We start from the raw sequence: 265000 nt of genomic DNA, 5'->3' as shown, positions 1-265000 counted from the left end.
GTGTGTGAGTGAGTGTGTGAGTGAATGTGTGAGTGAGTGTGTGAGTGAGTGAGTGAGTGTGTGAGTGTGTGAGTGAGTGTGTGTGTGAGTGAGTGTGTGAGTGAGTGTGTGAGTGAGTGAGTGAGTGAGTGAGTGAGTGAGTGAGTGAGTGAGTGTGTGAGTGAGTGAGTGAGTGTGTGAGTGAGTGAGTGAGTGAGTGAGTGAGTGAGTGTGTGAGTGAGTGAGTGTGTGAGTGAGTGAGTGAGTGAGTGCTCAAATACAAGGTTAGATTAGTTCAGTTTAATGTTCATATTTTTTTTAATTTGACATCACTTTTCAGTTCAGAGGTCATTGTGTGAGCAAGACTTTTTATTGTGCATCAAAAAAAAAAAAATTCCATGTGCCTTTAAACTCGATTTACTACAGTGACCAATTCTTTTTATGAGAGATTTCCAGGTTGATCCGGTCATATCGTGTGTTATCTTTAGGCTCAGAAGCTGGAAGAGAAGGAGAAAGATCTGGAAGATCAGGAGTCTCTGTTCCAGAAGCAGATCGCCAAGATGCAAGAAAAGGCAAAATGATTCATCCCATCTTTCATATACTCTCCATAACTTGTGATTTCACCTCTGCATATAAATGATATCACATGTGTTGACCGTGTCTCGTTGTTGTCGTACAGGCGGCTCAATTCACCAAAGTCACAGCTGAAAATCACAGGAAAGGCTTAGAAGATGCAAACAGCCGCTTCAGGTGAGCGTGCAAGAATAGTTTCACTAATATTAGCTTTTATTTTTATATTTTTAGTGTATTTGTTGTGTTCATGTTGTATTGCAGTTACAGAAATTAATTATAGATGTAATTGCGTGCAGGTAATTATTATAATAATAATAATAATAATAATAATAGTACAATGTTAAAACATGTATGTACATAAGTGCATTGTATCAAATGATTAATTTAAATGTTAGTATATTGTAGTTAAAGACACCTAATATAAAGCGGGACCAGTTTAATTTTTAGTATGTGCTTTTGTCATTTTATTAGTTTGTGTTTTTTTTTTTTCAATATTACTATTTAGGTTTAATTTATTTTTATTTAAGTTTTATTTATTTACAGTTAATAATTGTAGCGCTTCAAATTAAACTTATTTCAGTTCATTGCCTAAGCAAGATTTATGATTTTTGTTTAGTTTAACTAATATTTATATTTCATTTAATTTCAGCTTTGTTTCAATGAACATAAATGCTAACGATAATAACCATGGTGCAAGATCAGTAAATCAGTGTTTAGTTTTTCAAATGAATCTCTTTCTCTCTCTCTCTCTCTAGGCGATACCAAATCAAGCCAGTGTGTTTGGATCTACAGAGTCAGATAATGAAGTGTTACTCTGAGAATAAAGGTCAAACTATGAGCTGTTCCAACATCGCATCGCTGTACATTCAGTGTGTGGACCGCGCCAAACAGGTGAACCGGACACTCGGATAAACAGGACATGACTTGTATTCAAAATAGCAAACAAAATACTAATTAAGAAAAGCTTAGAGGACATTTTGAACTAAGACTGTGGTTTCAAAAGGATTACAGAAATGTTTGCATTTCTTTCTTTTTTTTTCCAGGATAAAAAGTTGAGCACTGGAGGTTAACTCACCGGCCTGACCATCAGATCTACAGTGTCATGGTGAAAGAAAAAGGACCATTACAGCAAATACACATCTAAACTTTTATTGCGTACAGTACAGCAAAATGTGCCATTTAAACATTTTCCACTGGAAGCGTGTGGGAATTTCACCCCTACAGAAAAAGAAAAGGAAACTTAACACTTTTCAGCAGGTTTAAATGTGCTTTTCAGGAATATGAGCCATGATTGGACCACAATACCTCAACTAGTTTCAAACTCTTTTAACTGTGAACTGCGAGCTAAATGATTTCAGGTGCTATCGAGTGATGTTTCTTGTTCAGTATCCCTTTATGTTTCAGAAAAATAATGCACACTTTTTTTGCATGACCAATAAGTACAAAGCGATGCACAATCTGGAAGCTGCTGTCTGAGGATACATTTTTGTGTAGTAAAAAGTTTGTGCCTTTGCCTTGAAATGCTTTTGTTATGGTCATTTTGGGTAAATGTGATTGGCTTTTAGCAGCACAGGTTGGATTTCATTCAAATTAGTCAATGGCAACTCTATAATAATGGGTACTTTCCACATTATCTTTTCCAGCCTCGGTCGGTTCTTCGTTGTGCAACTTGTTTCCACTAGATGGCGCTGACGTTATTGTAATATTCTTGATGTATTGTGGAACCACGCTGGTTTAGAAGGTTAAAAGGACGACTAAAAAATTCTGCAATCCCATTTTCCCAAGCCTCTGATCAACAGAATGTCAATAAGTTAAGTATGAAATGAACATGAGCCGTTGTAAAATGAGGCAGTAGATGTATTTGCATCTAGAGCTTGTTTTCTAGTTTATTATTTAATTGATTCTATGAATAGTAGGAAGGGGGCTGTAGATCTGTCAGTGCAGTATTGTATCGTACGAGAATGTGAAATGAATAAGAAATGATGTCCACCTGCCACTGGAGTCCTCTGATAAACGTGTCCTACATGAACACAGTCTAGATTCAGCACAGCAATTCATGCAAATTTCACATCCTTAACCTTCTATTGCATGCATTATGAAAGCATGTTTGATGCAAAATATTTTTGCATAAAATGGAACTTATTGAAATCAATAGTTCCGAATATGTATATGACTTCTTTTATTGTGTTGAACATTGCCTATATGTTGCTCTTTTTGCATGCATTTAAAACTTTCATGCATCAAAAAGGATACAAAAGCATTATAAAAAATATCACAGTGGTCCATATTTCAAGTCGTCTAAAGTCGTACTATAGCTTTATGTGAGAAACCAGTTGAAAATGATACTAATTTGCTAGAAAATCTTTCCTTTAAGCAAGCTGATTGTTAAATCAGTGAGTTGAGCTCAAAAACTGGATCAGTGTAATTCACATATGAATAATTTGTGAACTGAATCAACCGATTCATTGAAAAGATCTGACTCAAGAATCAATCAGACTCAGACATTGTTAGTCCTCTAATGTAGTCTTAACACAATACATATGGCTTTATGAGAAATGGAAAAATGAATCCTATGGGCTACGTTCCTCTTATTTTCATTATATAGAAATATTTGACTCAGATAATTGTCAAAAAAAATCTACTTTTGTGTTCCACAGAAGAAAGAAAGTCAGGTTTGATCATGGTTTTAGTCATAGTTTTTGGGGTAAACTATCCCTTTAACCATAGATCTAAATGAAAAACAAACAACAGCAAAAGTATTCATAGTAGCCGTATTAATTTCATCCCACAGTTGCTTCTGAACAATAAGTGTTTAAGCAATCATAACGTACTAATAATTTATGTAACTGTAAATGCTTTAATTGAAGTTTATTGTGCTTATCAGTTGGGGATATGCTATAATTGATTAATATTGTCTGCTTCTCTCCACCGTATGTCCTCAAGATGATTTTGAAGAATGCTAGGATGTAGTGTGACCAAGAAAAGAGTTTAAATTCGTACTCATCTCTTCACTATAAACCGTTTTATATGCATCAGGTGCTTGTAAAGTGTACAGAATAGGCTTGTTACCCAGAATGCAATAGACGGACACTCAACGATGGCTGTTTGCAAACCGGAAACCACGACGCACTCCTGGTTCCCTTTATCCTTAAATCTAGCTTGACATGAGCAACCCAATATGATGAAAGATCTAACGGGTGACATTTGCAAAACCCTTGTGGTACATTGACTGTTTACAGAGGGCTTGATGATTCTCAATTACAGTTTTATAGGACGATCTGAGAGGTGCGAATCTTATGAGAGTGAAGTGTGACGAAAGGTCACCGTGGCATATTGAACGGCTGGTTTGGTTGTTTGAAGTGCCGTCAAACGAGGCAGAACCGTGAATTGCGGGTCCCAATGTGACCTGGATTTTACAGTGCCGTGAAACCGGCTTCTGATGTCTGCCAAGGGCATTTCAAATCAAACGTATGATTTTATCCTAGCAAATAACAGGACTTCGTAAGCGTGACCCGTTGATGTCGTAGGATGCCAGCTTGATATTGCTTTTCTCGACGGTTAACAAGTCCCTGTTTGGATGCAAAACTCGCTCTGTCACTTTATAAGACCTTTTAAGTGGTTCTAAAATTGTATAATTAATGGTGTAGCGCCACCATCTCTTTGTCTCAAATTTGGCCCTTTTAAATAGTGTGCACTTTACCTGTCATCCAGTCTGATGTGTGAACATATCAAGAACCTTGGTTTCCCTCATCTGTGGTTCAGATACACTGCTTTCTCTCCTCTAGCACTGCATTGAGATTCCTTGAATGGTAAATTGTACTGAACAAATTATTTCATGTTTTTCTTTTTTACATTTATTGTAAAACATAGCTCGGTTCCAAATCTTTAATGACACGTTGTTTTATGAATGAGCAGACAGTGATCTCACATGGCTCAAGTACGCCGTTCATTTTGAGTCAAAAGTTGTATAAATCAAGAGTAGCTCTGAAAGATTCAGTGAGAGACTGGATTAGAACGATTCTAACTCCTTTTGACTGAATCATTTAAAAGAACAAGCTTGTAAGAGTCATTTTGTTCATGAATTAGGGTTTCGTTTTGACACTTTTATTTCTTTCTAGAGCTTCATCCCAGTGTTGTTATTGTTAACCAAAACTAAATCGTTTTCATTAACTGAAAATATAAACCTTAGATCAAATGAAAATTAGAAATGTTTACTTGGCAATTAACTGAAATAAAATACGTTTAAGTCGAAGTAATAAAATTAATAATACTAAAAGTGAAATAAATAGAAAAGCTATTAAGTGAAGGAAATGTGTATAATTTTTCTTCTTACAAAACTGAACTGGTTCTTGAGTTTCATGTGAATCGATAAATCGGCATATGTCCATTTCGTTCTTGACAACACAGAATAATTCTCACTGAACGCACAAGGACGGATGCTCTCGTAATGGTGCACAATAGACCTCTAAGAGCTGAGAACATTTTCATTAATATGCAGATTTGGTGAATGGGAGCTTAACTTCAGTTTTTTTGTGAATGCAAAATGAGGGACGTTTTGTCCTTGACAGCAGTGCCGAAATTAACCAGACGTTTCCTCAGATTTGACAGCATATGCCTTTGATGTCTTCCCTTCTTTTCTTTGCATATCATGAGGTTTTTACAACTTGTTTGTTACCAGCTTTTAATTTGCGGTCTGTCACTCAAAGCTATCACATGACACCAGAAGACTTGGTGTACAGCGCAAGAGGCGACTTGTGTAAGTGCTTTTGATGTTTTGTTAATGTTCGGAGCTTTACATATGAATCGCTGTGTGACGATTCGTCAATAATTCTCCTTTTTTGTTCCACAGAAATCATAATATTCTCATATTCCTGCACAAGATGACTTCAGATGGATCTAGCTCTGAAGGAAAAGCAGCCATCGTGGCGGGTTAATGTTCACGGCATCTGCGTTCATGTCAAAGAGCTGATGGATTTCGTCTTTTCCCCCACCTAGTTTATTACAAATACATGTATACACAGGCTACAAGTCATAATAGAGGTACATAACCGATCAAGAGTATGTACAAATCCCATGTATTTACATTACATACAGTGATTTATAAAGGACATGCATCTTGTAACTGCAGTAGTATCATTCTATGAAACCTATAATATTATATTCCAAGTTAGTTATATAAATAATACGATTATTTGATACCTGCTCATGTACGACTAATATTCACATCACATGGTTCCCTTTATGGATAACAGTGCTTTTATGAAAACTAGTCTCTTTTTTTAGAGGTTGCAAAGTGGCTTTAATCGGCATCTTCTGATGATAGGCATTTCTGCCTGGCTTCGTGATCATCAAACGTCACTTTCTTATTCCGTTTAGGGTCGATCCAGGAGTTTCGAATCACTGCGTTGTTCGGCAGCGGATCCGCCTCGATGATGGACACCACCCGTTTCTTCATTTTACTTTTCAGGACTTTCTGAAACTTTTGCCTTGTGAAGGCATACAAGAGTGGATGGAAGACCGTGGTGCCGTAGGCCATGACCAGAAAACCCATTCTGAGCTTGACGGTGAGGTCGCTGGGGCCTGCGCTGAGAATCACAGTGTTTAAAACGGTAATGGGCGTCCAACAGAGGAGGAACGTGGAGATGATTAGCAACGACATGCGGAAAACGCGCTTTTGCCTCTCACGGCGTTCCCGGTGGCGTTTGACGGCCCGTCGCAGGGCGATGATCACCGAGACTGACGTGCGCATGCCAAGTGGAGCATTTACGCGGTTTCCGGCGCTGCTTTGCGAGGCGTCTGTGATCTCGGGGAGCTGTTGTTCAGATGTCGACATAAGAGAGAAGTTCTTTTTCCTCCTCATCTTCTTCTTCTTCTTCTTCTGCGTGGCATGGAAGCGCGTACCAATGCGGATGTTGAGAGCCTGCAGGATCTTCGCGTATGTCATTAGCATTATGACGGCAGTCAAACAGAAAATGGGGATTTGGGCCACTAGGTGGTAGTACAGACCGAGTTCGGTGTAATACTCGTTTACGTGCACAACGGCGGTCTGATTTGCTTTGGTGGGCTCCGGTCCCAAGAATCCCACTTCGATAAATGGCACCAGGAAGCTAGCAAAAGACAGCACCCAAATGCAACCCAACAGAGCCACCGCTCGTCCCATAGTCAGCACGCGATTGGCGGGTTTAACGGAGATGTCGTATCGGTCCAAAGTGATGGCTAGCACGTTAGCCGCCGTAGCCACGCTAGCGAAAGACACGCAGGCCTCGTGGAAGCAGCACACGAGCACCGTGTCGCTTTGCAATGACAGCATTAGCACAACGATGGTTAGCGGGATGCAGCAAACGCACACCAACACGTCCAGCACGTGCAGGTTCATGGTGACGATGTTGCTAACGGAATTGACCAGGTTGGACTTCATGCAGTAGAGCGCCAGCACGGTCAGGTTGCTGCTCAATCCCAGGACAATCTCCAGCATGAGGAATCCAGTCAGGGACACCTGGAAGCTGAGCGGGTACGGGATCGGGCCGGCCGCCGCCATGGCGGGACTCACGGCCTCGGTGATGTCAAGGACAGTAACGTTACTCATGGTGCTTTCTTCCTCCGTTGAGGGAGGGACGTGCATTATCCTGAAAGGTAAAAACAGCAGGATGCACAATCAGAGAAATGTAGAAAGACCAGGTGCATTTGAACAGCATTGTTTCATTCAGAATTTAATGTCTTGAAGATGAATCGATAGCTTGAATGACAGATGGATGGATGGATGGATGGATGGATGGATGGATAGATAGATGAATGATAGATAAATAGATGGATGGATAAATAGATTGGTGGATGGATAGACAGAGATAGATGATGGATGGATGGATAGATAGATAGATAGATAGATAGATAGATAGATAGATAGATAGATAGATAGATAGATAGATAGATAGATAGATAGATAGATAGTTTATTTATTGTTTATTTGAATAGGGACAGATACAAAAGAACATAGATTATTACATAAAGAACAATCTGATGCCTGTATCACAGTGTTTATAGCCAAGGCTAATTCGCAACACCTGTCCCTAGAAGGGCTTTTAACAGTTAAGAAAATAAAGGAGTAAAAATAAATTTTAAAAAATGACAGTGAATATAATAAAATGTCCAGAAACCAGTTAGCACCAATAAAAATGAGTAAATAAACAGTAGATAGATAGATAGATAGTTGATGGATGGATGGATGGATGGATGGATGGATGGATGGATGGATGGATAGATAGATAGATAGATAGATAGATCAAAATGGATACAATTCACTAAATACTTCTTCCTTTCATTCCAATTCGACTTCCTGTCGGCTGTATCCAATTTATTTCAAATTCACACTCGTTCACTCACTTCAATTCTGAATTTTGTACAACCCTCTTTGTTAGACCCACTACTAATCTAAGAGAAGAACAAATTAAGTTGTCTGTAATGGCCACAATAAGATTTATTGGGGATCTCACTTATTGAGACCAACAAAACCATTAGATTAAGGAATCTGTGGTAGATTTCTGCTGGATTCGAATCACCGCCGTATACAAAGTTCTGCATGTCTTACTTGTTCAGATTCCCTATGCGCCTGCTAATGGCTTTACATCTGAGGTTCCTGTGCACGTTGACTAATAATGCATTGGTTATGCACTGGCCAGTCTGTATTCGGTGCTGCTATGAATAGACTCACTTTAGGCATTATTTTTTGTCCACAATGCATTTTCATTTGTTGCACAGTGATGGATTGCTCCATTTGCAAATGTGACTGTCTTTAGTGCTGCGTTTCATTCATCACCGTGAGAGAGAGAATTAAGAGAGAGAGAGGATTGTCGAGATAAGTATTAACCTGGCTTTTGTAATTTACTCCATGTAGATGGATGCATCAAGGTGCCAACTGGGTCCTAATAACTCTTTTTTTGTTTTGATGTAGGCTGACTGACACCTTGGAGTGAAACCATATGGAAACTCGAATGACTTCATGAGCTAAAACACAACACCTCACAGATCATCAAGCTTGTTTTCTGGACGTCGAACAACCTTGACGACTAATGACAACTGTCCAATAGTTTATTCTGCACATTAGTTGACTTACCCTTCCCCTTCCAGGTTTTCTTCTCAGCCTCGGGAGTCAGCAGTCGAGACGGGAGAGTCTGGAAGGGGTACAAGTTGTACATCAGCCCCAGGCATGGCCTTTCAAGGAAGTATTCTGCACTTCTTAATCCAAGCGAATCTCTCTTAATGATCAGGGATGATGTTTTTGTACTAAACCAATTGATATGTTTGGTCCCCTGCCATGTCCAGACCTAACAAAGAGTTGGCATTCCCATTTTCTTTAACGGACTGATTGAGTCAGAGAACATGACAAGTGATTTAGAGATAAACTGTCCATTTTCATTTTCAAACCTAGCTTGACCACTGAAAGCAATTGTTTTCGATTAATTATTATATCCACGTTAGGGTTAGGAAGTTGCTGTAATCTCGCTCGATACCATCAGCGCGGTCTCATACCGTTCCTTCACTGCTGACATATTCCCGTTATTGCAGTTTTATGGGCCCTAGAAGGTGATAAATCCATATTGATTTGCTGATTTGCATGTGCCATCTGGTGAAGAATCCAAGGTCGCTGAATTGTTTAGGTCAGCATGAGGGCGTTGGGGAATTGGCGATGTAATTTCCAGTCCCCTCACAGAAGGTCACCTTCAGGTTGCATTATCAATGCTTTCTGAAGCCCGTGATAAAAACTTTAAACATCCGTGGTGAGCATGGGAATGTCTTCCCCTGGGAAATCCACTCGTTCTGGCACGTCTTCCTGAGAGATGACACTTTGGAAGCAGTTCTCTTCCACTCTTTGATTCCACAATCCTAACAAGAAAAAAGCAGAGAAGTGTTGATAAGTGAACAATCAATTATTCATTAAGCCTGCATCCAATCCATCATCAAGTAAGGACTTCCATGTGTTATCCATTCATCTTTTCCAAGCGGTCTGCGGAAATGCACAAGCTCTGGTCTTGCTTAACGTCCATGTGAAGGTACAAGTAACATCTGCGAACCTGGAGGGGTTGATGGATCGGCCCGTGCATCTTGGGAACGATCTACAAACACTCATTTCCAAAGCAATACCTTTTAGGGAAGGTAATCACCTGTGTTGTTTTATGTCTGTACTTTCTCACATCATGTTTCAGTCAACGGCCATGCAAGAATATGCCTGGATCACGTGTAACGAGGTGGTCGTGTTCCAGCCGTGAATGAAATTTTACACTGTAAATTTTTCCCAGATGTTACAGTCCAGCAGACTTTGACAGATCGAGGGGAAAACCGTAAACAGAATCGATTGGGTGGGTATTGGGGGTGAAATTTGTCAGCGGAGACGTGGATCAATAGACTGACTAAAGTCAGAATGCTGTTTACAGGCAGCGGCAAGTTAATCACAAAACGTAGACGTCCCCTCAAATATTCTGAGAACGGATCGATATGGGCTTTTCAATGACAAATTCTTAAACTTTAACATTTGGTTCCTTCAATCATAAAGGTTGCATTCTTGCAATAAGCGTTTTTCCCCCCTTTATTTTGCTGATTTATTTGAATTTTATTTACTAGGGCAACTCCAATTTTGACCGATTGTCCTAGGGAGATCTATATATCTGCTATTTTAAGTTTCGACATTAAATGGTTTTACATCCAAAAACTCAGCAGCATGCATTTTTTTTCCACCAAAGTTATTCAATATCACCAGCTTACCTTTGCGCTCCCAGAGTTCTCATCTGTCATGCAACATAGAGCATCTACATCTTCACCGAAGCGATCCACAAGTGCACAGACTTTTGTAGGCATTGCATGTCTGCGAGTCGTAAACCTGCTTCTCCTTGAGGAGCATGAATCAAATCCCGTCCGTGCGAACTGTCTTCAGTGCCAGCGGAGTGAAACAGACTGACTTTGATCTACTGTCCTGCCAACTGTTTCTTTCACTGTCTTGCTTCTTGATGGCACACTCGCTCGCACACTCTCTCTTCGAACTGTGATGCATTGAAGTGTTACCGATGCACCCCTCTGTTGCTCCTCTAAAACCTCGCTTGTCCCCCCTCTCTCTCGTTCGCTCCTTCTCTATCTTCGTCTCCCTCTCTCACTCACTGCGGCGGTTTTGCAGTGTTGCTCTCTGCTCTGATTGGTCTGCCGTAATGGGGTTAACCCTTTCCTCCCCAGAGAGTGGGAATGCACTCTTTTGTTTTCTTGTCGTTCTCTCCATCCAGCTTTTCCCTCTATCCTGCGATGGAAGCGCAGTCTCGGCTCGGCTGCATCTGTCAGTCCCTGCGGAGATGCTTTGGTTTCTATTTAAACACTGTGTCAGAGTTGCATGTTTTCATTCATATTTGATGTCGTGCTCTGTGATGAAAATGGATATGTGTCTACTGGGAAAAGGACACAAAAAGAATGTGGCTGTGTTATAAACCTAGTGAGTTGTCTATGTAGGCAGCATATTATGGTGCGCAGGCAGTTTTTAAAGACTATTACTTCTATGATTCTTCATTTTGGCTGAGACAGCATGGCATACATTCATAACGGAGAAGGCAGTGTCAGAATGTATTGCGATGAGCTCAGTGGGAAAAAATAAATAATTTGTCCAGTACAAGTACCTATAAAAATTATACATGCACCAATATAAGACCGATAAGCCGATAATTATTTTGATATGTTACGACAGGTGAATTTAAGCATCACAACATTACAATGTACAGAATGAAAAGAAATTATTGATTGATAGATAGATAGATAGATATTTAATAATAAATCTTTAATTTAAAAAAAATAGTTATATAATGATATTATATTATGTATTCCTATTAATTTTAAGATTAGCTAAAGATTACATTCTATCAATGTTAGAAAAATATTAGTATTTTTAAAGATGAACATTTAGCAAGTAGATGTAATATTACATTTCTAATATCGGCCGATAACCAATATGAACATCCATAATAAAAAAAAGATCAGATTAATTAAAAATACATGATCTTTCCCAACATATTTTTGTATAATAGTGTATTTTAGATGCAATTGTCATGTGGTTAATGTTAATGGGAAATTATTCAAATCAAAGTCGAGACTAACATTACTTTTACAAAGTTGAGCGCTATTTGTATGACGTAAGAATAGCTGCCTATATCGATAAAATTGTTCAATTAAAACCAACTGTAGGTAGTAGGCAGCTTAGGATTTGAAACAGAGCATGTGTGTTAGATTTAGATGATGGGAACACTTAGCGTGTGTGTGTGATAAGTAGAGGAATTGTGATTGATAGTTTCAATTAAACCGGCCTGTCAGCTGGCAGAAGGAGCAGTCTTTCTCTATTCATTTTGTTTGGCTCATTTGCCAGGTAAGGGTGGGCGTCGAAAGTGACAGTCGTAACAAGAAAATGTGCGTGTTCATATTTGAAGCACTTGTTGGCGTGCAGCTCTTCTGAGATGCACATGCTGTATTATTAAGCAGTAAACCGCCTTCTATAGACACGGCGGCAGCACTGCTGAAAACTTTTCACTAAAAACAGGCTCGATATTTCAGCTGCCATTAATATTTCAGCATGCTTTCCCAGCAGCCTTCCAACACTGCAGACTAATATTCGGAGAACCGAGGTGCTTCAAAAATAGCATGGTTTTACCATGGTACATATCCAAAAAGCCAGAACAATGAGATTTACCATTGAAGTGTCTTGAAACGCGGAGCATTATTCAATGTTGATGTAATTTCCACAGAAACACAGGAAGAAAGGGCGGGACATATCGAATAGCTCCTCCCCTTTAAAAAAAATAGCCAATAGCGTTTAGTTTAGCCATTGAGCTCGGTAAAGCCGCAGTATCCTCCTAATCTCTAGTCTCGTGCTGCGTCCCAATTCGCCTACTTATACTACGCCTTAAAAGTATGTACTCTTTTTGTGAAGAAAAAGTACATACTTTTGAGTGTGTAGAGAAAGAGTAGGCAAGCTTTGGGACATACTACTGCGTCATCTTTAACGGACAGATCTGTCGCGTGCATCTTATCACCGTAAACTGCCCTGTCAATCATCTCGTCACAGTTCAAATCCTCCATTCAATCTAATATAACTTCTTACCATTTCGGAGAGAAATGTTGTTGCACGTTCATCTGCCAGTCGTGGGTCTTTCATGCGGAGACTCTCCTCGTGTGTTTGCAATTAGAATATAATGATGCATTTAAAAGTTAATGGCTAAACGTATCTTTACTAAAGTTCACAATGCTGCAGATGCAATATAATGTGGACAACATTGAATAAATACATTTTCGTCAGGTTAGATACTGATAATTAATCACTCAAACCCCTTTGTCTAAACCTCTCTACACAACCGTCAGACTCGCGCGTCCTCCATGTCTGTAGTTTTTGAACACTTTTCACTCGTGTTTGTAGTTCTAACCGAATCCTCGTCCAACGCGCGATGGGTTTTGGGCAATATCAGCTGTTAGAGTGTGCAACGATCTGCACTTCGGATTCTGACCGGATATAGTAGACCATCCGGGTCTCTTTGGGACACTCATTTCAACATACTACGATTTGGGACGTACTAATTCTATTTTCGAATACTATATTTAGGATGGATAGTATGCGAATTGGGACGTAGCATCGGCCTCAAATGTCACGCACACGGACCCTTGGCTGAATGTCTGATGCATATGGCACACTTTTCTGGAAACACTTTAGGAGTTTCAAAGTTGTGATCTGATTGGTTGAATTCTACAGGATGTAGAAAAGGCGCCAAAACCCCTTTGTGGAAGAAGAATGCCGTTGTGTTTACAACTTGACAATGAGCGCTTATGATCAACTAAACGATGGATTTTTAAAATTATGTGAAGTTCGGTGCTCCATTGTTGCAGTAAACTTGCACTTTCATGAATGAATCATTTAATTAGATGCACGCCGGTCTGTTATTGTTGAGACATCGACATTATATTTTCATGCCCCTAAACATGATGTGGAACAAAACGAACTGTGATTGGTTGCGTTACATATCAGTTAAACGTCCTCCTTGACAAAGAGAAGCTGCGAGAGAGTCCAGACCATAGATATCCATCATAAAGTATAGATGTCTTACAGCGGAGTCTCTATCGTCATCACCGGCGGCCATCTTGTCACAGGCTAGCTTTCTGGCGGGCTCTGTGGTACTGATGTATGGTGAGAACACAAGTACTCTTATCTTGCTGAAATCTTGACGGATTTTTAAACGGTTTGGTTTCTTACAAACGTTATTAACGTGGCTAGATAATTTTGGTTGATTATTTATTTATACACTTATTTTTGTGTCATAACTACATCTCTGACGTTTATAACAAACCAAACCGTTTGAAAATCGGTAGAAAATTGACCAAGTTATGGTTATTTAAAAAGTACATGCACCATTAACACAATGTTACGAGTGAGTGAGCTGCCTGTGACAAGATGGCCGCCAGGTGCTGACGTCGACCTCCATTGGCCAGCAGCGCGGACGAGACATCTAGCCTTTATTATGGATAATATCTATGGTCCAGACCTTCTGCCGTCAGTCTGAAGGTCTGTCTACGTGAGACTACCTAATCTCTAACATTTCATCTCCTAATCTCCTTCATATCACTTTAAAATACGGCATACTGTGCAGAATTCAAATGGGTCCAATATGTTTTCTGGTCTGCGCCGACTCTACCGTGCCATCGTGTCTCTGGACCGGAGCTGCGGCGGCTCGCGTGACACTAACGTGAAACGTGACACTTTATTCGCCTCAATGGAAAGCATATTTCAAATCATATCGTTCCTTATCCCCTATATAGTGCACTATGTGCCATTCACCATGTAGAAAACAGTAAATGTGTGAACAAGTGTCCGATTTCAACCGCAGCTTCTACATTTATAATGTAGGGGGTGGAGCTTCATATTCTAGAGAGCATTTGATTGGACAGAAAATCTGATGAGAAGCTGAAGTGCAGTGATGTCATCAGAATCATTGATCCATATAGAGAGCCTAAGTCCCTCCCTTTCCGGTCGACCACCATGGGACCTTATTTCGGAAAAATATTATAGTCAATGGCGTGAGACAACAAATATTTTGATCTCATTTGAATTGTGCCCTGAATTACACATATGATGTTTGTCAATTTAAAAGATACATTTTAAAGTCAAGAAAGTCGCAGTTTGCTGAAGCTAACTTTACTGAAGCTAACTTTACTGAAGCTAACTTTACTGAAGCTAACTTTACTGGAGCTAACTTTACTGATGCTAACTTTACTGAAGCTAACTTTACTGAAGCTAACTTTACTGAATTTAACCTTACTGAATTTAACCTTACTGAAGCTAACTTTACTGATGCTAACTTTACTGAAGCTAACTTTACTGAAGCTAACTTTACTGAAGCTAACTTTACTGAAGCTAACTTTACTGATGCTAACTTTACTGAAGCTAACTTTACTGATGCTAACTTTACTGAAGCTAACTTTACTGAAGCTAACTTTACTGAAGCTAACTTTACTGAAGCTAACTTTACTGAAGCTAACTTTACTGAAGCTAACGTCTGCCATTGTTTCTATAGTCTTGCGTTATAATCGTAACGTTACGCCGTCATGCCGGAGTGTTTTGTACCAGACTGCACACACACTAGCAGCGGATCTCGCTCGTTGTTTCGCTTCCCGGGAGATGTAGTTCAATGAGCGATTTTCACATAAAACTAAATGTTACTCTTCTGTTTTATGACAAACTGCGACTTTCTTGACTTTCATAATTATCTTTTAAATTGACAAACATCATATGTGTAATTCAGGGCACAGTTCAGAAGGAATAAAAAGATAAGTTGTCTCTCGCCATTGACTACCATGCATATTTTTTTCCGAAATAAGGTCCCATGAGCCGGAAGCGGAGGCTCTCTATTGGTGGAAGTGAGAGACTTCAAGTTTTGAATGCTTATATCTTCTAAATGTGAATTTTGTCATTGTTTTGGAGCACACTAACTTTTAGATAGCAATAAGGCTTACATATTCATACTAAAAGCCAAAAAAAAAAAAAACTTTATTCACTTTAAGTCACTTTTCTGGAGTGGCAGACAGCAAGTCGACTGGGAATACCAGCACTCAAGCGCTGTTTCGATCCGTCTGCTACCGCTATGTGAGCAGAACAGCAAAAGCCCTATTGGACGTCTGATTTCTCTAGGCCTGGCCGTGCGAGAGGGTCATTTCGCAGGGCTAGAAATCAGCTTAAGAAAGGCAGAGATCTCGGCAGCGGCTCTTTTATCTCTCTCCTGCAGTGCCACTCATGGTCTTTGCAGCCGGAGTGTGTGCGGCAGCGTCCCAGTAGATTAACACAACGCTAATAGAGCCGCCCGCCTTTGTGTTGCTGAAGTGGCGGCAGTGTTTTAATCACTCGCCTCTTAATACGCACAGTAAATCTGAACACTTTCTCGGCTGGATCAGCGAAAACGAGAGAGAACAGGAGAAGAAAATGTTTTACATTTGTATGTGGAAGATATAGACTTCCAAAAGGAATGAATTAAGTACATTTGTACATTTAAGTGTCCTGAGGGAATCCTTTTAGCGATTTCAGATGGCCTTCAAGTAAATCAACCAGTGCAGATTAACATATTCATTGTGAGTTTATTGCTGTGTCGTTTATTTTGATGCTGCTGTTCATCGACACTGTTGTGTTTAGTCTGAATTTATCGGTTTAATTTAAAGCTGTCACCCTATTCAAAGTTAGTTTTTGTTCGAGATAAACTCATATAATCTGATAATTTCATATAAAATGATTCTGCTCCCGTCAATAGATTCAGTGTCATTTTTTAACAACTGGTGGTCTAAACGTTATCATGTATAGCTCGCTATATCTCAGAATACAGTTATAAGAAAGTTAAAAAATATTCCCCCTTAGCTTCAGACACGTATATGTTTATTGGTGCGTTTTTTGGTCTTTCAACCCTTTAATAGCTTATTTTAGCCAAAGTTGCATTAATTCTGAGATTACATTAATTGTACAAGATACTTTGTCCCTTCATTGCATGTTCTTATGAATTTTTTTGCAGGCCGGCTGATTGATTTGACAGTTTGATGTAGTTTTGCACCCATTGTTATACACACATTATTAATTTATTTGTACACACGTGTTGTTTTTCAGCCGTAACCTGTTTTCAATCCTCTTACTTTAGTGCTAAATGTTCATCTCTGCGCAATCAATAAATGATAATTGGTCGTGGGCCTCCGCTAATGTACTTATACTCAAGCCGACGACTGCATTTATAAGCCCTCTGATGTTTAAGCAAACACATCACTCATCTTTGTGTGCGTTTATGACACTCTGAATCTGATTTGTGAGCGATACCCTGTAGCCTGAAGTGATTAATCTTTATTGTTGAAGCTTGTAAATTTGATAATGTGGCCAGTGAGGCAAGACTGTTTTGTCTGTGTAATTGTGGCCTCTCTCTATCTTTCCCCCCTGTTTTCTTATTGCATCATCTGTTGTTATTAACATGTGCTCTGATTTGTTTGCTGCATGTGTTTTGTGTCATCTCTAGTCCTCTGGGGTGTCAGACTAACTGGTTACATGAATTAAAGCTGGTGAGGTCACATAATGACTAAGGGCCATCGCTTGTCAATTAAAGAATCATAGTGGAAGGTAGGGGTGGAACGGTAGGCCTACATGTATTATTGAACCGAAACGGTACGGGCGTCACGGTTCGGTGCACGAATTTACACGGAGAATACACGGTATAAAAATAAATAAAACTTGCGTGCAAATTAATTAATGTAATGCGGAACTACTGTTAGATACGCGGGTTCTTTAGGGACACATAATCTGTACCATCGGCTTAGCTCTGAACGCGCGTTCACTTCAAACGTTGGCTTTATACGCGCGTCCTATTCGCTTTGGACTAGCGTCGAACTAGACGCGATAGACGCGAATTTGACGCTCTATTCGCGTTTGGTGTGACCGCATAATGAACAGGCTGCGATGTCAAGATTGCGATGCTGGAGTGTGTGTGTGTGTGTGTGTGCGCGAGAGAGAGAGAGAGAGAGAGAGAGATGCGCGGGTGCGATCGAACTGTGTATGTGTGTGTGTGTGTGAGAGAGAGAGAGAGAGAGAGAGAGAGATGATCATCCAGATCATTAAACCTGCAAAGTGTTTACTTATATTTGTGTACACTCGCAATAAAACACAACATTGTGCTTTTGTCACACTGTAAACTCTTGTCAAACTGTAGCCTAACCTACAACTGTCACCCAACCAAAATCACACACACACAAACTGTTTAAAAGCAAAACATATTAATCCAACTCCATTTCAAAACAGTCTGTGGGTCCCATCATCTTTTGGACATTCATCATATTGCATTGGTTTTCATTTCTTGTCCTTGGAGCACTAATCTTACTCATTCTACATTGATTAAAAAAGAAAATCGAATGTGATTTTAATGGTAGTATTATTTTATACAGAAATCAATTATTTATAATTCAGATGAGAATAATGTTACATTGTTAATTAATAATGTTAATTAAAATTAAGGAAAACAAATATATTGATCTGAAATATAGCAAATTAATTTTAAATTAATTCATGTACAATTACCAAACATATCGCAAGGTCTTTTTATTAATTTAATTAATAACATAATTATATAAAACTATTGTCAGTGCACTACAAATAAACTCTATGCCTTTATTAATAAAACTTATTTAAAAATGTTAACCGAACATTTAATTTGCATTTTATGTATTGATGTCATTTAACCAATTTATAAGGTGATGGGTTTGTACAACAAAAATTTCCTTCATATTTCCTTCATAGATAGCTAGCATGCAGCTTCCACAGCTAATATGCATCATTTCCTTTTCATTTTTTGGATCAGTGCTAAAAAAGCTCAATGCATTTGTAACTAATTTTGTCAGAAAGAAATATGAAATTGGCCAATCATTGCGAATTCATAAATGTGAGGGCTTGAATGCAGCAATAATCTAGTAAAACGAGAACAAATCATACCTGAAATCTTACGGTTATTATGTTGCAAATGATTGCATTTTAAACAAATTGCGGTGGATGCAATTTCAGTTTAGTAGATGAAGTAAATCTGCTTCTTCTGAGGCCTTTTGTTGGTTTTAGCTGGTCTCACAGCCTGGTTTAACTGGATGAACTACCAGCCGGACCAACTGACAAATGTCCAAAACCTCTTGAAATCCTTCAAACCAGACCAGTTTGACCAGTGGAAACCATCTTGGTGCAAACCACCTAAAGCTAAGATCAGATATCTTCAACCTTGGGGTCACCAGTTATGCAGGTGAGGTCAATTATGTTTATTTTCATTTTTTGTGGGCCAGTTTCAATGCATAAATATATAATATCTGGCTTATTTCGTGCTTAAACTGTTCAGTGAAATAGCATTACTTGGATGCAAACATTCATTCGATTTATGCAATTCAACATATCCACTACAGTGCATCCCTGGAGAAATTTTGGAGCCATAAAAGCTGCTGATACTGTCTGCTAACAATAGTGCAAGGCCAGATTCAGCACGCTTGACATCAGTGCCAAATGTTGGATATAATAGCGGCGGTGACACGCAACAGTGAACACCAGTCTAACCATTAGAAAAGGTAAGTTCTAGTCCAAGTGATTTGTTTCAGTATTTGTGAAAGAGTCTGTATCAATATTGACTAATCGATTAATAGTAAAATGAGTTATTATTAAGAATGCATTTTAACAGTTATGTGTAATGCTGGGGAGAATGCTAATAATAACTCTTTTTTTCCCCCAGCAAAATAACGTTGCAATTTTGACAAATGCATTGATATTTAAATGCATTTATATAGTAGAGTAGATGACAAGTCTATTATATTCCAGCATACAGTATACACCAAAAGAGACAGAGAGTCACTGCAAACCCCTTGACTTCCTGTTTGAGTTGCATGTTTACATTAGCTTGTTAGCGTGAGAAAGGACAGGTCCGCTGTTTCAGAACGCAGCAGACATGCTCCAGAGGACACATTGTTCACCCCTCGGTCAGAGATTCACAAGAGAAACTGCTATGTCATGCATAAAAAAAAAACTGGGGTTCGCCACGCTCGGTTTAGTATTACAAGGGCTCCGTTACGAAACCTAGTGATCCGTGCTAATACACCCTATACACTGACAGTGAGGACGCATGCTAACCCAAATACAACCTCTGATTTGGAAACACTATACTGAAAAAAACAATGGATAACACAGATTGTCCGATTAACTCAATTATTTGTGGTCTACACAACAAAATTTATTTTTTCTCTTAAACTTGATGTCTTTGCTTTCAAGTAATGTAATTCTCTAAAATGTGCAATATAGATTAAATTAAGTGAACCAATCAAGTAGTCCGATGATTTTTTTTATGTTGACTTAACTGAAACTCCAGTTCCCAGCATGCATTGCATGAGACTTGATGGGGAGGGTAAAAAATTAAGTATTTTTTTGTGGTTTTGAACAAGATGAGAAAGAGGGAGACTTTGTTTAATGTTCAATTATATAGCCTAAGCCGGTTTGCTGGTCTTAGCTGGTTTAAGCTGGTCTTCCAGCCTGGCCAAGCTGGTTTTAGATGGTCTTTCAGCTTGTCTCCCAGCTTGACCAGCTAAGACCAGTCTGGTCATCAAAAAAAGTGTCCAAAACCCCTCTAAAACCAGCCTGGGAGACCAGCTAAAACCAGCCAACTAGTTTAGGCAGATTTTTTAGATGGGGTGTTTTCAGCAGTTCTGCATCTGAAATCACATTATTCCTAATCCCTACTATATAAAACAGTGTGTGAAAAAAGTAGTATGTCCAAATTCACAGTATTAATAAAACAGACGCAATATATATATATTTATATAAAATTGAATGAATTTAAACCTATCAGGGAACAATATAAAATCACTTCAGAACGACTTCATTCGATGATGTTGAAGTTACTGAACAAATTATGCTTGTGTTACTGAATTGATTCACGTTGAACCGATGTTAATGGTTAAATCATGTAAATCCACACTTTTCGTCATACAAATTGCACTACTGGCGAGATGAGCACGGGAGAGACTAGATTTTCCCATTGTCATGTTGCTGATGTAGTTGTGTGGTAGACTTAATAAGCATAAAATACACAAATATTGGGTCAAATACTTTATGTAAATAAATCAGTGAATTATTTGTATGTATTTTTTCTCCAGCATCTTAAATAAAAAAAAAATCGACTCTCAGCCATGCATTTTGGTATTGCCTTTTCCGCACAATCCACATAATTATAATCTTTTTCGAATTGCATACATGTTTATAATGCCTTAAAGTAGGCAGCTCAGTATGGTTTCATAATGAAGCCAAAAACTTGATGATATTATAAAGTCAAGTTTTGCTAAATTTAACCACTTTGATTGACACCCCCAAGGTTTATTTTTTGATTTAACAGATCCGTAAGCACATCGCCAGCACATTGAACGCTGAGTGAATGTTTGTATGTGAGTTACAGTTGTTTGTCCTGGCCAGATAAAATATGTCGCATATTTATTTTTTCTCCCAGGGACCCTAAACAACACACTGTGCGCTGCGGGATCATCCGATGGTTATCACGTGACGGTCACTTGAACGTTTGGGACGTGTACTCATCAATCACGGGCCCACGTGCGGCTCGAAACCCGCCGCCTCCCGCTGTGAGGTTCTGAAGATGCGACGTGCTGTTTGTTTTTCCACATCAAGAGAGCTCTTCTCTCGGAGAACCAGAGGAACTTCCATGTAAACATTGGACGTGTGAACATCGGATGCAGAGAAGAAGGTCTCCCAGTTTCTCACGCTGAAACGCATCAGTAATTGTCAGGGCTTTCGAAAGCGGGATGGCCGCCTCTATAATCCTCCTCTTGAAGTGGCAGGCATTAGCATTTAGTACTGACAGACTGACTGATCTCTTCCCCGGTCCGGTAGTAATGACTGATGTTAGCGATGCCGCTGCGGTCTCAGAATGAACGAGCTGAGATGTTGTTCTTGGCACGCTCTAGTTTTTTAAATATGTGGTTTATTTTTGGGAAATATAATAATAATAATTGAAAGCCGTTTTACTCTATTATTTGGTGCTCAAGAATCTAGTCCAGTGTACATACCAAAATGTGTGTTATCTGTGGCGAAAATCAAGCTTTTAATGTTGTTTGTATGTCTATGTGGTGTTTTTAATCTGCTTTAAGACAAAACGTGTAGATTCAGAAGTCGACAGCATTGCTGAGTATTTTCTCTTTAAAACTGCAGTGAACCAAAGACAGTCTCAAAAACACGGTTTGAAATCGCTGTGTTTCTGACGTCACAAACGACCTTGTAACCAATCAGATCAACGTGTGATCGCCAACCAGTGGATCTCTGAGCTGAGTGAGTGAGTGAGTGGAGGCGGGGCTCATTTGCATATTCATAGAACAGCGTATACTAAATGAGGCAAGGGTGTCGAGTTACATTCAAGATATTTTAAGACATGAAGAAATTTGTTTTCAAATAAAAATCGTTTAACGTGATTAAAGACGAGTTTTAAGGGATACAATTATTGACTACTTTAAAATGCATCGTTAGATGGAGTTCATGCAAGAATAGTTTGGCTAGATAGTACACTGTAAAATAAAAAGTGGAATTATGGGCATTTTTGCAAGCAGCATATAAATTGTAAATATTTCAGTGTATTATAGATGTTTTGCCAAATCCATCCAATCAAATTTCTATTTTGCATAGTCCATGAATCTTTACAGTCTGGCTTCTTCCAAACCTGCCTGGATGCCCATCAAAGGCGTGTAGTTAATATTCAACAAACTGCTTCCCACTTCCCACCTGCTGCCGAGAATCATGCATTAACATACACTCATCGTCCCAGTTGGGAACATTACAGGCTCTTTAAATGCATAGAAGAGCAGAGGTGGGATTAGCTTTGGGAAGCACCTGGAAGATAATGCCTGCTTTCTCTTTCCCAGACATTACGCTGAAGTATCAGGCACTTGATCACAGAGCGAGAGGTTAACGGAGGTCAACGGCCTTTTCCCAAACCAGGAAATTAAAGTAGGTGATTAGGAAGCAGGAAGGAGAATGGAGAAACCAGAGCAATTGAATGATGGATGTGAAAAGAAAAAGAGCAAGAGAGAGAGGCGGTGTTTGGAGCTCTAGTTATATATTATTTGAAAACATTTATCATTACATATTGTTCCACTTTTTTAATTACAGTAAAATATTAATTTATACACGCATATATTATAGTATATATAATATATATTTTGTTCATTCTTAAAGTACTATAAAGATAGATAGATACAATAATGATATATCACAGTATTAAAATTGTTGTATTTTTATATTTATATATTTTTGATGTATTTAATTTGAATTATTATTATATGCAGTAATTCCAGTGAGGATTTTTTATTTTTTGCACAAAATTCTTTTAAGAATGAAAGTTTCCAATTTGATGATTTGAAACCACTCACATCATGTAACTTTAATGAACATTGTGCCATACTATGTTTATTGTTCACATGCTTTTTAAAAAGTAGTATGCATGATTCAGTGTATTGAGTTTTCAGTATAGCTATTTTATCCAGAGATCAGGTAGAAACACTTATGTTCACCTTGACACATGCTTGTTTTAAAAAAGCGGGTCGGGATAAAAAAGAAAAAGCAGGTTTGCGATTCCTCCCGGACATCAGAGGTGTGCAGACGCTTCAGTGTGTCCCGGCACAAACACACACGGCCTGAATATCTGATCAGACGCAGTGGCATCAGGCTTTTAGTATTCAGTGCAGAGAGAAACCTGTCTGTCCAAACCTTGCCTTGTAAAGAGCAGTTAAATTAGAGCATCCACACGCTGCGCTGCTGAAAGCAGAGAGATGCGGGATCTGCGGCTTTGTAGAACTGAAAACAAGCTTGATGAAAAAGGGAAGAGTCTGTTTTCTGTTTTCCTGCTGGGTAAACCTCACTCCCAGACTATTGGCAAGGGTGAATCTAAGCAACAACATTCAGCATTTTGCATTAAAGGGATAGTTCACTTTGAAATTAATTTTTGGTATGTCTTAGCTTACTTCAAGGGCATCCAAGATGTAGGTGTCTTTGTTTCCGTAGTAGTTTCAATTTTGATATTTTTAGGTCAAACCGTTCTTGTCTGTCAGTCATATAATGCAGGTCTATGGTCACCACCTCAAAGAGCATGCACAGAGAAGTCCAAATTAAACATGATTTAATGACTCGTAAATGTAAGTACACATTGATGGCCTAAGACACGAAACGAGCGTTTGTGTGAGAAAACGAACAGTATTTATATCAGTTTTACCTCTTGTAAACACAGCCACGTCCAAGTGATCTGAGGGCGCGGGCGCTTCGGTCTGGAAGTGATCTCTCGCGCGTGTACGTCACTCAATGTTTACACAGAGATTTCGGAAGTGTTACCTTTCACTGTGAAGATCTAAATGTATTTAGATATACAGGAAATCGCAATGGAAGACGATTTCGATATATCAACAGACAACGTTGAGGTTTTTTTCGCAACCGCGCGAGAGATCACTTGCGTAAAAACGTCGTAAAAACGATATAAATACTGTTCGTTTTCTCACACAAACCGCTCGTTTCGTGTCTTAGGCCATCAATGTGTACTTACATTTACGAGTCATTAAATCATGTTTAATTTGGACTTCTCTGTGCATGCTCTTTGAGGTGGTGACCATAGACCTGCATTATATGACTGACAGACAAGAACGCTTTGACCTAAAAATATCAAAATTGAAACTACTGCGGAAACAAAGACCCCTACATCTTGGATGCCCTTGAGGTAAGCTAAAACATACCAAAAATTTATTTCAAAGTGAACTATCCCTTTAAGGAATGGAATTTTTTTTAAATCACCTTTTTAATTTTTGACATTGACAATTGTTGACACACACACACACACACACACACACACACACACACACACACACACACACACACACACAGTAACTATCTGCTTATTTATACTGTAAAGTAGAATTGCAAAATATACATTGTTTTATTTGATGTAGTGAACTACATTTACACTTAATGTTAAAGAATTATGTCCAAACTTTGTTATATTTTTCTTGAATTGATTTATCAATGCAATCCAATTTAATGAGTATTTATTTTATCCATTCATCTATCCATAAATCCATCCATCCTGAGAATTTTTTATAATTATTTATTTTAATTATTTAATTTATTTTATCCATCAATCCATCCATCCAACCATAAATCCACACTGTAAAACTAATATTCTTGATTTGTTATCACAACTTTTTATCTTCTGTCAAATCAACTTAGTTAATGAATGTGGTTCAGATAGCATAATATTTTGAGTTTCTATTTTTTAAACCAATCTCTTTTGTTGTATTACCTCAAATGTTTTATTTCAATGAACTCAAAATTTTAAGGCAACTAGGTAACTTACTTGTTTAAGTTAAACCAACAATATTTTCCATCCATCCATACACACACACACACACACACACACACACACACACACACACACACACACACACACACATACATACACACATACACACACATACACACACACACACATACATACACACATACATACATACATACATACATACATACATACATACATACATACATACATACGAAAGAAAGAAGAAAATGTGCCCAATGCCTAATTAAAATATAAATAGGACATTTCTTAGTGAGACCCATAAAGTCTTTCCTACTTGTTCTGGCTTCATCTATAAAAATGTTACATGTAAGCCAGAACAGGCGGACAAGACTAGAATATATATAAAAAAACAAAAATCTATAAAAAATTTGATGCAAATCCAGCGTCCAGTTCTTCCTCAGAAACACTCATAGTAACCGTCCAGGAACTTGTAAACATGCCTTTGGTTTCCTGACAGACTGATAAAAACCTGTGCATCTTCATTCACGGAAACTGCATAAAACCAGCCAGATTCTGCAAGCCCTTTTCTAGTGTGTGTATGCGTCAGTCCGTCCGCGGTTGATCCACGAGTGTGTGTGATACTGACACTAGCACTGACTAAAGCCACACACATCATTAAAGGTCATCCGCTCGGACGCCTTGTCCTGCCTTTATCTTCACTTCAAACCTGCCACCATTCATTTCAGTCCTTTTCTTTTCTCTGTCTTTTTCCTTCAGAGCCATCATAATTGAATAACCTTTACATCAATAGAGCTAAACACTCTTTGCTCCTTCTCAAAGGGTCATTGAGGCGAAACACGGCCCATGTGTGTCTCGATGCTGGCTTTATCAACAGCTTTTAATGGCGGTAAATCCAGCGATGCTACTACTAGATGAACTATGTTTTATATAGTTTAATCTGCTTCTGAGATCAAACTAAGTCCACAAGTTTAATACTTAAGGTTAGGGGTTCGTTCATATCACTAACCCGGGCTATTTTGAGCCACACACTATGAAGTTAAGTGGCCAAAGAATGATCCACACAAGCTAAATAAAGTAATATATGATTTTTTTTTTATTTGTGCTTTTCATAAATGCCTTAAGTGATGTTGGTGTTTGTTTGGGCTTCACTTAATCAGCTCTTTTCATGTCTCAGGTTCATCTCTCCAGAGCGCTCAAGCACGACAGCCGTAATGAACTTAACAACCGTGAAATGAAGTTTTGTGATGTACTGAGAGGAGGGACGTTTCTGTGAGTAAATCCTTGTCTCATTCTGCACTTTTTTTGTTGAAGGAAATGACACGAGACAGTAAGTTTTAATAGCAGAGACAGGATTCTGCACCGCGTAAATGTTCAATTATCATTGTTTTCATGATAGTCCATTCAGTGCATGAACAAAACTAATTGACTGTGGATTTGGTTTCAACTATGACGTTATCTGTAATGGACTTTTTGTTAGACTCAATGATATAATTGGCTCCTTTGGCTTCCGCTGCGTGTGCAAGACTCGTGGTGATGAGCTGATAGCGCTCCAGAAGAAGCTCGAGTACCGAATGCCTGGCGTTTCTAATCCACGTGCAGCTCAAGACAAGCCTCGCTTTGACTGCATTCAGAAAGCTGCGTTGCTCTTTCAATGGTTTAATAACTCATTCAAAAGCATTTATTTTAGGTGCAAGACACACTTCAGTAAGCGTTGAGACTTACACTGCAAAACATAATGCAGAGGTTTATTCATTTATGCAGCAAATAAATGCATTTTCTGTTTTTCATACACTAAACCCCAACATTTTTTTTTATTTTTTTATTTTATTAATCTGCCCTGATTGAATTGAATTTGTTGTATTTTCATTGCAATACAACAAACCAATTCATATTTAAATGACATTTAGGTACAGCTTAATCTTAAATTAGACAGGCCTATAACAACACACCAAAATGTATCTGCCCATTTTAACTTAAATTTATTTCATTTTATTGAATTTATATTCTGTGCAATACAATGTAACCAACCAAAATATATGTTTTTAAATTAATCAGATTAATAACAGGTTCATTTGGCCACATTTTTATTTTTTAATTTAATTTAATTTAATTTTAAATAAAATAAAATAAAATTATTTAATTTAATTTATTAATTTTTTATTTGTGTAGTGCAATGCAATGCAATGCAACTAAATACATATTTTATGTGACATTTACGAACAGGTAAATCAGAAATTTGATCATTTTTGGCTTCCCATACGGGTCATAATTACATAAAACAACCAATCTGATTGGTGTGTACTTTGACATGTGGGTGCATCCTGTGGTGTGACAATGGCCCAAATCAGATGATGTCAGATATGATGCGTGTTTCTGTTTCCTCACAGACCCAGTGTGTGCCAACAGTGTGAATGCAGCCTCTTGTGTTTCAGGCTGTAAGGACACTTCATGCGAGATGTGAACTGTGATGTGTGGTCCGGGCTCGTGGCGTTTGGCAGGGCTTCAGTTCGCCCTCTTGTCTGCCATCTGATTCTTCACCAGCCAAACTCTACAGCTCCCATCTGCCCTTTACAACATGACCTCATCGGCACGGCACTCGCGTGTTCGAGAGGAGAGCGGTGAGTCTGCCAGTGTGTAATCATCATTACAGGCGCAGTCTTACGACACGCTCCAAATATGCTTCTTAAAAACCTGATATCACTTAGAAATCTGTTGCTTTGATTAGTTTCTCTGGAGGGACGGCCAACATGTCCTGGATTCCTCAGACCCGGGACTCTGACAGGGAGTGACTCCAACGAATGTGACAAAACTTAATCTATTAAACACTTTAAAGGTCAATTCTGCAACACTAGCATCACAGAATGATAATATAATGACTTTTTCCAAACTCGTATCAGGAAGCGTTGTGTGTTGATATTAGTGCTTGTGTGAGAGAATAAGATTTAGTATTATTAAAAATAAAAGCTAATTCTAAATATATAACCATAATATCATATATTTATATTTTTTCAGTTTTTATTTTCATTTGTTTACATTTTTTGTCATTTTTACTATGTGCTTTTGTCATATTTTAATTTTTTATATTTCTATAAAGCTATAATTTATTTCATTTTAGATTTTTTTTAGTACCTCAACTTAGTTGCCACTGCATCTTTTTAAATTTTCGTTTAAGTTTTTCAATATTTTTTTATTTAGTTTGATTTCAGCTGTATTTCAATTACTGAGTTACCGAAAAATAATTTTTAATAGTTTCAGTTTTATTAACAATAATAACAACTTTGGATGCCAAAGATTAAAAAAAAAATCATATTTTTGACAGGTATTTATTTGCTTTTGTAACACACAGAAACGTTAAATGCAAATTCGACATGCATGAATGCTAATTTCTGTACAACCGTTCATGCATGTTTTATTTTGAATGTGTTTTTTCACACTGGTTTATTATCATGGTAACATGCCGTCTTTAAATGCATGGGGCAAAGCAAAAAAAGCTCAAAACGCAACGTTAATGATCCCAGTCAAAGGCTGGTGAGTGACTCGATGTGAGTAAAGTGAATTTCTAGAGTAAAGTCTTAATTCTGTTGTGTTGTGGCTAAATTTCAGCCTGTTTTTAACTTTTGTTTGCCTTGTAAATGTCATTGTGTAAATATAACAGTATTAACGGCAGAATAACCTGCAAATTGTCAGAAATCTGGCTAGGCAACACTAGCGGCCAATAAAAGTTTCCCTCCAGTCCTGCTGAATGAATATGATGGCGTCAGTCAGACACACAAGTAAATGAGTCCATGCAGCTCAGATGAGTCATTACCGCATTCAGTAAACTCAGTAATTTGCTTGTAATGTGTGTTGGATGGCAGTCGACCGGATGCTGATGTCATCACGACGGCACATCCCGTTTCATTCCTGAAAGGTTGCCGTTTTTTCCTTCACTCATTAGCATGCACTTATCGTCACTTCTGCCATTTGTCTCGTTGCACTGATGACAAATACCAACCATAGTGTGAATTATAGACAGGCACTCAGACTGTGTAAAACATTAAATCACCTCGTTACATAAACAAGAGGATGAGGAGAGAGAACAGGGCAGTGTGAAGGTGAAGACAACAGCTTCAAATAGATAGAAATACACTCACAAATCAATACACCGGGTAGTTGGGTGAATCTTATGAAAACTGCAGAGAAATATCCTTTAAAAAACACACTTCAGCTTTTTATTGATTAAACATGACCTGGACATTTCTTTGAGGGATTCACCCAGTATCAAACTCCATTCTGTTTGGATGAGACTATATTTGAAGTTGAATTCTGTATTTACGCGGCATGTTTGAACACAGTGTGTATTAGAAATGACGATTATTATGATTATTTAATAAAACTATAGTTATAATAATAATAATAACAAACTATTATTATTAAATTAAGTAAAACTATTGTTATTAATATTAAAAATAACAATGTTTCAAGTTTTTCTATTTTATTGCAACTTTTATGCCACTTTGTGAGTGCCATTAGTATAGTTTATGTTTGTTAATAAAATCATATTATGTCAATAAAACATGCAAAAAGTATGTTTACAGTGTCATTTTAATATACTTTTTATACGTTAATAGTCACAAGCAAGCTGAAGAAATTGTGCAATTGTTGTGAATTAGCCTTTCAAGAATTAATCGGGCACTGGTAAAATATTTACTATAAATATTTGCAATTTCAATGTTTCTTGTTGATTTCATGCTCTCTAAGTCGTCCTCAGACGAGCCTTCCATCGTTGCCTCCAGGCATCCCGATTCTCCATGCATCCGGCCAGTTCGTTGGTGCTCTGGGCTCCTGCATCCCTCTTGAGTATGTCCACGTATGTTAGCGTGGGACGTCCTCTTGACCGATGGCCATGTGTTGGTTCCCATAGCACCAGCTTGCTGGCTGGCAGCTCGCGATGCCTTCGGCAATGTCCTGCAAGTCTCATTCTCCTCACAGCAATCTTGTGCTCACTCTTGATACTCCCTCATACAGGATTTTGTTGGTTACATGCACACTCTTACTGATATTAAGCACTGCACGCAGCATCCTGGTGTAGCACCCGTCCAGGGACTTCTCTAGGGTTGGATTCAGGGTCCAGCATTCACTGCCATAGAGGAGAACAGACTCTACTGTCGCGTAGAAGAAGCTGAGTTTGATTTGGCGGGAGAGGTTGGAGTTCCATACACTGTTCATGCCGTTCAGGGCCCTCCATGCAAGTGCCTTCCTCACTTTTAGATCTTGCTCAGTTGAGTTGACCCATGCGCCCAGGTACTTAAAGTCCTCAACTTCTTTCAGCACAGTGTCTCCTACTGTTATCAGAGGTTGATGTTCTGGTGGTACGTTGTAGGTCATGACCTCAGTTTTCTTTGCATTTACCCTAAGGCCAACCTTAGTGCACTCTAGCTCCACCCTGTGTAGTAGTTCCTGAGCTTGTTCCATGTTATTGGAGAGCAAACTAATGTCACCCGCATAGTCAAGGTCTGTCAAGACTACTGCCGGGTGCCGACTTGACTTCATGCGGTAAAACTTTATTTTAAGGTAACGTATAGAATAACAGTAAATTATGCATAATTGCATAACCTTAAACCAAACCCAAACCGTAACTCTATAGTAAGTACATGTTAATTAATATTACTCAGTACTTATTTGAGTAAGTACAATGTAATCGTCACCTTAAAATAAACATCTAACCAGTCAAAACCCTTATTGTTTACCCACTTTCCAAACATAAGCAGGAGTGGTAAATCTGTGCAGGCACTGTGTGTTAAATCACCACACTTTAACTTTGGTTTTAGCATTCACTTTGCATTCAACTGATGATCACTTTGTTTAATCAGGGTCCATTTTTGTTTATGTGTGTTTGTCCAGCAATTAAACAGCCGGTCTCAGTTTCCTCTCGGTGTGTGTCTCTAATGTTTCTGGATGTAGCACTAAACATCTCTTTGAAGATATTTTTAGGCATGGCACACATAGGGGAGCTGGGGAGAAGGCCGAAAACCGGTGGAGAAAGATGGGAAGCCAAATGAAAAGTAATCCATATTTGCTCTGGAGGATGTAGATTTCCAAGATTTAAATATGACCTAGTTTTTTAGCTGCGCTCTGCCGAGGCGTCAGTGAGTGCTGACGTCAGAGACTGACTTCACGGCGGATGGCATTTCAGCTGCTGCTGACTTCTTTTATGTTCGAAATCTCACGGTTAAAGTCCCATTCACACCAAGATTGATATCTATAACGATACCTACAGAGTGCAACAGTGCCCATTCATGTCTCCCATGGGGATTTCAAAAAAGTGTCCGTTAAAGCGTTATAAGCCATGAACCAAGCCAAGCAGCTACGAGGAGAATCATAACATTACAAACTTTGATTTGAAGCAAAAAAAGTATTTGAAAATTGGGCAAAAATACAAAGGTACAACCAGGGCTTGACATTAACTTTTTGCTCAACAGCCGCTGTGGCTCGTGGTTTTCCAAAGCCACACAGATAACCATAGGGAAAAACTGCTATATAAATATTTTTAATATTATCTCATAATTTGGCAGCCGGTATATTAGGCTGCTGTCACTTTAAAGGAGCTGTATGTAAGAAATATATTTGAATTAATCATAAAATGGCCCTGATATGTCACTAGACATTGAGAAATCATGTTCATTTCAAATACTTATATCACTGACAACAGTAGTCCGGCCAGGATATTGTCATTTAAAAAGTGAAGTTGCAGCCCTCAACTGATGTTGATGTTGTCATGTTGTGTTTTGGTCTGATGCTCCTCCCTCCACCTATCGACCATTCACGAAGTCAGTAGTGTTTCGGCATCCGGGTTGCCAGCTCTGCTCTAGTTACCACAGCTGCAGCTACACACGTGTCGGATAAAAAAATGCAGCCGATCTGGCAACCTCGAGTCAGGGGGGAGGGGGAGGGGATACACCGCTCTACAGTAATTTGAAAGTGATTGCAGTACCGGTTTTGGCCACAATCTTACATACAGCTCCTTTAAGTCGTGTGTCCACCAAAGCGTTTTTAGCCAGCTTAAAATGCTAGATGCTCTGCTGAAGACGCCAAGCTGTGGCGCTTGAGAGCGTTCATCGATATAAACACTAGATGTCGCCTTGGCTACGGCAGTTCATTGGAACGAATGCGTCAATAGAGCCGCCATCTTGAAACAGGGGAACCCCTCATCAGCGTCAATGTAGGAAAAGGTCTAACGGAAATAAAATCACCATAAATCGTCATGAATGCGATTTTCTAGTTGTTTTGGTTCGTTCCAACGGTCAGACATGTATTAATTATAGAGTCCAGAGAAATTTAAAACAAAATTACAAAATTTCACAATCTTGTGAAATGTAATCCCTTGCTGTCTGGTTTTTAGATTTCGTTCGTGTGAACATCCATACGCAGCACAAAAGTCCGGCATCATCCATGAATTCAGCGTTACTTAGCTACTTCCTATGACAAGACCCCTGTTCCAAGATGGCGGCGGTTTTGACGCATGTTTAGAACCCCAAGGCCACATCTAGTGTTTATATCTATGGAGAGCGTTTTGGCAGCACAGCGTTTTTTCCGTTGAGACGCTTCGTTGCTATGATACAGAATATCCGCAGCACAGTTTCCTTGTAACTGATTTCGCAGATAATTTGTTTCATACTAAAAATTAATTTTTCATCCATTTTGTTCGGTTAGCTCTGCTGGTTGATGTCGTTGTACAGGAAGAATGTTGTGACAGTTGGTCGGTGTGGTATTAGCCCCGCCCCTCCTCCACTGTGATTGGACGGCTGGGTAAAAAGTGACAGAGATGAGCGCTGCGTTTTACCCAAAGTTGAACATTTTTCAACTCTCGGCGACCAGTAAAAAACGCCGGGCGCTCCAGCGTGAAAAAAACGCTCAGCGCCTCGTCACGCTCATGGCGTTTAAAAAACGCGGCGCTCCTATTGAAAACAAACGCCAGGCGCGTGGAAAATGTTTTGGTGGACACACGGCCTAAGACCTGACGCACGGATCCATTACACGGTTAGGCGTTTTCTTTCTCAACTGTTTACGTTATAGAATCAATTCTTAATGCGCATGTGAACGCCATCAGCGTTTATCACAGGTTCGCGTTTAAAGTCTGTTTAGAGAGAACGGTGTCGTCTTAGCGGCCCCTAATTTAATAACAAATGATCATTTCGACGGAAGTGAATCAATCAAAACTAACTTTAGCTGGAAAATAACATTATTCAAGAACCGCTATAAAACCAAACCAATCTGTGTTACCTTAAATTATGTTTATCTCTGTAAAGCTGCTTTGAAACAATCTACATTGTTAAAAGCGCTATATAAATGAGGATGACTTGGCGTTCGCTTAAAACATAACTGACGTGGGTTTACGTGAATACTCGCAGAGACCAGCATTTTGACATTATTTTGTGTGTATTTGACTGTTTAAGCGCAATAAGCTGCATAAACAGACTCATTTAAGTCCTGAGAGGAGGCTTTATGTGCACTTTAGGTATTCATTCAGCAAATAAACGAGTGAGTGAGGAGAGGCGGGTTTGTGTGTCACTCGCTGTCGGAGAGAAAAAAGAGCAGCTGGTGTCGTGTATCTATTCTGCGTCTAATGAGTATTGGAAGCGTTTCAAATATTTCAGTATCGATGTTTATCGAACAATTTATATATGTATATATTATATATAAATTAGAATAGATTCTGATTGGCTGTCATTGTTTTTATCGTTCATCAGCTGGGAAAGATCGTGAAAGTGATTCCAACGATATCGTTCCTCTGTGTCGGTATCTTTATAGCTGTGGTGTGAACTTCCCTGTTCTCTTAAATAGTTATCATTATAGTTATCATTCTTAGTGTGACTAAAATTATTGTATGTTCAGTCCCAAAATGGACTGTAAAACACGTCAAAATGATGCTTTTTACGTAAGCAAAGAGTCCAGCATTCATTCAACTGCAGAACAGGTCGTGTTTTACAATCAGTCCATGTGTAAGAAGAATTAGACACAATGTTTTTTTGAGTTTTGGCTCCTGAATTAAGACATGTCCTCTCGCATGACGGGGCTGCTGGGTATAATTTGCCAGCAGCACTTGGCAGGTAGCTTTGGAGTAAATTGCTTTATAATTGAATCTCCACAGGTTCCTTTTGCAGAAAACAATGCTAATGGAAGGTCAGGAAAGAAACCCCCCTGAAGTGTCTTGGCTGCTTGAACGTGTTGAAAGTTGTGATTCAGCAGCGTTTCTTGCCACTAAGGGCTGGTTATATAGACATTAATGGTCTTTGCCTGCAGTGGAGAGTCCTTCACAATGTGCATGCTGTTACATAAACGATCTGCGAGTTTTGTTTCCTACAATGGACTGTAGGTAAATACGGTCACTGTGATTTTGCCAAGTAAGATATCTTCCTGGATCAACATATTTTGTTTATCTTGGAACAACATTACTGTCCGAAAATTTAGTAGGCTACTAACCTTTAATCTAACCCAAACCATAACTTATCTCTAAAATCAGGGAAATGACCGGTGAATGACACTGATGTAGAAGCCCCTAGTTTTAAGCCTAAACTTGACATAAAATGTCCCTCAAATCTGATTGGTTGATTATAATGTTGTTCCAGGATCAACAAAGAACAAAATAAGGTGTGTAGTGAATTTGATCTTCTAATAGCCTCGAATTAGTTCACGTAGTGTAACAGCGCAACGCTTCTGTGTTGTACGTCACACACGCATCACACACATGACCAGCGTCGGCCAATAGTGAGCCTGCGTGTAACGTACAACACAGAAGCGCTGCGCTGTTACACTACGTGAAATATCACGGCCCACAGAGAAGGAAATGAATAGTTGAATAAACTCGTTATTTTTGTTTGTTTCTTTGCGCACAAAAAGTATTCTCGTCGCTTGATAAACTTAAGGTTGAGCCACTGTAGTCACTCGGACTATTTTAACGATGTCTTTTATAACTTTTCTGGGCCGGCAAGTTTCAATCCCTTAGAAAGCCTATGGAGGAGTGATCCAGCTCTCAGATTTAATCCAAAATATCTTAATTTGTGTTCCGAAGATGAACGAAAGTCTTACGGGGTTGGAACAACATGAGGGCGAGTAATTACTGACAAAATTTTTATTTTGGGTGAACTAACCCTTTAAGTACATTAAGGAAGTGTTTTTCACGTTTAGCACTTTAGAATGTCCCACTTTTAGTGGTTGAAATACTGCAGCTGGTGCTGTACTATATGCTGCGTCCGAAATATAATACTTCCCTACTATATAGTATGCGAAAAACACAGTAGGTGAAAAGTCCCCGGATGACCTACTTCTGCCGAGATTTTGAAGTGTGCATATGATGGACTCTTACTCTTCAATGAGGCCACAGGAGAGGATTTGTTAATGGCGGTGGAGCGACACAACTGGTCACATGACAATGACAACATGGCGGATGTAGTACGTCCGGATATCATTCATACTACAAACATTCATACTATAAATACAACATGCTTTTTTAATGGTTGCAATGTAAGTTTCAAACAAAATGTAGTACACTATAGAGTATGCAAGGTTTTTGACCAACGAATTTCTGAGGATTTTGGACATACGTGTTTTTTCTGTCAATAGCTTGTTTTCATATGACGTCACGCCACTGCGTTGCCATGGCGCGAAATGCAAATGGAGGGCAGGAAGTGATTTGCTGTATTTAGAAAGCTCTATAACAAACTCAAAATGCCTATGTTCTGCGTCGTTTATGGTTACTTAAATCGATCAAACCACGAGGAGTTTTTATCGTGTACCAAAAGTTGTTGTTCATAAGGGGGGGAAATGCAAGAAATGGACCGAAAAACTCCGGAAAAACGGCTTGCAAACCTACGTCTGCGGTCGGGAGGAGCCGAATGGGAAAATGCCCGTGTGTGCAGTGATCACTTCGTCAAAGGTGAGTTAATACAACTTAGGTGGCTATGTTTGTGTAACGTGTAACGTTTCCGAACTTTGTAAAGTCAAAGTATGTCTGTAAGACGAGGTAGCACTAGCAGCTAGTTGCTATCTAGCGCCTCGATGGCAGGAAAATCTTTCAATTCAGTTGAAAAATCGCTTCTCTTCATAACGTAAGGATCACGTCCAACATATGTTTGATTTTTTTGTTTATATCTTTCTCTTGTAATAGCGTGTAAAGTAGTACAGTTCGGACTTTCCTCCATCTCGTCCATTGCGCTCTTCACTCCCTACCCGCCATCTGAATTTCGCGCGTCATCATAATCACGTTACTGAAACCCAGCTATAGGCCAATAGGCTATGTGCACAAGCGTAATTTCGAACTTCCGCTATTGTCAGAAGTCGGCATGTCAGTTTCCGGTTTACGGCTGTTCATCCGCATCCGCTATAAACAAACAAGATGAGTGCTGCTGTTGTACGGAAAAAAGAGTTGTTAAACACATCTAAGTTTCTAAGAACTGTAGGTGGATCTATCATCTAACGCCCGTTTCACACATACCCCGTTTGCAGTGCGTGTTGCGGTGCAGGAGCAACGCGCGCTATAGTGCTTTCACATATGATGCGTTTGCAGTGAATAACTGATCCGCGGCTGTACCACAAACACATACTTACTTTTTTTATTTAAAATCCAGAAGTTGTGCTGCAACTTTTATTTCAAAAAAAATTGTCAGCATTGCGATTCTCTTTGTACACACTCTTTAATGGATTGTATGCACGTTTAAACACAATTTAAACAACGCAAGTTAGGGCTATTATTCCATGCATTACTTATATTAAGTTGCTCAAGCAAGTGGTCAAATTTACTATATTAAAATGGCAAATATTTTAAATTAAAACTTAAAATTGGCAAAAACAGCCGACTCACATACCTTTTCTTTTGCATTTAAATTGTAATAGCCTACAATAGATCTTGCATGTCACAAAGAACTTGTTTTTTCCACCTCCACGAATGAGACGAGTGTTGTTCATTATGTCGCCTTAATTGTAGTTTTCCTTGATTTACCCCGGTCTTCAGATGACTGTGAAAAATAGTAGTACCGGTATATTAAATGCATTTATGGTGAAATTACTACATTTTCAGGTCAATCTTTGTGCATTTTGACCACGAAACATGTGTCACTTTAATGCAGCACAGCAGAAATAGATTCGGTGCAGAAACGATCGCTGCACTGCTGTTATAGGCTACGTGCCCCATCTGGAACGGTGTGAAAAGTGAAAGCCCTAACCTGTTAACATGGTGCTTTATTAGGAGCACTGCTGTGTGCCACTTTGCTCTGCTTCAAGTCGCTAACAGCCATTTGAGCTTCCAACGCTTCCCGAAAAACACCAACCTTCGTGCGCAGTGGCTGCACAAAATAGACATTTTGGGCGACGCGCAAAAAAAAAAAAGTAAGTATGTGTTTGTGGTACAGCCGCGGATCAGTTATTCACTGCAAACGCATCATATGTGAAAGCACTATAGCGCGCGTTGCTCCTGCACCGCAACACGCACTGCAAACGGGGTATGTGTGAAACGGGCGTTAGATGATAGATCCACCTACAGTTCTTAGAAACTTAGATGTGTTTAACAACTCTTTTTTTCGTACAACAGCAGCACTCATCTTGTTCGTTTATAGCGGATGCGGATGAACAGCCGTAAACCGGAAACTGACATGCCGACTTCTGACAATAGCGGAAGTTCGAAATTACGCTTGTGCACATAGCCTATTGACCGTTCGCAAAAGCCACGCCCCCTAGTTATTGTTGCTACGCCCGTCAAACAAATGGTCAAACACGACCAGCGCCACAGATTGCCATGACGGGAAGAGGTGCGTCAGTGACCTCTTTTGGAGCAATACCTCAGCGATATCCTCCAGATCGAGGCAAAAGGGGTTACAGTATGCAGTGGAGGGATATGTTCAAAATATAAAAATACGCAATGAAGGAGACACGACTACTATCTAGGCTAATAATGCTCTCAAGCTCTCAAACCGGTCTCAAGCGAAATCTGAGAAACCCCATGACCTGTAACGTTACCTCAAATGCAACCAGCACAGCCTTGAAGAAGATTCTATAAGCTGTTTCAGTGGCTAATTGTTTGGAGTTAGAAATATATAACTCGCGCTGCATATTTAGTAATTTTGCCTCAGATACAGGATTATTCATTCGCTTTAACAAGCTGGTTGTTCATTACCACGGCAACCGCTTGCGTGTCATGCTGAATGCGATTTTCGTGTTTAAAAAGTAACTATACATAATAGACGGAAAGATGCAGATAACCATACATTATTTCTATTCGTTACGATATTGATATGAACTGATGTGGTCAAGTAAGTTAAGCTTCATGCGTTCCCCGTTGCGAACGTGCACTCCTCTAACGTTAGTCTAAAGTTAAACTGTAGTCTACAGGTGCTGCTGCTCATTTCCCCCCGAAAATATCATGTTAACAACAACACTTTAGAAAACGTACCAGGGCTGCCAACTTTTGAGTTCAGCTTAGAGTGAGATTTTGGGGGGCGGGGCTTGGGTTATGGGGGAGGGGCTTATTGAGGGGCGTGGCTTGGTGTGGGGAAAAATACAAACACAAAATCCTTGCATTAGCAGAAGTGTATTAAGTATACACTCACCGACCACTTTATTAGGTACACCTGTCCAACTGCTCGTTAACACTTAATTTCTAAGCAGCCAGTCACATGGCGGCAACTCAGTGCATTTAGGCATGTAGACATGGTCAAGACAATCTCCTGCAGTTCAAACCGAGCATCAGTATGGGGAAGAAAGTTGATTTGAGTGACTTTGAACGTGGCATGATTGTTGGTGCCAGAAGGGCTGGTCTGAGTATTTCAGAAACTGCTAATCTACTGGGATTTTCACGCACAACCATCTCTAGGGTTTACAGAGAATGGTCCGAAAAAGAAAAAACATCCAGTGAGCGGCAGTTCTGTGGGCAGAAATGCCTTGTTGATGCCAGAGGTCAGAGGAGAATGGCCAGACTGGTTCGAGCTGATAGAAGGGCAACAGTGACTGAAATAACCACTCGTTACAACCGAGGTATGCAGCAAAGCATTTGTGAAGCCACAACACACACAACCTTGAGGCGGATGGGCTACAACAGCAGAAGACTCCACCGGGTACCACTCATCTCCACTACAAATAGGAAAAAGAGGCTACAATTTGCAAGAGCTCACCAAAATTGAACAGTTGAAGACTGGAAAAATGTTGCCTGGTCTGATGAGTCTCGATTTCTGTTGAGACATTCAGATGTTAGAGTCAGAATTTGGCGTAAACAGAATGAGAACATGGAACCATCATGCCTTGTTACCACTGTGCAGGCTGGTGGTGGTGGTGTAATGGTGTGACGGATGTTTTCCTGGCACACTTTAGGCCCCTTAGTGCCAATTGGGCATCGTTTAAATGCCACGGCCTACCTGAGCATTGTTTCTGACCATGTCCATCCCTTTATGGCCACCATGTACCCATCCTCTGATGGCTACTTCCACCATGTCACAAAGCTCTAATCATTTCAAATTGGTTTCTTGAACATGACAATGAGTTCACTGTACTAAAATGGCCTCCACAGTCACCAGATCTCAACCCAATAGAGCATCTTTGGGATGTGGTGGAACGGGAGATTCGCATCATGGATGTGCAGCCGACAAATCTGCGGCAACTGTGTGATGCCATCATGTCAATATGGACCAAACTCCCTGAGGAATGCTTCCAGCACCTTGTTGAATCTATGCCACGAAGAATTGAGGCAGTTCTGAAGGCAAAAGGGGGTCCAACCCGTTACTAGCATGGGGTACCTAATAAAGTGGCCGGTGAGTGTATATTGATGGTCAAAGTATTTGGTATCTGACTGTACATAATTTCTTGGGAGATTTACATTACATTTAACATTTTAATTTACATTCTGTTCTTAGAAAACAATAATTAACATTAACTACTAGGCATGTCCATATTTGTCATCTCGAAATGCTTTTGTACTGTTTTTATGATAAAGTTATGTAAAATAACTGCTCAGTGCTGCAAAACAAACAACTCTGCTATTGCTAACTTAATTCTATATAAACTATATAACAGGCCTATTACCAGCCTAAACTGGATGGAGACAAGGAGCGCCCTGTAACTCACTGACCTGCCTGCGTTCACAATTCACACGGTGCAGATGGGAGGGAGAACGGCTGACTATACACAGTTTATGGGAATAAATTGTGTATTTCCCTCACAATTGTCACAAAAAACTGTCCACTGGGTTGTGTTGCGAAAGACACGCAAGCTCGCTTAATCACCTCTGTGTCGTCGTGCGCGTGCGCGGTTAGGAGCACGCCGTTAAGAGCTCAACACATCTGTCTCGCATGCACGCTCGCTCGCTATAGATTACAGGATATTTTAACTAATTTGCGGTAAAACTAGTAGATCACGAATGGCTCAACTGGTAGATCTATAAACTTATCTTTCAGGCATTTGACCGACCGGGTTGACACTTCAGCGTGAGAAATCGGGGGTGTGGCGTGAGAGCGTGAGAATTGGCTCAATTGCGTGAGTCTCACGGTGAATGCGTGAGAGTTGGCAGCCCTGCGTACTTCCTTTGTGGATCCTCTTCATCTGCTTTATCCATGTGTCTTTGACTAATCTCATTGTCTCAGTCTCACGCACGCTGCACGCGAGTTAACCATGTTCGACACATTTAACTGGGAGTGGGTCAGTCCACACTGTTTTTATCCATTGTAGGGACAGCGCACGTTGTGTTTTCGGCTTTTGAAACGGAAAGAACACAACTCCTCCAGACAATCTCTCGGGGTATCTAGTGTCCGATTTACAAACGCCGTGTGCGCACCGCTTCACCATCTTGCTTGGAGTCAATGTTTGACGGACCTGCTCACATAGTAACGGTTGCTATGATGTGTGATTGGACAATAGCCGTTTTGGGGGAGGGGCCTGCGAACGGTCAATTATATGTTTGTAAACATTCGGGATGCGCGCGCAACATGGTTGCAGAAGAGAGAGAGCGCGGGAGAGGAGTTAGCTAGCAAAATAATACGTTACCTTATACATAGTAGTTAGATATCAACATTACATTTTATATTGATTATGGTACATATTTAAAATGTTCTCCGCGTACTACGGCCAGCTTCTGCATCCGACATGCGCAGTTGCACCTGGGTGACGTCAGTGTGACGTAGTGTGATAATTCCCCTAGTGAGAGCATTGCATTGTATTTTCATCAACTTACAGGTTAAAAAGTTTACTGTAGCTATGCGGTCAAACAGTTTTTTTTTTTTTGGCCAAAGACCAAAGCTTCTACACACAAGACAGTAGCTATGACAAATGCTAGACTCTCTTCTCCGCTCCTCAAATACATAAAACATTAGTCTTTATATAGAGTTACTTGAGTAAAGAAAACGCTGTATTTATTCATACAGTTTTTTATTTACCCTTGCATTGCAAACAAGCAGAAACATCTCAAATGTGTGCGGCACTTAATTCACGATAGAGGTGGGTGGAGTTATGAGGTTTGACAGAGAGTTTGAGGATCCAATGGAGATACGAGGTTTAGTCACAAGCTCTTTAATACTTTTATAGATGTATATTTATAATTAGATAACTATAAAAACATCAAATCGATTATGAAAGCTTACCAGTCAAACAGTTGGACATCCTTAAATTCCCCCTGTGGTGAAAATCAAGCTTTTAAAGTTTTTTTTATGTCTATGTGGTGTTTTTAATGTGCTTTAAGACAAGCCATGTGTAAATTCATAAGTCAACAGCATTGCTGAGTATTTTCTCCTTAAAACTGCAGTGAACCAAAGACAGTCTCAAAAACACGGTTTGAAATCGCTGGTGTTTCTGACGTCACAAACGACCTTGTAACCAATCAGGTCAACGTGTGATCTTTAACCAGTGGATCTCTGAGCTGAGTGAGTGGAGGCGGAGCTCATTTGCATATTCATAGAACAGCGTATACTAAATGAGGCACGGGTGTCGAGTTACAGTCAAGCTATTTTAAGGCAAAAAGAATACATTTTTGGTGATCAAAGATGAGTTTTAAGGGATACAATTATTGACTACAGGGGGACTTTAAAACATGCCATGTTTACCTGAGAAAGCAGCATCAAGATGTGTGAATATCTATTTTAGTCTATTCTTATGTTTCATTGGCAGATTCATGTTTAATACAACAACAAAAAAACACTAATGTATCTAAGGAATCTAAGTGTTATTAGTTCTCATGTCTATAGTTAGCTGTAGCAATGCTATACCAATTGAAGATCGATCTGATTTATTTGTTTTTCTTCATTCTGTGAAATCTTTTTGGCTGGCAGGGCAGGTGTGTGTCATCTGGTTTGAGCTCTCAGCAGGTGGAGACGACTGCAGCAGGTGTGTGTGTGTGTGTGTGTGTGTGTGTGTGTGGAGGGTGGAGAGAGACCGTGATTAATGCCGAGGTGCCCTTTACTGTTTCAGAGCGGCATTAGCATTCGAAACATGAAGAGCAGCCAGTGTGTGTGTCTGGTGTGGCAAGAAAACAGCAGAACACACATTTACTCAATCTGTTCACACACACACACACACACACACATGCGCGCACTGCAGTTCTGCTGTGCTTGTTTGCCTGCATGCTACATTTGCATAATTTTTTTCCCTCTCTAAGAGCATCTACAGTCTGTCATTCATGTTACAGACACTTAAACCGCTAGCCGTCCTAATAACTTTACACAGATAAGCAGCTCATGGCTAAATTTAATCTGCCGTTTCTTAAAAAGGCAATAACACACCTGTTCTCCTCCTGGGAGTAGATGCTGAAAGCAATCCTTTAAGTAGTTGATCAATGCGGTTTCTGTGGCATCATTGCGAATTAATGTCCTGAGTGTCCTTGCTGTGTCCAATGGCATCTCTTCATTGATGGAAACATCCAATTCTCCTCGTGAATGAATGAGTCAGATTTCTCAGTTAGTCATCGCTCTATGCAATAACAGCAATGGAATCTTTCACTTGTTTTTAGCTTACAATTAAAACAAGTGAAAAATCTGCTTTTTTGCATCTGTGTTGCATCTGTAAATGTATCTTGTTTTAAGGATTTTTACATATGTCATGAAACCCCGGGTGCAGATTGTTCGGTCCTTTACATGCAATCTGCAAGCAATCACATCATTAGCTTATGGCACAAGCTGATTGGCCTCTGCCGATCCAGCAGCCAATGAGATTCCTTACTCAACATTTAAATAATCTGGTTCAGTATTTGCTGTAAACTGGGAGTAACTGGGAGTTGTCATGATTGAAATATTTTGAATTCAATTTTTTTTTGCAGTGAATAAGTGTTATTATACAGTAGTCGACATTTGAAGTGGATCAAAATCTTTCATCAAAGTTATACATGAATTTTGAACAATACCCATTCTTTGATGAACTTTTTTGATCCACTTCAAATGTTGACTACTGTATATATATATATACACACACACACATTTTTAATATTCCTATCTTAAATTTAAATTACTATAACTATAAAGACGTTATATGCATTATGAATATTTTAATACTATTATTTATGCCATTATATTTACACCACCGTTCAAAAGTATGGAATAATTTGAAAGACATTTTATTTCGTTTTTTAAGAAATTGATGCTTCTGCTTGCCAATATAACATTTAAGTGATCAAAAATACAGTAAAAAACTGTAATTCTGTCAGGACCACTATCTTCAAATACGATTGACAATTAGCATACAGTTTAGATTGGCATATGGTTCTGTTCTGAACCAATAACAATAACAGCAATACCCCCCCTTAGGGTAAACAGAACAGAACCAACATGAATGTATTGCAGAAATCATTAATTCAAGATTTTAAAGTACAACATAATTCGAGAATTTATTCTGATTCAAGGGGAATCAGAACGCCAAATCCTGACTGGAGACAGGTGGAGCTGGGGAGGGAGGAGGGTAATGCGCTCCTGAGAAACGCGATCGCTGCTGATAATACTGAAGAAGCTTATATATGTATACAGTGATAGGCGTTGTATTCCTAAAGGTAGACGTGTATCAGCTGAGAGTCAGCTGATGCGAGCGTGACATGCCAGAACTGACGCTACAGCTACGCTTGATTATTGTAAATTTTTGTTACTGTTTGAAATAACTGTTATATGACGGAAAATGTAATGTTTACAACAAGATCCATTACATCACAATACAATGTCTGTTTCAGTTGCTGAAGCACTGAATGTACTTGCATTTCATACCGCACAAGCTAAATGTTGTTTTCAGAACAAACACGTTTCAACCAGCATGTCTTTCTGTGAAGCATGCAGTCCAAGGAAGTCTTGTTGGTTAGGCTAGTTAAAGGTGCTCTAAGCGATGTCACGCGTTTTTTAGGCCAAAACATTTTTTGTCACATACAGCAAACATGTCCTCACTAACCGCTGGCTGCCTGTCCCCTGTACACACTGTAAAGAAACGCGATCTCTGTAGACAGCCCAGGCTCCACACACAGCAACAAAAACAAACTGGGCTAATCCGCTCCACGAAACATGACAAACTGTTCCAGCCAATCACCGACAAGAAGGACTTGGGGGCGGGGTTTGGGGGGTTAGTGCGCGGATGAGGTGGAGAGAGGGTCTAGCTAGCCTCCGTTTTGTTTGACAATACTTTAAACGTCAACAAGAAGTGACGTCACCCGACATCGCTTAGAGAACCTTTAATTAACCCAGCAGAGTCTAACATATCTTTGCTCTTTTGATTTCAGCAGGTCTGAGGAGTGAGATGTCCTTTAACTGCTGGTCTTCCTCCACGTGGAGGCAGTGAGTCAGTGTAAAAGTGTTGTTCACGGCCCCTGGTTCATTCTCCCGGCAGGCTTGGACAGAGCCCATAAACGCTGCTGAGAACGCAATCAATCTGAGTGTAACTGTAAAACTGTAATATTTTGATATTATTACAAATTAAAAGAAATGTTTTCTATTTGAAAATGTTATTATATATTTATTATTTGAATATATTTTATTGAATATACTTTATATTTTGAATAAATCAGCATATAATGATTTCTGAAGGATCATGTGACTCTGAAGACTGGAGTAATGATGCTGAAAATTCAGCTTTGATCACATTCACAGGAATAAATTACAGTTTACAATATTAAAATAGAAAACAGCTTTTTTAAATTGTAATAATAATTCACAATATTACTGTTTTTACTGTATTTCTGATTAATTAAATACAGCCTTGATGAGCAAAAGACTTATTTTTAAAACATTAAAAAGTTGTAATGTATGATAAGTTGTAAAAGTATAATGAATAAACGTGAATTAACAAAATTATATTTATAAATAAACATTAACCTAGATTAATTCATATCCATATTCCATTCATCTCATCCAGATCGATTTCATTCCATTCCAGCTGCATCACGATTTCTTTCCATCCAATTCCCTTCCAGCATGATCCATTCTTTCATTTCTTGCCTTTTCTTCTGTTCTTCCCCCCTTCAGCGTTCGCCTCAGTCGTGTTGTGAAGTTTTCATTAACTCACAGATGTCTGTCACAGCTGCCTATGTGTTCACGAAGCCACATTAATAACCTCCCCACACAAACCATTTGATCATCGCTGGCCCACAGCTAATGACCCTCGCCTGGCTTCACACCATTTCATGACTGTATATGGCTGTAAAACACACAAGCGCCCTTTACTGAAGGCCTGACTGAACCTTGAAAGCAACAAACAGCAGAGCGAGCGGCAAGTAAATACTTTAGCAAAAACTTCTCACATCAGAAGTGAAAGGAATGGTTGTGGGTGTGCAAACTGACAAACAGATCAAGAAGCAATGAATCTATATATCAGTTAAAGGAATAGTTCACACAAAAATTCTGATTCTGTCATCATTTACTCAACTCTCATTTGTTCGCAAACCATTTATATATTTCTGAGTGAAACAGAATATTCAAGAAAAGCAAATGTAGGGCGGGACTTTTATCCATCAAGAATTAATTGGATGGTCAAAAGTCTCTCTTATGACAGAAGAGGTAGAGTCGAAAAGTATAGAGGCTTTGTTGATGTCAACTGTAAAGGATTGTAAACTGTAAATGTTTTTCTTAGGGATAACATCTGCAATTGTTCATATAGGACCAGGAATGTATATTTAGACTATTTAAAAATAAGATTTTTAAGATATATTCAAAATAAAAGGGCTTGGTTATGTTAACTGTAAATGAAGGTCTTTTCCGAGGAGGATCAAGTTGTTACATAAAAGATTCATGTTTTGTGCACAATTGTTCATAAGAACAGGAATTTAAAAAATAAATAGTCATATTTTGGTTTCATGTCGACTTGGAATAATAGTCCACAAGTCATAAAGACTTAATTTATAGTGCTTCATGGTGCATTTACAGACTTTTTAGAGCTTAATATGGGTTGTGCGACAAACTAAACTAGCTGTTTTCTGTCAAATAGATTGCATCGCTTCTGGTTCAGGTCTTTTTTATGTGCTTTGTTAAATATAGAGCTGTTTTATTTGAGATGCCTTCAAAGGAGTAAGCAGCATAACCGTTGTCCATCACATAGGCCTATGCAGATTTTATCTAAAAATAATAATACTCCCTTCTTCAAAAATAACAATAACTAGGTTAGTTGATTACCTTAAAACTAAAAGTTCATAGATATCGCCGTCAGTCATTCTACCGTTATCACTTTTCGACATTTGACCTTTTTTCACATTTCCGGGTTTCTAAGAAGCGGAAGTCGACATAGTGGCTAATGAGAGTATAATATATATATATATATATATATATATATATATATATATATATATATAACTTAGGCTATATATATATATATATATATATATATATTTCTATTCTCAAATGTCAAAAGAAAAACTCCCCATAGTGTTTTCCCCCCCACAACTTTCAAAAAGAGAAAAATAAAATAGAGAGAGATTGATAACGGCAGTCTGAAAGAGGATCGATGTCACCGTCACTGGGTCACAGTTACAAAAACTATTTTTTTTGAGTTTTATGCAAAGGAAATATAATACTAAAATAGTGTTATAAATGTACATACATAAAAAAAAATGAAAATATTAAACCTTAGCTGGATTTATGATGCTGATGACCGTTAACGCGTCAACAAAGTCTGTGAAAAGGATCGGAATAGCCGTAAATATCGTGTTTCATGCAAAAGAGCAGCTTTCTGCAAAACATCACATTTACTGTTCCAGGGTTTAAAAAACGACAGGAGGGTGAGTAAATGAGGACAATTTCATTTTTAAGCGAACTATTCCTTTAAAAGACATTGTTGATATTGTGATTGTGTAAGATTATTTGCACATAAACGCTACGTGACTGCTAGCAGAAACAGTTTGACTCCAGATGATTTAAGTGAATGAGTGCGCACTACGAAAACACGTCATGGTCTCTGTGCTTCATCACTCGCATCCTGTCCAGCGTCAACGTTTACATATAACTGCAATTTATGACTTTAAAATAAGACCCAACTAAGTATAACACGTTTTATTAGCGTTGGCTGATTTTTTCGGAGAGGCACAATGACAGACATCGTGCTGAATCTGTCTCTTCTCTGCTGGTTATTTTCGCATCCATCACTTCTCCGGTGGTCCTTGTTTACGATCGTATCTCTGCTCGCTGTTTGCGTCGAATCGATGTGAGTAATCACGCGAGGGAAGATTAACTGTGATGCCACTGCTTCAGGCCGATATCTCAACATCCTCATTAAGATTTGACTATGGCAAGCCGGTTTAGCATTTAAAGGATTAGTTCACCTCAAAATGAACATTTCCTGATAATTTACTCACCCCAATGCCATCCAAGATGTTCAGGTCTTTTTTTCTTCAGGGGAAAAGAAATTAAGTTTTTTGAGGAAAACATTTCAGGATTTTTCTCCACACAAAGGACTTCAACAGTAACCAAAAGCGAAACGAATGGTCATTTTCTAAAAAAAAAAATAATAATAATAATATACTTTTTAACCACAATTGTTCGTCTTGTGCCAGGCATTCATAGATATAAACACCTTGGCTACGGCAGTTCATTGGAACGAATGCGTCAATAGAGCCGCCATCTTGAAACAGGGGAACCCCTCATCAGCGTCAATGTAGGAAAAGGTCTAACGGAAATAAAATCACCATAAATCGTCATGAATGTGATTTTCTAGTTGTTTTGGTTCGTTCCAACGGTCAGACATGTATTTATTATAGAGTCCAGAGAAATTTTTTAAAAAATTAAAAAATTTCACAATCTTGTGAAATGTAATCCCTTGCTGTCTGGTTTTTAGATTTCGTTAGTGTGAACATCCATACGCAGCACAAAAGTCCGGCATCATCCATGAATTCAGCGTTACTTAGCTACTTCCTATGACAAGACCCCTGTTCCAAGATGGCGGTGGTTTTGACGCATGTTTAGAACCCCAAGGCGACATCTAGTGTTTATATCTATGGCAGGCATTACGTAATCACGTTGGAAAGGTCACGCTGGACGTAGGCGGAAGTGCCGCCCCATTGTTTACAAGCGTGGAGAAGGAGGATCCTTCAAATTTTATTGTATGTTGAATGACATATTTATCTCTTTGTGTCAGTTTATTGTTTAAAATGGTCCTTTCGTGTGCGTATCCTGGATGGATTATACATGGAATATACTTTTTTTTTTTTTTTTAGAAAATGATCGATCGCTTCGCTAGATAAGACCCTGTTCCTCAGCTGGGGTCGTGCAGAGCCGTTTGAAGCTCTTCAAAGCCCTTTGAAACTGCATTGATTTGGACTTCAACAATTTGGTTACCGTTGAAGTCCATTGTGTGGAGAAAAATCCTGAAATGTTTTCCTCAAAAAAACGTAATTTCTTTTCCACTGAAGAAAGAAAGACATGATCATCTTGGATGGCATTGGGTTGAGTAAATGATCAGGAAATGTTCATTTTGAGGTGAACTAATCCTTTAATGCCCCTGGCTCTGCTAGTTGTAATTGCGGGTAATTCATGAACAATCCATTCATTGCGTCTGTCACGTGACAAATGAACGAAAGACTCGGAGGGTAAAGTAATTATTTATGTTCTCTGTAAATTAGTTTTTTTGACTGCATTATAATGATATCTTAATTCAGAATATGACCAAGATTGCGTTGGTGGATGTGTTTGGGAATTTGGCTGTTAAAAGTATAACATTTAAAGCCACTTAAATAAAAGAAAAAAGATTCGTTCATTTTAACGAACGAGATTGAACAAGAGAGTTAGTAAAATGATCCGAACTTCCCATCACTAGTTGTAATTTAGTTTTAATTAGGCAAAATTTAAGAGATATTGTGAATTGGAATTCTTCCAAGTCAAATATCATTTAAAGATGCAGTTTAATAATGGAGATTTCAGTCTGAATTTTGACCAAGACCCAGACAACAACATACTGTCGGCCCAGATCCGGCCCACATCTGGTACGCGTTGAATCCACATGTACCAGATGTGGCCCGGATCTGGGCCGACACTATGTTTTCTGGGGAAGGTCTTTCTTTGGAGATATCTGCATTTAGCTGTGACCAGGAAGAATTTCAACGTAGATATTAGGAATTATCATTCTTACTGGTCAAAATTACCATATATACGTATATCTGAAACATGCATGCAAATACACCTTTGCTAAGCCCCACCTTAAACATTTTATTAACTAATCCTACCTTGAAAACTGTTGTCATCCGCCATTTTGACTCAGAATTGCATAATAAAGGTCCTGTATGGGTCATTTTAAACTGCTTTATATAGGAGTCATTCAAAAGTCTGAAAATAAAAATATAGTTGTGACATATAAAAGTGACTATCTATGACATCATTACAGCTATATCTTAAAGGGATACTCCACTTTTTTTGGAAATAGGCTCATTTTACAACTCCCCCAGAGTTAAACTGTTGAGTTTTACCGTTTTTGAATCCATTCAGCCGATCTCCGGTTCTGACGGTACCACTTTTAGCATAGCTTAGCATACATCATTGAAGTGGACAAGACCATTAGCATTTCTCATTAAAAAATGACCAAAGTGTTTCGATATTTTTCCTATTTAAAACTTGACTCTTCTGTAGTTACATCGTGCACTAAGACCGACGGAAAATGTAAAGTTCCGATTTTCTAGGCTGATTTGGCTAGGAACTATACTCTCATTCCTGCGTAATAATCAAGAAACTTTACTGCCGTACCATGAGAGCAGCAGGCGTATGATGATATGACGCAGCGCCTGAAAATAGTTCCGTTGTGTTGACGGAAGGTGGCCTATTTTCAGGCGCTGCGTCATATCATTACGCCTGCTGCTCTCATGGTACGGCAGTAAAGTTTCTTGATTATTACGTCAAGTCAAGTTTTAAATAGGAAAAATATCGAAACACTTTGGTCATTTTTTAATGAGAAATGCTAATGGTCTTGTCCACTTCAATGATGTATGCTAAGCTATGCTAAAAGTGGTACCTCCAGAACCGGAGATCTGCTGAATGGATTAAAAAACGGTAAAACTCAACAGTTTAACTCTGGTGGAGTTGTAAATTGAGCCTATTTCCAAAAAAAGTGGAGTATCCCTTTAAATAGCATTTAGACTTGTAAAAACATCTTGAAATTAATTTCTTATTAGTGCAATTGTAATTGCAGATATCTCTAATTATGTAATTATCATATTTATGGATAGTCCAAACCAAACCATAGTTTTATATGGCAATTCTGCTTGCCATATTCGCCAGCAGTTCATTTACGGGTAATTACTAATGAATGCGACTTCTGCGTTTGTTCGTAATCGTTTCAATAAATTCGCTATGGCACTAGATGTGTCATGCAAATAAACTTCATAAAAGGTACAAAAGTCCATGTTCACTCACGCATTTCCTCTTTCTCGTGCGCTTGTCTTGGCATTAGTGTCATTGATAATGTGATCACATCGCTGTGATATCAGAGCATCATCTTGGCCATTTCCACCAGGAAATGAGTGTTTGTGGCTGATCTTGTTTGCCAATGTAGGTCGCGTCTCAATTAGCATGCTCGTTTATGAATTTTCTGCAGGTGAAAAACACTGTTACATCATCCGCTGGATTTATGGACCCTAGGAAATTACATTTAAATGAGTAATTATTTCATTTATATTTAACTGAATATAATGTGAGATCTTGGCCAGAGGGGTTTTGAATGTTTGATCCTCAAGAAAGGACAGGGTTTCCTATCCCGAGACTTTTATTGAGTTATGTTGGGTATATGTGATAGATCATTTGTGATTCATTTGAATAATTAATTAGCATATATCATGTAATTCACTTGATTAAAACATTGAATGGATTTAGAGTTATAACTATAGTTCAGATGTCTCCAGGGTGTCTTTTTCACGTGTTTTAGCTGCTCGACACGTCACCCTATTAGACCGGGATGGAGAGAAAGAGAGAGAGAGAGAGCTTCTGAAGAGAAGGAAAGAAGAATAAAAACCGTGAAATTCTTTATCTCCTCTTGTCAGCCCGTCAGAAGGAGTCAATCTTTATCCGTTCTGTTCTCCCTAACCTTCTCTCTCTCTCTCTCTCTCTCTCTCTCTCTCTCTCTCTCTCTCTCTCTCTCTCTCTCTCTCTCTCTCTCTCTCTCTCTCTCTGTTATCTCTGACAGCGGCTTCTTTCCCTGTTCAAGCATTTCATCATCACCGGGTCTTGTGGTTTGATTCTGAGATGAGGCTGACATGAGATGTGCGAACGTCCCATCAGAGGATTCGATCTGCTCCACAGGTCAAATGTTAAAATATGAAATAATATATTTAATTTCTGAAGGAAATTTCATGCAATATTAATATAATGAACAAAAATCAATACGGTGTGTGTATATATCTATCTACAGTATATATATATATATATATATATATATATATATAGAGAGAGAGAGAGAGATACATATACATATTATTTAATCAAAAATGCAGTAAAAACAGTAATATTTTGATATATTATTACAAATTAAAATAAATGTTTTCTATTTTATTATATATTTATTATATTTTATTTGAATATATTTTATATTTTTAATAAATCATCTTAGAATGATTTCTGAAGGATCATGTGGCACTGAAGACTGGAGTAAAGATGCTGAAATTCACAGGAATAAATTAGATTTTTAAATATATTCACATAGAAAACAGTTATTTTAAATTGTAATAATATTTCACAATATTAAAGGGATACTTCAGGATTTAGCATTAAGCTTTGTATTAGTAGAAAACCTGTATTATTTTCAAATTACAGTGCTTTCCACCCTCATATCCCCCTGAGACGAGAGATTTATGTATTTTTTGTCTGGAAAAAATCCTCCGATGACGCAAAAATCGTCATTTTGCGTCATCGGAGGATTTTCTGGCCAGAGGCTAAAGACTACAGTCAGTAGTAGTACCCCCCTTGCATTGGTAGGTTTAGGATTAGTTGTGGGGGAGGGGGTGGGATTAGGCAATCAGGTACTGACTTCAACGAGGGGGGTAATAATTTGGCAGGGGGTCGAAATTAGGCACAACACCGGCCGTCGAGATCGTCCAAAATGTCCGGGATTCAGCTTTTGCTTTCTGCAGTCGCCATTCATTGTTTACATGCACACCTTTTGTTTCAATCTAACGCCGCCTTCACACTGGCAGTTGAAATCATCTCCGATACGGCTCCGAAACGACCGGAAGTCATTCATTTCCTATGGAGATTCGCAGACCGCATGCGAATGGGTCCGAAACGGGTCCGACCGAGTGCGGTGCGAAGAAAATCGTGTCCGTTGGTCGTCCGGATGCGTTCAAAAAATTTTGCGAAAAGCTACGGACGGTTCCTATCCGACAATTCCAGCGGAAGTTAGCGTTGCTATGATACTGATAAACAAACCTGAATTCTTATCGTTATAAAATCATTATTTATTTTATTAAAAGTTAAGCTGTCATGTAATTTTTTATTTTCACGATTTGCTAACGTTATTAGGGCAGTTAATACAATTAAATTGTAGGCAGACATCGAACTAAATATGATATAGTGGTATAAATTATACCACTATATCACATTTTTTAGCCGACCTGACATGTCAACGTCCTGAGCAACTTTCCTCACGCAGCAGCCTTCCTATTAATATCTCTATAACCCTCATCAGAGAGATCATACAGAACTGACAGAATCAAACTTTCTAATCTCTCCGCCATTTTTGTTCCCGCTTCCGACGCTTTTCACTGTGTAGTACGACGTCCGTTGGGGGCGTATTGCATATTACGGAGTTGATTTCAACTGCCAGTGTGAAGGCGGCGTAACTGAATTCATTCCGATTGGTGAATCTGAATGTACTGTTTACATGAACGCTAAACAAGTGATCGGTTGATGTGCGTTTTAACATTGCTAAGAATATTCCCGCTCCTCCGTGAGAGATACGAGACTGGTGCGTCTCACAGCTGTCGCTCATCAGTAATCACGCGGATACCTCGCGCCGTTCTCCCGCGGCCCTCACTCGTCCTGCTCAACACAGTAAACATGATGAACGGCGACTGTAGAACGCAAAAGCGAATCTCGGAACATTTTGGGCAATCTCGAAATCCCGGGCAGACTCATCACGGAGACTCACTAGTAGCCAAGACTTGTTGTTTAAAGAGCAACGTGCAGGTTGAATTTATAACTGAATTAACACTTGATATTGTCTGAAGAGGTCTTTTAAAAACACATATGTAGAAATTACTAATGAAATCTCATTTGATGTAGAAATTCTGATGAAAATGTGCTAGGCTCTGGAATACGCCTTTCCCGCTAGCAATGCATCATGTGACGTAGGCCGAGGCAAACAAGAGCTCGCGGTCAGCTATAGTTAGAGCGGTAGTGAGAGACAGAGAAAGTTTTAGATCGAGTTTTAATGGTAAATTGTTGTGTTTGTGCTGGTTGCACGAATTCCAGCCTGTCAGGACATCGTGTCCATCATTTTCCTTCTAGGAAAAACAAGGCTTTTCGTTCTTGGGTGCGTTTTGTGCAGGTGAAGAGAGCAGACTTCACTGCCGCGTCTGTCACCACACACATTTCACTCCGGAGAATTATAGACCTGGAGATTTTTTGCATCACAGACAGATGGTTTAATTAATACGGCTTTGCAAACATTGCATTTTGCTGTCTTGCTCTGTGGTGTTTCCAGTGTGAAGTATTTACACACAGCTCAATGCTGTCCTGCTTGCTGGCTGCAAACTGTGTAATGGATTTCCTGAGGGGGGTCTCTGTGTCTCATTGAGCCGCGCCTCCGTTCAGGAAATCCATTCCACAGCTTGCAGCCAGCTAGCAGACTGGCCGGCGGGAATCACTTTTGGAGTCATTTCAGCAGGATATCGGATATCTCCGCAGGTTGGATCGGGAAAATCCGATACATTAATTACACTGGTATCGGTCCCGGTCCCGATACTGGATCGGATCGGCCCCATCCCTACCTGTGGGCTGTGGGCTATCATAAGCATGCTCGTCTACATCGGAGAACTCGGTTTCTTCATTCACATCCATTGTAACCTGAGCTTGAACTTGACCAGACTCCCTCGCCCATCGTCACTTCCGGTTAGTGCTTTATAGACGCGGAAGTTATTTTATCACAATTTATCTCAAAATATCGTTAATGGCTAAATATATATTACTCCAGTTCAGAAAATCTAGTTCTTTTATCATCAACATACACTATGCTATATAGGGGTGTCCAACCTGCACTTTGCTCTTTAACTACTGCGCTCTGTTACCGGTAGGCGTGGCCTCCTAGGGCAGCGAACCAAGTGCATTCTGGGAGTTGTTGTCTTTCATCCACATAAGCCAAAAATACATTTTCTGGCTTTTCTCAGTCTAGAAAGCTCCAAATTCAAAACTAATTTCACATTTCTTCTACATAAATGACCCATTTTAAATACACATTCATCTTCCCAGAGGTGAAGTATCCTTTTATGATTTTACTGTATTTTTCATCCAATAATCGCAGTCTTGGTGAGCAGAAGAGATGGTTTTCTGTGCAAGTGTTTTTCTATTTTTATTGCTGCATTATCTAATTCCGATAAACCACCCATAAATGGTATGTAAAACCAAAACAAAGTTTGATTGGTTTACATGTTTGTCAAACTATCCCTTCCTGTTGGTTCTTGGACAGAATAATCTGCAATCGGGGCGAGACTTTATGCCGCTAGTAAACGTTCATCTACACGAGACTCAGTCACACAATAACTGTCCATGTTTGACTGAACAGCAGCGGATTCACACAGTAAACACGAACACTAACTCCAGTAGTGTTTGTCACGGTTAAGCAGAGCACATCGATTCCGTTTGATCTTTCTCTCGCTCTCACACTCGCTCGCTTCCCATTATAGTGGTGTAATTACTTCTAATGAAGAAGTCTGTGTGCAGATGCAGGCTCTGATTAGCCAGCCGCACCCACGGACATCTCTCTCTCACACACACACACTCACACATACACACTTCATCTTTAAACGTTCATTTTGTTAGTCATTTGTTCCGCAAATTGCTCCTTTCAGAAGAGCGGATTCATAATGGGCTGCCAGCGAAACGGGGACTGCCTGAAGCCAGTGTGAACTGAAGTGCACTGAAAGGCCCTTCATGTCTTTAGTTAGACATGCAAACTAAAGTCATCATGTTTCTTATGGAATATTGCAGTATTTATTATAAAAGATTTCTCTTATAACTAATAACTTAACAAATAACGAGGGTGGGGCAACCTGTCACTCACATGAGATCCACCAATAGCAAACCACAACCATCCAATCAATTCTCCACATATATAATCAAGCCCCGCCCACATTTGTTCTTGTCCCGGAAGCCGTTTCACTCACAATCGGGAAGAAAAGACCATCACAACTTCTGTTTCATGCCGACTTTAATGAATATCATTTCTGTTAGTGATCTAAAGAAAGTCCTAATACGTAAGCGCGTCGAAATTGAGATGCTTAGTCATTATGAATTAAAAACTTGAATTTATAACGTATTAAGTAATGAATAATCTCATTAAATTATGAGATAAATGTCGAAAATGGGATTCTAAGTCTTAATTATGAGTAGGCGTGTCACGATTGTTAATCGTCTGATCGTGGGTATTATTAATTATTAATCATAATTTGAGATAACCACAATAATTGTGCAGTTTAAATTTTTAATCACATTTTTTATTTTATATTATATCATCAGAAATCATATGGGCCTAGTTATTAAAAAATGATGGGCCCATTATAAAAAAAAAAGTATTATATACAATTCAAAGTAAAAAGTAGGCTTACACTGTAAGTGATGTTTTTTGTGATAATTAATCGTCTGAGCAAAATTGAGATAAAGTGAGATAAAGGCAAAATGATTAGATATGAAGCCATAATTTATGTAAAAATTGACATACTAAGTCATAAGGGAGAAAAAAGTCCACATTATGACATAAAAGTCTAAATTATGACATAATATACTCAAAATTATTAGATACAAATTTCCAAAAATTGTCCTCATTTATACCTTCTGTTGCATTAATGTTTATATCACAATTTATTTTTATCTTATAATTAAAATGATGACTTAGTATCATAATTTCAACTTTTTATCTCAATATTATGACTTTTTTTTTTTTAAAAGAGACATTTTTCAGATTTATTTTCAGTGAATCCTCCAGAAAATGTAAATGACCTGTATAGGTTATAGTGGCGCACACAATCGGTATTGTGTTATATTGATATTTTGATCAGTTCTGGCTGTTTCGGTTACGCTAACCACATCAGCTCTCAAACGAGTTTGTTACTGGTTGCAGGGTGACATTGCGCTGACAGCTGCTGATTCGAACTGTCTTCTTTAATGTGGCTCTTCATTCTCAGCTTTATTCGCGTCTGCTCGCAGTCCTTGACGAGAGGACACACACGTCACGGGCTCGCATGACTTCATCAGGGGTGCTGAGGAGCTCCACATCATGCATAAACATGAGCTGTCACGATCACAGCGAGGTCCCTTAGAGCCAGAGCTGCCAGCCGAAAGTGGGACCGCGGACACAGTGTGTGTGTGTGTGTGTGTGTGATTTGGAGGGGTTTCAGGAATGTGCAGCACAAGGCCGTGTCGTGGTGTTTCAGCTCGCTGTCGCAGTAGGTCAACACACACAGCTCAGAGAGCAAACACAGGCACACTGCAAATAGATGAAGATACTCCAGTGCATCTCCCACGCCGTCCCAACGTCCACACCTAAATATATGATCTGATTTATTAGCCTGGTAGATCATAAAGTGGCTGAGAAAATCCTAGACCTACTTTGAAGGTCTTTATGGTGACTTAGAAACACCATAACATTAGTTTTGCATGGACAAGCAGCACTGAAAATAGTAAAATCTAGGTATATATGTAAATATATATCCTTTAATTATGTTAGAATGTATTTTTGTCCCGTTTAAATGCTTTTAAATCTAAAAAGGTGCACTACGGCATACAGTTCAGGCACATTCATTTAAATTTCATGAGGACATGATTTAAGTGTTTTTCTGACTTTGAAAGACATGAATTGTTCACGAGGAGAGCTGTCTTCGAAAGAATCACGTGGAAAGCTGGGCTAATGTTGGAAATCTAGTTTCTTTTACGTATTATTTCTCCCAAATGGTTGCTGTATCTTCTTAATTATAAAAGTGTCATCGTGTGCTACTGTTATTTGGCCCTGGTCTTTTTGTTTTATTAATTGATTTATCTTAAGGCAGTTAAAATCCATATTTCAGTTCTACTTCAAAACTGTTGTACAGTACAGTAAGCCTATATTTATTAATGTTTAGCTTTAATAATTATATTATTTTCGAATCACAAAGCTGATGAACACGTGCTTGTGTAGCTTGTATTGTGTTTGAGCGCCCCCTGGTGGGTGTACACGAATAACTCATAATATACGGTCTGAAATTTAGTTAATGAGATGTATTGTACAATATCAGACCTGTAACGTCAGAAAAAAATAAGATAAGAAGCCACATATGAAGATTCAAGAGGTGAATGGTATTACATATTTCAACAAAAGGTTACATTTGATGGTGACGCTCCTGATTTCTGGCCGTGCAACTCAATTACTTGAGTTTTGATGTTTGGTGAGAACGGGAAAGATTCAATTGAAACTTCAAAGCAAATACGCTGAATGGAAGATTGATCCACAGATCTTCTGATACACTGGTGTGTATTAACACAGACTTCATTAAGGCTGTTTTAATGTTGATTTGTTTTGATGTGTGGAGAGTCTCCAGGGACACCGTCACCACGGAGATGAGCACTGCTATACTATGCTAATCACTAGTTGGACGGTTAAAAGTAAAACCAGGTTAAAACAGGCTTTACAAACTTTATCAATTAATTACTGACAAGGAGACAGTGCTGTTTGAAACCAAGCCTACATTCTGTCATTTACCACAGATTATAATTGATTTCAAAATCGTAATGCGTTTATAATCGAAGTCTATGGGGCAAGACATTGGCGAGGGTTTAACTTAAAAAAACTGAAATACAGCTTGTATTTTTTGATAGAATTACGCTATGTATCTTTTTATTATTATAATTATAAAACAGTTATTAATGAGAGTATAAAAAACTGTCTGTACCTAAATACGATTTGATAAACCTATAATAATGATTTATATTTTAGCGCTGTCGGGACGGATTTGGCGGGAAGTTGCGTACCAACAAACGTAAGTATAAAATCACATTAGATGTTTATGTTGATTTTTTTTTTCCATGTCAGGAGACGTAAAATAAATGGTGCACATGTGTAGGGTAGCGAGTTTAAAATTTTATTTATAATATGATACAAGAATAGTTTGTGCAAGAAATGGATGGGAACGTTGACCTGTACAATATTAACATAAATGTATTTGTAATGCAATCCAATGGCAAACACAAAACACAACACTCAGTTGCTCAGTTTGGCCATGATTGTGTCAAAGGATACATCTTATCAAGATATATATATTTTTTACACATCATTTCAGCTTGTATACATTTATTGGTTGTATAAGGATATATTTGAATATAAAGTGCAAAAACAAGAACACTTACAGTGAAGGCATGGCCCTGAAGTGCTGTATGTGACAACATGTGTGTCGTTGTACTTGCTTGCTTGCGTGTGGGACTCTATCCATGTACAATATGGCCATTATGGATAGACTCTCATACACACACACACCTGCACACAGTTACGCAGACACACACACTGATTATGGCCTAGGCTGGACTGGTGTCATATATCAAATTCAACCATTTTCCAGCACGTCGACGAATACGAAGTTCAACAGCATTCGTCTGTTTGCAATACATTTGAGTCTGTGCAATAAGTTGAGTTATACAAATATAATTAATATGAACAGCTGAAAAAAACAAGCTAAGATCTAAATTTCCCCTTTTTACATTGAAAAATAGACATTATTTGTATATATATATATCGCTCCTTCGGCCTCAGTAAAATAGCACCACAGGGTTGCACCTTTCAAGCCTAGAAATACGAAATTACCTGATAGAAGAACTGAGCGTTGTCTTGCTTTGGAAAAGTAAGGCATTTTCGTCATTTTTGAAAGGATAAGAAAAATACACAAGCACTGTTAGTTGACTAGATTACATTTTTTTTATATCGCATATAATTATATCATGATTTGCCTTTCGTTCATATATTTTTAAAATGTATTTCTTGCGAAGATGTTTAGTTGTAATTAGCAAATTTGATTTGTTTGTTTTTTTCCCTAAAGCAAGTGCGTGAAGCATCACAGTTGCGGTTTATCATTCTTTAGAGAGAATGTGTATCGGTGTCCGTCTCCTGCTGTCCAGTTCGTGTTTTCGTGACGATCCTCAGGCTAGTTCTGCTGAGAGCCCTAGCGAAAAGGAGAGGAATATGATTTAACGATCAATTATCGACCTAAGAGCGAATGAAAATAACAACAGTTCTTTTGACAAAATCAAGGTAAGTCAAATTTTATCTTTCAAAAACAGATTCACAATATTAACGCTAATCATGCTAATTCAAAAATGCTAACCGAGTTTGTTCTCTTGCGTTTCCAGCAGTCAGGGTTGAGACGTTTCTGCTCCTCGGCCAGAGCTTTGGCTTCCATGGTGTACAGCCTCCTTTCCTCGTTTTTCATCTTCTTCCATTTATCGCCCAGAATCACGCTGATGGCTCTGAGTAAATTAGAAACATCTGTAATGCCTCATTTATCCATGTAACCGGACACTTCAGAACATGTAACACTACTGTGTAGCATTAGAAACTGTTCCAGCTTGTTTACGTCACATAATATCTTCGTTTTAGCCAAATGTTTTTTTTTTCTTATTCTACAAAAATGTACTATTTTGTCCTATTTTAGTATGGATGCTGCCTATGTAGGGAACAGACATCAAGACAGCTCACAAGGTTTAAAAAAATAAATAAATTAATGTCTGCCTTACTATTATTTTTATTTTTTTTACTTTCATAAAAGCTTACAATGACATTTAACATTAAACATAAGTTAAACAGATATTGGGGAAAACATAACAGATCTTACATTGTACAGAGTAAACATTAAATTCTACAAATATTTTTTTTCAATATAAGAGATGTTTTTATTAGAGCCCGACCGATATATCGGCGGGCCGATATTATCGGCCGATTTTAGGCATTTTCCTAACTATCGGTATCGGCATTTATAATGGCCGATAAATGAATATTTTAAAAAATGCGGGTGCGGTGATTCATGTAAGGGTGGCGCTACCAATAAAGCACCTAAAAGCTGTCACAAGAACTGGCAAAAGTAATGATTATGAATACAACAAATAGCAAGGAGACATTTTAATTGTTTATTAATAAACAAGTGTTTTCAGTCAGTGTCAGCCAAAGATGAAGTTGACGATGCTGACTCGCGATCTTCAGTTAACGCGCGCCAGAGAGAAATGCACATTTCATACGATTACATGAGTCTGTCTGTCTTTCGTTTTGAATTGTTCTGTTTAAAAGCAGACATTTCAATATAGATATATTTCAATTCTCAGGTCTATACGCTGAGTTTCGGTTCATGAGACGAGCTCCAGTTCACCCGCAGGCGCCTCCGTGTCGAGATTATCTATCGTCTGCTATATTTACTTCTTATAAATTAAATCCAGACAAATGGTTGATGAAACATTGATTAAAATTAAGAGACAATTAATACAAAACGAAATTCACTTTGAAACGAAAGGTTTTGTGCTTTCTGTTTGATGTCTATGTGAAAGTTTCAAAGCATATTTTAGTCCCGCTTTCAGAGCGCTCACGTCCGTAGTGCTGAACTGTCGCGTCTGTAACATTGTTTTTCCTTAATGCGAACACGAAAAATAAATAAAATGAATATTTTATGTAGCCTGTGGAGACTGAGAGCCAACCCTTCTTCATCCGGTGGGTAGTTGTGATTTGCGCGGTGTAATTCACAGAATTGATTTCTCTGCTACAAGCCTCTGTCACGTATTGTGTGAGCTTGTGACTATTGCAAGCGCGCAGCTGAGAAGTCCTGATTATATTGTCTGCTATATTTAGGCCTACTTCTTATTTATTAAGGCAATTGGTTGATGAAACATTGATTAAAATGCGTGGCGCGAGCGATCTCCGACAGTAAACTGATTCTGCGTTGTCTCGGGTAAACAGCTGTTGTGACGCGAGCAATAACGGCCGCGTCCGGTGTAGACACAGTGTTAAAGCTCATTCTGCCTGATAACGCTACGTTACAACATCAAGCAATATTCCAATAATTTATATAATTATAACACTTTATATAGGGCCATTTTGCATTAAGAGTAGCCTAGTTTCACGTTTAGTACATTTTGCTTACTAACTATTTAAAATAGTATAAAAGTACTGTACATATGTAATTAAAAACGTTTTCATTATGATATTATTAATTTTACTTTAATCTCTACCAGTGGAGGAAGAACTCAGATCTTTTTACTAGAGGAATTAAGAGTAAAAATAGAAGATAATAAGGTTTTGTCAGTGACACTTTTTATATATTTATTGATACAAGTTATGACTAAATTAAAAGACAAAGTCGTTAGTGAAGATTATGCAACAGTATTAGAATATAATATAATATAATATAACATGCAATGCAAACTAGTTTGGTTACAGCTCAGCTGTATAATTCTCATTCTATCATTCCCCCTGCATCCATTACATATCTGTGTCACAAAAGTGTTTGATTACCACATTTGAGTGATCATTGCAAAACGTGTTTATAAAATATATTTATTCTGTTTATACTGTGTAAAGTACCCATCAAAAGTTTGTACACACCAATAGGAAAGTGTCCAAACTTTTGACTGGTATACTGTACTATAATACACATAAATAATATTGCTACTGTATTATAATATACACATAAATAATATCGGCCGATATATCGGTATCGGGCTTTTTTTACTCCCTAATATCGGTATCGGCATCGGCCCCCAAAAATCCATATCGGTCGGGCTCTAGTTTTTATACACTTCTTATTTCTAGTGATTGAATTCAAACGCACAATTGAGTCATAGAATATTTTAAGATCTTTACAGAAAAAATTCAAAGACGGTGTTATAGACATTTCTTTAGATTTATGTATATGAAACTTCCCAAGAATAATTATTAACTTTAATGTGTTATCAATTATATCGGAGCCAGTGTTAGCTCACTAGGTTCTGGAACAGAGCTAACGTAAACGTGTTCGTTTGCATATCAACGCACCTGTTGTCTTTGCCGGGATACATCTGTGTGTATTCCACCCTGTACTTCTTGGCAAAAAGCATGAAGGCATTCATTGGCCGCTTGCACTTTGTGGGTGTGGCTCCAGAGCTCCCTGAGGCGGGGCTGCGCTGTGATTTGCTGCTGGTGGAGTGGTGGGAGGAGCCGAGGGCCTCGCAGTCGGGACTCACAGCGCCCCCACTGGACTGGGAAGCCCGACGCTGGCGTGCCATACTGCTCAGAACATACACGGCAGAAGAGTCGAGAGGAGTGAAGTCATAACTGTGGGGTGGGAAAACAGTCAAGATGTTTAACGCCCATGGAAAAAATGACCCTGTCCCTTCGGTTACAGAAGGACAAAGGGGAAAAGTGCTGGAGGGAATGGGATTGTTACATACAAAAAAAAACAAATAATTAAGAACTGTACCACAATTTCTACTTGTATCACATAGTTGCTGACTCCTTGCAAGACCTCATGCACCAGTTATCGTTAATGGTTGTGTTATTGTTGTTTGATTTTTACTTCTTTTTCACTAGTCGTTTTTTTCTTTACTAAGCAAAGTTCTTATGTCAGAAATGATGTATCTATGTTATTATTATTATTTAAAAATAATAAAAAGATACATCTAGGAAATCGAAACTAAAACTAACTAAAATAAATTTTACTAGTTGCAAACAAGTATCAAATTAGGTCATATATCACATTAAATAAGACAATTATATTTTCTTAAATCATATTTTGAAAATGACCAATATGGTCCCATCAAAATTATATATAGAAAATATAAGTATAGTAATTTTTACTATATTATAATATATATATTAATTTTATATATATATTAATAAATTTTATATATATTTATATAATTATTTATTTTATATATATATTTTTTTTAAATAATATATATATATATAAATGTATATATTATATAAATATATATATATATATATATTAATTTATATATTATATAAATATATATAATTATTTTTACTATATTATAAAATACTCATTTTTTAAAAAGAGTATTTTTCATTCATTCATATTTTTCAATGTCAATATAACAGTATTTTTCATTTTATTCATATTTTCAATTAGCTTTTAATATTATATTTTCAGTTTTTATTTTAAATATAATTTTTGTGTGTACTTTTGTCATTTTTATTAGTTTTTCTTAGTATTTTCTTTTTTTATTTGTACAAAGTAGACATCAATAAAAAAAACTGTGTTGCACACAAGCCATAAACAAAACACAATCAGACCAAATAATAGTAATAATAATAATAATAATAAATTTTAAAAAGAGATACATATGCAGTATGTTCATTATAACACAATGCAGGAAAACAATAAGGAACAAACACATAGGCAATCAACATATATGTATATGTATTTTTATTTCTATTTAGCTTTAATTTATTTTTATTTCAGTTTTTAGTTTAGTGCTTAGTAATTTTATTTCAGTTAGTTGCCAAGGCAACATTTCTATATTTTTTTCTTCATCAAATATTTGTAATATTTTGATTTAATATTGTATTGCAGCTTTATTTCAATTGAGGAAGATTAGTTCACAATAACAACGCTGGTACCTCCTAAAAGTGTCAAAAACGACGGAGTCGTCGCAGTTGATGGCATCACGGTGTCCTGGCGGCAGACACAAGTCTCCGACCTGCATGTCATAGCAGGGGATGCCGTGCTGTACAACGGTAAGGCTCGGATAGAAAGAAGACCACCCTAACATACACACAGTTAGAATAAACTTCTGAAATCACTTTATGATACTGCGTAGAAAAAGGCTTCTGCATTTACCTTTATTTTTCACAAAAAACGGATGGTCCAATCTGCACTCGGCAGTCAGAGGCCCTGCTTCAGGGGAACCAGGGTCAAAGGTTAATTTCAGGACAGACTGGCCGAAAGACACACTCTCCTCAAAGATCACCAGCTTTAGACCATCACAGCCATAACTCTGCGAGACAAACAAACGTATATTATTTTGGCAATAGGATTTTTCAAAGCATAAAGTAGAAGTAACTTGATGAATAATTACAGGGCTCATGTGTACATGATTACCTTCATTGGGTTGGACTGTGTTTCTCCCTCGTCTTCAGAATCTTCATCCGACTCCATCACATCCTCTGCCTCCTGCCACTCCACATTCGGACCTTTGTGGAAGCGCAAACGTGTTCCTAGAGGAAAAAGATGGGTAGCACAGTGACAAAAGTTTGGTGAGATACCCCACATATCAATAAATACACTTTTGTTCAAATAAAATGACATTCAAGTACAAGCAAACATGTTCTAGGAAGAGGGTGTGTTGACTTGAATTTGTTCTGAGGACTTCTTGTCCCTCCCGTGACCCAGAGACACGCCTGTTTCCCTCTTTTACTCCTGCTGCTCTGCATTTGTACCAGCAGAAGGTGCTGTTCACCACATTTCTCCAAGTCACTCATTGATAAAACGATATTGGCTGTTATTTTGTTCCCAAAGCTGTTAGGAGCACCTTATCTGTGTGTGTCTTTACCTTTCAGGAAACAATGCCAGGCAGTGGAGGGCCAGGAATGGGACCATCCCAGGTCGTCATCATCGGACAGAGACGACATGCAGAAAATGCCAGACTCCGACTCACTGCTGGCCTGTAAAACGCACAGAAAACAGCCTCAAAAGTCTATACTATATCCTGTTTACTCTTTAACTGCCAGCCGCCGTTTGGCAAAAAAGTCACTGTCTGGATTTAAACAGGCAAATGCATAAGGGTGTATGATTGGATCATTATTGCAGTGATTATTATGTTTCTAACATGTTATATGTTTGGCAACAGTTCTTCTAACCCTAATTGATGGAGTGTGTAGCTTTTCATTTCTTGTCAGTACAAGATCTGGGCCAAAAATTGATGTTTCTTTTGATGTACCTAACATCACAACATTTATTTTGTGATATATATATTAGGGCTGTCAATAGATTAAAATTGAACAAATTTACATAAATGGTGTACGCTTAATGTCACGATAAGTTTGCAATTAATAGCACAAAAGTGTGCAATTTATCGCAAACATGTTGTGAAAATAAACTTACACCATTTATCTTGTTTACCACGTTCATTTTGTCATCATTTGCTATATCCAGCAAAGGAAACCATCAGACTAAATGGTCATTCTCACAAACGACACTTGGAGACTAAGAAAAAAGGACACCAAATAACCAAATGATATAAGGAGTCCTTATAATTCATACATTTATGCACACCAAAGCACCAATGAAAAAAAAAAAACATTACAGAAAAATACTTGTCAGAATTCACAGTATATAGTATGTGTACAGTGCAACATCAAAGAGCTTGTTTACATTTTAGACAAGTCAAGTTGTGATACCGAACAGGACTGCATGGAGATTAAAAAACCCTAAACCAACCGCCTTGACCAGACTGCATATACCTACTATCACAGATCCATTCAGAATTACTAAACACAGCAACATACACATGGCAAATCAAAACATTATCCTGAATGTGTGTGAAAACAACATGAATGTAGTGAAATGTGTGCTCACTGCGTCGAGAGTGAACATACAATGCTTGTTTGCGCATCAATATAACGGACTCCTGTACGTCACCGCAATCCTCTTTACCTTGATCGTAATACTCTTCCATCGAAACTTTACTAGTGAGATTTATCGAGCCAAGAAATGTAGTTTGCATATCATCTGGCCATACAGCGGTGGGATGTTTTAACATTCCCTTCAGTCTGTATTAAACACAGCGCGATGTGTAAGGGCTTGTGCTCTTCAGAAACAATCACAGACCTCGTGTTTTAAAGCGAAACACACACTGGAATGAATAATTCACTGAAAACGCAACGTGAGGCTCTATTCTCTCTGCCATCACTGATGTAATAAGCCTGGTTTTCTTTACATTAGCGCTGTTTTGGACTGATTGTTTGAATGCATTCGCTTACTGGATCAATGGAGCTCAAATTTTCCCAGAGTTTAGCGGCTTGAAATGATCTGATCACAAACAGAGAAGCGAAATCCGGTTAAAGGGTTAGAATAGAAATTTCCGTCTACCAGGGTTTCAGGTGCTTCTGCCATTGTGTGACAAACTCCCGACTTCTAAGATCATATAACTGCGTGACGTCAATTACGTTAATGACACAATTTCACATGCTTCAGTTATTTATTTGCGTTAATTAATCACATGCATTGACCAGTTAACATTGACATATATATATATATATATATAGTTAACATGGACATATATATATATATATATATATATATATATATATATATACAGGGTTTAACATTGACTTTTTTGCTCACCAAACACTGGAAAGTGGTTTTCCAAAGTTACTAGCCACTCAGCATTTTCACTGGCCACAATTTTGACATCAATTCCAAAAGGAAAAACTGCCATTTATATATTTTTATTCTTATCTCATAATTTGGCAGCCGGTATATTAGGCTGCCGTCACTTTAAGACCTGACATACGGACCCATTATACTGTTTTATTTACCCAATATACTTGTCTTTATGTGCGCACACTTTGGGAACTCGGGGAATGAGTAAAATTATGCTGAATACGCACAATCCCACGCCGAAATTCAAGCCCTGTAACACCAACAATATTCATCCGGAGCAAATGAAACAAGTGAGTGAGGAGAGGCGGGTTTGTGTGTCACTCGCTGTCGGAGAGATGAGAGAGAGAGAGAACGCGTGCGCAGCTGGTATCGTGTCTCCTGCAGAATAGTTTCCGATATTTCAGTATCGATACAGCTTTTGCCGGGTGTTAATGTCAATATATATATATATATATAATTTAAATAATATAAATAAGTTTCATGGCCAGTAAATTTGCTGGGTTCACTAACCATTGGCAAGAGCGGCAAAAACGTCCTTGATATCTGCACGTAAGTTTCGCATTAAACCTGATGATGAGTGTTTGTGTTTGGAAAGGCCCGCGGCCGTACCCTGGTGCGCCGGCGCTCTCTCATGTGGCTGCGGGCGGGACTGGGGGCGCTGCTGGAAGACAGAGGGGGTCGAGCGTAGGAATGTAAACTGCTACTGCTGGAGAAGATGTGGACAGGAGAAGACCTGCAATGATAATGTGTCATCATCAGAATAGCCTGAGCTGCACAATTATCATGAATGTGCAATTGTATAAACTCCAGGATTTCCTGACCGGTTGTGTGGGGCGTTCTGGAGCAGGGGGCTTTGAGGGCTCGTGGCGATGTTGGCCAGCTCGGTTAGCCAGTTTGTGTGTGAAACGCTGGAGCTCCATGCCTCGCCGGGTTCCTCCTCATGATGCGACACACCCGGGGCCACCTGGAACACGCCAGGGGTCGACTGGTCATCCTGCACCTCCTGCAGCTCCGGCAGGTCATCTGCAGAGACACAAAACTGGCATTTACAAGTAATCGGAATATTTTTTGCACTTGATTTTGACATTTTTTAGACTAAAATATGAGCGGTAAAGCTAATTACCGAACTCCATGTGGCTCTCGTTAGAAGGGCAGCCAGGTGAGGAGGGCAGACGCTCATTACACTTGAGCAGGTCGAAGGCCTCGTCCATTCCTGAGCTCTGTGACTGGACTTGCTGGACTCTCTGGTGGACTGACTGAGTTTTCACTTCCCACACCATATTATAACATGTCAGCTGAGAAGGCTGCAAATACAAGAGAAGTGATTAACCCTCTATGGTATGGTGTTTCAGAAAGAAATACAATATTTTGCACTATGGCAATTAAAAGGGCAGGCTTCAGGTAGCCAATGATGTGCTGTTTTTAAGTCACATGACATTTGAATGTCCCTTCAAAACTCTTGTTCCCATTGTCACCCTCACACGGTAGACCCCTGTTGAAGTGCTCCAGAACTTGCTCTATTAACCTAATTTCTAAACATCTCTTCTCAAGGGGGATTTTTTGTAGCATCTTTGATAAGTATATTAGTAGTAAATTGAGAAAATATCAATGTTGCCATATGGCAACGCTGTACCACTAGGGAATTGCAGTAATGTATTTCCCCATTGGGATTTTTTATATATAGTAGCATCAACAATATGATTGCAGTTATTTATTTATTTGAAGTTTTTATTTTAGTATAGTTGTATTTATGTATAAATAACAAATTGATTTCTTCATTTCAGAAAATGAATACAACAATATTTTACGGAAAGGGCAATAGGAAGAGTGCAGAGTTAGCTCTTCCATGTGATGATAGTGAGTTAGCCAAATGATTGGGAATGAAAGGGATCTACTTATTTTTGGTTTGCACGAGTTCCAAGTAAATAAGTCTATCAATTTCTAAAAGATATGTGCAATTAAATAGAAAAGAAAATTGTAATTTTATAGAAAAAAATAATTATAGAATTTTTTTGACCATTTTTTGTTTCCCTAAGTACCCCACCCACCCATTTCATGTGATAAAAACTTATTTGAAAAACATAATGCGTACCATAAAGCGTTAAAGTGAAAGAAAAATGGGTAGGTTATTTCCAGACCAGCATTCTTGCATTTGCTTTTACTTTGGGTTTATTTTTGTTTTTGTATTATGTAACTTCTGTAGAATTCATTCTTTTGAATGAATGAATGAATGAAAGAAACGAAATGGGTGGGTGGATGAATGAATGAAACAGAAACAAACATCCTTTTCTGTGGGGTATTGTGCAATATGTTCTTGGCCACTGCTTGATCACGTTGAGCACACGTATATTAAATGAGAGAATTTAAAAGGCTTGAGTCATTAATTTTGGCGTGTTTAATTACGCGTTTTGCTTTTGCGAACACACTGCGTCCGTTTCTGTAAAGCGCAGTCACGTGACCCGCATTGCACGCAAGGCTTGTTTATAAACTTTCAGGGACTTCGCGCATGCGCAGCGGAGCTCATTCATTCATAACTGCGTAACAACGGGGGATCAATAACAGCGATAGACTGCGCTAGAAAATTCACCATGACTTTTCAGATTCATAGATTGAAGTCTCCCTGTTCGATTCAATCGAAGATGAGTCCGTGTTTATGAGCGGAAAGCTTCATTTGAGGCTATTTTGCTCGGTTTCAGTTTTTCACACAGGAAGAAAATAAGATTTTTCTGCTTTCGCGAACAAAACGGACGGAAACGCATAGATCTTTTGGTTTATAATTGATATTTTGGCACGAATAATGTATTTTTTTAGAACTGAATACGGGAACAATAACTTCAATACGGCTGTAGCAACGATATGAAGGTCTTTTGTTTGGAAAAATCGCCAAAAATGAATCAACAACTGCGGTATTTAATAAAAACACATCTTATACAGACCATCCAGCGGTGAGACTTTTGATCCACGTAGAATTACTGAAAATAAATGCTTAAAACTGAATTCAAATGTCAATGGTGGGAGCTGTAAACAAAAGAATGTCAACAAGTTGAGACATGGTACATTAAGTCCTTCCTTTCCCCCCAGTGTAATGAATGGAGACCCTGTTTTCTTCTTGGCTTTAATAAAAAAAACACGACTGGTTGTGTTTAGTTATTGTCGCTAAGATGAGGTTGAGAATTACTTAACCACAAGCAAAACAACAAACGTCACGGAGGAAAAAAAAACAATCAAGTATAAAGTTGTCATTTGCGATCGAAAAAATGAATGACAGTCTTTTTGCTCCCCATGGCCACAACCGTCGCCGTTTATAATAGTCACGCAAAATAAAGTTCATTGACATTACTGTTTCATTTCATGGTAATATTTCAACAACTTTTTTACTTACCAAACCTGTCGCCATTACAGAGTATCTCTGGCATTCTCCGCGAAGGCAGGACCGATTACTTTTAGATCTGGCCTCCCATTGGCGGAGACGTACGTCAGTTTGGTGAGCTCGAAGCGCGATTGGCTAATCGCTTGGACACTGGGATAGACATGGATGGGTTTGTTATTGTGTTTTTGATTGGTCAGTTCTCCATGCCCGTTACATCAGCTGCGAATTTCATTGGTTTAGGCAGCACATTTTTTATGAAAGACCCTCCTTGTTTGTTAAATAGGGGTCTTGAGATATGTATTGTCTTAAGACGTTGTAAACAAACATAAAACAACATTGGTCCTCTCATTTGGATTTATTACAGCTCATTTAAAGTGAAATGGCTGTTGGTTCGAGGCATAAATGCAGGTTATGGACCCAATTAATGATATAAAACATAAAAATATCACATTCATATGAGGAAGTTGAATGTTTTGATGGCATTTCTATGCAAATGTTACTTAGCGAGGTCATAATATGCATAAGTGAAAAATTATTTCAACATAGGAATAAAATGCTCACAGTCTAACAATTAAGCTGTAATAATCACAACATGATTTAAATACAAAATTGTTCTTTATTTGAATGGAAAGTCAAATATAACTGACGTTATAATACTGGGGTCTCTTGCACCAAGAGACTGTAGACCTTTGATCCATTTTTCAGGACATAAAAAGCATTAGCGACTTCTCAATTATAGGCGGCAGAAATTCACAGAAATGGTACAGAAATGAGCACTGATCAGCAATTAAAAGTCTTATTTCCCCAATGAACAGGGTAGAAATTGTGTAAAGTTACACTGACACACAGATATGGTTTAGGGATTCATTACAGGTTAGTTTACCAAGAGACAAACCTGTGGGGATCTACATGGGAAGAGGTGATGATGGTGGCTAAGCTGTTTATATTAGAGGTAGACAGTAATGAATCTTCAGTAATGCTTTAGGAAGAAATGGATACTAGTAATGCTTATGACTTGCTGTGAAGTAAAAAGATCCAATCAACAAGGATGAACTTCTCATACATCAAGAGATAGAGAAAAACAGTGTCCAAATACTGCAGAAATGAACAATAAAGCAAGTGCTCTGAAGAACATTATCAAAATGCCAAAAGCTTCCAAAAACAAAATAAACACAGAAAGAAAGAAACACAAATATACACAGGAAAAACGAGGAATCATTCAGATAAAGCAAATGTCATTGGTACGTTTTTGAGCTTCTAGAAAACAAATGTGAACATACTATTTGTGCATGTCGATCTTAATTCAACGTGAAGTATTAAAAAAACAAAATAAAAGCACTGAAGATGTGAACAAATCATAAAAATCTGCTACACCATTTTAAGTAAAGGTACACAATGTCTATATCTACTATTTATACGTGACAATGAGGAGCTTCCCTAAAAGACTGCAAAAATAAGGAATTGAAAACATGTAGATCTGTCATGACACCGGCATCAAAGTGCAATAATATTCAAAATGCATTTTCATTTCTTCATGTAATTGAGTCTGTGCATCTCTATGTCCTTTTCTCATATTGTATTCAGTCTGATCGGATACTAACTCTAGGAAGTGTAATGAAAATCGAGCATTAAAGTCAGAGTGAAACACAGTTCGCAGACCATTTTACAGTTAAATAGGATATTCAACAAGACAAAATGGGTGGGGCCTGATTTTATCCATCAGAATTGATTGGATGGTGAAAAAACATCCATACCAGAATACATTTGTGACATCAGCTGAAAACAAATGTTTCATAGGCATTTTTTATGTACAAACTTTTTTTGTGCACCAAGTATATATGTTTATTTGAGTTTTTATGTTGACTTTAAAGTGCCCTATTATGCTATTTTAAAGGTTTCACATTTTTTTCTGTAGGTCTTCTACAAAAGTTTCACCTGCATCCATTCAAAAAACACTTTTTCTCATAATATATACTAATTTCTCAAAGAGTGTGAAATGGTTAGTTCGAATATTCAGTCTCTCTAAACCCCGCCTTTCTGCGAGTCTACTCTGCTCTGATTGGTCAGACGGCCCAGTCTGTTGTGATTGGTTGGTGCATGTTGGAAACTAAACACCTATTACCTCCGGAGGCTTCCTTGATACACAGTGATACAAACAGTAACAACGGCGTCGGTTTTCCGTATCAATTCCAGAGCGAGTCTCAACCTTTTAAAGTGTATTAAAGTGGAAAACAGCGTCTTCTCGACATGTCAACAAACGAACCAAACTCTTTCAGTCTCAGCCACAACTACAGTGTTTGAGGGCGGGGCAAAGTTGGCGTTGTTCGCGGGCAGCCAATGAAGAGCATAGACTGGCATTATGCAAATTAGTTACATTGTTACTTAGGAATGTAACAGAAAATGAGATACTGATAACTCATTTCAGCAGGTCAGAATCGATTATTTCGATAAACAAACAAAGTTTGTTGTGCACTTTGATCTTTAAAACTGTGGAGAACTTTTAAATTCACAAACAGCTATATTACACACTGCATGAAAGGTAATATTCAAAAACGCATTATAGGGGCACTTTAAACTCTTGGCGTGAACAGTCCATATTTTCTGTAACGGGTGTCATCAAAATGCAGTTCATGAAGCAAGTGGACAGAGCTCAGTTGCTGAAGTCATGAATTAATTTAGTCAAAAATGGCTTACAGTAAAAATGACTTACATAACACTGAAAACATTGACAACCTGTAGATTTCAAAATGCCGAACTTTAGCTTTAAAAGAATAAATTAACATATCACTGTGCTGTATATGGCAACAATTCGGTCTTTATGTGGACGTCACTGTAAAAGATGCAGCATCGGTAACATGAAAGAAACACAAACCATGTTAAAAAATTAGAAAGATTCGAATAAACACACCAGTACCAAATCCCCAAACCGAAAAACGCGTGAGGAAACCCCTGTAACCCTCATGTACACTGGAGGAAAATGCTCACATTTGGCTTTTCACATCTAAAAAATCATGATCATTGACACACACCGGAGTTTCACATCTGTGAATGCAAAACAATAACTTCAAGCTTATGACCTACAGTATGTTAACACGATTTCTTGACCATGATGACGGGCCTCTACTTACCATTTTCTCATCATTTCATGTTGCATTTAAAGTTTGCGATGTTTATTGATTAACTGATTTCATGCATTCGGCTCCTCTATTGCCATGTGACTCCCGAAAAGCGTGATCAGCTGCTCTTCGTAATTCGCAATGTTCCGTTTCATGATGTCCATGCAGGGGCCTAATAACCTCTCAAACGCCTGCACGTCCATTACTGTAAAACACAAGGTGAATGACCTCATGTGCAGATGCGATACACATGTCATGTCATATGATTTATACTTACAGGCCACTTTATTAGGTACACCTTGCTATTACCGGGTTGGACCCCCTTTTTTTTGTGGCATAGATGCTGGAAACATTCCTCAGGGATTCTGGTCCATGTTGACATGATCGCATCACGCAGTCGCTGCAGATTTGATGCTGCACATCCATGATGTGAATCTCCCGTTCCAGAACATCCCAAAGCTGCTCTATTAGATTGAGATCTGGTGACTGTGGAGGCCGTTTGAGTTTAGAGAACTCATCATGTTCAAGAAACCAGTGTGAGGTGATTTGAGCTTTGTGACATGTCTGGTATCCTGCTGGAAGTAGCCATCAGAAGATGAAAACACTGTGGTCTTAAAGGGATGGACATGGTCTTCAACAATACTCAGGTCGGCTGTGGTGTTTAAACGATGTTCAATTGATACTAAAGCCCCAAAGTGTGCAAAGAAAACACCATTACAGCACCAGCAGCCTGAGCCGCTGATACAAGGCAGGATGGATCCATGCTCTCATGTTGCGTATGCCAAATTCTGACCCGACCATCTGAATGTCCCAGCAGAAATGGAGACTCATCAGACCAGGCAACGTTTCTCCAATCTTCTATTGTCCAGTTTTGATGAGTCCGTGTGAATTGTTGCCTTAGTTTGCTGTTCTCATCTGACAGGAGTGACACTGGTGTGCGTCTTCTGCTTCAATGTTCGAGGTGTTGTGTGTTCAGAGATGCTCTTCCGTGTTCAGAGATGCTCTTCCGTGTTCAGAGATGCTCTTCTGTGTTCAGAGATGCTCTTCTGTGTTCAGAGATGCTCTTCCGTGTTCAGAGATGCTCTTCCGTGTTCAGAGATGCTCTTCTGTGTTCAGAGATGCTCTTATGTGTTCAGAGATGCTCTTCTGTGTTCAGAGATGCTCTTCTGTGTTCAGAGATGCTCTTCTGTGTATGCTCTTCTGTGTTCAGAGATGCTCTTCCGTGTTCAGAGATGCTCTTCTGTGTTCAGAGATGCTCTTCTGTGTTCAGAGATGCTCTTCCGTGTTCAGAGATGCTCTTCTGTGTTCAGAGATGCTCTTCTGTGTTCAGAGATGCTCTTCTGTGTTCAGAGATGCTCTTCTGTGTTCAGAGATGCTCTTCTGTGTTCAGAGATGCTCTTCCGTGTTCAGAGATGCTCTTCAGTGTTCAGAGATGCTCTTCTGTGTTCAGAGATGCTCTTCAGTGTTCAGAGATGCTCTTCCGTGTTCAGAGATGCTCTTCTGTGTTCAGAGATGCTCTTCCGTGTTCAGAGATGCTCTTCTGTGTTCAGAGATGCTCTTCTGTGTTCAGAGATGCTCTTCCGTGTTCAGAGATGCTCTTCCGTGTTCAGAGATGCTCTTCTGTGTTCAGAGACGCTCTTCAGTGTTCAGAGATGCTCTTCCGTGTTCAGAGATGCTCTTCTGTGTTCAGAGATGCTCTTCAGTGTTCAGAGATGCTCTTCCGTGTTCAGAGATGCTCTTCTGTGTTCAGAGATGCTCTTCCGTGTTCAGAGATGCTCTTCTGTGTTCAGAGATGCTCTTCTGTGTTCAGAGATGCTCTTCCGTGTTCAGAGATGCTCTTCTGTGTTCAGAGATGCTCTTCTGTGTTCAGAGATGCTCTTCTGTGTTCAGAGATGCTCTTCTGTGTTCAGAGATGCTCTTCTGTGTTCAGAGATGCTCTTCCGTGTTCAGAGATGCTCTTCTGTGTTCAGAGATGCTCTTCTGTGTTCAGAGATGCTCTTCCGTGTTCAGAGATGCTCTTCTGTGTTCAGAGATGCTCTTCCGTGTTCAGAGATGCTCTTCTGTGTTCAGAGATGCTCTTCTGTGTTCAGAGATGCTCTTCCGTGTTCAGAGATGCTCTTCTGTGTTCAGAGATGCTCTTCTGTGTTCAGAGATGCTCTTCTGTGTTCAGAGATGCTCTTCTGTGTTCAGAGATGCTCTTCTGTGTTCAGAGATGCTCTTCCGTGTTCAGAGATGCTCTTCAGTGTTCAGAGATGCTCTTCTGTGTTCAGAGATGCTCTTCCGTGTTCAGAGATGCTCTTCCGTGTTCAGAGATGCTCTTCTGTGTTCAGAGATGCTCTTCCGTGTTCAGAGATGCTCTTCTGTGTTCAGAGATGCTCTTCTGTGTTCAGAGATGCTCTTCCGTGTTCAGAGATGCTCTTCCGTGTTCAGAGATGCTCTTCTGTGTTCAGAGATGCTCTTCTGTGTTCAGAGATGCTCTTCCGTGTTCAGAGATGCTCTTCTGTGTTCAGAGATGCTCTTCTGTGTTCAGAGATGCTCTTCCGTGTTCAGAGATGCTCTTCCGTGTTCAGAGATGCTCTTCTGTGTTCAGAGATGCTCTTCCGTGTTCAGAGATGCTCTTCCGTGTTCAGAGATGCTCTTCTGTGTTCAGAGATGCTCTTCCGTGTTCAGAGATGCTCTTCTGTGTTCAGAGATGCTCTTCCGTGTTCAGAGATGCTCTTCTGTGTTCAGAGATGCTCTTCCGTGTTCAGAGATGCTCTTCTGTGTTCAGAGATGCTCTTCTGTGTTCAGAGATGCTCTTCCGTGTTCAGAGATGCTCTTCTGTGTTCAGAGATGCTCTTCCGTGTTCAGAGATGCTCTTCTGTGTTCAGAGATGCTCTTCCGTGTTCAGAGATGCTCTTCCGTGTTCAGAGATGCTCTTCCGTGTTCAGAGATGCTCTTCCGTGTTCAGAGATGCTCTTTCGTGTTCAGAGATGCTCTTCCGTGTTCAGAGATGCTCTTCCGTGTTCAGAGACGCTCTTCCGTGTTCAGAGACGCTCTTCCGTGTTCAGAGATGCTCTTCCGTGTTCAGAGATGCTCTTCCGTGTTCAGAGATGCTCTTCCGTGTTCAGAGATGCTCTTCTGTGTTCAGAGATGCTCTTCCGTGTTCAGAGATGCTCTTCTGTGTTCAGAGATGCTCTTCTGTGTTCAGAGATGCTCTTCCGTGTTCAGAGATGCTCTTCTGTGTTCAGAGATGCTCTTCCGTGTTCAGAGATGCTCTTCTGTGTTCAGAGATGCTCTTCCGTGTTCAGAGATGCTCTTCCGTGTTCAGAGATGCTCTTCCGTGTTCAGAGATGCTCTTCTGTGTTCAGAGATGCTCTTCCGTGTTCAGAGATGCTCTTCTGTGTTCAGAGATGCTCTTCCGTGTTCAGAGATGCTCTTCTGTGTTCAGAGATGCTCTTCCGTGTTCAGAGACGCTCTTCTGTGTTCAGAGATGCTCTTCCGTGTTCAGAGATGCTCTTCCGTGTTCAGAGATGCTCTTCCGTGTTCAGAGATGCTCTTCTGTGTTCAGAGATGCTCTTCCGTGTTCAGAGATGCTCTTCTGTGTTCAGAGATGCTCTTCTGTGTTCAGAGATGCTCTTCCGTGTTCAGAGATGCTCTTCTGTGTTCAGAGATGCTCTTCCGTGTTCAGAGATGCTCTTCTGTGTTCAGAGATGCTCTTCCGTGTTCAGAGATGCTCTTCCGTGTTCAGAGATGCTCTTCTGTGTTCAGAGATGCTCTTCTGTGTTCAGAGATGCTCTTCAGTGTTCAGAGATGCTCTTCCGTGTTCAGAGATGCTCTTCCGTGTTCAGAGATGCTCTTCCGTGTTCAGAGATGCTCTTCTGTGTTCAGAGATGCTCTTCTGTGTTCAGAGATGCTCTTCTGTGTTCAGAGATGCTCTTCTGTGTTCAGAGATGCTCTTCTGTGTTCAGAGATGCTCTTCCGTGTTCAGAGATGCTCTTCTGTGTTCAGAGATGCTCTTCCGTGTTCAGAGACGCTCTTCTGTGTTCAGAGATGCTCTTCTGTGTTCAGAGATGCTCTTCTGTGTTCAGAGATGCTCTTCTGTGTTCAGAGATGCTCTTCTGTGTTCAGAGATGCTCTTCCGTGTTCAGAGATGCTCTTCTGTGTTCAGAGATGCTCTTCCGTGTTCAGAGATGCTCTTCTGTGTTCAGAGATGCTCTTCTGTGTTCAGAGATGCTCTTCCGTGTTCAGAGATGCTCTTCTGTGTTCAGAGATGCTCTTCTGCAGAGCTCGCTTGTATCGAGTGCTTATTTGAGTTACTGTTGCCTTTCTATCAGCTTGAATCTGGTCATTCTCAGACCTCTGACATCAACAAGGCATTTTCTCCCACAACTGACGCTCACTGGATATTTCCTCTTTTTTGGACCATTCTCTGTAAACCCTAGAGATTGATGTGTGTGAAAATCCCAGTAGAAAGGCAGTTTCTGAAATACTCAGACCAGCCCGTCTGGCACCAACAACCATGACATGTTCAAAATCACTTAAATCCATTTTCTTCTTCATTCTGATGCTCAGTTTGAACTTCAGCAGGTAGTCTTGATCGTGTCTGCATGCCTAAATCCATTGAGTTGCTGCCATGTGATTGGCTGATCTTTGCATTAACGAGCAGTTGAACAGGTGTACCTTATAAAGTGACCAGTGAATGTATAATTATAATTCATTACCTAAGCATTTGACGTTGTCCATGGCATATGCAGAAGCCGCCCGTGGCTTGTTGGTGACGAGCGCCAACTCCCCAAAATACTGCCCTCTAGAGCATGTGGCGATTTCCACCTCCTCGTCTTCAGTATCGTTTTTTGACTAAAAGAGAGGTAATGACACCGGAATGTCATGCATGTGAACCTTTTAAAGCTGAAAGGCATGTTGGTTTATTAAGATGCATAATGAACCGAAATGTGTTGTAAACAGTGATTCTTGTGGTAAAACACATTTTTGACTCACCTTGCTCCTTTTCATAGTGATCCTAACGTGTCCTGACTCTACGATGTAGAAACTGTTTGCCAAATCACCCTGTGAAAACAAGGATAACCACTAAGCACTGCAGATGCACGTTTAAATGTTTCGGGTCTGTAAGATTTTTAACTCTTTTGCACACCAAGGCTGCATTTATTTGATCAAAAATACAGTAAAAAACAGAAATATTGTAAAATATTATTACAACTGTTTTTGTATGTTGGTATATTTGTAAGATTGAATTTATTCCTGTGATCAAAGCTGAATTTTCAGCATCATTACTCCAGTCTTCAGTGTCACATGATCCTTCAGAAATCACTCTAATATGATGATTTGTTGCTCGAGAAACGTTGTGCTGCATAATATATTTGTGAAAACTGCAATACATATTTTCAGGATCCTTTGATGAATAGAAAGATGCATTAAACATTATAAATAACATTATAAATCTTTTTACTGTCACTTTTGATCAATTTAATGCATCCTTGCTGAATAAAAGTTTTAATTTTGCATACAAAAATCGTACTGAGCTCAAACATATGAACGGAAGTGTATAACATATAGCACCATCACTAAAATCTGATTGGATGAGCCATTATTTCACGATTTTTCCAATTGTTAAAAATCATTTTATACACGTTGAACTCATAATTTGTACTCAAATCTCATTAAATATTTTAGTGGCAAGCATAAATGCAGAAATTAAACAGAAAAAAAAAATGTGCATGGTTTCCAGGTGTTCCATGACTGTGGGAACCCGTAATAATTGGTCGAAATATTTTCTTTATTAGTTCTGTCAGACTAACCTGAGCAATGATCTGTTCCCCACTATTGTACACTTTGGTCGACAAGACATCAACAACCTTCATTCTCTCTGAAACCTAAAACAAGAGACACATTTATTCATGAAATCAACGAGAGGACTGCACATGCAGAAGTAAAGTGTGTGTGTTCAGACCTCCAGTGACGTGAGCAGAGGAAGGGTTCCGATAAAAGCCTCGTACGTTTTTCTTTTCTTCGCGTTGTTCTTTAAGATGATCCTTCTGAATGTCAATCGATCCTAGGGGCATTTAAACAAAGAAAAATACAAAACAATATTTTACACTCCAGGAAAGCAATGAAAGGCAGAGAAAGAGGGATTTATCCCTTTTTCCTACGCTCCATGACGCTTTGCACAAATTATGGGAGTAACTTCCCTTTCGGTAAATTGTAAACAATAAGTGAAAGTTTCGCTCAATGAATGCAATAATAGGGATTTTCAAAAACCGTGGGACAATAAGATGACATTATTCTACTCACCCTTCATCCGTTGAACATTAAAAGGACATTCAAAAGTGTAAAAGCATTAACAAAATTACTACCACAGACCATGATTAACCCCGTAATATATGTAATACTGTATATGTCTGTATTTTGCAACATAGGTTGGGATATATCATAAATATGTCATGTCTTTTTTTTTCATACTGTTACAGCGGAATACAAAGGAAAAAAGAAAATAATCAGGAGGAAAAGAACGCAGTGACTGAAAAGAGCTCTTTCCAAAGATATTCTTGTTATAGCATGTCACATTAAAATACCAAGCGTTACGATATTATCCTGACAAAACAAGGATTATTTGTAGTGCATCCTTTTGATTTGAAATGATTTGTTTTAGTCTTTTGGAGTGGAACTTCCTCAAACTGGAAATGCCTCCCATAATCAAAAATGCAGTTAGCTTGTTAGGAAAAAGGTGGATAGTCCTGTAATTTCAATAGTTTCTATGAAAAGCAGAGGGCGCTCTAACACAAAGCACACATGAAATGCTCTTGGCGAAGAGAACAAGGCATTTAGCATGTGATTTTACGGTAAAATTGCTTAAAGTCGACATGAAACGGAAGTTGCGATAGCCTTTTCTTCCCTATTGTGACGGCTTCTGGAACAAGAACAAATGTAGGGCGGGGCTTGTGGAGAATTGATTGGATGGTTGTGGATTGCTATTGGTGTGATCTCATGTGAGTGACAGGTTGCCCCGCCCTCATCATCAGAGAAGAGAAGTCGCTGCAAGAGCGAGGGGAAGTTATTTTGTTAAATGAATAAATAAAAATGTGCACGGATAAAAATTATAATGAATACTGCAATATTCCATAAAAAATAAGGGTCACACTTTAGTTTAGGGTCCAATTCTCACAATGAACTATTAACTACGACTTTTGTCTCAATAAACTCCTAATTACTCCTTATTAATAGTAAGGAAGTTGATAAGTTTAGGCATTGGTAGGACTAGTGCAATGCCCGTGGAAAATCAGTTTTTGTGTGTTTGTAGTAATTGTTGATTTGGTATGTTTGAGTTGCTTAATAGCCTAGGCTACTGTTACACAGGAGCCTAAACTCTGAGAAAACGATAACGTTAAGCGCACCAGAATAAAATATAATATTCAGAATTAAATAGTGTAGCTGACTTACAGATTCAGTAAAATCACTACTTTTTCAAAAATGAATCACTACTTTTTCAAAAATGAATTGCTACTTTTTCTAAAAGAATTGATACTTTTTTCAAAAAAGAATTGCTACTTTTTCAAAAAGAATCGCAACTTTTTTCAAAAAGAATTGCTACTTTTTCCAAAAAGAATCGCAACTTTTTTCAAAAAGAATCGCTACTTTTTCAAAAAGAATCGCTACTTTTTCAAAAAGAATTGCTACTTATTAAAAAAAGAATCGCTACTTTTTCAAAAAGAATCGCTACTTATTCAAAAAAGAATCGCTACTTTTTCAAAAAGAATCGCTACTTTTTCAAAAAGAATCGCTACTTTTTCAAAAAGAATTGCTACTTATTCAAAAAAGAATCGCAACTTTTTTCAAAAAGAATCGCTACTTTTTCCAAAAAGAATCGCAACTTTTTTCAAAAAGAATCGCTACTTTTTCAAAAAGAATCGCTACTTTTTCAAAAAGAATTGCTACTTATTCAAAAAAGAATCGCTACTTTTACAAAAAGAATCGCTACTTTTTCAAAAAGAATTGCTACTTTTTCAAAAAGAATCGCTACTTTTACAAAAAGAATCGCTACTTTTTCAAAAATAATCGCTACTTTTTCAAAAAGAATCGCTACTTTTTTCAAAAAGAATCGCTACTTTTACAAAAAGAATTGCTACTTATTCAAAAAAGAATCGCTACTTTTTCAAAAAGAATCGCTACTTTTACAAAAAGAATCGCTACTTTTACAAAAATAATCGCTACTTTTTCAAAAATAATGTAACAAAATAATAATGTAACAAATGTATAATAATAATAATAATGTAACAAATGTATAATAACACTGTAATAAATGTATAATTACATTGTAGTAAATGTATAATAACGATATGTATAATTACATTGTAATAAACGTATAATTACATTGTAATGTATAATAACACCGTAATGTATAATTACATTATAATAACCGTATAATTACATTGTAATAAATGTATAATAACACTGTAATAAATGTATAAATACATTGTAAAAAACGTGTAATTATAATGTAATAAACTATAATTACATTGTAATAAACGTATAATTACATTGTAATAAACGTATAATTACATTGTAATGTATAATAACACTGTAATAAATGTATGATTACATTGTTATAAATGTGTAATAAGACTGTAACAAATGTATAATACATTTTTAACACTTTTTTCAAAAAAGAATCGCTACTTTTACAAAAAGAATCGCTACTTTTTTCAAAAAGAATCGCTACTTTTTTAAAAAGTGAATCGGTACTTTTTCAAAAAAGCTACTTTTTTGCTACTTTAAAAAAAGAATGTAACAAAATAATAATGTAACAAATGTATAATAATAATAATGTAACAAATGTATAATAACACTGTAATGTATAATAACACTGTAATAAATGTATAATTACATTGTAATAAACGTATAATTACATTGTAATAAATGTATAATAAGACTGTTACAAATGTCTAATTACATTTTTTACACTACTTTTTTCAAAAAGAATCGCTACTTTTTCAAAAAGAATAATAAGGTAACAAACATAATTACATTGCAATAAATGTATAACACTGTAATATAATTACATTGTAATAAACATATATCTACATTGTAATAAATGTATAATAACACTGTAATAAATGTATAATTACATTGAAATAAACATGTAATTACATTGAAATAAACATATAATTACATTTTAATGTATAATAAGACTGTAACAAATGTATAATTACATTTTTTTACACTACTTTTTTCAAAAAGAATCGCTACTTTTCCAAAAAGAATAATGTAACAAAATAATAATGTAACAAATGTATAATAATAATAAGGTAACAAATGTATAATAGCACTCTAATGTATAATTACATTGTAATAAATGTATAATTACATTGTAATAAATGTATAATAACACTGTAATAAATGTATAATTACATTGTAATAAACGTATAATTACATTGTAATAAACGTATAATTACATTGTAATGTATAATAACACTGTAATAAATGTATAATTACATTGTAATAAACGTATAATTACATTGTAATGTATAATAACACTGTAATAAATGTATAATTACATTGTAATAAACGTGTAATTACATTGTAATAAATGTATAAGACTGTAACAAATGTATAATTACTTTTTACATTACTTTTTTCAAAAAGAATCGCTACTTTTTCAGAAAAGAATAATATAACAAAATAATAATGGGTAACACTTTATTTTAAGGTGCTTGTAATAAGCAGTAATTAACAGTTAATAAGACACTTATAAGACCTTATAAGATGCATATAAGATGCATATAAGCATTAACTAATTATAATAAATAAATTAAATTAAATAATACATTTCTCAAGTATCAATACATTGCACTTTTAGAACAGCCGAACAAACATAAATGGTAACACAAACTCCCAGTCACTTAAAAAATGTACCTTCCCAAGAGGGAGTAGTTTCCCTGATCTCTTCAGGGCCTGAACCTTTAATTAACCCTTATATGAAGTAGTTAATGCTTATATGCATCTTATATGCATCTTATAAGGTCTTATAAGTGTCTTATTAACTGTTAATTACTGCTTATTACAAGCACCTTAAAATAAAGTGTTACCAGATTGGAAACTAATCTGAGCACTTAGAAAGTGATGTACTGTAACTGCACTTGATTCACGCCACTGAATATTTATTAAACTATCTTCATTTGCGTTCCACTGAATAAAGCGTGTCATGCGGCTTTAAAGAGTAAATGATGACAGGAATCACTCACGAGGCACCACAGGGCTCCAGGTGAGGTAGCGATGATGGTGGCGGCCCTTGGCGTGTTGTACATGAGGGCCAGCTCTCCAAAACTCCCACGGTTGTCATAAGATCCCACGATCCGCGTGGTGCCGTCTGCTTTCAGCTCGATGTCAAACATGCCCCTGTATGACGAGCACATGATATCGATGTCTGACTGGTTAAAACTCCAGCATTACGATGCAGAGATGAATCCAGTTTACCTTTCAATGACGTAAAAGTTGTCGCCATCGTCATCTTGATCAATGATGTGCTCTCCTGTCACCACTACCTTCTCAAACATGGCATCCAAGACTTGGGATATCTGCTCCTGTTCATTCAAAGAGCAAACATATATGAGCCTTTCTTGTGTTAAAGGGAGCCTAACTGACTCCTCTGGCATCGTTATTTCTTCCATCATATATAAAAGGAGATATTTAACAGATTTCAGGTGAATAACTACATACATTTGGGTTTGTTCCTAAAACCATAAAAACATTTTGTTGCTTGAAATAAAATAAACATGAACTGAAATATATATACATATATATATATATTATTGTGTGTGTGTGTGACTGTGTGTGTGTATATATATATATATACAAACGTTTATGTTAAATGCGATTAATCAATTTTAATTTAACTTGAAACATAACTAAAACTGAAATAAATATTAACAAAAACTATATATAGACATGTTAAAAAATTACAAAAACACTTCTTAAAACTTCTCTTTTTTTATATATATAAATAAATATAATATAAAATATATATAAATAATAAATATATATAAATAATATATAAATATAAATATAAAAAAATATAAAAAATAAATTAAATGATGTCATATTTGGAACAGGGTTATTATGGTTCTCTAACACTAAAACTATTCAAAATGTTTTTTTTGTTAATTGAAATAAAACTGAAATCAAATATAAATGTTAGATGAAAAAAATATAAATGTTGCCTTGGAAAAAAAATTCTAGAAGTAACTAAGCAACAACCCATCCATGTTAATCTTAGTGTCTGTCTGACAACAAATTCACCAAAACATGTTGTTATATTGAAGAAAATGGTGTCTTATCATCTTCTGAAGTGTTCATCATCTTACCTGGTCCAGATTTTTGAACAATAGGATGTCTTTGCAGGCTTCCTGTAGTCTCTGTCTCTGCTCATCTGTTTTGGGGTAAGTGACCTGAAGTGCACAGCAAAGCATTGTGGGATACTGGGCAGCAGCAGATGCCACAGAAATGCATAAAAGAGGAAAATCTATCCTGTTTTGAGAGGCCACTCACCCTGGGTTCTCTCTCCTCTTCATCCTCATCAGGGTTGTACGCCTCCGCACAAACTGTCCAGAGAGGAATAAATGCAGTAAATCGGAAGCAGGATTAAAACGACCTGTCTAGACAAAGCATTACTGCTCAAATTAAAATACTGTGCTTTGTGCAACCTGTTAAAATATAATTTTTATTCTTTTATTCTTTTTTAATTTTTTATTCTTTTATTCAACCAATTTTATGAAGATCTGAATCTTAATGTCTACTTTCATTTGGTTTATTGGATTGTTTAAATGGTTAAAACACCTAAAAATGAAAATAAAGGCATAATTTTCTCATCCTTATGTCGTTCTGAAGCTTAATGACTTTCTTTCTTTAGTCAAACACAAAAGGAGATGTTTAGCAGATTGTCCAAGCTGCTCTTTTATAAACTCAGAGGCATTTAAGATAAGGTTTTTAGTGGATAATGACTTAATTTCGGGTACGTTTCCCACTGTTGCATGTTCCCCGGTTTTGTGTTTCTTGTTTTTTCTATTAGGACTTTTATTTTGAAGTGTATTTTCTGTTCCCAGTGTTGTATATATAGTTTGTTGCCATAGTGATTGATTACCCTCACCTGTTCCTAGTTAGCATCTGGTTATCCTGTGGCTTTATATGCCAGTGCTCCCCCTCCCCTTCTTTTTTTTAAATACAATCTTTACTCAGAATTTGCTAGTAAATTTGAGTTAATCACAAAGAAATGGCAAGTAACACATTTAACCCTCATGTGGTCTTCGGGTCATTTTGACCCGGAGAAGATTATCTTTTTCCCAAAAATACTAGTTAATGTTATCGCATTGGACTGAAACTTAGTGACTTTGTTCCCAAAGGGTATAACTACTTCTCAAATGTTTTTTGAAAAGTTTCGTACTTTTTTAGGGGGGGTTTGTTACCTTGTTACACTTGTGGTCTTCCCGGGTCAAAATGACCGGCCTATAAAAAAATACTTATAAATCACTCATTATAGCATATTTTCACCCAATCTTGGATTCAATATTTTTGTCAACTTGTTCTCGTTCAATTAGGACTGGTTTTGTATTTCCATTTGCATCTAATTAATCGTGGGCCTCATTTATCTGAGAGTAGGCATCTCATTTTTTGAGTAAAAAAAACTTTATTTTTGAATCATTTTGGATTTTTTATTTTTTTTAGAAAATTGGTACTCTTGATCACACTAGTCTACTTTAAGTGTGTGTGTGTGTGTGTGTGTGTGTGTGGGTGTGTGTGTGTGTGTGTGTGTGTGTGTGTGTGTGTGTGTGTGTGTGTGATAATGTCAGATAGATGAATGGATATTAGATGCAGTTCAGGGTAGGATCAATTTCATCACTGTGAAAAAGAACGTGTCATTCAGAAAATAGTTTGTGTGTGTGTGTGTGTGTGTGTGTGTGTGTGTGCGCATGTATCCACGCATGCACATGTACAAGGGCTTTATGTCTTTAAGCACACATGTACTGTGAACATGAACATGAACATGCTCCTGACAACTAAATTTTTCTCTAATTTTTAGTCTCCCCCATTCACTTTCAATGACCGGGAACACCACAAGTGTGACTCTGTGTCATTTTGTGCAAAAACCCCCACAAATTTCAAAACAAACGGTGTCATTAAATATTAAAGTAGACAAGTGTGATCAACAGTGCAATTTTTTTTCATATTTTACTCAATATTGCCAAAACTATTAACAAATAATGCTTTTTTCACTCAAAAACTGAAGTGCATAAGCTCGGATAAATGACTCCTACAATTAAACCGTTTGAAAATTAAATACAAAACCAGTCCTAATTTAAAGAGAACAAGTTGACAAAAAGATCAAATCCAAGATTGGGTGAAAATATGGTATAATGAGTGATTTATAAGCTATTTTTTATAGGCCGGTCATTTTGACCCGGGAAGACCACAGGTGTTATAGGGTTTTGAGGGTTAATTAAATGTGAGAGGTTTTTTTTTTTTTGTCAGTGTTTTTATGAGCTACAGAACCTAGCTATAATAGTCCGGCAATTACTTGGCAACATAATATTCAAAGTCAGAATGTAACATGCATGATAACAGCTGGATTTTAAAACCATTTATCAGATGTTAAATAGGGTCTGAAAAATCCACAGAAAAGTCTGGAAATTTTACTCTGGAAAAGTATGAAATTTTGCTTTGGGAAATGTGAAAGAACCCTGGGAATAAGAAAAGTAAACCTAAACAGTAAGATTTAAAAAGAAATAAGAATAATATTAAGAAAAATGACAAAAACACATTACAAAATTAGTAAAAATGAAAACTAAAATTGAAATAAAAATAAATTAAACCTAAATAGTAATATTTAAAAACAAAAAGCACTTAAAAATACTAAAAATTAAACTAAAGAAATAAATAAAAAAAGCTAATTCAATATAGCGCACGAGTTGTATTAAATACTTTCATTGTACTTAAAATGCTTTTTTATTTCACTGTATTGAAAGCAGAAGGAGTGAACTTTCATTTTGAGATGAACTAAAAATAAAGGTTTCACAGTCATTCTAAATCTAAACTAATAATTTAAGAATTATTTTCCACAATAAAGAACCGTTTATGCAGTGCAAAGGTTCTTCCTGGGACCATCGATGCCAATAAAGAAGCTTTATATTTAAGAAAAGTTTGATAGAAATCTGCTTGCAGTGCTGTTACACACGAGCGAGAGATGAGAGGATCGTCTGCTCTCCTCTCCCAGTATTCCTACAATAAATACCAACACAGAGAAGACAAGACCAGGAACTCCAGCGTCTAGATCCATACTAAAGTTTCAGGGCCAGGAACCCTACAAGAACCATCTCGACTGATCAGCTCTAGATCTCTCAGGCTATTGTGCACATCAATCCAGGGCCTATTTCCCAATGTTTGGTCTTTCATTTCAAGTAAGTTTTAGATGACTCAGCTCACCAGATGCAGAAAATCACAGAAATACTGGTCACGTGTTCAGTGTTTTGCCTTGATATTGGTACTTTACAGTCTTGGTTTGTTCTCGTTGTTCTCTATAGATCATACACCACTCAAAAGTTTGCGGTCGGTACGACTCTCTTCTCTTCTGCTCACCAAGGCTGCATTTATTTGATCAAAAATACAGTAAAATTTCATTTAAATTACAATATTGTAATTTAAAATGTAATTTATTCCAGTGATCAAAGCTGAATTTTCAGCATCATTACTCCAGTCTTCAGTGTCACATGATTCTTCAGAAATCACTCTAATATGATGATTTGCTGCTCAAGAAACATTTCTGATTATTATCAATGTTGAAAACAGTTGTGCTGTTTCATATTTTAGAGGAAACTATGCTGCATTTTTTTCAGGATTCTTTGGTGAATAGAAAGTTCAAAAGAACAGCGTTTATTTGAAATAGAAATATTTTGTAACATTATAAATGTATTTACTGTCACTTTTGATCAATTAAACGTATCCTTGCTCAATAAAAGTGTTACTTTTTCATTCAAAAAATATCTTAATGACCCCAAACTTCTGAACAGTACTGTATTCTTCATTTCACGTGATTGTTGGTCACATCTGGTCAGATCTGAGCAGTTTTCAGTCACAGAAAGAGAGCAGAGCTCACGCTATTCTATTAAAAACCTGATATGAAATAAACCAGACGGGAACTAAGTTCAACACTTTGAGACTCTCATGATTAATTGTTACAAATAACAGAACTAGATTTAGCTTTGTAGAAACCATTTTCCATTACAGTAAAGTGCTATCTATCTATCTATCTATCTATCTATCTATCTATCTATCTATCTATCTATCTATCTATCTATCTATCTATCTATCTATCTATCTATCTATCTATCTATCCATCCATCCATCCATCCATCATCTATCCATCCATCCATCCATCCATTCATCCATCCATTCATCCATCCATCCATCCATCTATCTATCTATCTATCTATCTATCTATCTATCTATCTATCTATCTATCTATCTATCTATCTATCTATCTATCATTCCATCCATCCATCATCTATCTATCTATCTATCTATTATTCCATCTATCTATCTATCATTCCATCCATCTATCCATCATCTATCTATCTATCTATCTATCTATCTATCTATCTATCTATCTATCTATCTATCTATCTATCTATCTATCTATCTATCCATCCATCCATCCATCCATCCATCGGTCCATCCATCCATCATCCATCCATCCATCCATACATACATCCATCCATACATCTATTTATCACTTCATTATAAGGAATGAATGTCATTTTCCGCCCATTATAAACACATTTCTTATTATTCGATCACCAAAATCCCATTTTCCCCATCACAAACCGGCTTTACTTCCTATTTCAGTCCTTCCTTAAACCACAGTACATCAAAATCTCTCCATCCGTCCTCACTTGTGGCTCTGAGCGATCCACGAGAGACAGAACTTCACAGCATCTGAAACACTTTCGTTCTGCAAACAATGCTAATCTTCCATTAGTCAATTAAACCATTAGCCTCTCATTTGCTCTGAGAGCAGTAAAGAAGTAAATAATATGTTAACAATAACAAGACAAAAGGCACTCAAATCACAAACACAGGCTCATTAACCAGAGTTAGATGTTCCATAAGCAGGATATCGTCAACAAATTGCTAATAAGTAGATTCTCTCTTGGCCACCAAATCTGTTTCAACAATAGATCGCTACTATATTAGCAACAATATGAATCTTCATAGAAAGCTCTTCAGCAAAGGTGATTTCTCTGATGCATGCACTAGTGTCCAATTGTGTTGTGTTCCAGATATATAGTGTTGTTAGTGTCCAAGAACCCAATAATGATTTCAGAACCTTCAGCACCTAAAATAGGAGTTAATAATCATATTCCTGAAATTGCACAGGCCTATATTAGGCTCATACACAGTTGAATTGCATCGCAAGGAACTTACCAGAAGCTCTCCGTACAAATCTGTTGATAACCGGAGCTGAAAGGAAAGATAGAAAAAGGATTGATAAATAAAATGACTTGTGGTGCATTACAATAAAATCAAATGTTAATATAAAATATTACATTCAAGATGCCACAGTAATGGCCTATAGATGGATCCGTCCACACCCAGGAAGCATCTTTCAGCTTGACCAAAGTCTAAATGTTTGTGCCTCATAATTGATAGTGATACTTCCCAATATGACACACATCATAATTTGCATGCATGCAAAAATAAAAATAGGCCTGTGTGCACTGTACACATCATGCCAAGTATTTAATGCACACAGGGCCTAGTATCACTTTTATGAATAATAACCAGAGCTTCCATCCGAAAAGCATGGAAATGAGCACATTCATATGATAAAACCAAGCCAATTAAGCCTGGTCTTTGTTCCAACCCCCTCTGCAGTGAGCTGACCCCTCATTTTTATCATCATCATCATCATCATCAAGGAGATGTGTGATCATGCATTAGCACTGAACAAAAGATCACTGATTCTGCCAGTTTGGACAATGTTGTGATGCATTAAATATGCAAAGGAAGGATGCCTGTATAAATGAGGATACAGCTGATGGTCCCAGTTGTCAGAATGTATTACCTACGAATTCTTCATCGTCATCATCATCATCATCCTCCTCTCCGTTTTCAGAGTCGATCTGCATGGCCTCCTCGATGAAGTTGACGGCTTTGCCCGCTCGCGAGGCTGAATTGTGTTCATTGCCGAACGCGCCGCCGCGGGTCTCGTTCTCCTTGAGACGCGTGAAGTATTGCAGCGCGAACTCCAGCAGATCCCCCGGCTGGTTCCTCAGGACCTCCACGGTAAAGCTCTGCAGAAGCTCCGTCAAGCCCTCGGGGATTTCTATACTCATTTCCTGACGGTGAAATGTGCGCAAAATTCGGCCCGGTCTTGCGCGTATACGTACAACAACAGTCGGTCGGTCCCGTTTCGCCGCGTCAGCTGAGAAGAATGACCCGCAAAACGCGTCAGAGGGAACGCGACGGATTTCTCGCTATTCCACCATCTGCGTGTGTTTCCCACCGTGTCCCGACCGTGTCCTCTAATTTGCGGGCGTAAAAATGGCTGGGATTTCAAGAGCTGGCATTTTTTCTCTCTCTCCTGCTGCTGGCTACAGGAAAGCCGCGCATGTGATGCGGGAAACCATGGCAACCAGCATCCCGGGATTTGCGCAGGAGGAACGCGGACGCGACGCGACGAACTAGAACGCAACGCGAGCTCTTAAAGGGATAGTTCGCTCCAAAAGAAATCACCCTCATGTTGCTCCAAACAACCTGTATGAGTTTCTTTCTCCTGTTGAACACAAAAGAAGATATTTTTGAAGAATGTTGGTAATCAAACAGTTGACTGTATCATAGTATTTGTTTTTCCTATTATGGAAGTCAATGGCTGCCCTGCCGTCACCTGTCGGATTAACATTCTTTAATCTTGTTTTGTGTTCAACGGAAGAAATAAATTCATACAGGTTTGGAACAACATTAGGGTGAGTAAATGATGACAGATTTTTTTGGGTGAACTATCCCTTTAAATTAGATTAGTAAATAAATAAGTTTTCACGCAAAAGTACCATGGTATTATGATGATTTTATTGGACAAGTACCATGGTATTACTATAGGATACTTGAAATCGCCTTGGAGTCTATATGTCAATAGTACAGGCCTATATGAATATGGAAATCATTCAGGACCATGGTAGGTAGGGGGGAGAGTAGTTATCACACCTTTTCTCATTAAAATAGCCTATTTATCATGATTTTTAAAGTTTTGACTAAAAAATGAAAACATTTAACATTTCCATTGAACACGTTGACTTATATAGGCTATATACATAAATCAGGAAATTGCCAAATGGAAAAGGTAATAAAATATCAAAGCCTCATTTTCGCCATTAGGAATAAAAAATAAAAATTACAATATACAGTATATATACTCTCCTGTGTGACAACTAGCCCCGGTGTCCTCTAATAGTCTATAGTATCAAAGTACCATCACTGTATTTTTATTTATTTATCTTAAACCATCTTCTGCATTGTCTTGAATCTGTAGCCTATAATATATAGTTTTGCACCTTTTTAGAGTGACGCTTTCTAATATAATTAAGTTAATGGATAAACAGACACCTCAGACAGAATTAGACTAAGTGGGTTGCTGGTTAATCCTGTTTTGACGAAAAATATGAGCTGATTATGTTGAGATTATTATTAGAGTTTGACCTTCTGGGAACAATTACATTGTTGTTATATAAAGGTACAAGGTCTATCTCTCTCTCTCTAAATCTATGTTTTGTTCCACATCTGTCATAATGTATCCAGCATTAGAGAGAACAGAGAAGAGGATATTAAAATAACTCGGAATGGAATAAACTGGACACTTTAATATCAATGATAGTCAGGGCACGAAAAAACGTACCAGTCCAGTCCTCTACATCAAACGTGTTCCTCTTTATACCGAATGTGAGGAGAAAATGTTAAGATAGATAAGTTGTTCTGGCTGGTTGCTACATTGAGCTAGAGTAAAAATGTATAAAATATTATCATATTGAAGTTTGTTAAACTCACACGACTCTGATGTTGCTGCATTTAAGTGCATTACCAAAGTGTGCAGCTTATATTTCCTTTCCGAGACAATGTTTTTATAGCTCAGATGATTTAATAGAGATCTAATTTTTCTCTTATTGAAGTATCAAATGTCTCCTGAATGTCTTGGGAGTCAATAGTTGACATACAGTAAGAGTATAGAGCTATAAAATGGATACGGATAGCAGCACGGATCATTTGATTTTCTCAAGAGGAGATACATGTGAGATTACTGGAGCTTTTTTTTAAGGAGATACAGAAAACTGAGCAATACTCTCACATCTACAGTAGTTGTGGAGGCGATTTGTATGTTTTTTTTTTTTGTAATTTTTTATAATTATTTTAATATTATTATAAAATGATTTTTTTAATACGTTAAGTATAAATACTACCATGATGTATACATTCTGTTAAATATGTAATTATTTTTATAAGGCTACATTAATAATGTCACAATGCAAAAAAATCTCAGATTTTACAACATTTTTAAAATTTATATATATATATGGGCTGTATAAGGAAGGATAGCCATATCATAACTAAAACTAAAACCATAACTTAAACATATTTTATTTCTGCTAGTTGCCTGGACAACATTTTAGTTTAAGTAAAAAAAATAAAAAAAAATCTTATAAATAAAAATGACAAAAATACTCAACAAAATTACTAAAACTTTAACTAAAATTGAAGTGAAAAACAGAAAATATAAAAATGATATCTAGCCTAATTCAAAATATTAAAAAAAATATTAAAAAAAATATTATATCACAAACATTATATAAAAGTCGACGAAACGCTATTGGCTATTTAAAAGGCACTTCAGTGTCTTTGATGTGTTTCCCTTTTGAAGTATTGAAGTATGAAGTATTGTCCTTGTCCATCACCTTTGAATCTCTTTTTCTTTCTTTCTTTCTTTTTTCTTTTTTTACACATTATCATGTATTAACTGTTGTTATTCTGAAGACAACGATAAATAAACAATGAAAAGTGCAAAGCAACCAAAGCGTGTTTTCTACCTTGTCTGACGCTGTCGCTGACGCCACGTTGCTAGGAAACAAGGCTTCCGTTACCAGCGTGCTTGGTTACAGCTGCTCAACCAATCGTATTTCAAGGTTAGTATGACTGACATGTCAAAGGGGCGGGTCAATGTGAAGGAGGCGGGGCTAGATAGAGGAAGACGCTCGAGCACATCAACCAAAACAAAAGCGATCCAACGAAATATTTCGCGATTAAACTGACCAGATGGTGAGTTAGTTAAAGTGGTTATAAACTTATTTATCTAATTTAAGAGCAGTTTAAACGTATCGTCGAAACGTGCAGCTGTGATTTAACCAGAGTTAACAGAAAGTTAGTTTTAATCAGTTTAGTGCCCTTGAAACGTGCTCTTGCAAAATGTCTTCAGTTCGAAACAAAAACTACATGATATTGCTACGTTGTTTTTGAACATGGTATTGAGGTAATAGTATGTTTTTGGTATTATGTTTTTTAAAAATACGTTACAACGAGGTTTTCAATCTTTTAGCGATTCAAATCATCTTGCCAAATTCTCTAAGGCACCTATATTGTCATGCACGAAGACCCCAATTTATATTAATTTAAATTATACACTATACCAGTTGAAGTATTATTTGGAAAATATTTACAATTTGCTAAGTTCCATTGTTTTTTTTCTGTACTCACGATAGTACTGTACTGAAATGTATTCTCTATTTATTTATTTAAATAAAATGTTGTATTGTTTACTTATCTAATCTAATATCATTTGAACCTAATTTTTATTTATTTATTGTAATACAATTGTTTAATTATTCTTTTTTATTTTTCAGATTAAGTTTGAAAACCCTTGCATTAGACTACAATAGTAGTACATAAATCGCAATGTACTACGGTGTTACCATCATTGGTTACATACCCTATTTCTCTGTATCCTCAGGTTTGCTGATGATGTCGGCCTTCCCATCCTCCTCCTCCAAGAGTCTGACCTCCACCCCGCTGAAATCCAGCGTCCCGCAGCGCAGCCGAAGCGTGGAGTCCACCGGAGACTCGACGTCCTCTCTGCTGTCACCCATCTATCACGACAGCTTTGAGCTTTCAGACGAGGAACCAGAGCCAGATCAGCCTCAGCGCGTTCACAACATCACCGTCACGTTAGCCGAAGATGTCTCTCCCTCCAGGTGAGCGCTTGCTGAGTTACACATCAAGGGAAAGATGTCCAAACCAGCACAGCAGTGGTCATGTATCATGTATAATCATCTATCATGTAAAATCAGACATGCTTTCAGGGATGAGGTGGACTCAACAGGCCTGGAAGACAGATCTTCCAGTGGGAACTTCAGACTGAGTGCCTGGGAGCAGTGGATTGTGGAGAAAGCCAAAGAGGAGCGTGTCAGAAAACAGCAGAAAGCTATGGAGGTACATGACAAAAAAACATTCTTTGTACTATTATGGGGATATTTTTATGTTAGTGCTACTGTTTTCAGCAGTGTTTTTTTTTTTTAGTAACATGGACATTTTTATTTTATATACACCACTGTTCAAAACTTTGTGTTTTGGAAGAAATGAATGCGCAAGGATGCATTAAATTGATCAAAAGTGAGAGTAAAGACATTTAAAATGTTACAAAACATTTCTATCTCAAATAAACACGGTTCTTTTGCACTTTCTATTTATCAAAGAATCCTAAAAAAAATGTTTCAATGATTTCTGAAGGATCATGTGACACTGAAGACACTGAAGTAATAATGCTGAAAATTCAGCTTTGATCTCAGGAATAAATTACATTTGACAATGTATTCACATCGAAATTTATGTATTCATAAAATGTATTCACTTTTTTAAAGCAATTCAACTTTTTTCATTTTCCTTTGAATTATTCGGTTTATGAATAGTCATAGTAGTGTATGATAATAACCCTGGTCCGACAAGCATTCATTAAGCTCTATATTTCAGGAGCTCACGCTGAAGGAAAAAGAGGAAGAGCAGAAGAAAAACCAGCAGATGAAGAAAGTCGTCTGCGATTGCAAAATTCAAGAGTGGCTGCGAATGAAACGAGAGCAGGTAACGTCTCTGTGAAACTCCAATCATTGAGACTTTATTGCTAGGATTCATTTGAGTTTGTGTCATTGCGTTTCATTGGGGACAGCTCTCCTCCTCATGCTTTCACTGTTTATGTCCTCAGGAAAAGAAAGAGAGAGAGTCCAAAGAGTTTCAGAAAAGCAAAGAACAGCTTCAAGAGGAGAAAAGACGTGCTGAGATTGAAGAGAAAGCCCAGGAGAAATATAAGGAGTGGATGCGGAAGAAGAGGCAAGAAGAAACAGAGAGAAAGCTAAAAGAGAAGGTGTGATTTATAGAAAACATTATTCCCATTGAACTTCATGAGGGTGTGTCAATGATGACAGAATGAACAATCTCTTTAAAAGGAAGAGGCAGCCAGAAGAGAAGCGGAAGAGAGGGAGCGCAAAGAAAAGGCGGAGGAAAGCTTTAAAGAATGGCTTGACGGTGTAAAAACGAAAGGAAAACTGAGCCGGCGATCATCAGCATCCTCAGCCGGTGAGTGAACTGCACTTCCACTTGTGGCATTTCAAAAGTTCGGACATGAAATATAGTCATCCAAAAATATGTAAAACTCTACATATCCAACATAAATATCCATACAAAGACCAGATTATTGATAACAAGTATTAAAGGATTAGTTCACTTTAAAAAAAACTTTTGCTGATAATTTACTCACCCCCATGTCATCCAAGATGTCCATGTCTTTCTTTCTTCAGTCGAAAAGAAATTAAGGTTTTTGATGAAAACATTCCAGGATTTTTCTCCATATAATGCACTTTGCTGGGCACCAAATGGTTCAAGGTCCAAAAGACAGTTTCAGTGCAAACTGCAAACTGTTCAAAGGGCTTTAAACGATTCCAGACGATGAATAAGGGTCTTATCAAGCGAAACGATCGCTCATTTAAAAAATAAATAACAAAGTTTAAGTTTTATAAGCTCAAATGCTCGCCTTGCTCTGTTCTGTGTGACTCTCCTGTTCGAACTCGTTCATCAAAATGAACGAATCTTTTTCCGAGTCAATTCGTTCATTTCGTTCGTTAAATGAACCAAATGACTCGAAAAAAGAGATTGTTCATTTTGATGAACGAGTTCGAACAGGAGAGTCACGAACGTGCATCACAGAACAGAGCAAGGCGAGCATTTGACATTATTAAACTTTGTTATTTATTTTTTAAATGACCGATCGTTTCGCTTGATAAGACCCTTATTCATCGTCTGGAATCGTTTAAAGCCCTTTGAACAGTTTGCAGTTTGCACTGAAACTGTCTTTTGGACCTTGAACCGTTTGGTGCCCAGCAAAGTGCATTATATGGAGAAAAATCCTGGAATGTTTTCATCAAAAACCTTAATTTCTTTTCGACTGAAGAAAGAAAGACATGGACATCTTGGATGACATGGGGGTGAGTAAATTATCAGCAAAAGTTTTTTTTAAAGTGAACTAATCCTTTAATGTTATCACTTTCAGGCAACTATAACAATGTGAACTATCCCGCTCCGAGCTTCGTCAACCCCATTCCCTGGAAACCCATCCACGTTCCTCAGGAAGACAGAACGCCCAGGAAAAGTTCAGCGCGTAAGAGAACGGCTAAAAGCCAGTCGAGCCGCCGTCTCACACACACACCTAAAGACACCATGGGTTTGGCTCGCAGGAGACGCTGACATCTGCTGGTCTCAGTCCAGTATTAACTCTTCTGAACACTTGCTGCGTTCTTGTCTAGCAAGTGTTTTCCGTCTTTAAAAGACTCGTCCACTTTTCATGTGATGGAATTATGAATTTGACTTGTATATTTTTGGTTGAATGTTAGCTAAATATGATTTTTTTTTTCTTGTCCAAATTAAAGATCTTTGGAAATACAGTAGTTATTTGTGTTAAATGGTTCTGTACAAACGTTTCAGCTTATCCATCTGTTTAAAGAGCTCTTTGTCATACACTAATGTTCAACGGTTTGGGGTCAGTAAGATTTTTAATGTTTTTGAAAGAGGTCTCTTCTGCTCACCAAGGCTGTATTAATTTGATCAAAAATACAGTCAAAACAGTAATATTGTGAAATATTATTAACATTTAAAATAACTGTTTTTTTATGTGAATATATAGTAAAGTGTAATTTATTCCTGTGATTTTCAGCATCAATAATCCAGTCTTCAGTGTCACATGATCCTTCAGAAATCATGCTGATTTGATGCTCAATAAACGTTTCTAATTGTGAATGTTAAAAATAGTTTTTCTTTGATGAATAGAAAGTTCAAAACAGCATTTATTTCAAATGGAAATATTTTGTAACAATATAAATGCCTTTATTCAATTGAATGCATCCTTGATTAATTAAAAAATATGAATGAATCTACATCTATTGTAAATGACAATTCCTTATACTTGTATACGTAGCACATTTTTATTATACTTATTAAAATGACTACGTAGAATATTTGTGCTTAAATGGAGTAGATATACTTAAAAAAATTAAGTGACCAATTATCACAAAAAAAAAACTTTGTGCAATTATGTAAAAAAAAGAAAATAAATCAACTGATTCCTTAATTTATTTAAATTTTTCATGATTTTTTTTTAATTCTTAAATATTTAAAATATGAGGAAATTAACTTTTTTTTATTTGATTTTTATTTTTGTTACAAAAACCATTAACCATTTAAAATGGAGATTTTACTAAAATGTTTGTTTTTAGTGTATAGAAATATACTAAAACCCAGCAAGTTTTCATTGGTATGGGGAAAGAAAATGCAACTTTTCCTTTAATACATGTACAAAATACAATGTAAAAGTCTATACATGTACACTTGATGATGTGCATGATTTTCCAGACAATCAGTGTTTGTCCTCATCATGGTAGACTGCCGTGGTGTGATTTCACAAAAGACTTTTTCTGCGTTGAACAGGAGTCGTCATTAACTGGCTTATCTGCATTTCTCGAGTCAGCTTGTGACCAGACACAAAGACCTCTGACCCCTGGCCCGGGCCGACAGCCAAACGCAGCCCTCGCACAGATGTGTGTATTGTCCAGCGCGCAGCGGTGCCTACGAGCTCTTTCAGCTAATGACGTGTGTGAGTGGGTGTGTGTGTGTAAGTGCATGTGTTCACAATACTGTAGATTTCATCCCTTCACATTCTCATAAACACACGTTACTGGACCAGAGATACTGTAAGTGCCACTAAATATTCTTTCTGTATTGAAACAAGTTGATTGGTCTATTGTAAGACTAACCTTTTGACTAATTGCTAGTTGGTCATCCTTGTACTTAAGACTGTTTATGCAACTGACCCACATGTATTTTGTTATGGATATGGCAGGCAATTCTCAAAACTATCACTAGCTGTGATAGTGTGCATTAGAGCAAGTGAGTTATGCGTTTATATCCTGTTCTGCTGAGCAAAGGTCACCTTTCAAGACAGCAGTGCTGCTTTGTATTTGTCTTGTTGCACTTTTTAAGACGCATATGTGTTCAGGTCAGTTTTTTACATGGGAATCAGGTTAAGAAATATTACAGGTTTTCTCGTATGTACAGCTTGAATTAATATGCATGTTTCTCTCCCAATAGATTGCAATATTTGCAAGCAAACAGCAGTTCCCAGAGATGCATTGGTGCAGGTGGGCAGGCGGCTGGACGTCTCACTTTCACACACAGGTACACAGGGGTGTGTCTGTTTGCATTTGAGTCAGTGTTTCAAAGAAGGCAAAGGACGTGGCAGAGAACAGGAGTTAATGTTGTGTGACTTTGAGGTCAAAGCTGGCTTGCTCGTTAACCTTGTTTTGGCAGCATGGAGATTTCTTAACATGTTATTTTCTGTGCTAGCTTAAAGAAAAGGCCTGCTTTAAAAAGATCTATGACAGACGTAGGTTAAAATTGCACTGAGCCTGTGACATTAGCACTCTGAATGAGTCGTTTCAGGGTCAGTGGGTCACAATCCGCAAGTATTTATTGCAGAAATGCAGTCCACAGGGCAAGAGGATGAAGATCGCTGTGACTTTCTGTTCAAGATCATCCTGATCGGCGACAGCAACGTGGGAAAGACTTGCGTGATCCACAGCTTCAAGTCTGGGGTGTTCAGTGACAACCAGCACAACACTATTGGAGTGGACTTCACCGTTCGCAGCATGGACATCGATGGGAAGAAAGTAAAGGTCTGTGCACTGATTCATGACTTAAAATTAAAAAGGTTTTTCCTTACATTCAATAAAGAAATCTTCTTATTAAGGCTGTATAGGTTGTATAGTAGCCTATATCATTTAACAAAATCATTAGGCGAGGCAAGGCAAGTTTATTAATATAGCACTTTTCATACACAATGGTAATTCAAAGTACTTTACATGGAAGAAATTAAAATAATCAAAAGAAATAAGAATAATTAAAACAGTTTAGAATAAAATAATAATAGTTTAACAAGGCTTAATAATAGTTCGTTTAACTATTTATATATATAGACAGAATCTTTCCATTCCACAAAAGGTTCTTTAGTGGCAAAAGCGTTCTTTAGATTACTAATAAAAACATGGTTCTTTTAAAGGGGCTATATGTAGAATTCAGAAACCCTTGTTATTAGTGACACCGGTGGCCGTTGAGTGAACTGCAGCCAGCAGCTTATAGCGCGCACTCATGCAAACGTAACGTACAAGAGACTGAATTTGATTCAATGCCACAATATATATTCACGGTGAAGTTCTTTTCGTTCATTGCGTAGAAGTAAAAAGAAGTTGGAAATACCTTTACACCGATGTACTGTCAACCGCCTTTCATGCTGCTGAGAGCGAGACTTAGGTTAATAATATGTAAATATGTGCTGCGCACTTTTCTCTCAGTAACAAAATAAACACGACTATAGAAGCTTTTTTCCGCCACAGAATAAAACTTTTTAAAAGACTTAATTTCTCAGAATTGCATATGAAGTCACAATTGCGTTGTTATAAAGTCGTAAACCTACAATTGTGAGAAATGAACAATTCTAAACGCAACTCTGACTATTTTCTCGCAATTGCGAGTTTATATCTCACGATTCTGACTCCATATCTCACAATTCTGAGATAAAAAGTCGCAATTATCTTTTAAAATGTGTCATAGAACAGAAGTGAGGCTCTTGGGAGCACGTCAACATCACGTCCTTTTGATTTTCCCGGCAAAAACGTCCCGATTCCTTCGCATAAATATCAGTCTACAGGCTTTCATACGCAACCCAGACAGCAAGATAGTGTCGGCCCAGATCCGGCCCACATCCGGTACACCAGATGTGGGCCGGATCTGTTGCTGTCTGGGAACGTAGGAAGGCGGAGAAGGTCTTGTTTTTTATTTTATTTTCAAGCGGTTCACACAATGGCAATAAAATGTGATTAATACATGAAAATTCTTACATATAGCCTGGGGCGGTTTTAGGATTTGATCTTCAGGGGGGCTTAGCCCTCAGTGAGAATGTGAGAAGTGATGTAAATTGGCACCACTACTATATAGTTAGTCAAAAAATACCATACCAGAACTTAAATTGTTCAGAATGGTTCTTCTATGACATCACTTTTTTATGGTTGTGCATGTCTAGGAGAGGCACTGATAAGCCAATTGTGATTGTGTCTGTCTGGAGTTCAGATGCAGGTCTGGGACACGGCGGGACAGGAGCGTTTCCGCACCATCACACAGAGTTACTACCGAAGCGCCCACGGTGCCATGATCGCGTACGACCTGACCCGGCGACCCACCTTTGAGTCTCTGCCGCACTGGATACAAGGAGTGGAGCAGTACGGAGCCGCCAACGTCGTCTTCGTTCTGATAGGTCAGAACATGGATTCCCAAACTTTTTTTTATCAACCAAAACCCCCATATTTACTTGAGTACCCCCTGAGGTTTTAGAATCAATATCTCAATAATTTGACAACACATTTGCATGGTCACGGTTATCTGATGTTGGTTAAAGTCGACATGTTGGTTATCCCTCATCCTTCCCTCGGGTCATTTTGACCCGGAATTTATTTTTAGAAAATTCTTTAAAAATTTAGTGTTCATCGAGTGTTCACCCCATGACTTTTGTCACGCTTGAACCACGAATACACACATTTTTTTTAATGGGCTCGAGGAGTTTTGTGGTTGAAATTTAAAAAAGTAACAAATCCTTGCCTTGCGGGTCAAAATGACCCCCATAGGAATGAATGGAATGCGCGGAATGCTTGATTACACATAGAAAAACCTAAAAGGCTCAAAATTCTAACTAAAAATGCTAAAACTTTACGAAAAAAATATTTTATAGTGTCATCATGTGTATCTGAATGCATACTAAAGGAAAAACTGACTTTAGGACCCAGCGGAACAGCTAATTTGCTATATCATGTTATATTATATATTTATTAGTATATTATATATTAGTGTATTATTTTTTTTCCACAAGAGGTTGGCAAAGACACCCAATGTAAGATATTTTGAGCTGAATTAAAAGGTTTAGGCATGAAATTGTGAGTTATTTTGAATGAGTTGAAAGAATGTGAGGAATGTGCTTCTAAATGACTATTTATTTATTATTTATTGATTCAATCTAGTAATTTAAAGGTAAATAAAAATAAAAAAGATAAAAAAAATATCAAAAAAAATTGCATTCAAAAAAGAAAAAATATTGTGACATTATTGTATTGTATATCCGAGTGAAACGGCTTCTCGCACAAGAACAAATGTAGGGCGGGGCTTGATTTTGTCCACTGGGAACTGATTGGATGGTTGTGGTTTGCGATCTCATGTGAGTGACAGGTTGCCCCGCCCTCACGCCAGTGAAGGGAGGGGAAGTTATCCTGATTAAAGATTACGAGGCACACGAATTAAAGACAATTTCAGCTTGAGACATTGATTTAACAGCAAATAAACTAGATATTCATGATGTGTTTTCCGTCCTGCAGGAAATAAGTGTGACCTGGAGGCGCAGCGGCAGGTGCTGTTTGAGGACGCGTGCACGCTGGCGGAGCGGACCGGGGCGCTGGCCGCACTCGAGACCTCCGCAAAACAGTATCGTAACATCGAGGAAGCCTTCGAACTGATGGCCCGCGAACTCATAGTACGACACGGAGGAACAGTCCATCAGGACAACCAATCAGATTTACCCACAGTTTTCTTGCACATGGATTCTCATTCAATAGATGGAGAACATAAGAAGAGGTCATGTGACTGCTGACTTTATTAGGTGGACTAAGATGATAAATACAGTGGGATATGACAAAAATAAATCAGACATCTCAGAAAATGTAGTTGCATTTAATGAACGAACTCTGTAAACTTACACAAGTATGATATTATGTTTTTCTTGTTCTGTGACATTTATTTTGCAGTAGGTTGTGTACAGTACAATAAAATGCAAAAACATTAAAAACAGTGAGTCAGTCAGTAAATGCATTCTTTGTTCTTTCTGAACACAAAACATTATATTTAAAGGGCTCAATATTAATTGAGGGATTTGTGTGTTAAATTATTTAAACCCAACCATTAACAATATGCGGCTTGATACCGCACACTGACTGACTGTACAGTTTAAAAATAGCTAGACAGAACATTTAAAAAAAATGCAAAACATTTAAATGATCTTGTACATAAAACAGCTGGAGAGTTCTGTGTGAACGGCTCTTAAGAGGTACAGTGTTACAGCAAACCAAAGTGTTCACATTTAAACAGGCGTACGTGTACTTTAAGGATATTTGAGAGAACACAAACTATTTACAACCTATTGGAGGGAAAAAATGAACTTCCTCCTTTCAATGGCATTGTGTTGTTGTTTTCATTAACTAGTATGGCTTCACTAACAGCCTTTCCTGGCTGCAAGCGTTTAACCCTGTGCTTGTGAAAGTACTAAAAATAAAGGTTCACACCGATGCCATAGAAAGACATTTTTGGTTCCCCAAAAAACCTTTCAGTGAACATTCTAAAAAGAACCATTTTTTCTTAGTGTGAAGAACATTTGGATAATCTATAGAATCTTTTGAGGAATGGAAAGATTCCATGGATGTTACATGTTCTTCATGGAACCATCAATGCCAATAAAGAACCTTCATTTTTAAGTGTAGCATTCTGAATCTCCTTCAACACACAGTTTGAGTTCGTGACAAACTTGAAGATGCGTCCTTTCCCAAATAGTGCACTTGACTCGTGTCTAGATGTAAAGCTCATTCAAACTCTTACCTCAGTCTTGTGTGAATAGCTGCATTTAATTCAAATTACACCAACCTCGTGCGGTCACATTTACAGTTTTTCTGCGAATTTTTGTGGGCGAAATCCAATATGAACATACATGATTAGGAATTTTACGTGAAGGCGAAAGATTTCCCCATGCAGATTTTGCAACAAGTTCAAACTGGTCCCACAGATTCTCCGCGTTGACCAACAGAAAGCTGCTTGGTTTACAACTGTAAATGTGACCGCAACTTAAGAAAACAGTTTATGAAATAAGAAATAAGTTGCATTGTAAGATGTAAAGTAACATTGTGACATATAAAGTCTCAAGTCGCTATTATGAGCAAAAGTGCAAAAAGAGCAAAGTGGCAATTACCATTTTTTACTCTAAAGTAGAAAAGGCCTTTAGTTTATGCAGTTCCATAAAAAGTACATTTTTATGTTTAATTGAGTTCTGTTAAAAATAACAAACTGAGCAGTGCTTCAAACATCGCTACACAATTGCCACACCTTTACAATTACCTTGTTTATGTTATAATGGGCTTCCATCCCAGACAGCAACATAGTGTCGGCCCAGATCCGGCCCACATCTGGTACATGTGGATTCCACACGTTCCAGATGTGGGCCGGATCTGGGCCGACACTATGTTGCTGTCTTGCATATTTGTTCAAAAGCAAAATATGATTTAAATGGAAGGAAAAGGCACAAAAAAATGACATGCACAAGTATTTAACAAAGAAAACTCATAGCCATCGGGCGAAATAAAATGTCTCAAATAGCATGTTAAAATTTTTAAAAATCACAACAGACAATTAAAAAAAATAATAATAAGGCGGAAATAACACTTCCTGTGTAGACAGCTCCATTGATTCTAAAAGGACTGATTCTGTTCTGATGTGTAGATATGGCATAATAGATGGCGGCTTACTGCAGTGGCCAACCCTCCAGCTGGAAGACCAACTCCACTGCATCCCGGACGTCATGGACGATGAAGGACGGCTGAGTCAGGCTGGGGTCGAAGCGGAAGTCCCGGTGACCGTGGAAAATCCGCTGCTCCGTGACCGTCTGCTCGGGGTCGGAGGGCAAGTCCTGTTGGTCTCGGTTGTAGACGCCCGTGCAGACCAGGATTGAGCTGCAGCCTTCAGGAAGACGGTGCTCGAACGAGCCTCCCACCATCACCTGTCCGGAGCATTTGGCATCGTCGGACGCTTCACACGCCAGGTCTCCGGTCACCTGGCCGGCCGAGCCACCCTGCGCCTGCGCCTGGGACCGGCTGCGATGCATCGCTTTGAGGTAGCGGTTGTACAGGTTCGCACCGTAAATATCAGCCATGGGGTTGTCACTATGAGAGAGACACATGTGCATCAAACATATAGACCAAGAAAATAAGATGTGTGCCAGAGTCTTAAAGTGACAGCAGCCTAATAAACCCGCTGCTGTCCGTGTCATTAATGTTAATCAAAGAAAATCACTCACTGCTCTTGACTGAATCACTTCTGCAGCTTTAATAAGGATTCATTTATTCAATTTATAATGTGTGTTACGGCAATTGGTGTGATTCACTTGCATTTGTGACTAAAAATAGATGTGTGTGAAGTGTAAAATGTAGTTTGGAGCATGTGTGCAAATAAAAGTCCCCACAGGTCCTTTAAATGTCTACAAAAATTCAGTTTTATGAAATGTAAGGTCATAAATAACTTAAATGGTAAAACAAATCTCTTGGTCATTTTAAGAGGTCTTAAATTTGGGGATGGAAAACAATGTTAACTTTATAGTGTTTATATTGTAATATGTTGATAATTGATAATAATAATTCTTGCATTATGCATACATTTTATGTGTATATATATATATACATATATACACACACACACATTCAGTTAATATTTTTTAATATTTATATAATTATTAAATACAGCTTGAAGCAGAAATATAAAAAAAAAACAGTGTATTTTTTGTATTATATAAAATTAAATAATTTTGCTTATAAATATCTCCTTGTAGACATTTATTAAGGAAAAATGATTATAGCAAATATTGGATAGCACCACTAATGTTTTTACTGTGCTACATGTATTCCTTGTGAAATAGTAAGTGCCACACCCTGTTCAGACCGAGCGTCAGTTCAAGGTCAATGAAATTTGACCATTCAATACTCTAAAGAAATTGCTCTTGCATATTAATGTGGTCCAAACTTTACCCAATGGCGTAAAGTCTCTCGACCGGCCGGGTCCAGCCCAGATTCTCGGCCTGTTGTCTAATGAGCAGTTCGGCGTAGTTGTAAGTCACAACGCTGGGCTTCCCGATCAGAGCCTCGTACTTCAGCTCACAGCCTGTTATCTTCTTGTAGATGCTCTCCAGGCACACGAGGAACATGCCGTGACCGAATCTAGCAACAAATGAACAGCAATCCTTGTTAGTTCAGTATTTAACTAACAGCCACTAGAAAAAAAATCCGGTTACATGATCGTTGTTAAAGTCAACATAAAATGGCATTTGCAACCCATTTTTTACTTCAGTATTCTGTTGAATTTCTGGATATTCAGGATATAATATTCAATAAAAAGGGATTTTATCAATCAAAAATTGCTGTGATGGTGTAAAGTGGGCTGCATTGCCTACAACGCTATTATGGCGACTGGTTAACATTCCCAAAGCCATCATGATAAAATCAGTCAAAAAGGAAAGTTGTTTCAGACTTAGAGCGAGACAGATATATATAATAACATTCACTGATGAATCAAGTCGGATGAGACCTGAAGCATGTGTTTAACTATGTTGATTCTACGAAATATATACATTGATATATACAAAATATATTTAAGGTTGGGAATATTTTTTATATATTTTTTAAAGAGGTCTCTCCTGCTCACCAAGGCTGCATTTATTTGATCAAAAACACAGTAAAAACAGTAAAATTGTGAAATATTATTACAATTTAAAATAACTGTTTTCTATTTGAATATATAGTAAAGTGTAATTTATTCCTGTGATCATAGCTGCATTTTCAGCATCATTACTCCAGTCTTCAGTGTCACATGATCCTTCAGAAATCACTCTAATATGATGATCTGACGCTCAAGAACCATTTCTGATTATTATCAATGTTGAAAAAAAGTTGTGCTGCTGCATATTTTTGATGACATTTTTTTTCCAGGATTCTTTGAAGAATAGAAAGTTCAAAAGAACAGAATCAGAATTAATTTGAAATAGAAATCTTTTGTGACATTATTAATGTATTTACTGTCACTTTTGATCCTTATAATGCATCCTTACTGAATAAAATCTTCCTGACACTAACCGAGGGTTTTTGGCTTCGGCCATCCACAGCAGATCCATGTTGCAGGCCAGCACAGGGATGTGTGGGTAATGCAGTGATGTCACCGTGTTTCCTGGCCTCCCATTGGTCAACAGCACATCAACAATCAGCTGTAAGTTCGTCTCCCACCTGATAGGCTCACCGAACAGGATGACAGCTTTAAAGTGACAGTGAAAACAGATGTGAGCGGACACAGATCTCAGCCAGAACAGAAAGTGAAACGGGTGGAATGAAACTTACCGTCTATTGGTGGCAAATCTTTAGATGGGGGAATCTTAGGAATATTAAATAAGTCAATGCTCAATGCTTAGGATTAGGAATCTGTTAAATTAGTTGTAATGACACTTTCCTTACAAACACAGCTAATAACAAATGCTAAATTCTCCTGATTTTTACATATTCAGATATTATTGTTTCTACTCACAATGTCTTTGGGTCTGCGATGGTGATCCACCATGTCCTGGAGAGGAAACGCCTCCCTTAGCATGTCAATGGTCACAACGTTCTTGAAACCTACACTGGAGTTTATTTGATCAAGGACAAATTATAGTGTATACTACGGGGCTGTTAAATGCTTGATTTTACACTAGCGAGGTAATAACAGCGCTGTTCTTGAAGCAGTTAAACTTACTCTATTAGTAGAGACGCTGCTGCCGAACACTGTTGAGAGACGCACAGACGGAGGTAATTAATACACGCTTGATAACTCTCTCTCTCTCTCTCCCTCTCTCTCTAATAACTGCACTCGACTGCTATCAGTGGCTTAAGTCTCTATTACTAGCTCTAAATTTTAGGGCTGTGAAACGATTAATCGCATCCAAAATAAAAGTTTGTGTTTACATAATATATGTGTGTACTGTGTATAATTATTTTTTATATATAAATACACACACACGCATGTATATATTTAAGATAAATGTGTTATTTATATATAAAATTTTTTTTTTATATATATATATATATATATATATATATAATATAAATTATATAAACATACACTCACCTAAAGGATTATTAGGAACACCTGTTCAATTTCTCATTAATGCAATTATCTAATCAACCAATCACATGGCAGTTGCTTCAATGCATTTAGGAGTGTGGTCCTGGTCAAGACAATCTCCTGAACTCCAAACTGAATGTCAGAATGGGAAAGAAAGGTGATTTAAGCAATTTTGAGCGTGGCATGGTTGTTGGTGCCAGAAGGGCCGGTCTGAGTATTTCACAATCTGCTCAGTTACTGGGATTTTCACACACAACCATTTCTAGGGTTTACAAAGAATGGTGTGAAAAGGGAAAAACATCCAGTATGCGGCAGTCCTGTGGGCGAAAATGCCTTGTTGATGCTAGAGGTCAGAGGAGAATGGGCCGACTGATTCAAGCTGATAGAAGAGCAACTTTGACTGAAATAACCACTCGTTACAACCGAGGTATGCAGCAAAGCATTTGTGAAGCCACAACACGCACAACCTTGAGGCGGATGGGCTACAACAGCAGAAGACTCCACCGGGCACCACTCATCTCCACTACAAATAGGAAAAAGAGGCTACAATTTGCAAGAGCTCACCAAAATTGGACAGTTGAAGACTGGAAAAATGTTGCCTGGTCTGATGAGTCTCGATTTCTGTTGAGACATTCAGATGTTAGAGTCAGAATTTGGCGTAAACAGAATGAGAACATGGATCCATCATGCCTTGTTACCACTGTGCAGGCTGGTGGTGGTGGTGTAATGGTGTGGGGGATGTTTTCTTGGCACACTTTAGGCCCGTTAGTGCCAATTGGGCATCGTTTAAATGCCACGGCCTACCTGAGCATTGTTTCTGACCATGTCCATCCCTTTATGGCCACCATGTACCCATCCTCTGATGGCTACTTCCAGCAGGAGAATGTACCATGTCACAAAGCTCGAATCATTTCAAATTGGTTTCTTGAACATGACAATGAGTTCACTGTACTAAAATGGCCCCCACAGTCACCAGATCTCAACCCAATAGAGCATCTTTGGGATGTGGTGGAACGGGAGCTTCGTGGCCTGGATGTGCATCCCACAAATCTCCATCAACTGCAAGATGCTATCCTATCAATATGGGCCAACATTTCTAAAGAATGCTTTCAGCACCTTGTTGAATCAATGTCACGTAGAATTAAGGCAGTTCTGAAGGCGAAAGGGGGTCAAACACAGTATTAGTATGGTGTTCCTAATAATCCTTTAGGTGAGTGTATATATATATATATTTATAAAACGGTTAGTTCCAATCCTTGATTCTGATTGGTCAATAGCTGTGCTTTATTCACGATAAAACACGGCTATGACCGCTTCACCCAACGGTTCTATGTATCACTACACAACACCCCTAGCAACCACTCTTAGCAACTTAAACAGATGTTTCATCTCATTGATATTGTTCATTTAAAGCTAGAGCAGAGCATTGTGAGAGATCGAGTAAGCGAGTGTACCTGCATTTACAGTAGACGTAGCATTTTCCTTCAGGTCAGTCCTATATTCATAATAAAAAAATGCGTTTGAATGTCCGCTGCATATTTTGTCCTTTTAACAGTCATGGGGTTTTCCGTGCATAACGTTAGTCATCTGTCAGTTGCGTCTGTCTTCTCCGTGATCACAAGTTCGAGTCCTTTCAAAAGCCTTCTCTACAGACTCACTCACTCACTCACTCATAAAGACAGTCTTTGCCGCCATCTATTGGCGAAATAATATATGTAACTTCTGTTGCTGTTCACGTTCCGGGACTATTTTTTCCAGCGGAAGGCAGGCTTTTAGTGATTTTACTTCATGAAAGTTGCATAGATACATATTTTTCGGCTTTAATATTTTTATTGTGTGGCAACCGTTTTATAAAAGCAATAAGGTACTCGAGGCAAGTGCTGTATCGTGAATAAGTAACGGCTGAAGGGGTTGCAGGCACTCCGCTTCGCGTCGTGCCTAACAACGCCCTCCAGCCGTTACTTATTCACGATACAGCACAGCCTCTCGTACCTTATTGCTTACATATATATATATATATATATATATATATATATATATATATATATATATATATGTGTATGTATTAGATTATTTGTATAATAATAATATTTATAACTATTTTATAATTATAGTCATTTATATCAAGGTAAAGGATACTTGTGTGCAACTTCCACCACAGGTCCCTGTCCGGACACCAGCACGCACAGGTCATGGAACTGAGTGAAAACCCTCAGAGGACTGTGGGACAGCACCACCTGGTCCGGTGACACCTGTTTGGAGAAATCAAACCGCCCTGTCTTACTCTCAGACACTGTAAACAAATCAAATGTTGTGTTTAAACTATCGACAGTGCAAATGGAGCAGCCTGGAAGGATTCAATATTTGTGGTCAGGTGTCTCACCTCAACCTCCAGAAGGTGAGACAGCTGCTCGGCTTTGGTTTGCCGGAGAGAGTTCCCTGCGTTCGTCACAAACACCACAGGAACCTTGTATTTCCCATCGCCGTCCACCAGGTCCCTAAAACACTGTTTAGCTGCAGGGATGGGGGTCCGTCCACGTACCAGCACTCCATCAATGTCAAACAGAAGCCCAAACAAGCTGCGGTCCTGTTCACCCTCAAAACATACATAATTACATGTTTTGTTAGTACTCACTTAGCAGACACTTTTTATCAAGTCACCTTTATTTATATAGTGCTTTATACAAGACATGTTGTTTCAAAACATCTTTACAGTGATAAACCGGGAAAAAGTGATCAACTGTACACATAACACTCACTTTTCCCAGAGGAATCTAAGGTTAAAGGTCGTGATCAAAGTCACAATGGTGATAGTTTTCTCAGTTGGGGATTTGAACCTACAACCTTTAAGTTACAGATCAAATTGAGGCTCAAATTGAACCATGAAAGCCACACCATCCCCCAATAACAAGGTGTCTCATACCGTAGATTGTTTTCACATTTCCTGCAAAAGGAAAGTGAAACCTTGAGTACATCATCCACTTACATTTGCCCTGCTATTTAGGGGAAAACATCCCACAGTAAAGAAATCCAGGTGAAAGTTCATGTAGATCAATTGCAAAAGTTCCATTCACTTGCTGAATATTAATTACTGTCAAAATAACTTGTATACTGTGTATATATATATATATATATATATATATATGTTAACTAGTTGCTTATTAGAATATTACTGGGATATTGGCTGTTTATTAGTAGGCTCCTTATTATGCACATATCAATGCATTATTCTGCATGACCATATTCTACACATACCTTACTAACTATTAATAAGCAGTAATTAGAAGTTTTTAGGGGCAAAAGTCGTAGTTAATAGTTATTTAATGGTAAGAATTGTACCCTAAACTAAAGTGTGACCATATACCATAATTATTGGGCCGAAAATGCTGTCTAGATAGGCAGCTCACAGTTACGTGTTGAAATACAGCCCGACACTGGCCAGAAACTCATAACAAAACAACAACAACAACAAAAGCCTTTTTAACACATAACACCACTCGGTTTGTTGTGGTCAGGAGTGTTAGTTTGTTCATGGCTAAATTCTGAATACTAATAACAATAATACTGAGCATGAACTCACTGTGCTGTAGCGGCGCTGCGTCTGCGCAAAAGCAGCTGCATTCGTGACTTTCCTGCTCAGTTTCACTCCTATCCACCCGATCCTAAACATATTCAAGCGGGGAAACATATCTCCGAGGAAAAACACACGAAGAAACGAGACAACGTTTCTACTTTGACCTGAGCATGACTCTGCACTGCTGCTAACCACGAGCACACATGCTATCAGCAGCTGGCAAACATGTTTTTAGCTCTAAAGGCCACGTATAAGATGCAGACATCCCAAGTCTCCCGGAAGTTCCGGGAGTCTCCCGCATATTGCTAGCGTCTCCCTGATGCCCGCAAATTAGTTAAAATCTCCCGGAATCTAGAGCGAGATAGAACATACTGCGCGCAGAGCTTTGAAAAACTCATATTTAACGGGTCTGACTGCGCGCATAACATAGCCTACAAAGCTATAGGCTATGTTATGGCCTACAAAGCCCCCCCCCCCCCCCTTCCGGTTTGTAACCGGCGTGTTTTCAAAACGAGGAGTGCCAGTGAACGCTGTGAAGGCACACAGAAGGTAACTAAATCAAAAATGTACTTTATTTATTCATTTATTTTACCACGAGAATATGATTATAACAAAGGTTTAATAATGTGAGCATAGGTAAATATTAGAAATGGTAACAGTTAGCCAGCTAGTTGGACGATTAACAACCGTTATCTTTTATATTTTGATTTTATTGTACAACAGTAACGTTAACTTTACTTCACATCTGACAGGTTGATTAATAAATAAAGTGATCATTTAATTATATCGTTAATTTATCGGTCCAAATAAACCTGTATAACACTTTGTTTGTTCAAACTTCCCACCGCAAAGCGTCACTGTTTACATGGCAACCGTAAACGTGCAATACTGATCATAAGAGTTTTATTTAGCGAATATTTTATGAATCTTGATCTGTTGCATGTTGTTTTTGTTTACCTTAATTTTAGAGTATAGTTTGATCACCTACAGCTCATTATATTCAGGTGAAATTACCTTAAAATTAAATGTAAATAAAAAATGTAGCTTAATATTTTCCATTTTAATGTTATTTGAGCACACCACTTTATAGTCTTTTTTTTTTTTACATTATTTTAGGCCATAGTCACTGTGATGATGGATTCTCCTCCTACAAAAGAGCATAAAAGGTAAATATAATTTATATTAACACTGATTGAGAATGAGAACCTCACAAAAAAAACAAACATATTTTGCATGAAGATTTTTTCTTTTCTTTTTTATGACCATTAATACGTTTTAACAAGAAAGTTTTTTTACAAGTAATTACTATTTTCATTATTTTTTACAACCCCATCCCCCAATTTCTCATTATCATAATCAAATTAGCAATTTCCATTATTCTTGCTGATTATTCCCATCACATTCTCCTGTATAATGCCTTCATTTGTAATACAATGATTGAAATAAAGGCAGAAAAATTGAACCACCATGCACAATTTATAGATGTTTTGTTTGTTTTTTGGATTATGGTAATGAGACAATAGGTGCAAAATATGCTTGGAAAACATGGAAACAATATAAGACAATAAGAGAATATATATATATATATATATATATATATATATATATATTAGGGCTGTCAAATGATTAATCACGATTAATCACATCCAAAATAAAAGTTTTTTTTACATAATATATGTGGGTGCACTGTGTATAATTATTTTATATATATATAAATACACACACATGCATGTATATTTAAGAAAAAAATATTATTTATGTATAAAATATTTATATTTATATATAATATAAATTATATATAAATCTATATACAGTATATACATGAAAATATTTCTTAAATATATACAAGCATGTGTGTGTATTTATATAAAATAATTATACACAGTGCACCCACATATATTATGTAAAAAAAACTTTTATTTTGGATGTGATTAATCACGATTAATCATTTGACAGCCCTAATATATATATATATATAGAGAGAGAGAGATACCATTGTTGACCATATGCATGTATGAAGCATGTCTAAAATCCCAAACGACACATTTTGAGGTGCTGAAGCTGCTCTCCTCCTCTTCCTCTCTGTGTTTGGGTCAGTCAGCTCGAGTCTCCGCTGCCCTCCATCTCGGAGCGCCTGGCGTTCCTGCGGCCGTCCCGCGAGCTGCTGGAGTTCTACAGGCAGAAGGTGGCTCAGTTCGACGGAGAACATGAAGACCTGCTGCAGATGCTGGAGAAGTACAGGAGCACCGCAGAGGAGCAGGTCAGCCCTCTTCACCTGGATTCGCTTTCTCTTTCCTTCTTTCTTTTTTATGTATATTTTTATTGAGCAGAGCAGAGTTAGTTCACCCAAAAATGAAAATTATGTCATTAATGACTCTCCCTCATGTCGTCCCAAGCCCGTCAGACCTCCGTTCATCTTCAGAACACAGTTTAAGATATTTCAGATTTAGTCCGAGAGCTTTCTGTCCCTCCATTGTAAATGTATGTACGGTATACTGTCCTTGTCCAGAAAGAAAATAAAGACATCATCAAAGTAGTCCATGTGACATCAGTGGGTTAGTTAGAATGTGTTGAAGCATCGAAAATACATTTTGGTCCAAAAATAACAAAAACTACGACTTTATTCAGCATTGTATTCTCTTCCGGTTCTGTTGTGGATCCGCGTTCAGTGCCGCCAATGACGTAAGACGCTGCTGACGTGTGTGTGTGTGTGTGTGTGTGTGTGTATTCGGGTTCTGTTGTGGATCCGCGTTCAGTGACGCCGCTGACGTAAGACGCTGCTGACGTGTGTGTGTGTGTGTGTGTGTGTGTGTGTATTCTGGTTCTGTTGTGGATCCGCGTTCAGTGCCGCCGCTGACGTAAGACGCTGCTGACGTGTGTCTGGTGTGTGTGTGTGTGTGTATTCTGGTTCTGTTGTGGATCCGCGTTCAGTGCCGCCGCTGACGTAAGACGCTGCTGACGTGTGTCTGGTGTGTGTGTGTGTGTGTGTGTATTCGGGTTCTGTTGTGGATCCGCGTTCAGTGCCGCTGCTGACGTAAGACGCTGCTGACGTGTGTCTGGTGTGTGTGTGTGTGTGTGTGTGTATTCTGGTTCTGTTGTGGATCCGCGTTCAGTGACGCCGCTGACGTAAGACGCTGCTGACGTGTGTGTGTGTGTGTGTGTGTGTGTGTGTGTATTCTGGTTCTGTTGTGGATCCGCGTTCAGTGCCGCTGCTGACGTAAGACGCTGCTGACGTGTGTCTGGTGTGTGTGTGTGTGTGTGTGTGTGTGTGTATTCTGGTTCTGTTGTGGATCCGCGTTCAGTGCCGCCGCTGACGTAAGACGCTGCTGACGTGTGTCTGGTGTGTGTGTGTGTGTGTGTGTGTGTATTCTGGTTCTGTTGTGGATCCGCGTTCAGTGCCGCTGCTGACGTAAGACGCTGCTGACGTGTGTCTGGTGTGTGTGTGTGTGTGTGTGTGTATTCTGGTTCTGTTGTGGATCCGCGTTCAGTGCCGCCGCTGACGTAAGACGCTGCTGACGTGTGTCTGGTGTGTGTGTGTGTGTGTGTGTGTATTCTGGTTCTGTTGTGGATCCGCGTTCAGTGCCGCTGCTGACGTAAGACGCTGCTGACGTGTGTCTGGTGTGTGTGTGTGTGTGTGTGTGTGTATTCTGGTTCTGTTGTGGATCCGCGTTCAGTGCCGCTGCTGACGTAAGACGCTGCTGACGTGTGTCTGGTGCGCCCGTGTATTCGGGTTCAAATAAATATGGCTGGGCAAAAAAATGCAAGTCTTCCTCTGTGTGGAAATCCTTAGACATGTTTGTGAAGATTGTTTTGTTTCCAGCGTGCGTTTCCCTCAGACTGTAAACGAAGCTCGGGCGCACCAGACACACACACACACACACACACACACACACACACCAGACACACGTCAGCAGCGTCTTACGTCAGCAGCGGCACTGAGCGCGGATCCACAACAGAACCCGAATACACACACACACACACACACACACACACACACCAGACACACGTCAGCAGCGTCTTACGTCAGCGGCGGCACTGAACGCGGATCCACAACAGAACCCGAATACACACACACACACACGTCAGCAGCGTCTTACGTCATTGGCGGCACTGAACGCGGATCCACAACAGAACCGGAAGACAATACAATGCTGAATAAAGTCGTAGTTTTTGTTATTTTTGGACCAAAATGTATTTTCGATGCTTCAAAACACTCTAACTAACCCACTGATGTCACATGGACTACTTTGATGATGTCTTTATTTCCTTTCTGGACAAGGACAGTATACCGTACATACATTTACAATGGAGGGACAGAAAGCTCTCGGACTAAATCTAAAATATCTTAAACTGTGTTCTGAAGATGAACGGAGGTCTTACGGCTTGAAACGACATGAGGGAGAGTCATTAATGACATCATTTTAATTTTTGGGTGAACGAACCCTTTAAGTGACAAAATGTGCATGGCATATATGAAAAATATCACAACCTGCTGTTTTTCTTTTTTAACATCCATAGAAATAAATGAAGAAAGAATTATACAAATATACAGAACACTCTTAAACCTACCCATCCCTAATTATCACACACACACACAAAAAAGGAAAAAATAGGGGGGGAAAAATTCAAATCTCCAATGAAGGGACAGTCTCAACAAAGGAAAGGACAGGATTCCACATTTAACAGAGTCTCTGATGGGAGTGTTTAATTTTTTCCAGGTGTAGAAAAGACATTAAGTCCTTCAGCCAAGAAAAATGAGAAGGTTGGGCATGAGGATTTTCAATGTAACAATATTCGTCTTCTGGCTACCAATGAAGTAAAAGCAATAATATCAGCATGGCGCTTGTTGTACAACAGGTGTTACTCCAAAGATGACAATTATTGGGCAGGGTTTGGGGACATGTAACAAAAAAAGAAGACCAGAATGAATACAATTTAGGACGGGTATAAAATGTACGAGTATGATCTGCTGGGGATTGGATTATGTTCCTCCTCTCTCCGTCGGTGTGTGTGTGTGTGCATGTAACGCTGTGTGTTGTTGCGCAGCACAAGCTGCAGTGGGAGGTCCGTCAGCGCGAGGAGGAGATCCTGGAGCTCCAGAACGCTCTCAGTGACATGCAGGTGTACCTGTTCCAGGAGAGAGAGCAAGCGCTGCGACTGTACGCCGAGAACGACCGCCTCAAAATCAGGTCAGACGTCATTATAGATACGATAGCGCAAACATGATCACTGAGATGAGCCCGAGTCTGAAAGCTTTGTTTGCGGTCACAGAGAGCTGGAGGACCGGAAAAAGATCCAGCATCTTTTAGCGCTGGTGGGACCGGATCCAGGCGAGATCACGTACTTCCATCGAGAGCCTCCCAATAAGGTTCAAAAGAATACATAGCAACCTTACTTTGATGGCTATTGTATGGGCATCTGTGTATTAAGCTTTATTTTGTTTTATTTAGGTCACAATCCCTCAGAAGAAGATCCAGCTGAGATCACATGAGGAGTCAAAGCTGGCAAAACCAAGACCTGTGTATGCGAAAGGTTTGGCCATCACCTTTGCTTTTCTAAACGTTTAGCTGTAGAAGGTGTCGAGGGAAAATACTGATTCAGTTGTATGGGTGGATTGGTGTTATTTTGAGATTAAGGACTCATCTTGTCTATGTAAGAGGAGAACAGCTGCACTTTAACAGCATGTGTTGTTTTTCAAACCACAGGAAGCAAGAAATCGTCCAAAGAAGACGACAGCAGAAGTTCAGAGCAGTACAAGAGAGACAACCAGACGTTACTGCTGCAGGTGTGTGTGTGCAAAAGCTAGTTCATGCATTCTTATGCTGATATTTGTGTATGAAACTATTCCTGAATGTATTACTGCAACTATGTTCATCAGAAGTCCTACGACGTTATGGTATAATTAGTCAATAGTGAGGCTAAATAGATGTGTTTTCATCCTGAAATGCGAGGCAAATGTTGGATCACAATAATTAGGAACCAGAGTTTCCACAAATCCCTTCACTCGATTGGGATGTTCTTTTATTCTGGAAGGCAAGGGCAGTGACTGTAACATCAGGCGTATTTTGTAGTATTAATCACCTATTTATACCGATTTCATCAGGCTCTGAAAATTCTTTAAAAAAACCACAAAGAATGTCCTTCTCAGCTGCCATAGTTGCAACTCTTGCGTCATCAGAACAGTGTGTTCAACGCACCACCGTTTCCATTTAAAAAACATTTTGCAACTTTTTGTCTGGGTGGAACATTCAGAAGTCTCAGTTCTCAGTTTCCAGTTCTCAGAAGTCATTTATGGTGTTAAAGGGATAGTTCACCCCAAAATGAAAGTACCGGTAATTACTCACCCTCATGTTATTCAACCCCGTAAGACTTTCGTTCATCTTCGGAACACAAATTAAGATATTTTTGATTAAATCTGAGAGCTGGATCACTCCTCCATAGGCTTTCTAAGGGATTGAAACTGGCCAGCCCTGAAAAGTTATGAAAGACATTGTTAAAATAGTCCGAGTGACTACAGTGACTCAAACCTTAAGTTTATCAAGCGACGAGAATACTTTTTGTGCGCAAAAAATGAACAAAATAACGACTTTATTCACGTACGTCACACGCATCACACACATGACCAGCGTCGGCCAATAGTGAGCCTACGTGTGACGTACAACACAGAAGCGCTGCGCTGTTACACTACGTGAACTCACTCGAGGCCCACAGAGAAGGAAATGAATAGTTGAATAAAGTCGTTATTTTTGTTTGTTTTAAGTATTCTCTTCGCTTGATAAACTTAAGGTTGAGCCGCTGTAGTCACTCGGACTATTTTAACGATGTCTTTAATAACTTTTTTTGGGCTGGCCAGTTTCGATCCCTTAAGAAGCCTATGGAGGAGTGATCCAGCTCTCAGATTTAATCCAAAATATCTTAATTTGTGTTCCGAAGATGAACGAAAGTCTTACGGGGTTGAACAACATGAGGGCGTGTAATTACTGACAGAATTTTCATTTTGGGGTGAACTAACCCTTTAATGATGTGAAATGCTCAGTGTGCTCATGGATGCGGTTCCTCCATTGGTCCAGGTGGAGGCGCTGCAGGCTCAGATGGAGGAGCAGACGCGGCTGGCTAAAGAGCAGGTGGAGGCGCTGCTGGAGGACAGACGCATTCACCTGGAGGAGAGACAGGTCCAGCACCAGCGGGACCAGGAGAGAATCACGGCCCTCGCCGAAAAGTAAGTTCATCCCTCCTTCTGTTTCAACAAACCCTGAACCCGGAGCGTGACTCTCTCTCTCTCTCACCTGGCGTTCTCAGACTCCAGCGCACGCAGAATCTGCTGTACGAGAGCACGAGGGATTTCCTGCAGCTGAAGTTCTCGAGTCGAGCTCACGAGAAGAGCTGGATGGTGGAGAAGGACCGTCTTCTGCGAGAGCTGGACTCCTGTCAGGAGCGACTGCGCGAGGACCACAGTTTCCACCAGCAGCGTCCGTCAGCAGACCCGCTGGTCATCACACACACCCACGAGAGCAGCCACACACACCGGGACGAGATCAGGGTCAGAAAGACCATGTTTACTTTTTTTAGAAGACTCATTTATAACTAATTTATAAGAAAAATAGTGTATTATGAACACGTTATTTAAGAATTTAAAAAATCGTACTAAATGTAATAAAGCCCAAGAAAAAAGAAAATATTACTATTAATTAGACATATATATATATATATATATATATATATATATATATATATATATATATAACATTTTAAATTACATTTCATTTTTATAAATACTTTTTTATGTCGTATTTTTAATTTTGTACATCTAGCTTAACTAAGAAATGTGTGTGTGTGTGTATATATATATATATATATACATAAACTTGTTTGTTTTGTTTTAAAAACCCTGGTGTATAGAAATCACATTTTTGTTATTATTAATATATAATATTTATTTAATATCATATTTATATAATCTTTAGGTATATATATATAGTTGGCTTTAATTCATAATATCTTTGTGCTGGATAGACAAACTGGTTTACCACCGTATTCTCATTGATCTTTTGAAGTCTTTATCCAGCTCTCACAAGTGATTTTGTCTTTTTTTTTCCCAGCAGGCTTTGCAAGAGGAACTGAAACAGGCTCATAAACTGTCTGACATGTACCGAGATCAGTGTGTGAATCTGGAGACGGACCTGTCGCAGATCAGAGAAGAGGGCGACGTGGGCCGAGAGATCTTCAAAGTACGCAAACAAACTCTTAGTGCACCAGAAGAAAACAAAGACATGATTGCTCACCCTCCTTCATGTGTGCATGCAAATGTTTTTACTTCTGTGACACACAAGTGCATGTTTAGCAGAATGTCGAGTCATTAGAGCAGCCTAAACATCACACTAAATATCTCCTTTTATGTTCTGTTAAAAAAAGTAATATCTAGAGAGACATGAGGGTGAGACGCCTTTGACATTAAAACATTTTGATATTTTGTTGAAGAGTTGAGGTCGTTTGAATGTCAAACTAGCTTCTGAATTTTGAGTTTGTGTGTGTGTGTGTGTGTGTTCAGGAGCGCTCTGACAAGATGGCCAATCGCCTGCAGCTAATGACTCAACGTTACGAAGCTCTGGAGAAAAGACGGGTCATGGAGGTGGAGGGATTCAAGACCGATATCAAACACCTGCGGCAGAAAGTCAAAGATGTGGAGAAACATCTCTTTAAAGTCAGTCAGCGCTCTCATTGGTCTCTTCTACACTGTTTATACGCCTCTTCAATAACATCTGTGCAAACTGTGGCACGTTGACTTGTTTTCAAACAATGAATTGTCTGATATCATTATGAAATTGGCAGACAGATAGCTATTTGTTAGTCATTTATATTATCTTTAACTCTTTCCCCGCCAGCATGTTTGATCATTTTCAAACATGAAGTTTCGTGGCCCAGAACATGTTGTTGTATGAATATCTGAATACGCAATATATCAAAAGAAAGACCAGACCCTCTGCTTTTAAACAAAAAGCCTGTTTTATTCTAGCTTCATGCATCTATTCTAGGTTTTTTTTTTTTTTTTTTTAGTTTCATAAAAAAGCAAAATTGAGCAAATAGCTGAGAAAATGTCATTTTTGTCAAAGATTACATCTGGATGGGATTCAGAACGATGATCAAAACACAGATGGAGTAGATCGAGTCCATCAACACCCCCAAAGCCTCAGTCCTGTAGCTCGTCCTGGGTCGACGTTTTATTCAGTAACATTAGACCGTTTTGATTAATTATATGCGGTTTAATGTTGATGATCGCGTTATTTTACATATGCATCTGCTTACATAAGCAATAGCTTGTTTCCAGTGTTGTGTGTTACGCGTTACAGTAACGTAACTACTTTTTCGGGTAAAAAGTAGTGTAACGCGCTACTACTGAAAATTTGGGAACGAAACGTAGTTCCTTTTTCAATTCGGCGCAACGTTACTTTCCTGTCCCTGGGATTTGACAGCGATCTCCGTCATTTGATAGATTTGACAGCGATCGCCATCTCCGTAGTGAACGCCCCAGAGAGAAATGCACAATGGATTACATAATCAGAGAGTAGCCTATTTATTTTCGTTTTGAATTGTTTCGTTTAAAGACATTTCAAGCTTAAATTCTATACATTGAGTTTCGGTTAATTTATGATGAGATGCTCCAGTTCACGTGCAATGCAAGTGACCACGCCGGCGCTTCCATGATTATATTGTCTCCTATATTTGCTTCTTACTTGCAGGCATTTGGTTGATAAAAAATAGATTAAAATTAAGATACAATTTATACAAAACGAAATTCGCTTTAAAGAAAGGCTTTCTTCAAAACAAAACTTAATGAAGTGGTCAAAATCATGTCTGGCCATGTCTCCCGAGATATTGCGCATCCATCTTACTCGCGCTGTTCACTTTTCATAATCAGCATAGATGGAAAAATAACATTATAATATTTTAACAAATATGAAACTAAATGTGCTTATTTAATGGCTACAACACGTAGGCTATAGTAGGCCTACAGACTCTCTATTTGTATATTGGTGCACATTCATTTAATTCTGAATTTTGCACACATAAGTTGAAAGGCATTTGTTTACGTGCATAGTAAAACATATCTGCAACATTTATCAAGTTCACGGATAATTGTGCGTGCATTTATTAATCATTATGATACTAAAATCATAATAAAGTAGGCTATACTATGTACAAAAAATCAGATGAGCCCAGAATATGAACGCAACGTGTTTACTTGCACGTTATGCATTTTCCTCCCATAGAAAGCCATTATAAGAACGCTTAATTTGGCTTAATAGAGATTAGAATGTCCCCTTATTATGTCTAAATAACAAGATAAGTTTTCTTTTTTTTTCTTCACCATGCGGTTCAGGACTTCCATAGAATACAGCCTGAATATAATTACTTCCAGAAATGATTTTTGGGGGTGCCAACGGGGTGCTTTGGTCTTTCTTGGGGGCTTTCTTTCTAGCCCCTCCCTAGCGCCGCCCATGCATATGCCTATTCATTAACGGGCATTTCTTCATAAATATTAAAATTTTTGATAAATGCATTATGCATTTATGGCATTATATATGGCATTATGCATAGTAGAGCTTTATGTAGGCCTACACATTTAGGAACAGATATTGGGTTCTGCCCGAAGTCAAGCAACATAAAAGTAACCTAAAAGTACCGAGTAATGTAAAAAGTTACTTTCTATATGGGGTAACTAAGTAAAGTAACGGATTACTTTTTTAAAGAAGTAACGAGTAACGAGTTACACTACTTTTTAAAAGTAACTTCCCCAACACTGCTTGTTTCTGCTTCTTCTTCGACTGTTTTTTGATCCGGAGATTCAGCACTCTTTCAGAAGATGTGTAATAGCGCCCCCTACTGTATAACAGTGAAAACACAGAAAGCCGGAAATTTCCATCAATGGCAGGGAAAGAGTTAAAAGTGCAAATCTATTTAAAATGATGGAGATAATAATGATTAATGACTGTCTCTTTCTCTAGTTGACGCTCAACGTGGGCCCTAATCAAGACCTGGCGATTCTCCACGAAGTGCGTCAGACCAACAACCGCACGGTAAAGGTCCAGGATGAGCTGAAGAACCTGAAGGCTAAAATATACAGACTGGAGAACGACCTGAGATTCTGCTGAAGACTCGTCATGTGGATTGATATAGGCATTTGCATATGGAAATATGAACTCTATCCGCTCTGGATCATATTGTAGGTCTGGTCTCACATTATGTTGTTCACACTGTTTTACCAATGATTTGGAGTATGAGGAACTCCTGAGTCTTAAGACTGGATGAATGATTCAGAAGAAAGTCGGACGTCCTAGAACCGGATGTGTGTTTATTTGTACTGTTGCATTTTCTATATTAGATAAATAAAGGTTGATTTTTTTTTTGTATTCAATATGAAAGTGATCACTATTTTTGACTGGTCTGAGACAATGACGAACAACACAAGGCCCATGTTCATTTTATAGCTTTTAAACATATTTCTTAAGACAAAAACAATACTGAAATGCTTGGAAGAGACTACATATTTCAGTAGACAAAAACCTAAAACATACAGATGAATCTAATGAAAACTGATGTCATATTTGTGACCCTGGACCACAAACCAGTCACAACTCGCACGGGTATATTTGTGGCAATAGCCAACAATACATTGTATGGGTCAAAATTATCGATTTTCTTTTACGACAAAAATCATTAGGATTTTAAATAAAGATCATGTCCCATGAATATATTTTGTAAATTTCCAACCGTAAATATATAAAACATTTATTTTTGTGAGTAAATGCAGCACTATCGCGAACTTAAATGCACAACTTTAAAGATGATTTTCTCAATGTTTAAATTTTTTTGCACCCTCAGATTCCAGATTTTCAAATAGTTTTATATCTGCCAAATATTGTCCTATCCTAACAAACCATACATCAATGGAAAGCTTATTTATTCAGCTAATACATATGACGTATAAATCTCAATTTCAAAAAATTGTCCCACGTGACTGGTTTTGTGGTACATTTTACAAAAAAAGATATGTATATAAATATATTTAGTTACCCACATATAAACATTTTATAAATGTATGTGTGTGTAAAAAATTAATGAAAATATATAACAGTAATATAAATAAATAGAAGTTTAGGGGTAAAATATGCTTAATTGTCAAGAAAATATCAAAATGCAAAAAAACTAAAACAAATTACGCATATTTTATTAACATGCAACATCTGAAATATGACTCCGTACATTAATTTGTGAGATTCGCTCATACATTGAAACGATCCACCCTGAGCACAGAGAAGCGGTGACACCGTCACACTCCAGATCATTGTCTAGTTGCATCTCATTCAAGTATAGCATTCATTCCCCAAGAAAACATCTCCAACTGAGAGTTTCATCATTTGATATTAAAACGAGTATATTGCACGATAGTGGAGAACGTACCATTGTCATCACTTGGCAATAATATTAACGGTACAAATACTTTTTTCATAATATGCATCGACTTCAAAAACAGCCAAAGTATATTCATAGTCAACTAAAACCCACATATTAAAAAACATGAACGCAACAAAGGTTTTCGTAAGGGGGACGCAACACTGAAAGCTGCACTTCACACGTACCTCAAGACCTCAGTGACGCCCATATGGCTTCAACAATGACAGAACGACTTAAACACACGTTTCATTTGCTCCTGAGGCACAAAAGTGCGTTGTCACTTCACACTCGATTAAAGATCACAATCTAATTGTAGTGTTGAAACGTTGGCCCTTTCAGTGGTTGTATTGTTTTTGCAGCACTAATGCACAAGTCTGAAACAGGATGGTGTCAGTTTTATTTTTACTTTAAAAATAGTTACGTATCTTAAGGCTGCATTATTCCCGACCAGCAGGAACCAGCCTGATTTTACAGGTATAAACATATTCTACTTTGATGAGCCATATAAGAGCATTTTAGATAGATTTGGGCATTAATGGCCGCATGGAGGCACCATAACCGCTGTCAAAACACCAGCTTTAGTAAACAAACTACTGTTTTGTCAATCGATAGGCCTTTTCGGGAGGCATGTGGCTGTCCACCCTCATTAGTTTGTGTCTGGAGTGGGTTTGTGACTGTGAGAGTTGATTGTGTTCACAGTGTGTCAGATCATGTAGTTCTTCTTGAGCACCTCCAGATATTGTTGAGTGGCTCTGCTAACGGGGTCCGTCTGCTCCTGGGTCACGTTCAGGTTCAGGTTTGGAGAGCCGGAGGCCGAACCTACGGGAGACAAACGGGCAGAACCTCCTTCCAGCTCTCCTGTCAATGAGAGAGAAAGAAGGACAGTTGAGTCACTTTTGAGTCCACATTAAATGAATATAGAATAAAAATGCAGCTCGTCTCTTCTCTGATGACGAGGGCGGGGCAACCTGTCACAAATTATATGTTTATCTCTGTAAAGCTGCTTTGAAACAATCCATTGTTAAAAGCGCTATATAAATGAAGAAGACTTGACTTGACTCACATGAGATCCACCAATAGCAAACCACAACCATCCAATCAATTCTCCACATATACACTCACCTAAAGGATTATTAGGAACACCATACTAATACTGTGTTTGACCCCCTTTCGCCTCCAGAACTGCCTTAATTCTACGTGGCATTGATTCAACAAGGTGCTGAAAGCATTCTTTAGAAATGTTGGCCCATATTGATAGGATAGCATCTTGCAGTTGATGGAGATTTGTGGGATGCACATCCAGGGCACGAAGCTCCCGTTCCACCACATCCTAAAGATGCTCTATTGGGTTGAGATCTGGTGACTGTGGGGGCCATTTTAGTACAGTGAACTCATTGTCATGTTCAATAAACCAATTTGAAATGATTCGAGCTTTGTGACATGGTGCATTATCCTGCTGGAAGTAGCCATCAGAGGATGGGTACATGGTGGCCATAAAGGGATGGACATGGTCAGAAACAATGCTCAGGTAGGCCGTGGCATTTAAACGATGCCCAACTGGCACTAAGGGGCCTAAAGTGTGCCAAGAAAACATCCCCCACACCATTACACCACCACCACCAGCCTGCACAGTGGTAACAAGGCATGATAGATCCATGTTCTCATTCTGTTTACGCCAAATTCTGACTCTACCATCTGAATCTCAACAGAAATCTAGACTCATCAGACCAGGCAACATTTTTCCAGTCTTCAACTGTCCAATTTTGGTGAGCTCTTGCAAATTGTAGCCTCTTTTTCCTATTTGTAGTGGAGATGAGTGGTACCCGGTGGAGTCTTCTGCTGTTGTAGCCCATCCGCCTCAAGGTTGTGCGTGTTGTGGCTTCACAAATGCTTTGCTGCATACCTCGGTTGTAACGAGTGGTTATTTCAGTCAAAGTTGCTCTTCTATCAGCTTGAATCAGTCGGCCCATTCTCCTCTGACCTCTAGCATCAACAAGGCATTTTCGCCCACAGGACTGCCGCATACTGGATGTTTTTCCCTTTTCACACCATTCTTTGTAAACCCTAGAAATGGTTGTGCGTGAAAATCCCAGAAACTGAGCAGATTGTGAAATACTCAGACCGGCCCGTCTGGCACCAACAACCATGCCACGCTCAAAATTGCTTAAATCACCTTTCTTTCCCATTCTGACATTCAGTTTGGAGTTCAGGAGATTGTCTTGACCAGGACCACACCCCTAAATGCATTGAAGCAACTGCCATGTGATTGGTTAATTAGATAATTGCATTAATGAGAAATTGAACAGGTGTTCCTAATAATCCTTTAGGTGAGTGTATAATCAAGCCCCGCCGTACATTTATTGTTGTTCCAGGAGCAGTTTCACTCGCATATACGTCACAATAGGGAAGAAAAGGCTATCGAAACTTCATGATAATAACCCTTTGACGCGTACGATCACACCGGTGTGATCAGTCTTGGCTGGTCCCTGGAGCGTACGATCACACCGGTGTGATTAGAACGGTCAGTGCATCACGTGATCAACTGCTAAATTCAAACGTGCTTTCGCGCGTTGGCTGGCGCTGAGCCAGAGACGGACGCACTCAGTGCTGTCATATATCACAACTATTGAGTATTTTAAACCACATAATGTTTATTTTAGGTTTCAGACATTTAAATACACATAAGTACTAGCAAAACAGTGATTTTGAATTAGTAAAATACACACTGATGTCTATGGAAACGGCAACAATAATCATTTCCATTATAATAAGACGAAACGTTTTATTCATATCAGATACACATTGTGTAAGTAGCTTTACATTTGACCCTATTCTTCTCCCAGTTCACCGGCCACTTACTTTCATGTATTTCGTGAGAAACAACAGATCCGATTCTCTGAACTGTGAAACAAACTAACATGGCGCCGCCCATCGCGCATACAGCTCAACTAACGCGATCGTTATAAAGATGTTTAAACAACAAAACACATCCACTTGCACATATTTGACAATCGGAATATCAGTGTTTCATGCTGTAGCTAATACATTTGTGAATATTTTGAATAGAAAAGGAAAAAAGAGATAAAAGCAGATCATCACTCATTCAGCTCTGTGTTGTGATTGCGCTGTGTCACGTGACAAGAAATGACGCGTCACCATGGAAACATTAAAGTGACAGGTTCTAAATAACGGTCGCCTTGAAAAACTCACGCTGGGGGGTCAGTTAGAATATTTTAAACTTAAGTGTGAAAGGGTTAAGGATATTTTGTTGTAATAATGACTCACCGTAGTCCAGCTCCTTCGATATATTCTTCTCCAGCTCCGTCCGCATCTGTAACAGGAACAGACAAACCTGATTACACTTCTAACTTCATCTCATCAAACACGCATGTCCTAAAACTAGCACTCAGCCACGTCACAGCGTTCACAATAAACGCAGCGTTAGTAATCGGAATAGTCGATGCTAGTATAAGCCATTCAAAAGTTTGGGGTTTTAAGCATGAATTGATTTGAAGAAAAATACAATAAAAACAGAAAACACTTATTTTAAATTTTAATATTATTGATATGTGAATATATGTTCAAATGTAATTTTTTCCTGTGATCAAAGCTGAATTTTCAGCATCATTACTCCAGTGTCACATGATCCTTCAGAAATCATTCTAATATGATTATTTTTTATTTGAGAAAACAAGGCCATAATATAACCCCAGCTAGTGATATAATTATTATGAATTTGATTAGTATAATATTAAATAAAGAATGTAACCGATCTGATGCTAAACTGAATCATTCACAGGGATATTAGTAAAAGAAATGAGCATCAAATAAAGGGGTTCAAATTTTGACTAATTCAGACCTGAGAATAGCAGAACATGTTACACATCATAAACATTAGATCTAATTTAAATATGAATTAAATACAGACATATTGGATACTTTATTAGTATGAATATTGTATGCACAGTATGTCAATTTTCTGTACCCATTAAGTTCCAGGATAACCTACATTTATCAAATTGTGCAGTATACAACAGAGCACAAGGTATCCCACAATGCAATGCTCTTGACTTTACCTTCCATTTCCAGTGCGTTAAAAGAACTGAAACTAATATCTTCTGATCCAACCGTCAAAAGTTGCAATATTTTTACACAAAATAAGAATTAAAATGTAAACAAAAAATCCTTTTTATAACTATAATGAGGTCATATGAAAACAACATAGCATTCAACAATATTTTCAATGTTGCCCACTGTGAAATAATAGTACAATGTATATTATCCAGTATTCAGTGCACTCGTATTTCATTCTGAACAGTGCTATTTTCTCCCCAAAACAGCTGTGTGAAGCCACAGACAGACATTAAAGCAGGTGTGTGTGTGGTGTGTGTGTGTGTGTTCTGATAGTCAGAGATCTGCACACAGCTACACACCTGCTCAGGTATCAGGCTGCAGAGAGGACAGGTGAGAAACAGACTTTTGAGCTAGAAGCTGAAGATATCAGAGACACAAGAGGTCATGAGTCCAGACAGCAGGAAAGACAGGCGACGAGGTTATTGGTACGTTTAAGAAGGGAAAGATAGTGGAAGGAGAAAACACATCATTGTCCGTTAGTTTTAGAATCACCACCATCTGATGATTTTTGAAACGGTGGCTCTTCTAAAGCTAACAGTGAGTATTAGATCATGGTTACTGTTGAATGTTGAAGCAGTGACGAACTGCTCGCAGTCTTAAGCCGGGTGCACACGACTGTGCGATCTTGGCCACGATTTTGCCGTCTGGGACAAATTTTGCAAATCCTAAAGATTCCTCTGATCCTAGGCTAAAATCAGTCCTGCAGTGTGACTTCTACGACGACGACCGTCAAAATGTCTTTGTTTTTCCAGACAAGCCATGACCAAAATTAACGTTAGAGATTTATTTGTAGCCACCATTTCAATCCCGCGTGTAACACAGCTCACATCACAGAACGCGTCATCGATTAATGATGTAAAACTCCAGATGAATTTTCTTGCCATTTTTAACGCGTCTTGACAGTCGTACAATCTGACATCAATGACAACTGACAGTGTGACATGGTTTACAGCGAGGATCATGTTCGTAGAGTCTGACAAGCAACAATCGTAAAGGACTATTATAAATCGCACAGTGTGCACTCGGCTTAAAGGAGAATGAAATGACTTGATGAGCACTAACCTTTGCCAGGTAGGCCTCGACGCGGTTGCTCTGGGATTCTCCTACCGTACCCAGCAGAGGGCTCCCCAGGCCCAGACTCCTGTTCAGGGGCCCCAGAGAGGCTCCATACGCCCCCATAGAGCCCAGAGACGCCACGTCGAGAGCGGGGCCTCCCAGACTGCCGTTCACGAAACTGCTGGTGAGCAGAGACTTACTGCGCTGCCTCTCGCTCAGGAGTTTAGTGTTGGCCTCCGCTAACCGCTCATTCGACCTGCACATGATCATAACAAAAAGACACTTAATGGCACAGAAATAAATAAATCAACTGAATAAAAACAAAGAGCTGCCTATTCTATTATTAAAAATATTTACTACGGCTGATTAAAATTAAAATAAAATAATAATTTACTTTTATTTTATTGATTCATTTGTTTTTAGTTTTAGCTTTTACTTGGTAAATGTATGATGATTTCCAGCGCCTCCCTCGATATGCTTTGAAATAATATTTATTAATTTGTTCTTTTATATTTTACTATTTTTTAAAATGTATTTATTATTTTATTAATTTATTTGTATTTGTTATTTTAAGCTTCACTTGTAACATTTTTCATAATTTTCTGCTCTTTCCTTGACACACACACACACACACACACACACACACACACACATATATATTTGCATTTATTATTTTTAGTTTTCCTTGGTAAAGATATTCTGCACCTCCCTTGATATGCTTTGAAATAATTCATATTTATTTATGCATTTGTTTGTTTATATGTTTACTTATTTTTTTATTTTACCGTTTGTTTATTGTTTTTAGTTTTACGAGGTAAATATACATTTTCTGAGCCTCCGTTGAAATAATATATTGCCATTGAACTCTTTTTTTGTGTGTGGTTAAAGCTGCTGTAGGTAACTTTTGAAAAAATGTATTTGCTAAAACTGTCATTATGTCCTGACAGTAGAATATGAGACAGATAATCTGTGTAAAAATCAAGCTCTTCTGGCTCCTCCCAGTGGTCCTATTGCCATTTGCAAGAAATACACGCTCCCTGTCAGAAACAACCAATCAGAGCCAGGAGGAATGTCTTAGCAGTGTCAGTCACGCTCGTGTACACGCTGATCACACCCCTCTCTTGCACAGCGCGAGCCGTCGTTCAAACTCAAGACTGCCGGCGTGCTGCAGCTGTGCTTATGACGGAGAAACAACCTAAACTGCCAATTCTCGAGTGACACCTGTTCATAAAACAAAGAGGTAAAAGGAAAAAGACTGATGACGATAAACAAGCGAAAAAGAAAGAATTACACAGAGCCCATTGACTCGGTGTCAAAACTCTAGCCGCATAACATGTAGAAATAATGTACTAGCACACCTTATCTAGCATTATATATCGCTAGAATAATTACTTACATACTGTAACGTTAGTTACCGTTATATTAACGTTATCTTACTAGCTATTTATAACTTATAGAAAGAGTGCAACGTTATAAAGTTACATGTAGGCTATTGCAAAATACATCATGATTTGAGGACCAAGTTTGTAGTCAAAGTATGGGCAGGGCAGGCCATAGTCAATGTAAAGCATATTATTGACGTTTAGTCCCTATTAGTGAATGTGCCATATAACTTTTTATCTGCTGTTATCGGTGGCCCTGTTTACTAGCCTGCGCGTTCACGACAGGCTCCGCTGTGGAGGACGAGCTGTGGAGGGAGGGCTGTAGCGCAGCAGAGAGCAAGGGGGTGGGACCTGTAAGTTGTGCTTGTTCAAATATTCAGGCTAAGTCAACGTTTTCTCAAAACTCCCTACTAAAGCTTTAATGTAACTAAATTAAAATGTTGAATCTCACAATGTGATTGAGCTGTGATTATAATTAAGACTGTCAGACAAACATTTATAAATGATAGGACAGACTCCCATCATGCCTCTCACCTCTCCAGTTTGGAGGCCAGACTCTTGCGTAGGCGCAGCTCTTCGCTGTACAGCTGTCTGTAGCGCTCCAGCTCGGTGCGACTGGAGTCTCTCTGAACCAGACTGTCCTGCTGGACGCTGCGTGTACGACTGAGCTCTCCCTCCAGATCCTTGATGCGCTGCTCCTGCTGAGCGCGCTGACTGGCCTCATTCACAGCTTTCATCTGCTCCAGAGCCTCCTGAGACGCCGCCTGCGTCTGACGAGTCAAACACACAAACTTTAGAATAAAAATTATCTTTAAAAATATATCATTTTATATTCCAGAAATATATGTTATTATAAACTAATTAGATAATAATAAATACTACAATTCTGCCTGCATCTGACCTTTATAATAAACTAAATTATTATACTTAACTTTATAAAATAATTCATAATAAAAACAAGAAACGATGTAATAATAAAAATTATAATAAACTAAATAAAATTCCATCTGTGACTGAAAATAGTTTTTAAAAAAGTCTAAAACTTTATATAAAGACATTTTTAATCAAACATTTTATTTTAAGACAATAAAAAATAAAATAATAAAATAAACTTAAAATATAATAAATAAAATAAACAAAAAACAATATAATAAAAAAATAATAATAATAAATTCCATCTGTGTCTGAAGATAGAAAAATACAGTCTAAAACTTTATATAATAAGAATTTTTATTTTCAAGACAATAAAAAATAAAAATAAAATAAACTTAAAATATATTAAATAACATAAAACAAAACAAAACTTTGGACCTTGCATACAAACTGAATGAAATGCATTATGGAGCCTGCCGTCTCCGTAGTGTACCTGCAGGAAGAGGTTGACCTCCTCCAGCTTGTGTCGGATCTCGTGTCGGGCTCTCTCCTCGGTCTCCCTGCGGTACTGCTCGGCCTGGCTCTGGTCCATCACTCCGGCCTCCAGCTGCCTGCGCAGACCGGCCACCTCCTCCTCCAGCTGCCTCTTGCTGCGCTCCGTCTGCTCGTGGCTTCGGCTCAGGCCCTTCACAGACGCCAGCTTCTCCTTCAGCTGTCGGTTCACCTCCTCCAGCCGGGAGCAGCGCGACGCCTCGCGCTCGTACTGAGACTGGAGCTCGTCCATCTGGCAGAAAAGGGCACGGAATTAAGAGCCTCGATGGAGATTGCATACTTTTGCAGTCTTAAAATAACAAATAAAGGTCCTTGCACACTGAGTCCGAAATTTTCGTATTCGTCATTCGGTGGCTCTGAACTGTCAAAACACCTTCAAAATGCTTGCTACGGATGCGAAAAACGCAGAAAATTTGATTTTTTGATGCCGTGCGAGAATTTTAGACTCAATGTGCAAGGACCTTAAAGGACAAGTTCGGTATTTTACACTCAAAGCCCTGTTTTAAGATCGTTTCTGATGAAATAGAACGGTTAAGATTGAAATTTGGACACATGCTGCTGGCCCGAGAATTTTCAGTTTCTGTGGTTGCACTCCCCCACCTCCACAATGGTTGCATAGGTGCACAGAAACAATCCTTCCTGAAACGCATTCAACTTTAGTTTACAAAGACGTGAAACTTACCGAGTGGTCTGGGGTGTTCACTGATAAGCTCACACAAAAATCGCTGCAAAAGATGCTTTCCAACAGTTTTGTCCAACTTGACTGAATTCTCGGGCCAGCAGCATGTGTCCAAATTTCAATCTTAACCGTTCTATTTCATCAGAAACGATCTTAAAACAGGACTTTTTTTAGAGACTGTACCCTAGTCTTCATTCTGCTGGAAGCGCTCTCTGCCTCCAGCCGGTGGCTCACGTCTCCTCTGAAGCTGACCAGAGGAGAGTCCAGCTGTCCAGAGCCCTGTTCACGCAGATGTTTCTTAGCCGTCTTCAATAGAGTCTTCAACCTGGCACATACAGTAAGATACGATGAATACCCTGACATTCTCTATCAATGTGGTTACTGAAAAATTTAAAATCTAAAAATTAGATGAATAAGTTATATTTAAATCTCTTTTATAAATGTTGGTTTAGCAACTAACTGAAATAAAATGCATTTAATTTTAAGTTGTAAAACTACAATTATTAAAAGTAAAATAAAAATAAAGCTAAATAGAAATATTTTACTTTATTTTAATATTTGTTTTATTGAACAAAAACTGATAAAAATGACAAAAGCACATACAATTATTAAAACAAACTAAAATCAAAATATAAGCTAATCATTATATATTAGACAAATAAAAATGAATAAATACTATGATAGTATATAAATAATACTAAAATAACACTTTTCAGCATGTATTGAAGTCAATAAAAGCTTGAGATGTCAGCCTGGCCATATAAATAATAATATATATATATTAAAGTCAACATAAATTATTTAAATTGTTTGCTTTTTTTAGTTTTACGTCGTAAATTTATGATAATTTTTTGGTGCCTCTTGATATGCTTTGAAATAATTAATTGCCATTAAACTCTTTTTTTTTTTGGTTAATGCAACTAAAATCAATTTTTGAATCTCACAATGTGATTGAGAGGAGTTAAACAATTTGCTTTTCAGATGACATCACCAATTTCTTTTACTCTTGAACTCATCTCATCCAACTATCCGCCATGTAAAGAATCTTTTCTCCACCAAATCAATTCAAATCATTAATATGAACACTTGGAAGTACATCACTATGGAACCGCTGTGTGAATGTTTCAGCGCTACACATTGCTGTGTGTCATTCTACAGCACTACAGCAGCAAAACACAGGCCTGGAGTCAGTCATCACTGAATTAAACAAATATAAGATGTGTCCTCGCATGTAAAAAGCATTGATCTCACACATTTGCAAGCAGGAGGATCCGCGTAGCCGGCTTCTCTATGTACTCAAACACGTCTACAGGTGTAGAGCTGCAGCGGTCGGGGTTAAAGGTTAAAGGGTCACCTGTACATTTCTTTCTGAAGGTCTGTGTTTCTCTTCATCTCCTGCTCCAAACGCGTGTCCACAGATTTCTTATGCTCGGCTAGTTTTTTGGCCTTTTTCTTCTCGAGCTCCATCTGAAACACACAGAGTTTTTAGACAGAGAGTCCTTAAATCTTAATAACAGGCAGAAATCTTAATTGTGGGGTCAACATGACATGAAATACTTAATCTAATACTATTTCAAACAAGATTTTCCCTATTTATATACTACTTTTTAAAAGTTTGGGGGTCAGTAAGATTTTTTAAGATCTCTTCTGCTCACCAAGGCTGCATTTATTTGATCAAAAATACACTAAAAACAGTAATATTGTGAAATAGTATAAAACATTTAAAATAACTGACTTTTAAATAACTTTTAAAACATTAAAAATAATATATTTTCTATTTAAATATATGTTCAAATGTAATTTATTCCTGTGATCAAAGCTGAATTTTCACGATGATTTGCTGCTCAACAAGCATTTCTGATTATTATCAATGTTGAAAACAGCTGTGCTGCTTCATATTTTTGTAGGAACATTTACTTCCAGGATTTTTTTGATGAAAAGCATTCATTTAAAATATTTTTGTAACATTATAAATGTGTTTACTGTCACTTTTAATCAATTGAATGCATCTTTGCTTAATAAAAAAATATAAAACAACAAACATTCAAGGGCATGTTACATGTAAATCATCTATTTCCATGTGCTAAGTGAGCTTTTTTGATTGAGTCACTAAACATTAAGTAACTCGTAAACATGCAGACTTATTTTAATAAAAAATATCAGGTGTCAAGAAACACATATTATTATTTGGATGGACCTGATTGGTCAGTTCTCCTTTCTCTCTCTCCAGCTCAGAGAGGCGGAGTCCCAGTCGTGAGCGGCCCTTTAGCTCCTCCTCCCACAGAGTTTGTGAGTCCTGGGCATTATGGGATAGCATACTCTGCTTCTGCACCTGGAGAGGAGGACCACAATAAAACAAACCGTTTTTATAGTATATTCCTATAGCTTTGCTTTGTTCATCAAGAAAGATCAATGCGACACATGTTTGTTATGAAGTGTACCTCTCGGTTAAGTTGTTCTTCTAGCGTCATCTTACTGCTCTGCAGGTTTGTGACGAGATCTTCCAAACGATTCCTGACCTGAGAACATCACAGAGGGTCAATACGCAACAGGATCTTGCCGATGAGTTAACTACTTCATGCAGATCTAGATCTACTTTTAATCTAAGCACTTTAGATCCCAGAAACCAGAAATGGAAAAGGCAGAATGGGAGTTTACAATCAAATGAAAGTCGAATCAAATCTGCAAAAAGACCACCACCAAAACAGAGGAAATACCCCGCTAACAACCCGACTAGAGAAAAGCAATAAAGTATACAGTCACTTGTTTCTTGTTCATTTCAAGTGTAAATCACAGTAAGATTTGAGGTCTAGAAGAGCTGTAATTCACAGTAAAGAAAAACAATCAATAAAGGGAATTGCTAGAATCACAGCTAGAAGTTTGATACCAACCCCTTCTCCAGGTGACGAGCCTGATAGCTGTGAAAACAGTGACTATACCATCAGTTTACATGAAATCTCCTCTCCGAATGACTCACATGTACAGTCGCCTCATTCCTGCACTGACCAGGGTTCATCTAAAGTCAAATGTGAAGCTCAGATGACTTAAGAGGGTGAAACGAGGTTCTGACAGGATTAATGTCTAAATCTAACATCATCAGTTGAGTCAGGACACTTGTGCTTCACGAACTAGAGGTCCGGCTCGACACCTGACCACTAACTGAGCGATGTTTGAGAGAACTCACCGCAGCCCCCTCCTGAACGCCCTTCTGTAGCGCTTCAATGCGGTTGCTCTGCTGTTTGGTCGTGGCCTCCAGTCTGGCATTCTCGATCTCTAACCTGAGGAGATGTCATAATCTCATTAACTATTTTCACCCCTTAATGATCAGTTAGCTTAGTAGTTGCTTAGTTGATGAGGGAACAGAATTCTTCGTTTGAACGCATTATTACAATTTCTTAATAATATGCTATAAATTACATAACTGAAATATTTAAAAAATATATTAATATAATATTTAAATAGTAATTTATTGCATAATATTATTATTAAATATAAATAAGAATAAATATGAATATACAGTATATATATACTGTATATATATATACATAATCAATTTATATTAATGTCCTATACTATTCATATACAGTAACTTTATGTAATAAAATTACACAATATGTAAATGCTATTATAAATATATTCTTATTTATATAACATTCATATTTAATAACTTAATATTACGCAATAAATTACTATATAAATAAGTATATATATATATATATACACACACATTCATATAATATTTATATTATTTCATATAATATTCATATATGATAACTTTAAATTGTACAATAAATCAACATTATTTAAACTTAAATCATGTATTATGTTGAAGTTCCAAATAAAGTGACTGTTCTCTGCAGACCCAGTTGACACTGATTAAGGCCCCGATCACACCAAACGCGTTTTTTGCAGTGAGAGGCGCTTTTTTGAATTGTTTTCCTATGGCAGTGAGCGTTTTGCGCGCTGTTTTTGCGCCCCAGGCGCCTTGTGTTTTACCGCCTGCTGTGGCGCGTTTTTTCCACTGTCCAATCGAATGAATGGAAAGGCGGGCCTTCCGTTGTAGTGATGAAAGCTACAGTTGCTTTGAACGCCCGGAGAGTGCGATGATGGAGGAGAAACGTGTGGTGCTCTAGAGGGTTACCAGGAGCTTAACGACTTCACGAACCGTAACTACCACAAAGTTAACAGAAAGTAAATAAAGTTAAAGGCACACTGTGGAACTTTTCAACCTTTATAATATATTACCAAAACCCATTGAGATGGAACATCGACTTACAATAGGTTGAATGACACGTCTGCCGAAGCCTGAAGGTGTCTGTATCGCTTTTACTAGCACTATGTAACTTCGGGTTTCGGGTAGGAACCAGAGCACAAAAAGAACTACAAAATTCGACCGCTTTACGGCATACGTCACTTCCCCCACCACCCCCACTTCCTCAAATTCTAACGTGAGAGCTCAACTCGCGTTTGATTGCAGGCGTCTGTATGTTGTCGTCATGGCTGAATCAACAGCTACTCGGAAGAAAGCGAAGAAAGCAAAGATTTTGTCAGAGGAGACCAATAAAAGAAAAAGGGAGAGTTATAAACTAAAAGCAAGGACGAGAATAAACATTGGTCAAGCGTTCCCTCGCTGGCGTGCGACAAAGGAGGATGAGGGATTCCCGACCGATGCTGACCTGGCCGTCATGCTTTTGGACTAGTAAGTTAAATATTAGAGCCCGACCGATATGGATTTTTGGGGGCCGATGCCGATACCGATATTAGGGAGTAAAAAAAGCCCGATACCGATATATCGGCCGATATTATTTATGTGTATATTATAATACAGTAGCAATATTATTTATGTGTATTATAGTACAGTATACCAGTCAAAAGTTTGGACACTTTCCTATTGATGTGTACAAACTTTTGATGGGTACTTTACACAGTATAAACAGAATAAATATATTTTATAAACACGTTTTGCAATGATCACTCAAATGTGGTAATCAAACACTTGTGTGACACAGATATGTAATGGAGGCAGGGGGAATGATAGAATGAGAATTATACAGCTGAGCTGTAACCAAACTAGTTTGCATTGCATGTTATATTATATTATATTATATTCTAAATACTGTTGCATAATCTTCACTAACGACTTTGTCTTTTAATTTAGTCATAACTTGTATCAATAAATATATAAAAAGTGTCACTGACAAAACATTATTATCTTCTATTTTTACTCTTAATTCCTCTAATCTCTACCAATGGAGGAATAACTCAGATCTTTTTACTAAAGTAAAATGAATAATATCATAATGAAAACGTTTTTAATTACATATGTACAGTACTTTTATACTATTTTAAATAAGCAAAATGTACTAAACGTGAAACTAGGCTAGTCTTAATGCAAAATGGCCCTATATAAAGTGTTATAATTATATAAATTATTGGAATATTGCTTGATGTTGTAACGTAGCGTTATCAGGCAGAATGAGCTTTAACACGGTGTCTACACCGGACGCGGCCGTTATTGCTCGCGTCGCAACAGCTGTTTACCCGAGACAACGCAGAATCAGTTTACTGTCGGAGATCGCTCGCGCCACGCATTTTAATCAATGTTTCATCAACCAATTGCCTTAATAAATAAGAAGTAGGCCTAAATATAGCAGACAATATAATCAGGACTTCTCAGCTGCGCGCTTGCAATAGTCACAAGCTCACACAATACGTGACAGAGGCTCGTAGCAGAGAAATCAATTCTGTGAATTACACTGCGCAAATCACAACTACCCACCGGATGAAGAAGGGTTGGCTCTCAGTCTCCACAGGCTACATAAAATATTCATTTTATTTTATTTTATTTTTCGTGTTCGCATTTATGAGGAAAAAACCATGATGTTACAGACGCGACAGTTCAGCACTACGGACGTGAGCGCTCTGAAAGCGGCACTAAAATATGCTTTGAAACTTTCACATAGACATCAAACAGAAAGCACAAAACCTTTCGTTTCAAAGTGAATTTCGTTTTGTATTAATTGTATCTTAATTTTAATCAATGTTTCATCAACCATTTGTCTGGATTTAATTTATAAGAAGTAAATATAGCAGACGATAGATAATCTCGACACGGAGGCGCCTGCGGGTGAACTGGAGCTCGTCTCATGAACCGAAACTCAGCGTATAGACCTGAGAATTGAAATATATCTATATTGAAATGTCTACTTTTAAACAGAACAATTCAAAACGAAAGACAGACAGACTCATGTAATCGTATGAAATGTGCATTTCTCTCTGGCGCGCGTTAACTGAAGATCGCGAGTCAGCATCGTCAACTTCATCTTTGGCTGACACTGACTGAAAACACTTGTTTATTAATAAACAATTAAAATGTCTCCTTGCTATATTTGTTGTATTCATAATCATTACTTTTGCCAGTTCTTGTGACAGCTTTTAGGTGCTTTATTGGTAGCGCCACCCTATGAATCACCGCACCCGCATTTTTTTAAATATTCATTTATCGGCCATTATAAATGCCGATACCGATAGTTAGGAAAATGCCTAAAATCGGCCGATAATATCGGCCCGCCGATATATCGGTCGGGCTCTATTAAATATATTGCTTGCACAATATCTCTATTTTTTCAAATTTGTTCTCTGCCTGGCCATGTTACTGATTCTATATTGTCCTCCATTTAACTTAATGTAACAAGGAATGCTAGTAGAGTAAGTTAGCGAATTATCAATCTGGTAGCTAAATGTTAGTACAAATATAAATTTTATAAATATTGGGAAAGGTTTGCATTCAGCAGACACTTTATCCTCCGATTTTGAAACGAAACAGGGCTGCAACTTAACAACTACAGGCTTTGTTTAATTTGTATGCAATTCATCCGGTAGCAGACACGGGAGGTTGACTGTTTGTTGACTTTTGCGACAATGCTGGCGCTTGTGGCCTCTAGGGGCACTAGACGTGAAAATTACAGGTCGAGCGCACCCTAGTGGCCAAAAATTCCACAGTGTGCCTTTAATAAAAGGCTGATTTGACGTTTACTTGACTGACAGGACAGCTGTTTCTGTGGTTGCCTAGCAACATAAAAAACGCAGCGACAGCTCGTTCTGTGTTTTCGAAACTGAAAAACGCGTTTGGTGTGATCGGGGCCTAACTGCACCTCTGCACCGCCTCCTCCAGCTGTCGAATGGTTTGCTCTTTGCCTGTAGAAGCAGAGAGCGCCTCCTCTAGTTTCTGAGCGGTACTGCAGACTTCTCGCTCCTTATCGTCCAGAGAGCTCTTCAGGTGGCTGATGCGTCTCTCGGCCTGGACGTACACCTCTTCAGACTCCTGCAGCTGGAATTGAACAAAAAGTATAAGAACAAACAAATCAAACAAAAAGATTGAATGGCCTACATAAGAACCTATATTCTTCATATATATATTTAATTAATGAATATGCATGCGTAAAATAACGAATGGACATATATTGTTCCTGAGACTCCAGTTACATACAGATTGTACTGTTAATGGTGGCTGGACAGTTTTCAGGAAGTAATGGGTACCTTGGCCTTCAATCGGTCCATGTCCTTGAGTGTGCGTGCCTTCTCTTCCTCGAGGTCGTTTCGGTACCGTGTGTTGACCTCCAGAGAGGCCTCACACATGGACAACTTCTTCAGACTGTCGGCCAGTTCCTGCTGCAGCTGTCGAAGAGAGGTCTGCAGAAACACAACATAGCTTCATTCTCTCATTGGATCATCTTCCTTTTACATTATATTACACTGGGTCTACACCGGATGTGTGTACCATGTTGAGAAGTTGCTGTCTACATTTCAAGTGCACATTCAGTTGACCAATGACGTTTTATTTTGTGTCGCACTCCAGAGCTATTCTGGCCATTTTCTTTTCTTTGTCTATCCAAAATAAAAAAAATCATGTTTCTTCTTGTAGATTTTTGTCATTATTGTCTTATTTGATACTTTTATATACAGCGCACTACTGTTCAAAAGTTTAGGGTCAGTAGCATCTTCTGCATTTATTTGATCGAAAATACAGTAAAAAAAACTGTTTTAAATGCCTGTTTTCTATTTGAATATATTTTAAAATGTAATTTATTCCTGTGATCAAAGCTGAATTTTCAGCATCATTACTCCAGTCTTCAGTGTCACATGATCCTTCAGAAATCATTCTAATATCTTAATATTTAGATGTTTTGCTGCTTAATATTTTTTGCGGAAACTGATGCATTTTTTTTGTGCAGGATTCTTTGGTGAATAAAAAGTTCAAAAGAACAGCATTTATTTGAAATAGAAATCTTTTGTAACATTATAAATGTTGTTGCTGTCATTTCAATTTAATGTGTCCTTGCTGAATAGAAGTATTTATTTGAATACTTCAAATAACTTTTGAATGGTGTATATATTATATTATTAATGAATTAGTATATGTATATTTTAGTCATGTAATTATGTGTAAAATTATTTTCCTATTGTAAATTAAACTATGCCAAATCAGTGTCATACCAATGAATATCTGAAAATAAAGTTGGATTTCATTGAAATGTTTTTTTTTGTGTGTTTCTGTCACTCTTCATAAAGGAAATGAATATGCATGCTGAAATAGTATGCATATTAATTGGCTTAATAAAAAAAAAAAGAAGCCAATCTCTGTTTCTCTACCTCTCTCTCAGCTTTCTCCTGCTCTAGTTTGTAGTTCTGCTCTCTCAGCTCGCCATTCGTCCTCGCCAGCTCTTTGCTTCTCTCCTCCACCAGTTGGACTCTCTCCTCTCCGTCTGCACGTAACTGGTTCAGCATTTCGGCAAAGTTTTGATGCACATCTGTTACAGCTTTGTCCTTCGCCGAGCCCTTGTTGAGTGCCTCCTCCAGCTGCTGTCGTAGCAGCGCACCCTCGCTCTGAGCCTGGGCCAGACGCTCCTGCACGGCTTCCAGTTTGGCCCCGGCACGGCTTGACATCTCCCGTTCGCTCAGTACCGTGGCCTCCTGTTCTTTGAGTTTGGCCTGGGCCTGGTCTTTCTCCCGGGCCAGAGTCTCCAACAGCACGGCCTTCTCCGCGATGGTCAGAGAGTTGCGATGACACTCGTTCTCCAGGCTGTTAGCACGCGCCTCGGCCTTGCTGAGTTTCTGGGAGAGGGACTGGATGGTGTCCCGCTGGGTGCTGGACTCAAAGATGTGTTTTTCCTGCGTACGCTGATGCTCCTCACGGTCTCGCTGGAGTGTGCGCTCTGCGTCTGTGCGGGACGCCTGACATCTCTCGGCCTCCTGTAGCGCCGCCTGCAGTCTTGCCCTGCTCGCCTCCGCCTCGGCCTCCAGTTGCTGCCTCACCTGCCTCTCGTGCTCCAGTTTAGCTGTGATCACTGAGCATTCGGCCTTCAGCGCGCCGAGCTGCCCGTTGTACTGGAACACGGTCTGGGCCAAGGCCTCCTCGCTCAGTTTCATGTCCCTGCGTGTGTCCTCCAGTCTCTCGCGTAGAGCGTCCCTCTCTTCCGCCAGTCGTGACTCTTCTTGCCGGCTGTGACACTGCGAGCGGTCCAGCTCGGCCCGAGAGCCGTTCAGCTCATCCTGAAGGGCTCGGTTTTGTTGCATCAACTCTCGCTCACGGTCCGATGCCTCAGTTAGCTGGGACATGGCCTGAGAACATCAGTAATTAACATTGACACATTTTAGCATTGTTTTAAAACGAATCCTTAAAACAGTACGTGGCTTGATTGCACTGGAGTGATTGGCTCTATAACACGGTAAGTTAATGCCTAAGTGCAGGTCATTAGGACAAAGCCTGAAAATCTGACCAATCACATGTCAGAAAACAGGATTAGAGCAGTTAGGTTACAGAGAAGATCTGCTGAATGCTATAAGTTCACTGCTTATATGTGGTAAACTTAATTCATGTTAACATATTTTATTAAATAAGGGAAGAGGGGAATTGAAATTTTAAATATGAACAGTTTTCAGATTTAGGTAGGCCTACATTGAAAATTTGTTCTCAATTATTTTCATATTCTTCATGGTTTCTTAGATGGGATGGGCTAAAAGCTGCAAAGCTATGATGTCACTGCTTATGTGATTGTAAAGCTATGATGTCACTGCATATGTGATCATAAAGATATGACCACTGATTTTGGGAATTTGTTCTCAGTTATGCTCATATTCTTTATGGTTTCTTAAATGGGATGTGCTATAAGCTGCAGAGCTATGACATCACTGCATATTTGACTGTAAAGATATGATGCCTCAGCATATGTGATTGTAAACATGATGTCAGTGCATGTATGACTGTATGATGTCACTGCATATTTGATTGTTAAGCTATGACGTCACTACACATGTGGCTATAAAGATATTACATCACTGCATATGTGACCACATGCATTTGTTATTTGCAATGAATTTACTGACTGATTTACTGACATTTCTAAATATTCCCCGACAAACACACATGAAGCCGGTAATATCTGAGGTGAGGGCGGTACCTCATTGCTCTTGTTGAGGTTTCGGAGGTTCTCCTCCTCAATGTCCTGCTGCTTACGCAGGTGGTTGTTGAGCAACTCCTCATGTAGGGCGCGAGCACTGCGCTCATGAGACAGGAGACGTTGAGACTCGTCTCTATCCTCCTCAAGCTAAACATACAAACACACACACATAGAAAACTGTTATGCGCTGGCTTTACCAGCAGGGGCCTGTAAAATCGAACAGTCTGCTGCTGTTGACCTGTTTGATGCTGTTCTTCAGGGCTCTGATCTCCAGATCCAGACTTCGGACTTTAAGCTCGGCTTTGTGGCGCTCGTCAGCCTCGGCCCGCTGCTGCTCCTCTTTCCTCTGTAGCTGCTCACGGGTCTTATTATACAGCATTAGAGCGCTCTGATGCTTTTCCTGTTCCTGTCTCAAAAGGAACCTTTTATGAGAAGAGAGAGAGAGAGAGAGAGAGAGAGAGAGAGAGAGTCAATGGCACTCTTCCAAACCCTGGTGAGCATCTGACCTCCTTCCACATGCATTGAGTTGAGCTCACTTGAGATTGTTCATGTCCGTTTCCAGCTCCAGTCTGAGATGTTCTAGGCTGGACTTGCTGCCTCTGATCTCATCCAGCAGGATCTTGAGCTCGTTGCGTTCTTGCTCCAGCTGAGAGGTTTTATCCGCCAGACGACTGTGCCTGTCTCTCTCCCTCTGGATTGTGCGCTCATACTCATGAAACATGTTTTGTAGTTTCACTACGCTCACTGAGTCTGCAGGGTGGACATAAGACAGGGTGGACATCTTCCTTTGCTGAACACCTGATTATAGGTAACCTAATAGTTTATTTGCAGCTGATTGGATCAGAGCGACTCACCCATATAGGTCGAGTCGAGCTGTTTGAAGAGCAGAGATGCGTTGCGGTATCCAGATACTGGAGTCTCCAGCTCTTCAGTGGCTGTGTCAGAAGACTGGGTGAGATCTTCAAAATCATCCGCCATCTCCAGCTCTCCAGTGCTCTGCATAGGAGACAATACAAGTCAATAAAACAATGAGTATCCTGTGTTAAAGTCACCATAATTTCAAATTTCAAAAATTTGGGGGGGAAAATTGCAGTATTTATTATAAATGATTTATCTGTGCAAATCATTTTTTAAATCCATGTGCCCTTGTAATCTTTCATCAAAATCCACTTCCTCTTGCAGCGACCTTTCTTCTCTGATGGCGTTTACTGGCGCGAATACAGGGCAATCTGTCACTCACATCAGATCGACCAATAGCAAACCACAACAATCCAATCAATGCCCCCCATGAACAAAATCAAGTCCCGCCCTACATTTATTTTTGTCCCAGAAGTTGTTTCATTAAGATATACGTCACAATAGGGAAGGAAAAACTATTTTACATTTAACAAATATTTTCCTTCTTATTCTCGAAGGTGCGTTTGGTAACCACTGTCATAAACAAACACTACAGGGGTTACCTTATCAAGAAAGAAATTCACCTGCTCTTTCTTACGCCTTGAAGACGGAGACCTGTCAGAACAGAGGGGAAAAGAAGAGAAAACATAATTTTAGACAAGATTATCTTTAATCAGTCAACAACAGTCCACCGGAGAGCAAGTTTAGTGCTCTAAAATGAAGATATAATGCAGTATTCGATTAAAAAAATGTAAATGTTATAACAATGCCCAAATGGAATCTGCACTCTTTTCATTTGTTTTCTCAATGATTGTTGGGAAAAGTTGTGGAATTTTGTTGAATGATTTACACTTCATTTTTATCATTAGCTAAAAGACATCAAATTATTCAAAATATTTTTCATATTTGGTAGAATTCTATGGGCACAGATTCTGTACAGGCTAAGTTATACTTCTAATGTTGCTGCTGCAACGCTGCAACATATAAAAATCAATATTTTATAATGAAGCTGCATTAAAAAGCATGTAAATACTGCATGTATACCTCCTGTCCTCCTCCGACAGCTCACTTAAAGTACTATCATCAAAGACAGACTCGAGGTCTCCGTTATGGCGGGTCGCAGGTCGGGAGGGTTTTCCCTGAAGCAGTGGAGCTACACAGAGATTTCTCGCTTGGCTACCTACAGTTTTCTTTTCCTCCTCCTTTTCATCTTCCTCACCATGTGGTGGTGCCCTGTCAGTACTGGAGGTACACAGATCTCAACATGAAGTTGAAATGAAAGATTTAACTAAAATAAACAAATGTCAACTTCACAGCCTCCACCCGGGAAACACCCAGAAAGAAATAGAAATATCTGATGATATCAGAAGCAAAATCAGAGAGTCAGCAAAGACCTGATGGCTATCTTTTAATTAGAATGAAACCTAATTAAAAATATAACACAATAGTTGTATACCATGGCTACAGACTTTGTTTTTGATTGCATGCATATTCATTAAAAATAGAATGAAAAAAAAAAAATCTATCGGGCTGAAAGCTCTTTACTCTTTAAGTGTCCTCAGTAATTGTTTTTCCAGTAATGTTTGAAGCTCTGTTTAAGCACACAGGGTATAAGGAATTCCAAAATAAAATAAAATAGAAGCATAGTTCTTCAATAACTATGTTTCCATCCAACTATTTGTATGCAAATATTGGGATATCGCATAAAAAAATAATAAAAAAACACTGGATGGAAACACCAAAAAACGCATAAATTCTAAAAATGTGCATAAAAAATATATGTATGTGCTCAACTGAGGCACTTTCCTTATCCGATAAGAAGACACAAACTACAATGAAAACACATTTACCTAATAAATCCCTCGATGCGCAACAAAAAAACTCTCAGAGGACATGATTGGATATCTGGACTAACCAGTGGACCAATCGCATCACGGCATCTCAAATGTTTGTTTGGTCATTCTGAAATGCCTGATCCAAAGTCTGTCTTCAGAATGATTTAGTTTAATTCCCTCCCAGAAGTGTCTCACACGATTGCGTTCCTAAACACTAGGCATCCAAACCAGGGGCGTCATGCAAGCCAAAATTCTGGGGGGGCACAATCTGAGACATTGCAATTGTTTTCTGACGGGTGATATGGATCATGTTAGGAGGGGTCAGGGGGTTTCTCCCCCTGAAAATTTTTAAATTCTGGCTGCTAAACATACCATTTCAATGCAGTTTGGGAGGGACAGAAATACCTTAACGGAGCTAGCAGCAACACTCCTCTATCTGATTCTGAGGACTAAGTTAAAGTATCTATTTTGTAAGTTTATGTAAAAGACAGGTTGATGAAAGAACTGTAAGCTCAAACTCAAAAGCTTTTGAAGTCTACTTCATTAAAGCATGTTTACACACACACTTACTGTACACTTAGGCCTACTACACATGATTTTAAAAACAGTACCATTGCAGTTTTTATGTTATGATTTTAAATTGGTATGTGACCTAAGAACGATCTTACATTAAAGGTAGCCTACATAAAGGTGCTGAGGTCTGACTTTGTGGTGCTCTGAAATTAAGTTATTTTAATATTAATATGTGATGAAGGACTTTGAAAGAAGTTTGACAGATTTCAGTGCTGAATAAGGTTAACACTACCCCGTTTATTTGAAAATGGTTAATATTTGACAGAAATGTAAAAAAGTAATCAAATCAAATGCAATATGTATAGCGATCTGTATAACAACTATGCTGTAGGGATTTGGGGGGTAGTCCTACTATGATATTAGACTACATTAAAAGATAATGAGTTTCAAACCTGAACCAAACATATTTTTTAATTCAAAGATCAAAGTCTGTCATTAGTCTTTAGTCTGCCAAAAAAAAAACCCATTAAAATCATGAACTCAAATGTCATTGTGAAAAAAAAATTGTGTTACTGTTGTAACAGTGTGTAGGCTAAATCAGACCTTTCAGGCTATAGCCTAACGCTAATAAGCCTCATGGCAAAATTATTATTACAACTAAATTGTCGGTCATTAAATAGGAAAACTAAATAATTTTGTAGATGATTTGCTTTGTGTAGGCCTAACCCGACATCAGACATTACAAGGCCCGGACGAAGTTTTTTTTTGCACACAGTGATGCGACCAATCAATCACTCCTTTAATGCTGCGTTCACACCAGACGCGAATAGCGCGTCAAATTCGCGCCTACCGCGTCTAGTTATAGCCTACGCGTGAACACTTTGAATCCATTCGCGCGTCAAGAGCAAATGACGCGCGTAAAAAAACTAAAGTTTAGACTGGCTGGCTGCCTCCACATTCACTGTCCTCGCGGCTGCGGCTGCTGCAATTGGAAGGGGCTGGCTGCAGGACGACTCAGCTTCCACGGACAGTTTTTAATATTTAATATCAAGATTTTGCTTTAGTATAATTTTCGGGACAATTAAGGCCGGTTTCGGGATTCGGGACAACAGCTTAGATTTCGGGACTGTCCCGAATTTTTTCAGGACTTCTGGTCACCCTAGGGAGGAAAAATCTGAGGGGGCACGTGCCCCCTCACTTTGAATGGGCATGACGCCACTGATCCAAACGGTCATTTCAGCCCGTTCTCATCCCAAGGCGTCATACATGTGACGCTTTGGACATTTCGTCGAAATCTTACGCACATGGCATCCTTTAGCGTCAATATGAGACGCAGAACCCAAGGCGTCATAACCGTAACCCTACCCCAGACTAAAAGCTACCCATAACAGTGCGTGTTATATTGACGCTAAAGGATGCCATGTGCGTAAGATTTCGACGAAATGTCATATGGCGTCACCTATATGACGCCAAAGGATGAGAATGTGTTGGTCATTTATGATGTACAAAAAAAGAGTGCCTTCCCTGATTGCAGAAGCTTCCATTTTTATTACAGATATTTTCCACCAATTTCCCAGGAAGTGACGCTTTTTTTCTTGAACACAAGGCTGCTTTATTTTATGCGATATTCCCATTTTGTGCATAATTTAAACTTGCAACTTTGGATGAAAGCATAGCTTATGTGATCGGATCAAAAAAAGAAATTCTCCCTTCACATTAATTCAATCTACTGTAGTAATGTGACATATATACCTTCTTGGACTTCTTGACAGATGTCTCGGTGAAACACTACCCTCTCTTCCCAAAGACCTGCCGTCAGACATCCCGTCCTGTTGAGGTTTTGGGTTCCCAGAGTTGGTGTCAGTTTTCTTCCCTTTTCCTTGGTCAAGTTCAGCTCGTCCTCTAAATCCTCCGGAATCCCATAAAGCACTGGGCTGGTGTTCTCCCCTCATAACATCGGTCTGTTCCTTACCACCCTAAACAGAAGATATTAAGGAAAGACAATTCTAGATTTAAACCCACTTCTGGGAAATGTTAATGCATCAATCGATTTAGCCAATTGATCATGCAAAACATTCATATACAGTCACATACAAGACAAAACTCAGCAAAAACACCACACAATACAGCATGTCTTCTTTTCTTATTTAAAAAGAAGCGCAAGCAACATAAAAACACTTCAAGCCAACATCAACGGAGAAGTTCCGACCACAGAGGGTTAAAAACGGTGGTTGAAAACTCATCAGTTGAGACACATCATAAAAACACACACTACCACTAGTATGACAGATCTTCAGGAAGATGAGGAGAGATCTTCAGACAGCTGAAGGAAACCATCCTTGGCACACATGCACACGACAGATGAGGTGTGAACTGACGCCCATTTGTGGCTTCAAGTAAATCATTTGACACCAGTGCATAAAATTAACTGATAAATATTTAATAGAGTGACAGACTGAATTCAAGACAAGTGCTGGTCAGGTCACACACTGACATCTTACAAACGTTAAGACAGACACAGGACAAGATGGAACAAGGGACCCCGTGAAATCAAGCTTTGTAGCCCATGTCTTTTAGCATAGTACTAACAGTTGAATCATTAATTGACTAATTTGCCAATGTAGCAGCATTGTCTAAAATGTTTATTGCTGCACAATGTGATCTCGAATTGTTGCACTACGAACATTACGAACACAGCACAAATTAGGATTTGCTAGGATGTGGTGCAAATTAAAAGGTGGCTTTTATAAATATAAAAAAACGAATAAAACTGCACCTAAATATTGAAAAATAAAAATAAAAGCCAATTTAAAATAAATTACTAACTCAACATTCAAAACACTATAGGCCTAATGTTATATAAATAATACTAAAATAATACAGATTTCATGGGGTCTTAAAATGCATGAAGAATGCAAATGATATGAAAACACTGGAATGAGTAGAAATGCTAGTATAAAAAACGCTGACAAGACAATAGCTCTGTTTCAAAGACTAGCGTGCTGCCTTGCTTAATATATAGCCTCCTGCCTTCTAAGGCACAATGCTAACCATCGTGAAATCTCACAAATGACTGATTTGAAGGATTTATATAGGCAACAAGTTCAGTTCTATATAAAATGTGAATATTTACAAATTTACAATTACAACATTTAAATGTTTTCCTATGTGAATGTGTTAAAAGCATCACGCTAAATGCAATGCATCGCCCGATTTGCACCATAATCACATATTTACAGATACAGTGTCAACTTAAAGACAGATAAGCTTTGGTAAAACAATGCATCTCTGAAAGCAGCATTTCAAACAGCCATTGTCTTTTTGATGCCTTAAAATGCTGTCTAAGTAGGCAGCTCACTAGGTTTGGAACAGAGCTAATGATTAGCATAACCAGAGATAGGGAAGAGTTGTGTAATTTGGCTGGTCAGAGTCGGGTCAGTATTATAAGATGACAGAACAGACGGCTCTGTTTTTGAAGCTGGAGCTTTTCCCCGGAGCTTATAGACCTCATATTTTGAGTTTACATGAATGAAGAACAAGAAGACAGAAGCCAAGCTGAAAGTCTTCATTTGTTATAATGATTTGGTTTATCTAAGACTTTGTTTATCTAATTTGTTTATCTGAGACTCCTCCCGGGGTCCTACCTCAAGTGTGGACTTCCACGGGCCCTCGTCAACCTCATCGGAGTCAGAAGAAAGCACTTCTAGAATTTTAGGTGGGACTTTCAGGTCATTCTCAGCAAGTAATGGGGGTCTGTAAGGTTCTTCAAGTTCTTCTTCTACACCAAATCCAGATTCTTGTTGATAGTTTTCTTTGCTTTCACTATTAGCTCCCTCGTTATCATCAGTGCCATCTTCTTGGTTCTCTAGCTTCTGGGCCTCATACGTAAGGGATTCTGGGATGATTTGAGGGTTGTGTTGATCACTGGGAAGCTCTGCATCGCTGACCTCAACACTAACCGTGCGGTGGACGCTTTCGGACTGTGAGTCCTCCAGACCTGACTCTCTTTGCTCAGGGATGGGCAAAAGTATGGCACTTCTCGCCCGGGCGGTGGGCCGCACTATTGGCTCTCCCTCTTCCTCACTGGAATCATCCTCATCCGCTTCCTTTTCCACCTCTTTTATTTCCTCTTCATCTTTCTGATGTGCTTGTTTCCATTCCTGCTCCAAAAGGTCACCCGGTTCCTTGTGCTCCAGTTCTCCGAACTTCTCTTTTAGTTCAGCAGCCACATTTTTGTATTGGGACTTGGTCTCCTTTTTTTCGGTCTCCACCCAGATTTTCTCATAGCGTTCCTCCCAGAGAATCTCATCAGTTTTCTCATCTTGTTCGTCCTCTCTAGGAGAGGTTGGGAGCTTCAACGGTTCATTAGATGGCTTATTTATGTTTACAGAAGACGTTTGTAATGCCTCTCTTGCCTTTATTTGCATAATTGGACAAAAGAATAGAATTAACAATGAAAAACTAAAACAAGTCTGGTTGACAAGGACTTCAGACCAAACTTAGGACACAAGCACGTGACTCATGCCAACATTTAAAACTGTATCACTGTCACAAACACCACTTTTAACTAAAATATTGCACAAAGGAAGCACATGGTGACATTAAAAACCAAATCCACTGAAGACAAAAAACACATCACTGTAGTTTCCAATTATAGCTAAGGCAAAAAACGGTGCTTTCAACAATTACAGGAGAGTTTTCCAATTTTAAATAAATTAATAAAATTATAAAAATTAAAACCAGATTAAGCTTTTGTTTTCATTCAACTGCAAAGTACTCGCTATATAAAATTTAATTATTCGTTTTTAATTTATTTTTAGCGAGTACTTTGCAGACAATTTTCACTGTGAAAATTAAAATCATTTAAAAAATAAATATTTTGGCACATAGTTTGCAGATATTTTCAATAATGCAATGCTTAACCAGGCTTTCAGTTTTATTTACCGGTATTCATTTATTTAAAATTGGCAGAAATTCTTCCATAGAGTTTGTTAAATGAATTACGCCCACCTGATCTGCATTTTCACTTGCGTCAGAACTGTTTTCACTCTCATCATCTTCAGCTTTGGGTTCCTGCTGATGAACTGAAGAGAAATTCAGACACATTACTATACAATATAAAACAGTGAACAGTGTATTGAACCCTGAACGTTCATCTTTACATTAAAGAGATTTACCTGCGTTAGGCTCAGTGACGTTTGGCAGTGAATTTGTTGTCTTGGCTGGACTGGAGGTGTCTGTATCCCAGTCTGATTGTGTGTATCAATAAACCATTTACTCAGAAATTCACCAGAAATGTTGATATGTTTCATTATCATAAAGATTTCTAGTTTCACCTTCGCTCTCTGGCCTCTGATTCGAGTCCAAGCGCAGTCGTGGCAGTGGTCGTGGCTTTGAGCTGCCGTTTGGATTGAGAGATCGTGGACTAGGAAGAGGTTGTGTGCTTGAGGTTGTGGGTTTGTTTTTCTCTGGACTGGCTTCTTCATGTTCCCTGGTGTCCACTACCTGCTGCTGGGGTGTTACGGGTAATGCAGAAGCTGCAGGGCTTTCGAAGACCGGTTCCTCCTCCAGCTTATGAACTGGGAAGTTCTTACTGGCCTTACTTGTGGTGCTGGCAGAGTCCCAGTCTGACGCATCTATGAGAGGAAGTGAAAAATGCAAATTGCAAACCCAAAAGAGACCATCTTCACTGCCAGTGTGGAGCTGAAGACTTTTCATTGACACTCTCACTGGAGATCTTTCAAAATAAGCAGATTCACAAAAACTATTTTTTTTTTTTTTATTAAATATGTATTTATTTTTAGAGATTTTGCCATTTGACAGAAGATGGAAAAGACCAGGGAAATGGGAAAATGGCAAGCTGAACTGAAACTTTTGCTGTTCACAGTATATGCACTAACTGCTAGGCCACGGCTCTGATATTAGCAAGCATCAGCAGAACTATAAATGTCCAACGAAGGTACATAGAGTGCTTGAGTATCTGACCTGGAGGGCATTGGCGATTTGCTTTTGTGTAAAATAAGACAAAAACACGAACACATCAGACATACATAACATACATTCAGCGCAAAGTTTAAAGATTGATTCAGGAATGTTTAAGTGAAGCAAAAACACATTAAGATTACCTTCAAGATCATCAGCATCCCCCAAACCAAGTTCTTCCATTAGGTCTGCAGGAACAGAGAATTTTATTCAAAAAGCCAAACTTGTTACAATATAGTTTATTTTTGTGTTAAGAAAATTCAACGATGAGATGACCTGTTTTCTTATTGGCTTCTTTTGAATCCATCAGCTTACTAAGAACAGACACTGGCTCTCTTTTGATCACTTTGGGCTGTGAAGAAAATGTTTACATTTATTATTAAATTCAAAAGTTCAAAAAATTATTATTTACTTATACATTTACATTAACATTTATGCATTTGGCAGATGCCTTTATCCAAAGGGACTTGCATTGAAGGTATCATTTATATCTATAAAATATATAGATTTGTTTTTTAAATCAATGTACTCCTGTAAATTAAATTATCTACTATTTGAACTACAGGAGTACATAAATATTTGAATATTAATATAATATATTGTATTATTAGATCATATAATATAAATAATATTAACTTATCAATATTAATATATTTAACATTGCTGGAAAGTATTGAAATCCTTTGCATTTCCACCCTTTTTCTTAAATTAATTCAGCTGACTCTACTTAACATTGAGTATCCATTCAAACTTTGTTTTGTAGAAAATTTCAGTCTTAGGTGCGGTGTGTTGTATTCTATATTTCAAAACAAAATGTATGATTAAACTTTAAATATCCCCTACTGACATGACAATATTTAGCCTTCACAATCTAATCATTAATGCATTTTACCCAAAAAACTGCATTGCAAACGTCGGTTCTTCATTCATGAATACAAATAAACTTGAACTTTAAAAGGATGCTTACTGGTATTTCAGTTTCCTTCTCTTCTACATCATCCTCGTCATTTCTTAAAACTGAAAGGCAAAAAATAAAAATATCAACTCCTCTAAAAACATATCAACGGACAAAGACAAGCCTACATGTGGCGAGTGCGCAGGCATGCACATGCAGCGATGGAGGTCTCCCATGATGCCTGTAAACTGGGGTTTGAGTTCACAAGCATTTAAAGGAAATAATTCTGCACCGTTTAGCTACAATGTTAATTTGAATGAATGAACTCATCTTGTAAACATGAGCAACAATAATGGACCCACTATAAGCAAATATTAGTTGAGCATCATGCCATGTCTTATCGCATGCCATGAATGCACAGATGACAACAGACGCATAAGACAAGAGATCAAGATCCGAGGACAAGATGCTAATGTCACGGCTGGAGACACAGCAGGGGGTTATGGGTGATGATTAATCCAGCAGGACAACAGCAAATCATGAGGCAGATCAGAATGCCTACCCATCGGCCTGCAGCCTCCTGGCTGGCCTATACTTCTCAATAAATTAACCTCCCTCCCTCCTCTTACGAAGGAGGGAACGTATAAGAAGTCTACAAAAGAATTCAATGAGATTATGAAATGCAAATCTGCAAATAACCTACACTTTGCATTATTTACCATAGCATGTAAAAACATCTGTTAAGCAGAAGCAATGGAAAATGTCAATATTCTCTGCATATTTTTAAGCATGAAATGGCTGCAGAAGGCTACACAGACAAAGCTATTATGGTATTACACTCTAAAATGCAATCATATTTTTATATAGTAAAAAAAATAAAAATAAAAGCCACTGCCAATGCCATACATACCTTCAGTGTTCTCCTCACAAATACTGGACATGGATTTAAGTGATTTGGCAGGAGTTTGTAGACCACTTGCCTGCTTTTTCCGTGGACTCTCGGAACCAGACTGTTAAGTGAAAAAAGAGAGAACATACCAGAATGAAATGCAGTCACAGATGACCTTAGGACAGGGGTTTCCAAAAAGTTTTTATTTTCTTTCTTTTTTTCAATATTACATTAATAAAACAACTATATGTGCATTGATTAAATTAATTCCTAATTTAAATAATTAAATATAATTGTTAAAATACATAATTAGTATTTAAATATAACTACAATTTATTAAATAAATATAAATTCATTTGTACGTATTATGAATTACATTCATTTTACAATTTAGTTAAATATACTTGTTAAATAATACAAGTATTCATTAAATATAACTACAATTTATTTAACTTATTTAATTGAATGTAAGAATTTTGTATACTTTTTGTTTAACTAAGTTGCATTAATATCACAAATCCACAACCCTTGCAATTCCATCACAAACCTGTAGGGGTTTTCTAACTACTGGTTGGAGAAAGCCTGTTTTAGGGTGTGATGCTTTATGCATAAAATGGATTACTGTATGAAGATTTCACCAACTTTGCTTTGTTTAATATGCCTTGCGACTGACCTCTGAATCCCAGGGAGAGTCGTCATTTTCATCTTTTTCGAGCCCCAATTCGGAAAGGAAATCTGAAAAAACATGCATATCTAGTCAAATGTATTACTTATATATATATATATATATATGGTCACAAAATAAATGCCAGAATTCTTAAAGCAAAAATCGTTCAAACCATAAACTATGAAAATGTACCTCTTCGCTGGTCTTTGCTAGTGCCACCATTTTGAGGAACATTAGATTTTTCACACTTTTCCTCCAGTTCTTCCCTCTCATCCTCCTCTTCTTCTACATCCTCCTCTTCCTCATCCTCTGTGGATGCCTCTTCCTGTTCAGAGATGAGTTGAAAGCCAACATAAACAGAGCATTTTGCACTCAAGGCACTCAAAAAGTTGTACAATTCAATGAGATTAGATACATAAACGAACAAAAGACACAAAACAATTGGGATGAGCAAGAACAGATTTGTCAGGATTGCATCTTTAGTGCCTCCTACCCATAGCTACCACATCTAGAAGCTATAACTACAAACCACAAGTCACCACCTCCTATCCACAAGCTACAGGTATCATCTACAGAGTACCTGTAATGATCCTTGCTTTGACCGTCTTTCTTCCATTACAGATTCGTTAACAGAGTTCTTCTCAAGTTCTTCCTCCTTACCATCTTCTCCATCAGAATCAGAAGTGAGATCAACTTCATCTATGACGGTATAGGGGATTTCTTCTTGAAGAGCTAGTTCTGGTTCAGTCACCTCTGTTAAACGTTCATCTGCAAACTCTACCGAAAGGTCACCCTCAAGATGAGAATTGGGGCTTGAACATTGAGATTCTGGATTCATAACTGCTTCCTGTGACTTTTGATCCAAACCCTGAGATATAAAAGGGATAAATGTTGAAGGTGAGGGACTGCAGTGTTGGGGACTTGGTGAGTGGCTTGAGAAACTTGAGCTTTGTGGACTAGTTGCAGCTGAATGTTGATGGCTAGGTCCAGCAGATTGCCTTGGACTTGACAGTTGCTTGAGACTAGGGTTCGTTGGGGATCTTGGACTTGTTGGAACTGGGCTCATTGCTTTTGAAGGATTCGGGCTACCTGAATGAGATCTCACCAGGAATGGTTTTTCCAATTGTGCTGGACTAGATGTGGTGGAACATTTTGGCCTAATGTTGGAGAGGTTTGGAGACTGTGGTTGACTTGCATCATCATCAATACATCCATCATCATCTTCCACCATAGATTCATCGTCAGATACATCAGAGATCTGATCTATTTCAGAAACTTTGACCGAGCCACTTGCAAAGTCATATTGCATTTGCTTCACTTGGCTGTCGTCCTCTTGACTTATACTGTGGTCTTCATCACTTTGGCCAACAATCATGGACACTGGTATAGTTTCACTGTCATCACTGTGCTCCATGTGCTCAGGTTCTTCATGTAAAGGACTCTGGGAAAGGTGCTCAACAGGTTCTAACAATGATCTTTCTGAAGTGTTGTCATCCTGAACCAAAGTCTCTTGATGTTGATCTTTTTCTGCACTTGGCATCTCCTTAGCATCAGGTGTCCCAACACTTTTGTCTGAGCCAGACTCCCAAGAAACCTCAGGGCTCTCTGGTTCCTTCTGTCCCAGCAAGGTCAGAAATAAGTTCAGAGGCTTTTTCGTTTGGGCTTCTTCCTCCTCCCCAACATCATCCCAATCATCTTCATTATCATCTGCAGTAGTTATGGCTTTTGACTTAGGTGATGTTGAAGGAACATCCAGATTGCTGGTGTCAAGATCAGTTATTCCTTCATTTGGTCTCAGTTGAATTTCATCCGTTTCATCTTGAAGTTGTGCATCTTCACATACAAGGGTTGTCCGTTGAGAGGCCTCCACTTTTAAACTGTTCTTCCAAGTTCTCAACAGCTCCTCATCTTGATCATCATCATCATCCTCCCAATCATCATCACAATGGTTTTCATTCTTGCTCTCTATTGGATTTCTGTGTGTTCTGTCCACACTTGGTAAAGAAGTTGGACTTAGACTTGGACTGTCATTGGCCCCCTCTTTGTCCTCCTCATCTGAGAATCTTGCCTCGACCCTGACGGCTGACACAAGACAACCATCCTCTAAATCAAGAATCCCTGGAATTGGACCACCAAAAAGTGGCTTTTCAGGAATAGTTTCATTCACATCCATTTTCTCCGGTGCCTCTTGTTCTTGATCTGTCCTTACCTCCAGAGGATTGTCCCCTGAGACACCGTCCTCCATCCTTTCCCGTCCAGGTTGGTTGACATTTCCAACAGCCTTATCTGATTGTTCTGCTGTACTGAGAGCAATGGTTTTAGGAAACCCAGGAATGTTTGTAGTCTCACAAGCCACAGCAGGATCCTCTTTTTCATCTTCCTCTTCATCATCTTCTTCACCATCCTCATTTTCATCTTCATCATCATCATCTTCTTCGTCATCATCATCCTCGTCTTCTTCTTCCTCCTCCTCCTCCTCACCTTCTTCTTCTTCTTCACCATCATCGTCATCCTCATCTTCATCTTCATCAGATTCGTCCTCTTGACTTTCATTGCCTTCCATGTCTAGTTTACTACCAGAGGGCAGCTCTGTTAACTCGCTCTGCCCACCTGACACAGCAGGGTGGAATGGGTGGAATAAAAACAATAAAGAAGGAAAGAGTTAGACAGTGTACCACACAGAGACACTGAGGGTTACCTTATGGGTGCTGCTGAAGGGGGTGGAGCTCATCTGGGGTGGGTGGGGTAAAGAGGCAGGTGGGGTTGCTACGGGGGGTTGGAGGGAGGTGCTGCTGGAGGGGAATGGTCTGGACAGAGGTGGGCGGTTTAAACCCTTATCCTCACTGTCCAGTTCTGACTCTGACCCGCTCCAGGATTTGTCTGCATCCCGATCTGCTATGACTACAGACAGAGACAGCATATCACTGCACATTGTGGTGGCTGCTGGATAAGAAATACCACCTTTTTCTTTTACTTTTTGATAAAGACATCACCTCGTCTTATTTCTCTAAAATGCAACATGAACTATACAGTTTTTAAGTGATTTTAAGCAGCAAAAATGATGATACCATTTTTGTCAGATTTAAATTGGGATTTTAAATATGTTACTGAAACAAGTTTAGCCAATTTAATCTTTCCGCATTCAAATTGGATGAGAGCGGTAATTGTGTGCCTAGAACTTATATATATATAAATCTGCCAAGGAGTCTTGCCAAGATGGCTGCCAAGTGGTCTGTGTTGCCCTAAAGGGACTTTGCTACAGGGCAGGAGCTTTAAATTACAGCACAGCCACAATTCATACAAAAACATTTAAAATTAAAACCTACCTTCTATTTTTTCCCTTTTTGATGTGCTTATGAGTTTCTTTAAATTTACTTTCGGTTTCTGTAAAAAAAAAAAAAAGATTACCTAACCCAATATTACAATATTTTCAATCAATATCACATGTTATTCAGAACTGTTTTCATGCACAGTACAACAGAGCTCAGAAATACCTTTGGGCTCAAATCTAACTCGTCATCATCATCTGATGAAGGCCAGGAATCAGCAGCACCACTTTTTGATGCTCTGCAAATTAATACATTTTAGTGCTTAATAAACTTATTGAATCATTTGTAGCTGCTATCATCATCCATTCCTGTCTGATATATCAATGACATCTCACCTGCTAATGGAGTCTGTGTGGGAAATGTCCTCTGTATCTGAGGAGAGAAATATGAAAGAGATTACCTGCACTTAGGACAAAATAGACCCTAGCCAATAAATAATCCATAGCAGGTACAGGCATTTTCTTCCAATACAGCTATGGATCAATTTATCAAGATCAATTCACAATTATTTGTTGTGAACTGATGCATTCCAAGAGACCTATTCCCACCAATAAAGTATGTTTTTGTCCAGTTTCCCCCCTTTGTTTGACTAATGGGTTAAGAGCAATAAGCCTTTAGGTCACGTCTCTAGAATCTATTACATTTTCTATATACAGTAAATGCAGGGCAAAATAAGGGGCATGACAAGTGATTGCTGATAAAGTGGGACCTTATTTTATATATTTATACTACAACAAGAAATCTGTTGTTGTCAAATGTTTTTTATTGTACACTGAAGAATGGTAATGACTGGATTTTTTCATTAAGTCTCGCTTTTTCATTTCGATCTTGGTGCGAAATGCAAATAGGTCTTTAACCAAGTATGCAAGCGTACAACAAACAAAAATGGATAGCTCCTATGTCATGACACACCATGGTTTACCATTCAGCAACATGAATGCACTCATACTACTCTTATATTGTGTCTTAAACTCTGAGATGGTAAAGAATGATGTGTCTGATCTACAGCACATCAGTTGGCACACATTGGCAATACCTTTCCCTGCTACTGCAGAGCTGCTTCCTGCTGCTACAACAGATGAGTGTGGAGTGGGAAAACAGAACTAAATCAAAACACTGCACTCAACACTGCAGGAATACTGACGTACATATTTATGAAGACAGACGACACTGAAAACATTTTGCAAATGGTCTCACCATCTTTATCTAGAGCTGGCCCTCCCAAAGGCAAACCGGCCACAATACCGCCTGGGCTGCCGAGGACGGACGTCTGTTTCTTTTTGCTTGCGGTAAAATGGGAAGGTGACTGAAGGGATCTTCTCTTTGTCCCATGCTCAATGATCAGATGTGAACATCTGGAACGGAACGATTGATATGAGCTCCAACAAGCTTAAAAAACAAAGCTGTCAATGTCTGCATTGCATTTCCATTATATTAACAAAACATTGCCAATTTAACATTACCATCACCTTTTCAATTACTCCTAACAATCTTTACAATGCATCAAAATTAGATCATAGCAACACAAATCACCAACATTCATAGTTAAAACAACACACAAACTTTGTATTTAACGTCAAATGGTGAGAAAGCCCTTACGCGTGGTGTCCATTCATGACGGCATAATCATCAGAAGACCATCCCTTATCATCTTTCACCATGATGTCAGCATCATACTGCAGGAGCAAACGCACCATGCTGATTTGTCCATTGCACGCCACTATCATCAATGCAGACCTTAATAATGGGAGAAAGAATGTAAATCAGTTTTGTTATAGCTAACTAAAACCAAAAATGCTAAAAAAAACATTTACGTAAACTTTTAGCTTTTTTACATGTTCATCTTTTCTTTAGTGTGTAATTTGCTCTTTGAGCATGAAAAAGGTCTGCAAAGTTATTCTCTATATCAGTGTCACTGTTTCTGAACTCCCTGAAATGCCTCCATTGTAGTCTTGAGATTCTTCCGGGAACGAACACGTCACAATATTCCTCATTTAAATTATTCATACGCAGAATAAAGGGGCGGGGCCTGGTTGAGTTAGTTATGGTGCGTTCTATTATTTTGGTTGTTTAAATGAAGATTTTAATCACTCGTATTACTGCAATACCTTACTGCGTCCGTATCACTGCCTGTGGGTATGGGAATCGGTCTTGTTGTGAGTGTAATATTGAATGAAGCCTCGTTTCAAACGGGTATTACTAACGTGGCTAGTGTTGCTAACAGAAGATAAACTAAAACATGAAATAAAGTGAAAATTTTAGAAGTTCAAATGGCTGAGTTTTGATAAGCGCCTGGTACTCGGCCAGTGCTACCATAGCAACAGCTTTCCGGGTGGCGTCCATGTTTTTCTCCGACTCGAACGCGCAAAACATACCAGAACGCTTGAAGTGTGGAAATGGCGTCATATCTGAGGGCCGAGTCGGTTCGTTGACAATAATAGAACGCACCATTAGTAGTGTGTTAAAACTGGAGGTTATGGAAAGGGGCGTGACATTTCCCAAACACACTCGAAGCGCTTCACCAATCACAACACACTGGTCCAGCCAACCAATCAGATCACACTGTGCTTTTCTGAAGGAGGGGCTTCATAGAGACAGGAACTAAACAGAGCGCTACTGACAAACTGGGAAGAGAGGAGCTGCAACAATGTCAAATATGGAAAGAATAATGAGTTTTTTGAACATTCAAGCATGAACACCTATTCTAGTAGTGCATATTTTTTACCGTTGCTCCTGGTTCTTGACATTAACATCTGCTCCCTCTTTCAATAGAAGCTCTGTCATGTCTGTGTGGTTTTCCATCACAGCCAGCATCAGTGGAGTGTTGCCATCCTGTCAATCAAAACAACAAAACATCTCAAGACTGGATTGCATGAACTATCTAACCTTTTAATGTGCAAAACAATTATTTTTGGTGCATCCTGCCATAAGTTATATGAACCAATGTTGTGAGTAGGCATTTTTATAGTGTATACTATGCAGTGCACACTAGTTAGCACTTCTAGTTAGCTAGCAAGTTAGTATTTCTCCAGTCTGGTGCCGCAGAAATTACACTCATCACATTTATGTGAATGTACACCTTTTGTGTGTGTTTAATACTGGAGCCGAGCACTGAAGTTTCACCTTGTTCTGTGCATTGATGTTGGCTGAGTGCTCAAGGAGCCGCAGCGCCACAGGTAGGGAGGGGATGCGGGCGGCCAGGTGCAGTGCCGTGTTTCCATTGATGTCCACCAGATTGGGGTCAGCCTCATGTTCCAGGAGCAAAGACACCGAGCGGTCTTGCTCACACTGAACCGCCTACAAGCCAAAAGAAACATGCATGACCACAAATACATAGCTGTCAGCATTTATTTATATTCATCGGATTCACATAATTCCACAAGAACAAACCGAGTGTACCTTCATCAAGGCGGAGCGATTCTGATTGTCACATAAGTTTAGCTTCACTTTGCTCTCCACCAAAAACTGAACGACATCTGTGTGTCCGCAGGAACAAGCGATGTGCAGCGCAGTTCTGTGGGCAAATAAGTTCAAGTAAGAATAATAATAAAAAATTTGTTTTACTTTTATTCAGCAAGGATGCATGAAATTGATCAAAAGTGACAGTAAAGACATATATAAAGTTAGTTACAAAAAAATTCTATTTCAAATAAACACTGTTCTTTTAAACTTTCTATTCATCTAAGAATCCTGTAAAAATGCATCACATTTCCCACATAAATTAAGCAGCACTGTAATAATAAACTGTTTCCTTCCAACATTGATAATAACTGAGCATCAAATCAGCATATCAGAATGATTTCAAGGATCATGTGACACTGAAGACTGGAGTAATGATGCTGAAAATTCAGCTTTGATCACTGGAATAAATTACATTTTAACATATTCAAATAGAAAACATTTAAAATTGTTATATTTCACAATATTACTGTTTATATTTGGTCAAATAAATGCAGCTTATGCAACAACAAATTATACGTTGAGAGCCTGGAGTCATTTAAAAGATGCATAAAGAATAATTTCAACACGTCAACACGAAATCACAATCATTAAAAGTAATCGTGCATTCTTGTTAATGCGCGTTGGAGATAAAGTGGTAAATTATGTTGTTCTTTTTTTTGCAGTACTCAAGTACTCGCATCACTTCATAAAATTAAAGTTAAACCACTGGAGTCACAAGGATTACTTTAATGATATCTTTACTACTGTTCTGGGCCTTGAAAGTGGTAGTTGCGTAGCTGTCAATGGAGGGACAGAAATCTCAGATTTGATTTCAAATATCTTCAATTGGGTTCCGAAGATGAATGAAAGACTTACGGGTTTGGAACAACATGATGGTGAGTAATTAATGACAGACATTTTCATTTTTAGGTGAACTATCCCTTTAGTCTAATCACTGTGGCTGGTTGGAAAGATTCTGTATTTTCTATAATACATTTTGCTTCGTCCACTACAAAGTATATCAACGTTTACCTGTTTTCCTTATCCAGCTGATTCAAATCATTCTTCTTGGCCAGCTGTCTGAGTTTGGCCACATCTCCGCTGAACGCAGCCTTGTGGACCTTCCCGAGGTCTTTCTCCTTGACGTCGTAGCTGGCCGACAGCACGCTTGCCGTCTCAGAGGGACTCGGGGAGCCCTTCTTCTTCTTGAAGTTGAATATTTTCTTCATGGTCGGTGTCGGCACATCTCCATCAGCGGATTGTCATTCACCTGACGTTCAGGCACTGGTCACCTTGCATGTCTTGCCCATCCTCCAAAAATAAACCCTGCAAAGAGGATTAGAGTTATTTAATAATGACAGAGGCGCAGGACAGTCTGTCGTCTGCACTTTCGGTCTAAATATACTCATTCAAATAGACTGTACAAATAAAAGCTACATTCTTTAAAGTTTATCATAAAGCCCACACCTCCCTTACAAAAAGTAACACTGTGGTAGTATCAGACAGATGGTAATATCATGGTATTTTGTGACTGCCATGTTCATATAGCATGGTGTTGGCAAGGCACTCCAAAACACTTTAAAAAAAAAACATGGTATTACCATGGTACTTGTTAGTAATCATTGTTTTTATTTTAAATATGCTATAAACCAGATAACTATATAAAGTATCATATTAGAAGCCAATGCGACAAACATAACATACAAAACACGGTTGTTTAGATAGAAAAGCCATACATATGTGTTTAGAAAATCTTATAATCACCTTAACATGTAACGTTAAATCTGCAATTACAGGCAAGCAAAACAACCTGGCGAGCTTACAAACTCACCTTCATTTTCGTTTCATTGTAGGGCGTCTGCCAAGGATATTTTAAACGAGAAACAACACGAAAAGTGTTTCAAATTATGTTTGCTATCGAGTAAGACACATCGGGTTTGCTCAAACGATGAGCCGTTTACGACGCTAGCAAGCTAGCTGCTTCTGTTACCATGGTAACAGTGTGAAGATCGTATTTAATCTTAATAATTCATTATACATTTGTGTACTGCGTAAGCACGGTTGAGGAATTTGGAGGACTGTTGCAAATGCATTTTAAACCTGACCTATTGTTATGTTTAATAATATGAATGATATTAATATCAAAGCACGGAACTCGTTATATTTTGCTCTGTTTTTACACGGAATGTTAATCACGGGAACGTCACCAAGGAGGCGGGACTTCAATGCCCTCATCCTGCATTGGACAGTTTGAATCAATGACAGACAAATGTATCCTCCAATGAGATCACAGTTCGTCCTTTCCTATACCTTCTTGATTGTGATTGGCCAAATGTGTCGTGACTGGCAGTCGTATTGTTCAATTACACACAAGGAATCTTTGGACCCACCCAGAATCGACCGTTCGTAGCTTATTATTCGTCCGAGTAAAATTTTAAACTATTTAAACCGTTTTTGAGCGGGTGCCTGGAAAACAAGAGGCAGTCGTGTCGAATAGAGGAAAAAGTAACTTCAATTTAGCATCTAATGTTTATAAACAAAATAGAAGGAAGGATCATAACTTTGGATCATCGGGTCTTTGTTTTTGCAGTGCGATCGTTCATAAAGTCGAAAGAGGTAGATGACGTTTTATATCCTATTATTATACAACTGTTTAGGTTAGCTGGGTTGGCTAGCGATTCTCAATGTAACGTTAACGTTAGTCATACTTAAATAATTTTTTTTTACGTGTACCGTTAATTGAAAACCAAAAGATGTAGTTTGTGTTAACATTTGTTTATTTGATAAAATAATAATAAAAGAATCAATAAACCATGTTATGCTTTTACAATTGAAAGTGTGTTGAAATTGTATGTAATTATCTAACTTACCGGCGTCAAACGAATTGGTGAAATGACTTCCGTTTTCTTTCTTGAGAAAAACAGTCTAAATGCTGTATTTCACTATTGTAAAATGACAGATGTCAAATAAGGCAGGTTTTATGTCAACCTTTGCAGACCTGGATGCAAATGAAATGGATATGAATGATTATCTGGACCTTTTGCTCTTTGTTGTCAGGGTTTCACATTTTCCACGGAAAAGCAAATGCATGTTTTTCCATTTTCATCGAAACTCAACACAATAGTGTGTATGTAGTGTAATTGAATGCATTTTTAATTTTAATATGACAGCATGATCAAACACAGCAAAAGTGCCAGTTGGATCATAGTGCAAAGTTAATTTCTGATCAGTTGCATGCTAGTTATTTATCTCCCAAAATGCTATTGTTTACACATTTTACAGAGCCTTCCTTCTGTATTTCCAGGGGCGCCACCATGAGTTCCTTGCCGGAGTCTACGCGCTCCCTCATGCAGGTTTTTAATGGGAAGCTGCAGGATTTTACCAATGAAATTGAGACTGTCCACATGGTGTGGTTGGAGGAGATCCAGCAGGAAGCGTATCGCATGTTTTCAAGGTGAGAGAGACCGGTAATGTGAGGTGGAGTGTGTTATACGCTTAATACTTTTGTGTTCTGCGCCCATATAGTCTGTCACTAGTGGCTTGTGTCTCTTTGTGTGTTTATGTGAGATTCACTGTTATGGTCATCAGACATGTTAATAAAAAAGATGTTTTGTTGTACAGTGACTTCAGCACTGAGCCGGAGCTCATGCCGAAGACTCCATCGCAGAAAAAGACAAACCGCAGGAAACGAGTGTCGATGGATCTCAATGAGTCTCACAGCAAAAGACGGTGAGGGCTTTGACCATGCTGGTTTTCTAATGTCTTAATATTTTTGTTTATTTGCTTGGTAAAAAAACTTTTATATGTCTATAGAAACATCTTTAGAAGTATTTTAAAGGGTATAGTTCACCCAAAAAATGAATACTCACCCTCATGTCAAACCCTTAAGACTTTCGTTCATCTTCGAAACACAAATTAAGATATTTTTGATGAAATCTGAGAGATTTCTGTTCTTCCATTGACCACTACGCAACACTGACACTGACAATTCAAAAAGTTCATAAAGGGATTGTAAAACGAATCCATATGAATTTAGTGGTTAAGTACAAGTTTTCTGAAGAGACTCGATCGCTTCATATGATGAACAGATTTAATTTAGCCGGAAAAAAATCCTGATTATTAATATGTATGGCTCTGGATATCTCTCCTTTAATATACATAAATCCAAATTGTCCTCTTTTTTCCTATACTGATATAGTAAATGATGTCATTGTCTGTCTTTAGTTTCTCCAAGGGGAAACGCAGCAACTTGCGTCGCTCCTCGGTCCAGATGACCCTGAACAGCATCTCTGAGCTTGTTACGGCACACGTCCCGAACGACAGCTCTGGAAGCCTTATAGAGGAACCTGCTCGCCGCACACGTCGCAACAAAACCACCGCTCCGGCTGAAACCGAACCCGTCAAGCGCAGCACCCGTAACAAAGGTGGCGCCAAAACCAAAGAGGTGGAAGAAGTGGCAGAGAACGTTCCAGAAGTGAAAGAACCTGTTGAGGTCCAGGATTCGGGCTCCAATCCGGATCAGATCCTGGTGTCTGAAGCCGTGGTGAAGATTCCCTCCTCGGAGCGTCTGAGCGCAGAATTGATGCTGAGTGCTGGTTTGTCTCTAGGCCGATCCGCCAATAAAATCCCCATCGCTGCATCCGGGTCGCAGACGACACCTCAGGGCTCGTCTCGGACATCAGTTCGGCGCTCGCTGGTTGGGCGGCGCTCGCTGGTGGGACTCAGGCATAGCATGACCCAGGAAGCTGTTCGCAGGGCGTCCCGACGCTCTTTCCTGAAGAAGAAAGCCAGACTGGGCAACTCGACCTGCAGCAGCTCCGTCAGCGGTGAGACCATTTACATTCACAGTCAAAACTGAACTTCAAATCGCCATCTCTCGAATTAGAAATGAATAACTTGAGGTCTGTGTGAATGCCTTTTTAGGATTTATCGCTTTGTTCGGACAGTCATGCATGCTGTTTAAAGTGACTTAAGTTTGTATGTTAACTGAATGGTGATGTTTATGTCTGCACTGCATTTTCCAGAGGACATTTGTATGGACATTGAACCTGAGGACATGGAGAACAAAGAGGAACAGTGAGTTTGCTTTGAAATTTCAGCATATGATGTTTTTTTTTAATTCTGGGATTCAAACCCACAACCTTTTGGTTATCAGTCGAGATATTTTAAACGCCGTTTCTCGCTTCTGTTTAGGGTTGATGCACCACAAAAGATGGCCGAACCGCCCACTGAAACCAACCCTGAACCTGAAGTCGTCCAAATTGAGGTGAGAAATAGGAGTCACAGAACACCCACATTTAACCAAACACGGCCATTTCTGTTATGATGACAGTAAGTATTTTATGCATAGTGCCATTTGTAAATAACTCACGGCTGTGTGATATCATAGGAACCTGAACCTGAGAAGACTGAAGAAAAGGAAACTGAGATAAAAGAAGACAAACTACCAGAAGAGATTTCTGAAACTCCCAGCACCGTTGAGAACTGTCGCTTCACACGATCCATGGCTCGTACTTCAGATACAGGTACAAGTCTACCAGAGTAAATACAGAAGGTGTATATGGGATGACTAGTAAGGTTTGATTTACTGTATTTATTAATCTTCCTGTAATAGATGACAGTAGCAGGTCAAAGTCCAGAGGAGATGTCCGGTAAGCACACCATCAATTCGAATTCTTCATTATAGTTAGTGGATTAATGTTGTATATGTTTTCTAATGGTCTTTGTGGGTTTCCGTCAGGCCTACGCGTTCAGGCTCCAAGCGTCGGGCAGCTGAGTCAACAATTCAGGAAATCAACACACCCAAGAAGAAGCAATCTCCTCCGAAGAAATGCCTCACGGTATGAGTGTCTCTGACCATCGTAATGCCAGCAATCCACCTAACATGAAGCCAAAACATTCCCTGACTCTTGTAAAGAAAAGCTTTCTGCAGAAGTCCACGTTAAGTTTCTCTGTGGTTGTTTGAGTTCGTAAAAGGATTTGTATTGATTTGTGGCCTGTTGCTTGAGGATTGGATTAGCCAATCTTTGATCAGTCCAGACCATCATCCATTATGTGTCTGTTTGTTGTGTGCATGTAGAGTATTGCTCCACACATGCGCTCGTTCGTGCACACGGTGCAGAAGAACCAGATGCTGATGATGACGCCTGGATCTCTGGGCCGCAGCAACATCATGAAGTCCTTCATCAAACAATCTGCCACCAAAACCGATGTCAAGGTGGGCACACCTTTCAGACTGTTCCTCTGTGCATATTTAAGACCCCATGGAGTCGGTTTTATTAATAAAAAAAATAATTAAAAAAACGCACACAAAAAAAAAAACATTAATAGATTAAATTTGTCGTTTTGCACTTTAACATTCACAGACACTAGTCCATATTGCGATTTGATTCAAGGGATAGTTCACCCAAAAATTTTAATTGTCATTACTTACCCTCATGTTGTTCCAAACCTGTATAAGTTTTTCTTCTGTTGAACACAAATGAAGATTTGTGTTCAGATATTTTAAAGAATGTTGTTAATCCAACAGTTGAAGGCACCCATTGACTTCCATAGTAGGGAAATAAAATACTATGGAAGTCACATACTATGGTCACCAACACAGTTTAAAATACCTTTTGTGTTCTTAAAACAGAAGAAAGAAACTCATACAGTTCTATTCAAATTTATTTGTATAGCCTTTTCACAATACATATTGTTTCAAAGCAGCTTTACAGAAAGTGCATTTCAGAAATGTACATAGAAAAATACAGTTAGTTAATCATGTATTAATTTAGGGCATAACATATCGCCGGCGTTGAGTGGTCTCTTCACAGGCGTGTAGTCATATCATCGCAGGTGTTGGGGCATCTGAAGTCTCCGTGAGAGGCTGGATACAAACTGGAGCTGACGAACGCCATTTACCAACAGCAGAAAAGCAGATGGGAAATAATTAGCATAGCTGCTGTTCATAATATTAATGCATTCGATCTGATTCAACAGTGGTATAAAAGGTAAGCATTATGTGAATGCTTGGCTAAAGAGATGCGTCTTTAATCTAGTTTTAAACTGGGACAGCGACATACAGGTTTGGAACAACTTGAAGCTGAGTTTTTGGGTGAACTATCCCTTTAAGTGAAGAGCCCTACTTTTGATTTATTCATCTGAAATTTTCTCAATTCTGTGACATTCGGTGTTATACGGTAAATTCCACTATTCCGCCCACGTTGTGGAAATCATAGGGCTGTAATTTTTGTATTTCAGAGTAGTGTAATTTATTAGGTTACTTCAATGGTAAATGCGTGCTAATGTGCTTCTCCAAGTAGAAGTGGTTTTAGTTGGTAACTGTACTTCCTGTCTTTTCCCCTCAGTTGGGCTCTGGCTCTGTGGTGAGTATAAACAATGAATGCAGAACGGTGTCATTTCCATGTCAGTCAACTATTAGATTTCCCTTTTGTTTGACACTTCCTGTTTTCTTACATTATGAATGGGCTTCTTTTTTTCCTTTTTTTTTTTTTTTTTTTTGCTTAATCCTTACCTCAATAAGCCCCTTTCTCACAGCGCTGCGATCCCATAAAATTGCTAGTGCCTTCTGTGTGAACGCAAACACGTCCTGGGATTGATTCCGGAATGAGGCGCTAGTAATATTCCCGGGATCAGTCCCGGAACGCACCCTGTGTGAACAAAAGGTGTAATCAATGCCGTAAGAGGTGTGTCAGAGTGATGACGCTGAGATCGTTCGCCGGATTAGTGAAATGCTACGCAATGCACTAGTTTATGATCGAATCAGGGGAAAAAATGCACTAGCGTGGTTTCTCTAGAGTCATGTGTCTCTAGGGGATGTGTGTGAACGCACGCACACACAGATTCCATCACACTGGCAGTGTGAATGAACCAAAATCAAACGATCCCGGGAATCTGTGTGAAAGGGGCTGTACTACACTTCCTTCGGGCAGTGAAGGCACTTTGTCTAAACTGAAACAGAACTGACCATCCCATTCAGACTTTGTCGGATTAACCTCATCACTCATGTGGTGTATAAATGTGTGTGTGTGTCTCTGGCTTGGGAAGTTCACCTTCACCCATTTGTGTATCTGAGATGTTGGCAAGAACTGTTTTTATTCACTTTTCACACAGCAAAAGCAGCCGTCCTTGTATTTGGTTTAGATTTCATCGTCCTTGCCTAACCTCAGTCATTCTTCACTTAATTCCTGTAATCGTGGTAACTCTAAAATGAACACTTTTCCTCCAGGAGCGAGAACGACAGAAGTGGGACGCCTTGAACAAGAAGATAGAACAAGAGAATGAACGAAAGATAAAGATTGAGGAGGAGAGACGAAAGAAACAGGAAGAAATGAAAAGGTGGGGAGGTGCTTTTGATTGATCGACTAATTGCAATTGAATTATTAATCTAGTTTAAGTGTGAATGCAAATCGGGACTCACTGTGAATTCTGTCCACTTTAGAAAGCGGGATGAGCGTTTGAAACGGGTTGTTGAGGCTCGAGTGAAAGGTGAAAAGGAGAAGGAGCAGGAAAAGAAAAAGAAGATTGAAGAAAAAATGGCACAGCTGGAGAAGAAAAATGATATGGTTGGTAGTGAAGTTCTCAAGACTGAATGGAAACCCAGTATTTGATTTTAAGGGGGGTTTTTATGTTGTGGTGTTTCTCTCTCTCTCTCTCAGCTGCGAGTTGAGCGAATGGCAGAGGAGAAAGCCAAGAGGAAGGTGGCCACTAAACGACAGGAAGAACTGGAGCTGCGCAAGAAACAGGAAGAGGCAGCCAGACAAAAGAAATTTCAGCAAGCTGTAAGTCAACACCAGCATTTCAAGTGGAGAGACCATGTTGAAAGAAGTTTTGCAAGTATGTTAATGGGACAGCCTTCAATATTGAAAGTGTACTTCAAACTAATTGTGAATTATTTATTCTTTTTGCAACCACTTATTTTCTTTCAAACCAATGGCAAATAATATCAAGGCTAATATAAGATTTGTTTATATATATATATATATATATATATATATATATAACTACTTTTTTGGGGGGTTTGTAAGATTTCTTTTAATGTTTTTGCAAGGATGCATTCAATCAAAAATACAGTAAAAACGGTAGTATATCACAATTTTAAAACTTCTATGTGAATATATTTTGAAATGTAATTTATTTCCTATGATCAAAGCTGAATTTTCAGCATCATTACTCCAGTCTTCAGTAGGGCTGTCACTTTTGTGAAAAAATCCTGTTTGATTTGAGACATAAGTGTTCATTGAATCGATTGTAAAATCGATTTTCCATGTCTAAAGACGTTTCCATTTTCAACACCAAATGTAGGCAAATCCACGGACACCTAACAGGCATTAGGACGAGCGTAAAGAGCGCGCTTGAGACGCACAAGTCAGCAATATTTCTGATGATTTATTGGCGTGAAGTTTCGTGCACAATGACAAACAGGAGCGCAACATTCAGGGATTGAAATTAACATCCTCGACCCGCCAAATGCGGGTAAAAATGAACCACTAGCCAATTTTGCATGTTTCTATGTTTACTCACTTTGCTGGGGAAGTTCGTGTAAGCCAAATCTGCGCGGATTTAGCGCAAATACGCAACTCGTGATCCTCATGATGTATTAAATGCAGCGTATTGCAGAATCTGCGCATTTCTGGCTTACTTGAACACACACGTCACTACACAACAAATAACGGCGTGCTTGTTCACTTGCACTGAAGTAATAGCGAATATTAAAAAGCATTTGGTGAGCAGAAAAGACTTTGTTATTTTCCAGCATCCTTCATGTTCTGTGTGCTGTATTGATCTGTCCTCCTAAAACACATTTTTGGTTAAAAAAGAAAAAAGGCCGTTAAAATCGATTCCCTATTTTCGGTTTCGAAACTTGTGTTGGTTGGTCCAATCGATTTTCGAACGTAAAGTGACAGCCCTAGTCTTCAGTGTCACATGATCATTCTAATATGAAGATTTGCTGCTCAGAAAAGCATTTCTTATCATTCATGTTGAAACAAGTTTTGCTGCTTATTATTTTTGTGTAAACCATAACATTTTTTTTCAGGATTCTTTGATGAATAGAAAGTGTGCAAGAACAGCATTTATTTGAAATAGGAATCTTTTGTCACATTATAAATGTCTTTACTGTCACGTTTGATTAATTTAATGCTACAATAGCCAATTTACATACTTATCTTTTGCTTTAGGAGGAAGAGGAGCGGCGACACCAGGAAATGCTGGCTAAACGCAAGGCTGAAGAGGAGCGAGAGAAGGCCCGCAAACTGGCCGAGGCCACACGTGCTCTGGAACTGAAGAAGGAACAAGAGCGGGAGAAAGAGAAGGAGCGCGAGCGTGAGCGGGAAAGGGAACGTGAGCGGGAGCGGGAGCGAGAAAGACAGGCTGCAGCTGAGAAGTTAGTGGTGCTTTAATGTGCATGTGTTTGAAATGAAAGCATGACTTTCAAAGATATTAAATATGCACGTTTGTGTCTTGCAGAGAAAGACTAGAGAGAGAGAAGGCTGTCGCTCTTCAGAAGGAACTGGAGAGAGCAGCCAGAGAGAAAGAGAGGAGAGAGATGGAGGAGAAGAGGAAGATGGTGAGGATTTTATTGTAGTATGCCATTAGCTGTGTTTCCATCCACCTATGCGCATTTTGGATGGAAATGCCAAAATTTTAAAAAATTGTGCATAATCTTATGTGCTCAATTGAGACGGATACTTTTTTTTTTTTTTTTTTTTTTTTTTTTTTTTTTGATAAAGAGACATGCGCATATAAACTACACTGGAAACACATTTACCAAATAAATCCCTCAATGTCCAACAAAAAACTTCTGACTGCCTCAACAGAGGATGTGATTGGATAACTGGACTAACTAGCGAACCAATCGCATCACCGCATCTCAAATGTTGGTCTGGTCATTCTGAAATGCCTGAGCCAAAGTCTGTCACCAGAATGACAGATGTTTAATTCCCTCCCTGAACCGTCTCATTCCCAAACACCAGGCATCCAAGCATTTGGTATTGCATCTCGTCTGTGTGCCCTGAGTCATTTATGATGTAGGAAAAATAGCCACATTGGCTTTCCAGATTGCAGCAACTTCCATTTTCTTATTAAATATTTTGACAAATTTTCCCAGGAAGTGAGGACTTTGTTGTCTTGAACGCATGGAATGGAAACGTTGCTTTATTCGCGAATGTTTTATACGATATTCCAATTTTGCGCATAAGTTATATTCGCAACTTTGGATGGAAACATAGCCAGAGGTCTAAAATCCAGCTCCACATAACTTGATATTAAACATCTGAAGTGTTCTGTTTGCTTTCTGAATAAGGACTGAACAATCCTCAGCTTTGAAATTGTGTAGCACCTACGTTACATGACGATCTCATTAAATCTGAGTGCTCCTTTAACAGGAGGAGCAGAGGAGGGCCGAACAGGAGAGGAACGCCCAAAAGAAACAAGCCTCTGCAGTCTCCGCCTCTGTGTCCCATACAGTCACCGCTCAGGTAATGAAGTCATAGCCTTGTGCGACATAATTTTAATATTATTTCTTAATATTTTGAAGGGGATTTTGGTCAGTTGCCGAAAACGCTTAAATTAATCACTCGTATTTTATAGAAATGAACTGTTTATTAATAGCTATTACAAAATATACATTGTATTTTTGTTGTTATTTTAATTTTAAAACTGCAGTAAGTGATTTCTGAGAAACGCTATTGAGATTTGAAGTCACCAAAACAAACACGCCCCTACCCAAAAGGATCACACTCCCATATCTTGATAGCTCCGCCTCCAAATTCACAAACATTCTATGCAATACAGTAGGGATGGGACGATTACCGGTTTCACGATAAACCACGATAAAATATACTGACGGTTATTATTATCGTTTAAAATTTAATTATCATTAAAACGATTTTAATAACTCACTGTAAATCCTGTCCAGCCAGCAACACTCATCCCGCTTTCGTCTTGACGCAGGCGCAGCGCGCAATGTTTTTTTCTTAAATTATTATTATTCGAGAAGGAATGGCGGAAGCCAGTGAGATTTTTCGTGTTCGGGAGATTTTTCAGCCTTTTAAGAAGACGAAATCTGAGGTGTGGTCATATTTTCGCTTTTACAAAAGTCCTAAGGGAAACTTGATCGAGGATGGTCACCCTGTCTGCCGAACAAAACGTCGCTGCAATAGAAACACTTCAAATCTTCCGAGTCGTCTTGTGTGACCATCACCCAGTGTTGTATAGCGAACGCAAGGCAATTTAACTTTGACCTCAATACCAAAACTACGTCTGGGAAATAATTGGGCACAAAATATTGTTTTGAGTTGAAATGTTAAAATAGACGTGAAGCTTCCACGAAGAAAAGTTCGCAGCAAGTGGCTTTGAGCCAGAGACAAACGAACAACTAGGGCTGTCGCGATAACCACAATATTGCGGTACCGCGCTACTGACAGGCCAACCGCAGAGGAATGCAAGTAACCGCAGCAACCGCCAAACCGAGTTTTCTTTTTTTCATAAGGCCACCCTTCGTAGTTCGTACCATGTGTATTGAATGTTAAATAAGTTAATAATGATAACAAGACTGTTTATCATGGTGATTTGTACAGAGGCTTCGTGGATTTGGACTTAAGCCTAAACAGACAGTGAATGAGATCGCCTGAGCGCGTGCGATTACCTGCGTCTGTCTTTGAAGTCAAGTCATGTATATTCGTGAAAAGGTTGCCGTTTCCAAGGAAAGCGAAATATTTGTCGTATCATCCTTTTAACGTGTAAGGGTAGGCTATTTACCAGGAATGGCGTCAGCGCTGGTCAGCATTACACAGCGCGAGGAAGCCGTGGGGGGAAAGCAGCGAGTCACGCATTGGTCTCTATTAAGTGAAGCATTGCTTCAGCTTTGCCCAAAAGTGAAGGATTGCTGGCCAGCTGAGCCTTGAAAAGTGGAGCTCAAAGTTAAAAAAATAATTAACGCCTTGTTTCATTACATCTATCATTTAAGAAATCAGCTTTTTTTAACGTTTTCGTTGAATGAACGGTTTAATGACTCACTCAAAGACAGTCTGTTGGCATAACAATGTAACTGCGCGCTGAGTGACAGTCTTTCAATGCGCAGAGACGCTGTTTAGTTTCGGTTACATTGGTTACATTGTTTTTGTGTATGCTGACCACATCATAACACGTATTTATAGCAACAAATAAATATAAATAAATAAATGGCGGTAATACCGCATATCGCGCTATTGAGCCACTCAAAATTACCGCAAGGGAAATTCCTTCACCGCGACAGCCCTACGAACAACTTCAAACAAGACTATTATTAAGAGTGACATTTTTAAGGGATAGTAATGTATAGTTTCATTGTACACTTGTTACACCGATTTTATTTTTACCACATAATTACGGGGACATATTGAATTGAGATTAATGTTTTAAATCTTACCCGTTTATAAATCCATTTTGTACAGCGTACAAAACAATCGTCCAGACAAGATGATCACAACAATATTATCAAACTCTGTAAACAATAAATCAACTCCGATAAAACGGGGAGACGCAAGGCGGCAAGTTGTATTTGAATGAAACGAGCGCGCGTCCGTTGTGATACATGGATGTGCGCCGTGTAATAATGCGTTGCTATTGACCACGGTCATTATAAAGAAGGAAATGCCACAGAATAGAATCTTGCTTAAAAAACTGCATAGAGCTGCTTGTTTTATTTGTTGTTTGTTGATTTTCAAATATCAAACTTGTTGAAATGTTTTCAGTGTGAGCATCAGTTCTTTTTGAACATTTTCATCTCATTTTAACAAAACCGTGATAATATTGATAATCACGATAATTTTGGACACTATAATCGTGATATGAAATTTTCATACCGTCCCATCCCTACAATACAGGCACCCCCCCATCACGAGTGGACACGCCCCTTAATGCTGATTGGCTACAAATGTTTTGGTGCTCTGTCCGATCCACTTTCAACCGCGTTTCTCAGAAGTTGCTTACTGCACCTTTAATACATTTTAATGTTACATTTTCGTTTATACTTAATACATTGTGAATCCAATTTTTTAAAAAAAAATTATTTAACAGGTCTCAAAAACACAAGCAGCTAACATGCTCAACTCCACTATAACTAAGAGTTCAGCTCTAAACATGACTGTAGATATTGAGGTAAATGCCTTTCCTTTCCTGAGTTACGTACTACTAATAAATATTTTTACTAAAGCTATATTGTTCCATTTCCACAGAACTCTGGCATGAAAACTCCAGTTGGCAAAGGAGCCGCTCAAAATAAGACCATAGATCACGGAGCTGGACTCAACGTGACCGTGGACATTGAGGTGAGGTCAAGGCAACTGTGATGCATCTTTTCCCTGCTAAAGGAGGGAACGTGTCAGATAATATTAGTAAGCACAGAATATTTCCCAGAGAAGGAAAAAAGATGAAGACTTAACCTAAATTAAACTCAACCTTAATTTTTTTTGAGTTCTAGTTTGGTTTTGGGTTTCGAGGGTTGTTTTTTGTGTGTAAAAGCATTTAAAGCAATCTCAGGTGACTAGAACAGCTGGTTTCTGACCCCATCCCTTGTTTTATACCTTGCAGCAATCTCCACAGTCCTACCAGATCACTCCTAAGGGCCAGAAGGTGACCGTTTTAGTGAATCCAGAAGATTACGGCATGGACCAGAACAGCGATGACTCAACAGATGATGAATCTGCACCCAGAAAACCCATCCCGTCCTGGGCTGAGGGTATGATGCTTTTTTGGCAAATGCTGGAAATGTTTATTTGTAGTTAATTTTCCATCTGTGCACTCAGTGTGACTTTTCACAGTTATAAGTAAAGTGATAATCTATGGGAAGATTTGGATGTATTGGAGATAAAGAAACACCCGTCGTGAAGCGAAGTGCATTCAAATGGTTTAATGCACAGCTAGTCGTGGATTATCCCACTTATACCATGGTCATTTGCCAGCATTGACAAGTAAAAACTGTTATTGATGTTTGCAGGGAAATATTTGACCGGAAAGGGTAAAAATAATGGTTATTTTTGACAATTACAGCTCGTTAGATCTTGCATTCTGCCCGCTTTGAATCAGACACAGAGATAAAGTAGTGTGTAAGATTACATTTATTTTAATTAATCAATTATAGCATTAATTTAAATTATCGCGAGAGATGGAAATGACCTGTGTCTGAGCCAAGGTTATTTTTGTAAACTGAAATAAAATAGAAAATTCAACATAAATTAAACTAACAACAGTTACTGAAAAATGAAATAAAATAATTAGCGAAAATAAATTGTTGTTTTCGTAAATGATAACCTTTCATTCTGTACTGGAAATACACATTTTTCTATTCAACTACGCTAATTTATTTTTCAATGTAGGACCGTTGCACTTGAGTCTTGCGTCTTTTAAAAAGATGCGTCTCAAGACCTTGTGCTTTTGACACGAAAAAGCGCAAGCTTTTCAAAGCAAAAACCACTTTCTATCATGTCTAGACCTTATGCAAATACAGTTGTACCTTAATTCGAAGTAAGATAACCATCTCATGTGAAACTAAACAAGAATCCACCCATATTAGACAAGATATAGCACACTGAGCCGAAATGGAAGTTTTTGAATAGGTCTAACACTACTAGCCTATTCATATACAGATACTCAATAAAGTAATCAAATGGAAAATAACACTGGGTAGTATTTTAGTCCTGAATAAATTAAATACATAGGCTATTAATCCTGATTCCTTTAACTTAAAGCCATCTTTTGTTGTTTTGACAACAAAATTAATGACAGACACATATGGCTGCGTTCACTTTAAGAGCTAGTGCACGTATCCTGTGTTCATTATGGCATGCGTTTTATGCTTATTAAAGACAAAACCGACTATATTTAGAGTATAGCCTACTCACAAAGACCGAAATTGACAATTTTGCGTGTTAAAACAATATAATCCGCGAAAAATAGTTACTAGCCAGCTGTTTTTGAGGCGGATTTTCTATGAATGTGCGCATAGAAAATAATCTCAGAGAGCGCGCGAGCACTGATTAGTTTAAAATCGCTTGAATGTTTAAACTGGTAAGACTTAAAAAGACTTCAGTCACGATGCACTGCTGGTGAATATTCCGTCATGTCCCGACCTTACAGTCTATGGTCCCGACTCCAAAACGCGAGTGTGTATTATCGCCGCAGCGCTTGATGCCTGCCTTGCGCAACACATTATGAGAAGAGATAGAAGACGCGCGCGGCACCGCTGAACACTCACGCTGTTTGTGAAATTGCGTCTGGAAGATAGTTGTTAAAAGAATGATTTGATTTTATTATCTGTGTGGATTACGATTGCGGGAATTTCCCGCATTATAAATGGGAGACCTGCGGGAATGATTAGAATTATGCGCAATACCCGCAATCCCGCGCCGAAATTCGAGCCCTGGTTCTGGACAGGAAGGATAACTCTGGGAGTTGGAAGGGGTGTGATCGCGATTCTGCCTTCTCACATCGCGATACAGGATCGTGGACCTGAGTATCGCGATTTCGATTTTATATCGCGTATCGTTACAGCCCTAATAAAAACTAAATGGAAATGTGTTTACAAAATTAAAAACTAACAAGCCCATTAATGAAACTAACTTAACTTTTATAGGAAATTTGAAAATTAAAATAAAAACTAATTTAAAAATGCAAAACTATAATAAACTTGGTCTGACCAGCATCTTTCTAATAATAGTAGAGTTATGAGTTTCAAAAACAGCAATGTTACCCCCCTCGTTGCTGAGAAATATAATGTAGCGATTCAGTATTAAAACTATTAAGTAGGGTTGGGTATATCGTTTAAATTAACGATTCAGATTCTGCTTATCAGCCCACACAAAGTACATGATTATTTTGCTGTATCTACAGCATGTTACTGTATTATTTTAAAGCGATGTGTTTTGTGCAGGTATGCAGTTGCAGCAGTCTATAATGAAGCACTATTACAACCCACTGGATCTCAATTCATATTTTGGAAAGCCTGAACCACCCAAGCTGGAGGCGATCTTCAGGCGGACCAAACCTCGCTTCTTCAAACGCACTAGCTCAGCTGTCTGGCATTCTCCACCACGTTTGGGAAATTTGGGCAATTAATAAGCAAATGTACTTTTTTTTTTTTTTTTTTTCTACTTTTAGTCTGTCGTCTTTTTTATGTTGTTGCCTTTTATACTTTAAGCCCACTTTAATAAAGCCTTTTAAAAATCTATATGTAAGTAGATTAGACTGGGGGGAAAAAAGAGCAGAATGTGTAATTTAGATTACACAAAAGATGGAGTTTGATGACTGGATGGACTGTCTCTGTTTAATTACCTGGTTTGTTTTTAAGTGGGATTACATTATCACCCATGTATTTAAATATAGCGTCACGTGTAATAAATTCGGAAGTGTACACAGGAGCTGCTACAAATGGGATGGTAAAGTAGATGTAGACAATATGGGGGTGGTGTTTTCCCACAAAATTCACTTCACGAAGAGTGTCAGATTACTCTGGACTGTCAATAAAAGGTATAATTTCTAAATGTTTGCGGTGTGTGTTATTTATGGTCGTTTATGATTGATCTGATTTGCATATGATTTGCAATATATGTTGGAGCCATGGTTGATGGGATTTGTTGTTTATGATTTAAATGGTTGGTTATGATTGATGTGATTTGATAAGGCAAACTGGATACTAAGCATCAGTTGCAATTCCTTGCTTTAAAAAACTTTATGGGGAAAAATGTACCTCCATAATTTAAATAAACTCCTTTTTTTATGTTGAAACGTGTTAGTAATATGATGGAGATATGGAAACCTACTGCATAGTAGTAATGAATGGGAACAAAACAATGCATTACTTTTGCTGTTTACTTGAACATTGATAAGGGTATGTTGATAAGCATCTACTAAATGAATAAATATATAAAGTAAACATGATTAAGGTCTGCCGAGAATCCCCAGGACAGTTCTGGTAAATTGTGTCAGAGGAAGAACCAGTACGCATGCGCAGAGGGTGGCAGTTACTCATCTCGTGAGCGCGCACAGCAGTGGAAAGTTTCATCGACATTAACGGCGTCGCGCATCCCAGGGAAACGTTCACCCAGGACAACGCTCTGAAATCAACACAAAGGTACGTTAGCTATTAAAACACGGTTTGTTATTGGTGAAAACAGACCTATTATGTTATTAGTCACTGGTTTATTGGAGCTAGCCGTTTTGCTTTATAATAACAGGTGACGTTGACGGTCATACGCCTAATATAGGTCCGCTATTTAAAGCATTTGTGAATTTACGCGAGACCAGAGGCCTGATTTTGTTTACATTTATTATACATTGGCATATCGACTTAAAATATTTACATATTAGCAGTATATCCAACACATTCATCACCCGTGAACGATTAAATAATATGTTATATAACACTAACAGGAAAATAAAATAAACTGCGTGTTGTTGTTGTTGTTATTGGTGATATGATATTAGCACTAGGTGATACTTTAGTTTGATATATTACGATATATCAAATATGAGTATTTAGATTAATTTTGTTTAGCGCATCCTGGCGTAAAGCCGCGAATCTGTGTTGGAAATGGCCTCTATACAATGAGAGACACACACACCCATAGAGATTCACAGACCGATACACACTAACCGTTGTCATTGCTGTAAATACTTTTGTCGTAAGGCATGTACTAAGATACTCAGATGAGCATGATGGGTTGTTAAACTAGACAATTAAAGTGAAATAATACATTTGTGACGTCATATATTTGTGGAAAAATCTGAGCACATTAGGTGGCAAGTCACGTTTTTTTACTCCAGTGACTATTTGCTATTTGTCAGAATTGTCAAATGTTGCACCCAAGTATAACGTCTTTACGGTTACGTTATTGATCTGAATAATAATATATATATATATATATATATATATATATATATATATACAGTTCATGTTGACCCTATTATTGTTACACTATATTGGGCAAACTCACAAAGGGCAATGGACATTTAAAATGTTAAATCAAAAATATAAAAGGCAACACATTTTTCAATTATTCTATACAAATTCTATAAATTTCTAACATTTTTAAAAACTCGCCCCAGCCTAACATTCATTGTGTGTGTGTGTGTGTGTGTGTGTGTGGTTTTAATGTGTTCATTTGCTTCCCTAAAACTATTATAAAAATCTGATGATGTTGGAGTTTTAGTTTAGAAGCTACACAAATTATCCTATTTTGAGATAATTTTGAAACTGGATGTTTGAAGTCACCATGCTAAAGAAAATCTTAATTGTGTAATTGGGCGTTTGACTTATAGGTAACTTACTGAGATACAGTCCCAGTAGCCATGGGCCTTTCTCAATCTGTGTTCTTGTCTGTACTTGGGTTCTTGTGAAACTTCATATTTTGTGGCCCAAGTAGCCTATTGTCCCAAGACTCCCAACAATACACAAGTTTGAATTTTGGCAAGAACGGTAAAAAATCCCGCAAGTGTTTGCATCGGTTGGTAACTTGTGTGAACTTGACGGCAGAAATATCCCAGCATTCATTTCGGCATTGGAGGAAGGAGAGGCAGGTCAATATATGGAGCTACATTGACACTTTTAAACTCTTAAATCTGAAGTGTCAGGTTCCTAATGTTTATTTCAATGTTAATTAGGAAAGGTTTGTGTAGCTCAGTGGGGATAATATATATTTTTTTATTTTCTTATGATTTAATGTAAATGTAAAGCATAATCATTGTCTGTCACTGTGGGCCATCCAGCTTTCATTTACCTTCTGCAGATTCCAAAGCTTTAAATAGTGTTTAAATGTATATATTATATACATGTAATTATTTCTTGCATGCATATATTTCTTGCTATTTAGTGAGTTTGTATTAGAGCTGCACGATTTGGGGAAAATGACATATTGCGATTATTGAGGTCAATATTGCGATTGAGATATAATAAACAAATGGTATCATGAGTCAACTTGCTTGGTTCTCAAGGAAAATGCACACACAGATTACTGATAATGCTGAAATGTGTATTTCTCAACTCAAACTAGCAACAACAACTAAATGCACAGTGCTTTCAAATTGAAATCATTTTTAAACTAAAATGCATTACTGCAAACTTGTTATTGTCTCAATAGTACAGCTAATTAAATAAATAGAACAATAAATGTACAAATTTGTATGTTCATGAAAATAAGATATTTTGAACATTCTGTCCAAACAAACAGGGACATTTAAGCAGGATTTAACATATGCTGTGTATAAACTCTTTCAAAAAGGAAACTGTATATTAAATGTGTGAGTGGTTCACTCAATCAAACCACTAAAACTGTTGTTGGTCATTTAAAAAAAAAAAAAAAAAAAGCAAGAACTGGTCCTTTCAAATCCTCTTTCGGTAACACTATATTTATATTCATGTATACAGTGTCCTTGTTACATGTTACATGTACTTACCATAGTAATAACAGTAAATGATGCATAATTACATGCAATTAACCCTCAACCAAATCCCAATCTTACCCTATCCCTATGTTTAATGTTCATTAGTCTCCCCAGGTGTTTCTTATTAGCCACGCCCCCTTGTTATCTTATTAAGCTTGTCTGTCTGTGTATTTAAGCCCTGTGTTGCACTATGGTGGTTGTTCCGTTCCCGAGTCTGAGTCTGCGTTTGTATTTGTAAAGTTTTGAGTTTATTTAATAAAAGACTACTGCACTTGGATCCTGCTTCCTCCTCTGCTTTAACCAAAACGTAACAACTTATCACTTGAGAGGTGAACCACTAGAAGGTGCTCTAGACATGGTTTCCTTGATTGCTTTTCCCTGAAGAGAAATGCGTTGTTGAAAACAAAAGTAGGCTAAGTGACGCACGTTCATTGCGTTTTACCATGAAATAAGAGTTCCGTGTCTTACATTAATAATTTATATCTCATCGGCCCGCGACCCAACCGAAATTTATTTTTTATAACTTGGCCCTTCTGAGTCACAGATTATCTGCAGTATCCGCGGGTAAAAATGTTTTCAACAGATATTTCAACAGATTTATTTGTAAGTAGAACAGAACAATTTTTAATTATTTTACTGAACAATCACTTGTTTCATGGAAGAACAAAAACAGGAATATTGGGTTAAATATTACTCATCCCCCAACCCCACTCAATCAAAAATGCACCCCCATCCAAAAAATCACCACAAAGTCCCATTCAAAATGTTAAATGAAAAAAAAAACCTTCTCCCTCCAAAACGTCCCATTCACGTTACAGATCAAGATAACTTATAAAGGTTTTTTAAACTACAAAACAAACTCACTTACACATATTTGAGAATCGGAATGGAAGATAGTTTATGACATGGTAAGCAAGTTTGTTAATATTTAGAAATAAAAGCGCTTAATCTGTCATACAGCGCTATTTTGGCTGTGGTGAATCATGTGCCAAGCATGACGCGTCACCATGGAAACCATGGGGGGGGGGGACATCGCGATGTCGGCTAAACATTGTGATGTCTGTCAGGCATCACGATGGACGAGGCCCAACCCTAGTAAGAATACTAATGCAATGGCATGAACAGATACATAAATAGTAAGGCTAGCTAAACAACTGGAATGATTTTGAATACATATTGCAGGAGGCAGAGAAAAACAGCCACATGAGGTAGCTAGCATCTGCCTTATGTGGTAAATAAAGTTATGCTAGCTTATTTAGCATCTAACTTATCAGCATTGCTACTAGATTAATACATTTGTATGTGATATTTGCAATTTAAACATTTAATAAATATATTTCCCCATAATATCATCAAAACTTACTTCACTTTGTTTAGTCCACAGGCTCAAATGTGTGCCTTCAATAGTCTTGTGCTTTGGGCTTCTGTACATGTGATGGAGGCATGCACAGTGCCAGTAGGGGGTGTGGTCTCAATAGCCATGCAGTAAGCAGTGTTCCATGTGCATGTGATTGAGCAATGGCATGGATATTCAAGTGTATTTGAATGGCATCTGTTTGTTTTAGTCAAGATTATGCTAAAATATACTTTCCCCAACTATATTTAAGTTCGCTATGAAGAGCCAACCCTCAACTTTGAAAATTCCCACTTTATACCCATAAATTCCTGTTAATTCCCATTAATTCCCATGGAAAGTTGCCATCTTTAAAAATTCCCAGAATTTTGCAACCCTACTGATGGCCCAAAGCACTGGAACCTAGTCCACTAATTGACCCTTTGCAGGGAGTTTGATTGACAGGCGATCTGACCAACCATAATCCGCCATAATTCTTATGTTCATTCATGTTAATTTGATGCTACAAATTAACTAGAAGGAAGAAATGATCGGTTCACGACTAGCTTTAACTGAGGCTCTACAGCGATCTGTCAGACACATTAAAGAGCCACAAAACTGTATTTATTGTTTAAATTTCCGCAGGCAGCGGCTTTTCAGTTCAAACTCTTCATCGACAAAGTGCACAGTTAGGCTAATAGGGTTTTTAAGTGTCCGTAGTGGTTGAAAAAAACGTCAACGTAGCCATTTCCAGTTGAACCTCGCCACGCATTTGTTGTTAAGCTTATGGATTCTAACTTGAGAGAAATAGTTTTGCGATGGGAAGCTGCCTGTTACCTCTTGTCCAGTGTGTGGATCATTTTCTGAAATCCCCCTTTGCTAACAGTGTATATGGGCATCGTGTCTCCTGCCAAATAGTCCGTTATGGAGTCAGTGATTTCTTTTCAAGACAAGACAAGCCTTTTCATATGGTGCGACACTCGCAAACTCACACATGCTTTATGTTCGGCTTACAGGTTGTTCTTTGTTTTGTTTAGCTGTCTCTTTACTAATCTGGGCTTTCACCGTCATGCATTCATCAAACTTTTCTCTGTGTTGTTTCAGGTGCTGATATAAATTTGTCATGATGTAGCAACTTTAATTTTACAAATCCTGCACAATATTTCTCTCTGCTCTGTGTTGGGTATCTTATAGCCAAAATATCGCCATATAACAGAGGTAGCACATGCTTTTATTTATTTCATAAAATTGCAGCATTTTGCATCATATAATCGCACCGGCTTGACATTGCGATTGCGATATGATTAATCATGCAGCACTAGTGTGTATACTTATTACGAACTAGCCAATACTCTTTACAAGTATGACGCAGTTTGTTATCGCTAGTTCATAGATACACTCATTTGAAATTCCATTTGAAAGCAAAAGAAAAACTTTACCCAATCGTCACTATAGCATTTTTGTCATGAGTAAAGATTGGTCATAAGCATTGTTGTTTGATCAATGAAGGCCTTGTTTCTGTTCACATTTTCTCTCCTGAATTTCTGTTATTGACTCTGTATCAAGTCCAACTTGAATATTAATAATTACATTATCAGACTATTAAGCATAACCAGGCATGTATGTAAATGTGACATACCAAAATTGACAACTTGATCTCTAAATCTTTTCATTGAACCTCTCTTTCTTTTTTCCACAGACATGGGTCGCCTAACAGTACTGTTTCTCTGCCTGGCTCTTGTGGTGTCCGTTTTGGCCAAACGAGGTGGGGGCGGTAAAGGCGGATTTAGCTTGGGCAAAATTGGCTCAAACAAAGGTGGAAGCAGCACAGGAAGCAAAGGTGGCAGCAGCAAAGGTGGCAGCAGCAGCAGCAGTAGCAATAAAGGGACACACTCGGCCCCTGGAAACTATCCTCGCCAACCTCAAGTACCAAACCAGAATCCACCCCCCTATCCCGGTACTGGAGGCGGGTACCCTAGCCAGGGCAGATATCCAGCAGCTGGCTCTAATCCAGGTCAAGGAAACCCTGCCCAAGGTAGATACCCAGCCCAAGGTGGAAACCCTGCCCAAGGTGGCTACCCAGCCCAAGGTGGCTACCCAGCCCAAGGTGGCTACCCAGCGCAAGGTGGTTACCCAGCCCAAGGTAGAAATCCTGCCCAAGGTGGCTACCCAGCGCAAGGTGGTTATCCAGCCCAAGGTGGCTACCCAGCCCAAGGTGGCTACCCAGCCCAAGGTGGTTACCCAGCCCAAGGTAGAAATCCTGCCCAAGGTGGCTACCCAGCCCAAGGTGGTTATCCAGCACAGGGTGGCTACCCAGGGGGAGCAGGTTCCAACAGGTATCCTGGACAAGCCGGAGGAAACCCCTATCCAGCTGGAGGCTCTTATCCAGGTTATCCAGTCCGAGGAGGTTCCAGCCCTAACCAGTTTGGTGGAGGTGTTGCAGGTGCAGGGGCAGGGGCAGGTGGATATCCAGGAGCGGCACAGTATCCTTACTGGAACCCCAACAACAAAATCATGAGCCCAGGCTATGGGGGCAATTACGGTGGCTATGGGCAAGGGGGCAGATCACCTTTTGCCCAGTCAGTGCAGGGCATGGGAATGGCCCCTAATAGCAATTCAAGGGGATTTGGCAAGCAGGCGATTATGGCTGCTGGGGTAGGGGCGGTGGCCGGTATGGCTCTGGGATATGGCCTCGGAAGTTTCCCTCGTCCCCGCTTCAATTTCCACAATCCACAGGAGGAATACTACTACAATAACTACATGTACAAACGTTATGGCCAAACTCCCCCCGAAAGTAACGTGAATGGAAACCCTAACTCCCAAGGCGGCAAGCCAGGCGAGGCAGGATCTAGCTCTACGGGACAAGGAAATGGTAACCCTTATGACATCTTCCAGAATCCTCCACCAGAGTCCTATGATAAGTACATGGACAAATGTATTAAAAGGACTGACTTGCTTCGGGAGAAATCGGAAGAAAGACCAAGGAGATCCATTGACCTCTTTGAGACTCAAGCAGCAGAAGTAGGAGATGATCCTAACGGCGCTCAAGAAAATGCCACAAGCAACAACAGTACTGCTGAAAGAGCCAGTACAGATCCCCCTTCATTTATAGTCTCAAACCCAGCCGAAATATCCAGTCAACCTCAAAAGCAGATCCAGGAAGGAGAAGCAGAAGCCAGTGATGATGACGGTGACACTGTTAGCATTATGGAGATTGGCTATCCTGTACTAATTGAGCAAATGAAAGCACGACGATGTGTCGAGCTGTACATGGTCTATGCGGAACAGCATGCAGAAAAACAGGTGCAGGATCGCAGTGGCGTGGATGCTAAAGCCAACGCCAATAGTGGTGATTTACCTGGACCCCTTGGCCATGGAGTCATGCTACTCTTTACTAGCATTCTGTCTCTTATCTTCAGTTGCCTGTTACACTGACATTCTAGAAAAAGGATAAACCCCATAAAGCCATTGAGTCAGACTGAGAAATGGACCGCTCACACCTATTACATATAATTTGAGGAATTTGTCTTGGGTGTTGTAGAGACTTAAGACAAAGTATTCTCAAAGGACTACTTGAAGATTCGACAGAAAGTACTTTTAACTTCTCACAAAGACTCCTCAATAGTTACTCCACTAAATTGCAACATGAGCCACCTAACAATTTGACATGAGCCTACATTTTATAGTAGTTTCCAAAAGTTTAAAACATTGTCAGTTTTTCTACACCATTCACCTTCCATCACTGCCTCCTTCTCGCATGTGGTTTGATGAACACTAACTTTTCTTCCAAGACAGCATACTGCATGAACACTTTATTATCTCCAGTTTAAACGTTGCGCACGGCATTGGCATTTGAGTCATTGTTTTCTTCTAGTAACAGCTATTACAACTAACCATCATTATGTTTACGACATGAAATGGTGGCTTCCAGTTCTGTCCTTATGATGGCACTTCTACTTGCGTAGTTGAAATTTAAATTTGTTGTATTTGTTGTTGTTTTTTTGATTGTTTAGACTGTTAACTTACGGATTAACATTCTACTGACATACTTATTTATTTTAAATTAATATTATGAACATTTAAATGTCTTTTCAAAGTCCTCCACTGTTGGTTTTGTTATTTTTACTTCTCCGGGGCCGTACATACAGAGCATTATTTTGCGTTCTACTCAATTGTTTTTCTATATAAACATGCACCACACAAACCAATTCTTTGACCAATTAATCTTTTGCAGTAAAAATACTGTTTTTATATTGCCGTATCAAGCTGAAAGACATTAAGCATTTAAACAGTTTGTGTGAATGGCTCCTTAGTGAATGTTTATGTAATCATAAATGTTTGGTTTCAACTAGATATGTACGATAACACTCCTGCGTGTCAGTTTAATTCATATCAGATGTACTATGAAACACTCATGCAGCTCATCCACTGCTCACTGAGATAAAACAGTATTTTATATAAAGTCGGATTTTTATCAGTAGCTTGGTGCTGTGGTTTCTCTGAACATTACTGCTGGATATTCAATTAGATTATCAACCCAGCTTGGCACTTGCTAAATAATTTATATAGACCAGGGGTTCTCAACCATGTTCTTGGACCCCCCACACACACAACGCACACACATTTTGAATCTCTCCTTTGTCTGACACCTATTTCAGATCTTGAAGTCCACACAAATGAGCTGATGACCTGCATTGGGTGTGTTTGATTAAGGAGGCAACGCAAAATGTGCAGTGTTTGGGTGGCTGGGTACCCCTGATTTAGAGGGACTGTGGCAACCACTGGATAATCAGCAGAAGGCAATGCTTAATGCCTTATTGTTACTCAGCTGCATATGTAGTTATGCTTTTGAGATGTTTTGAATGTTGAAAGTGTGTATAATGTTACCGTCACTGGAATTAAAATGATTAAATGCACCTTAGTTGCGTGTCTGCCTATTTTTTATTTGATATTTTTAGAAAAAGTCATCTAATAGGATCTAATAACCCTCTTCTTTGAAAACCCTGAACAAAACTATGCCAAGTAAAATAAAAAATAACCCACTTAGAACGAGGCTAAACATAGTTTTAACATTTAATTGGGCCTATAGTGTTTGTTCTATGTCAGTTAATGATAATGTTTTGTTTACAGGCATCACTTGATGTCAAATGTAGAATCTAGTCCCTGAAGCAAAACCCGTTGAGAACAAAATGTCTATTATGGTTTCAGGTAAGCTGAAAATGTTCACCTGTGTTCAGTGTGTTGTGAAAGTTGGTCTTGGAGGAGTCCTTTTGCTGTTGTTTTGTTATTTGTTCAAGTGTACCTGATTTTCTCAAGTTGACATATGCATCCATTCATAAAGAGACTGGCTAGCTAATTAAAAGCTTAAATGTACCCAAGGTGGAAAACCATAAGCCCTGTGTGATTATAAGACTATTAGGAGTGACAAAATCCAAATACAGGGCTAATTGTGACATGCAAAGGCGTACCTATCAGAACCATTTATCTTCACCTGTGTTTTTTAGAATACAAGTTAACCCTTGGGAAGAAGTCTTTAGCCCAACAGAGGATCACAGGAGATAAAAATCCCCTGTTTGGAGATCATTACTGTGGTTAATCGGGCAGATTCACACATACACAAATATAGATCACAATATGTTTTTGTTAATGATGCAATTTGAAAGCAGACAAACAATTTAGGAAGATCTTGACAGGCTTTTCCTTCTGCAAGAAGCCATTTGAGATGATCGCTCTGAAGGGGTCAAAGTGCATTTTGAGTTTTTATGTAGTGTGCCGAACTGGATATAGATGATTACTGCAACATGCCGTCTCAGCAAAGAAGGTATTAGCAATGCATATAATACAAAACCACATGCCAAAAAGAGGACACTGGCAGTGAAAGAAAACTAAAGACTCAAAGATTCTCACACCTAACAAGAGATTGTGTGTATATATACCATAGACTGTAAAAAATTATATATACGCACATTTTTCCAACTCAACTGAAAATGATCATGTGAAATCAATGTAATGTAAAGGTCATAATATCCCAGATAAAGTATTCATGTTGTAGTCTTGATCTTGAGGTCCTCGTCTTGTGATCTCATAAAACTGCATAAAAGGATGACAACGTAATTTCCACAGCTGGAGTTCTACTGGGCCACTGCGCTGCCATAATAATCAACTTGAATCATCCATCCATTTTTTAAACCGCTGGTCCAATGTGGCTACATCGCAATATCATACATGTATAATTCCTTTTTAATTGATTATTAAATTGTTTAATTAAAGTTTGTACATGCTAGTTTCCCTGAAAGAGCTCAAGATAAATCTTTTCATCTTACTTAAGCTGCCAGTTTGCAAAGTTTTAAATGATTATTAAAAAGCAAGCACAAACTATGCAAAAGCGACAGCAGTTTCGGCACAGTCAGTGTCTGAATTCACTGTCGTTTTCATTCCCTTCTTCAAGTGGACTATATTAGTGGAGTAATGTAGGGAATAGTGAATGAGGGTATAGGTGGCAATTTCAAACACAGCCCAAAGTCTATTAACGAGCTGATGAGTTGAATCAGGTGTGCTTCCAGTTTCAAGGTAGGAAAACACTAGATAGCTGTGTCCTGATTCAGAAGCTGCATCCTTCGAAGGACAGTCTGGCCTTTGGAGGATTGTTCTTGTCGCCTAGAAACTGTGACAGCTGCTGTTGACGACCAGCAGTCAAGTTTTTTTACTTGACTTTTTGAAAGTTATATTCAATTGTCTGAATAAAAAGAAGGTTTACAATCTGTCTAAATATGTTCACCGTGGTACATTGCTGTACATACTAAAGAGTCTAAACTATATAAAATCACATATCTAGCTCCTCTGTTTCCACTGGAACTACCTGGAACAATTTGTCACAGGAATATTTGTCACAGGAGTCACCATTATAGTGATTAGTGTTTATTTTAGTTGGGCTCTTGACTCTTAAATAAATAACTCAATTATGGTGTTTCTGATGGTGTTGGGTTGTGTTTTAACATAATCGTTATTTCACAATCTTTGAACTGAGTCACTGAATTCATATAAAGCCCAATTTCTGAATTAGGTTTACTTTATTAATTATAGCAGCACTGTCCTTGTACAACATAATGTTTTTAACTTATACAACGTAATCCAAATAATTTCTTAAAAGTTTCTCTTATACAAAAAAAAAGTTTTTTTTTTTTTGACACAGACATCAAGAATCAGCCTGTGAATCTCAACAATGACGACAATTATAAAGCATGTTGCAGTGCATTCTGGGTGCCACCAATCAAAACTCATTCATGGCTCCCATCATGCATTGCTGCAGGAATAAATAATGAGCTTATGTTCAGAGGTGATCTGTTCGTCACCATTGCTGAGATTCATACGCTAATTCTTGATGTCTGTGTGTGCCTACATAAAATACTTTTTGGAAGTTTTTTTATTTTTTTTATTGATTTGATCATTTGGATTTCATTGAAAAGGATAAAAACTGTATGCTCTACAATGACAGTCCTGCTATAATCCATAAGGTAAACTTAACTCAGAAATTATGCTCTCAATGAGTTCAGTGATTCAGGTCAAATAACTATTATGTTAAAACACAACCAACACCATCAGATCACCTTTTCTATTTGTTCATCTGGCTGTTATAACTCAGGTACAGTAATCAAACAAAATCTAAAGTAAATGATTTAAGGGTCAAGAGCCCAACCAAAACAAACACCGATCACCATAATGGTGACTTAAAAATAAGTTTTTCTCCTTCAGTGATTCTGCTTGTTAACATCAGGTGTCTTCAATAATGCTCAATCATCACTCAATTATTCACTAAATTATCTCATTAACTTTATCACTGCTTCAGTGTTCATTTAACACTTTGCTGAGAGTTTATATAATCCACACTCTCAGTGTTAATTTAACACTCTCAGAATACTTTTCAGTTCCCGCTGGATTTCGTCCTCCGCATAAACTTAAGCCAGCATGAACCTCGTCGTCGGTCCATCGGTTCTATTTTTAAAACTCTATTTTTGATTTGAATTGCAAACAACTCTTACTGCCCGCATCGCAACAGACAACCAAAAAAATGTTGATTGAAATGAAATGCAGCATGGAGTCAACCAATCAAAATGCTGCATGAACTCACCGTTTCTGTAAGAACACATTTGATCCGCTTTAAAACTTTTTTTTTATTACATTTGTATCATTAGATATTAGAGTAATTTAAAACCCAATACTTACATTTAAAAGTGTAATCCAGCAATTTCTCTAAAAAAATCCTGTCATCACCGGCACGCAATGGATTCTGGGGAAGGCAAGGCTGCGAAGGATCCATCTGTTTCCTTTATTACCCAAGAAACGAAGGACGCATTTTGAGGCCGTATTTGAAAGAGCCTTCGTATTGGGACAGCATTCGTCATGCCACTGTGATGCAGTCGGCCTTTGACTTCAATTCCATCCCTTTTCCAACGTACCTACGTATTAATCCTTAGCACTTTGATTAGCTGGTAGCTGTTGTTTGACTACCCCATGTTCTAGAGTGATTAGTAATAGCATTTAGGTTCAGATGATTGGCTGAAAACGAAACAGCAGAACTGAGCAAAGATGGTGTACATTTTGCATACTTCAAATTGCATACTTAAATGCATAAAGTTGATAAAGTCGTTGCAAAATGTAAACTGCTACCAACATTAGGGTTTTTATTGCTGCGGGACATTACCTAAACACACTGTATGAATGTTGCATATGAATAAACATTTTGACGCATCTATGCAAGGCCATCGGATCCCTTTCAGAGAGAATTGAAAGTTTTAGATTTGAGAAAAACACCAGTGCAGTTTAAATGCATTTCATTCCGCATGCTACAAGAAGTTCTTATCATCGGATTCTATGCTCCAATTAACATTTTAAAGTAAAACCTTATTAACATGTTCCATGTTGTTTTGATGATCATTTGTCCCAGGAGAGACCTAATGTTCGAGACCTTCGTTCTTGCGCGCGTTTTTAAAAGCGTGCACTCGTGTGCGCCCTTTGTGCATTCAACTACATGTCAGCATTGCAAGCAATGGCTCTATTCTTTCTCTTATAGCTGTATTAAAAAAATACTCTCACTAATGAATATTTCTCAGGGCAATGCGGGTCTTCTTGGCACCGTGCTGCCTCTTAGTAGTTTCGAGAACGTGCTTTTGTTTCTTTTCAATGTAATTCTCGCCACCGCCATCATTTTCCTCAACGTGTCCGTGTTTCTCTCCATCATGATGAACAGATCCCTGCGCAGCGAGAACCGCTTCATGTACATGCTCAGCACGAGTCTCAGTGACATCTGCTCGGCGTCTCCTATTATTATGCTGGAGTTCTGGATGTACGAGATTATTTTGAATCCCCGACACGCACTTTCTATATCGTTCCCACTTTCCTGGGTCTGTCCTATAGGGATCTCCCAGTCACGTGACCCCTAGCCGCGTATCAGCCATTTTGACGGAATACATCCGTCGGCTACTCATAGATCCATTGCCGTGGGTAATATATATTATTAGTATATTATACTAATAATATAATTATTTGTATAATTAGCCTAAATATTGCAATACTTTGCGCTACAGTATTGATATAATTGCATGCGCAAAATCATGGTGCAAAATATCTCGATACTGAACAGAATCGACCTTTTCCCCCATCACGTCATGTCATCGCACTTATTATTAGCATCATAAAAATAAATATACAAGAGGAAGATAAAGGAATTAGGAATTATATATTCATATGAAGCACCACAAGTTCTTTTTACAGGCATTAAATGTGTAGAAAAAATCCTGACATTGAGTTCGGTGACATTACAGCTACCTTATTCACTTCCATCACGCTACACCGGAGCTTCATTAAAAGAAAATTATTTTTCAATCATCACCGCAAAGGTTGGTCAATGTATTTTTATCACCAAATTATAGTACCTGTAATAATTTTTAAACTGAGTTTACAGGGGAAAACACAAAACAAAATCACCAACAAGATTAAGTGTATCTTTAATGAATTTGTTTAATCTATTTTGATCCAAGAAAAACGAAATAATAGCCTATGCTTATACTTTTTATACTTATCACTGACTGTCACTGTATGATAAACTGTCATTGAGACTTGTCTCAACCTGTGTTTCTAACGATTTATAAGAAGTGTCAAATAAAATACAAGATCAGCTTTTGGTATTTGAAAACTGTCAGAGATGTCTGAAGGAAGGACCCAAGAGCGATGGCAGATTAACAATGTCTTTAATATAACAAAGGAATGCGCCTCGTAGGGCTAGCAACAGAAAGTCTCTCATTAAATGCTGCAAACAATAGAGAAGTAACCCTGGACAGGGCTGGCGGGTCCCGGAGTGGCAACACAGGAGAAAAGCAGAGCCACAACAGCAGCAGTAGGGACTCAGGTAAGGAACCCGTCTCTAGTCTTCAGTAGCAGGGTAACTGGGCAGATAATAGCTTTAGCGAACAAACAATCAGGGAAGCCTGCAGAACAGGACTCACCAAACAAGACAGGACAGGAAAGGATAATCAGGTGAACAGTCAGACTCGTACGCAATCATTGATAATAATCTGGCAAAGGAGAGGTGGAAAAAGGATCAAGAAGTAGGAAGACTAATCAGAGGTAAAGAGGTAGCAGGTGAGAAGAGGATGAATGCAATAGCGATAATTGAAGAGGGCTGGCAGAGAATGAAGAGAGTAATAGTAAATGGGTGTGTCTGCACAGAGTGTGTGTGTGTGTGTATGTGTGAGTGAATGAATGAATGAAAGAAAATAGCGTGTGTGACCAGAAGAGGGAGGCAGAGAAAGGAAGGAGAATACCAGGATCATGACAGTACCCCTTCCCAACGCATTCTCATCCCAAAGCGTAATATTTTGACTCTTTTGCCAAAGCGTCTATATCCAGCGCATATGGCACCCTTTAGCGTCAATATAGCACGCTTCGGTTTTGGGTAGGTTTAGGTCTGGGGTAGTGTTAGGGTTAGACCACTAGGAGGCGCCATATATCTGCCGCTCATATGACGCTAAAGGGTGCCATATGCGTTGGATATAGACGCTTTGGCAAAAGAGTCAATATATTACGCTTTGGGATGAGAACGGGCTCCCCTTCCTCAACGAGCGCCACCAGGCGCTCCCGAGGATGGAGCCTGACGGGAGCGGTAGAAGTCATCAATGAGCGAGCGGTCCAGGACGTCCCGGGAGGGAATCCAGCTTCTCTCCTCAGGACCGTATCCCTCCCAATCGACCAGAAATTGATGACCGCGGCCTCGAGGACGGACATCCAATAACCTGCGAACTCTATAGACGGGAGAACCCTCAACGCGAATGGGATGAGGTGCAGGACGGGTCGGGGCGCGTATGACAGGTTTTACGCAAGACACGTGAAAGACTGGATGAATACGTCGGAGATTGGGAGGAAGTTTAAGCCTGATAGTGACAGGGCTCATGACCTTAGAAATACGAAAAGGTCCAATGAATTTGGGGGCCAATTTGCGAGAAACGGACTGTAACGGGAGGTTAAGGGTGGAGAGCCACACCCTCTGACCACAAGTATACCTAGGACTCTTAACGCGGTGTTTATTAGCAGCCCGACGAGTGAGGGAACGAGAATGACATAACGCTGATCTCACCCTTCTCCATGTGCGTCTACAGCGGCGAATAAAAGCCTTGGCCGACGGGACATTAGAATCAGAGTCTTGGGACGGAAAAAGCGGCGGTTGATACCCAAGACAGCAATGGAAAGGAGACAGGCCGGTGGCGGAGGACGGAGCAGAATTGTGCGCGTACTCAGCCCAAGGAAGCTGTTCAGTCCAAGACGCGGGGTTGCGGAACGCAAGACTGCGCAGAATGCGTCCAACAATCTGATTAGCGCGCTCGGCCTGACCATTAGTTTGCGGGTGAAAACCGGAAGAGAGACTAGGGGACGCACCGATTAGTCGACAAAATTCTTTCCAGAATTGAGAAGTGAACTGGGGTCCCCTGTCAGAAACGATATCTGAGGGGAGACCGTGAATCTTGAAGACATGATCGACGACAGTCTGTGCAGTCTCTTTGGCGGAGGGGAGCTTAGGAAGAGGGATAAAATGAGCGGCTTTGGAAAACCTGTCAACGACCGTGAGGATAACAGTATTTCCCCCCGAGGAGGGAAGTCCTGTTATAAAATCGAGCGAGATATGAGACCACGGACGGGACGGAATAGGAAGCGGCCGGAGAAGTCCAGCAGGCGGTGAATTACTGGGTTTGGTCTGAGCACAGACAGAGCAAGACGCAACGAACCGGCGGATATCACGTTCGTGGGTGGGCCACCAAAATCTTTGGCGGATAGCAGCAAGAGTTCCTCTTACTCCGGGATGAGCGAACAGCTTAGAGGAATGCCCCCATTGCAGGACGGCAGAGCGCGCAGCGACGGGAACAAACAACAAATTCCTAGGACACTGACGAGGAACGGTGACAAGGGAAAGAGCTCGTTTGACTAGTCGTTCGATTCCCCAGATGGAAGCACCGAGGACGCATCCCTGAGGAAGGATCTCTTCCTTGACAGGGACCTCCTTGGGGGAAGCGAACTGGCGAGAAAGCGCGTCGGGCTTGAGATTCTTCGAACCGGGGCGATAAGAAATGGTAAAATTGAAACGACCAAAAAATAACGCCCAACGAGCCTGACGAGCGTTAAGACGCTTAGCAGATCGGATGTACTCGAGATTTCTGTGGTCGGTCCAGACTATGAACGGAACGGAGGAGCCCTCTAGCCAGTGACGCCACTCGCCCAACGCTAAACGAATGGCCAACAGTTCGCGGTTACCCACGTCGTAATTGCGTTCAGACGGTGTAAGGCTGTGAGAAAAATAAGCGCACGGATGAACCTTGCCGTCAGTGGAAAGGCGTTGGGAGAGGATGGCCCATACGCCCACCTCTGACGCGTCCACTTCGACGATGAATTGGTTGGAGGTATCAGGAGTAGTGAGAATGGGAGCAGAAGTAAACAAAGACTTGAGATGATCAAAGGCTGTCTGGGCAGCCCGAGACCACTCAAAACGAGACTTAACGGAGGTGAGTGCGGTTAGAGGCGCGGCTACCTGACTAAAATTGCGGATAAACCATCTGTAAAAATTCGCAAACCCCAGAAAACGCTGAAGAGCGACGCGAGAGTCAGGCACCGGCCACCCGGTAACAGCCTGCACCTTAGTAGGGTCCATGCTGATCCCCTCCGCCGAAATGACAGAACCGAGAAACGTGACAGACTGGGCGTGAAACATGCACTTCTCTGCTTTTACAAACAAACGATTCTCTAGAAGCCGTTGGAGAACCCGACGAACGTGCTAGACGTGCACCTGGAGAGAAGGGGAGAAAATCAAAATATCATCCAAGTAAACGAAAACAAATATATTGAGCATATCTCTCAAAACATTATTCACCAGAGCTTGGAACACGGCGGGAGCGTTGACCAACCCGAACGGTAAAACCCGATACTCGAAGTGCCCAAGTGGAGTGTTAAACGCAGTTTTCCACTCGTCTCCCTCCTTAATGCGCACCAAATGGGACGCATTGCGTAAATCCAGCTTTGTGAAAATCTTTGCGCCCTGCAGAACCTCGAAGGCGGATGACATAAGGGGAAGAGGATAGCGATTCTTCACCGTTATGTCATTCAGCCCACGATAGTCAATGCAAGGGCGCAAAGAACCATCTTTCTTTTTCACAAAGAAGAATCCAGCACCGGCGGGAGAGGAGGACGAGACAATGGTACCGGCTTCTAAGGATTCAGAGAGATATTTCTCAAGGGCTTCGCGTTCTGGGGCTGATAAAGAATATAGCCTCCCTCGAGGGGGCGTTGTGCCGGGGAGGAGGTCGATACAGCAGTCATAGGGTCTATGAGGAGGGAGAGAAGTGGCCCGGGAACGGCTGATGGCCCAACACAACAGGAATATAAGGAGAATGAAAAATTAAAAACGAAATTGTCTCTCGGTGATTACCCGAGACAGTAAGACTCACCGGTATGGTAGCACGGTGAACCTTCTCGAGGACACTGCCATCGAGAGCGAAAACAGAAGTGGGCTGATTTAAATCAATTAAAGGAATACCCTGTTCAAGAGCCCAGGCTTCATCAATAAAACTTCCCTCAGCTCCCGAGTCGATTAGGGCTTGACAGGAAACGGAGGAGCCCGGCCAGTGGAGAGCAGTAGAAAAAGTAGTGCGGGTTCTGAGTGGAGGGACAAGGGCAGTAGCGCTCGCCAGTAACCCTCTCTCTACTGGCGAGCGTTGGCTTTAGGTTGACATGTCGACACATATTGACCAGCCGACCCGCAGTAAAGGCAGAGTCGATTAGCGATTCGGCGTTCGCGTTCAGCGGTGGTAATGCGAATCCCTCCCAGCTGCATAGGCTCCGTCCCAGCACTTGCGGAGGAGGAAATGGTGGTAGCGGGGAGCGGAGAAAGGAGAGCGGACTCCATACGGCGAGATCGACGCCGGAGCTCGAAACGCTTGTCGATGCGAATGGCCAGGTCGATCAAAGCGTCAAGACGAGTAGGAAGTTCCCGGGAGATTACCTCATCCTTAATGTCTGCATTGAGTCCCTCCAAAAAACGAGCGACCTGGGCGGGTTCGTTCCATCCGCAGGAAGTAGCGAGAGTGCGGAATTCAATAGCAAAGTCGGGAACCGAACGTCTACCTTGACGAAGAGATGAGAGAAGACGAGAAGCCTCTGTTCCATGAGCGGAGCGGTCAAAAACTCGGGTCATCTCTTCTCTAAACAGCGAATACCGGTCTAAACAGTCCGACTCGGCGTTCCAAACCGCCGTGCCCCATTCGCGAGCCCTTCCGGTGAGCAAGGAGACAATATAGGCGATCCGGGCTCGATCCTGGGAGTAAGTGACTGGTTGAAGAGAAAACACCACCTCACATTGTGTCAAAAAGGAGCGACATTCTGAAGGCTCACCGGCATAACAGGGCGGATTGTTAACCCTGGGCTCATGAACGTCTTGAGGTCTGGGTGGAGGATCAAGCCGGAGATGGTGAATCTGCTCGGAGAGGTCGGTCATCCGAGCCGCTAAGGACTCCACTGCGTGTCTGGTAGTGGACAGTTCCTCCTCGTGACGGCCCAGCATGGCTCCTTGATGCTCGATCGCCATCTGAATGGAGTTTTTCATCGCTGGGTCCATTTGGCCAGATTATTCTGTCAGAGATGTCTGAAGGAAGGACCCAAGAGCGATGGCAGATTAACAATGTCTTTAATATAACAAAGGAATGCGCCTCGTAGGGCTAGCAACAGAAAGTCTCTCATTAAATGCTGCAAACAATAGAGAAGTAACCCTGGACAGGGCTGGCGGGTCCCGGAGTGGCAACACAGGAGAAAAGCAGAGCCACAACAGCAGCGGTAGGGACTCAGGTAAGGAACCCGTCTCTAGTCTTCAGTAGCAGGGTAACTGGGCAGATAATAGCTTTAGCGAACAAACAATCAGGGAAGCCTGCAGAACAGGACTCACCAAACAAGACAGGACAGGAAAGGATAATCAGGTGAACAGTCAGACTCGTACGCAATCATTGATAATAATCTGGCAAAGGAGAGGTGGAAAAAGGATCAAGAAGTAGGAAGACTAATCAGAGGTAAAGAGGTAGCAGGTGAGAAGAGGATGAATGCAATAGCGATAATTGAAGAGGGCTGGCAGAGAATGAAGAGAGTAATAGTAAATGGGTGTGTCTGCACAGAGTGTGTGTGTGTGTGTATGTGTGAGTGAATGAATGAATGAAAGAAAATAGCGTGTGTGACCAGAAGAGGGAGACAGAGAAAGGAAGGAGAATACCAGGATCATGACAAAAACGAAAGAATGTAATGTGATAATAGGCCTAACGAATTAATTGATCTAGGAATGCATGTATGCGTTTTGCCTGTTTATTGCCGCCAACCACTTTTCTCCGTTTTGTTTCTTTTGGGATACGGTACAAAGATATTCCTTTTGTATGATCACGTATCTGATCGCATCCAAATACACAGCATCGCTCGGGCATGATAGGAATATTTTGCGACGAGCTGTATTATCACCGGCGGCTTAGCACTTTCTATTCCGTCAAGATGGCTGCTCCAAATGGCGTGACATCACGCGGGACGTCCCTATATGGCGATTCTGGCCGCTCAGGCGGACCGGTACCACGCGGTCTCCGCGCCTTTCAAATACTCGCAGCGCATGACCCGAAACAGAACATTACTGGTGATTCTGGCCTACTGGCTTTATGCTTTTTTGATTGTGGCTGTTAATAATTTGGTGACTTTGGGGGTCGCTAGGAGAGTGACGAGTTTTGGCACTTTTGTGGCGAACATTTTCACCGTCGTTATCATGATTGGCTTGAACGTCAGGCTGTTTTTCATCGCCAGATTTCAGTAAGAACGCGAACCGCCGAGCGCGGAACGGGACAACAAGCGTGCGTCCGTTTACCTCATGAAGCCCCGTCCACACTACACGCGACTTTGTCGCTGCAAGTCGCCAGGCGCTGGCGATGAGGTCGCTAGTGGGCGTTCCCACTACTGGTTGACTAGTATGACATCCAAAAGACAGCGAATCAGCTTTCTTGCCATCCATCACTGCAGGCTCAGGGGCTGAGGAGAAGGATCACGTGCGCTCCACTCCTATTGGTTGTCGCTCGCGAAAATCGTTCTTCATTTGCATAAAGTTAAAAATTTCTCAACTTTGTCGCGTCGCTAGACACGCCCCATCTAGTCGCCAACGGTCGCTGTCGCGCGTGTCGCCGGAAGTCGCCCGCTCACCATTGAAATGAATGGTATCGCATCGCTTGGTCGCGTGTAGTGTGAACGGGGCTTTATAATAGTGGCTGTATGTTTTTTGATCGCATGGTTGCCGATTTTTCTTCACGTTATTGTGTGTAACTTCGCGGGGTCTACGTGCTACACGTTCAGAAATGAGGGTTCAGACCTTCGGGTGAATGCAGTTCTGACTCCCTTATTGTACATTAGGGGCTGTTCTGCACTTAGGAACAGCATACTAAGTAAAGTCTGGAGAACAGCATGCTGCAAGAGAAAAGGGTAAACTCTCCCCAAGTTCTCTCCATCTCTCTTGCACACACTGGTGAAATATGAATGTAATTAACCAGACCATCTCTGAGACATTCTTTTTTAACCAACTCACGTATTGATGGTTTATTTTTTAAATTCAAAACAAACATAGGCTAATTATGTCAAATGTTTTTTTTCTTATTATTAAAGGGATACTCCACCCAAAAATGAAAATTCTGTCATCATTTACTCACCCTCAAGTTGTTGCAACCCTGTATGAGTTTCTTTCTTCTGCTGAACACAAAGGAAGATATTTTGAAGAACGATTGAAATTTGGCACCATTGACTTCCCTAGTATTTTATTTTTTTCTATGGAAGTCAATGGTGCCAAACAACTGTTTGGTTCAGATCGTTCTTCAAAATATCTTCCTTTGTGTTCAGCAGAAGAAAGAAACTCATACAGGTTTGCAACAACTTGAGGGTGAGTAAATTATGACAAAATTTTGGGTGGAGTATCCCTTTAAAATGATGTATTTTATACATTAACTCTAGGCTGTATTTTCCAAAAGTGCCTTCATGAATTAATAATTATAAGTATTCTATATAGCCTATATTAAATTAAATAGTTTATAACATTTATAAATATTAACAATATTAATATTGCCTTTCTGGTGGAGCTGTGGCAAGTTAGGCATACATGCAGGCCTTTATCACACATTAAAAGGACACTGAATATCTTTGAAGCATTTATGCCTTTAAAGCTTTTCTTTCCCTTTTTTTTCTCAGTGTGAACTCTCTGTCAGTGAAGGAAGCTGCCGTCTTCAAGATGTGATCTTACAAGCCAAAGCAAGAAAGGAAAAGTTTAAAAGATCAATTGCCACGTGAAAATCAAATCTCACTTTACATTTGCTTCTAGCTGTTATCTGGTTTCTGTAAACCCCAAAATTCACATTTGTATTATCACAATATATCTCAAATATATCAGATGCTGGCCGGCATAGATGTGGGTGCGGCTGTTTATGGAAAACTTGGAATTGTCAATAATTGTATCAATATTCCTTGAGTATTTGTTAATCCTCCTTCTCTACATGGCATGAACATGCAATATGAGATAGAAATAAAAAATATATTTTACATGCATCTTTGCTAGATTTAATTGTAAAAATGTAACTCTTACTGCTATTAGAATAATTTAACAATAAATTCCACATGGCCTTGTGGTTCATACATCATATTATGACTTGAATGTTTCAAAGTTTATTCCAGTCATCTTGACTTTAAAGAAAGAGAATTAACCCAAAAAACAATTCAGAGATATTGTGTACAATGTGTAGGTCTTTTTTCATTGTGTGTGTGATTTTTAGTATCAGTGAATGTTTTATGATCATAAAAGGCTCCTATACAGAGAAAATGTTAACAAACTTAAGACTATGTAGGCTATCATTAATACATATGATTAATAACTGGCCAGTTAAAGCTGCAGTCCGGATCTTTTCCTCTTTGTCGCCATCTCTCTGTTCGAAATCTGTAACTGCAGTGATTCGCGGAATTATCATCTTTACGTGGGTTGTAAATCGGCATGAAACAGCGCGGATGAACACAGTGCTTTGAGGCGAGTGCTGCTGTCAGTCACCGCGCTGTGTGGATACTGTCATACAGAATCACAGATTCACTTTTTGAAAGTTTGACCAACATAAGAATTTTCATAAGAAAATGTCTTCTGAACAAGTAAGTAACATCCATTTTTGTTCTGACCAACTAAGGGGGAAAAAGCATTCGACATGATAAGCTTCGTTAGATTTAATCAACGCGATTTACAGCAACCGTGCAAATTATAGCCTACTTTGTTCTCAAATTGTTCATGTTAACAACATCAGCATTGCGTGACTAATGTTAAATTTAATGTGTTTTATGGTTACCTGTGTAGTTCAGAATTCATATTCTCCATAATAGCAAAACGAGAAAGGCACAACAAAGGAAACTCCATAACTGTGTGAATTAAGAAAACGTACTGTTACACGATTGAACTATTGAAATGTCTTACTTGTTCAGCAGAAAAAAGCCGTCTCTTCTTCCGTTTTGAACCCCTTCAAAACACGGAGTTCACGCACTTTTCAAAAGCCCCGCCGATGTTTAATCCTTGTGTTCGCATGAGACGGTTTCTTTCTCTTTCTCTAGCCACCTTAAATCCGAAGTACGAAGTCTTTTGGGTTTTATAACTGCTGAATCTCCAGTTGACACTGATGATTGTTGTTTGGATCTTTCTGGATGCCATAAGTTTAATTATGTAAAGTGCTGCGAGAAAAGCCTATACATCTAAACATCTCGTCATGCGCAGTATAGCCGGCTAGCCGAAACTCCTTCTTTATGTGTACGGGTGTGACGTAATGACGCAAAGACATTCTCGAATTTCCCGCAGAAACCCACCAGTACCACTGGAATTAAAATCATTATTACAAGCTAACCGTTTTGAATCTAGCTATGGCAAGCAGATAGTTTTGACCACTGGCAGAATAAGTTTTTTTTAATATAATTATTTTGGATTATTTTTAACTTTAAAAAGTTACGGACTGGAGCTTTAAATAAAGTGTTTTTATCATTTACTCAGATGATTCCGTGTAAATATAAACCATATGGGAAAATCCCAAAATTCTTATAATCTCATATAAAACATCTCCTTTTTTACTACTTCCGCTCCGCAGAACCGTCTCGAGCAGCGCGCGCACAGGAGATGACAGGGACAGCGCGAAATTTCTGAGGTAATGTTTATATCACGACTAATTATATCACCGTTTTATGAAAACAATATATTAGTGATATTACTGGTCATTAAAGTAAAGGTTAACTAAAATTAGTTTTTTTATATATTTTTTTATTTAACCTTTATTTAACCAGGAAAATCCCGTTGAGATTACTAATCTCTTTTTCAAGGGAGTCCTGGCCAAGACAGCGGCACAGATCACAACAATTCAGTACATTACAGACAATTTCATAAGACTATTTAAAAACATTCACAAACCATAGATTTCATTTCCAAACTTTTGTTTGAAAGTTTGAAAGAAAAACAACGAAGAGAGCCAGACCTAATGTTGCCGTTTTTCAAATCCCGTTCTTGAATCACGTCGACCAGTCTATGATCACGACAGGTAGCTTACATTATTAAGAATTGAAACTATGTTTGGATTTGATTCATTTTTTATTTAGAAATATTAATATTATTTAAGCATTTTTTTGTAGCTAAACGTGTTAGAGGTAGCCTATCCACCTTATTCCTGACAAGCTTACTGCGTTTTGAATTATGGGCGGCACTTCCGGTTTGGGGAACTTCCATTCAAAAAGACTGAAACGAATCATTTCAAATCATAAGGTTGCCCTACAAATAAACCTGATCCGTCAGTTTGACTTAATGAGCAATCAGTTTTCTTTCATGTTTTATCTAAGAATAACATGAGAATAACGTAAAACTTGGTATTTTAACGTGACATGTTATAACAAGAATATCCATAGTAAGAGCTCTGCATTCTTTTCCTCACGATTATTTTCTTTTTTCCTTTTGAATTCCGCTGTAATAGTATGACAAAGGTCAACACATACTGCACATTTGTGGTCTGTTCTCCCGATTTAATTTACTATGCATACCATTAATAATTCACTGGGATCCTCTCCAAATCCTCACGTCTCTTTCCAGGTTTGGTTTCACGGGTAAATACAATTTATTATCTGTCAAAATGACTGAAATCACTTTAAAATAGTATCACGTAATGCTGAAGTAAAACACTTTTTTATTAAGGCAACGTTACATAATACAGATCACCACAGTGATATTTAACCGACCGATTTAGCTGTGGAAAGTTGCTTTTGAGATTATTCATGGTCTGTTGAAAGTTAGCTTGTTGATGCTTTTACACTTTTAAATGTCCTTTTAATGTTCAATGGTTGAAGGGTGAGTAGAATAATGTAATGTCATCGTAAAAGGTTTAAAAATCTATTATTGCGTCCATAGAGCTTATCTTTCACTGATTGTTTACATCTTACCGGAAGTTACACCCATAATTCGCGCAAAGCGTCATGGGGCGCAGGAATACTGTGGATATGGTTCATTTTCAATAACATCAAGGCTTCTGTGGGCACTTTAACATTTTTAAAAACAAACAAAAAAGGCCCACAGGTCTGTCTCCTTTTTTTTACCCAGCTCATTTGCATTCTTGGGATATTTACATGGCAAACATCACATATGAAACACACAAAAGCTTTTAAAAGATATTTAAGCTGTTAGCAAACACACGAACATTCAATCATCTCCATTGTTGTTTTTAGACTTTTTCCTGGCGTACACCGATGAAAATACGAAAAAGCAATCACCTGTGCTTAATGTAAAGTGATGGACTTATTCTCGTAGGGGGGAGTGTTTACTGCCACCTGTTTTTCACCTTGCTATCTATGATTTCCCCTTCACCCATTCATAAGAGATTGGATTACTAATTAGCATCTTAATTATACCTACAGCGGAGTCCTGTGTGGCCGTAAAGCTGTTAGGATTGTCAATCGATGATTAAACATGTCAAAACACACACACACATTATTTTCACCTGGGTGTTTTGGGACATAAATAAACACAGGGGAAGGTGACTTTTGTTTAACAGATTATCAAGGGACATAAAACATCTTTATCATTACTATGGTTAACCAGGCAGAGCAAATGCAACGTGACTGATCATAACATTGCTCTGTTTTTAAAGTTCATATCTATTGGGGACTTATTATGACTGTGATGATGATCGTGGTAATTGCAGCATCTGAGCGAATGAATAGTCACCCAGAACACAGTCATAGAGTTAAAGTGGACAAAAACACATGAATTTGAAAGCAGGAACTACTTTTGAGAATATTAATAGGCTTTATGCTAATACACAAAGCCACTCATGACTCATGTGTACTTATTTATACTTGATATGTAAACTAACAAGTGCATTTTGGAAACATTGCACTATTTTTTTTTAGGATTTCTTACATTTATAATAGTGAGTTAGATTTAAATACAGGGGTTGGACAATGAAACTGAAACACTGGCCAATATAGTGTTGGAGGACTCCCGCCTGTATATGCGCGGCCTGGCCAATCTTCTCTGATTTTACATTGCATCAGTAAGAGCCGAGTGTGAAGGTTGAATTAGCAGAGCAATAGCACAGCACATTCAATATATCAATCCACACAACATATCGGGAGACGCATAAGAGGTAAAAAGAGGACCTATTTTTGGTGTGTGTCTCGCTGGCTCATCTGTGACCAGGACAGCAAGTCTTTGTGGTGTATCGAGAGCTATGCTATACTGGGTAATGTTGGCAAACCACCATGTAGGATGAACCACATCCAACAGGAGTAACTGACGACACAAGAGGAAGCTGTCTGAGAGGGATGTAACCCAGACTGTATCCAAAAAACATAAAACCACAACTGAATTAAATACTCACCTCGACTCTCCTGTTTCCACCAAAACTGTTCGTCAAAAGCTTCACTGAGTCAATATTCATGGTCGAGCTGCTATTGCAACATGACATCATGACTTTGCGTAAACATACAAGCCACTTTCAAGTCAAGTGGCGTGTTATCTATACGCATTTTGAGCTATCCGCGTGTATGTCCACGCCGAAATGAACCGTCATCTTTTGCGTGTATGTCTACGCCGTTAAATGTCCGAGCGAAACAAAGCAAAATTCATATCTACATCTGGGGAGCGATATTTTTTTTCCTAGGATGGTAGGGGAAGACTCATAAATGGTACCCCAGTGACGGGTAGGTTTAGGGACGGGGATGGGGTAGGTCATATATTTATATATACAGTAATGTAACGTTAAGTCAACGGCGTTGATAAACACGCTGAAAAGCGATTATGCGTGTTGATAGCACGCCAAAAATGGAAATACGAATTGGCGTGTCATGTCATTGGCGTGGAGTCGGGTGGTGAAGGAGGGTCGCCGACTAAAATACGTGAGTGAGTACGATGATGTACAGCCCAAGCCTCGTCTAAATCAATCAAGAGGGAAGAAGTCAAATGGCATTGTCGGAACTTGTCCTGAGGGGAATATACAAGTTGTTAAGACAAAGCGGGTGAGTGTTTTTGCCACTAAATTTTCGCCTGATCTAGACTCTGAGACACTGGCCAATTATTTAAAGGATAAACTCCATCGTGATGTTGTTTGCCAAAAGATGGATACTGCTCAGAATAGATACAGTTCCTTTAAAGTAACTGTCGAATGTGATAAAGTGGAAGATGTATATGAGCCACAGATTTGGCCACATGGAGTATTTGTACGACGATTTTTTGAGGCTCGCATACCCAGGGCAAATGTTGGCCTTGTGAATATAGGAACATCTAATAGCCTGAGAAGAGTGTCGGCATCTGAGGCGCTTGCGTCTATTGTATCATAAATATGATCTATGAATCTTAGAGTTGTCATATAACTCCAGAGGTTTGCGCTTGGGTCGGAATGTTAGTGAAAAAGCACAACGGATTGTTATTGACAAACTCATTCTATGTTTACAAGAGACTTTTCTATCCAAACAAGATCTAGATAAACTTAACTCCATGCATGAGGATTTCCATGGAGTTGGAGAATCCACAACTGACTTAAAGCTCCAGTCCGTAACTTTTTTAAGTTAAAAATAATCCAAAATAATTATATTAAAAAAAACTTATTCTGCCAGTGGTCAAAACTATCTGCTTGCCATAGCTAGATTCAAAACGGTTAGCTTGTAATAATGATTTTAATTCCAGTGGTACTGGTGGGTTTCCGCGGGAAATTCGAGCATGTCTTTGCGTCATTACGTCACACCCGTACACATAAAGAAGGAGTTTCGGCTAGCCGGCTATACTGCGCATGACGAGATGTTTAGATGTATAGGCTTTTTTTTTGATCAATGTCTCTTTTATTTTCAGATATAACAAAGGAAATACAATTCACACATGAAATAGTCAAATCTAGTTCCTGTCCATACGAACAAACCACCCAATTCCCCAATGCCCCCCACCCACAAGTACTAGACCCCCAGCAAATTTCCATACATTCCGACAGATTCATACATGTAAAAAAAAAAAAAAAAAAAAAAAAAAAAAAAAAAAAAAATATCTAGGTAAATAAAAGGAAAGACAACATCAATAAATAATAACAAATGCACACACCAACTGACGAAAAAAAAAAAAAAAAAAAAAAAAAAAAAAAAAAAAGGTATGTACACACAATTGGGTTACATAGATACGTTAGTAGCTGCCATGCCTTCTACAAAGGAAATAAATGGCTGCCAAATGACATAAAATTTTCTAGTGGACCCTCTTACAGTGTATCTAATTTTTTCTAAGTGGACATAACTCATGACCTCCCTAATCCATTGGCCATATGTTGGGGGGAAAGCATCTTTCCATTTTAACAAGATAAGCCTCCTAGCCAACAAAGAGCAGAAGGCCATCATGCTCAGTTGACCCCCAGAAAAGGTGGCATCCACCGGAGCCACACCAAACAGTGAAATCAGAGGAGATGGGTGTATTGTTCTTCCGCATATTACAGAGAATGCCTCAAAGATGGACTGCCAAAAATATTGCAGCTTAGGGCACAACCAAAACATGTGCAACAGTGTGGCAGGAGCCTGCCTACACCGATCACACGTAGGGTCGATACCCGTCTTAATCTTAGACAATCTATCCTTGGTCCAATGAAGACGGTGCACTATTTTAAACTGAACCACAACATGTCTGAGGCATATAGAGGAAGAGTAGATACGCTGTATAATTTTTTGCCATATTTCTTCTGGAATCGTTTCATCTAGGTCTGTTTCCCATTTGATTCTAAGGCTATCGAGACTATTCATGTTATGTGTATTGAGCAATGTGTAAATTCTGCCTATTACTTGTTTTAAGTTAACTTTACATTTTAAAATAGTTTCAAGCAAGGTTTCAGAAGGACTCAACGGGAAACGGTCAGAATTAGAAGCCACAAAATCTCTAAGCTGTAAATACCTGAAGAAATGTGATTTATGAAGACCATATTTCTGTTGCAATTGTATAAAAGCGGCAAACCTATTATGAATGTAGAGGTCAGATAATGTACCTATTCCGTTTCTTGCCCAAACATTAAAAGCTTCATCCATCATTGATGGTACAAACATATGATTCTTTATCAATGGTGTAACAAGTGAAAGATCAGTGAGATTAAAGGTCCTTCTAAACTGGTTCCAGGTTTTAATTGAATGGATAACAACTGGATTAGTGGTGAAGGCTGAGATAGGCTGTTTGAAAGGTAATTTGGAACATAATAAAGCTGCAGGGGAGGTAGATCCAATGGATGCCCTCTCCAACACCATCCATTCAGTACTATTGACATCCGTGTAATCATTTCTCAACCAATACAGCAGTGCTCTTATATTAGCAGCCCAATGGTAATACATAAAATTAGGAAGTGCCATACCTCCCATTGCACGGGGCCTCTGTAATATATTTTTATTAATCCTGGGCTGCCTTTTATGCCATATAAAGGATGATAACTGACTGTTTAATTTGGAAAAAAAAGATTTTGTTAGATAGATAGGAAGACATTGAAATAAATATAAAAACTTAGGGAGAATATTCATCTTAATTGTATTGATCCTCCCTCCTAAGGAGAGAGGCAGAGGGTCCCAGCGCTCCAGGTCTTGTTTAAGGTTACTTAAGAGAGGATGATAATTAGCCTTAAAAAGATCCTTGTGGTTACGTGTGACCCATATACCTAAATATTTGATTTTTTTAGGACTAAATTTAAAAGGGATTGACCCAAAATATGATCTGTCTACAGAAGAGATAGGCATAAGTTCACTTTTCTGAAAATTTACTTTATAACCAGATATTCTTCCGAACTTTGTGAGTAGAATCGATAATTCAGGAAGACTTGAAAGGGGGTCAGATATAAATAATAACATGTCATCCGCATAAAGTGACACTTTATGCTCCGAGCCCGCCCGGTGTATCCCTTTAATGGTGGGGCACTGCTTCAAGGCTAATGCTAGTGGCTCAAGTGCAACGGCAAACAAAAGTGGTGAAAGAGGACATCCCTGCCTCGTGCCCCGCCTCAGCTCAAAGTAGGAGGATAAGTTATTATTGGTGCGTACCGCAGCCACTGGGAGCGTGTATAGTAGTCTGATCCAGGAGATGAATTTAGGGCCGAAATTAAACGCTTCTAATGTCTTGAAAAGATAGTCCCACTCCACCCTATCAAACGCTTTTTCAGCGTCGAGTGACAGCATCGCCTCGATATTCCCAGGATCAGGCGGAGTGGAATAATAAAGGATATTAAATAGACGCCTGATATTGAAAAATGAATAACGATTTTTTATAAATCCTGTCTGGTCAGACGAAATAATAGAGGGGATAATATTTTCAAGGCGACGCGCCAAAATCTTGGCAAGAATCTTTGCATCTGTATTCAGCAACGAAATAGGGCGGTATGAACTGCAATTAAGGGGATTTTTATCCTTTTTAAGTAATAAAGAGATGACTGCTTGACGCATGGTTGGGGGCAAAGAATTGGTGACTAAAGATTCTTCAAATACCAACAATAACAAAGGAGATAACTGATCAGAAAACTTTTTGAAAAATTCGGTTGAGAAGCCGTCTGGCCCTGGAGATTTGCCACTTTGCATGGCACCGATTGCTGAAACTATTTCCTTAACTGAGAAAACCCTTTCCAGTTCAGCCGAGAATTCTACACCTACAGAAGGCATTTTCAGGGATTTAAAAAAGTCATCTAGGACAGCAGGGTTGGTGGGCCCATCTGAAGTATATAATACCTGGTAGAATTTCCTGAAACAAGAATTGATTTTCTCATTGTCAGTGCATTTTGAACCACATTCATCGTTAATTTCAGGAATGGTTTGATTAGCAGTTCTTTGGCGCAGCTGGTGAGCAAGTGCACGACCGGACTTTTCCCCATGCTCATAATGACCATGTCTTGATTTGGAAATAAGATATTCAGCATGTCGGGTGGACAGGAGATCAAACTCTGTCTGTAATGACAAGCGCTTCTTAACTACATCTGCTGATGGGGAATGGCTATGCAGCCTGTCTAACTCTAATATCTCATCTGCTAATTTATTAACACGCTCAGTGTTAGCCCTTTTTTTATTTGCACAGTATGAAATAATTTGACCCCTTAGATATGCCTTTAGCGACTCCCAAACAGTAGATGGCGACATCCCTGGAGTTTGATTGATGTCGAGAAACATATTAATTTCAGACGATATGAACTTAGTAAACTCATCTTCTGACAGAAGTAGAGGGTTGAACCGCCATGAACGATAAGTAGATTGTGTATTAGGAATATACATTTTCATGATTAAGGGACCATGATCCGAGATGACTATAGCCCCGTAATCACATTCTTTCGTGAGATGCAGAATTCTTTTATCCAGGAAAAAGTAATCAATACGTGAATACGTATTATGCACCGGAGAAAAGTAAGAGTACGCCCTAGAGGTGGGGTTACGAAACCGCCACACATCCGCTACACCATAGGTCTTCAGGAAGAGCTGAATAGAGTAAGCTGACTTCGTCAGGGATGCCCTCTTAGAAATGCTCCTATCTAAAAGAGGAGAAAGTACACAGTTAATGTCACCGCCAAGTATAAGATGATGTGATGACAAGTCTGGTAAGTGAGAAAAAAAATTGGTGAAGAATGTTGAGTCATCCCAGTTCGGGGCATAAACACAGGCTAAAATAACTGGGAGCGAGTATAATTTCCCTACCACAATGACATATCGCCCTGTGGAGTCAGTTTGCACATGAGATGGCGTGAACTGTACATTTTTGCTTATCATAATAGCGACACCCCTAGCCTTTGAGCAGAAATTGGATTGATACACCTGGCCAGCCCATCCCCTGACTAGGCGAGAACTATCACAAGAACGTATATGGGTCTCTTGTAAGAATGCAATATCTGCACTGAGCTGTTTTAGGTGTGAGAATACTTTTTTAAATTTCACAGGATGATTAAGTGATTTAACATTCCAACTTATGAAGTTAGCAGGGCAACCACCATAACCTCTTGTATTATTTATATTGGCCATATTATGTATACAGAGAAGTGAGCACCATATATGAAACACAAAAACACAAAAACAAACATAGATAAAAATAAAATAAAAGTCTGGCAGAATAGTATCAGATCGTATATAGGTCCAGAAATTACCCACCCCCTATCACCCACGTGAACAAGGTGATAACAACCACCCTCAGAAAAAAATCCACACATTAAGTGTTTGTGGTTGGGAGCTATAAAGCCAAGCACTCGGGCTCCCGTCGAGCCTCCAACAAAAAGAAAATAAAGACTAGTAAAGTGCCATAATTCTTGGGAGAGAATATATTAATCATGCTGAGTATCAAGACTATACAGCATTGGCTTCCTTAAATAACATTGTATCAAGTGTAATGACTCTTAAAAATAGCCAACAATTGCTGACCCAATTAACCCATAATAATAATAATCAGGAACTGAAACGCGTTTCTTTCATTTTAACTCGGGATATCCTTTAAGCAAAAACAGAAAACCAATACTTTAGTAGTAACACAAGGCTGAACATGAAATAGTATGTCAGCCTATATGCACACAGTTCGAACTGGTCATCCTGACCAATAAGAAAGTGGAACAGTTATAGTATAGAAAATGTAAACATTGTGCTAAGAATGTGTACCTGATGTCAACTCGCACAATGATATAGACATGTTCACCATACCCGTAGGTCGACAGAGGTATTATGTTCAGTTGAGATGATCAGTCTCATGTACATTCTGCGGCCTCCGTGGTTTTGAGAATATTGTTCTTGACATAAGTCATAGCTTTGTCCGGGTCAGTGAACTCCCTGTCCTCCCCTCTGTACGTAACCCGAAAACGCGCTGGAAACAGAATACCGTACCGAACTCCCTGTCGGTCGCGAAGCAGCTTCCTCACCTCTGTGAATGCAGCCCGAGCTTTAGCCACAGTTGCCGTGTAGTCCGGGAAGATGGTAATTGGTTCCCCGTTGAAACGGAGCGGACCCCGAGTTCGAGCGCGTCGCAGTATCTGGACACAATCTTGGTAATAATGAAGCTTAGCAACGATGGCGCGAGGTTTTCCGCCCGGCTTCTTTGGTCCTAGGCTCCGGTGCGAGCGGTCGATCAATGGCTCTTTATCCAACCCTAGCACCTCAGTTAGCAACTTTGATACAGAGGTTGTAGTGCTGGAGTCGGGAGTTTCGGGCACTCCAATGATTCTTATGTTACATCTCCTCATCCGTCCTTCCATATCTTCACACTTCGTTTTCAGTTCTGCCATTTCTGCCTTCATCTCACTCACAGTTTTTTGTAAAGTAGCCACTTCATCTGACCATGCTGATAGCCCCCCCTCAACCTCTTTGATGTTAACTTTCACCTGGTCGATCTCGGACTTCAGGGCCGCGGTGTTGTTTATTATCTCCGTTTTCACCGCCTTCAGTTCGTTCTTGAGCATTTCGAAGTCATCAGCGAGGGCATTTTTCAGCTCTGACTTTATCACCATTGAGATGTCCGCTTTCAAAGAAAGAAGGATTTCTGATTTCAAGCCTTCAACGTCCATCTCTCCCGAAGCAGGTGAGGGCGGGGTCACTTTAGCTGGGCTCTTGTCAGTACTCTGGTCCGAGGAGGTCTTGGGCCTTGTTTTAGAGGATCCAGTATACTTAAATTTCTTCAGCCTCGTGTCCATCAGGCCACCGCCGTGGATTTGTTCCACTATCCGATGGAGTTTAGTAATAGTTTACTGTTGTATGAGAAGTATTACACTTTACGTTTTTCGGTTGAAATAGAGGCTTAACGGGAGCACATGTCGAACACAGCTTACTCCATTGCGGCCAAGCCACGCCCCCCGTATAGGCTTTTTAGCAGCACTTTACATGATTAAACTTATGGCATCCAGAAAGATCCAAACAACAATCATCAGTGTCAACTGGAGATTCAGCAGTTATAAAACCCAAAAGACTTCGTACTTCGGATTTAAGGTGGCTAGAGAAAGAGAAAGAAACCGTCTCATGCGAACACAAGGATTAAACATCGGCGGGGCTTTTGAAAAGTGCGTGAACTCCGTGTTTTGAAGGGGTTCGAAACGGAAGAAGAGACGGCTTTTTTCTGCTGAACAAGTAAGACATTTCAATAGTTCAATCGTGTAACAGTACGTTTTCTTAATTCACACAGTTATGGAGTTTCCTTGTGCCTTTCTCGTTTTGCTATTATGGAGAATATGAATTCTGAACTACACAGGTAACCATAAAACACATTAAATTTAACATTAGTCACGCAATGCTGATATGATGTTGTTAACATGAACAATTTGAGAACAAAGTAGGCTATAATTTGCACGGTTGCTGTAAATCGCGTTGATTAAATCTAACGAAGCTTATCATCTCGAATGCTTTTTCCCCCTTAGTTGGTCAGAACAAAAATGGATTTTACTTACTTGTTCAGAAGACATTTTCTTATGAAAATTCTTATGTTGGTCAAACTTTCAAAAAGTGAATCTGTGATTCTGAATGACAGTATCCACACAGCGCGGTGACTGACAGCAGCACTCGCCTCAAAGCACTGAGTTCATCCGCGCTGTTTCATGCCGATTTACAACCCACGTAAAGATGATAATTCCGCGAATCACTGCAGTTACAGATTTCGAACAGAGAGATGGCGACAAAGAGGAAAAGCTACGGACTGCAGCTTTAAGTAAGAGAATAATGCGTGGCAGAATACCTGGTGGTGTGGCCATTTTTTGGCATAAGAAATACGATCCTCTGATTACTGTGATTAAATTAGAGGCCGACTGGTGTATAGCAATCAAAGTGGAACATAATGAAAAGGTCTTTGTAATTTTGAAGAACGTGTATGCTCCATACGAATGCAGCCAAAATGAAGATGAATACGTGAATATGCTTGCTTTTATAAGTGCTTTTATAAATGAAAATGTATGTACTAGTATATTTATATTGGGGGATTTGAATGCTTACATATCTGATAATAATTCTTTGTTTGGCCAGCAGCTAATCAGGTTTTGCCTGGATAGCAAGTTGGTTTTTTCCAGCCAAACATTATTGCCAGCAGAAAGCTTTACATATATAAGCGAGGCATGGAATACAACTTCCTGGCTGGATCACTGTATATGTACAGCAGATGCACATGCTTCCCTAGATAAACTTGAAATATTATATAACTTAGCTACAACTGACCACATACCAATTGCAATTATGCTAAATGTTGAAAGTTTACCTGAGCTGACTAAATGTGAACATTCTGAACGAAAAGGTAAATTAGACTGGGCAAGACTCACAGCAAATGATCTTTTGAGATATAAATTATTAACAGAGAAGAGGTTGAACAATACAGAAGTGCCAAATGAGTCTGTTGTGTGTGATAATGCTGGATGTAAGAATCCTAAGCACAAGTACAATCTATGTAAGATGTATGATGAAATAGTGGGTTGCTTAGATGATGCCGCCAGTAGACCTTTTTGTCCAAAAAGGGTTAAAAAATATAATTATAAGGCCGGATGGAATGATTATGTCTCTGAACTGCATTTGCAGGCCAGAGTTGCATTCAAACACTGGTCTTAACAGGTAAAGTTTGGTATGGCCCAGAATTTGAGGATAAGAAATTGGCAAATGCTAAATTTAAATACGCTCTGCGATATATAAAAAGGAACGAGCTGTCCATGAGAGCAAACTCAATGGCCAAGAACCTACAGCAAAATAATGTTTACGAATTTTGGAAAGAAGTTAAGGCTATCAATAACAGGAAAATACCTATGCCGAATAGCATGGATGGGGCTGTTGGGGCTGAGGATATTGTCAACTTGTGGATAAAATATTATGAAGGTCTTTTTAATTGTGTTGAGAGGAAGGAATTTAAAGTTGGTCATGTACCAAATGATCTAGGTATGATTATTACACCTGATGAAGTTAAGTACGCAATCGAGAAACTGGCCGATAATAAAGCTGGTGGTCCAGACCGAATAACAGCTGAACATTTGAAACACGCTAGCTCTAGGATCTCAGTATTACTTGCTTTGTGTTTTACGGGCTTTTTATTTCATGGAGTGTTACCGGATTCCATGATAACAGTCTTACTAGTGCCTGTTATTAAAGATAAAACGGGTAAAATAACTGGGACAGAAAACTATAGGCCAATTGCTTTGGCAAGTGTACTCTCTAAAATATTTGAACAAATCCTCATGGATAGGATTAAAGAATATTTAACAACTACGGATAATCAATTCGGTTTTAAAAGTAAGCATGGCACTGATCTATGCATATATTCGTTAAAAGAAGTAGCTAGTAAGTTCAATGCTCATAATTCCACAGTTTTTATGTGTTTCTTAGATGCTTCGAAGGCGTTTGATCGAGTTAATCATACTAAGGTATTTACAAAATTGCAAGAAAGAGGGGTCTCCCCTTATATGATAAGAATTTTACATTTTTGGTACATACATCAAACTCTAAAAGTGCAATGGGGTGATAATATATCGGAGCCGTTTTATACGACGAATGGGGTTCGGCAGGGGGGGTTATTGTCACCCCTTCTTTTTAATTTATATGTGGATGGTCTTTCGGTGGAATTAAATGAGTGTAAGACTGGATGCCTGATAGGGGATAGTATCATTAATCATTTGATGTATGCTGACGATGTTGTTATTATGTCTCCGTACAGTGCAGGCTTACAACAGTTGCTTCGAATCTGTTCAAGCTATGGTATGAAGCATGACATAAAATTCAATTAAAAAGAGTGTTATCATGATTGTTAAAGCTAAAGAAGACCATAAACTAAATGTTCCCTCTTTTTATTTAGATGACCAAGTTTTAAATGTAGTAAATAAAGTAAAATACCTAGGTCACATCATTAAAAATGATTTAAATGATGATGATGACGTGCAGCGCCAGTGCTGTAAACTGTATGGGCAGGCTAATATGCTTGCTCGTAAATTTTGTATGTGTACAGATGAGGTTAAAATAACTCTATTTAGGGCATACTGTACTTCTTTATATACAGTCCACCTTTGGTGTAAATACTCTAAAGCAAAGATGAGAAAGCTTCAGGTGGCATTCAATGATGCACTTAGAATTTTGCTTAAGCACCCAAGGTGGGCAAGTGCAAGCCAAATGTTTGTGGTTAATAATGTGCCTACGTTGAATGCTGGTTTAAGAAAATGTATGTATAATTTTATATGTAGATTGAGTGTTTCAAAAAATAGTATTATTAGGGTCTTAAATGACATTGCATTGAGTGATACAAGGTATTTTTCTTGTTTTTGGAAGCATTGGAAAGAAAGCTTGTATGTCTTTTAAATTGTGTTTGGTGTTTTGTTGTTTATATATGTTGTATGTTTATATGGACCCATGGGTCTGAAATAAAGAAATATATACATGCGCCATTTCATGAGATCAGTCTGGCTATAGCCAAATCTGTAGTCACTCGTGCCAATGCCAAATGTCAGTTTCAATGGTGCCAACAGTGCAAATCTGAACAATGTGAAACATGTATTGTTCTCTGATGAGTCCGTCTTTCTCACATTCATGAGAGTTATGGAGTGAGAAACCCCAAAGAGGCTGAACCCGGACTGTTGCTGTCCAGAGTGAAGCGCGGGATGAATCAGTGATGGTTTGGCCTTCAATATCATGGCTTTCTCTACTGTACTTGATGGATGCGTCACTGCCAAGGACTAGCGAACCATTCTGGAGGACCGTGTGCATCTAATGGTCCAATCATTGTACCCTGAAGGTGGGGCCGTGTATCAGCATGATAATACACCAATACACACAGCAAGACAGAATGGTTTGATGAACATGAAAGTAAAGTTGAACATCTCCCATGGCCTGCACAGTCACCAGATCTAAATATTTTTGAGCAACGTTGGGGTATTTTGGAGGAGCGAGCCAAAAAACGGACACTGTTCTGGAAGAGGAACGGCTCATAATCCCTCTGGCCGCTGGGAAGGACTTGTGTCTGTCATTCATTTACATCGTCTTCAAATTACCCCGTTACGCAGACATAGGTTTAACCCAAATTACTCTCCGCAATTCACATACATATTAAACCTATTGTGTACAGAAGACTTATATTTAATACACAATGTGATCTCAGTCTACTTAACTTTTTGTTAGGTGCTGCTGATAATAATAAAGAGAGCTTCAAATAGGAAATTGTTTAATCTCCTCCTTATGCTGCCCGTATAGAGCTTTTTTTCTTAACTGGATCTCTGATAAACTGCCAACAGTGTTGGAGTGGCATGGAGTTATGTTTGATTTTCTTTCACTGGAATATATTACTTACTGGTCAGAAGGGAAAATTGATATGTTTTATCAGACTCCTTTCTTTTAAGTGTCCCAGGATGTCACATCTTTTTGCAAAACATTGGCAGGTCAACATGAACCTATTTTTTTTTTTTTTTTGTGTGTGTTTGTTTGTTTTTTAACGATGCAAGTATTTATGGTTTATATGTACTTGTGATCTTGAAGAATAAAAAAAAATGTCTTTGGATACATAAATAGATTCAAAGAAAACTGGATGCAAATCACTCTTATAGCTAGTACAAACAGATTTCACACACATAATGTCTTCCTGGCACTTTATATCATTTATAAGTCAGTCGAAAGTAAAAATAAAATGCTTAGGCAATAATATATTTGCTCTAATATAATGCTACTATTTCAAGATACAAGACATGTCAAGAGGAAAAAAGGACACGGACATGAAACTGCTCATAATTGTGTTTTAGATTCCCAAATGTTTATTGAATATTTAAAAAATAAAGTGTTTTTGCTTGTGGTAGAGGTGATCGGGAAGAGCGACGCTACATCCTGTCTTCAGTTTTCTCTACATCCTCTGGTTTCATTCTGAGAAGAAATAAGAGAGCTTTTTCCATTATACACCAAACATATGAGTGAAACAGTCTAAGAAAGCTTCAATCACAAAGAGCAAGATTATGGAAGGAAAAAAGGCTATGGGTGATATTATCTTTCATGTGCATCAAAAATAAGCTACATTTAAAAAAGAAATACAGAACTGCTGTGTATCATGTTTGTTAGTCTGGATCTAATGGACTGACAAACGTGCAGACCAGCACCACACCTTTTGAATCTCCATGATTTTTCCACTTATTTGGGATACAGATTTAATTTATATAGCCTGATATATCAGTTGTCTAGTATTCACTTTTCTTATTTAAAGGCCTACACAACAAATCTGTAAAAATAGGGCATATTAATTTGTTAAGTTTTCCGTATTCTTTTTTACAGGTTTTCACCTGTATTTTTGCCCTTCATTGTGTTGTGTTTATAGGGTTAAAGGAAATGTCCGTAATATTACTGGATTATGTGTCCAGACTCCGGGTAATAAACTGCCAGTACTGTTTCTGTTGTTTTATGGATTTTTTTTATTTTATTTTTTTTACTGTTTATCCTTATTTTCAGATATCCCGTGAGAAAGTGCCTGTGCGTGTGTATTGGATTTACCCTTGGATCCTGCAGCATGGTGTTCTCCAGACTTTAATGAATATAGTGCTCCTGAGTGCAGAACAGCCCCTGATGTACAACACGGGTGTGATGATCCCAGTGAGACGGGCCAAAATGCGCAGAGGGTCTGTGCCATTATTTTTAAACAGATAGCACGAAGTCCCCCTAAAAGTACACACAGTTGAATGAAGAAACAATGGCAACCACGCGATCAGAAAACACATGGCCACTATTATAATGAGGTAAACGGACGCGCGCTTGTCCCGTTCCGCGCTCGCCGGTTCGCGTTCTAGTTGAAATCTGGCGATGAAATACAGCTTGAAGTTCAAGCCAATCATGATAACGACGGTGAAAATGTTCGCCACAAAAGTGCCAAAGCCCGTCACTTTTTCAGCGACCCCACTAGTCACCAGATTATTAACAGCCACCATCAAAAAAGCATAAAGCCAGTAGGCCAGAATCACCAGTAATGTTCTGTTTCGGGTCATGCGCTGCGAGTATTTGAAAGGCGCGGAGACCGCGTGGTACCGGTCCGCCTGAGCGGCCAGAATCGCCATATAGGACAGACCCAGGAAAGTGGGAACGATATAGAAAGTGCGTGTCGGGGAGCCATAATAATCTCGTACATCCAGAACTCCAGCATAATAATAGGAGACGCCCGAGCAGATGTCACTGAGACTCGTGCTGAGCATGTACATGAAGCGGTTCTCGCTGCGCAGGGATCTGTTCATCATGATGGAGAGAAACACGGACACGTTGAGGAAAATTACGGCGGTGGCGTGAATTACATTGAAGAGAAACAAAAGCACGTTCTCGAAACTAGTAAGAGGCAGCACGGTGCCAAGAAGACCCGCACTGCCCTGAGAAATATTCATGAGTGAGTATCAGTGAACGCAGGTGTAATGGAGCTCAGACATCGCTGATGAATGATAGCGCGCGACTGAACTCGGACGCTCGTGTGGGGCGTTTTTAAAATGAAGTGTAGGACTCACCGGGATTCACGTGGCAGGTTCATGGAAGTTTCAGGGCCTGTTTTAATTAACTGCACAGAGAAAAGAGCGCACATAACATTAGGGACAATAAAGTATTTTCCATTCCATATCTAGGCCTATTTTTCTTTTTGTATAGTTAGCAATTTATGGGCCAATACAATATTAACTTTTCTATACATGAATAATTATGACATCAGGAATTTTTTACTTATGTTTATCTTAGGGCATGAAAAACAGATTTGAATTTTTGTACACATTTTTTCAAATAGATTTTCAGATGTCCACTTGGACAGTGTACGTTTTTCGTTTTAACTGAACTGAAGAGATACTGTATAAAACATACTGTAATGAAATGATATAAAATCATGAAAATAATGTGAAAACAATAAAATATATAAAAATATAATACAGCTTCAATGATTGTAAACGCAATTGAGTTTGTTCGACCAGCAGGCGAAGAACTTCATTGAACACATTTCTACTGTAGCTCTCCTCTCTGAGAAAACATGTGGAAAAAAATAGCAATCAGGTGTTTTTAATAACATCTGAAATGAGCAGTGTTGGGAGTAACACATTACAAGTAACATGCATAACTTAATCAATTACTTTTTGATGTAAAATAAACTAACGCATTACAAGTGACGTGCATAATTCAATCAGATTACTTTTTTATGTAACAAGTAAAACATTACAAGTAACATGCATAATGTAATCAGATTACTTTTAAGATGTAATGACTAAAGTAGCCTATAACACATTAAAAGTAATGTACATTACATATAATTTTTTTGATGCAACTGCAAATTACATTCTAATAACACATGCATTTATTTAGAGCCAAAAAGTTACTGTGCAGATGAAGTATTTTCAAGAATCAACCGTCACAAAATTGTAGCTAAAATATGATGTCCAAGTAAGTGGATGATTAATCAGAATTTCCTCTAAATCTAAAATCAATACTTGGAAATGTAACAATGATATGACTCCTTAGATGTTGCTACTTTTTGTTTGTTTACCTGCAAAAGTCTTCTGGATAGAAGGAATGGATTAATAATTCCAGAGCAACTTTGGCATTTCTGACTGGCCGACGGCCATCTTGGTTTGGAAGGAAAAAAATCCACATACAACAGCTTTGCACTTGGTGAGTGTATAGGATGATGCTCTAGTGTCCAGCGTAGAGGTTGATGTGCAACTATGCCATCAAAACTCTTGCATAAAATGCTTTTTCAGCTGTCCACTGACCTCTATGCGTGAAAGGGTTAAAGTGTTTGCCATTTTTTGGGGCCCAAACTGTCGCTTTTTAAAAAGTGATATCACATATTTGACCGTTTTATAAGGCTCATAAGAATAGGCTACTATGTATCAAAATATCATGCATGATCCACAAATCTCTTATTGGAGGCCCACCATCTCTCCCATCAATCACAGCACAAGGGTCTCTGACACCAAGCAAATAAAAATCTCTAGTGCAGACCATTCCCATGTGACATTATCTGAATCATTCATCTTAGTCGAATTTCAGTCTCATGGGTTTGAGCCTCGTCTACTTAAACCCTTTAACCAGCACCAGTGTCTTCCATCTACTAAAGCCTCATTACAATGCTCACCTTTAACCTAACCGTTCCACTCTCGGTTGACTTTTCGCGTCCTGAAGATTATTTGATATTTATTTTTCATATCCTGTTCGCCACATGTTCGTCTCTGCTGGCAGGGTCAGTGGTCATCGGCATCATGAGCACCAGAGCCCTTCGCTCCCAGAACCGCTTCATCTTCATGTTAAACACCAGCATCAGTGACACGTTAACCGGCGGCTCTGTCTTCTACCTCGGCCTGTTTGACGTCCAGGAGGGTTACCCGTCCCGAAACGGCACTTTTTACATTTTACCGTCATTTCTAGGGGTGAACGTGTTGACATTTGTGTTTGCTCAGTTTGACAGATACCTGGCTGTGTGTCACCCCTTCTTCTACAAGCGTTACATCACGCGCGGGGTTGTGATTGGCGTTTGCGCGCTCTGTTGGATTTATACATATTCAATTCTTACTGTTCAAAGTGTCGTGCCTGTTGCTTTTGCCGCGCAAATGAACGCGTTTGGGGTCATTGTCCTACAGGTGATCGTGGCCATCAAAGTGTTAATGACCGTGAAATTGTACATGATCGCGAGGCATCAGCTCAGCCGAGAGATGCCCAGCAGCGACAAGGAGAGCAAGAAAGAATCGCTGCGCATCATCGTTTATGTGGTCATTTGTTTTCTCATCTTGTGGGCTCCGTCTTTTGTGAACATCTCGGTAAAATATGTGACTAAGACCGGGCTGAGGTTCAGAAATGAAGCCACGAATCTTTTCGCGATCATGGCGCGATTGAACGCGCTCAGCACGCCCGCGCTGTATATCTGGGGTAGTCCGTCTTTGCGCGCGGCCGTCTGGAACTCGGTGTGGAGTAAAATATTCAAGAGGAGAACGACAAGGTTTTTTTTTTTTTTTTTTTTTTGTTACTGAATGTAAAATGTTCAAATCCACGCACACACAGCTGTAAAAAATATTGTAATATAGCAATGCCAACTGTAAGGCTCTGTAGCCTAGGGCTACTATTTTACTATCTAAAATTCTTGATATGAAAAACAGATCAGAAGTTAATGTACTAACAACACACTCAAAAAAAGAAAAAAAGAATCCTATTATTCATATTATGGATTAATACTTGTAAAAGAGAAAAAAACTAGAGCTTAAAAAAACATTTCGTATACATCTTAATTGAACAAGGGAATGGACCATTTCAGTTTGATTCGTATTAATAAATAATAGTAATAAAAAAAGAAAATGTTTAAATTTATCAATACGAATAACAAACTAAATGGTCCATCCGTTGTTCCATTAAGATTTACACAATTTATTTCATTAAACGTATTTTTTTTTTACTCATTTAAAATTATTAATTCAAAATATGTATAGCCTTGGGATTATTCAATTCGATGGCATTTTACTATAGCCTACTATTTGAAATTCGTAAATCTTAAAAAAGAAAAAGAAAAAAAAGGCTTGAGTGCAAGGACGTTCCAAGAACGATGTTCTAAGAACGTTCCATAACATTATTTTAAGAACGTTGGTCCTAACATTTACAGAACTTTTAAAAACATAAAATAATGGGAACGTTCTGTGTTGGCCGTGGGGTCCAAAAATCTGAGACTACTAATGAAAATACTTTTAGGATTTTTTTTTTTTTTTCAAATCAAGTTTCCCCCCAAAATCCTAAATCTTTATTTTCAGGTTGAAATGAGGGGGGAAAAGTTTTTCAATATGGTCTCAGACTTTTTAACCCCGGGCCCTTACACAGCTGAAGGAAGGCACATAACACATTAACTTATCCATTAAACATTTCCTTTGTCAGTGTTATTAATAATTGAATCATCTTTTGAAACAGGGTGGACTCTGGCCATGTGAAACCCAAGAAGGGAGGAGAGAGCATTCTCAGCATCACACGGAGCTCCAGAGACACATGAACACTGAAATGATCCAAGCCATTACAGCAGAGCAGCTAATATTAAAATAATATCGGTTTGGCTTCATGATCTTTCACAATATTGTCTTAAGTATGATGCTTATGTCTTAATGTCTTGCAAGGATCTCCCCCTCCAAACTTAGCTGTGGGTAACATGTCCCTTAAAGTTATATTCTTACTCTTACTATTTTTCACATTTCATAGGTTATTGATACCCTAAGTTGTGAAGTAAGGTTACCTCATACATTTACAGCATTCCTTGTTAGCCCTTGCGTATTTCAGCTGCTGGAGAAAAGCGTGCCATTTTGCATTATTGAGAAAAAATATGGTTAGGAATTTAATAGGTTGTCAATTAAATTTTTCACTGAACTAAATCTTCCTGAAACTACACCCCTACACAAACTCCAGGGAACTATATTCATTTTTCAATTCAGAACGGTACAATTTCGGTGAATAATTGACCTTGTTTACAGTAAAAAAATATTCTCCATACCTTATATATATATATATATATATATATATATATATATATATATCAAATAATAGACGTCATCACGTTTAATTTCAACATTTATGTTCAATATATTTACACTGTACTAGCAGCTATGTGAAATGCAACCGTTACATTTTAAAGCCAAGAATGTATATTTAATATACTTTTTTTTCCCCATTTTAATTAATTATTGAATGTATCATCAAATTAATAAACTAAACTGAGGTTACAAGTCAAGACCATAAAGTTGTTTTTTACCAAACAAACAGAAACATTAGACCAAATGTGCATCCTAAACTTTATTGGACCGTTTTAATAAAACTTTTTAAAAAATATTCTCAGATATAAAGATGAAGACTAAATACTGTAACTGAAGAGGTTAACAGCGTCAGATCAGTGTTTATTCCAAAAAACGGAAACTGGAAGGTTAAAAATAAAACAACACGAACTGAATATCACATCCAAATAAATGGAAACCGAATCAGGAAGTAACTCAAACTTGAGACAATACGGATCACGAAGCAGCAAGTTAAAGCCGTTTTCAGACTCAACATTTCGAACTGTTTACAAAGGAGTCAATGCGAGCTGTGAGAACAGCTGAGGACTCTTCCATAAAATTGGGTTGAGAATGAAGCTTTACAATACTGAGACCCTAAGAAACAGCCAACATGAACTCAAAACCTCAATGTAGATTTAACTCAAAGTTGTGAAACTGCAGGCTCTCATCACCTGAAGCCCACAAGTTCAGTCTGTCCCAAGGCTGCGCTGATGGCCCGAGTGGCGTTTCGAACCCAAAAATGCGTTGAAGTTGGCAATGAAGCTTTTGCTGCATTAGAGTTCTGTCACAGTATATAGGGATGGATATGTGGCCGACCAGCAATCATCTCCAGTCTTCCGCTAGAACTCTTAGTATGCATGAAACACAAATGTAGAGAGTGAAAATGAAGGTAAAACAGAGGAGATGCAGGGTTTCACTCTCCCTTTGTGACCAAATCTTCAATGTAGGCGTCCAGCTCATCATCACTGCTGATCTCAATATCCTGCGGAACAAAACACACACATGAACAGGAATTTACAAACATTCTTTTCCCATTGATAATTCTAAACTGCTCAATATTCTCATTTCCTTGACAACGGTCCACAAAAAAAAAAAAAAAATTGCAAACTGGATTTATATAGGAATATTATTATGTACAGGTGAAACTCGAAAAATTAGAATATCGTGCTAAAGTTAATTTATTTCAGTAATTCAACTTAAAAGGTGAAACTAATATATTATATAGACTCATGACATGCAAAGTGAGATATTTCAAGCCTTTATTTGTTATAATTTTGATGATTATGGCTTACAGCTTATGAAAACCTTTTCACAAAATTCTAACTTTGAATTTTTTTCATAAACTGTAATCCATAATCATCAAAATTATAACAAATAAAGGCTTGAAATATCTCACTTTGCATGTATTGAGTCTATATAATATATTAGTTTCACCTTTTAAGTTGAATTTCTGAAATAAATGAACTTTTGCACGATATTCTAATTTTTCGAGTTTCACCTGTATGTCAACGCAATAAAGTAAGGGAGTGTGTGTGTGTGTGTGTTTCAGACCTCCTGAACTTTCTGCAGAAGAGCGACGATGTTGGTTCTGAGTTTGCGGAGTTTCTCTTCAGATTCGCGTAGTTTGGCTTCTGCCCCGCTGCTCTTCTCCTCGACGGCTCGTGCCCGAGACTCGGCCCGCGTCTGGTAGGAGTTACACAGACTCTGGAGTCCGGCCTCATACTGCTGGAAATACTCTTTCTGCAATGCACAAGACACTAGTTTAAGCACTCAAAACATCTAGCCTTGTTATAAATATCTCAACGCTGGTCTGTACTCACGATGGGAAAGGCCACAAGGTCCTCAGCACTCATAGTGTTCACAGAATCTTTAGGGATTCGGAAATCCGGCGGGAAAAAATACCGTATAAACGTCCTGTGCAAAACAAACCATGGATTTAGGGATGAAACGCACCAAAAACACAGATCATTAACAGAAACACACCACAAACACACCTCATCATGGTCACGAGGCCTTCTGTGGTCTCTCTGCTCGGCCCGCTCTGAGTCGTGTCCGGCTCAGCAGCGGTGGGCGGAGTCACAGACCGTGCTGGACCCTGATTGGTGTCTGGACTTCGTGACTCTGGAGAGGCTGGACGCATAAGACGGACATCATCGCTGCCCTTAAACACCCTGAAAACAAACAAACACACAATTGATCAAACATTTGATGTACAAAAGCAATTCGAATTTTAAAGTTGCGATGAAACAAAAGCAGGGTCGGAAATTAACGGGGGTTTGGGGGTAAAAATGGCAAAAAAACATTGATAATTGGCATTTCCATCAGCTATATCGGTAAACATTTTGATGCGCTAAACCTTTTTCCGCAAAAAAATTCTTCTTTTTATATCTAAAAATAATATTTTATCTAAATAATTTGACGTTTTTATTCACATGACACATGGAGGCTTTATTTGAAACTTTAATCTAAATTTGCACAGTAAATTTAAACAGTCAGTAATAAAATAAGAACAAATTTTTTAAAAATTGCAAACGATAGCAGAAATAAATACAATAGAATAGAGTCAAATGAAACATGGCTTTAAGTCAGAGGCGGGTCTAACAATTGTATTCGGGTAAGAAATACTACAGAAGACAGATATTTTGACAACGTTGTGTGTTTTTGACTGTTTAAGGACTGTTAAACCACGAAAAATAACTAAATTTGGTACTCACAAGCCGTTTATGAAAGGCGACTATGTGCACGGCACTTATATAGATCAGTGGTGTGTGCGCGAAAAGCGCAGGAATGAGTAAAATGATGTGCAATACCCACAACCCCACACCAAAATTCAGGCCCTGTAACAAAACTACTCAACCTGAGCGAATGAGACGAGTGAGTGAGAGGAGGCGGGTGTGTCACTTTGCCATCGGAATCGTTTCAGATATTTTAGAATTGAAATATCGATATTTTTGACAACACTAATTTGTAGGAGTTTCAAGGGGTTGAACGATTTTTTTAAGCAGACATTTATGTGATTAAAGTCAAGTCGACTAGTCGCTGATGATGTCATTGATGAACAAATAAGCCTAAACTTGAAGGCGGGTTGCCTTGTGCACAGCTATGGCAATATGACACAGCACTCCCACATAACAGCTTATTTTTATCAGTTCTTTTGTCTTTGGTCGTTATATTTCTCTTCGGCTTGTTCTAAATCAGATACAGATTAAGTAGCACAGTAAAGATGACATTTATATGAATGCATTAGTGAGAGATAGAGCGATTGTGTGTGAATTAATTTGCAGCGTCTCTACTAATAGTGAAGCTGTGGGTTTTAGTTACCAAGAAATATATGCTAGAACTTTTCTTTTTCATTGATAAATCACAGAACAGAGTTTAGTATATATTTCTGCGCTACTGAATGATTCTGTGTGCAATCTTCACGTGATGAGCGCGCTACTGTCTGCATGTGTGTGCGTTACGATGCAGCAGCGCATTAGTTTAGGACAGCGATTAACATGCGTGTACAATAACCGGTTTAAAACTAGTCGATGCCAAGTTTAAAAACGTCATGGCAGACCATTAAAGTCGAATAGTCTGTGCAACCCCTAGGAGTTTCCCTTTCAGACACAGAATTTATAGGAGGAGACTATTTAAATAAGTCACGCAACATGGTTTGCTGTAGTATATTAACTGACATTTGCGCCATTATTTAACACTCGAAAAAGCATTTTGGGATTGATTTCTTACATTAATTTGCCCTGTTTAGTAAATCTGGCCCTTTGTGTAGTATGTCATAGATGTGGTAAATATTGATTAGTGTATGATTGTGCACGTACCAGCGATCTCTTGGAGTGTTCATGGGAACGTAGTCGAACTTGACTTTCCAGCGTACATTGTCCTTTCCCGTCTCTACCGCGGTTACACGACCCGTGAACCACTCGCCGTTCACCTTCGCCTCAACCTGCATGCCTTTATCTACAACACACACCATTGATTAGATCTCTACCACACAAATCCACAAATCCATCTTTACTATCCGAAATGATATACATATATTACCTTTCTGTGCATTGTTTTTTGTCGCATCTTTCTTCAGATCTTCATTAGTGCTATTCGTGATAACCTAAGAGAGAAATTCAGATGAATTAAAACTGTATTGAGTGTGAATCAGAGGGTCTGTTCACCCCAAAATTTAAATTCTGTCAGTAATTACTCTCCCTCATGTTGTTCCAACCCCGTAAGACTTCCGTTCATCTTCATAACACAAATTAATATATTTTTGATTAAATCTGAGAAGTGGATCACTCCTCCATAGGCTTCATAAGGGATCGAAACTGACCGGCCCAGAAAAGTTATTAAAGACATCGTTTAAAATAGTCCGAGTGACTACAGTGGCTCAACCGACGAGAGTTTATCAAGCGACGAGAATACTTTTTGTGGGCAAAAAACAAACAAAAATAACGACTTTATTCAACTATTCATTTCCTTCTCTGTGGGCCCCGAGATTTCTCGTAGTGTAACAGCGCAGCGCTTCTGTGTTGTACGTCACACGCAGGCTCACTATTGGCCGACGCTGGTCATGTGTGTGAGAAGCGCTGCGCTGTTACACTACGTGAACTCACTCGAGGCCCACAGAGAAGGAAATGAATAGTTGAATAAAGTCGTCATTTTTGTTTGTTTTTTGCGCACAAAAAGTATTCTCGTCGCTTGATAAACTCTCGTCGGTTGAGCCACTGTAGTCACTCGGACTATTTTAACGATGTCTTTCATAACTTTTCTGGGCCGGCAAGTTTCAATCCCTTAGAAAGCCTATGGTGGAGTGATCCAGCTCTCAGATTTAATCAAAAATATCTTAATTTGTGTTCTGAAGATGAACGAAAGTCTTACGGGGTTGAACAACATGGGGGAGAGTAATTACTGACAGAGTTTTCATTTTTGGGTGAACTATCCCTTTAAGAGGTGTGAATGTGATCCTGTACCTCAGTGGTGGTCAGTTTGACTGGTGCTGCCGCCGCTGCCGCTGCTACTGGTTTTTTTTCCACTGCAGTTTTCCCTCGAGCCTGAACAGACGCCGCCATCTTAGATTTTTTGGGTTGAGGTTCATCCTCTTCTGACGCACTGTCGTCTTCATCCTCTTCTTCTTCCTCTTCCTCTTCACTTTCTTCTTCCTCGTCATCCTCCTCTTCTTCTTGGACTTTACCCTTCTTTATGTTTCCTTTCTTGCTGGGTGGAGTTTGTTTGCCAGCAGTCTTGGCGGACGATGGCTAGCATAAAATAGTTACGATATTTTTAAGCACAGTCAGTGTGAAAACACAAGATATTTAAAGTTTGAGTATGTATGTAAGATGACTTACTGTAGCAGTGCGGCTCTGCATGGCACTTTTGCGAGCCGGCGTTTTTGTGGGCGGAGTTGGGGGCGGGGCTACAGGTTTGGGGGCGGGTTTTGTTGCCTTGGCTGCAGGTGACGGCTTCGCTTTGGGTGGAGGTGCTGGTGGGGTCCGCGTGGGTCGTGAAGGAGGAGTTGGTTTAGGGGGAGGAGTTTTTGTTATCTGCGGTTGACTGACAGCTTTTCTGACCACTGCAGGGAGAGGTGGTGAACGTGGGCGGGGTGCTGCGCGCTGGGATGAGCGGGTCGGCTATAAGGGTTAAACAAAATAAAGAGAACAATAAATAGCTTGAAACCTATCAAAAACATATCCAGGCCAAATGAACCCTTTCTTTTATTTTTAGGATCATTATTTTACGAGTTAAGCATATTCCCAGTTATCTGGAAGCTTGTTTCCGCCACAAAAAAAAAAAAGAAAAAAGGTAATTGCGACTTTTTCTCTCACAATTGCGAGTTTACACCTCGCAATTCTGACTTTTTTTCTCGTAATTGTGAGTTTTGTATCTCACAATTATGACTTTATAACTCACAATTATAACTGTATAATTTATAACTGAGGAATGAAGTCAGAATTGTGAGATGTAAACTCGCAATTGTGAGATAAAAAGTAGCAATTATCTTTTGAAAATGTTTTATTCTGTGGCGGTAACAAGCTTCTAAACAGTTATCATACTATAATGCGTACTATAACAAATATATTATTTAAAAGGAGGAAATCAAGTATTTATATATCATGTTAAAAAAAAAAACAGTAAGTACTATGAAAAATGTCCAGCTACATTTGGCCAGAAAATGTGCTTAATTGCAGTGAAGATTTTGCAGATTAAAAAAAAGACATTGGGGTGAAATATAACTTTTTTGTGTGCGATTCATCCACTAACATCAAGATACACACATACTGTACCTGAGGCGTGCGCTCTTCTGTAGGTTTTGTACTGACATCTAGAGGCAGCCGTTTTATATCTGTTGCTGATTTTATTGTTGTGGTTTTCTGAATTAGGAGAAATAAGGCATAAATTTAACCAGAACAGACAGAGAAAAGCTCAGGAGAGAGCGGAGCTGACAGACAGACCTGCAGGGACTCCAGTTTCTCTTGCTGCTGACGGATTTTATCGGACAGATCTTTCTGTTTGTCCTCGGTCGACTTGATGTCTTTTTTCAAAACGCCGACGGGCAAATTCTGCTTCTGCTCAGACGCATCACACCTAACAGAACAGAACAACAAACAAAACAATAAGACACACACAGTCTTATATGGTTAGACTGCTTCTGGCGTCCAGTTTCCCAACCTGTCCTGGGTTCCGTCCGGGTTCATGAGACACACCCAGCTGTCTGGGTACCGCTTGTCCACAGCATCCATCTGAAACGGCAACGTCCGCCATTTCAAACACTTATCTACAGGAAGATAAAAACAATTTAAGAAATTAGATTCATACAGGGGTATTCAATTAAAGTTCCAAGAGGCCTAGGCTCTATATTTTCTTCCGAGCGGAGGTTCAGACAATGCTTTTTTTGCAATAGTTATTAGGGATGGGGCCGATCCGATCCAGTATCGGTACCAGCGTAATTCACGTATCAGATTTTCCCGATCCAACCTGCGGAGATATCCGATATCCATGAGCCATGTCTGCGCTTTAACGCTGTCTGCTGAAATGACTCCAAAAGTGATTCCCGCCGGCTAATCTGCTAGCTGGCTGCAAACTGTGGAATGGATTTCCTGAACGGAGGCGCGGCTCAATGAGACACAGAGTTATGAGGCACGCCTCCGCTCAGGAAATCCATTCCGCAGTTTGCAGCCAGCTAGCAGGAAAGCATTGAGCAGCATTATATCTATGTCCGCTGTGTGGAAATATGGGAAATACTCGCGTCGGTCAACACACAACGAACGCAGTCAAACATTTAAAAAAAACACCAGGTTAAAGAGCACAAGGATTTTTAGCCAGGGAGCAGAAAGACAACGGGAGCCGTTTTATTGATAGTGTGTGTGTGTGTGTGTGTTAAGGCCCTTGCACACGGAGTCCAAAATTTTGGCACGCTAAAAAATAAATACGACCTCACGTTATGTCAATCACGCTTGCACACTGCCTCCGAAACTTTCGTCCGTCATAAAAAAAATCGAATCGTGTTCAATTTTCTAGGGCTGTAGTCAACCAAAGAAATCCTTAGTCGACCAAAGTCTTGTCCTGCGCAAAGATTAGTCGACTAAAAAAAAAAAAAAAAAAAAAAAAAAAAAAAAAGACGCGATGTTTTGATTGAACATTTTTTAACAATTGTCATAGAGCATTTATAAAACAACAACGAAAAAACATCAAAAATACATAAAACTATAATAATAATACAATTCTTTGAAAATTAAGTGATTTTTTTTTAACTGCAAAAAGTGAGGAGCTCTGTCCTAGGTCTATAGTGACAGTCACAATCGCGCACCTGACCACACCACACGCTACAAAAAATATAACTGCTATCTGCCACAATGAAAAATCCTAACAAAAGCTCTCGTTTATACAGGCTGTATATTCTTCTTTACTTTCAAAGCTATAGGCTAACTTTTGTCCAGCCTATCTAGGCGTTTTAAAACAAACACACACAAAAACCCAAAGAGCCTAAAAAACAATCCTAATAATAATAGGTTTTATTGTAGGACCGCATATAGGTTTATTTTCGTTTTGTTACATTATTTAGGCTATTTTCAAATGCTTCAAGTGTACAAATAAAAACAAAAACATATCAAGAAAACACAATTTATTGAGTCAGCATGATAAAGCCGTTAAAGGGACTGCTCACGTCTTTTGTGCGCTCAAGTTCGATTTCAAATGTAGGCGCGCGGTGTGCGCTAATGATGGAAGCAACGGTCGCGGTGCGACGCGCTCTTTTTTTTCCAAGTGCGTCCACGCCGCATCGAGATACAAACATATAGTGTATAAAAACATAAAAACCGAAACAAGTAGAGTTCTAACTGAATGAATACAGCTAAACTACCTATATCCCTCACTGAGCACGAAGCAGCAGCGCAGCCACAGGTGCGAACCGTGTGTTCTATGTGTGTGCGCTAAACTGTGGCGCTGTTACAAAATAGCCTAAATTAAAGCATTTAAAGTTGGGGATAAACCATAGGCTAATTATATTTAGAATACAGTAATATTTAACTGCTTATAAAGGAATAAATATCAAGGAGTAAATCATTGAAAATTTCTTTCTATTGGTAAAAAAAATAAATGCAACTGGTCGACCAATAAGAATGTCAGTCGACCAAGACGGCATCGACCGATTAGTCGACTAAACGACTAAAGTTGACAGCCCTACAATTTTCTGTGTTTTCCGCATCCGTAGCAAGCAGTTTGAATGGTGTTTTGACAATTCAGAGCCACCGAATCACGAATACGAAAAAACTTATACGAAAATTTCAGACTCAGTGTGCAAGGACGTTTACTTTTCTTATATTTCTAATATTTGACATTTTAAAACCTTGATTTGTTGATGCTACAAGAGCCAGTGTACTTGATTTGTGCTGTTCAGATGCACACTGTTTTATTGATAGTGTGTGTGTAAGATGTTTACACTTGCACTTTTCTTATATTTCAAGACTCAAGTATTAGACATTTTGTGAATGTAATAAATATTGACATGACAATCAATTTGAAACCCTTACAGTTGCATATTTGTTTTTTTCTGGAACAGGATTTCCTGTTTTTCTGACTTACTTTTCTGACCTTATACTTACCTAAAGTTGCCTTTTGGGACATACATGCATACATACGTACATTTCATACTTGCCTGTTGAGAGGAGTTTATTTCAACAATAATAATATTAAAGCAAACACAGCTCTGGTATCGGAATAGAATCGGTATCGGCCGATATCCAAATTCAGGTATCGGGATCGAATCGGAAGTGAAAAAATGTGGATCGGTGCATCCCTAATAGTTATACATTTTCATCTGGGCATCAGTAGTAATTACTAAAAGAAAAATCCTACAGTCAAATCCTATCCTCAAATAGTCATCAAAGATGAGGATATTGTGCCCTCGGAGCCGAAGCAGAGAGTCTGAGAATTTTCAAAATAAAAATAATTGTATTTGCTATATTCTTGTTTTCGGCAGTGTTTAGCGAAAGTATCAATCTATTTTGCTGTTCACTGTTTTTGCTGCTGTTAAAATAACCACATCACCTGCAGCTCTTAAAGTGGTGCTTTATGTCTTTAGCTGGAGAGAGAAACAATGCGCACGTGTAATGGTCACTTAGAGCATTTACGGTAATTTGAGGTACAGTGAGAACTGCGCATGTGTGTGTAGAGAGTGTGTCTGTAATAGATGTGAAAGGGTGGGGAGAAGAGATAACCGCTCTACTTTATTTCCATTTCTATTTGTGACCAGAGTTGAATGTTTATTTGTCTGCTTTTTCTCACTCAATCCCCATGTATGCAGATGAGCGTGACATTTTTATTAATTTATTTTATTAAACCCCGGGGAAAATACGCCTTCTTTCGTCTCTCGTGGATGTTTTCCTCCGACACCACATTTGCTTTTGTCTCTGGGCAACAACTTTGCGTTACACATGGAACACAAAGGGCTCGAATGAAGCGCATTTGGCTCTAGATGTAAATATTAGAGGATATAGCAGCAAAAAGATGACCATAAATTGATTTATAATTACCATAACTGATAAACTGAGTAATAAGCTGATTACTATAAACTGTAGAAAAGGTCAAATGGAGCAACTGTGTCATCATGTCTGGCGGTCCGGTTGAAACCTAGCCAGCGGTCCGCTATTTGAGGATGCATGTTTTAGGGTGTTCTGGTTGTGTCTTAGGGCATTGCTAAGTGACTTCTAGGGTATTTTAGGTTTTTTTTTTTTTTTACCTGCCCAAGTCATAATAACCTACCCACATGACTCTGGTCTCTATACAGCAGGGGCGTAGAATTTAGTAGGGACGCTAGGGACGTGTCCCTACCAATATCCAGTGACACTGATATATCCCTAGCAATAATTTCGATCAAAACTTAAAATATATTTATACATTGATGTCCCCGTCCCCACCAATTTCAAAATCAAACCTACGCCACTGCTATACACATAGTATCAAGTGCCACAATTAGAAGCAACATTCACATCAAACAAAAGCTTAATACTTTGGCTTAGCAGTTAGGATCAAATTAGTAAGCAAAATATGTTTTTAGGATATAAATGTGTATCTGGCATGTTAAAGCAAGTTTGTGAAGTGCTGAGAGTGAGTTTATGTTCGTACCACACTGGATGGTGACCGGTATCTCCATGGCTCTCCGTCGGCGAAACCGAATTTCATTTGATGGGACGGCGTTCCAGTTGGCCGACAAATAGCCAAATTCATCCCAGAATTTCACTATACCCTTCTGAGCTGTTGAGGGAAACATTTAATTCATGTTACATTTATTACAAACATTATAAAAAATGATATATGCCTGCGCATGTTCTCAACAAAAAGAAGACAAACACATAGACTGACCTATACCGATGTCCTTCCAGTACTGGGCGAGATATTCTCCCATGGCTCTCAGTAAGTGTCTGTATTCTTTAGCGTCTGCAAAGTCCTGCTTGTTGTGTGTTGGCTCGAGCACTAGATAGGGAACATCCACCACTCCTACAACACCTCCACAGGCCCTGACACACACACACACACACACTGTTAATTCTATGGTTACTAGAGATGCATCGATGTATCAGCCGATTTCTGATCAATTTACAACCATCGGCACATAATCTATAGCATATATATCATGCTTTCTGCGTTTTAATGTTAATACAAATAAAATAAAAAGACTAAATAACTTTAGTTACTTTCATAAGGATTAATATCTATAGGGCCCTATGATTTCCACAATGTGGAAAACGCAGACGAATCCAGTCATGAATCCTGAAGTTCAGTTTTAGTTAAAGTAATTGTACAGTAGAATTTAGCTACGTCTCAATGTAATAATAATATATGCATTTAATTTATACAGTGAAGAATATGCAGTTTTATTTTTACATTTGTTTACTTTATTTCTGTACCTAAAAATACTGTTAAACCTACATAAAAGCACGGTTTATTTCATATGTACAGCACTTTGGTCTGCAGGTGCAGTTGTAAAGTGCTTTATAAATAAATTAAGTGAAGTATGTATCGTTGTTCTGTTGTATTTATGTTAGCTTGCTGAATGTTAAATATATATCCAATCCATGTTTAGAAATTATTTGATGATGCAGCAATAAACTAGTATAACTTAATGCATGTTTTTTTTTTACTTTGCTGATTTAAAACATGCTCAAAACACTATCTATCTTAATGACTAAAGTTCAAACAAGAGAGCAAGAGACAAATCGGCCAATAATCGTTCGTTAAAATTGGTATCGTCCCCAAAAAATCCCATTTTTCCCTAATTGTTACGCATCAGCTTGTCTAATGCAGTATCTGTGTGTGATCGTCACTCACATTCCTCCCTCCAGCTGTGGTCCCGTCTTCTCATACATCTTAATAAGACGGCTGCAGTTATAGACGAACATACCATCCTGGTCTCGTCTCTCGATGTTCACGCCAAATATAAAGTTCAGCTCCTTGGGTTCTTTCAAAGCTCTGAAACGACAAAATGCTGATTTGAAACTGTGTTTTGTGACCGTTATACAAATAAATCTAGACAATAGTGTGTTTTCAAGGATATGTGGCTATATTAGTCAAATGTGATAACTATAAAACATCTTTAAGAGGTCATAGTGTATTTGTAGGAGTGGATGGGTGTGTGTTACTTTTGTTTGGATGCATGGATGGCTTGTTTTCTAGTAGCTTCGGCACGTAACGCCACAGCTGAATCCTGTGCCTTTCTCAGTGCGGCCTGAAATCACATGATGAGAATATGAAACAAATTTATTAAAAACCTGCATATCCGACAAACTCATAAGTGCAATTTATGAGCTTCTAAATTCAAATTTCTTTAATAAATAGATATAAATTGATAAATAGTCCAGAGTTCTGTTCTGGGTCTGAATTGTGTGTGTGTGTGTGTGTGTCTTACTCTGGCTTCTTTGGATAAGTCATCACCAAGCTTTAACTCCAGGGCACGAGCTTTACTCTCGGATTCCCGTGCCTTCTCCTCAGCTAGAGAGGAAGCCAAACATATGCACAAGTCAAGTGACATTTATTTATACAGTGTTTTTCCTACATTTAATTTAATTTTGGCGAATTTGTCCCGCCAAAGCCTTATTTGATCAGTTATTGTGATTTATGAGTGATGTTGATGACAGCTGCGCATGTTAACAGAGAGAGGACGAGCAAAGAACCCTCCTTCCACACACGCACTCTCTCTCTCTGTCTTCAAACTAAGCGCTTTCTTTGCTCTCTCTATCTCCCTCACACATATTAATCAAAATCAGTTTGGTTTGCTACCAGTGAAAAGCGCAGAAAAAGAGATGATTGATCGGTATGTTTACATCTCTAAACCAGTGTTTCAACTATAGTAGCCTATTCATTATATTTACATAACCTGTTAGTAATGTCTAGATTATTTAATGTTGTTTAAATTTGTCATGAAAACAACTTATGACAGCCACTGTGTAAATTATTACATTTCAAAAATGAATTGGAGTAGAAAACTAGCTTTATATTTAGAATTAGAAGTTAACGCAAAACCTGCTTTATGTGCAATTTACAGTACATGTTTTCTTTTATTTGAGCGTTGATTGTTATATCTAAAAAATAAATAGCAACTGAATTTTATAATTTGGGCTCTGTTGTTAAATTGTAACCTTTAATATTATAGTAATGTGTAATTAAGGCCTCCCCATATAGTTTACAGCATTAGCTAAGATATATATATTTTTAATTATAATAGAATTTATTTAAACACAAAACAGTTTAATTGAAAAAGAAGAAATTTTGTATTTTGTATTTTGTTTTCTCCCTCCTGCTGTACCAAACCGTGACTTCAATACCGAGTTACGTACCGAACCGTCATGATTGTGTACTGTTACACACCTATTGTGTATATATATATATATAGAACTATAGAAATGAAACTTGAATATATTCTGGAGTAGTCAATGTGCTGCTTGTATAGCAGTATATATTTACGGTCCTCTGAAAATAACTCATTATTCATTATTGTCAAAATAGCTAAGAACCAAAGTGAGTACACCCTAAGTGAACATTTCATATATATATATATATATATATATATATATATATATATATATATATATATATATATATAGATACACACCCACACATACACCCACAAACACATCATTATACAAGAAAAGACAAAAGAAGAACTAGGACAGAAATATAAGTGATTTGATTGTACAGCACAATGTCTAATTCACTCACTTCACTAAGAATCTAGTCTAAAACCCATTTATATTTCCTCCTAGGTTCGAATCTTTATCAAAGGAAGGGGCGAGATGATACCTTTACAAACATGACCGTTTCCTGTGTGCTTTTAAAGCAAGCAGCTACATCTGTCAACACTTGTGGTTCAGTATTTGTGGAGATTAACAACAGAAATGGCCAGATAGAGGAAATGCCATCATGACACACAAAGCCCGAAGTCAACTTCCCTTAACAACCACGTGCAACACTAGTCCAGTTTGAGCTGTTTGTGTGAGCTGGGGTTAAACTCACCGAGCTTCGAGAGGTGATCTGCTTTCTTGACCTCCTGCTCCGCACGGGTTTTAAAGCGCGTCGATGTGTATTTGTACATCCTAGAAGTCAAAAGAACAGGCTGTTCTGCATTTGGGATTGTAGTTACAAGAATGCTCCACTATAAAACTAGTATTTTTTCACAACATTAAGAGGTTTGATTTGAAACTCTGAGGCAGTGTATATGTGTGAAGCTGGTATTTTTTCATGTTTACCTAGGGTTATACAAGCAACAGGACAATCGCTTGGTTCGAACTTTGTGACTCTGAATGAAGATCCTCATCCTGGGGTCGATGTACAGGACAGCCGCATACGCACGGAAGGACCTCCTCTCTGGCTTTCTGTTTATGACAACAAATTTACATTCAGCACCATCAAAACACGTCCAACATTACATTAACATGTTACAAACTCACACTGTATGCCAGCTCAAGAGAGACAGAGTAGTGCAGGTATGACGTCACTTTGTATGCCAATCGGAAGTTAGCATCACGGTACAGGATTTAGCCATAGGCTTTTGGATTATCGCTAAAAACATGCTCTGTGTATAAACAAGGCTTAAAGCAAAAACTAAAAGGATCAGCGCGAACTCAATGGCAAAACCGAAGTCCCGCGGGACACGAGGGTAGATTGTCCTGTGCAGGGCTGACCGAACGGTCCGGGATTTCACCGTGTACCGTTGGATCCCTAATGAAGACATATAAACAACATTAAAAACTTGATTTTAACTACAGGGGGACTTTAAGTTTGGTCTTTTATCGGGGTGTCACAATTCTCCAAATCCTCGATTCGATTCAATTTTCGATTCTAAGGTCACGGTACGATTCGATTCTCGATTTTTACATTTATTTTTTTAAAGCCGAAACCGGCCAATCAGGATGCTCTCTGTCTTACATGCGCTTCATGAGGCACATACGCAAGATCTCTCGCTCTCTCCCAAGCGTGCCGCACAAGCCCTCAAAAGTGAAGCCAAAACGTCTCGATCGCCCCCCGGTGACCGGTCCTAGTATAGGTCATAAACCCCGCCTCCCCGTGTTATTCAACGGGACGCGAGACCAACTAAACAATTAAATTACACTTCACATATCTTTTTTCTAAAGATAGTTTCTGTCATTTACTGTAGTTTCTATCACGTTGATGTAATTTCAAGTGTTTGTTTTTAAAATAAGTTAGTTTTTAGTTAGTTATTTGATGCTATAAAAACGGTGCTGTGACATCATGATTGACAGCTGTGATTGACAGGTTCTCTGTGTGAAGTAGTCACTGAAGCACCAACAGACTTTTTTTCATAATGTTGACTATGTGGTTAGTAGTTGTATTTACCTTATTTTAACGAGGTACTGCAATCAGCAGACATCATTGGAGAGGAACGGAGCAGACAAGGTCACTTAAGAAAAGTGCAGGGGCGTGTGCTTACGATTGATTCAGCCAGAGTGGGGGCGGGGCCTTGATTTCGCGGCTTTACTTCCTGCTCACGACTGCGCATGACTGGTCCCGAAAACGCTACTGCGCAGACTCAAATTCCAATATGTCAGCGCCATACCGGGACGCTTCAGTTCTCTCCAATGGAAAAGAGCGTAGGGGCGTCGTCCATCTTTTTTTACAGTCTATGCTCTCTCCCGTGCACGCGCTATACGGTTTGGAGCACAGTTTTTTCTGTCTCGCATGCGCGATTGCGCGCTCTTGATTTAAGATCGAAATCGTGACACCCTTAGTCTTTTATGGAGGAAAGGTGTGCTGGACGGCATGCAGCAGTGCCACAATGATCGTTTAACCTCAATTATCGTGTCTTCATAATCATTCGAAGCCAAAATCGAAAATCAATTACGATTAACCGCACAGCCCTACGTAAGAGTTGATGCTAAGATCTGCAGAAATTGGACAGAATTAGACAACCCTGGTTATAAAAATTAGCGACTGGACTCACACTCCCTCTACGGGCGTCCCGGCCATCATAATGTCCTGGTGGTCCGTCTCCACATCCAGCTCCGGCTCTCGGTTATCCATCAACTTCAAATTATAAACTACAACCAGTGTCCCTACGAACACACAACACTCAGATTTAACGGCCTCACCAGACACAAACTGATTAACCTCAATGATTTAATTTTAGACAAAGTGCTGTAAAAACCAACCGCTGGGTCCTTCGATCTTCTTGAACTGCCGAAATAGCTGCTCTTCGTTCTTAAAAGGAGAATACTTAAAGATGAGTTCAGTCTCAGTAGCGTACTTCTCAGTGTCTTGAGTCAGAGGCTGCTGGGTCTTCACGTCCCAACTGGGTAATGGGACAATCACCTACGAGAACAGGCCAAAAGCACTTAGAGATCTGCACTTCACTTAGAATGAGCATGTGTGTATGAACGGCTTACCTCATCCAGACCCTCTTCTTCATGAAACGTTCGCGACAAAAACAAGCACGTTAATTTGTCGTCTTTTTTGGTGAAAAGAATGAAGTCCTTCCCTATACGCATGGAACCCCTAAAAGAGACCAGGACGTTTATGTATTAAAAAACAACAACAACGTAAATAACGAGATAATGGCAGTTCATCGGTTTCCAAGGAAATTGTAACGATACTTACGACTTTAATCCGTTTCCATACTGGCCGATGTGAGTAGACTCTGGGAAACGTTTGCTCGATTTGCCGAACTGGATGACGTGAGTGGCTTCACCTATTCAAAACAGTTGTTGTCATCATTGTTGTGTATGAGATCTTGAGTGAAAATGCATGTATTTTGTGGTATGAAGGGTTTGGTTTTCTTTGCTTTACTCACTGGGGTCCATTCCAGTGCCATCGTCAAGAAAACACAGCATAAACCCGCCTCTCAGATCGGGTCTCTTCTCTGATTGGTGGTAACAAATGAATATTAACAATCTATTTTGTTATAACACGGATTTTAGCAAATCACGTGATCGAAAACTTCGTTAAAACCATTGTATCTAACCTGTGTAGATGTCTATCCGTGTGGCATTGGCATCTCTGTAGAAAAGAAATGGAGTGGATGTTCACTTCAACAGTGCAAATCTTTTTGATGATAGAAGCCCTGTTTACAGCTGGTATTGAGATGTGTTTTGGTCGATCGGATCACAAGTAGACGAGGGAGACACATTCCCGTTTACACCTGGTGTTTAATCTGTCTCTTTTGTCCACTTTCAACCACTTCTGTCCTGATTTCTTCGAGGGCGAGTAAATGTATGGGATTTTTCAGATCTTTCGATCTAATGGATGAAATAAGCTTGTGCAATTTACATCTGAACGCGACCGGAGACAACGGAAAACGGAAAAAATGGAGAGAGAACATTGTGCTTGGTATGTTTTTCATCTTAAAACCAAACTTGGGTCTCCAGTTAACAAAGTTTAAATCCCGTCTGGCTCGAGCTCTTCTCATAATGTTACTCATTAGATCAGTAGACGGTCTTTTGTGGCTGTTTGAACACATTCGATCACATGAGCGTTTACACTACAAAAGCAATCCGGTCTAATGCATGTTCAACTACCTCTGGAAGTGTCGAAAGTGGGCAAGCTCAAAACATTAACAACTGTATTTACCGTCGTCCACTTGTGATCCGATCCACCAAAACACATTTTAATACCAGGTGAAAACAGCGCCTTAGTGTCAGAAGAAATATTTATTTTTAAAAACAAAATTGTGTTTGTACCTCGAGTTGTCCACGAGTTCCGCCAAAGCTCCAAAAAGAAACTCGTGGGTTGTCCTGTTGGCAATAATACAATCGATCAACAACAAAAGAAATGGCCACTGTTACTTTTGTCCTTTATGGCGATAAATACCCAAGTATTTGACAAAATATAAAAATAATTCATACATTAATAGAACATTGTTATACAAGTCTAAACAGAGCAACATCCCCATTCAAAATTGTTCTTTGGCCTCCAATTCACAAAAACATACATCGTTTGCAATCCCATTAATAATGGGCGCATTACTTTGCTCATCAATGCTGCAGTAACTTTCATTAAAACAATAAATGACTTCTGGGTATGTTGTGTCATTGCGAACTGCTTTGCGGAAAGTAGAAGCAGGATCCTACTGACTGTTCACGGAGCATGCAATGCATGTCGGCACACAAAATCACCACTTTTAAAAATCACAAGTTCCACTCTGATTGGCTGATTGAGTCAGGGCGCACAAGCTTTTAGCAGTCCGGTGGAAAACAAGGTTTCATGTCATCTTTTGTTTTGCTGCATGCATGAAAATTTTTAACAGTAACTCAAATTGATACTTACGAGTTTGTGTGCAGATATTCAAAGGTGAGCTGAGCTCGGTTTAGTGAGCTATAATTTGGGTACGCCATCGTCTCGAAATAAAAAAAAGAAAAAAAAAGAAAACTAGCTGATTGTATTCACGTCTCGTCTCTACATTCTTCCCATTTCAGGAGAATCATGTGTGATTGTTCAACACCTAGAAAACAAACAAAAACATGGATGTCAGTACAAACTAGCCATAGATCCAACGCAAAATTGTGATATCACCGGTTTACAAACTCATTGGAAAAAACTGTTCAAAAAGGAATATTAACACTGTTTAGTGGGATCTATGGGATTTAAACTTTTTTTAAATAGTGACAATGGGAAATATGCAACAATACGAACGTGTCAAACAGTAGTGTGATTCATTCCCGTTATGTCGCATCCAGCGACATTATTTTTTTTGTGGAAATTAATGTTAGATTGCATTTTTAGTTCAATTTCAACTGAAAATGGCTTGACTGTGGGATGACAATATATTTGCAATGCATTTGTATGGGATTCAAGTGCATTGCATTGTGGGATTCCACGCAGTGTTATGTTGTATTACTGCATTCTGGCAAATGTATTTGCATACTGTGCACAGTATGCATACCACATACTGCAAAAATAGTAAAGTAGTATGTTATTGCGAGAAGAATAACCTAAAATTTGTGAGAAGTATTACTACTTGTTGAAAACATACAAAACTATAGCATGTGCCATTCCGTGTGCTTTTTCCACCTAGTCATATTAAAGGTTTAGTCATACACTTAACTGTTTTTGCCAAGTAATATTAACAGCAAATTATGTAACGTTACCAAACCAAAATGATACCCTTTCCTTTAGCATGCATGATGCATTTATTGAACCTTTACAGACTTTTGCTATATAAAATGATAATGCACAATGCACATTTCCCCCCTCCTGGGCTAAATAATGACCCAGACAGGTGAGCTCATGAGGGTTTTTTTTTTACAGTCTGTCCTTGAACCGATGAAATTCACAGAAACACACGCGAGGCCATCCCATGCTGCCCAGGCCCTTGAGATCAATGCAAAAGCAGAGACTCAACTGCTAACACTTTCATTCGCCAAACACTCAAATCACCATCTAAATCTATCACATTTAACTCCTGCCTCACACAATAAAGCATGCACAGAAGAACTGGTCAAATAACTGCGGCCTGCCCAGAAACAACCGTCTAACGTTACATTTACAAAACCAACAGCCTTTGTACAGTCACACAAGCAGTAAATGTGATTTCAATAATGCAAACCATTTAACCACTCCTCGAACTCCGTTTGTTTTTATCCAACGATTTCTGCCAGCTGCATGAGGAAAACTACGAAACAAAACGTGTTTATTCCTTTTTCGTTCATAGAAAGTAGATGCAAGGCCTCGAATCGCTCCAGCAAGCGTTTTCCCTCGAACAACACACACGAGCACCGAGACAACTTGCCCCGCCCTCCTCGCCACGCTCAGCCAATCACATTACCCGCTGGCTCATTGGGCGCGTCTGATTAGTTGAGGTCGCCGTCATTCAACGTGAAGCAGGAAGTAAGTTTGCTGGTCCATGAAGGAATGTGGTGTGGAAAAACGCGGGGAGGGAATCGTGCTAAAGCACAACACCACTAATCGATAAGCGGGTCTGCTGTGATTGGTTTTAAAATCATATAAAAGGTAATAATGATAAGACAACTTTTATGTGATATTAAAATACAGGTTAGCATGAATTCAGTCGCGATTGGTTAGATACGTTGATTATACTAATGCATATATTTTTTCTGTTTAAAGGTGTAAAACGTGTAGGCTTTTTAACCAATCGTTTCTGGTAAAAAGGGGATGCTGATGATGAAAGTTGTATGTAATGGACGAAGGGGACAAAATGTCTGCCGTGTTTTCTGAACATAAACAAGCTGTTTGATCTCTTCATATTGATTTCAAGGGGCTGTATGCATTGCTTTTTTATGTGTTTTACGCGTAAATGGGTAAGAAATCGCACGCCTTTTTTTCTGCTAGTCTCTATAAACCGCAGGAAAAAATAAATAAATTGGGCTTGCACTTTAGCACTTTTTAGCCAATAAGAAAACGCGCTTTCTTTTACATGTTTGGATTGGATAATGACTCTATATGGGCGGTGTCCTTTACAAAATAAAATGGATAACTATAACCACTTTTAATATTATATTTAAAGGTACAGTTTTTAACATTAAGAATCAGACTTAATGATTCATCTTTTATGTCTGGTTTTACAGACATGGTTTAAGCTAGTCCCAGACTAAAATGCATGTTTGAGCGGTTTTAACTGAAAGCAACTTGCACTGACATATCTTAAAAAACTTGCACTGACATATCTTAAAATCCTGGTTTAATCCCTAGGTTTAATCTAAGCCCTGTCTATGGAACCAGGCCGTAATGTCACATTTAGCTAAATTGTGATATAACTCCAGATGATGTATTGCTTTCTTTGTGAATTAGTGTTCATTTCACCAATTTCTAGCTAATGAGTGGTTTTTGTGAAGTGTTGTCCACAACCGGTAAGCGTGTTTTGTGTGCAGTTTTTGTATCTGAATTAAAAGTCCAGAACACTGAATGCACCACCACTGAATAATGTTCAGACACCATTACACACGCAGACAGGACACAGTGGAATATTTTAATACATTTTGTTTTTAGAAAAATTAACAAATGATGTATATTTAATGCATTTAAATAAATTGAATATAATGTGATGTCAAAAGAAAGCTTCCAATCATCTAACTTCCTCTTGGAGTATAGTTATTATATTATAATCATACGTCTCAGGTTATGTTCTTTGGATTGTGATTGTTAACGCTTGCAAAGTAACATGAAATAGACCAGATCTGTTCGGATGGCACTGCAAGCGACCTGCATAACTGGTTGCAATTTCTTAGTTGCACAAGACCAACATGTTGGCAATGGAAAATGGTTGAATACCCAAAGGCTAATTTCTTTCTGCAGCAATGCGTTCTGACAGCCAGTTAAGTCTCGAATGTGGATGTTCTGCAGATGTTCCTCATGGGCTCAGCAGTGATTCCTATGAAGAATTTAAACACTTTTCAAACAAACTGTATAACATGTTAATTCATGCAATAAAAATCATGAAAAAATGCGAATCAGAGAGAGTTTAATACTAAAGATTAGAGAGCTCTACACTAGGTACAACCTTTTGAAGATCGCTCCCCTGGTAAGAACGTGAACGTGAAGAGCAACTTCCACAGAGGCTCATGAGGATGCAGACAACCAGCAGTGCAACACTGACCAGCAACAGATGATACCGGCACAAGGCTTTTTCATCCTAGTCGAACAATAAAGAAGACGTGGAGAGGTAAGCTAGATGCTGCTTATATGATGGTACACATTGATGCAGTTATTGAACTGAAACTGAAATAACATTGACCTAAAATAAGCTGAATAATGACACTATTATCTTCTGTAGAGCTGCAATACAGTTGAAAAAGAATTTGTTTAATAACAGAATCATTTTACAACATTAAAAGCTATAAAGATTCCAAAAGGGTTTTTGGGTTGCACTTTATTTTACAGTATCTGTACTCACAGTGTAAAGTACTGGGTAATATAAGGTAACTACAGGGGTTCAGGGTGAGTAACTAGTTATTGTAATAACTTTAATAAGTACATAGTATGTACATGGGGAAAAGGACTAAAATAAAGTGCAACCAGATTTATTTATTTTTTGCAGTAATTCCAAAGACATTTTTTTTTTTGGTTCCCCAAAGAAGCATTCAGTGGACATTTTTAATAGAATCACCTTCTTTTGTTAGTGTGAATAACATTTGAATAATTTAAGGAACCTTTTCCCACTATAAAGTACCTTTTATGGAACGGAAAGATTCTATGGATGTTAAAGGTTCTTCATGGAACCATCGATACCATAAAGAACCTTCATTTTTTATAGTGTGTTTATAGTTAAAGGTGAACTATGCAGTTTTTTTTTTTTACCTCAACCAAACAGCTTCGGAGTCATTGGAATGGTTATATTACTCTTTTCGGGTTGAATGGTGGTCGTTTCGCACCCCTCTATCGCATGTGAGCGGAAAAAACACACTTGCAACTTTGAGCCGGCCGGCCGCAGCATCAGGAAGTGTCGCGAGATTACGGGCTCTCGCGATGTAACGAATTGCTTTACGGCATAAAATTCTGATAAAATAAGCATCAAACAGAAATAACCCGGCGCCGTAAACATGTGGTGTTCGAGGCGCACATACAATACAGACTGCCGACAGTTAAACAGGGCGCGCGCAGCTCTTAAAGGGGCCATACCTTATTTCCACTCGTTACAGCGTCCATCCTACTGAACAGGCACCGGTGTACAGGGGGAGGGGATCCGGCCGTGAGTGCAGAGCCATCTCTGCGTGAGTGCTATTCACGACAGTACAAGTACCCCACAGCGACTCTAGGGGTCACTGTTTGACAAAAAAAACGGAATTCCTGCATAGTGCACCTTTAAAGTGCTATATAAAAGTGACTTGACTTGATATGGAATCTGCACACGTATAGCTCCAACAGAAAGAATCCCCTGCCAATTATATGTTCATTAATTAAATATTTAGCTGATTCTATCTGAACGACTGCATTGTGTTTTCTACCTTAGTGAGCAGGACAGTCAGGTGTGGATCTGATTTGAACTCCAGACCAAAGCAGTTTGGGGAATTGTGCTTGTTCGATTCTACAGCAACCGTCCTGACAGGTGAAGCGTTCTTATCCACGTTCTCCGCAACTGGGCATTCTGGAGGTGACCTGAAAGATCAGTAAATTAGCTTGCAGGATGTCTATTCACACCAAAAACGGGCTGTGTATATGTATAAGCTTCTCACGGAGTGTGAGGGAGAACGTGGGTCAGGGCAGTGAAGTGAAGACAGCTCAGCGGTCGACTGGTCTTCGTCCCAGCAGGAGTTTGATTGTTGGGAACATCAGAAGGGAGGAGCAGAGAAATGTTCACGGATGCTTTCGCTGCAGCCCCTGTGATGCGAAAGGTTATGTTGGCATTAGTAGAAAGCAATATAAAAAAAAAAACAGCCAAAACAACTGTTATGCAATACACTTCCATGTCTCCTCTCCATTAAATATGTCTTAATATATTATATTACAGTCACAACATTTAAAGAACAATACATATGAAAGTCTAATGCTGCCTTCACATGCTATCGGAATTATCATAAATACGAGTTTCCTAGTTTTAAAATGGACACGAATGCCCTCTAAAGTTGTATTTACCACTAGGAAGCGCAGGGATAATTCTGATACCCAAGTTTCAGAGTTACATTAACATAAACATTAAACATGGGGACGGGAGAACGATTGCTGCTGTGACTGCTATTCCTAATTCCTTTTTCCACAACAGCAACATCGCCTTGTCTTGCCATTAAAGTAGTGCATATTTACATATATGAATAATCATTTGAAGCGTATGTTTAAAACACGGCGAAAATAACCTGCATTTGACTGAAATTCTAGAATTGTCAGCAAGCGGTGAATGTTTATATGGTTGTCAGTGAATGGGACGCTTAATATAATTTTGGCTTTAATAAGTTATTCCCAATAAATAGGCAAGAATAAACCTGGTGTTGTCCATGATTCCTGTTCTTTCCGACAACAGAGCACTTGAATGCAACAAGCTCGTAATCAGAAGTATATATATATTAGTGCTGTCAAATCGATTAATCGTTATTAACATAAAAATTTGTTAATATTTATATATAATATTTATATATAATATTTATATAATAGTATATATACTGTATATGTGTGTGTGTGTGTGTGCATATATATATATATATATATACACATACACACACACACACATATATTTACAAACTTGACAGCACTAATATATATACAGTGTATATATATATATATATATATATATATATATATAAAATAAAAATGCCAAAACCACACAACAAAATTTAAATTTAAAATAAAATAATTATATAAAAAATACATATGAAAACTGCAATATTATGTAAATAATACTAACAAAATTACTGAAAATTACATGAAAATTTTAATTTAAAATAAAAAAATGTATATAGAAATATACATATAAAAACTGTAATATTATGTAAATAATACTAAAATCTCATACACACAAACCTTTGATGCCCAGCTGGCTGCCCAGCATTGTGGCACTAATGACGGTATCATCTGGGACGTCCCCTATAAACACCAGCGGCACCAGTAAGGAAACATGAGAAGTGCTCATGGAAATATTTGTCGTATCTGCATGCTCCACCATTTGGGGAGAGTCTTCCTCCAGCGGTGCATCTGTGTCGTTCACATGTGTGCAGAACTGAAAACCAGCAATAGCACCCAGAACCCCGTTCCAGTCCTAGAACACAAGCGTATGGTATGAGTTAGTCAGTAAAGAAGAACCCAAACATTACAGCAGTGATCGTCATACTCACTACGCTTATGTCAGGGTTCTTGATGTCGTGATTCTGTGAGTAAAGTCCAGTGCAGACGAAAGTTATGGAGATGATCAGCAGACTGAGGAAGAACACAACCACAGGAGGGTGTCGAGAGACCCGATCTCTCAGGTTAGACACAGGCCTCCACTGACCCATAATGCACCAGGAGTGAAGACACCACCTGTGAGGTTTAAACCATGCAAAATATTTAATGCCTGTATTCAGAATGGAATGCTAACTTACTGAATACTGTCTTTATATAAAATAATATAAGTATAAAACAGAAATATTAGATGAAAACTAAATGAAAATTTGAAATGTTGCTTTGGCAATTGACTCAAATAAGCTTAAGTTGAAGCACTAAAATTACCAACGGGAAATAAATAAAAACTGAAATAGAAATAAATTAAACTTAAATAGTAGGCCTAATATATATATATATATATATATATATATATATATATATATATATATATATATAAAAATTAAAATTATGTAAAATTATTCATTGGAATTACTTCCAGCTTATTTATAACCAGTGTTGGGTGAGTTACTCTAAAAAAAAGTAATTAATTACCAGCTACTAGTAATCAATAGTGTAATTAGATTCCTGTACTAATTACACTTCCAGTAATTAGTATTGTATTGGTAATTATAAAAAGTATTGGATTACTTATTAGTAATATCAACCTCAACAAGTTGAACAATACAAGGATGGACGAAACTGCTCTTTTAATTATTTCAAAGAAACAATATACAATTGCATATTCTTGAACTGACCAAAATGCCGTATTAAAAACATATGTTTTAACATTCAATTTTGATGTTGAATCCACTATTGTTTTATATAAAATTGTTGTAGCCTACACATAATTTAAAGTAACTGTAATTAAATTACAGAAAAAAATTAGTAATCCTTTAATTTACTTTTTCAAGGGACAAGTAATTACAAAAATAACAGTATTCATTGCATTACACCAACACTGTTTGTAAAACTGTAAATGTAAGGTCAAGTCGAGTGCTTTGCATTATGAGATACAGTCCCATTCAGTGTGCTCTAGTATACTAAACATTGTAGCATATGTAGTGTGTGGTACTAGTATGTAGTATGCATCTGAGTTCTGAAATAAATACTTATCTGGGTTCTTCATGATTGACTTTGTACATTGAAAAATTCTCATACAGTACTTAATGCGGCAAACTCAATAACATAATTATTATAATAATAGTATGTTAGTAATAGTATGTTATTGATAACATAGCACACTTCTAAACTGCATAAAGTAGGCTATAAACACTATATTTGACACATGAACTAAATTGTATAATCATAATTTGATCATATTATAAAGTTTACCGACCACTTGCCTTTAATTACGTTCATTTAATTAGCGTGTAGGGACGTTGAACGTTGACCAGGTTGAAATGTAGTAATGTAAATATTGATTGATAGCAACGCAAGCAACTTCCTCACAGGTGGGTTTCCTTCGAGACAGCTTTAATTCCAAATTAAAAGTCCAGTGGCGAAGAGGCAGAAATTACAACTCTTACATGTTAGATTTGATCTAATTAAAAATAATACTGTGTTTTTTGCTACATAGTTTAAATAATGTAGTTCAAAGTAATTAAAATAGTATTAAACGCATTATGTGTTTGTTATGTAATAATCAATGTGAGAAAAGAAAAAAAACACCAGTCGGCATTAATACAATCTAAATGAATTAAATGTAAATCGGCCGTTTAAATTAAATGTGAAATGTTTTCTGGGTTTCTGTCATTAGATATTTTTCGCTCGGACCTTTTTGCCTTATATAGAGATCTTTTATTATGTAATCCAGCAGCGGAAGTGCTGTCCGTCGTTTCCTCCCGCATCCAGCTTGCGGATTCTTGCTGTTTGAATGACACAATTTAATAATTAAATTTTTACATACTAAAATTGGATAAAAGCAGTTGAAAGGTGAGATTTTATGTTTCCAGATTTATCGGTGAGTCTAATTTAAACGCAACATGATACATTTCGAGCGTTTAAATAGATCTGCTGTTACTTCATCAAGAAGCTAACCTGATATAGCATAGTTTACTGAACTAGCTATGAATACATGATATAATTTTCTAAACATAATAAAGAAACGTATGATACATATAACCTATGTGATATTTAAAATACATTTGACGTCTTACTCATTAGTTATTTTAGTATTATTTATATACATTTATAATATTTAATGTATTAGTTAAAGTTTTACAAATCTTACTACGTGCTTTTGTCATTTTTATTAGTTTTAGTTTTTAAATGGTTCTATTTAGCTTTAATTTATTTTTATTGCAGTTTTAGTTTAATGTTTATGTTTATTTTTATTTCAGTTACTGAAAACTATTTTATAGCAATAACAACAACAACAACACTGAAGTAGATTAAATATAAATAACAATTACATAAAATAGTCTGTGTGAAAATAATAAGTGATTTAGAAATGAACTCTTAAATAATCTTTTAAAATGTCCTCCTCGGCTTTATTATGAAATATTGTAGTAGTAATATATGAAAGCATATTTTATTCCAGGTGATTGTAGTTTCTGTTTGGAGGCAGTTTGACAACTGACACAAATTATTATTTTTTTTAAATCATTGCTTGTGATTTGATTTATGCTCATTCTGATCTCTTTAATTTTTCAGTCATGTCCTCAGACGCTGTGAAGAAGAGAAAGCCGAAGGTCATCCGAAGCGAAGGAGGAACTCCAGAAGCCAAGCGCGGTCGAGGAGAGAGTGATCAGGTGAGCGGCTGTGAAATGCATTCGAGATGATTTCAGCAGAGCAGTCCACTAACCCTCTACTCATTCTTTTTCTCTAATAACTCTCATGTGCAGCTGAGTGCAGTCAGTTCACATGTCAAGTTCAGGAAGGTCAGGTTGAGGCAGGAGAAGGTACAATCCAGCATGTTCCACTCATTTAGGCTTCAGATGTGTTTCTTTCATGAGTTGTGTTCAGATGAGCTCCAGTGAGCAGATATGTTGATGTGAGACTCATTTGGCATGTGTATGTAGGTCAAGATTCCCGCCGGACCTCATCTTATCGGACAGAGGAAGCTGTTTACAGCAAAGAATCAGGTTCCTATGAGATCTGTCTCTCTCCCCCTCCTTCTCTCTCTCCGACAGCTGCAGGGTCCAAAATGAACACTTATTGAGCACCAAATGTCAATGAATATTGTAATTTGGCCATTTTATTTTACAAATGGCAAAGAATAAAACAGGAGATTAAAAATTATATTCTGTATGAATAACAAACAATATTAATGTTATAAATAAACTGACAGCATATTTCTGAGGACATAATCTTGATATATATATATATATATAGCAATTATATAGATTTTTACATCAACAGAAATATTTAATATACCAAAAGAAGTGTATATATATAAATATATATATAAAAAATTATTAAAAGCAATAATTAAAACAAATATTTTAACTTCTAATATTAATTTTAATTAATTCTTATTATTATTATTATTATTATACATTAAAAATAGTTCATTATCAACAATAATTAGTTTTGTTTTATTCTGTTATTTGTTTTACGTTTTTATTTTACTTTTGTGCTGCACTTTGGTCAACTGTTGTTATTAAAGGCACACTGTGGAATTTTTGGCCACTAGGGTGCGCTCGACCTGTAATTTTCACGTCTAGTGCCCCTAGAGGCCACAAGCGCCGCAGCATTGTCGCAAAAGTCAACAAACAGTCAACCGGTCAACCTCCCGTGTCTTTATGTGTGTGCAGACGGCATTTGATTTGTATGTTGGAGAAAGTTAATCGATTCACTACTGACCAAAATAATAATATAAATATAAGATTAATAATATAAATCCTATAAAGAAAACAAATTGAATAAAAGTAGCATACGCAGAAAACAATGTCTGATCAGGTAAGTCGCATTGACAAGGGTTGCCCAATCCTGCTCCTGCCGATCGTCTGTCCTGCACAGTTCATCTCCAACCCTAATCAAACACACCTGAAGCAAACAATTAACGTCTTCAGGATCTCTTTGCAATGGGTTGGAGATGAAATCGAGTAGTCAGGAAATCGTTTAACAAAACTGATATAACTCACTACATATTTCCGTTATTTGTAGTCTTCAGTTTGTTTTTCCTTTTACACAAATACAAACATATATGAGCTGAAAGGAAAAAAAACATTTACATTTGTATACGGCAGTATGTTGTGACTTATATCAGTTTTGTTACACGAATTCGCAGTAAATATTACATTATATATACACTTTTATGCCGATGTTTATTTTAAACTCTCCCTTTTTCTTTTATTGGTCTCCTCTGACAAAATCTTTGCTTTCTTCGCTTTCTTCCGAGTAGCTGTTGATTCAGCCATGACGACAACATACAGACGCCGGCAATCAAACGCGAGTTGAGCTCTCACGTTAGAATTTGAGGAAGTGGGGGTGGTGGGGGAAGTGACGTATGCCGTAAAGCGGTCGAATTTTGTAGTTCTTTTTGTGCTCGGGTTCCTACCCGAAACCCGAAGTTACGTGCTAGGAAAAGCGATACAGACACCTTCAGGCTTCGGCAGACGTGTCATTCAACCTATTGTAAGTCGATGTACCATCTCAATGGGTTTTGGTAATATATTATAAAGGTTGAAAAGTTCCACAGTGTGCCTTTAAATGAGCTATATAAACTAATACAACTAAACTACAATTATGCAGTTTAGCGTCATTATAACAAAAATACTTGTTTATAGTATAACAATACATGTTTTATTATTATTATTAGCAATAATACTATTATTATTATACACAGTTTAAATGTATAAAATGAGATATAATAATAATAATGTTTGTTATTTGAATGTTATACATAAAATATTCAGTTACTGTGCTCGACCAAGAATCAAATATTCCAGAGAGCTGTAATAATTACTGCCAATGAAACTTTCTTAATTCACCCGCCATCAGCATGTAATTTTGGATCCTGCTCAGCTGTCGACACCTTTTCTGTGGCACTTACGGGTGAGGAGGGTCATATCTCACGGTTTTGTAGTTTCATTGTTGGCTCACAGATCATGTTCAGCTGGTAGGCAGGGCTGTGTGTGTGTGTGTGTGTGTGTGTGTTCTCTGGTCACTCTGTGTGTGTGTGTGTGTCCCTCAGGAGGTCCGTGTGTATAATGAGGAGGTGGAGCTGGAGGGCAGAGACCCGCAGCAGGACTACATGCTGTATAAGGACACGTGTGCGGCTCTGGCCAAACTCATGGCGGAAATCCAGGAGCTGAAAGCCGGCGGCGTGAAAGACGGAGTGAGTTTCCCAGTTGCCATGTGTCTAAAATCGGACAATGGAATTAAATGGAACTGACCTTTTGCTTTATGCGTTCTATAGAGTGTAGAGATCGAGGAGAGACGCAGACAGAGCAGCGTTCATTTCATTACCCTGAAGAAACTCAACCGGCTAGCACACATGCGACTGAAGAAAGGCCGAGACCAGACGCATGAGGTGAACACAATTAACACTGATCTGATTTAGCATATACTCACTCACATGCTTGCTTTATTCTAGTTTTAGTCCAGTTTTTTATGTTTAACATGCTTGATAAATGATTGTTTCAGCTAACAGTATTTCTGTGTGTCCGCAGGCGAAGCAGCGAGTGGATGTTCTTCACCTGCAGCTGCAGAATCTGCTCTATGAGGTCATGCATCTGCAGAAAGAGATCGGAAAATGTCTTGAGTTCAAGTGAGTGCCAGAGAGGGAATGTCAGGGAATTTTAAAATGTATCTCCAGGCCTGAAAATCTCATGAAAAAAGTGAATAAGCATTTTTCTAGGGCTGGAACAACACGTTGACGTACTCGATTACGTCGATTGCGCACTGTTTATTTCCATCCCAAATCCCCTGTCATGTTTCGCACAAAACAAAACTCTAGAGCAGATGCTAATGGCTAGTATGGCACCTGTGTGAAGCAGATGTTAACGACGTTCTCTGTGTTCCAGGTCTCAGCATGAGGAGATTGAGCTGGTGAGTGAGGAGGAGTTCTTCCAGGAGGCTCCGGCTGAGATCTCACGCCCTCACGTCACACGTGACGATCAACACCAGCTCACGCTCGCACGCCTGGACTGGGAACTAGAGCAGAGGAAGAGGTAACAAACATCAGCGACCCTCCATAGCCCTCAAATACCTCTAAATCTTCAACAGCATCATTAAACATGCGTGGCGGTCCATAATGCAGGTTGGCGGAGCAGTATAAGACATCTCTGACCAGTAAAGAGAAGATTCAGAAAGCCATTGAGCAGAAGAGAGAATATCTGAGCAGCCTACAACCTGGACTGCAGAACATCATGCAGGTGAAACCTTAGACTGACATATATAATATATATTTAAAGGGGCTTTCGCACCGGGTAGTTCTGGGAACGAGCCACCAGGGCGGTTCCCTGAGAACTAATGGTTCCCATAGGAACATTTTCCTGTTTGCATTCGCACCGCCAGTAGGAACTCTGAAGTGAAGTTGTTGTTGTGACCTTTATTTTGACGGCGCTGAGAACGCCAGAGCTTAAACACAGTGCTCACATTCTCCTTGTTCATTGGTTTACGATCTGTCTAATACGTTATTAGATAGAACTGTAATGCATAGAAAGACAGTAATTGAAAAGGTATTAGCGTATTCCGTGCGCTTGATGTCCAGTGTTGCTGAGGCAGAAATACATAATCATGTTTCTCTTGGTCCCCTCAAAGGTGCGTTTGATTTTCCTCTGTGAAAAGGTTAACAGCCACATCTATCACTATTTTCCATGTGCGTAGAGTTCGTTTCTGGAGTAAATATACAGGCTATAATCTGTGTGCTGTTTACACAGCTTTTTGTTTTTAAATGGCGGGTTCGTCCAATCAGCGAACATAGTGCCTATATGTTCCTATAGTGCTGGTTTAGACCGACTCCTCCAAAATCGTTCCCAGTTCCTGTGGTGCGAACACGCCAAAATTCAGGTACTTCTGCCAATAGTATGAAAAGTTCCTCCGGTCCGAAAGCCTCTGTTGTCACATTGCATCTTATTCTGTTTCATGTAGACAGGAAGAGACTGACGGATCTCTCTCGCTCTCTCTCACAGGCGTCTATCCCAGTGCAGGAGTATCTGAAGATGCCGTTCGAGCACATGCAGAAGCAGGCCGAGGTCGCCCGTCACCTGCCGCCGCCTCTGTATGTGCTGTTGGTCCAGGCCGGTGCGTACGGACAGGCCTGCGGTAAGATTCTCAGCAGCGCCTACAAGACCTTGTGTTTCTGATGAATCCTAGTTCATGAGATCATGCAATTGTGTGTTTCAGACAAACAACTGTCTGTGAGCATCAGTGGAGACGTGGATGAGGCCAAAGCTCTGTCCAGACCCCCGGAGGACTCGCAAGGTACCTGTTGTAACGGTCACTTTGTGCATTTATAATTCGAGGTACAATGAGAACTGCGCATGTGTGTGTAGAGAGTGTGTCTGTAATAGATGTGAAAGGTGAGGAGAAGAGAGAACCGCTTTTGTACTCTTTCTTTTATGTCCTTTTCTATTTGTGACCAGAGTTGAATACTTATTTGTCTGCTTTTTCTCACTCAATCCCCATGTATGCTGAAGAGCGTGACGTTTTTATTAAATTATTTTATTAAACCCGGTGAAAATACGCTGTCTCTCTTGGATCTTTTCCTCCGACACCACATATTGTTTTTCTCTCTGGGCAACATCTCAACTCTGCGTTACACTGTGTGTCTTTGATTTGTGTGTGTGATGATCAGTCCAGTATTATAATTCATGTCCTGTTTCGATCTCAGATGACGAAAGTGATTCGGACGCAGAGGAGGAGCAACAGAACACGGTCAGAATCTGGTTTTATCCTCTCCGGTTCATTATCTTGTCGTTTGTAGGGCTGTCAACTTTAGTCGTTTAGTCGACTAATCGGTCGATGCCGTCTTGGTCGACTGACATTCTCATTGGTCGACCAGTCGCATTTTATTTTATTTTTTTACCGATAGAAAGAAATTTTCTTTGATTTACTCCTTGATATTTATTCCTTTATAAGCAGTTATATATAACTGTATTCTAAATATAATTAGCCTATGTTTTATCCATGGTTTTATCCCCACTTTAAAGGGATACTCCACTTTTTTTGGAAATAGGCTCATTTTACAACTCCCCCAAAGTTAAACTGTTGAGTTTTACCGTTTTTGAATCCATTCAGCCGATCTCCGGTTCTGGCGGTACCACTTTTAGCATAGCTTAGCATACTTTATTGAAGTGGACAAGACCATTAGCATTTCAAAAAAAAAATGACCAAAGAGTTTCGATATTTTTCCTATTTAAAACTGGACTCTTCTGTAGTTACATCGTGCACTAAGACCGACGGTAAATGTAAAGTTGCGATTTTCTAGGCTGATATGGCTAGAAACTATACTCTCATTCCTGCGAAATAATCAAGAAACTTTACTGCCGTACCATGAGAGCAGCAGGCGTATGATGATATGACGCAGCGCCTGAAAATAGTTCCGTTGTGTTGACGGAAGGTGGCCTATTTTCAGGCGCTGCGTCATATCATTACGCCTGCTGCACTCATGGTACGGCAGTGACGTTTCTTGATTACTACGCAGGAATGAGAGTATAGTTCCTAGCCATATCAGCCTAGAAAATCGCAACTTTACATTTACCGTCGGTCTTAGTGCACGATGTAACTACAGAAGAGTCAAGTTTTAAATAGGAAAAATATCGAAACTCTTTGGTCATTTTTTTTTAGAAATGCTAATGGTCTTGTCCACTTCAATAAAGTATGCTAAGCTATGCTAAAAGTGGTACCGCCAGAACCGGAGATCGGCTGAATGGATTCAAAAACGGTAAAACTCAACAGTTTAACTCTGGGGGAGTTGTAAAATGAGCCTATTTCCAAAAAAAGTGGAGTATCCCTTTAAATGCTGTAATTTAGGCTATTTTGTAACAGCGCCACAGTTTAGCGCACCACGTAGAACACTCGGGAACCGCACCTGTGGCTGCACTGCTGCTGCGGCGCGGACGTGCTTGGAAAAAACGAGCGTGTCGCACCGCGACCGCATCGCTTCCATAATGAGCGTGCATACCGCGCGCCTACATTTGAAATAATGAACTTGAGCGCGCAAAAGACGCGATATGTGAGCAGGTCCTTTAACGGCTTTATTATGCTGACTCAATAGATTGTGTTTTCTTATGTTTTTGTTTTTATTTGTACACTTGATGTGTTTGAAAATAGCCTAAATAATGTAACAAAACGAAAATAAACCTATATGCCTTCCTACTATACAGCCTATTATTATTAGGATTGTTTTTTAGGCTATTTGGGTTTTTTGTGTGTTTGTTTTAAAACGCCTAGATCGGCTGGACAAAAGTTAACCCATAGCTTTGAAAGTAAAGAAGAATATACAGCCTGTATAAACGAGAGCTTTTGTTAGGATTTTTCATTATTTGGTAGTTTTAGCAGTTATATTTTCTGTAGCGTGTGGTGTGGTCAGGTGCGCGATTGTGACTGTCACTATAGACCTAGGACAGAGCTCCTAACTTTGCAGTTAAAAAAATCACTTAATTTTCAAAGAATTGTATTATTATTATAGTTTTATGTATTATTGATGTTTTTTCGTTGTTGCTTTTTAAATGCTCTCTGACAATTGTTCAATAAATGTTCAATCGAAATGCAAAACATCACGTCTTTTTTCTTCTTCTTTTTTTAGTCGACTGATCTTTGCGCAGGACAGGACTTTGGTCGACTAAGGATTTCTTTGGTTGACTACAGCCCTAGTCGTTTGTGTGCTGATGTTGTCATTTCCTGTCTCTCTCTGTTCAGAAGCGCCGGCGGGCGACTGTAGGAGCTCAACTGGATGACAAGCGTAAAGAGATGCTGAGACGTCACCCTCTCTCGCTCTGCGTGGACCTCAAGTGTAAAGGTGCGTGAAACTGACCCACAGTTCACTGCTGCACCATATTAAACTATTAAACCATATTAAACAACTGATTGAATTCATTTGCATCATCACTCTCAGTAGTGTTCTTGGAATCAACGTGTTTATCGTTGTTTTCCATTCTTTAAGGCATATAGCGTTCAAAAATGTGGGGTCAGAATGATCTTTTAATGTTTGTGAAGTCTCTTCTGCTCACCAAGGCTGCATTTATTTGACGAAAAATACAGTGAAAACAGTGAAATATTATTACTATTTAAAATAACTGTTTTCTATTTGAATATATGTTAAAATGTAATTTATTCCTGTGATCAAAGCTGAATTGTCAGCATCATCACTCCAGTCTTCAGTGTCACATGATCCTTCAGAAATCACTCTAATATGATGATTTGATGCTCAAGAAACATTTCTGATTATTATCAATGTTGAAAACAGTTGTGCTGCTTCCTATTTTTGTGGAAACTGATACATTTTTCTTTTCAGAATGCTTTAATGAATAGAAAGTTCAAAAGTGTAAAGCATTTATTTAAAATAGACATCTTTTGTAACATTATAAACCTCGCTATTGTCACTTTTGGTCAATTAATTGCATACTTGCCGAATAAAAGTATTAATTTCTTAAAAAAAAAAAAAAAACTTACCAGTCCCAAACTTTAGAATGGTCATGTAATATTATATATATATTTAATTGCTGTCACCTTAATTGAAATAGTTTGGTATATTTGAAATCATATTGTGATTTTCTGTGCCAAATATATATATACCGCTTTGTTTGTTTGTAATATTTTTATATAATTAAATGTATTGTCCCCATAAGTAGTTTTAGCTACTTTTAGTTATAATTATATAGTAAGTCTCTCTCTCTCTCTCTCTCTCTCTCTCTCTCTCCAGACGGCAGTGTCCTGCATCTGTTTTTCTATTATCTCATGAATCTCAACATTTTGACTGTGAAGACCAAAGCTTCCACCTCTATGGATCTGAATGGGGCCGTCAGCGCCGGGTCCGTACAACAGCACCAAAACGTAAACGGATGATTACTGTAGTTGTTTGTTTTCTAACAGCGGTTACGTGTCTCTCACAGGGAGCTTCTGAACCCGGAGAGTTTGCTGAACTGTCTTTATGCGTCTGATCACGGCAAACAGACGCCCAACCCTTCCAACCGCTACCAGTTTGATAAAGTCGGGTAAGACAGACGTCTCCACTTTATATTCATCTTATTATCGCCAGAGTTTGAATTGTACGGACCCCGACAAAGGGACATGGTGGTGGAAGATATATGAGATGGGAGGGAAAAATATATTTAGCTCGCAAAAATGTTTGCACTCCCACAAGAAACTTTGTGTTGTAAGCGAGTGAATGCAATGTTTCTCTGGGAAACGCAAACATTTTATGAGAACGCAAAAGCATTGAGATCCCTTCTCATATTTTTTTCCATCACCATGATGTCCGTTAATGTATTCTGTAGAATAGTAATAGTGACATAGTAAAAATGGCATTAAATGAAATTGACTTTCTGTGCAGAATCACTACGTTTTCGGATTATGTATCAGATCTCGGACATCCATACCTTTGGGTGCAGAAACTGGGCGGCCTGCAGTTCTCGTCTGATGGTGCACAGGTGTGTGTGTGTGTGGCTTTACATATTTTTTAATGATATTTTGACTTTACACATTTTACATTCAAATTTTCTTTGGTGTTATTGTAAAAAGCATTTGTATGTTGTGTTAGCAAACGAGTCTTGAATGCACATGTCTGCGACCATATCGATATTGTCTAAAACGAGTGTTTTTAAAATGATTGACATCAGCGTAAAGTGGACGATATTGTAATGAGTAAAGTGTGTGTTTCAGTCGGGGCTGAGAGGAAGTGCTCTGAGCGCCAGTCACATGGAGAGGACCATAAAACTGCTGCGAGGAAGACTCCAGGCTCGACTGTCCTTACACAAACAGTTCAGCTCACTGGGTATGAGAGCTAGATTTTCACTGTATTATTGGTCTTGTGTTGCGATGCGTTTACTGGATGTTGTTTGTTTAGAAATAAGAATATTAAGAAGAGAATTTTTAGTCAATAAAAATAGAAAAATATACTTAAAGTCAGTAAATCTGATAATTGAACCATGCATTTGATCCGTTTAGTACGTTAAATTTTAATGCAATGTGTTTGTTGTGTCCCAGAGCACAGCATCATCCCGGTCTCCAGCGAATGCCAGCATCTGTTTCCCGCTAAAGTGATTTCCGGTCTCACACGGTGGACTATGATGAGCCACCAGGAATTCACCGTATGTTTCTCCCTAACTGGAAACACGTCAGGATGTTTAGCATCTCACAATGACAGCATGAGCGAGCTTAGTGCAAATTTGGTGATATTCAGTGTCTCAATGCGCTTTTGCTCTTGTTCAACAGGAGCTGGGCTTCGTACAGCACGCATTGAAGGCCGGTCTGGTGCATGAGACGGATCTGTTCTTCATGGCAGTTGTGGAGAGAGGAACAGGTGGGACTTGTGTCAGACTTTTTTCTATCGACATGTCCGGTTTGCAGTGCAGCTTATTCTGACCAAAAATCTCCTACTTAGACAGGAAGAGACCGTCTGACGGACATGTTAACTAGGCAAACGCAGTTTTTATGTGACGTTTAGGGTGGCAGGTATATATGAATTCAGTTATATCTCATTTACTTGCTACTAAGCATCTCAAACCAAAGTCTTGAACATCTTTTCAGAGCTGTGGTGTCATTGTTAACTAAATCTATTACAAATATTTTTTTGTTAATTGAAATAAAGCCGAAATAAAATATAAATATTAGATGGAAAAACTTAAATAAAAATGAGAAATGTTGCATTGCAGGGTTATTATCATTAACTAAAACCAAAACCATAAAAAAAAAAACATTTTTATTACTTAAAAAAATAAACGTTAACATCAAAATTTTATTTTTGCTAAATTTCTCATAAGTACTAAAATAACAAACTAAAACCTAAAAGAACTAAGAAAAATTACCAAAACAAATTTACAAAAACCTTAAGTAAATTCAATTAATTGAATTTAATCTAATTCAAAATATTAAATAAAATGTAATAGGTTATCAATGATACCAAACACTGTTGCTTTGTTGCAAATAAATGAAATATAATAAAAACTCACAATACTACAAACTTATTTTAAGTATTAAAATTACTCAAACTGAAAAAATCAAATAAAGCTAAATAGAAATATATATTTAAAAGAAAACTAATAAAAATGGCAGAAGAACTAACAAAATTAAATTAAACCTGAAAATATAAAAATAAAAGCTTATTCAAAATATTTATAAAAGTGTACATTACTAAAATAACTGTTTCAGAGATTTAATATCATGAATATCACAAAGTCCATGTTATTGACACCTGTCGAACAGAATATCTGCATCGTCACTGACTCCTATGCTTGTCTGGTTGTCGATCAGCACGTGTGTCGGCCGCTGTGGTGTTGAACCCCCGTTACCCTGATGTGGCGCCCCTCTTCTCGCTCTCTCTGCTCTGGAAGGGAGAACGCAGCGGCCGCTCTGACGATAACCTGCGGGTAAGAGCGTATTGTACATCCGTTCAGATATTCAAGGAGAAACAGCTGAAACTATTTTCTAATTGATTTTGTTGTCGTGTGCAGGCGGTCGAGAGTGAGGTGAACGTGTTCCAGTCCGAGTTGCAGGGGCCGCGCCCGGGCCTCCAGCTCCTGACCAATCAGATCCAGCGTCTGTGTGTGTGTCTGGATGTGTATCTGGAGACAGAGAGTCAAGTGTGTGACGGCTCAGAGGGACCTAAAGAGTTTCCTCGAGAGAAGATGTGCTTGCGCACTGCCAGGTAACACTCGAGGCCTACTGTAAACACTAGGGCTGGGTAAAAAATATCGATTTCTCGAAATTAATCGATTCTCATTTTTACGAACCGATTTCGATTCTTAAATCTCAAGAATCGATTAGTCATCCTGTTTTCATTTGGTGAATGAATGGAACATTGTAGCGCGCATCCCATCCAATAAATCGCAATAATCTTTGTGCTTTGTTACTATTGATACTAAAAGTCTCAAATTTCAAATTACGTCCATTTTCTTACGAAATTCAAAAACATAAATAGCGCTGTGGCGTGATATCGCACTGGGTCAGCTCAGCTCAAGAGAAGCAGCAGCGCGGAGCGCACATGATCTCCTCTTCCGCCTTAATAATACCAGTTACAGCGGCAAATAAACATGAATGAACGTCTGAAAGTGTGTGTACAACTTATCGAAATCCGTATCATGTCACATGGAATCGCTCAATCAGTGTTTCAACCGTGGAAAGACGTCAGTAAAACAACTTGTAAACAATGTCATGTAACGTCACATTTACCTCAGAAAAACCATGTGACCATAAACTCGTTAGTCAGCTAGAAAAATTAACTCTAAAGAGGAGCATTTTGCTAAATATATGCACCATATTACATATTCATCATAATTTTTAATGTTCTTTGATATTTAATGCATTTTTGAATAAATCTGGCAAGTTTTTATGACAGCCACCATTTAAATGTTTATATTTCATTTCAATAACTTGATTATTATAAAAATGTAATTTAAGTGTTTGTATAGTTACAAATCAGTTAATTTTTACCTTCAATATTACAGTAGGCTAATGAAGCCTAGTAGGCTACAACTGACTCCCATAGTTTACAGCATTAGTTAAGAGATTTGTTTTCCTTGAGAAAATTTGCCATGTATTGTACCTGATATCCAAAATAATCAATACTGAATCGAATCGAATTGCAAGCTTGTGAATCGAAATCGAATCGAATTGTGAAATTTGTGTCAATACCCAGCCCTAGTAAATACGCTTCTCCTTAGTATTTACAAAACATTTTTTGGGAAAGTCAGTCGAAACCTATTTTATTTCCATAATGTGACATTTTCGAGGGTCGAATAACGTGCATTATTGCAAAAACTTTATATTACAAAGCATTTTTCCCATTCATATAACATACACTGATGAATTGTGCACATTAACAACAGCAATGGCTGTTTCCATCCTATTTCTATTTTTGGGATATCGCACCAAGATGTGCATAAATTCTGCAAATGTGCATAATAAAACGTATGCGCTCAATTGAGGCGGATGATGTTTTTATTTGATAAGACTACGTGCACATAAAATACAATGGAAACACATTTGCCGAGTAAATCCCTCGATGCACAACAAAAACTCAGGTGGCTTTGCCTCAACAGAGGATGTGATTGGATATCTGGACTAACTAGCGGACCAATCGCATCACGGCATCTCAAATGCTGGTTGGGTTGTTCTCAAATGCCTGAGCCAAAGTCTGTCTTCAGATGATTTAGTTTAATTTCCTCTCAGAAGCGTCTCACACGATTGTGTTCCTAAACACCAGGCATCAGAACCCAAGAGAACATGACAGTGTTTATTGCGTTTCATTTGGATGCTCTGAGGCGCAAGTCATTTATGATGTACGAAAAAATAGTGGCTTCCCCGATTGCAGCAGCTTCCATTTTTATTACAGATATTTTGCTCTAATTTCCCAGGAAGTGATGATTTAGTTCTCTTGAACACATGGAATGGAATTCGCAAATGATTTATGCGATATTCCATCTTTGCGCATAAATTAAACTCACATCTTGGAATGGAAACAGCTTATGTGTATTTAGAAAGAATTTCTTGAATATTTCCTTAATATAGTGAAGAATTCCTAAAAACTTGAGCTCATGTGAAATGTGTTTCTCTCAGGGGTCCGAGTCGTCTGAAGCCCTTCAAGTACAATCATCCGCAGGGCTTCTTCAGTCACCGCTGAGTCCGGATCTCAGGACGAACGAGACTGTTTTAGTGATGTTAGGAGAGGCTGAAACCCTCTCTCAGTCTCTGTCCTCTACCTTTTACCTCTGTTTTTTCATATGCGTTTCTCGTTTTGCTCATATAATGTGAATTAGAAAATAAAACATTGATTTTGATAAGAACGTCTGTGTGTTTTCTTGGCTCTTTGATGATTCCACATCCCCCCCCCCCATAGAAATATTTCAACACACAATAACAACAAAATACAGACAAACAAACCAAAAGTGCTAAGAAATATAATAAATTACATTCAATGATATGTATACATCTCTTCCTGCATAAATAGTTCAGAAACATGGCAGAAAAATTAAAAGAAACAAAACACCTCTATTTAAGTTAATTTCTGTAACAGGCATTTTAAACTCTTTGTATATACACTACAGTATATATAAATATATAGTTACATAGATAGAAATATCCATAGACACAAAAACAAACATATATCACTAAAATGTGTTTATATATCTGTATATATACAAAAATATATAGACTTCAAAATAAGAGTCTCTTAATACAATAAGTCAAAAAAAACTTTAG

The 265000-nt window shown here is 38.7% G+C and overlaps 15 protein-coding genes and 2 long non-coding RNA genes across 31 annotated transcripts in view; 10 read left to right on the top strand and 7 right to left on the bottom strand.

The window, feature by feature from the left end:
• The window catches only part of chchd3b (coiled-coil-helix-coiled-coil-helix domain containing 3b), a 9729-nt gene extending 8075 nt beyond the window's left edge, over positions 1–1654 (top strand). Inside the window, exons 6-9 of the mRNA XM_056272604.1 lie at positions 468–551; positions 659–729; positions 1308–1443; positions 1596–1654. Coding sequence (XP_056128579.1) covers positions 468–551; positions 659–729; positions 1308–1443; positions 1596–1622 — 318 coding nt within the window. The 3' untranslated portion in view covers positions 1623–1654. The remainder of the gene's footprint in view (positions 1–467; positions 552–658; positions 730–1307; positions 1444–1595) is intronic.
• Positions 1655–5525: 3871 nt separating this feature from the next.
• gpr22b (G protein-coupled receptor 22b) lies at positions 5526–10370 on the bottom strand. The gene is made up of 3 exons (XM_056272527.1): positions 10309–10370; positions 8663–9432; positions 5526–7178 (listed from the first exon to the last, which is right to left on the bottom strand). Exon 3 carries the CDS (start codon positions 7172–7174, stop codon positions 5852–5854), a length of 1323 nt encoding a protein of 440 aa, XP_056128502.1. The 5' UTR covers positions 7175–7178; positions 8663–9432; positions 10309–10370; the 3' UTR covers positions 5526–5851.
• Positions 10371–47400: 37030 nt separating this feature from the next.
• LOC130106432 (uncharacterized) lies at positions 47401–51600 on the top strand. Its single transcript, XR_008809717.1, has 3 exons — positions 47401–47561; positions 51264–51351; positions 51522–51600. It is a non-coding gene; the product is annotated as an uncharacterized LOC130106432 (long non-coding RNA).
• A 7038-nt stretch (positions 51601–58638) lies between these two features.
• hbp1 (HMG-box transcription factor 1) lies at positions 58639–70415 on the bottom strand. Its single transcript, XM_056272522.1, has 11 exons — positions 70313–70415; positions 68054–68234; positions 67752–67953; positions 67540–67663; positions 65099–65210; positions 64648–64763; positions 64387–64543; positions 64167–64311; positions 62583–62861; positions 59893–60034; positions 58639–59730 (listed from the first exon to the last, which is right to left on the bottom strand). The coding sequence occupies exons 1-11, from the start codon at positions 70325–70327 to the stop codon at positions 59713–59715; spliced, it is 1491 nt and encodes a 496-aa protein (XP_056128497.1). The 5' UTR covers positions 70328–70415; the 3' UTR covers positions 58639–59712.
• LOC130106431 (uncharacterized) lies at positions 64165–64803 on the top strand. The gene is made up of 2 exons (XR_008809716.1): positions 64165–64283; positions 64627–64803. It is a non-coding gene; the product is annotated as an uncharacterized LOC130106431 (long non-coding RNA).
• A 2871-nt stretch (positions 70416–73286) lies between the features above and the next one.
• On the bottom strand, positions 73287–91104 carry LOC130106423 (cAMP-dependent protein kinase type II-beta regulatory subunit). Its single transcript, XM_056272528.1, has 11 exons — positions 90524–91104; positions 89884–89919; positions 84958–85010; positions 84774–84857; positions 83887–83993; positions 83655–83808; positions 79367–79468; positions 79215–79289; positions 78397–78465; positions 78120–78255; positions 73287–73621 (listed from the first exon to the last, which is right to left on the bottom strand). Exons 1-11 carry the CDS (start codon positions 90792–90794, stop codon positions 73488–73490), a joined length of 1221 nt encoding a protein of 406 aa, XP_056128503.1. The 5' UTR covers positions 90795–91104; the 3' UTR covers positions 73287–73487.
• A 267-nt stretch (positions 91105–91371) lies between these two features.
• On the top strand, positions 91372–97266 carry ccdc34 (coiled-coil domain containing 34). Of its 3 annotated transcripts, none has more exons than XM_056272537.1 (7): positions 91372–91424; positions 94451–94691; positions 94800–94929; positions 95467–95574; positions 95696–95854; positions 95937–96066; positions 97037–97266. In XM_056272537.1, exons 2-7 carry the CDS (start codon positions 94459–94461, stop codon positions 97228–97230), a joined length of 954 nt encoding a protein of 317 aa, XP_056128512.1. In that variant the 5' UTR covers positions 91372–91424; positions 94451–94458; the 3' UTR covers positions 97231–97266. The 3 variants fall into 3 exon arrangements, with proteins under 3 accessions (XP_056128512.1, XP_056128510.1, XP_056128511.1); XM_056272535.1 differs by lacking the exon at positions 91372–91424 and adding an exon at positions 93552–93762; XM_056272536.1 differs by lacking the exon at positions 91372–91424 and adding an exon at positions 93769–93973.
• Positions 97267–98420: 1154 nt separating this feature from the next.
• LOC130106428 (ras-related protein Rab-19) lies at positions 98421–102913 on the top strand. Of its 6 annotated transcripts, none has more exons than XM_056272539.1 (6): positions 98421–98729; positions 98879–99034; positions 99127–99213; positions 99522–99710; positions 101161–101344; positions 102453–102913. In XM_056272539.1, the coding sequence occupies exons 2-6, from the start codon at positions 98933–98935 to the stop codon at positions 102722–102724; spliced, it is 834 nt and encodes a 277-aa protein (XP_056128514.1). In that variant the 5' UTR covers positions 98421–98729; positions 98879–98932; the 3' UTR covers positions 102725–102913. The 6 variants fall into 6 exon arrangements, with proteins under 6 accessions (XP_056128514.1, XP_056128518.1, XP_056128519.1 ...); XM_056272543.1 differs by having other exon boundaries at positions 98425–98729; positions 98879–98925; XM_056272544.1 differs by lacking the exon at positions 98421–98729 and having other exon boundaries at positions 98821–98925.
• A 1688-nt stretch (positions 102914–104601) lies between these two features.
• Positions 104602–111859, bottom strand: hdhd5 (haloacid dehalogenase like hydrolase domain containing 5). Its single transcript, XM_056272526.1, has 8 exons — positions 111614–111859; positions 110417–110629; positions 110173–110285; positions 107458–107551; positions 107274–107307; positions 107016–107190; positions 105915–106103; positions 104602–105056 (listed from the first exon to the last, which is right to left on the bottom strand). Exons 1-8 carry the CDS (start codon positions 111719–111721, stop codon positions 104639–104641), a joined length of 1344 nt encoding a protein of 447 aa, XP_056128501.1. The 5' UTR covers positions 111722–111859; the 3' UTR covers positions 104602–104638.
• A 234-nt stretch (positions 111860–112093) lies between these two features.
• Positions 112094–122803, top strand: ccdc77 (coiled-coil domain containing 77). 2 transcript variants are annotated; one of them, XM_056272524.1, is made up of 12 exons: positions 112094–112156; positions 112724–112773; positions 113705–113867; positions 116654–116796; positions 116879–116975; positions 117058–117139; positions 117313–117392; positions 118678–118826; positions 118907–119147; positions 119710–119835; positions 120156–120308; positions 122611–122803. In XM_056272524.1, exons 2-12 carry the CDS (start codon positions 112739–112741, stop codon positions 122755–122757), a joined length of 1416 nt encoding a protein of 471 aa, XP_056128499.1. In that variant the 5' UTR covers positions 112094–112156; positions 112724–112738; the 3' UTR covers positions 122758–122803. The 2 variants fall into 2 exon arrangements, with proteins under 2 accessions (XP_056128499.1, XP_056128500.1); XM_056272525.1 differs by lacking the exon at positions 112094–112156 and having other exon boundaries at positions 113709–113867.
• Positions 122804–124763: 1960 nt separating this feature from the next.
• si:ch211-272n13.3 (ankyrin repeat domain-containing protein 26) lies at positions 124764–163799 on the bottom strand. Its single transcript, XM_056272546.1, has 44 exons — positions 163476–163799; positions 162677–162970; positions 161603–161717; positions 161327–161500; positions 160929–161035; positions 159803–159940; positions 159401–159558; positions 159240–159272; positions 158539–158575; positions 158369–158441; positions 158201–158258; positions 157573–157775; positions 155067–155199; positions 154881–154942; positions 154229–154328; positions 153391–153440; positions 152700–152775; positions 152567–152611; positions 152427–152447; positions 151778–152077; positions 151619–151696; positions 151452–151525; positions 150086–150856; positions 148194–148417; positions 145138–145335; positions 144678–144708; positions 144051–144192; positions 143733–143946; positions 143435–143618; positions 143197–143343; positions 141389–142357; positions 140276–140428; positions 139891–140066; positions 135921–136014; positions 135628–135654; positions 135178–135255; positions 134934–135068; positions 134091–134203; positions 132920–133061; positions 131999–132289; positions 131167–131402; positions 129257–129506; positions 127346–127391; positions 124764–124924 (listed from the first exon to the last, which is right to left on the bottom strand). Exons 2-44 carry the CDS (start codon positions 162871–162873, stop codon positions 124764–124766), a joined length of 7014 nt encoding a protein of 2337 aa, XP_056128521.1. The 5' UTR covers positions 162874–162970; positions 163476–163799.
• A 290-nt stretch (positions 163800–164089) lies between these two features.
• On the top strand, positions 164090–179166 carry incenp (inner centromere protein). The gene is made up of 20 exons (XM_056272521.1): positions 164090–164260; positions 164949–165098; positions 165266–165373; positions 165869–166470; positions 166669–166720; positions 166838–166910; positions 167034–167169; positions 167259–167295; positions 167385–167484; positions 167724–167861; positions 169875–169984; positions 170088–170211; positions 170305–170427; positions 171826–172031; positions 172115–172214; positions 173032–173124; positions 175706–175786; positions 175864–175956; positions 176219–176366; positions 178557–179166. Exons 2-20 carry the CDS (start codon positions 164959–164961, stop codon positions 178739–178741), a joined length of 2649 nt encoding a protein of 882 aa, XP_056128496.1. The 5' UTR covers positions 164090–164260; positions 164949–164958; the 3' UTR covers positions 178742–179166.
• Positions 179167–179617: 451 nt separating this feature from the next.
• Positions 179618–187878, top strand: prnprs3 (prion protein, related sequence 3). Of its 5 annotated transcripts, none has more exons than XM_056272570.1 (6): positions 179618–179756; positions 185098–185433; positions 185470–185526; positions 185572–185595; positions 185686–187536; positions 187633–187878. In XM_056272570.1, the coding sequence occupies exons 2-5, from the start codon at positions 185100–185102 to the stop codon at positions 186831–186833; spliced, it is 1563 nt and encodes a 520-aa protein (XP_056128545.1). In that variant the 5' UTR covers positions 179618–179756; positions 185098–185099; the 3' UTR covers positions 186834–187536; positions 187633–187878. The 5 variants fall into 5 exon arrangements, with proteins under 5 accessions (XP_056128545.1, XP_056128543.1, XP_056128544.1 ...); XM_056272568.1 differs by having other exon boundaries at positions 185572–185613; XM_056272569.1 differs by having other exon boundaries at positions 185572–185649; positions 185722–187536.
• Positions 187879–221493: 33615 nt separating this feature from the next.
• Positions 221494–223404, top strand: LOC130106473 (C5a anaphylatoxin chemotactic receptor 1-like). The gene is made up of 2 exons (XM_056272603.1): positions 221494–222372; positions 223326–223404. Exons 1-2 carry the CDS (start codon positions 221507–221509, stop codon positions 223402–223404), a joined length of 945 nt encoding a protein of 314 aa, XP_056128578.1. The 5' UTR covers positions 221494–221506.
• A 1216-nt stretch (positions 223405–224620) lies between these two features.
• On the bottom strand, positions 224621–243647 carry morc2 (MORC family CW-type zinc finger 2). The gene is made up of 27 exons (XM_056272652.1): positions 243492–243647; positions 242213–242387; positions 241627–241680; positions 240912–240946; positions 240741–240809; positions 240548–240638; positions 240337–240445; positions 240103–240262; positions 239895–240006; positions 238183–238308; positions 237950–238029; positions 236346–236428; positions 236080–236165; positions 235769–235909; positions 234803–234957; positions 234566–234694; positions 230612–230717; positions 230395–230527; positions 230227–230313; positions 229291–229572; positions 228916–229200; positions 227996–228059; positions 227773–227911; positions 225949–226125; positions 225775–225868; positions 225506–225694; positions 224621–224936 (listed from the first exon to the last, which is right to left on the bottom strand). The coding sequence occupies exons 2-27, from the start codon at positions 242278–242280 to the stop codon at positions 224868–224870; spliced, it is 3123 nt and encodes a 1040-aa protein (XP_056128627.1). The 5' UTR covers positions 242281–242387; positions 243492–243647; the 3' UTR covers positions 224621–224867.
• Positions 243648–245199: 1552 nt separating this feature from the next.
• Positions 245200–250171, bottom strand: zgc:158398 (uncharacterized protein LOC568894 homolog). The gene is made up of 7 exons (XM_056272645.1): positions 250036–250171; positions 248665–248848; positions 248354–248588; positions 247075–247219; positions 246847–246997; positions 245403–245534; positions 245200–245273 (listed from the first exon to the last, which is right to left on the bottom strand). The coding sequence occupies exons 2-7, from the start codon at positions 248821–248823 to the stop codon at positions 245253–245255; spliced, it is 843 nt and encodes a 280-aa protein (XP_056128620.1). The 5' UTR covers positions 248824–248848; positions 250036–250171; the 3' UTR covers positions 245200–245252.
• Positions 250172–250498: 327 nt separating this feature from the next.
• Positions 250499–264493, top strand: thoc5 (THO complex 5). 3 transcript variants are annotated; one of them, XM_056272628.1, is made up of 20 exons: positions 250499–250624; positions 251345–251442; positions 253830–253973; positions 254055–254168; positions 254308–254405; positions 254662–254808; positions 254898–255012; positions 255772–255904; positions 255986–256063; positions 256473–256516; positions 258503–258602; positions 259506–259614; positions 259696–259797; positions 260136–260232; positions 260465–260576; positions 260789–260892; positions 261017–261104; positions 262055–262170; positions 262255–262448; positions 264359–264493. In XM_056272628.1, exons 2-20 carry the CDS (start codon positions 251347–251349, stop codon positions 264420–264422), a joined length of 2055 nt encoding a protein of 684 aa, XP_056128603.1. In that variant the 5' UTR covers positions 250499–250624; positions 251345–251346; the 3' UTR covers positions 264423–264493. The 3 variants fall into 3 exon arrangements, with proteins under 3 accessions (XP_056128603.1, XP_056128604.1, XP_056128605.1); XM_056272629.1 differs by having other exon boundaries at positions 250508–250652; XM_056272630.1 differs by lacking the exons at positions 250499–250624; positions 251345–251442 and adding an exon at positions 251648–251775.
• The last annotated feature ends 507 nt before the right edge of the window (positions 264494–265000 follow it).

The sequence above is a fragment of the Rhinichthys klamathensis genome, unplaced genomic scaffold (genome assembly GCF_029890125.1).
Source record: "Rhinichthys klamathensis goyatoka isolate OS25496 unplaced genomic scaffold, OSU_Roscu_1.1 h1tg000341l_1, whole genome shotgun sequence".
In the NCBI taxonomy this organism is placed as follows: Eukaryota; Metazoa; Chordata; class Actinopteri; order Cypriniformes; family Leuciscidae; genus Rhinichthys; species Rhinichthys klamathensis.
The sequence above is the reverse complement of the archived record's forward strand: the minus strand, read 5'-3'. Positions and strand labels throughout refer to the sequence as shown.

Bases quoted from the DNA above. Each gene is read 5' to 3' on its own strand.
- gpr22b (XM_056272527.1), bottom strand. From the start codon at position 7,174: ATGCACGTCCCTCCCTCAACGGAGGAAGAAAGCACCATGAGTAACGTT.
- hbp1 (XM_056272522.1), bottom strand. The intron at 64,544-64,647 runs GTAATCATGTAC...TTTGTCTCGCAG, and splicing joins CACAGTCCAACCCAATGAAG to AGTTATGGCTGTGATGGTCT. The intron at 64,312-64,386 runs GTAAATGCAGAA...TGTGTATGTTAG, and splicing joins GTTTTTTGTGAAAAATAAAG to GGTGGTCTTCTTTCTATCCG.
- LOC130106423 (XM_056272528.1), bottom strand. From the start codon at position 90,794: ATGAGTATAGAAATCCCCGAGGGCTTGACGGAGCTTCTGCAGAGCTTT. The intron at 83,809-83,886 runs GTAAACTGGATT...CTCGTCATACAG, and splicing joins AACTTTTACGTCATTGAAAG to GGGCATGTTTGACATCGAGC. The intron at 78,256-78,396 runs GTGAGTCAAAAA...CCTCTCTTTTAG, and splicing joins TCACTATGAAAAGGAGCAAG to TCAAAAAACGATACTGAAGA.
- ccdc34 (XM_056272537.1), top strand. From the start codon at position 94,459: ATGATGTCGGCCTTCCCATCCTCCTCCTCCAAGAGTCTGACCTCCACC. The intron at 94,930-95,466 runs GTACATGACAAA...TCTATATTTCAG, and splicing joins AACAGCAGAAAGCTATGGAG to GAGCTCACGCTGAAGGAAAA. The intron at 95,855-95,936 runs GTGTGATTTATA...TCTCTTTAAAAG, and splicing joins AGAGAAAGCTAAAAGAGAAG to GAAGAGGCAGCCAGAAGAGA.
- LOC130106428 (XM_056272539.1), top strand. From the start codon at position 98,933: ATGCGTTTATATCCTGTTCTGCTGAGCAAAGGTCACCTTTCAAGACAG. The intron at 99,035-99,126 runs GTCAGTTTTTTA...CTCTCCCAATAG, and splicing joins TAAGACGCATATGTGTTCAG to ATTGCAATATTTGCAAGCAA. The intron at 99,214-99,521 runs GTACACAGGGGT...GCAGAAATGCAG, and splicing joins CGTCTCACTTTCACACACAG to TCCACAGGGCAAGAGGATGA.
- hdhd5 (XM_056272526.1), bottom strand. From the start codon at position 111,721: ATGTTTCCCCGCTTGAATATGTTTAGGATCGGGTGGATAGGAGTGAAA. The intron at 110,630-111,613 runs GTGAGTTCATGC...GTATGTTTTGAG, and splicing joins CGCAGCGCCGCTACAGCACA to GGTGAACAGGACCGCAGCTT. The intron at 107,552-110,172 runs GTATCCTTTACC...AATAAACTCCAG, and splicing joins GTGGTGGAAGTTGCACACAA to TGTAGGTTTCAAGAACGTTG.
- ccdc77 (XM_056272524.1), top strand. From the start codon at position 112,739: ATGATGGATTCTCCTCCTACAAAAGAGCATAAAAG. The intron at 117,140-117,312 runs GTTTGGCCATCA...TTCAAACCACAG, and splicing joins AAGACCTGTGTATGCGAAAG to GAAGCAAGAAATCGTCCAAA. The intron at 117,393-118,677 runs GTGTGTGTGTGC...CCATTGGTCCAG, and splicing joins ACCAGACGTTACTGCTGCAG to GTGGAGGCGCTGCAGGCTCA.
- si:ch211-272n13.3 (XM_056272546.1), bottom strand. From the start codon at position 162,873: ATGAAGAAAATATTCAACTTCAAGAAGAAGAAGGGCTCCCCGAGTCCC. The intron at 159,273-159,400 runs GTGAGACCATTT...CATCTGTTGTAG, and splicing joins GCCAGCTCTAGATAAAGATG to CAGCAGGAAGCAGCTCTGCA. The intron at 136,015-139,890 runs GTGCAGTTAGGC...ACATCTCCTCAG, and splicing joins CTGGAGGAGGCGGTGCAGAG to GTTAGAGATCGAGAATGCCA.
- incenp (XM_056272521.1), top strand. From the start codon at position 164,959: ATGAGTTCCTTGCCGGAGTCTACGCGCTCCCTCATGCAGGTTTTTAAT. The intron at 167,485-167,723 runs GTATGAGTGTCT...GTGTGCATGTAG, and splicing joins CTCCGAAGAAATGCCTCACG to AGTATTGCTCCACACATGCG. The intron at 170,428-171,825 runs GTAAGTCAACAC...CTTTTGCTTTAG, and splicing joins AAAAGAAATTTCAGCAAGCT to GAGGAAGAGGAGCGGCGACA.
- prnprs3 (XM_056272565.1), top strand. From the start codon at position 185,100: ATGGGTCGCCTAACAGTACTGTTTCTCTGCCTGGCTCTTGTGGTGTCC.
- LOC130106473 (XM_056272603.1), top strand. From the start codon at position 221,507: ATGCTCACCTTTAACCTAACCGTTCCACTCTCGGTTGACTTTTCGCGT. The intron at 222,373-223,325 runs GTTTTTTTTTTT...CTTTTGAAACAG, and splicing joins TTCAAGAGGAGAACGACAAG to GGTGGACTCTGGCCATGTGA.
- morc2 (XM_056272652.1), bottom strand. From the start codon at position 242,280: ATGGCGTACCCAAATTATAGCTCACTAAACCGAGCTCAGCTCACCTTT. The intron at 240,007-240,102 runs GTTGGTTTTTAC...GTGTGTTCGTAG, and splicing joins GAAGATCGAAGGACCCAGCG to GGACACTGGTTGTAGTTTAT. The intron at 226,126-227,772 runs GTACGTGCACAA...GTTTGTTTTCAG, and splicing joins AACACTCCAAGAGATCGCTG to GGTGTTTAAGGGCAGCGATG.
- zgc:158398 (XM_056272645.1), bottom strand. From the start codon at position 248,823: ATGGGTCAGTGGAGGCCTGTGTCTAACCTGAGAGATCGGGTCTCTCGA. The intron at 247,220-248,353 runs GTTTGTGTGTAT...TTCGCATCACAG, and splicing joins CAGCCAGCTGGGCATCAAAG to GGGCTGCAGCGAAAGCATCC. The intron at 246,998-247,074 runs GTGAGAAGCTTA...CTGATCTTTCAG, and splicing joins CACGTTCTCCCTCACACTCC to GTCACCTCCAGAATGCCCAG.
- thoc5 (XM_056272628.1), top strand. From the start codon at position 251,347: ATGTCCTCAGACGCTGTGAAGAAGAGAAAGCCGAAGGTCATCCGAAGC. The intron at 255,905-255,985 runs GTAAGATTCTCA...TGTGTGTTTCAG, and splicing joins TGCGTACGGACAGGCCTGCG to ACAAACAACTGTCTGTGAGC. The intron at 262,171-262,254 runs GTAAGAGCGTAT...TGTCGTGTGCAG, and splicing joins GCTCTGACGATAACCTGCGG to GCGGTCGAGAGTGAGGTGAA.